This window comes from Rhinatrema bivittatum, chromosome 4, assembly GCF_901001135.1.
Source record: "Rhinatrema bivittatum chromosome 4, aRhiBiv1.1, whole genome shotgun sequence".
Taxonomy (NCBI): Eukaryota; Metazoa; Chordata; class Amphibia; order Gymnophiona; family Rhinatrematidae; genus Rhinatrema; species Rhinatrema bivittatum.
The window spans coordinates 335,359,096-335,603,126 of record NC_042618.1 but is presented as its reverse complement, the minus strand read 5'-3'; the positions used below and the strand labels follow the sequence as shown (position 1 = coordinate 335,603,126).

The 244,031-nt window shown below is 45.7% G+C and overlaps 4 protein-coding genes across 11 annotated transcripts; 2 read left to right on the top strand and 2 right to left on the bottom strand.

The window, feature by feature from the left end:
* Nucleotides 1–24,581: 24,581 nt before the first annotated feature.
* On the bottom strand, nt 24,582–115,103 carry JMJD6 (jumonji domain containing 6, arginine demethylase and lysine hydroxylase). Its single transcript, XM_029600406.1, is given in 8 exon segments — nt 24,582–25,061; nt 43,415–43,542; nt 62,142–62,280; nt 71,720–71,855; nt 78,500–78,588; nt 78,590–78,784; nt 97,385–97,773; nt 114,951–115,103. Coding segments are annotated over 8 exon segments (1,287 nt in total). The 5' UTR covers nt 115,080–115,103; the 3' UTR covers nt 24,582–24,979.
* On the top strand, nt 115,027–148,469 carry METTL23 (methyltransferase like 23). Of its 5 annotated transcripts, none has more exons than XM_029600409.1 (6): nt 115,027–115,163; nt 122,396–122,525; nt 136,244–136,348; nt 137,484–137,721; nt 138,182–138,266; nt 147,584–148,469. In XM_029600409.1, exons 3-6 carry the CDS (start codon nt 136,265–136,267, stop codon nt 147,741–147,743), a joined length of 567 nt encoding a protein of 188 aa, XP_029456269.1. In that variant the 5' UTR covers nt 115,027–115,163; nt 122,396–122,525; nt 136,244–136,264; the 3' UTR covers nt 147,744–148,469. The 5 variants fall into 5 exon arrangements, with proteins under 5 accessions (XP_029456269.1, XP_029456272.1, XP_029456271.1 ...); XM_029600411.1 differs by lacking the exon at nt 115,027–115,163 and adding an exon at nt 115,425–115,459; XM_029600410.1 differs by lacking the exon at nt 115,027–115,163 and adding an exon at nt 116,433–116,671.
* A 12,458-nt stretch (nt 148,470–160,927) lies between these two features.
* Nucleotides 160,928–226,640, top strand: MFSD11 (major facilitator superfamily domain containing 11). 3 transcript variants are annotated; one of them, XM_029600403.1, is made up of 15 exons: nt 160,928–160,990; nt 170,282–170,416; nt 170,792–170,971; nt 175,054–175,109; nt 175,768–175,875; nt 177,314–177,393; nt 177,497–177,593; nt 181,071–181,129; nt 186,679–186,826; nt 197,662–197,702; nt 198,326–198,391; nt 205,362–205,487; nt 215,496–215,670; nt 222,149–222,284; nt 223,632–226,640. In XM_029600403.1, the coding sequence occupies exons 3-15, from the start codon at nt 170,876–170,878 to the stop codon at nt 223,788–223,790; spliced, it is 1,347 nt and encodes a 448-aa protein (XP_029456263.1). In that variant the 5' UTR covers nt 160,928–160,990; nt 170,282–170,416; nt 170,792–170,875; the 3' UTR covers nt 223,791–226,640. The 3 variants fall into 3 exon arrangements, with proteins under 3 accessions (XP_029456263.1, XP_029456264.1, XP_029456262.1); XM_029600404.1 differs by lacking the exon at nt 160,928–160,990 and adding an exon at nt 169,171–169,539; XM_029600402.1 differs by lacking the exon at nt 160,928–160,990 and having other exon boundaries at nt 170,192–170,416.
* Nucleotides 165,414–169,167, bottom strand: SRSF2 (serine and arginine rich splicing factor 2). Of its 2 annotated transcripts, XR_003856521.1 has the most exons (4): nt 168,551–169,167; nt 167,644–167,954; nt 166,295–166,403; nt 165,414–165,822 (listed from the first exon to the last, which is right to left on the bottom strand). XR_003856521.1 is itself a non-coding variant. In XM_029600405.1 (3 exons), exons 1-2 carry the CDS (start codon nt 168,904–168,906, stop codon nt 167,651–167,653), a joined length of 660 nt encoding a protein of 219 aa, XP_029456265.1. In that variant the 5' UTR covers nt 168,907–169,167; the 3' UTR covers nt 165,414–166,403; nt 167,644–167,650. The 2 variants fall into 2 exon arrangements, 1 of the variants encoding a protein (XP_029456265.1); XM_029600405.1 differs by having other exon boundaries at nt 165,414–166,403.
* Nucleotides 226,641–244,031: the final 17,391 nt, after the last annotated feature.

Sequence of the window (244,031 nt, the reverse complement as noted above, 5' to 3'; positions counted from 1 at the left end):
ACATTGGCCCATTCTCGGTACTTCGCCGCCTGGGTCCAGTTACTTACAGCCTCCAGTTACCTCCTTCACTAAAAATCCACAATGCCTTCCATATCGCTCTCTTAAAGCCGCTCATCCTGTCGGAGTTCTCACAAAAGACACCTGAACCTCAACCTCTCGCAGCTGAAGAGGACATCACTTACCAGGTCGAGGACATCCTGGATTTCAGAAAACGTGGCAGGTGTTGGGAGTACCTCATCTCATGGCATGGTTTCGGTTCGGAGGAGAACAGTTGGGAACCCGCGATCAATATTCTCGACAAGTAATTGATCAAGCAATTCCACAAATCTCTTCCTAGGAAACCGAAACCCCCGGGGAGGGACCCTAAGAAGGGGGGTACTGTTATGCCCGTCAGTCACAGACAGCTGCGATCACTAATGCTCTCCTCTTTCTTTGCTGCCTTGTAAGTATTGGGGAGAACGGCGACCTCTGCTAGCGATTGCCGACCTGCCTGACGTTCCGGGACAGCATGGGTGCTGCCAACCACCATCTTGCCCCAGGAATCACATAGGCGCGTGCGTGTGCAAGGGCTATTCTTGTACAATTCATGGTGGGAACCTTGGGGGCATCCCCTCCTGAGGACGAATTCGCTCTGCTGTACTTAACCTGACTGGCCCTGCCTATCGACGAGTTAGCAAGGAACTCCCTCGTTGCTGAATCCGCTCTCGCTCATGGACTTCCTGTTCCTGCTTTCGGTGTGAGATGCCTTGGGTACCCGCTTCTCGGGGGCACTTCCTAGTCTCTGGCTATCTGCTCCTCGGAGGGCCTTCTGCCTTGGACTGCTGCCTGTCCCAGTCCTCAGGACCCTTCCTGGAACTACCCTTCAGTGAGTACCTAACTCCATGGATCTACTCTACCAACTCTTGTGGGATCCTCTCCGGTGTACCCCGTTCCATGGGCCACTACCATATTCTCTCTAGTAGGAGCTACTCCGGTGTACCCTGCGCTGTAGGCCACTACTGCTTCATCTCCAGGACTCTCTCCGTGTTCTGGTGCCTCGGACCTCCACATACCATCTCTGTGGGGAATCCCTATCATCACTATGAAGATACTTCCTCAGCATACCCCCGCCCTGCGGCCACTACCGGATCTCCTTCTCTAAGGTATTCCCTCCAGGTATACCCCTCTACTCTGACATCACCACTTCTCCTGCACTCCCGCTCTGCGGGCTGTGTTCTTCTATCTATCTAATAAAGACTCTATTCCACAGCTGTCTCTGACGTCTGCTGGAACCACGCCTCCCGACGGTGAGGCTCACAGGGCTCCTCCCTGTGGGCGGTGACACCTCTCACCTCAGCCCAGGGTCCGCACACTAACAGACCATAACACACGTAATCCTTGTGTCTAAAGACCCAGAGGATCTGGACCAGATGAAAGACTGCCAGTAGGGGTATTCATCCACATTGTTCACGAGGATGAACTGGGCCTTCTAGTGGGGCCACAGCCAGAGGAAGCTGAGCTCTTTAGCCAGTTTGCTAACTTTGCGCGGGACCAGGAGACCCTCATGTATTTGGGGGTGCACCTCTTTGTTGCGGAGTCCATGGCCTCTAAAAACTGGCTGGAGCTGGAGGAATTGAAGCTTACCTGAGGTCATAGTCTGCTGCGACTGGTGTCATACTAGGGTCGAGTCTTGGTGGTGAATCAGCTGATGTCCAGCATGCTACAGTATCAGCTGTCTGCCCTGAGCCCAATCTCTGAGTTGCCGTGTACACTCAGAGGAAGTTGCTGGACTTATTCTGGGATGGTGGAAAGCACTGGGTTTCTGTAAAAGGGCGGACAAAATTTAGTGTGCCTGAGAAGTCAAGTGCACACCTTCCACCTACAGGTTCTGCAGAAATTTCTGTATGCAGTCCCTCCTTCATGATGGTGAGCCCTGGTGGCCCACATTTTCTGCCAGCTGTGCAGGCTGGGCTATGACTGGCAGCTTTTCATCCTCCATACTAGGAAGTCTTTAAGACTTGGAGCCTGCTGGCTGTGGTCTGAGAGCTGGCTGTGCTTGAGGAGCAGAGCCTCCGCTATAGGCGCCGTTTACCAGAGGGCGCCATCTCTATCACAATGTGGCTGAAGAGCTGCCTGCCTCCCCTCTGCCTGATATAGCTTTTGGGCAAGAGCTGCTGTGCCTGCTTTTGGTGCCCTGCCTACCATCACAGCTGTCCTTAAAAATGAGTGTGTGGGTGTCCCCAATCAGGAGAATAATAATCACCAGTGCTGCTGCCCAGCTCAAAGGAAGCTTCGTTGTTCCTTCTTCTGTCCCCTGTTAGACAAAGATTGGCCTATTCTCCCCCCCTCCCCCCCCGGGCAGTCAGAAAGTTGCTTCGGCAGAGCCAGAACAAACAATCTCAGCCTACCCCAGCAATCAAGAAGAGAGGGGCTCCCGAGGCTGAAAGAAACAGTATCAGCCTTCACACCTCTCTCCCCAGCTCCGGGAGTCACAAGAAGCACAGCACTGGCCTCCCAACCCCCGTTCCTGCATCCGCAGTCAGGAGGAGCATGGCCTGCATAATGGAAAGAATCGTCAGCTTCCCCCATTCTCTCTCCCGCAGTTAGGAGGAGGAGTATGACCCCTGGGGCAGAAAGAAGCAACATCTGCCTCCCCTCCCCTCCCCCTCCCCACAGTCGTGAGCAGGAATAGCAGGGCCTTGAGACTGGAAGCAAAAGGAAGAGTCTAGTGACTGCCCGGGCTGCTGCTGCTGCTTCCCCTTGTTCTTTCAGAGGGGGAAACAAGTGAAAGAGCATGAGAGACAGAGCATGTGTGTATGTGTGACTGAGCATGAAAGACTGCATATGTGTGTTTGACTGAGAATGAGAGACAGTGCATTTATGTAGGATTGAGCATGAGAAACAGAATATGTACTTGTGCAATTGAGCATATGAGAGAGCTTGTGTGTGTGCATATATGATTCAGCATGTGAGACAGAGCATGTGTGTGTGTAGGATTGAGCATGTATGTGTGTGTAGGATTGAGCATGTGAGACAGCGTATGTGTCTAGAATTGAGCATGAGAGAACGTGCATAAGTGTTTAGGATTGAGCTTGAGAGACAGAACATGTGCGTGCATGATTGAGCACATGAGAGAGCTTGTGTGTGTGCATATATGATTCAGCATGTGAGACAGAGCATGTGTGTGTGTGTATGATTGAGCATGTGAGACAACGTATGTGTGTTTAGAATTGAGAATGAGAGAACGTGCATATGTGTTTAGGATTGAGCATGAGACACAGGACATGTATGTGCATGATTGAGCATATGAGAAAGCTTGTGTGTGTATATATGATTCAGCATGTGAGGGAGCATGTGTGCTTGTGTGTGTATGTATGTATTATTGAGCATGTGTGAGAGAGTGTGTGTGTATGATTAGCATGTGAGAGTTCCTCTTTGTGTGCAGGTTTGTGTGTGTATATGATTGAACAGATGAGAGAGAGGAGAAAGTTTGGTGCAACAACCCCCACCTCCTGCAAATCCATGACAATCTCAGGGCATCTGAAAATCAAAAGTTCCCAGGTATGGAAAGTGGGGGATTTTTTAAAAATATCTTCATTGATTTTCATTTTTAATGTTATTTGATGATATCTAATGATTTTAAATATTTTATTGGCATTTGGAATATTTTTAGATGAGTTTTTAATTATTGGATGTTCTATTTGTTAGTTGTTTTGAAATACTTATTCTTTTTATTAGTATGATTTCACTATTATGAATGATGTTTTAAATTTCTTGATTTTATTATTTGATGTTTTATGAGGAATGGTGATGTTTCTGTTTTTCCATTGTTGCACTGTGGTTTCCAGTTCAGGTTTTGTCTGTCTGTTTCGATATATACTTTACAGTCTCTTTGTTCTGTATTTGGTGAGGGTCTGGCTGTCTTCTACATCTATGACCGAGGCAAGATATTCTGCATGTAGTTTCTGTGTAGGGATCTATAGCAGCCTGGCTTTTTCTGTTTTTTCAAATCGGACCAAAGTGATTAGAAAAATGAAATGTTCAGCCAGCAAAGGTAGAAAAAGCATTTTATATTCATTTTAGTCAATGGAATAAGCCAACTTTGGGAATGCACAACTCATGATACTTTATTTTGTACAATACAGGAGAAAAACCATTTCTGTTTCTATTTCATAGAAACGCATTTCATAAATAAATACATTTCTCTGGTATTGCATGACATGCAACATCTGGCTTTTCGGGGTTTCCAGTTCAATTTTTGAATGAAGGCTCATGGCACTAGGATCCCTATACTGATTCTAGTAGAGCTGGAAACCCACGGAGCAGGAAGAGGTTGCTGGGGGAAAATTAAAGCCCCCTAAATTTAAGTCTCCCAGTTCATTGTGTTCAGGGTGAGGGCGCACTTTTTCACTTGGGCCATAGGTGCTACAGCTCTGTTGAGGAGGACCTCATGAAGGAACCGCTCCTTCACAACCTCAGTGCACCCCTGGCTGGTCACGGCCCACGTCACCTAAATCAGTGATCTGCTGCTGTGTTCTTGGTGGAGTTAGGTGGAGCTGTTAGAGTTGGTCCGGTGTATGAATATGGCTTCACCCTTCATCACTAACTGGCTCCTCTAGCAGATTAAAGGCTTGCTAATAGCCAACAAGCTTGTTCAGAAAGATGGGGTTCTGCGGCTCACCATTACCCTCGCCCCTCCGGTCCTACATATAGGGCCTAGGCTGCCATCAAAAGAACCTCCTCTGCCTCGTTGTCCTCACGCCCACAGTCTTAGTAGGCTGTGGGACATTCCCCTTACATTCCCTTTGTCATTCACATAATGCACCAGTCCACCTTTGCCTCTCATCCCGATACTGTCTGGTGGGAGGTGATGGGAAGGGAGGTCCATGCTAGGAGTCACTGTTCTCGGAGCTGGCTCCCAGTTACACTGGGGCCCTGGCATGGAGGTTGGTGCACGGCGTGGTGGCAAGAGGCAGGCTTTTATCCCAGGTGTGAGGCTCCTTCCAATTCTGCCCGTTCTGCAGGAGGGAGGAGTCTCTGGGTCTTGCGATGGTAGGGGGCACCCAGCTTACGCCACTCTTTTCCCTTTTGTGTTTATCTGCTTTTGGTTGTTCTTCACCCCCCCCCCCCCCCCCACAACCTTCTCATCCAAGGGTGCACAATGCCTAAGGGTCCCACATGCCTGGTCAACTACCTCCTGGCCATGGCCAAGCAGGATATTTGGTAGACCAGGAGGGATAAGTTGGCCGGGCATAATCCCTTAGAAAGTGGGGCTGTGACAAGAGCATTTTTGTGCACCTGGCTACGGGTAGAGGCTTTTGCCACCCAATGGGCTGTAGGAGGTGTGCTCTGCCTCCTTCCCTTCTTCTGCATATTTAGTTCACACCCCCCCCTCCCTTTTCTTCCTTTCCTTTTTCCTTTGTTAAGGGCAGCAGGCAGACCTAGCAAGTCTGTACAAGGGCATTGAGGCATCCCCACCATTTTAGTCTGTGAGCTCGGCCAAGTGCAAACAAGCTTGATGTTGGACAAAGACAGGCAATATTTGCTATTTGAATTCATCTAGGTGGGAACCTTTATCCCTTCAAACCCTCTGTTGGAACCGAACCTCTCCCACCCTGGTTTATAGGCATCTATTTGAGTTCTTTGTTTTTCAGACTAGGCCTTGGCATGCCTAGCTCTCAGCTGTCACTTGCTATGTGGGAAGGCATTTAGGTATTCCCAGGCATCCCCAGGAGGGGGCGCTGAAGTTTACTAAGGAACTGCTGATCATCAGTGGGTGGCCCCGCCCTGAAGACAAAGACAAATAGCAAAAGAAATCTGTTCAGACTACACAGAATTGAAGATGCGATACACCAGGGACTTAAATACATATAGAGGGTAACATCTCTAAGCTTTCAAGAGATATTGGGATGTGACTGTAGCACTTTATAACTGACCTGTCCCCATCCTTTTTTTATTTTTAAGGAGAAAATGGAAAGTTGCTCTTTCATGGAAGTCCGACAGTAATCCAATCTATTTAGCCAACAGACCATTTTCTGGGGTAACCTGCTTTGGGCAGGGCTCTAACAAGTGACGAGTGACAGCTCTGCAAAGGAGATGAGGTCGGAATTAAATTGATCGTCGGTCAGCTGATAATACATCCGCATCCCAGTAAACAAGATGAGTGTGCCTTTTTGAGGTTAAACAGTTGTGGGGAAGATTCCCAACTACAACTAGAATATATAAAACTTCACTCAGGAAAAAGCTCTGCACCAGCTGTTAATATTATTTTGACAGGGGAGGGGGATTTTCCCCAAACATTTCCAGCACAAACTTATTTTACTTTCTACCTTACTTTCTTCTTTCTCTTCTCCCTCTGCTCCACCTGGAGAGGGCTCTGCTTCTACACGTGGACTGTCCTTGCTCTCTCCCCCTCCAAGATCAGCTTCTCCCAGCTTTCTCCTCCGATCCCTTTCTCTTCTTTAGCCTCCATCTCTTTTGGGACTTTCACCTCCTCATCCTGTTGCTGCCATTCTCCTTTCCTCCCCTCCATTGTCCTTGATCCTGGTCCTCCTCCTGCAAGTGCTGCCTCCCGGTACTTTGTGGGTTCATTGGCCTCGCTGCTCCCCACCCGATCTCAGCTTCATAAAGTATGAAGCTAAGACTAGGGCCAGCACGGTGATGAACAGCGACAGCATGGAGTAAAGATCCAGCGCCCCCCATCCGTGTCAGCCCGTGGTCCCCAATGCTTTGTTCTCTCTGCCCAGAGCCCAAGCTAGAGGGAGGGAGGGACGAATGGAAGATCTGGGTTTCAAAAACAAAGCGTCATTGCCTGGGACCCTCCCCCGGATCTCAGCTCCTCTTGCCCTGCTCCTTCCAAAAGTAAACAGAAATACTTTGATTGCCTCAAATCTTTACAGGAGGAGCCCAAGGGCAGTGTTTTCCATGTTCACGTTAGCCTTTTTTAAAAGTGCAGGGGATCATGGAGTGGTAGTGATTCTAGGGCCTCCAAGCTTTCTAATTGCCACACCCTTAAGGGCTGACTCATATGTGAGATGATCCTGCAGCTAGGGAAGGGAGCCTGAGCCAAATAGCTATACCCCTGCAGTATATGCTTCATCTTAGTAACATTCATAATTCTTTCAATAACCTTCATTATGAGGGATCCTCGTAATGTCTTTGGCACCAGGACTTTCAACGTAAGAAAGCTCCAGATTGTGAGCTGAGGTTCCATGTCCAAGAGGGACGTTTTCTGATTGGAGGATTGCTAAAACTAAAGTGGTGCCAGTCTACAAATTCTGGTCACATCCAGAGTGAAGGAGTGGTTACAGCAGTAGACTGGGAACCGGGGAAGCCAGGATTCAGGTCCCACTGCTGCACCTTGTGACCTTGGGTAAGTCACTTCCATCTTCCATTACCACAGCTACACACCTGGGACCCCATTTAATAAGCATTTTTCCCATTGCCGTAAAATGGGAGCACCTTTATCAAATACGAGGGGGCCCTTAGATTTCAAGCCCTTTGGGAGTAGGGACCTACCAACTAAAGCTGAACTTGTAACTTGCCTTGAGCTCACATTTGAAAAAAAAGTAATTAAATCTAAAAATCCAAGGCCGGATTGGTTCACCTCAAATTTAAGTAAAACGTAGCATGTCAGTTGGTTAGAGAACGTTTTAAGGTCCAGAAAGAATGTCACCTCAAGACCACACCTTTCCCCCCAAATCTTCCTTCCCTTCTTCTTGTTGCTTTTCAGACTTTTGACCACCACCATGGACTGCCGGCTGGGCCATGCTTTTCTTTCCTGGTTCTTCCTCTCCCAGTTCCAGCTGCCTTCCCTCTTGCCTCTAGGGTTCTCGCAGGGGCCCCCTTTATTTGCCATACACAGCCCAGGTGACCATGTGCACTGTTTTACTTATTATTTATGATGTCTATTATTGGCGAGCCTTCATTTGAGTCCTGGGTCCAATTCTGGAGAACTTATCTCCATCTACTGCAGGAATACCAGTAAGCCAGAGCTGGGCTACCAGCAGAGATTTTGAACCCTGGGCACACGATGCTGCATAAATTAGAATATTTGGTTTTCCATACTTGTTCCATAAATGACTTTGGCGTGTGTCTCAAGTGCATGTACAAACTGAATTTCAGGCTTCTTAGAGTGCACTGAAAATTGTAACAGGAAATTTTGGATCGAAAGTACAGGCTACGAAGTCATATAAAAACATTTTAGTACTGAACTTGGTGTATAGCAGAATAGAAATGTTGGTAAATATTAGTCAGAATATACTGCCCTCTTCTGGAAAAATAAAAAAAGCAAGAGCTTTAGGTACAAATAACGAAGTCTTTAACTTGGGCTTCTCAACTTTGGAGTTTAACTATTTGTACAGTGCATACCAGACGTATGCAGTGCTGTATAGGGAGAAAACATAACTGCTTGGAGCTTACAATCTATTCAAGAACAACCACTCAGACACACAGCAAGAAACAAAGAAGAGGCTTTGAGTTAGGGCAAGAAAGGCAGGGCCGAGAGTTTTAAACCAGGTGGTTATTCAGTTTACTTCATCCTCATGGCTCACCAAACCAAATTATGTTTTGCACAGTCCTTGGCTGGCTCTTCCCTTGCATGATCCTATCTTTCTCTCAGTCCCCCCAATCCTTTCTGCCCTCTCATCCACTGCTCATGCAAACTCATCCTGCTCCCCCTTTCTATAATAGCATAAAACATGTGGACAGATCTGTCCTGGAGAAATGAGAATAGCCAAATGTGTAGGGATGAATTTCTCAACCTGAAAGGTTTGTGGCATGTAGGAATAAAACAAAACACACTAGAAAAATTAGTAAGAGAGAATGTCCTGATACAGGGACAGTAAGAATATTTTTTTTTTGGGGGGGGGGGGGGGAAGCCAACCAAGCCCTGTCCATCTCCCTCACCTGTCTCCCGCTTCCATCCCCCTACTTCCCCTCGCCCACCTCTCTCTTTCCCTGCCCCCATCCCTCCCACCCTCTGCTCTACCCTCCTCTTCCTTTCTCCCGCCCCCCCCCCCTCCCTCCCATGCTGATCAGTAGCAGGAGGGCAATGGTGCCTGCCTCAGACACGTCCTCCTTTGCCTCTACCTCCTGGCCCGATTGCTGCTTTGAACTACATGGCTATCCAGAGTCCCGGCTGGCTCAAAGCAGCAGTTGGGCTCAGACCTGTAGAGGTGGGTAAAGGCAGACGCACCGATTCTCTATTCCTTCTGAACAGATGGTGCCTGCCCGCCCTGGCCCCAACTCTCCTGAAGCAATTCTGCAGGAAGGACCAGAGTTTGGTCAGGCTATGTCTCCTGTGGCCCAGCCCATTCCAACATCTGTCCTGAAATATGTTGGCTCTCAGATCATTGGGATGGTTTTGTCAGGAAAGGGGTTCCTGCTTCCTAGAGGTCAGCTCCCATTCAGATCTGATTATTGCATTTGGAACACTTGAATATTGAAATGGGGCATCACGTAAGTGAGCTGAAGCTGGGCTGGTGGCTTATAGAAGATCCCTGCTTTAATCCATCGGGTCTTTTGCACCCTGGGTTGGCCAAGGATACACTGCAGTGCGGTATTTGCAGCCCTCAAGGGGGTGTTGGATTCATGGTCATTGCTTAAGAGTGACACCTAGTGGCCAGATCCCAGGCCCATCATTGCAACTTTGGTGGGTCCTGGAAGAAGGGTGATATAAATAGGGGGAAAAAAAATCTCTGCAGCGTTGTGAATAAAGACTCATGGTGCCAGGCACTCAGTCCTGGTTTCAAGACAGCTGGGAATACAGAGGAGGAAACTGCAGAGTCATTAAAAAAAAAAAAAAAAAAAAAAGGAAAGACGCTAAAAGAATTAGTGTTTTAAAACATTCAAGAACCACTGGTGGTAGTGGCAGCCCCGGTTCGATGATCTCCCACTGGCAAACGAGTGGCACCTTTTGCCTGCCTCTGCCTCCTCCTTTACAGGCTTCACGCTGGTGTTTGAACACAAATGTCTCACAACACCATGGCACCGTCTGTTAAAAGCAAAGCTAGCGGAGAAGGCAGATTTTGGCATGAAGTATCTCTCTCCTCTTGCAGGCAGGAGGGGAGAAGCAGGGCCAAGCTTAGGCACAAGTGTGGCACCTACTCCTCTCCCCTAAAACAATATTTAGGACCCAATACAAAACACTAAGGCTGGCAGGTATGTATAATTAATTATGCACCAGAAAAAGCCAAATTAGTCCACAAAATGCTCCTCTGTTCTCAATTTGGATGGGAGATACATGCAGGTCAGAGACAGAACTGTGTGTCAAAAAAAAAAAAAAAAGAATAATAAATATCTTATTAGGCAACAGAAGTTTCCAGCCTTTTGAGGCACTGGTTTGATTTTCTGCCTCAGGGTCTCTTTTCTTCTCATTCTCTGCTCACCTTCCTTGCATTTTTTTTTTTTGTTTCTCTTAGCTCTGGTATCCTCCTTCCTTTTTCTTTTCTGTTTCAGTTCTCTCATCCATCACTGTCTCATTCCTTCAGCAATGGGCATTTTAATAAATGCTTTCTCTTCCTCATCTCCTCTTTCTGTTCTTCTGGTCTGCTATTTTCCCCATTCCTCCTATGCTGTCTCCTCCCTTCCTCCTCCATTACCTTCTTGGAATCCATTGCCCCCGCTGCAGCCCCTCTCCCTTTCTTCTCTATCTGCCTTCCATACCAGATTCAGTCTCCCCTCTCCTTGATTTCTGGCCATCTCTACCCTCCCTTTTCCTGATCCCTAGTATGGCCTGGCTTTCCTGCCTCTAATCCCCAGCAAAGCCTAGCTTACCCTCCACCAAATAAGCCTGGCCTCTCTTGTACCATCTTGATCCCTAGAACACTACTCTCTGCCTTGTCCTCCCTGCCTGACCCTAACATGGCCTGCTCTGTTTTGCTCTAGCCTCCCCAGACTGGCAGGAAGAGCAGAGCTTAAGAGTGAATTGGCTTCCTCTGCCATGTCTTGCACTATGAGTGGTGTGGATTCCTTGTAGATTTTGCAGCTCATACCATGAGACTGGCCTCACATGGCACAGGAAGCTGATATGTTAAGTGCCACTTCTCCTGCTGGATTGGGGAGGGCGGCAGCAGCAGAACAGACCAGGCCCTACTAGAGATCATAAAGTCAATGCAGACTGAGGCTCAGGATCAAAGGCTAGAGGCATCAAGGACAGGCAGAGGCCCACAGTGCTAGGGCAAAACCTGAAAAGGGGTGCCGATATAGCTCTATTCCAAAGGGAACAAGTTGAGCTAGTCCTGGATTTTCTCTATTGCATGCATGGACTTGTAGTTTTTATTTCCTAAGATAAATAGGAGAACATGCCCATGTATGCAGCAGAATAAAACCAGGACTAGCTCAGCTTGTCCCCCTTGACATGACATGGTTGCCCTTCCCAATAACTCATACATAAGAAAGGCACCTAAAATCCTTGTGTGCAACTTGACCTGTAAACATAAGAGGGCTCAGGCCTAAGAGATGGCTTAGAGGTCACTTCTGAGATGTATTTATGCAGCATAGCTGAAGATAAGTCAGTGGCCTTGAGCAAGATGACCAGACAAAGATTACTTCTTTTAGAGATAAGAAGTAAATATTTGGTGGGAACAGAAAAATTGCTCATTTAAAGAAGGCATTATTTGACTGATCTAATCAGCAGGTGTAGATAAAATGCTAAAAAATGACCTTGAGACTTATTAGCTAGAAAAACAGAGACTTGGCAGTCTGACTATAAGAGCTGTGCTCTATGTAAATAGGACTCTGCTCCTCAAGCAGGAAAAATATTTTGACATCAGAAAACCCCACTAACTTGCCTTACATGAATACATAAGATTTGCCATACTAGGTCAGTCAAAAGGTCAGTTAAGCCCACCATCCTGTTTGCAACAGTGGCCTATCCAGGTTACAAGTACCTAGCAAGAGCCTGAAGGGTAGATAGATTCAATGCTGCTTATCCCAGGGATAAGTGGATTTTTGCAACTCTATCTTAATAATGGTTTATAGACTTTTCCTCCAAGAACTTGTCCAAACTTTTTTAAATGCAGCTTCACTAATAGCTTTCACCATATCCTCTGGCAGTCAATTCCAGAGCTTAATTATGTGTTGAGTAAAACAAATATTGTATTAGTTTTAAATGTATTACCTAGTAACTTCATTATGTGGTCCCCGGTCTTTGAACTCTTTGAAAGAGTAAACAACTGATTAAAGTTTACTCATTCCATTCATGATTTTATAGACTTCTATCATATCTCCCCTCAGTCATCTCTTCTCCAGCCTGAAGTGTCCTAACCTCTTTAGCCTTTCTTCATAGGGACATAATTCCATCCCTTTATCATTTTGGTTGCCCTTCTCTGTACCTTTTCTAATTCTGCTATATCTTTTTTGAGAGGTGGTGACCAGAACTGCACCCCGTACTCAAGATTAGGTCGCACTATGGAGCAATACAGAGGCATTATGATATTCTCTGTTTTATTCTCCATTCTTTTCCTATTTGCTCTCTTGGCAGCACACTAAGTAGAAGATTTCAACATATTAACTGACGCCTAGATCCTCTTCCTGAATGGAGACTCCAAATGTGGAACTTTGCATTGGGCAACTGTAATTCTGATTACCCTTTCTTAAGTGCAGCACTTTGCACTTATCCAGATTAAATTTCATTTGTCATTTCCATGCACAGTCTTGCAAAGTCCTTTTTCAATTTTTCACAATCACCTCATGATTTAACAACTTAGAATAATTTTGTCACATCGGGAATTTGGTCACCTCACTAACAGGCCAATACAGTACAGTGCGTTCCGGCGGAGCGCACTGTTAACCCGCATTTAACGCGCTAGCTTTACCCCTTATTCAGTAAGGGGTAATAGCTGTCAAAACACGCGTCCAACACCCCCCCCCCCCCCCCCCCCCGAAACTAATAGCACCCGCAACATGCAAATGCATGTTGATGGCCCTATTAGTCATTCCCACGCGATACAGAAAGCAAAATGTGCAGCAAAGCTGCACATTTTACTTTCAGACATTAGTGCCCACCCAAAAGTAGGCGTTAAATTCTGCCAGCACCAGGAAAGTGCACAGAAAAGCAGTAAAAACTGCTTTTCTGTGCACCCTCTGACTTAATATCATGGAGATATTAAGTCGGAGGTCCCAAAAGTTAAAAATAATTTAAAAAAAATTAAAATTGGCTCGCGGGTTGAAAACCGGACACTCAATTTTGCCAGAATCCAGTTTATTATTTATTTGAAAAATCATAAAGATAAAAAAAAAAACAAAAAACCCCACAACAGGAGGGCAGTAGAGGACGTCCGTCAAAGGAAACAAAGTGCAATGGGAGATGTAAGATCAAAGAACCAAGACATGACAGAGTCCCAAAATTCAAGCGAGGACAGAGAATCAAGGTGGAGGTGGTGATGAACAGTGTCAAATGCAGATATCCTCCTTCACCTCACAATTATTTATTTAGATTTTGATATTCTGCTTTTTTTTTTCAGTGCTTCAAAGCAGATTACATTCAGGTACTGTAGGTATTTCCCTATCCCCAGAGGGCTTACAATCTAAGTTTGTACCTGAGGCAATGGAGGGAAAAGTGACTCGCCCAGGGTCATGAGGAGCGACAGTGGGACTTGAACCCTGGTCTCTTGGTTCTTAGCCCACTGCTCTAACCAATTAAGTAAAAGGCTTTGGTTTTAGCCATAAACAAATCACTGGACACTTTGGCAAGGGCTGTTTCTGTGTAAAAACAGAGGGCGAAAATCAGACTGCTGGGATCCAGAATGGCTTGAGATGAAAGATGGCAAGATAGTTGTGGTGAACAGCATGTTCAAGTAGTTTGGAAGCAAAAGGGAGGGAGATAAGAAAATTAGTTCTTACCTGATAATTTTTGTTCCTGTAGTACCACGGATCAGTCCAAACCATGGGTTATGCCTCCCTTCCAGCAGGTGGAGACAGAGATAAACTTCAAAGGCATCCTTAGTTAAGCCTGTGTGCCTCCTGCATCCCTTCAGTATATCTAATATCAAAGCAGAATAGGACTATCAATGAATCAAGCAAGAAAAGAACTGTAAACATGAACGCATAAACATGAAAACTGTAGCTTTCCTTCTTAGTATGCTGCAATAATACAAATGAAGCTTGCGCATGTGGACTGTATAGATCGCCCTGTTACCCATTCCCAGTCTTTGGGCGGGCATTTGGCCTGATCAGTGGTACTACAGGAATGAAAATTATCAGGTAAGAACTAATTTTCTTTTCCCTGTACGTACCCGGATCAGTCCAAATCATGGGATGTATCAGAGCTTCCCTAAACCGGATGGGACCTTGTAAGGCCCGCGCGCAATATGCCACTGCCAAAGTCTCCGGGCGCCTGAATGTCCAAGCGTTAGTGGAGAGCAAAAATATGTAGCTTCTTCCAAGTAGCAGCTTTGCAAATCTCTTGAGGCGATACTAACTGGCATTCGGCCCATGAAGCTGCTTGCGAATGAACCGAATGGGCCTTCAGGCCCTCAGGAACCCGCCTCCCTTTACAAACGTATGCAGATGATATGGCTTCTCTTAGCCATCGAGCAATTGTTGTTTTTTTAGATGCCTTATGCCCCTTCTTGGGACCGCTCCATAAGACAAACAAATGATCTGAAAGTCTGAAAGAATTAGTGACCTCCAAGTAACGCAGCAAGGCACCCCAAACATCGAGCCGATGAAGCTCTCGTGCATACTGTACATCATTTGACAAATCGGGAAAGGCCGGAAGCTCAACTGATTGACTTAAATGGAAAGATGAGACCACCTTGGGTAAAAAGGACGGTACCGTACACAGAGAATCTCCTGAGTCCGAAATCCTCAAAAAAGGTTCCCTGCAGGAGAGAGCCTGTAACTCAGAAACTCTGCGAGCTGAACAGATAGCCACCAAAAACACCGTTTTCAAAGTGAGGTCTTTCAACGTTACCGTTTTAAGGGGTTCAAATGGTGGATCACACAATACGTGAAGAACCAGATTAAGACTCCAAGAAGGAGAAACCAGATGGACCGGGGGGCTTCAGATGCCATACTCCTCTGAGGAAACGCACCACATTTGGATGCAACACCACCGAGCTACCAACCAAGGAACCAAGGGCCGCCACCTGTACCCGAAGGGAACTGAAGGACAAACCCTTGGCCAAACCAATTGCAAAATAAATTTAGCATCTGAGCAATCGTAGCGTGCCTGGGCAGAAACTCTCTCTCCCGGCACCACGTTTCAAAAACTCTCCATACCTTGATGTAAGATAGGGAAGTAGATGTTTTTCTGGTTTGTAGCAAGGTAGCGATAACCTCCTCTGAATATCCTTTCTTCCTCAAATCTCCTCCTTTCAAAAGCCAAGCCGCTAGACAGAAGCGAGCTGCCTGGTTGAAATATATAGGCCCTTGATGGAGTAGACGCGGAAGATGCCTGAGCCGCAGCAGTCCTTCTACGGCCAGATTGATGAGATCCGCAAACCACAGACGTCGGGGCCACTCGGGAGCCACTAGGATTACCCTTCCTGAGTGACCCTCTATCCGGCGAAGCACCTTGCCCACCAGAGGCCAAGGAGGGAACACGTACAGGAGAACTGAGGTTGGCCAGGGAAGTACTAGCGCAACGACCCACTCTGCGCCGTGATCTCTTCTGCGACTGAAGAAGCGAGGAGCCTTGGCATTGTCCCTCGTCGCCATCAGGTCCATGTGGGGAGTCCCCCACCTGTGAGAGATGAAATGAATTGCCTCGTCCGAGAGCTTCCACTCTCCTGGATCTATGCGCCTCAGACTGAGGAAGCCCACTTGTATGTTGTCCTTCCCGGCGATGTGTGAGGCTGCTAGCATCGCAAGATTCTGCTCCGCCCAAGTCATGAGCAGCTCCACCTCATCGGCTACTGCTTGACTTCTGGTGCCTCCCTGACGGTTGATATAGCCCACTGTTGTCGCATTGTCAGAGAGAATCCGAACCGCCTGATGGCGGAAGAGTGGGAGAAATTGTTGCAAAGCGAAGCAAACTGTTCTGGTCTTTAGGTGATTGATCAACCATCCGGACTCCTCCAGGAACCAACTGCCCTGCACAGAATGATATTGGCAGACAGCTCCCCAGCCAGAGAGGCTGGCATCCATTGTCACCACTGTCCATCTCGGAATCTCCAGATCCATTCCTCGAGACCGGTTGTGCGGGCAAAGCCACCACCCAAGACTGGACTTGGCATGATCAGTGAGTGGTAGAGGGAACTGAAAAGTCTCCGACTTGGGATCCCACCAGGAAAGTAATGCTTGTTGTAATGGTCTCATATGAGCAAAAGCCCAAGGAACCACCTCTAGAGTGGATGCCATCGAACCGAGCACCTGAGGCCTTGGGCAAGGGAAGATCTAAAAGCGCTGAACTTGGTCCATCAGTTTGTTTCTCTGGTCCGGCGGAAGAAAATCTTCTCTGACTGCGGTGTTGAACCTGGCTCCCAGAAATTCCAATGCTGAGGGGGGAACTAGGTTGCTCTTGGCCCGATTGATAACCCAAGGGATTCCAGAAGAGTGGTCACCTTGCGGATTGCCTCCACACAGACATCCCTGGACTTCAACCTGATAAGCCAATCGTCCAGGTATGGATGAAAAAGCAGGCCTTGCCTCCGGAGAAACGCCGCCACCACCACCATGACCTTGGTGAATGTCTGGGGCGTGGTCGCGAGCCCAAAGGGTAGCGCGCAGAATTGGTAATGCATTCCCAGGATCATAAATCGAAGAAACGTTTGATGATCTTCGCGTATGGGAATGTGCAAGTATGCCGCCATCAGATCCAGAGAGGCCATTAATTCCCCCTTGCGTACTGCCACGATGACGGATCGCAGGGACTCCATACAAAAAAGTGTGGCACCTTGAAAGACTTGTTTACCTTCTTGAGGTCCAAAATCGGCCGGAAGGACCCTTCTTTCTTTGGAACTACAAAGTAAATGGAGCACCTCCCTTTCCCCCAGTGCCCTGGGGAGACCGGCTTCACAGCTCCAAGAGCTAGTAGGCGCTCGAGAGTCTGACAAACAATCTGCCGTTTGACTTGTGGGCCACAAGGAGATATTAGGTAGAAGTCTTGTAGAGGCTGAGCAAATTCCAAAGCGTAGCCTCAATCAATTATGCTTAGCACCAACTGATCGGAAGTAATGTTGGCCCACGCCTTATAAAATCAGGATAGGTGACCCCCTACCCAAGGGATCGAGGGATGGGCCGGCTCCATCTCATTGTGTATTCTTGGAGGCAGGAGAGTAGGCGGCAACACCCTCTCGGAAGGCTTTACGCCCCCGAAAGGACGCAGACCAGGCATGGTTCCTGGGTACTGCTTGCCGTGGACTGGCTGCTTGCTGCCTGTTCTGCCGAAATCTTTGCTGTTCCCGAAAGCAAGAGCGGGATGAAGGAAAACCTCTGGAGGGTTTCGGTCTGTCCTCTGGCAATTTGTGAGCCTTGTTCTCCCCCCAGGGACTTGATCAATTGCTCCAAATCCTCCCTCAAAACAGAAAGCCCCCTTTAAATGGCATAGCACCAAGCTGGGCCTTGGAGGAAACATCAGTTGACTAGTTCCGGAGCCACAAAAGCCTTCTTGTCAACACCGCTGATGACAGAACACGAGAAGCAGTGCAGATCAGGTCATATGGTGCATCCACCCCATATGCCACTGCAGCTTCCAAATGCTGTGCCTATTCAGACTCCGCCAGAGAGAGATCATCCCGAGATGTGAGCAATTGCTGTACCCAGTTCAGGCTCGCACGCAGCATATAACTGCTACACACCGCCACCCGGATACCCAGGGCTGACACCTCAAAAATGCGTTTGAGCAGCACTTCCAGCTTGCGGTCCTGTAGGTCCTTGAGAGCCGTTAAGCCTGCTACCGGGATCATGGTTCTTTTGACAACTGCCGAAACCCGAAGCGTCCACCTTAGGAGACCGCAATAGATCCAAAAAAATCATCCACTAGAGGCTAAAGCTTTTCCATGGCTCGTCCAACCCACAGACCAGCATCCAGAGCATCCCACTCCCTGGTCATCAGCTGCTGCAGCATGGCATGGAAAAACCTGAGTCTGCGTTCAAAATCCCATTAGGACTGGGTCCACAGAGTCCTGCAGCAGAGAAAGTGGGGGGAGCTCTACCCTGAGCTCAGAAAGAACTGCAGGAATGAGAGGCTCTAATTCCTCTCTCTGAAACAGGCGGACCACCTTAGTGTCATCGCCATCTATGGGATTCTGTTTTCCCTGCTCCTCATTTTTTTATCTTATTATGATGCTTTAATTTTAGATCTTTACAATGTTTGAAAAGGATGTTTATTCTTTTATATAAAATTCTTTTTAATATTTGTAAGATCTTAATAATATTTTTGAGATATTTATTGATTTTTGATTATTCAATCTGTTTGTAGACCCTGAGGCAGCGGCTGTAAAGCTGCAAAACTCGGCCTGAGTCGGGCGATTTTTATTTGACACGTCTCTGCACCAATAAAGCGTTGAAAAAAGATCCAGGCATCTATTCCTTTGTGTTCACCTGACGGTATCATAGATCGCCTACCTCTGTTTTCTTGGACCTGCCCTGGAGGGGGAAAGGAGGAGGCAATGCCAGATGGAGCCCTAATGAGAACACCACCCGGCGTCGATGGTGAGTCCCTAATTCTAGCAATAAGACCGGAGGCAGTGACGCTTGAGTCACTGTGGGACTTAATGGCGGGTCAAGGACAAGCTATGAAAAGACTTGAGAATAAAATGGACTCTCTAAATTATAACTTCCAACAAAGAATATTAGAAATTCAATCACAAGCCACTGAGACCACAAATAAAGTTTGAGGCTGAAAGTAAAATTCAGTCTCTTCAAGCTGTAAATGCAGCAGTGGTGAGAGAACAAATGGCTTGTTCTAGACGTTTAGAAGTCCTAGAGAACAACATAAGGCATCTTAACTTACGCTTTCTGAATTTTCCTAAAGTAGCTGGAGAAATCCCTTTTCTTACATTAAAGAGACTCTTTAGGGAAGGTCTGGGATATACCGAAGAAAATATGCCTTCAATAAATTTCTGCAAATTTTTTAATAACAGACCTTCCATTGCAAGAACTACGTCTGTTCCAGCTATTCCGATGAATCTGACCAGTTTCTTAGAAAACTCCGAAACGGACATTCTTGAAAGAAGTACATTACTAGTAGCGTTTATAACTGTGCAAGACCTAAATGGAGTTATGAGAAATTACTTTAGAAAATTTCCCTTATTATTTTATGGTCAGGCCATACGAATATACCCGGATTTAGCGCAGATCACACAAATTAGAAGGAGAGAATTTCTAACTCTAAGGCAGGATGTTGTCTCTCTAGGCTACACCTTTACGCTTCGTTATCCTTGTAGGTGTACCTTAAGGAAAGGAGATGAATGTTTTATTTTCTTTCAAGTAGGTCAACTTCGTCCGTTCATAGATGCCTGTAGACCCATTACATCTTCCCCGGCTGACTAGTAGGGGCCAATGTAATGTTAATGATTCTAGTTAGTCCTATGTTAATGCTATGATATATAACTAATTTCCTAAATCTCTCTCACTTTGTTTTCTTTGCCTCCTCTGAGAACTAGGGGATTGCTATATGAAAATAAGACAGAATTGTAAAAAAAGGTAGGAATTACGTTGGAGTTGCTTAAAATTTTAAGTTCTAAAGAAAAGAAATTGGATTTCAAATATGTTTCATGTATGGAAATGATTTCTATTTCTTTATTGAATTTATTTACAGATATTCAGAAATCTGTAATTATACCTAATATAATTTCCTTTGTTGTAATTGAAAAATGATAAATAAAGAATTAAAAAAAAAAAAAAAAAAGGAAAGAAAATCCCCTCAGGGAAACTAAGGGAAGAAGAAGGGGAACCGTAGGTTCAAATGACTGCACCTGCTGGAGACAGACTAATACTGAAGGGGTGTAGGGTAGGCTCTGTCCTGATATAGGATACCCTGACAGTTTTGGTCTGTCTCCACCTGCTGGACAGGAGGCTCAACCCATAGTCTCTGGACTCATCCGGGTACGTACAAGGAAATGGATACATTCTCCTATTTTGCTCCACTTTCTATGCTTTCTTGCTTGTTTTTATTTTTTTTTTTAACAGAAAATGTACAGCTGTTATGCCAACATAAGAAAATTAGGTTTTACCTCTGTTAATTTTTGTTCCTGTAGTACCAAGGATCAGTCCAGACTCTTGGGTTTTGCCTCCGCACCAGATGGAGACAGAGCAAGATTTGACAGGCTCTGCCATAAATACCAGGGTGCCACCCACAGCCTGTCATTATTACGCAATGTCAAAGCAGAATGATCCCCAACTGTAAACTAACTATATACTTGAAGTGTAACCGGGAAATCCTTGGGTCACTACCCCCAACAAAGAACCTGACCCGAAAACAGAGATAGACAGGTAGGAAAAAAATCTACCAGATCAAAAGTAGGGCAGACTTAGAAAAACAGCGGACTCGCCGAACTTAATGCAGAATTGGGCGGGACTCTGGACTGATCCTTGGTAGTACAGGAACGAAAATTAACAGAGGTAAGACCTAATTTTCTTTTCCCTGTACGTACCAGATCAGTCCAGACTCCTGGGGTGTACCAGAGCTTAAATTACTTGAGATGGGACCCGGAGAGGCCCGCTCTCAAAATGCCTGCTCCGAAGTTGCCCTCCCTGGAATCCTGGACATCCAGTCGATAATGACATGCAAAGGTATGCAACGATTTCCAAGTCACTGCTCTGCAGATTTCTTGTGTAGAAATCTGGTGACACTCCGTCCAGGAAGCCACCTGGAACTGTGTAGAATGCGCCTTAAGCCCCATTGGCAAGGGCCGGCCAGCTAAAAGATACGCGGAATTTATAGCTTCCTTCAATCAACGTGAGATGGTAGACTTGGACGCCATGTTACCCTTCTTGGGCCCCTTCCAAAGAACGAAGAGGTGATCCGAAACGCAAAATACATTAGTAATTTCCAGATAGCGTAGAAGAACCCTACGCACATCCAACTTCCTCAGGTCCTTAGAAAGGGAACCCGACCGGTCAAGGTTAGGAAACAATGGCAGCTCTGAACCGCTCGCTGCTTGTCTGTGTGTCCGCACGGGGAAGGGAAAAATCTGGAGCTGGGAGGGCGAGCAAAATCTAAGGCGTAGCCATGTTTTACCACAGAGAGGATCCACTGGTCGGTCGTGATAGTGGTCCATTCCTCGTAGAAGAGAGACAACCGGCCCCCTACCTTCAGTACGAAGGAATGGACCAGCCGGACATCATTGTGCTGGCTTACCACCGGTAGTTGACGAGGCGGAAGCAGGTCTACCCAAAACGTCTTCCACGAAAGGGCTGGGGCTGTCGTCTGCTCCCCCCACCCCGAACGAAAGGAAGAGGAGGAGGGGGTACCAAGCCGAGGAGCACGAGCCTTTCGATTTCCCCGAAACCTGGATCTAGACGAGAAGGACCCCCTGGAATGCGCCCTGTCCTCTGGGAGCCGGTAGCCTTTATTTTCGCCCAGCAACTGGATTGTGTCTTCCAAACAGGAGCTTGCCCTTAAAAGGTAGGGACCCCAGTCGAGATTTAGAGGCTCCGTCCGCGGACCAGTTTCGCAACCACAGTAGCCGTTTGGCCGAAACTGCCGAGACCATGGAACGAGCCGAAGTTCTCAGAAGATCATAGAGGGCACCCGCGCTATAAGCCACGACCACTTCGAGACGCCCAGCTTGTCTGGCTTCTTCCTCCGATAGACCTTCATTGGCGAGGAGCTGTGGCACCCAACGTAGCCCGGCTCGTACCGCAAAGTTGCTACAAATGGCTGCTCGGGCTCCCAGAGCAGAGACCTCGAAAATCTTCTTCAGCTGGATCTCCAACTTACGGTCCTGAAGATCCTTCAGCGCTGTGGCCGGAATAGTCGTCCTCTTTGTCACCGCTGAGACCACGGCATCTACCTTCGGCACCCGAAGGATTTCAAGAGCGTCCTCAGGCAAAGGATAAACTTTATCCATAGCCTTTGTGACCTTCAGGCCCAAGTCCGGTGTATCCCACTCTCGAAAAAGAAGGTCCGTAGCAGAAAAGTGAAAGGGAAACGTGGTGGGAGAGTCACTCAAGCCCAGCAATACTGGGTCCATAGAGCCAAGGGGAGACTCCTCGGGAGGCGCAGCAATCCCTAACTCCCCCAGAATGGCGGAAATGAGGGGGGCCAGCTCGCCCCTTCGAAAAAGGCGAATCACCCTCAGGTCGTCGCCATCCGAAGCCTGGTTCTGCCTTGTCGCTCCCTGCGCCGGTGTGCCCTCTCCCTCTACCTTCCTCGGGGGCGGGGAAGGCTCCTCATGGCCCTCCTGATCCGATGAGTCAACGGGGGAATCCGTATCCTCCCTGGGGGGGGAAGGGCCCGCAATGGGCGCTTGGACCTGAAAGGTCCCTCCTTGTCCTCAGACCATGGATGAGATGTACCCGCAGAAAGTGGATCCCCATGGGACCCCGACTGGGGCGAATGCCTCATAGGCTTTGCGGGCCTTAAAGGCTCTATGCATAGCCAAAATAAATCCCGATGAAAAAGAGGAACAGGAATCCTCCGAATCTGTACCGGTGTCAGCCCCCTTCCCTCCCCCTGCTGCCCCCCGCTGGGGAAGCAGGCCGCGAGACCGGCCGCTGTGGGGAAAAGGAGGGCGGGGAATTCCTGGCCTCGTCCGTGATCGGCGCAGCAATGGGAGCCAGCGGCAAGATGGCGGGTTTTCCCGCATTTCGCCGCAATTGTTTGGGAGGGATAGAGGACTGCTCCCCGATCGCGACTGCCCACTGCATTACCACCCCCCTCGCCGCTCCCGACGGCCCCTCGCCTCCGGAGATGCAGGCTGAACGCAGCCCATCCCGCGAGAGGCGCATGCTCCCCGAGCTGCAGGCTGCGCCTCGTGGCATGCCGGCTCAGATGAAAATTTCAATTAAAAAAACCCAAAAAACAACCAACCAACCAAACACGTGGGGGAGCGGGGGGGGGGGGGGGGGGGAGTAGAAATCGCCGCTGCAGTAAGGTTGGAGAATCGCCGCCCGATGCAGGAGAAAAAAATTTTTTTTTTTTTTTAACACACCCCTTAGACGCTGTCCCTTGACGAGTGCTGAATCGGTCCAGCTGGGGTGAGTGAGCCGGGCTCCTCGGTATCACCCCGGCTGGGTTTGTAGGGAAAGCAGGGTCCTCGACCCCTAGCACCAGCAACCTGCTCGACCAGGGGGGATAGTCCCCTCAGGACCTGACAACCCCCATGGGAGACATAGACCGTTCCGTACAGTTCTTCCTCCTAACCTATGTTGGTTTTTTTTTTTTTTTTTTTAAACTTAATTAAAAGAAGGAAGCATACAAGAACACACTGACTAACTAGCAAATCTATATTTCCTTTCTATTTCTCTCTCTTTTTTTTTTAATCAATTCAGGCTGTGGGCCATGCACCCAGACCATCTGCTGGAGACAGAGAAATACTGACAGGCTGTGGGTGACACCCTGGTATTTATGGCAGAGCCTGTCAAATCTTGCTCTGTCTCCATCTGCTGGTGCGGAGGCAAAACCCAGGAGTCTGGACTGATCTGGTACGTACAGGGAATCTGGGATTTTTAAAAACTCCTATAAGCCCATGTTTCATTTAGTCTTTCTTGTGAACATTTTCAGTTTTTCAGAAATTTGAGGTCTATTGTTTAAATATATGCTGCAAACAGACCTACAAACCAAATATAGAGAGCCAGATGTGCAAAAATATTTTCTCCCATTGTGTATCTACAGGAAAAATGCTTTGTACTTCAGGGACTTGTATGCCAATAAAACCTGGATAGATTGATTTGAAAGGCAGAGGAGTGCTTTTCTGGTCCAAGTTCTGATCCAGGGCTGTAGACCTGCTGTACTTCTGAATCTGGCCCTGTAGGCTTGGCCCTTCAAAGCAGAGAGTTTGAATTAGAAGCAGGCAGGCAGCCTGCATCATAGCAAATCAGTTCTAAGTGTTTAGCCACTGAGGTGACACCCAAAAAGTAGTCACAAATTTTGCATGCATTTACACTTATCTAGCACAGGACTTCTTATAGGGGCAAGGCTTTCCTGAAAGTAGTTTGGGATTGAGCTTTTTAAAAATATTTTAGAGGTTTAATTTATAGAGTAGAAAAAAAGAATACAAACACTGTACAGAGTCGGGTACACATATGCTTTTCAACAGAAAAATGTGGCTGCACCTGACCTAATGCCTTATCACAGGCACCTTCCTTCTTGAATTTCTTGTGTATTCAAGGCTCTGATACCGTAATGTAAAGTCCTTTTCATGTAGAGATGGCAAGCTAGGCTCAGTCTCTGGGAGAGAGCAATACCAAGAGCCCAGCCAGAAAAATTCAGGATCACTGGAATTTCTAAGGGAATCATCAGGGCATGCTGTATCAATCACCACAACTTACTTACCCATCTCTGTTCCAAAGAGGATAAACACACACTCGCTCCAGGCATTCTCTCTCCACACCAGACTCTTCTATTGCATTTTATAATCAAAATAGAATTAACACACCAAAGCACTCAAAATTCGATCATGAAAGATATAACACTTCAGTCTGTGGTTGGAATTGATGTGAAAAAAAAAAAATTCCAGCCACAAAAAAAATGGCCACAAGGAATTGATTTTGTGTAGACAATCATCACTTTATCTCAGTTTTAAAATACATGTTGAAAGATTGATTCTTCTAGTATTACTACAGTATCCAAGAAGGTCCTGCTCTGCCTCACCCAATATTAATTGGCACTGTGTAACAGTGAGTTGTAAACATATGACAGTGTCACATCCTATCACAGGATTCCTTTGCCGAGCAGCTTGTTAAAAACCAAGGTTGTGATCACTCCTCAGTCACCTCCTGCCAGAGATGCCATGGCTCCAGGTGATAGAAGCCAAAAAGACAAAACAGTGCCCAAAGTACTTTCGACCGCTTTGTTGGAAACTCCAGACTTGTACAAGAGAATAGAGATACTTCAACTGCAACCACTGGAGCTTCGTCTGCAAGGCTTGCAAAGATTGTGTTGCAATCACGGACGTGGACAGGAGCTGCTTCCAGGCAGATCACTCACTACTCTGTGATGAGTGTTACCACTGTAAGAGTCCCTAAACCTGTCAAAAAAAAAAAAAATGTATTTAGTGAAACCAGGTTTTACTAGCCAAAAGCTGCAGGATATTCCCTCTCCCTTCAAACTTCTAGACTAGCCAAGAATATGCTCATTTTCTCCCCCAGTATCCAGAAATGTGTACATTCTGCTATCAGTAAACCCATACAGCATTTTCAGCACATTAATAGGGTGGGGACCCTGCAGCAGACCTAAACATCTGGGATGAGACAGGAGAGTAGAATCTGAATCCTACAGTATCCATTTTCCACTTAGTTTCTCTACTTATCTTGGGCTCTCCCCTTAATCCACAGCACAAAATTTTAACTTCTAAAGAATGTGAAATGCGACATCCAAACATTTCCTAATCAAAGTTCTCTTTTTCTTTTCTCTGCTATGGAATTTATTGTACACTTCAGTTCTTTCCTATAATTGATTAAATACTGCAAAGAACACAAACACATATTTATCTATCTAGAGAAAGAAAGCAGAGTTGCTTACCTGTAACAGCTGTTCTCCTAGGACAGCAGGATGTTAGTCCTCAGATGTGGGTTACATCAGATGAAGCCCGCTATCTGCGTGTCCACACGAGGTTCCCCCTTCAGTCTCGTAAGATAGCAAAATACGAGCAAAAAAAATAAAACAATAAAACGAAGTGAACCCAACATAGTGGGGAGGCAGGCGACATTTCTGAGTGCAATATCCTGCTGTCCTAGGAGAACACTTGTTACAGGTAAGCAACTCTGCTTTCTCCTAGGACAAGCAGGATGGTAGTCCTCGCATGTGGGCGATTACAGAGCTCCAGACTGCCTCCTGGGAACAGAGGGACCCACAGTAGCTGAACAAGGTGCCGACGGGCACAACAGAACTGCGGCGTTGTGGGAAGCAGAGGCCGTCTGGCCCCACAGAAAGCACGATGAGAACAGTTGGATTCAGGACTGGAATAGGTTGCGGAGGACAGACTGGCCAAAAGCGCTGTCCTGGCGACTACCTCTGTCGAGGCAGTAGTGAGCCGCGAACGTGTGGAGTGAACTCCAGGTCGCAGCTCTGCAGATTTCGTCAATAGGGACCACCCGCAGGTGGTTCACAGACACCGCCACAGCGTGCACAGAGCGAGCCTTCACCCTGCCGGCCAGCTGGAGGCCTGCCTGCTCATAGCAGAAGACAATGCAATCCGCTAGCCAGTTGGAAAAGGAAAATTGGTTCTTACCTGCTAATTTTCATTCCTGTAATACCACAGATCAGTCCAGACCAGTGGGTTGTGCATTCCTACCAGCAGAAGGAGTCAGAGAACAAAAACTTTGGGCACTGCTACATAACCAAGAGTGCCACCTGCAGACCCTCAGTATTGGCCTATACCCAAGCCCAAACAGCTAACCTTACTAAAGAGCGAAGGGGGTTGGAACTCAAAACGCAACAGCCAACCCCTCGCTCGCAACAGAGAAAACAAAAAAGCCACTAGACCACCTCGGAACCTACTCTATCAAGAGCATTTGCAAAAGAACAAAATTGTTTCTTCAGGAAAATATCACCTCTCAAGGTAGTCTTTCGGAATCTGAAAAGGGGACGGGCCTCTGGACTGATCTGTGGTATTACAGGAACGAAAATTAGCAGGTGAGAACCAAATTTTCCTTTCCTGAACATACCCAGATCAGTCCAGACCAGTGGGATGTACCCAAGCCACTCTACACTGGGCGGGAACCCGAAAGACTTGTGCGCAGAACACCCTTACCGAAGGACGATTCATCGTGTGCCCTAACATCCAAACAATAATGCTTGGTGAAAGTGTGAAGGGAGGACCAAACCGCTGCTCTGCAGTTCTCCTAAGGCGACAGAAGCTGACACTCAGCTCAGGAGGTAGCCTGGGCCCTAGTGGAATGAGTTTTCACACCCACGGGCACCTGACGCCCTCGGGCAACATAGGCCAAAGAGATAGCCTCCATAATCCAGCGCGAAATCATTGCCTTGGAAGCCTTGTCACCCTTCTTAGGACCCCCGAACAAGACAAACAGATGGCCTGACTGCCAGAAGTCATTGGTAACCTCCAAATAGCGCGACACATCCAAAAGGTGAAGCTCCCTCTCCTGAGGGGAATCCCTGGACCACTGCGGAAATCCTAGCAGATCCACTGCCTGATTGACATGAAAGGCAGACATCACCTTGGGAATGAAAGAAGGAAACGTGCACAGCGAAACTATCATAGTAAATCCTAAGAAAAGGATCCCGACACGACAAAGCCTGTAACTCTGAAATGCCTCGTGCAGAACAAATGGCTATGAGGAAAAGAGTCTTCAAGGTCAAATCCTTAATTGGAGCCCTGCGTAAAGGCTCAAAGGGGGCTCCGCAAAACACCCAAAGCACCAGGTTCAAACTCCAATCTGGACATAACGGGCGTACAGGAGGACGTAAATGTTTTACTCCCTTGAGGAACCGTGAAATATCTGGGTGCACTGCCAGCGACAGACCGTGAAACCTGCCCCTTAAGGCACCTAAGGCTGCCACTTGAACCCGAAGGGAGCTGAAGCCAAACCTTTGTCTTGCCCCTGTTGAAGGAAATCCAACACCTGGGGAATCTCAGTTGACAAAGGATCCAAGGAGCGCTGGCGGCACCATGCCTCAAACAACTTCCAGACCCTAACATAGGCCATAGAAGTAGACGGTTGAAGCGCCTGAAGAAGAGTGGAAATGGCCTGCTCTGAATATCCCCGCAATCGCCGCCTCTCAAAAGCCAAGCCACGAGAGAGAAGTGATCCTCCCAATCTGAAAACATGGGCCCCTGACAGAGCAGATGCGGGAGATTAGCCAGCTGCAGAGGACCTTCCAAACGCTAATCGCACCAGGTCTGCTAACCATGGACGACGAGGCCACTCCGGAGCCACCAACACTACACTGCCTGGATGTCGTTCTATGCATTGGAGAAGCCCACAGATGAGAGGCCGGGGGGAGGGGGGGGGGGAGAAGGCATAGAGAAGAATGCCCGTGGGCCACGGACACACTAGGGCATCTAAGCGTACCTAGCCCATCTCTCAACGACGACTGAAAAAGCATTCTGTCTTCGAATTGGCCAGAGTTGCCATCAGATCCAACTGAGGCACGCCCCCACCTGGCGCAAATGAGGTTCCAAGCTTCTGGAGCTAACTCCCACTTCCCTGGATCGAGCTGTTGCCTGTTGAGGAAGTCCGCCTGAACATTTTCCACTCCTGCGACATGTGATGCGGAGAATCCTTTGAGATGGCGCTCCGCCCAAGCAAACAACAGCCTTGCTTCCAGTGCCACCTCGAGACTCCATGTCCCGCTTTGCCGGTTGATGTAAGCTACTGTCGTCGCGTTGTCTGAGAACACTTGAACCATTGTGTTCTTGACCAGAGGCAGAAATGCTCTCAGGGCCAGTCTGACAGCCCTCGTCTCGAGGCGGTTGATGGACCAGGATCTTTCTGTTGGGGACCAAAGACCTTGAGCGGATTTGTTGAGGCAAACTGCTCCCCAGTCTGACAGACTGGCATCTGTGGAGAGAACCACCCAATTCGGCGGATCCAAATCCACCCCCTGTACCAGGTTGCTGCGAAAAGCCACCATGACAGATTAACTCTAGAAGTAGAGGCAACGGGACATGGAACTGTTCCGACACCGGACTCCATCTCGATTACAGCGCTTGCTGCAACGGATGCAAATAAGCGAATGCCCACGGGACCAAATCCAAGGTGGAGGCCATGGAAGGGCCTTGACCTGTTCTTGTAACTTCGACACCTTCCAAGGCAAGGTTTCTCTGGCATCGGACCATGTAACGAAGAGCGCTCCCAAGTAGACAAGTGACTATGTGGGCTCCAAGTGACTTTTCTGGACATTTATGACCCAGCCAAGCGACCGCAAGTTAAGCATCACCCTCTGGACCGATCTTACGCAGTCCTCCTGTGGCTTCGCTCGAATCAGCCAGTTGTCCAGATACGAGTGAACTAGGACTCCCTCCTTGTGCAGGAAAGCCGCCACGACACCATGACCTTGGTGAAGGTATGTGGGGCCGTCGCCAGGCCGAAAGGAAGAGCTTGAAATTAGAATTGTTGACCCATCACTTTGAATCGGAGGAACCACTGGTGATCCTGGCGAATTGGGATGTGGAAATACGCCTTGGTGAGGGTCTAAGGACGCGAGAAATTCTCCCTTGCATACCGCAGCCACCACAGTCCTCAAGGTCTCCATGCGAAAACGGGGGACTCACAGACACCGGTTCACCTTCTGCAAATCCAGAATAGGATGACAGGTGCCCTCTTTCTTGGGAACCACAAAGTACACCAAATACCTTCCCTTGCCCTGCTCCACAAGGGAGCTGGAACAATGGTGCGGAGATCGAGAAGCCGTTGTAGGGTTCCCTATACTGCCTCGCGCTTGGTCCGCAAAGCAATGTGAGACTCCACAAAGGCCTCCCGCACCAGGCACAAAAACTCGCGGGCGTAACAGTCCTGGACCACTTCCAAGACCCATTGGTCCGAGGTAATCTTTTCCCACTCCGCGTAGAAGCTCAACAATCTGCCTCCAACAGCTTCTACGACGGAATGGGTGCCCCTGGCTTCATTGGGAGGGTTTTCCACGTCCAGTACCCTGGCCCGTGGACTCTCTGCCTATGCGCTGTCCTCCATGAAAGGACTGCTGACACCCCGAGCTTGGCCTGGGCCCCGAAGGAGCTGAAGACCTACCAGCGCGAAATCTGCAAGAATCCTGAAAATGAACTTGAGGGGGAAAAACCTTTCCAGAAGGTTTCCTATCCTCCGGAAGTTGGTTGCCTTTGGACTCCCCCAGCAATTTTACCAACTGATCCAGATCGTCCCTGAAGAGAAGCTTGCCCTTAAAGGGGAGGTTACAGAGTTGAGACTTGGAAGACAAATCTGCTGACCAATTACGTAACTAGAGGAGTCTACGAGCCAACAGCGGAGATCATACTACGCACTGAGGTCCAAACCAAGTCATACAACGCGTCTGCGACATAGGCAACCCCTGCCTCCAACCGTGCGGCTTGCAAGGGCCCCCTCGCCATTGGCACTCAGAGCTGCAGACGCTTCCTGGACCCAGCAAAGCCAGGCTCTCTGCATCAGGCTGGTGCAAATCGGGTGTATCTCCAGCTTGCGTTCCTGTATGTCCTTCAGCGCAGCGGCCTGGGTCACAGGAATGGTGGTGGTCTTTGTCACAGCAGAAACCGCCGCGTCCATCTTTGGTACCTTTAGAAGATCCAAAACATCCCGTGACAGGGGGTAAAGTTTCACCATGGCTCTACATTCAAACCAGCATCTGGCGAGTCCCAATCACCAGCTTGTGGACCTTCTTAGGCAATGGGAAGGAAGTTGTCGGCCGCCGAATCCCATCCAGGACCAGGTTAACACCTTCGCTATCTGACTCTTCCTGTGAAACCTTGATCCCCAGGACCTCCAAGATCTGGGGAATGAGAGGCCATAGCTCCTCTCGCTTAAATAAGCTCACCACGCTGGGATCATCGCCCTCCGAGGGTGGGAGGTCATCCTGGTCCGGGTCGTCCTAGTTCCCATCACCCATATCATGGGTGAGTCCGGATCCTGATCTACCCCGGGGCCCGAGGTATCCCCAAGCGGGACTGGCACCTATCCTCAACTTGGGTGCCCTGTCGAGCCCCTGAAGGTTGATGGAGGTCCGGGGACCCCGTGGATACCCGCTTTGGTGGAGGCTCCGCCAAAGGGTCCGGCTGTGCTGCTCTCTTTAGGATCGCTTGTTTCCTAGCCAGGAATGCCTGGTGCAGAAGCAGCACAAACTGGACACAACTCCCCCGAATTGGTACCCCCCCCCCCTCAGCAGGAGGGTCCGGTAGCCCAGGGTCGTCCCCAAAGGTGGAAATCTGCTCCACCGGAGATAGAATGGGAGGGGAATCCTCCTCCCGCCGTGAGCCAGCCTTCCCCACTGAGGAGGACCACGGCCTGGAGGAACGGAACCCCTATCTGCCTAATGCCCCCCCCCCGATGTTCACTCCTGTCCTGTAGAACAGGCAGAACAAAGGGAACTAGTGTCTAGGGCCTGCCCTAGCATGCCACATGCGCGGCAGGTCCCCATTTTGGGTCGGGGTGCCATAAACTGGACCGAGCAGCCACACGGTTGTCAGTAAAAAAGAAAAAAATCAAGCAGGGAAACCTTCGCGTGGTTGCAGAAGCTAAAAATAGTGAACTCCCTGCAGGCGTGAAAACTGCTCTGAGAGCTGCCGGCGCGAAAAAAAGTGGCCTAGCACACGCGTGAAGGCCTCCCCCCACCGCCGACCTACCCGGAGCCCCGGGCCATCGTGAGGACCAGCAGGGTCGAGCTCCCTACTCAGACTGGCCTGCCAATGAAACAGCACGGCCCATCCCCAAAAGAAACTCCGCCTACTTTGAAAGCCATTCAGTTTTGTTTTTTTTTTAAATTAAAGAAACTTTACACAGCAACTCCTGGGGCCTGAGGAAAGGAGTGAGAGAAGCCTCCTCAGTTGTGGAGGGAACCAGGAGCCCCTGGCTATCGAAACACTGGACCGTTGCAGGCAAGACTCAGGCAGGGGTGTCCAACCACCCGGTCGCCCGGCTTCAACTGAGGGATGGCCCACGAAGGTGCCTAACACCTCAGGAAGCTACACTACTAACTAGCCTAACCTAGGAAAAATCAGCTTTAAAATGTGAATGGAGATCGCTATGAAGAAAAACAGTGAGCATGAGACCTGCCCCCTTGTGATGTCATCCAGCCCAGCGTCGAGCCGGTAATCGGCACCATTCCACCTGGCGTCGTGTGACAAAGGGGCACTCCCCTTTGTGCACCCCTTGGTGCTACCTTTTTTTCTTTTTACCTTCTATGTTTCTTCCACTTTTGTTTACCTTTCTCTTTTTTCATAGTTGTTATCCCTTGTTAACAATTTTCATTGTTATTAATGTTAAATGTATTTGACAAAGGTAACTTTTTTCCTGCATCTCCTGTTTTAATGTAAACCGGTATGATTTGTATATTATACAAGAATGTCGGTATATAAAAATTAAAAATAAATAAACTTTCCCTAATATTTTTTTTTTTTTTTACTAACAGGCTGCAGGTTTGCATCTCTACCATCCGCTGGAGTCAGAGAAATACTGAGGGACTGCAGGTGGCATTCTGTTATGTAGCAGTGCCAAAAGGTTTTGTTCTCTGACTCCATCTGCTGGTAGGAATGCACAATCCACTGGTCTGGACTGATCTGGGCATGTTCAGGAAGAGTCTGCTTTCCCCACTGCTGCTCCCAGCCTGTTGGTGTCAAGGGACACAAAGAGCTGGGTGGACTGTCTGTGTCTCGTTGTATGAGTAGAAAGCGAGTGCCCGTTTGCAGTCCAGGGTGTGAAGGGCATGTTCCTCTGGGTGGGAATAAGGCCGTGGGAAGGATAATTGACTGGTTGATGTGGAACGCAGCCACCACCTTCGGCAGGATCTTTGGATACATGCTCAGCACGACACGATCATGGAAGAATTTCATGTAGGGCGCGCGCATGTAACCAGGGCCGACCCTGCGAGTGGAAGTGATCTCCATCAGGAACATAACCTTCCAGGTGAGGAACTTCAGGTCACAAGATTTGAGAGGTTTGAACGGCTGTTGCATGAGCCTCACTAAGATGATGTTGAGATCCCATGGGGGTCGCTGGCGGACGTAGTGGGGGGTTTAGTTGGACTAGGCCCCGCATAAAAATCTGACCAGTGGCTGGACAGATGGGTGCCCCAGCAACACCCTGGTGGTAGACGCTGCACTGAGGTGCACTTGGACCGAACTGGTCTGGAGGTCGGACTTGGACAGGTGCCACAGATAATCCAGCAGGTGGAGGAGTGGACAGGAGAAAGGGTCCAGCCTGTGGCCCTGTACCAGATGGAGAAACGCTTCCACTTAGAGCTGTAGGATCTGTGAGTGGAAGGTTTCTGGGATTCAATCAAGACCCTGACACCCCATCCAAGAGCTGCAAGGGGTGGAGGATCCTGCATTCGACATCCATGCAGTGAGGGCCAGTGCCCGGAGGTTCAGGTGGCGCAGGGTGCCCTGGTTCTGCGATAGGAGGTTGGGTGCCGTCCCCAGTAGAACCAGTGCACTCACAGATAGGTCCTGGAGGAGAGGGAACCACACCTGCCTTGGCCAGGAGGGTGCCACTAAGATCATGGGCCCCCGTCTTCTCGCAGCTTCGTCAGAGTCCTTGAGAGAACCGGTATTGGGGAGGGGGGTACACGTACATGAGACCTTGTCCCCAGTGAAGGGAGAATGTGTCGTAGGCCGAATGGTTCTTCCCCGGGATCAGGGAGCACAACATGTTCACCTTGTGATTGTGGGGAGAGGCAAACAGGCAACAGAAGAGGTGGGCTGCTATTGCTGGGTTTCAAGGACCGCTCGTGTGGTTGGAAGGACCGGCTGAGGCGGTCTGCTAACGTGTTTTGGTGGCCTGGCAAGTTATGTGGCCCGCAGGTACATCCCTTTGGAGAGGGCTCAATCCCAGACCTGTAGCGCCTCCTGGCAGATGGGGAAGGAGCCCTTGCCTCCCTGCTTGCTAATGTTCCACATCACCACCTGGTTGTCCATTCTGATAAGGACAATCGGTCCTGGAAGGCCCACAGTGCGTACCATATCGCCTGCAATTCCAGAAAGTTTATCTGGCAGCAGGATTCGGCCGCAGTCCAAAGGCCCTAAGTATGCAGGCCTTCCGTGTGGGCCCCCGATCCCTGAGGTGAGGCATCAGTGGTAAGGGTCACCTGGGGTGGAGCAGGCTGAAATGGGAGTCCTATTTCCAGATTGGGCAGGGCTTCCCACCAGGTTAGGGAGAGGTGGAGAGGGTCTGTGACCATCACCGGCGCTGCCAGATCCTGGGATGCCTGTCGCCACTGGCACCGCAAGGCCCACCGCAAGTCCCTCATGCGGAGGCGGGCCAAGGGGGTCACGTGGATTGAGGCCGCCATATGGCCCAGCAGACAGAGTAGCAAATGGGCTGGTACCGTCACCCTGTTACGAACGAGGGTAGCCAGTGAATAGATGGCGGCCGCTCGATCCCTGAGCAGAATGGTTACGGCACAGGCAAAAGCCTATCTGGCACCGATAAAGTCCACCCATGGAGACGGATAGGAAAATTAGTTTCTTACCTAATAATTTTCGTTCCTCTAATACCACGGATCAGTCCAGACACCTGGGTTTTGCCTCCCCTCCAGCAGATGGCGACAGAAGTTTTTCAAAACAACCCTGCCATATAAACCAAGGTGCCATGCACAGTCCGTCAAGTCTTACGTAATGTCAAAGCAGAATGGAACTATATAAACTAGTTATGAAATATAATGCTCAGTCAAACCCCGAACTGGGAACAGAATTCGCAGAACCAGTAGAACAAACAATAAGGTAGTACAAATATCCATAGAAAAATCTTATATGAGCGGACTCTGATATTTTACTGTACACAGCCACGGGCGGGGCTCTGGACTGATCCGTGGTACTACAGGAATGAAAGTTATCAGGTAAGAAACTAATTTTCGTTTCCCTATATGTTCCCGGATCAGTCCAGACACCTAGAATGTACCAGAGCTAACTTACCTAGGGTGGGAACCAGAGAGGCCCGCTCGGAGCACTCCTTTCCCAAATCCCCCGGAATTCGAAGCTCGAACATCCAATCTGTAATGCCTTGAAAAGGTGTGCAAAGACTTCCAAGTAGACGCCCTGCAAATTTCCTGGGGCTAGACTTGATATTCCGCCCAAGAAGCTCACATCCTAAATATTGTTATTATATCTGTTAAGTTTCATTCTATATGTGACGTTGAATTGGGAAATGTTTTACTATGTTACTCTCTGCCTTTACTCACATTGTTAATTGTAAACCGGGTTGATGTGATTCCTATCATGAAACTCGGTATAATAAAAAAATAATAAATAAGCAGCCTGTGACCATGTAGAATGGGCACAAAGTCCCACTGGTACCGTTTTACCACGCAGTAAATACGCGGAACTGATAGCTTCCTTCAGCCAACGAGCTATCGTAGTTTTGGATGCTATACTACCTCTTTTTGGACCACTCCACAACACAAAGAGATGGTCTGACTCACGGAAAGGATTTGTTACCTCTAAATATTGTAGCAGAGCCCTGCGTACGTCCAGTTTCCGTAAATCCTTCGCAGCAGGATCTGACCCGTCCAAATCCGAAAATGATGGAAGCTCAATCGACTGATTCGGGAGAAAGGAGGGAACCGTCCGCAAGGACACTCCGGAATCAGAAATCCGCAAGAAAGGTTCCCTGCACGATAATGCCTGCAATTCCAACACCCGACGGGCCGAAGAAATCACTACCAAAAATACCACTTTCAGCATGAGATCCTTCAGAGTCGCCCGCTTAATAGGCTCAAAAGGCGGCGCACACAAGGACGAAAGGACCAAATTGAGGTTCCAGGAAGGAAATGGGTGGCGAAAGGGAGGACGTAAGTGCTTTGCCCCCGAAGAAAACGAGCCACATCTGGGTGTAACGCCAATGCTACCTCCTTGGACCTTACCTCTGAGACAACCTAGCGCCGCAACCTGCACCTGGAGGGAACTACAGGAGAGACCCTTAGAGAGCCCGGCTTGAAGGAAATCTAGAATGTCTGGTACTGACGCTCGCGTAGGATCCACCGCTCGATCTCCACACCAGGCTTCAAAAACTTTCCAGACTCTGACATAAGCAAGGGAAGTAGACTGTTTTTGCGATCTCAACAACGTGGCCACCACTGCGTCGGAATAACCTTTGTCCTTCAATCTCTGCCTCTCAAAAGCCATGCCATTAGACAGAAGCAACCCGCCTCTTCCAAACAGACAGGGCCTTGATGAAGCAGAGCCACAGACTCCCGAAATCGTAGGGGATTCGCGGCGGACAGATTGAGAAGATCCGCAAAACAGGGATGTCTCGGCCACTCCGGAGCTACTAGAATTACCTCTGCCGGATGGAGCTTTATTTGTCGAAGCACTTTGCCTATCAGAGGCCAGGGAGGAAACACGTACAGTAAGATTTCGTTGGCCAGGGCAGAACCAAGGCGTCGACTCCCTCAGTGCCTGTCTCTCTGCACCAACTGTATAAGCGTGGAGCCTTGGCATTCTTGAATGTGGCCATCAGATCCATGCATGTTGTGCCCCACCCATCGCAGATGAGCTGAAAGGCCTTGTCGGCCAACTCCCATTCCCCGGGATCGAGATAGTGATGACTGAGGAAGTCTGCCTGTATGTTGTCGACGCCGGCAATGTGAGATGCCGCAATGCTGACGAGGTGCTGTTCCATCCAGGTCATCAACTGTTGTGTCTCCACTGCCACCGGACAACTCTTGGTTCCTCCTTGGCGATTGATATAGGCCACCATAGTTGCATTGTCTGACAAGACTCTGACCGTCTTCCCCCGAACTAGTGGAAGGAAGGCTTGTAAAGCCAGAGTCACTGCTCTGGTCTCCAACCGGTTGATTGACCACAGAGATTGCTCTTTGGACCACTGCCCCTGCACAGACTTCCCCAGTCAAACTGCTCCCCAGCCGGAGAGACTGGCATCCGTGATGACAACTGTCCAGTTGGGCATTACCAGAGGAACTCCGCACTCCAAGTGTTCCGAGACGAGCTACCAGTCAAGACTGAGCCTCGCAGAGTCTGAAACTGTTCTGAAATCGGATTCCAGCGGGACAGCAAAGCTGATTGTAAGGGACGCATATGTGCAAAGGCCCAGGGTACCAACTCCAGAGTGGACATCATGGATCCCAAGACTTTCAAGTAATCTCTCACCCTGGGCATCCGCATGGACAACAGGTCCCTCACTTGTCCCTGAAGCTTGACTCCACGTTCTGTAGTGAGGAATACTCTCCCGTGCTTGGTGTTGAACAGAGCTCCCAGAAACTCCAACGATTGTGAAGGAGTCAGACGACTCTTGGCAAGGTTGACCATCCAGCCAAGCAATCGCAGGAGCTGTAGTACCCGGCAGATAGCTGCCTGACACAGGACCTCGGACTTCGCCCAAATCAGCCAATCGTCCAAGTAGGGATGCACCAACAAGCCTTCCCTCCGGAGTTGCGCTGCAACCACCACCATCATCTTGGTGAACGATCTGGGAGCGGTGGTGAGCCCAAAAGACAGAGCCAGGAACAGATAGTGATTTCCCAGAATGCAGAACCGGAAGAACCTCTGGTGCGACAATCGGATGCCGATATGGAGATAAGCTTCCGTAAGATCCAGAGATGCCAGAAACTCCCCTGGCCGTACTGAGGCGATGACGGACCGAAGAGTCTCCATCCTGAAACGTGGCACCCGAAGATATCTGTTGACTTTTGAGATCTAATATTGGTCTGAAAGTACCTTCCTTTTTGGGGACTATGAAGTAAATGGAATAGCGGCCTCTCCATCGTTCTGCGGCCAGAACCAGTATTATAGCCCCCCAAGTCCAATAGGCGCTGTAGCGTGCCTCGTACAGCCTCTCGCTTTTCTTGGTACGTGCAGGGAGAGATCAGGAACTGGTCCCGAGGGCGCCGTACAAAATCTAAAGTGTAACCTCACTTATCACGGTGAGGACCCACTGGTCCGACGTCAGCTTGGTCCATTCCTTGAAGAAGAGTGATAGTCTGGTCCCCACGACTGGTAACCAAGGAATGGACCGGCCGTATCTCATTGTGAGGACTTGGCTCCCGTAGTCGACTGGGAGTTACCGGGTCTTTCGAACAGTCTGCCTTGAAAGGGCTGAGACCACGACTTGTCTACTGGAACCTGGGCGAAAGAAGACCTGGATGTGTGAGCCATTCGGGGTCTCCTACTTCCCCTAAAACGAGCCCGAGCCACAAAGGAACCCCTCAATCTAGGTCTATCCTCTGGCAGCTTATGAACCTTATTCTCCCCCAGAGATTGGATCATGTCTTCCAAGTCTTTGCCAAAGAGTAACTTGCCTTTAAAGGGAAGCGAGCCAAGCTGGGCCTTGGACGAGACATCTGCTGCCCAATTCCGTAGCCATAAAAGCCTACGCGCGGAAACCGCTGAGACCATGGACCTAGCGGACGTCCTTAAGAGATCATACTGAGCATTGTGCTGTAAGCAATGATTGCTTCCAGACGACCTGCCTGGAGAGCCTCACCCTCCGAGATCGGCATTAGCCAGAAGCTGTTGGGCCCAACGAAGACCCGCACGCAGAGCAAAATTACTGTACATTGCTGCTCGCACCCCCAGTGCTGAAACCTCAAAAAGTTTGAGTTGAAGCTCCAACTTCCGATTTTGCAGATCCTTGAGGACCGTCGCCCCGTGACTGGGACAGTGGTCTTCTTGATAACTTCAGACACCGCTGCATCTACTTTAGGGACCCTCAACAGATCCAATGCCTCCTCCAGCAGAGGATATAGCTTGTCCATCGCTTTGCTGACCTTCAACTCCAAGTCTGGGGTGTCCCATTCTCTAAACAGTAGATCAGTCGCCGAGAAATGAAACTGAAATGAAGCCGCAGGACCCTAGAACCCCAGCAATACTGGATCCATGGTTCCCAGTCGAGACTCCGCCGCGGGGCTTCCAAGCCTAATTCCCCCAGAATGGCCGAGATAAGCGGATTCAACTACTCTTTCTTAAAGAGGTGAACACCTTAGGATCATCTCCTTCCAGCACTTGAGCTCCCCTGTTTAAGTCTTGCTGAGGGTCTGGGTTCTCGTCTGTCCCCTCCCCCTGGGGGCTGGGACTGGGGATTCGCCTGAGAAGAGGAATCTGAGTCCGTCTCAGCTTCCCCAGAACGCAAAGACCGCTTGCTCTTAGGTGGCTCAGCCCCCACTCTGGATACAGAGTGCTTCCGTGACTTCTTGTGTGAGGGTTGCAACAAAATCTTCTCCGCAGCTTGCTTTCTCCCTGTCTTCTTGGCTTTAAAAGCCTTGTGCATCAGCAGCACGAACTCCGAAGAAAAGGAGGAGTCCGACGAGGAATTGGTAGCTTCCTCAGGGCTATCCTCGACTATAGGAGAGGCTGGGCCTGTGGGAGCGCCCCCCCCCCCCCCCGAAGGAGTTTGCTGTGGAGAAAGCGAGGGGGGTAAAATCCCCTCCCCCACAGTGTTCTGCGCGGCTGCCTGAAACAACCCCAAAATGGCCACTGTTCCCACGCTCAGCTGATCCTGTGCAGCTCGTCCAGAGCTGCGTGGCAGACCGCGGGGCTTGAATCCGACCCTCCCGAGGTGAAATGGAGGATCATTCGCCGCCCTGCGAGCACAGAGGCCTTCGCATGAGAGACGCCCGCGCGGCAGGAGGAACCCCGGGGCATGCTCGGACCGGCGAAATTCAAAGTGACCCAACGCGGCAAAAAAAAAATTAAAAACCGGGTGCGCAGCTTGGCGGGAAACCCAAAAGAAAGTACAGGAGAGCCGGCACAGCAAAAGGCAGAAGAATGTTTATTTTATTTATTTTTAAATCAAACCTTCCCGATCACTGCCCTTGGTTCTGGACAGCTCCTGCTGGGGTAGGTGAGCTGGGCTCCCCGGTATCACCCCAGTGCTGCTTTCAAACCGTGACAGGGCCCTCGACCCTTAGCAGCAGCTGCCTCGACCAGGGAGGATGGTCCCCTCAGGACCTGGCAACCCCCTGAGAGATTGACAGGCCTTCTCAACGAGCTTCCTTTTTTTTTTTTAATTTTAAAACAACTAAAGGAACACAAGCCCCTAAAATTGATAAACTTACTATTCCTGACTCCCTATTTTTTTTTCTTTTTTTTTTAAATCAGAAGAGACTGGGTTTTGCACCTCCACCATCTGCTGGAGACAGAGTAAGACTGAGGGACTGTGGGTGGCACCTTGGTATATATGGCAGGGTTGTTTTGAAAAACTTCTGTCTTCATCTGCTGGAGGGGAGGCAAAACCCAGGTGTCTGGACTGATCCGGGTACATACAGGGAATGAGATGTGACTTGGGAAAGTTGATAACGAATCCCAGAGTCTGTAAGGTATTGACCGTCAAGGCTAGGGCATTCATGGCCCCAGAGTGAGAATCGCTCTGTATCAGCCAGTCGTCCAGGTATGGGAAGACGTGGACAGAGCGACGCCTGAGGTGGGCAGCCACCACCACCAAGCACTTTGTGAAGACGCATGGGGCTGATGTCAGCCGAAAGGGCAGCACTTTGTACTGCAAATGTGCCGTCCCCACCTGGAAGGAGGTACTTCCTGTGGCTGGGGACAATTGCAATGTGGGCATAATCCTCCAAGTTGAGGGAGCACAGCCAGTCTCCTTGGAGGAGTGGGATCAGCGTGCACAGAGAGACCATTTTGAATTTTTCTCTTAGAGAAAGCGGTTCAACGCCCTGAGGTTGAGAATGGGGCGCAAGCCACTGTTCCTTTTTGGAATGAGGAAGTACCTCGAGTAGAAGCCATGTCCCCACTGCTCGCGGGGAACCAGCTCTACCGCACCCGCCACTAGAAGGGCGGAAAGTTCCGATTGGAGGATGACCTGATGGTTGGATGAACCCTACAATGGACATGGGGGAGCAGTCTCTGGTAGCCTGCTGAAGTTCAAGCGGTAGCCCTTGCAGTCAATGGAGAAAACCCACCGGTCCAAAGTAATTGCTTCCCAGTGGCTGACGAAGTGAAGGAGCTTGCCACCGATTGGAGGATCGGCCGCCATGAGAACCGGTGTTTGGCTCGTGCCCCCTCGCTGCCAGTCAAAAGCCGGCAGACGGGGTCTGTTCGGCCCTCGGTATCCGCTGCTGCCGGCCACGGCCTCTGGGGCTGGGCTGGGGTGGTTGGGTGCAGGCAGCTGGAGGGAAGTACTTCTTTGGCCGATAGAAGAGCTTGTAAGAGCTCAGCCTAGAAGATTTCCTGGTAGAAGGGGCCTCAGAGGGGCTGGCGGAGAGTTGCAGAAGGGTATCATGCTGATCCTTTAGTTGCGCCATGACCTCCTTCACCTTGTCCCCAAACAGGTTCTCTCCTATGCAAGGGAGGTCTGCAAGTCTGTCCTGCAGCTCCAGTTAGAGGCCCTAAGCCAAGCCAGCCATCTGGCACGGACACCCCCGGTGGCTAGGTGGGCTGCGGTTTTAAAGATGCTGTAGGTCGACCTGACCTTGTGTCTACCAGCCTCAAGGCCAAGCGTGGCAATGGCCATGAGAAACTCCTGCTGTTGCCAGGGGAGGCTCTCCGCAAGCTCTTGGACCTACTTCCACAGGTTGCGGTCATGTACAGCTGGTAGGCCGTGATATGGGCCACCAGCATGGCCCCTTGGAACATTTTTCTCCCAATGCCATTGAGCTCCCTATGTTCACACCCCGGAGGGGCAGAAGTATGTGTCCAGGAGTGTCTGCAGACTGATGGGGTAAGTGCAGACTTTCAAAGCCCACTGCCTATTGAATCAGGTAAGTCACATCACCTTTCCTGTTCACCAGGGCCACCGACACCGGGTGTTCCCACATATGGAGGAAGAGCTCCTGAAAGATGTCGTGGACCGGCACCACCACAATCTCTTTTGGAGCATCGAACTGGAGGACCTCCAGCATCTTATGATGGGAGTCCTCCTCTGACAGGAGCTGGAAGGGGAAGGATTCAGCCATGGCCCTTACAAAGCTGTGAAACGACAGATACTTGAGCGGGAAGCAGCGCCGCTCCTCTGAAGGGGAAGGCTCCAAGAGGGGTTCGTTGGAGAACTCAGATGATGCATCGGAGGAGTCACTGCCCCATGGGTCATATGGGCCCTCCTCCTCACTAGGGTCCAGACGCCGAGGGCAGGGCCTGGGAGGGGCGCTAGGCCCGGGCCCCAACAGCACAGAGGGCCGTGGGAGCACAGACGGCATTGATGGGCCCTTGGGCATCAGTTGTGGTACGCTGGAGGGAACCAGAAGCAGCCTGGAGAACCGTGGTCATGGGCGCCCGGTCCTCGCAGCCTCATCCTCCTCGGAAGACCCGGGAATTGGGATCGCTCCCGGTGGAAGGCATCGAGGGCCTCTCGGGCACTGGTTGAGTCTGTAGGGCGCCAAGAAGGATGTCCAGACGCTCCAGCAGGGGTGCGAATATTGAAGCGGACGGAGGCTCGGGCACTGGTATGGGGGGCCGGTGGCGCCGGCAGCTCGATGCTCTGAAGGGCCTTGAACACCGCCGATTGCACCCTGCGGTCCAGCTGCTCCTGTGAAGTAAGGACTGAAGGAGGGGAACAAGGCATCGCACGCACACCCTCAGAGGGAGCCTGAGGGGGCATGACGCCCAGCACCGTTGCCGGTGGGGAACGCCACGAGCTACTGGGGGCACTGGAGGATGGGGCCTCCGGTGGCCAGTGCCTCTTTGATGGCGGCTCGATAGCCGCCAATGCAGCTCCGGAACCGGAATTGTGTTGGGATGGTGACTGTGTCTACGCTTCCTGGGTTTCCGGTGCTCGGCCCGGTCTTTCCCCGGCGCCAAGGACGATGACGACCCCGAGGTTGGGGGGGGGAGGGAGAGACCACAGAGGATCGATCTCCCTCTTCACGATCCTTAGGTGTACTGATGAGTGGAACCACCAGGGGAAGGAATGAGGATGATTCCCCGCGGTCCTTTGGCATAGAAGACACCAATGCCAAAGTGGAGGGCTTTGGAGAGCCAAAAACTTCTCCATTTTATCCATGCGAGCACGAAGCCCTTTGGAGGGTCATTTGATCGCACAAACGACACCCTCTGATGTATGCGAGGCCCCAGGCAGAAGATACAGACATCATGCGGATCCGTCATGGACATGGTCCGTGGGCACTGGGGGCATTGTCAAAATCCGGTGACGCCATCGAAAAAGGAGGCCGGCACACGATCGATGACAGACGGGACCCAGAAGCGGGAGTTGGGAATAGACTGCTAATAACGATAGTAAAGCCAAGGGCACTTGGCCGCGAGAGGGACCTGACGCAGAAAAGGGAAAAAATCCCCCAAAAAAGAAAATGAAGACATTTTCAAGGGTTTGGAGTTCCACAACCGCGAGGCTACTGAACAGCGGAAAAGAAGAGACTGAAGGGGGACCTTGCGTGGACACGTGAATAGCAGCAGGCTGGGCATGCTCAGTCTGCCAGTCAAAGTTTCTAGAAACTTTGACAAAAGTTATATATGTTATGTTACTGGGCGACTGTGGTGCAATCAAATGAAATAAAATACCTTAAGCTTGCTGGGATTTTATTTTTTTTTTACATTAAAAAAAGTAAAAAAAAAAAAAAGTACACATGCAGGAATAAAATATAAAATCAGTTTTTTCTTCTGTTAGAGACAAAGGCATCTTAGTCCCTATCTGGAACTAAGCCAAGTGGTCTCTATATCCTGTCCTCATCCACTTTCCATAGATTCTGCTCAGGCAGATTAGCCTGACATTCATTCTGAAGCCATGTATCTACCAGGCTTGCCTAGCCTATGTCCAAGGTCATGGAATATGGTGCTCTGGACTTCAGGGTCACCTGGAGGAGCTGCGTTCTTTGCTCACGCAGTCATCCTGAGATGTAGTGTCACCGTTCCCCATCATACTGCAGGTCCTCCTTTTCTTTCTCCGATGCATCATTCCATCACCTTCAGAGCCTGATCCGCCCTGGGAGCACAGTGAACAAAAACACAAGTTTTATAAATGAAAACTGCAACAAGTAAACAAAGCAGAAGAATGAATGCCATTCAGTTTAAATACGCGTTAAGTGTAGGCAAATAGCTAATATTTATGATAATACCACTGTCCACACTCCACCAGTTAGAACAATGCTATTCTATTGAAACCTAAGCAATATAATCTGTTCTTTAGGTTCTAGCTTCAATAGATGCCAGGAAAATTATACCAAGTCTCTCCTCTTTCCTAGATACTATGCAAGGGGCATGTGAAGACTATAAGCACTAGCTGTCTAGAGATATTAGTGTCAGTTTCTATCTAATACTGGCTATAAACAAGAGACTACCACTTAAATAAACTTTGCTGCAGGTACTTAAAAAAGCATCACACAATTACTATTGATTGTATTTTGTACCACACCATATTGATCTCAAAACATTTTGTATATACCAATATATAAGAACATATCTTGTTCCTCTGGCCAGAGAAAATACACTGTAGTGTATTAATTACAGTATGTGGAGAGACAAATGAAAAAATACTAGAGGCAAGCGTGGAGGTTTACTATGTAAGCAAATGCAAAGAAGGATCAAAATGACAGTTGATCCCTATGACATTTAAGTACTTGGAAAGTTCAATTAGGTCTTACATATTAATTGGCTTTCCTGGAGTCCAGACAGACCAGTAATCTGTGGGATTCTCCCTCCCACCAACAGATGGAGGAAGACTGCGAAAGCTGCTTCTATTATGTCACTACCTTAAAGGCTGGACCAGCAGAGGGGAAGTCAGTAGTCTTTTGCCAAAGCATGGCTTGTTGCTTGTATTAGTCCTGGGGGAATTTTCCACTACTGAGGAGCACAGAATTTCCCCTCCTGCGCAAATTCTGCTCACGGCGAAGATGAAGCAGGCCCTGGCGTGCCACAGGCGGAGGCCGTCCTGCTCACAGCAACGATGAAGCAGACTCCGGTGAGAGTGAGTCTGTATTTGTAAGACTGTCAGCCTGGGGGGGGGGGGGGTGAGAGAGAGCATGTGTGAGGGTGCATGGGTGTGGGTACTAGAGATACTCGAGAGCGAGAAAGCCTATATGAAGATTGTGAAGGAGTGTGTGTGTGTGTGAGAGATTGGGAGCTGGTGTGTGTGAAAAAGGGATTATGTATAATGCGAGGGTGTTAGTTTGTTTGTGAGCGACGGAGCCTGTGTGTGTGTGTGTGTGTGTGAGTGAGAGAGAGAGAGAAAGAGCCAGTGTGTGTGTGTGTGGTGGGGGGGGCTGAAAGAGACATAGGGAACCTTTGTGGGGGGGTGTGTACAAGAGAGAAAGGGTATCTCTGGGTGTGAGGGGGGGGGGAACGACAGGGAGCCTGTGTGAGGGGCAGTACTGAGAGAGGGGTCAAACTCTGGGAGTGCAGATAGAATAGAAAAGGGTTTGAGCCCAGAGTAGGAGAGAAGAGGTAGTGGCAGGTGGAGGATTTGGGGCCTGAGAGTGCAAAGTGAAAGGAGACAGGGGAGTAGGGAGAATAGTTGAAAGAGACACTTACAGGGAATTTCTTGGAAAATGCTACTCAAAATATTTAAAAAACTCTGCATCTTTAAGTAATAATTTTTTCTAAATTACATTGGAGAAATCACTTACCTGATCATTTTGTTTTCCTTCGTGTAGACAGATGGACTCAGGATCAGTGGGTTATGTGCTCTTCTGCTAACAGATGGGAGACTGAGTCAGATTTCGAAGCTGATGTCACCTTAGATATACCCCTGCAGTGAGCTCAGCTCTTCAGTATTCTCTTCAAAAGCCATTGTGGATAGATATTTGCTTAATTAACTTGATTAAAACTGATTAAACTTGATTGAACTGATTCAAACTGATTTCAAAAACTGGAGACCGCCAGTGCACTCAACCAATTAATGCAGACACTGGACAAATTGCGGGTGTCTTGAACTAGGGGTAAGCAACCGCTTACCCGTATTTGCTTAGTCTCAAGGTTCGCTTTCCGAGGTCCTCCTTCTCTGGGGCAGCTGTGGGCGGGATGCTGAGTCCATCTGTCCACACTAAGGAAAACGAAATTATCAGGTAAGTAATTTTTCCATTTCCTAGCATGTAGCAGATGGACTCAGGACTAGTGGGATGTACAAAAGCTACTCCCGGACAGGGCAGGAGGCTGCCCGTGGCCCACTTAGTACTGCCCTTGCAAAGGCTGCGTCTTCTCGGGCCTGAACGTCCAGGTGGTAGAACCTGGAGAAGATGTGTAAGGAGGACCATGTCGCCACTCAACAGATCTCAGCGGGCGACAGCAGCTTGGTTTCTGCTCAAGATACTGCTTGGGCCCTAGTAGAATGAGCCTTAACCTGCAGTGGTAAGGGCTTTCCTGCCTCTATGTAGGCTGCCTTGATTACTTCCTTGATCCAGCGAGCTATGGTCGCCCGCGAGGCTGCTTCTCCTTGATTCTTCCCACTGTGGAGAACGAACAAGCGATCCATTTTGCGCACCAGTTCCGATCTTTCCAGGTATCGTACCAGAAGTCTGCCGATATTTAGATGACGAAGAAGGTGAGAGTCTTCCGAGTCCATGTTCATCCAGAGATGGTAGGGAGATGGCTTAGTTCAAATGAAATTTGGAAACCACTTTCGGTAGGAAGGAGGGGATGGTGCGCTGCTGTATGATTCCAGGAGTGAACCTAAGGAACAGTTCCGACAGAATAGTGCCTGTAGTTTGGAGATGTGACGAGCTGAACTAGTCTAATGTTAAGAGGCGTAATGACAGACCACTTTTGTTGGTCTGAAGGAAGCCCCTGCTAGGAAGTCTAATACCAGTTTGAGGTTCCATGGGGGCACCGGCCACTTTAGGGATGGACGAAGTTGCTTAACCCCTTTTAGGAAGCGGGTCAAATCCGGATGAGCTCGGCTCTGAAGCAGGAGAGAGCTGCCACTTGGACCTTGAGGGAGTTGAATGACAACCCCTTCTTCATACCATCCTGTAGGAACTCCAGAATTATGAGGATCTTAGCCTTCCGCGGGCAGTATCCTGCAGTCCTCGCACCAGGCTTCGAATATTCTCCAGATCCGTATGTATGCCAGAGATGTTGAGAACCTGCGTGCTCGGAGCAGGTTGTTAATCACGGCCTTCGAGTAACCAAGCTTCTCCTGGCAAGTTTTCTCAAGGGCCAGACGTAATATTATGCAAAGCTATAACTAGAAAGAAATCTAATAATCGCCTATGGGATAGAGGGAGTTTTACTTCAGAATGGGCCCCTTTTAAAATTATGAGAGAATATGTAATCAGTATTTGTAAGGCCAGGATATTAGAAACTGTGGACCATATTTGTTGCCAGAATGTCTGTACAAATGGGCAGTAAAAAAGCATGTGGCTTATATTTGCTTGACTGGCGGAACAGGACCAACAGTTATATGTAGGGAGGAGGCCAACTTTGTGTAACTTCCATGGAGTCCAAATGGGTCTATGAGTAATGAAATAGGATGTTTGTGTAATACTAGTAGATAGGGATGTATGAATAGAAGAGGCCCATAGGTATTCCCACATCTTATCAGAGGGGTTCAACTCAAGCTCAGAGGACCATTTGGGATGTAATTTCTTGAAGGTGTGATGCAGTGAGAGGCTTTTTACAATTTTATATAAGTGAGACGCTACATGACCCTTACGGCCTTGCTCTAGGTAAACTGTGAGTAGGTAAGGTGGTTTATGAATTAACTGCATTGACCCCTTCAGACCATGCAAAACATTGCGCAATTGCAACCAGGCATAAAACTGAGTAGGAGGGAGATGGAAACCATCCTTGATTTGTTGAAAGGGTAATATGATGCCGTCAGACATAATAGAGGAAAGAAACCAAATTCCTTTATCCTGCCATGTAGCCCAGTTGATGGGGTGGCCAGCAATTTTTATTCTGGGATTATGCCATATTGGAGTTAGGTGAGAATTCCACCACGAAGGGACATGAGGAGGATTAAGCGCTTCAAATTCTTGCAAAGCTCTGCGGAGTGACCTCAAAATTTGGTTGGTCATGAGAGTAGGAGTAAGAGACATACCTGGGAAACAGTGGATAGGTACAGGGGTGATACGATATTCTTCTATAAGGGCCCAGCGGGGTTTCTCCATATATGGGGATTATCCGGAGTGAAAAGGTGGAAGCCCTGTTGTAGTATGAAAGCCTGATGGTAAGCGTAAAAATCAGGAAAATTAACACCCCCCTTCAGATTTTGTACCTTTCAATTTGGACAGGGCAATTCTAGGTGTTCTATTGTTCCATAACAATAGAGTCAAAAGTCTGTCCACTTGCTGATATAATTCTCCAGAGAAAAATAGGGAATCATGGATAAGATGTAGGTAACTTTGGGGGCCAGAACCATTTTAATTGATTCTAATCTCCCCCACCAAGTGAGATGCAATGGAGACCATTGTAAAGGGATGTCACGCACCTGCTTGAAGGATAGAAGCTTCACATTGGGAAATTGTCATATACGGGTCTTGAGAGAATTGGATGCCCAAATACTTCAGCCCTTTAGTGACCTTTTGGATGGGGTGATGAGAGAAATCCAATAGAGAGGCCCGAGAATTTAAAGGAAGGAAGCTCAGTTTTATGCCAGTTTACTTTACACCCCGATATCGCAGAGTAAACAGAGATCAAGTCAAACAACTGTGAAAGAGAGGCATCAGGGTTAGCGAGAAACAAAAGAACGTCGTCTGCATATGCTGATAGTTTAAAAAAAAGTGTTAGATCCAATGTTTATTCCTTCAATAGAAGGGGATTGACGGATTGCAAATAGCAGTGGTTCCAAAGCCAAGTTCAATAGAAGTGGGGAAAGAGGAGAACCTTGACATGTTCCTCTATAAGTGTGAAAGGAATGAGATTTCTGATTGTTTACATACAGAAAGGCCTTAGGAGAATGGTATAAAAATTGTATCCAGGCTATAAAATTAGACCCAATTCCAAACCAGCGGAGTGTGGCTAACAAAGGACCACTCGACGTGGTCGAAGGCCTTTTCCGCATCTAAAGAGATAGCAGCAGCAGGAATGGAAGAGGAGAAAAGAGGCTCATGAATATGTAGGAATAAACGTGTATTATTAGCAATGAGACGACGTTTAATAAATCCTGATTGATCAGGATGTATCAATGAGCCCATAAACTTAGATAATCCGTGGCCAGGATCTTTGTAAATATATTTTGTAATCAGCATTTAGAAGAGAGATAGGGCGATAATTAGCTGGATTTGTGTCATCCCTACCTGGCTTTGAAATCACCACTATGCAAGCTTCCATAAAGGTAGGAGAAGAATGACCTTTAAGGAGAATAGAAGAGAAGTAAGTCAGTAAATGAGGTGAGAGATTTTTTGTTTTTTTAAAGCGTGGTAAAAGTCCGTAGTGAATCATTCCGGTCCGGGTGCTTTCCCAGAGGCGAGAGACGAAATGGCAACCTTAATTTCCTCCTCAGTAATTGGATCATCCAGAAGGTTTATCTGTTCAGTCAATGATGGGTGAGAAAGGCAGGAGAAAGAGGTCTGCATCTGTTCCTGAGATGGACTAACTTCCGATTGATATAGGGAAGCATAAAACTCCTTAAAAATTTGTAATATGGCGGAATCGGTGGTGGCCGCCTGACCAGTGGAAGAAATGAGTTTAACAATGCGTTTCCGGTCAGATTTTTTCTTAAGATATGAAGCTAAAAGGTGACCACACTTGTTACTTCCAGCATAATATTGTGCCTTCGAATGGAAAAGATGAATCTGGGATTGAGAACTGAGGAGTTGATTATATTGATATCTCACTTTCTGTAGGGAGAGTAAAGAAGAGGTGGGACGAGTGATGTGATCCCGCTCCAATGCTTCAAGAGTTTGTTGGAGTGTAAGCAACTCCGCTGCTTGAGAGCGGCGATACTGGATAGAGTAGCTAATAATAGTTCCTCGAATCATAACCTTAAAAGCTTCCCATAGGGTGGTTGCTGTAACATCTGTGGTGGAGTTAAGTTGAAAATATTCTGCTATATTGTTATTTATCAGTTCCAGGATGCTAGGGTCCGATAGAAGTGAGGAGTTGAATCTCCATTGCCTATCCACCGAGATAGGCGATTGTAGAGTGCACTTGAGAAGTATTGCAGCATGGTCAGAGATCAGTATAGGGCAGATTTGCGTCTTTGTGATTCGAGGTACCAGATGGTGTGAAGTCAAAAAGAAGTCTATACGTGAATGAGAAGAGTGAGGAAAAGAATAAAAGGTGTAGTCCCTTTGTTGTAGGATGCTTTAAGCGCCAAGGGTCAGATAATCCGAATTGACACATAAGATGTTGCAATGCTTGAGTAGCCTTTGATTTGGTGTACTGCACTTCTGTTTTCTTATCGAGAAGAGGATCTAGCGGTTGGTTGAAATCACCACCTATGAGGCACTGAGAGGAGTCTACCGATAGTAACTGTGCAAAGGTGTCATGAAAGAAGGATGTGAGATCCGCATTGGGCGCATATATGTTGAGAATAGTGTAAAGTTCTTTATGGATATTAACCTGAATAAGATTCCATCTACCATCTATATCAGCAGCTTGATGTGCCACAACGGCATCCAAACGTTTGTGTAATAAGATCGCAGTACCCCTCTTTTTACGCATCGCTGGACTGAAGAATACTTGACCAACCCAGTGTTGCTTAAGTTTGAGAGTTTCTGTTGGAGAAAGGTGAGTTTCCTGTAATAAAGCAATGTCTGCTTGAAGTGAATGCAGATAGGTCAATACTTTCTTGCGTTTAATAGGATGTGATAAACCATTAACATTCAGTGAGACGAGAACGAATCTACGGTGGACGCCATCTTGAGAATATACCAACAAGAGCAGAAGTCTGGTTAGCCATGTAGGTCACAGAGAAATAACTTTGTATTCCAGATTTGTAGGATCCATGGGAAAAAAACAAGAAGAAGGGAAGCCAACATGGCATATGTCAGAAAAAAGAAGCAGTGTGGAAGGGGAAGAAAACAAATTAGAATTAACATGGATGAAATGCCAGCAATAAGTAGTCTGCGCCTGGACTGGTCACCAGCAGACCATGTATCAAGAAAAGAGTCCCAAGGCAGACCAAAGGCATTCTGAGGTTCACTCACAAGACTAGTTGATAAAAAGTGAAAAAAAGCAGAACATGGGGGAGATATCGTAAAATGTGAAACAGTAACAGTCAAATATGCTTAGAATTGAACTAAGATCTAAGACGTCCTTCCTAAACCTATTATGTAGAAATAGGAATTTTCCGAAGGAAGGACGAGTTGCAGGCGAACTGGGATCAAACTATATACCTTAGATGTAATGTAAATTAAGATGATAGATGAGAGGTGTATGTTTGGAGATTTGTCCAAGTGTAGTGGATTAGAGAAGCATTATCCGTTGAGCAGTACTCAGGTAACCATCTCTTGTGCCTTTTCAAACAAAAGCAGAAATTCCTCTAAGTCAGAAGGAGAGTGGAAAAGCTTAGTTTGGTTGTGGCAGGTAACACGCATCATGGTGGGATATAATAGTCCAAATTTTGCACCCAGAGAGTGTAGTTGGGTCGCAGCGCCAAGAAGGCTTTACGCCTCGCTGCGGTTGATTTTGCTAAGTCAGGAAAAAATAAAATAGACGACCCCTTATAATTGAGAGGCGATTTGGTTCTGGCCACTTCAAAAATTTGCAATACTTGTTGATAGTGGAGGACCTTAAATATAATGGGCCTCAGATATTTAGAATTTCGGAGGACCCGCGAAGGAATGCGATGAGCCCGTTCTAGCTCGAACGGGAGAGAAAATGTAATCTGCAAGATGGTAGGAATCATTTGAGTGAGAAATTGCAGTATGTCGTTACCTTCCGTGCCCTCGGGAACGCCTAGAAGCTGGACATTATTGCAGCAGTTCCAATTTGATAGATCCACCTCCTTAACTAAGTTAGTAAGCGGTGCCGTGGTGAGTAGCAAGGAGGAAACCTGGGTGTCTGTATCGTCTAGGTGCATTTTGAGATTCTCAATTTGGGAGGACATCAGCTGAAGATCTGATCGAATCACCATGGTGTTATCCATATTAGATTGAAGAATGTCTTTTAAATTGTTTAAGTTCGGCGAGAACCAACTCTGCTGACGCCATACTTTTGGGTGGAGAGGCCTTGTCGGGGAGTAGGTGGATCTTGCTTCAGTCTCTTGCTCCCAGCAGAAGCCGCAAATGCAGCCTCTATTTTCCCAGTTTTATTAGTAGCCATGACTAGAAAAAGTGTGCCGGGCGGCAGATATGTAAAGTTCACCTGAATCACTGATTTCCCCTAGCAAAGCAGTGAGATCTCTCGGAGCTAATTCTCAGGTGGCCATCTTGGTCTAGCGCAAGAGCACCCCCCCCCCCCCACCAATAGTAGCTCATTTCAAAGGTTCGAACGGAAGCGCACACATGCTCTTAAGGACTACATTAAGGATCCAGGAAGGACAAGGCTTCAGAACCAGAGGACACAAATACATCGCCCCTCGTAGAAAACACACCATGTCCAAATGTCCCACCTTACCTCGAAGACAGCCCAAAGCCGCCACATGAACCCTGAGGGAATTAAAGGATAAACCTTTAACCAAACCCTCCTGTAAGAATGCCAAAATATACACCACAGAGGCTCGCATAGGATCCACCTTCTGTCCCATACACTAAGCCTCAAAAACTCTCCATACTCACATACGCCAAGAATGTGGAAGTCTTCCTAGATAGGAAGAGGGTAGCAATGACACCTTCCAGATAACTCTCAATTGCTCGCTCTCAAAAGCCAAGTTGCTAGACAAAAGCGATCTGCCTGATCTAACAAACGGGGCCTTGACGCAGTAGATTTGGCATATGAGCAAGCCGTAACGAACCGTCCACTGCTAGGTTGATTAAGTCCGCAAACCACAGACGCCTTGGCCACTCTGGCACAACGAAAATCACATCACCTGGATGGACCTCTATGCGTCCCAAGATCTTGCCCACCAACGGCCAAGGTGGAAACACATACAGAAGGGCATCTGTCGGCCAAGGCAAAACTAAGTCACTCAGCAGTGCATGGTTCAGAGAAATGTATCCTTGAAGGATACTAATGAAACAGGAGAGTTAGGGCATCCCAACAGAGGTTCCAATAAAAGCAAACGTAGTCCATGTGCCTATATGTAAAAAGTCACCAAAGCTAATGATTTCCAAATTATCCCTAACAACTTAAAAGCAGGTTGTTAATACAAACAAAAAACACACTTTGAAATGTCTGTATGCCAATGCCACAAGTCAAAGAAGTAAGATGGGAGAGTTAGAGTGTATAGCAGTAAATGAGATTGACGTAATTGGCATCACAGAGACTTGGTGGAAGGAGGATAACCAATGGGACACTGCTATGTCAGGGTACAAATTATATCGCAATGATAGGGAGGATCAATTTGGTGGGGGTGTGGCACTTTTATGTCCGGGACGGTATAGAGTCCAACAGGGTAAAGATCATACAAGAGACTAAATGCTCAGCAGAATCTATATGGGTAGAAATCCCATGTGTGTTGGGTAAGAGTATAGTGATAGGAGTGTACTACCATCCACCTGGACAAAATGGTCAGACAGATGATGAAATGCTAAGAGAAATCAGGGAAGCTAACCAATTTGGCAGTGCAATAATAATGGGAGATTTCAATTACCCCAATATCGACCGGGTAAATGTAACATCAGGACTTGCTAGAGACAAAGTTCCTGGATGTACTAAATGACTGCTTCATGGAGCAATTAGTTCAGGAACCAATGAGAGAGGGAGCTATTTTAGATTTAATTCTTAGTGGAACGCATGATTTGGTGAGAGAGGTAACGGTGGTGGGGCCACTTGGCAATAGTGATCATAACATGATCAAATTTAAACTAATAACTGGAAGGAGGACAATAAGTAAACCTGCAGCTCTAACACTAAACTTTCAAAGGGAAACTTTGATAAAATGAGGAAAATAGAAAAAACTGAAAGGTGCAGCTGCAAAGTTTAAAAGTGTTCAACAGGCATGGATACTGCTTAAAAATACAATCCTAGAGGTGCAGTCCATATGTATGCCACACATTAAGAAAGGTGGAAGGAAGGCAAAACGATTACCATCATGGTTAAAAGGTGAGATGAAAGAGGCTATTTTAGCCAAAAAAGCATCCTTCAAAAATTGGAAGAAGGATCCATCTGAGGAAAATAGGATAAAACATAAGCATTGTCAAGTTAAGTGTAAAAGATTGATAAGACAGGTGAAGAGAGAATTTGAAATGAAGTTGGCCATAGAGGCAAAAACTCATAATAAAAACTTTTTTAAATATATCCGAAGCAAGAAACCTGTGAGGGAGTCGGTTGGACCATTAGATGACCGAGGGGTTAAAGGGGCTCTTAGGGAAGATAAGGCAATTGCAGAAAGACTAAATGAATTCTCTGCTTCCGTGTTTACTAATGAGGATGATGGGGAGATACCAGTTCCAGAGATGGTTTTCAAGGGTGATGAGTCAGACGAACTGATCCAAATCACTGTGAACTGGGAAGATGTAGTAGGCCAGATTGACAAACTAAAGTAGGGGTCGGGAACCTCGCGAGCCAGATGTGGCTCTTTTGATGGCTGCATCTGGCTTGCAGACAAATCTTTAATAAAAAAGTAAAAATCTAACAAAAACCCCCACCCTCCTGACCCCCCCCCCCCAAGACCTGTCAAAAGTCCCTAGTGGTCTAGCGGGGGTCCAGGAGCAGTCTCCTGGACTTGGGCTGTCGGCTGCCAGTAGTCAAAATGGCGCCGACGGCCCTTTGCCCTCACTATGTCACTGGGGTCGACCAATGGTGGCGGTAGCCCCTGTGACATAGTAAGGGCAAAGGGCCGTCGACGATGTCACAGGGGCTACCGCCGCCATTGGTCGACCCCAGTGACATAGTGAGGGCAAAGGGCCGTCGGCGCCATTTTGACTACTGGCAGCAGACAGCCCAAGTCCAGGAGATCGCTCCTGGACCCACGCTGGACCACCAGGGACTTTTGGCAGGTCTTGGGGAGGGGGGGCAGGATGGTTGGGGGTTGTAGTAAATTAATTTGGTAGGTCCTGGGGGGGGGGGGGTTTAGGAGGGTGGGGGGTTGTAGTTTGTATGGCTCTCACAGAATTACATTTTAAAATATGCGGCATTCATGGCTCTCTCAGCCAAAAAGGTTCCCGACCCCTGAACTAAAGAGTAACAAATCACCTGGACTGGATGGTATGCATCCTAGGGTACTGAAGGAACTCAAAAACAAAATTTCTAATCTATTAGTTAAAATTTGTAACCTATCATTAAAATCATCCATTGTACCTGAAGACTGGAGGGTGGCCAATGTATCCCCAATATTTAAAAAGGGCTCCAGGAGTGATCCGGTTAACTATAGACCAGTGAGCCTAACTTCAGTGCCGGGAAAAATAGTGGAAACTATTCTAAAGATCAAAATCGTAGAGTATATAGAAAGACATGGTTTTAATGGAACACAGTCAGCATGGTTTACCCAAGGGAAATCTTGCTTAACAAATCTGCTTCATTGTTTTGAAGGGGTTAATAAACATGTGGATAACGGTGAACCGGTAGATATAGTGTATTTGGATTTTCAGAAGGAGTTTGACAAAGTCCCTCATGAAAGGTTTCTAAGAAAACTAAAAAGTCAAGGGATAGGAGGCAATGTCCTTTCATGGATTACAAACTGGTTAAAAGACAGGAAACAGAGAGTAGGATTAAATGGTCAATTTTCTCAGTGGAAAAGGGTAAAAAGTGGAGTGCCTCAGTGATCTGTACTTGGACCGGTCCTTTTCTATATAGATATAGATATGTATGATCTGGAAAGGAATACGACGAGTGAGGTTATCAAATTTGCAGATGATACGAAATTATTCAGAGTAGTTAAATCACAAGCGGATTGTGATGCAAGGTCCTCCTGTAATGTAAGACTGGAAGATTGGGCATCCAAATGGCAGATGAAATTTAATGTGGACAAGTGCAAGGTGTTGCACATAGGGAAAAGTAACCCTTGCTGTAGTTACATGATGTTAGGTTCTATATTAGGAACTACCACCCAGGAAAAAAAAAATCTAGGCATCATAGTGGATAATACTTTAAAATCATCAGCTCAGTGTGCTGCAGCAGTAAAAAAAGCAAACAATGTTAGGAATTATTAGGAAGGGAATGGTTAATAAAATGGAAAATGTCATAATATCTCTATCGCTCCATAGTGAGACCGCACCTGAATACTGTGTACAATTCTGGTCGCCGCATCTCAAAAAAGATATAATTGCATTGGAGAAGGTACAAAGAAGGGTAACCAAAATGATAAAGGGGATGGAACAGCTCCCCTATGAGGAAAGGCTGAAGAGGTTAGGGCTGTTCAGCTTGGAGAAGAGACGGCTGAGGGGAGATATGATAGAGGTCTTTAAAATCATGAGAGATCTGGAACGAGTAGATGTGAATCGGTTATTTAAACTTTCGGATAATAGAAGGACTAGGGGGCATTCCATGAAGTTAGCAAGTAGCACATTTAAGACAAATTGGAGAAAATTCTTTCACTCAATGCACAATTAAGCTCTGGGATTTGTTGCCAGAGGATGTGGTTAGTGTAGTTAGTGTAATTAGTGTAGCTGGGTTCAAAAAAGGTTTGGATAAGTTCTTGGAGGAGAAGTCCATTAATGGCTATTAATCAAGTTTACTTAGGGAATAGCCACTGCTATTAATTGCATCAGTAGCATGGGATCTTCTTAGTGTTTGGGTAATTGCCAGGTTCTTGTGGCCTGGTTTGGCCTCTGTTGGAAGCAGGATGCTGGACTTGATGGACCCTTGGTCTGACCCAGCATGGCAATTTCTTATGTTTTTTATTCTTTCCTTTGCTGACTGAAGCACTCTGGGGCCTTGGCATTGTGGAAGGTTGCTATTATATCCATGCACGGCCTCATCAGGCCCAACCTGTGCCTGATGAGGCACATCACTTCCTCTGACAGCTCCCACTCTCTGGGTCCAGCTGCTGCCAGCTCAGAAAATCCGCTTGCATGTTGTTGTGCCCACTATGTGGGAGGCTAACTGCTCCAGGTGTTGCTCTGCCCAGCTGATAAAATCCCAGGCTTCCTGAGCCACTGCCCAACTCTTGGTGCCCCCCTTGCTGGTTGATATAAGCCACTGTTGTCGCATTGTCTGACAAACTCTCAACGGCCTTCCCCTCATCGTGGCAGAAATGCCTGTAGAGCCAAACATATGGCTTTCATCTCTAAGCGACTGATGGACCACAAAGCTTCCTACGTCGACCACCGCCCTTGTACAGACTGGTTCTGACACACTGCTCCCCATTTGGAGAGACTGGCATTGGTGGTATGCCAGATCAGAATATCAAAGTCCACACCACATTTTAACTTGTCTGGAAGGAGCTACCATGAGAGACTGGACCAAGCAAACCCCGTAAGTGGAAGAGATGGTTGAAACTGCTCTGACAACGGGTCCCAGCGGGATAGTAAAGCAGACTGTAGAAGCCTCATATGAGCAAATGCCCATGGAACCAACTCCAAGGTGGAAGCCATAGAACCGAGTACTTGCAAGTATTCCCAGACCTTTAATACCTGATTCTTCAAACAATGAACTTGAGTTTGCAATTTGGAAATCTGAACTTCGGTGAGGAATACTTTCCCCACCTTGGTACTGAAAAATGCCCCCAGGAATTCCAAAATCTGAGAAGGGAAAAAAAGATGACTCTTGGACAGATTTGACTATCCATCCCAATGATCTCAGGTGCCAGAGGACTAAGTCGACTGCCTTCAACAAAGGATTTCTGACGTCATACGAACCAGCCAGTCGTCCAGATAGGGGTGGACCAGGACCCTGTCCCTCTGGAGAGCCACAGGCACCACAACCATTACCTTGGTGAAGGTTCTGGGCGCTGTCACCAGACCAAATGGCAGGGTGCAAAACAAAAATGATCTCAGAGAATCATGAATCTCAGATACCTTTGATGATCAGGCTGGATTCCTATGTGAAAATACGCTTTGGTCAAATCCAGAGACATTAGGTACTTCCCCTTGTGCACAGTCGCAATCACCAAACGCAAGGTTTCCATTTGAAACCTAGGAACGTTTAGAGCCATGTTAACTTTTTTTTTTTTTTTAAATCGAGGATGGACAGAACGTGCCCCTTGAAAGGAGTGGTTCTAGGATGGTTGTCTGCTCAAGGACTGTCTGAGTACTCAAGACGCTCTGAGCAGCCGAAACTGCCGACTTCCTCTAAAGCGGGAACGAGGACGACAGGAAGCCTTTCCCTTCGGCTTGTCTTCAGGCAATTTATGAACCTTATTCTCTACAAGAAGCTTGATCATCTCCTCCAAGTCTCTACCCAACAGCAACTTTCCTTTAAAAGGCAACACTACCAACTGAGACTTAGATGAAACTTCGGCCGACCAGTTCCTCAGCCAAAGGGGTCTGCTGGCCAAAACCGCCGACATCATAGTCCTGGAGGAGGTCCTGATGAGATCATATAAGACATTTGCGCCATATGCCACTATGGCTTCCAACCGTTCCGCCTGCTTTATCTCAGATTCAGACAAAGACCTGTCCGCTTGCAACTGCTGCACCCAGCGTAAGCTGGCCCACAACATAAAACTGCTACACACAGCAGCTCGAACACCAAGGGCAGACACCTTCTTGAGGTGCACCTCCAGCTTCCTATCCTGCAGCAACTGGAATGGTCATTTTCTTAATAACAGCCGAAACACATACATCCACCTTTGGGATTTTCAGAAGCTCAAGCTTATCTTCAGGCAAAAGAGTATCCCACTCCCTAAACACCAACGCGCTGACCGACTTGTGAAATGGAAAAGACCTTGTTGAACCTCGGAGGCAACCATGATCGGGTCCACTGCTCCCAATTCAGATTCCTTTCACGGGATCTCTATACCCAGTTCTTCCAGAACAGCGGGTATCAGAGGACCCAGCTCCTCCTTGTGGAACAGCCATACCACCTTGGGATCATTGCCTTCGACAGCCAGGTTCTTGGACAATGTCTTATCTGGATCCTCCAAAACCGGATCCGACCCCAGAGGATTTTGCACTCATGGATCCTCCGCTTCTGAAGAGCTCCCTGCGGAGGTTGTCGATGCTGGGGACCCTAGGACATGCCGGACTTCGTAGTCCCCACAGCCCCGGAGAACCTGGTCTCTTGGGCTGCCTCAAAGCCCCCATGCTCAGCCCTGTGCCAACCCGCAAATTTCCTGGCCTTATAGGCTTTGTGTAATAAGAGAACAAAATCAGAGGAAAAAGAATAGGAGGCATTCGAGTCCTCCTGGGGATCCTCCTTGCTTCCTGAGGGAGGCCCCTCAGTCTCCCAGGAGATAAAGGAGGGGGGAAAACCCCATTCCCTTCAACAGCCCACACAGCAGCCCTCAACTTAGACAAAATGGTAGCTGATACCGAGCTTAGCAGAAAGGGATCGTCTATAGGCTGCCATGCTGGTGGAAGCCTCCCAGGTTCGTAGCCCCAGGCCAGTTTTGTCACTGCCACGCTTCCCAAAGTGCTCTCTCCTCTGGAGAGGCACCGGGAGCATTTGCCATTGCGTGCATCTCCACAAGCCGCACAAGTCAAACCACGCGGCATGAAACCTGGCGCTAGACCACAAAACCCGAAGTCGCCAGAGTAACGGGGAATAAAAGCTGAGTCGCACAACAGCTTAAGCCGAAGAGCCGGGGTAAAATGTGCTGTTGTCCAAGCCAACACCTATTTGCTTCCTCTGCCTTTAGTTCACCTTTTTTTATTTTAAAAGAAAAAAAACCTTTTAAACAGGCCAATGAAAACAATTCAAACACTTCCTTTAAAGAAGAATGGCTGCAGGCTTAGTCTGTCCTCAGGGCAAGGGAACTAAGAAGGACCGAGCAACAAAAGGGTTCCCGACCCCCCTGCTCATCTGCCTCACAGACCAGGGGGGATGGCCCCAACAGGACCTAACAAACTCCTGGAAGGCAAGCACTCCTAAATCTTCTGATCTGACTACAGGCTTTGCACCTCCACCATCTGCTGGAGACAGAAATATTGAGGGACTGCAGGCAGCACCTTGTGTTAAGTGGCAGGGTCAGTAAAACTCTCTCTGTCTCTATCTGCTGGAGAGGAGGCAAAACCCAGGAGTCTGGACTGATCTGGATACGTACAGGGAGCCTGTAGATATCTCCACCCATATGGGAATGGAGCTTGTGACAGGGCCTGCATTTGCTCCTGCAACTTCCCTATCCTTCTGTCTGTTAGATATTCTCTCCCTAACATGGTGTTGAAAAGTACCCCTAAGTATACTAGCGTCTGATATGGCTAAAACTGGCTCTTTGCCCTGTTCACCATCCAGCCCAATTTTTCCAGGACATGAACTGTTCTCTCTGTGGCCTGATGGCCTTCCTGCAGGGAGTCTATTCTTATTAGTCAGCTGTCCAGGTAAAGGTGCATTTTGACCCCTTCCTTCCTTAAGGAGGCCGCCACTACTACCAGCATCTTTGTAAAGGTCCTTGGTGCAGTGGCCGGGCCAAAGGGGAGTGCCCTAAACTGGTAATGCTGACTAGCTATCTCGAAGCGTAAGTAACGCTGGAAATTTCTCCTGATGGGAATGTGAAAATATGCTTCTGACAGATCTAAGGCTGCAGGAATTCCCCTGTCCTTACGGCTGCCTTATTGTAGCCGGTGATTCCATGTGGAAATGGGGGGAACTACCAAGGTTCTGTTTACTTGCTTTAGGTCCAGTACTGGCTGAAAGCTTCCTTCCTTCGATACTAGGAATTAAATGGAGTAGACCCCCGTGCCTTCCTGACTGTGCGGTACTAGGATAATGGCTTGCAGCTGAACTAACCTAACATTTGCATGACTGAGTCGCCCTTGCTCACCTTGTATGGGGAGGAAACAAAGAAATTTACTAAGGGGAATCTTAATTCTGGGTGATATCTTTTGCTTATTTTGTCTAGGACCCATTGGTCCTTTGTTATTTTGGCCCATTCTTTATAAAAGATCTGTAATCTGCCCCCTACCTGGTGAATTATGGAGCAGGCCTGCTCCCCGTCATTGTGTGGTTTTGTCGCTAAAGGGAGCTTGAGGGTTCCCTTCCTTTGGCTAATAATTCCCCCGAAAGGGCTGAGATCTGCCTCGAATCCTGACTGGGCAAGAGATCTGGCCTCTACCTCCCCTCTGTCTGTACTCCCTGGACCACTGTCTCCAGTTGGCTCCCCTTGCAAAGACTCTGGGCTTTTCTTCCAGTAACCTTTGGGGCCTCGATCCTCCCCAGTCTTTGACCATCTTCTCTAGGTCTTCTCCAAAACAAGAGCCTTCCCTTAAAGCGAGGCTTTCCTAACCTGGTCTTGGATGCTGAATCTGCCACCCAATTCTTTAGCCATAAAAGCTGCTGTGAAGCTGTTGTGAAGGTCTTTCAGTGCTGCTCCATTTTTTTTTTTTTTAACTGGTATAGTGGTTTTCTTTGCTATTGCTGAGATCGCCACATCTACTCTAGGCAGATCTAGAAGCCTATCCTTATCCTGCTGTTCTATTACATACAGCCTCTGCATAGTTCTACGACTTCTAAACCTAGACTCCGGGATCTTCCATTCCACTGTCATCATATCCTGGATTGCTGAATGGATGGGAAAGGCTTTGCAAGCTTTTCTAATCCCTGTCAAAATGGGATTTCCCTTCATTCTAGCCTTCAGCACGTCCTCTTTCAGACTTAGAACCTGCGAGACTTTTGTAATTAGGGCCCCAGCTCATCTGCCCTAAACAAATGCACAACCGAGTCCCTAGCCTCCGGTTCTTCTTCACCTAAAGTCTCTTCTTGGGAAGAGCTGCCCTTCTCCTCCTCCTCAACCCCCCCTCCCCCCCCAGGGTTCCACCTTGGGACTCCAATCTTCCTAGCCCGAAAGTGGCTTGGGCTTTTCCCCTGAAGGAGCTTTATTCTACTTATCTTTCATCTGGAGATAAGCTAAGTGCTTAGCCAAGATGAAGTCCAAGGAAAACTCTGACTCCTCTTCCCCTCGGGGCTCTAGTCACTGATGCTGCTTGCCCCACCCTCTGAAGCTGCGGAGGAATGCCTTGACTGCCCTGAAGCTTGTTCCAGAGGTGGAGGAAAGGATGTGCTCCCTGGCGCGCACTGTTCAATTGGCCCAACCCTGTCCCTTCCTCCCCTGGGGTCTTTTTGCCACCACAATTGCAGCAAAAAGAGCCAGTGATGCTAGGGACCTGTTGGGACCCGCACCTGGTGCACATCCTCCCCTTCAAACTCACAGTTAGGCAACTTTGTTGGGAAACCAGAACAACTGGTTGCCCTGGGGAGGGAAGATTAGACTATGGAGGCTGTCATACCACGGGATCCCCAGCCCAGCCCAGACTCCTAGGGAAAGTGACCTTAAGGAAGGTTGTTGCCCTATGGCCCCTTCTTGACTGCTGGACCAGAGAAGTCCGTGCTCTGTCCCATCTGCTGGAGGCAGAGACTACCAATTTCCCCTCTGCTGGGCCAGCCTTTATGGTAGTGACGTCAGAGAGGAAGCTTTCACACTCTGCCCCCATCCACTTGTCGGAGGGAGAATCCCACAGGTTACTGGTCTGGCAGGACAAGAGGAGTCAGTGAGCTGAAAACCCTCACCTCAGAGTCTGAATCTGAAGAGCTGGAGCTGGATGAACTGGAGGAGTCACTGGAACTATCAGAAGCGATACCAGTTGATTCTTGCAGGTCTACAGAATCTGCCAGCACGGCCAGTTCAGGTCGCTCCTGCTTCAAAATCCTATAAAAAGACAAGAGGCCACTAGCCTGACAAACTGTGACTGAACAATTTATATACCAAAGCAGGAACCCTGAAAAGCAAACTGAGACCCTGTGGAGTCCAGACAGCCAAGAGACTATAAAACATGCGACAAACATGTTAATGATTTTTAAATTCCCTTTAATCCAGTAATATTATACCACCAATAACATGGAGTTGATTGTTTTGCAAACATCTGACCCCCAAGTAGATTCATGGAACAAAAAGCCCCTTCCCTCAGGCAACTTAAGTAAAAATAAGACCAACTGACCTTTTTTCCATTATTTCACCATTACATTTTTGATTAGTCCTCAGTGCTAAAACTCCAAACGTCAATATCAGACTGATTTTATTCTACCTTTCCAAGTCTTAATTGCACTAGCTACCCATAACATCCTTCTGTGACCTAAAAAGCATACAAATTTTGTTTTCTTCATGTTTTTACCATGCAATCTCTTTTTCAAACTACACTGGTGCCTTCATTTGTTTAATACAACTGCATCAGATTGCTACATATTAATTACAACACCACCACCAGGATTAATCAATCAGATCCCATTCCATGCAAGGTAATTTGTGACTGTTGTAAACATGGCTGATTCATGTTGCAGGGAGAGCAGCTGGAGAAATTATTATCTGATAATTTTGTTTTCCTTAGTACAGACAAATGGATTCCGGACCAATGGGTTTATGCTCCCCTGCCAGCAGATGGAGACAGAGTCAGGTTTCAAAGCTGACGTCACCCTAGATACACCCCTGTAGTGACCTCAGCCCTTCAGTATTCTCTTCAAAAGCCACTGTAAAACTACTATAGAAAAAAAACGATGAAAAACGGATAATCGTAACTGTATTCAACCAAACAAACACTGAATCCCAGTAAGATTACAGATACCCTGATCTAGGGACTGGATGACGGCTTACCTATCATCTCTTGGAATCGATATCCACTCTATGGGTGAATCCTTGGCACCGTTCTTGGGCAGCCAGCCGAGTCCATCTGTCTACACTAAGGAAAACAAAATTATCAGGTAAGTAATTTCTCCATTTCCTAGCGTGTGGTCAGATGAACTCAGGATCAATGGGATTTACAAAGCTACTCCCGATCGGGGCGGGGAGGCTGTCTGCGGTCCGGTTAACACCGCCCTTGAAAAGGCTGGGTCCTCCCAGGCCTGCATGTCCAGGCGATAGAACCTGGAGAAGGTGTGCAAGGAGGGTCCCCATTTGTCCAAAGTGATCTCAACCGACCATTGGTAGAAGAGGGACAGTCGACTCACATCTACTCGCTCCGAGGGTGGGTCGGTAATGTACGGTTATGGTTTTTAAATAAAATTTCATTAGGGGGTTTGGAATGAACCTGAACCAGATCCTCTCTTGGGCAGCTGACTCCGAACGGACAGAGACCTCTGAAATGTCAAGTTTCTGTAGGGGCGAAAGCATGGGAGCCCCTGGATCATCTACTCCTCATAAGCAAGGGGCACTGTAACTGCTTCTCTTATCTTCTGGTAGCTGGGGTACTAGAGATTCATCTTGTTTACTGGCCAGTTCTTCCAATTTGCTTCCAAAGAGGCGTGGATCCTTTAAAAGGCATCTTGGAGGTTGTGTCTGCTGACCAATTCCACAGTCATAGCGTCTTCTGGCCGCCACCACTGAGGTACAGACTAGGTCGAGGTATGGACTAGATCCGAGCACTGCATCAGCTAAAATGGCGGCGGGCAGCGGGTTCCATAACCGCTCTGGAATTCACCCGAGTCCATCCACCTCCTGAGAGAGGAGCAGGCACAAATGAGCTACCAGGGCTCAACAAGAAGCAATCTGTAAGGTCATTGCTATTGCATCAAAGGCCTGTTTAAGAATGGACTCCATCCGCCAATCGTGCACATTCTTTAAGGCCACTCCTTCCTCCACTGGGATAGTTGTTTGCTTAGAGATGGCACAGATCAGAGCATCCACTTTAGGGAAACGCAAACTGCTGGATCCAGTGGGTATAAAGCGTCTAACACTCATACACCTTTAAAACTTGCTTCTGGGGCATCCCATTCCAAGTCAATCAACTCCTGGATGGCTTCCAGTACTGGAAAGTAGCAAGAGGCTTTTCACTGGGAAATCAGAATGGGATTCTTTGGTTCCATCAGAGTCTGCCCCAGAAACTCCCAGCATCTTCAGGGTCTGGGAAACTAGGGCCGGCAATTCTTCTCTATGGAAAAACCGTAACATGGTCTGTTACAGTTCTAAACCAGGGGGAATTTCCCCATCTTCCAAGGAATCTGGATACTCTTCTTCGTCCGTGCCATCCGGGTCCCTGCCAGGGATACCCTTTGTGAGTAGAGGTCTGCTGATAGGATTGGAAGAGGGAGGGCTTTCCGGCTGAGGTCCCATCCAGACAAGGGCAAGTGAGGTAGCAGACTGCGCTTGTAGAAATGCGTGTAGGCCTTGAAAGAATTCCACCCAAGAGAAGGTGGCTGGCTCCATCCATAGCCCAGGAGGTACTGGAGTAGGTGCTGCTAAAATTTCCCTCTCCCATGGATGACAGTCCCGGGGTTACTCAGATCTGGGGTACTTCCGGTTGACCCATCCTCTAAATGGGAGGAGCCAGGCTTAGCAAAGTCCGGGGGAGGCTTCCGGGGGAGGCTTCCTCACAATGCTGACAAAAGAAAGAATCCAGATCAGATTGTGCAGCCCTAATATGATAAGCAGTGCAGAGAGAAAGGCATTTATGTTTCTTTGCTGCCAGAGCCACTGGCAACAGTAACTGCGTGTTCAGACGGCTCACGCTTGAAGTTCTATGCACACAGATTTCTGGTGCCTACGCAGGCCGCAGCGAAATGCATGCACAGCCCGTAGTCTGGCTTTACTTGTATTCTGTGCCTAGTAAGTTGTGCGCGTTATGTCCGAACACGGCGTTATAGGCACTGCACATACCGAAGCTCTATGGTGGACAATACAGGCACAAAAATGCATACAAGATGGCGCCGGTGCCACCATGGCCTACCACGTGGTGTTCCACCCAGGCCTAAAAAGGGGCCTAGCCCACCAGGGGGCCACTCAGCCGCCCACTTCCCCTTATCCCAACAGGATCGGGAAAGAAATCTGTACGACGTGCTGAGCAAGGAGACCAGAGGAAGTCTTACCAAAACCCCTCTAACATCTCTGAATCAGGAATTTTTTTTTTTAAACTTACCTGGGCTCAGCGCTTACTGGCTAAGCACAGAGACTGTCTCTGGCTGCAGGGGGGAGAGGGCTTTGGCTGTCACCGCTGTGCTCAGCTTCCTGCACCTGCTGCCTTTCAACTACTTCAGCAGCGAAGTCTGCGCTGGGAACTGGCTACTGTACCAAGACAACTTTGAGCGATCTCGGAAATCACCTCAGTAATTCTCAACTGGGGGAGGGACCTGTAGGAATCACCGCAGGAGAGCGGGGCTCAATCTTTTCTTCAATTTAAAAGTAGAATTTTTTCTTCCAAAAGGTACAGCGATCCCCATAGGGAAAGCATGTCTGCTACTGCTGCAGGGGAGCATAAACCCACTGGTCCTGAGTCCACCTGGCTACACGCTAAGAAAAGGAGAAATGTCTTACTTGATAATTTTATTTTCCTTAGGGTAGACAGATGGACTAAGGACCAAGGGGTTATATGGTCCCCTGCTATCAGATGAGACTGAGTCAAGTTTCAAAGCTGACATCACCTTAGATACACCTTTGTAGTGACTTTAGCCTTTCATTATTCCCTTCAAAAGCCATTGTGGACATACTATTGAAAAAAACAAAACACCAAACTTGATTAAAAACGGATAACCATAATTGTACGCAACCAAACATAAAATGCTGAATCCCAGCAAGATTATAGATGCCCTGATCTAGGGATTGGGCGACTGCTTACCTGTAACCTCTTGGAATTCATATTCCCCTTGTGGACAATACCTTGGCACCATTCTTGGGCAGCCGTGGGCGGGATGCTGAGTCCATCTGTCAACACTAAGGAAAACAAAGTTATCTTAAGTAATTTCTCCATTTCCTAGCGTGTAGCCAGATAAGACCTAGAACAATGGAGTGTACAAAAGCTACTTGCGATCAGGGCGGGAGGCTGCCTGCGGTCCGGTTAGCACTGCCCTTGCAAAGGCTGCGTCCTCCCGGGCCTGAATGTCCAGGCGATAGAACCTGGAGAAGGTGTGCAAGGAGGACCATGTCACCGCTCAACAGATGTCGACGAGAGACAGAAGCCTAACTTCCGCCCATGAGACTGCCTGAGCCCTAGTAGAATGAGTTTTAAGGTAAAATGGCAGTGGCTTTCCTGCCTTTACATAAGCTCCTGTGATCACCTCCTTGATCCAGCGAACTGTGGTAGCCTGCGAAGCTGGTTCGCCCTGTCTCCTTCCACCGTGAAGAACAAACAAGTGGTCCGTCTTGTGCACCGGTTCCGAAAGTTCCAGATACTGCACCAAAAGCTTACTGATGTTTAAATGGCGGAGGAGGCAGTAGTCTTCCGTGTTCTTGTGCCTATCTAGGGACCGGAATGAAATGGACTGATTAATATGAAACTCCAAGACTACCTTGGGCAAGAAGGATGGAACGGTATGAAGTTGTAACACTCCTGGGGTCATCCGGAGGAATGGTTCCCAACACAACAAGGCCTGTAGTTCAGAGATGCGAAGTGCCAAGCATAGAGCCACCAGAAACACCATTTTCAGGGTTAATAAATGCAAGGAAAGACTGCGCAGTGGCCGAAAGAAGGGCCCTGCCAAAAACTCCTATACTAGATTAAGATTCCACAAGGGAACCGGCAACTGTAGGGGTGGCCGGAAGTGCTTTGCCCCTTTTGGAAAACAAGCCATGTCTGGATGCACCAACAGGTGGATTCCGTTCACATCGCCTCTGAAACAGGAGAGCTGCTACTTGGACCTTCAAGGAGTTAAGGGACAACCCTTTATTCAGACCGTATTGTAAGAATACCAGAGCCAGAGGGACTTTGGCCATCTGAGGTGCAACCCGGCATTCCTCGCACCAGACCTAAATAATTCTCCAGACCTGCACATACGCTAAGGATGTTGAGAACTTCTGCGTGTGGAGCAAGGTGGTAATTACTGCCACCAAATATTCGCGTTTCATCATGCGAGCCCTCTCAAGAGCCAAACCGTAAAACAAAACAAAACAAAAAAAAAAAAAAAAAAGAGTCTGATCCTTGTGAAGGACTGGACCTTGCTGGAGCAGGTCACTGTGCGGAGGGAGGCGGGGGGCGGTGTCTCCACCAGAAGCCTCCACATGCCTGCATATCAGTGGCGCCTGGGACAATCTGGAGCCACTAGAAGAACTAATCCCCTGTGGCGCTTGATCCTACGAATGACCCTGCCCAGCAGGGACCACAGAGGGAAAGCGCATAGTAAGCCTTTTTCCAGCCAGGTCTGAAAGAGGGTGTTGATCCCCAAGGATCGTTGATCTTTTTTGCAACTGAAGAATCGGGGAAACTTCACTTGTGGGATGCAGCCAGCAGGTCGAGGGACGGGAGGCCCCAGCGATCTACCAGTAGCTGAGAGGCTCTGGCAGACAATGCCCATTCTCCTGGTTCCAGACTCTCCCTGCTTAGAAAATCTGCTCTGATGTTGTCTTTTCCCGCGATGTGGGAGGCAGACATCTGAAGATTCAATTTTGCCCACTCCATAAGGAAATCTATCTCCAGAGACCCTTGCTGGCTCTTGGTTCCTCCCTGGCGGATGATGTAAGCTACTGTTACATTGTCCAACATCATGTGGACCGCCTGATCCTGGAATAAGTGACTGAACTGTAGCCAATCTGACCGCCCGGGCTTCCAGGCATTTTATGTTCCAGAGTGCTTCTTCCTTGGTCCAATGCCCCTGGGCCGTCAGTTCAGACAGTGAGCTCCCCAACCCCGGAGGCTCTCATCTGTCGTGAAGACTAGCCAGTTCAGCGGGGGACAGGTTTACATCCTTGCCCCAGGTGAGGTTTCTGAAGCCACCACTGGAGCAGAGAACATACTTCCATCGGTAGGTGGAGGCAAATCGAATAGTCTTGAGACAGTGGGTTCCAATGTGACTGCAGGAAGTGTTGAAGTGGCCGCATGTGTGCCCTCCCCCACAGTACTATCTCCAGGGTTGATGCCATCAGAGGACCTGAAGATAGCTCCACACTTTGGAGTGTATCGTGTTCGTCAAACGATGCACTTGGGATATCACTTCCTTATCCGCGAAGGCAGGAGGAAGACCTTGCCCAACTTGGTGTCAAAATCAGACTCCCAGATATTCCAGGGACTGGGAGGGCTTGAGGCTGCTTTTGTCCATATTTACGACCCAATCAAGCTCCTGAAGCAGGGACATCACCCTGCTGGTCACCCAGAGACTCTCTTCCCATGACTTCGCCCAGATCAACCAGTCGTCCAAGTATGGGTGCATCAGGATTCCTTCTTTCCTCAGTGCCACCGTGCTACAACCACCATAATCTTGGAGGATGTTCAGGAGGCGGTGGCCAGGCCAAAGGGCAGTGCCCGGAAATAATGTCGGCCCAGTACTGCAAAGCGTAGGAAATGCTGAGGTTCTTGCAGGATTGGAATATGAAGGTAAGCCTAGGAGAGTTCCAGGGAGGTTAACCCTCTTTCTTGGGTATGATGAAATAGATGGAACACCACCCCGTATTTTCCTGGGGTGCAGGCACTGGAATTATAGTCCTCAATTTGAGGAGACTTATCAAGGTAGATTCTACTGCCTGCTTCTTGTGCTGAGAGTGGCAAGGGGACATCATGAACATGGCCCGATGAGTGCTGCGAAACTCCCGTGCGTATCTTTCTCGTATGACATCTAGTACCCATTTGTCCAACGTGATCTCGACCCACCGCTGGTAGAAGAGGGATAGTTGACCCCCTTATCTCCTCGTTCCATAGATGGGTTGGCCATTGGGGAGTTCGGGCGAACCTGAACCTCTCTTGGGCTGATGGTTCTGAAAGGACTGAGACCTCCCTGAGGACAGAGGCCTCTGAAATGCAGAGTTTCTGTAGGGCCGAAAGTGTTGGGCACCTCTGGATCGACCCCTCATAGGAGAGGGGTGCTGTGACTGCTTTCTCTTATCTTCCGTTAACAGGGGCACTGGAGATTCGCTCCACTTACTGGCCAGCTTTTCCAATTTGCTTCTGAAATGGAGTGATCCCTTAAAGGACATCTTTGTGAGGTTTGCCTTAGGAGGTCGCATCTGCTGACAAATTTTGCAGCCACAGTTGTCTTCTGGCCACTATCACTGAGGCCATTCCTCTGGCCGAGGTACGGACTAGGTCAGAGCTCGCGTCAGCTAAAAAGGCAGCAGCAGGCTCCATAGCATTCTCTGGAATATGCCCCTGAGTTATCCACCTCTCTAGAGAGGAGCAGGCATGAGCAAGCCACCAGGGCACAGCAGGAAGCAATCTGCAAGGTCATTGCTGTTGCGTCAAAGGCTTGCTTAAAGATGGACTCCATCTGCCTATCACGCGCTTCCTTTAAGGCTGCTCCTCCCTCCATTGGGATAGTTTGCTTCGAAACAGCGCAGACTGGTGCATCCACTTTAGGGAAACGCAGGCATTCTCTGGCCGCAAGATCAAGTGGGTATAGAGCTTCTAATGCTCGACCACCATTAAAACTCGCTTCAGAGGCGTCCCATTCCAGGTCAATTAATTCCTGGATGGCTTCCAGTACCGAAAAATAGCAAGAGGCTTTCCGTAGAGATACCAGAATGGGATTCTTCTTAGGTTCCGTCATGGAGTCCGCTCCAGGAACTCCCAGCGTCTTCAGAGGCTGGGAAAACAGGGCCGGCAGTTCATCTCTATGGAAAAAATTTAACATGGTCCGATACGTGTTCTAAACCTGGAGGGCTTTTTCCATCTTCCAAGGGATCTGGATCTCCTTCCTCGTCTGTGCTGTCTGAGTCTCTGCTAGGAGCATCTCTGGTGTGGCAAGGCATGTCTTGAGGTCTGCCGATAGGACTGGGAGAGGGAGGCCTTACCGGCTGTGGTTCCGTCCATATAGGGGCCAGAGAAGCAGACGACGCCTGTACGAAGGCCTTGGAAAAATTCCACCCAAGAGAAGGCTGCCAGGTCCATACCTAGCCCAGGAAGAACTGGAGTAGTTGCAGTTGAATTTCCCTCTCCTATGCACGACCCAGCCACAGGATTATTCAGATCCAGGGTGCTTCTGGTTAAGGTTGTGGCTGACCCATCTTCAGAATGGGAAGAACCGGATTTGGTAAAGTCTGGGGAGGCCAACTCACCCTAGGCCTCCTCACAGTGCTGACGTAAGTAAGAATCCAGGTCAGACTGAGTACCCAAATATGACAAGCAGCACAGAGAGAATGGTGTTTAGGTTTCTTTGCTGCTGGAGCCTTTAGACACGGCAGTTGCAAATTGAGCTGATTTGCAGAGATATCTGGCACCAGAGTGGGCCACAGCGAGCCGCACGCACAGCCGTGCGCTCGGGAATTCTGCGCCTAAGTACAGTACAGTAGAGAGCGCAGCGCGTAGACTGTGCCAACTCAGGCTGAAGCGGGGCCTAGCCCACCTGCTCGAATGCTCACTTCCCTTTACTGCAACGGACCGGGAACAATGTCAGTATGGCGTACCGAGCAAGGAGACCCGAGGAAGTCTTACCGAAAACCTCTCCATCTCAGAATGGGAAATCCCCCCCTTTTTTTTTTTTTTTTAAACTTAACCTGGGCTCAGCGCTTACTGGCTGAGTACATAGAAGACTCCAGCTGCGGTGGGAGAGAGCTTTGGTCGTCACCGCCACGCTCGGCTTCCTGCATCCTCTGCCTTTCAGCTGCTTCAGCAGCAAAGCCCATACCGGGAACCAGCTACACCTCTGAGGGATCTCTGAAATCACCTCAGGAATTCTCAACTGAGGGAGGGACCTTTAGGTATCACCGCAGGAGAGCGGGGCTCAGTGCTTCTCCAATTTAAAGGTAAAATTTTCTTCTAAAGAGTATTGAGATCCTGAAAGGGAGAGCATGTCCACATCTGCTAGGAGACTGAAAGATACTAAAGGGCTGAAGTCACTGGAAGGGTGTATCTAAGGTGACGTCAGCTTTGAAACTTGACTCTGTCTCCATCTACTAGCAGGGGAGCATATAACCCATTGGTCCTGAATCCATCTGGCTACATGCTAGGAAATTAAAGTTAAAAAAAACCAAACCCAAACACAACTGACTTGATTAATAACAAATAATTGTCATGTCAATACAGAACTAGCTTTAAACTAATTCTGAGGATTTTTATCCAACATAACATGCTGTAACTAACACTAAACCAGGTAACCAACACAATTTTGTGAGCTACCAATTTCAATTACAAGCAACATAAGGGCCTGAGATAAGAGGAACTGCAGGTAAGCTATTCACTTTCTGTTCTATTCACAGATTACAAAGCCCCTTGGAGTTTAAACAATTGAATTTTGTCTCTCACCTGTACCACTTCCTAGATAGCTTTGGTCTTCCTCTTACTGTCTTGTGCCACACTACGGGGAAGTTGGTACAGCTAGCAAAGTTTTGCGTCAAAGCAATGGCAGTATCGAGATTGAGGACGACATGCCACCACCCCCCTGCAAGAAAATACACCACCTCACAAGTAAGCATTAAACAAAGTGTTGGAAATCTTAATTCTGAATTAATAAGAGATGCAGGCCATTCTTACCACAGCAGTTGGGAAAGCTAGGTATTACCAGTAGCAAGAGGTAAGTACTACAGGTTTTTAGCAAGACCCTACCTTGAAAACTGTGTTCAGTTCTACAGTCAACATCACTGAAGGACATTATCAAGGTAAAGGTAAGTCAAAAGAGGGCCATCAAAATTACAAGGTAGCAATTTCCACAGAATGAAAAGCTCAAGGACAAGGGGAACAGTTAAAAATATTGCCTTTAAAGAAAGTGGTTTACAGTTAAAACATATGCAGCTGAAGAGTAGGAAGTTCAAATGGAATGTGAAACCTCCCCCAAAACAAAAAAAACTCCCCAAACACTTTCAACAAATGGGTTGAGGACAAATGGAACAGACTTCCAGCTGAGGTTATAGCCAAAATAGAGGCAGAATTCAAGTATGCAAGGGAGAGATATGTTCCCTGTACTTACCCAGAACAGTCCAGACTCCTGGGTTTTGCCTCCCTTCCAGCAGATGGAGACAGAGGAAGTTTCACCGATGCTGCCACATAACCAGAGGTGCCACCTGCAGTCCCTCAGTATTTCTCTGTCTCCAGCAGATGGTGGAGGTGCAAAATCTGCAGTCTGAGACTGATTATCAAAAAAAAAAAAAAAAAAAAGGATTAAGAAGTTCTGTCAGGCAGTGAGCCACTAGAGCCTGTGAGTGTTTAGACTGGTTCCTCGTTCATGTGGCTGTTTGCTTTGCAGAACAGGCAGCTCTCTCTTTCTTCTCCCATTTCTCTGATGGCTGGCGATTGTTGCAGCCCGGCGCCCTGCTGCAATGCCGCACGGCTTGAGCTTTTCAGGTTGTGGAGATGCATGCTCGTCTTTCTCGGGACGGCAAATGCTCTAAGTGCCTCTCCGGGGAAGAAGGCACTTTGATGGCGCTAGCGACCATTTTGGGTGGGCGCCACAAGCCTGGGAGGCTCGCTCGCGCGAGGCAGCCAGTAAATGACCCATTTCCACTAAGTGTGGGAACAGCGGCCATTTTGTTCTTCATGGCTGCTTCATGGGCGGGCGGGGGGGGGGGGGGGGGGGGGGGGGGGGGGGGGGGGGGGGGGGGGGGGGGGGGGGGGGGGGGGGATTCCCTCCTCCTTTGTTCCCAGTGGTTGGGGCCTCTGGGAGGCCATAACGCTGAGAAAACTCACTCAGGTGCACCCTGGGCCTTTTAAGAGGGTTAGGCCTTATCGGGCGGCATGGGTTACAAGAGTTTGGTGAGTTCCAGGAGCCCCGGGCTCTGCTGGCCGCCGCGGATAGTTCTTCTGAGGTTTCAGAGAGTGAGGATCGCCAGTGCAGAACCCGCAGGACTTGGATCCGGAGGTGGATTGCGATCGGACGAGGTGCGGGGAAAAGCCCCAGACGTGGAAGGGGATAATCCTAAGGTGGTGCGGCTCTTCCACAAGGAGAAGCCGAGTCCCCTGATACCCTATGCTCTGGAGGAATTGGGCATAAGAACTCCGCGAGAGAATCGGATTAGGAAGAGGTGGATCCAGTCATGGACAGCCTTTGGGATCCAGAAAAGTCCTTTCCCTTCCACAAATTGGTCAAAAAGTTGGTATTTAGGGAGTGGGATACTCCTGAGATTGATTTGAAAGTTAGAGCAATGGACAAGTTATATCCTTTACTAGAGGATACACTTGAGCTCCTTAAGATCCCAAAAGGTGGATGCCTCGGTTTCAGCTGTTACTAAGACTACCATTCCGGTTGCTGGTTCTACAGCGCTGAAAGACTTTCAAGATAGGAAGCTGGAAGTTCACCTCAAGAAGATTTTTGAGGTTTGGCTCTTGGCATACGAGTGGTGGTGTGCAGCAGTTTTATGCTGTGAGCCGGTTTGCGCTGGGTACAGTTGTTACAAGCGGACAAATACTTGTCGGACTCTGAGGTGAAGCAGCTGGAAGCTGTGGTGGCCTATGGAGTTGATGCATTATATGACCTCATTAGGACCATGTCATCGGCGGTCTCGGCCAGAGACTCCTCTGGTTGAGGAACTGGTCGGCGGATATTTCATCCAAGTCGCAGTTGGGAGCCTTGCCCTTCAAAGAACTTGCTCTTTGGTCAGGACTTGGAGGAGATTATCAAACATCTTGGAGAGAATAAGACTCACAAATTGCCTGAGGATAAGCCAAAAGGGAAAGGACCTTTTCATTCACACTCATTTCAGAGGGAGTAAGCGTTCTCGGCCTAACAGGTCTTCAAGTGGCTCCCACAGGCAGTCCTCAGGAAGGTAACTGTCTGGAACCAGTTCTTTCATGGGCGAAGGCCGGGTAGAGATGGTTCTACCCAGGGCAAGTGGTGGATCCAAGTCCGCCCAATGCAGTGAATCCGGTCCATTCCTTGGTTCCTATTATAGGGGAGTCAGTTGGCTCTATTTTATTTTTTTTTTTTTAATGTATTTATTTATTTTTTTTATGAGAAATGGACTAGGGTCACGTCAGACCAGTGGGTCTTAAGCGTGATAAGGAAAGGTTACGCTTTAGAAGTTGCTCGGCCCCTGCAAGACTTGTTCGTCCCCGTGCACTTATGAGAAAAAGAAGATCGTGGTGCAAGAAAATGTCAGTTGTCTTTGCATGCTAGGAGCCATTGTCCCGGTCTCTCTGGAGGAATGGGGGACAGGCTGCTATTCCATTTAGTTTGTCGTTCCCAAGAAGAAGAGTGTGTTCAGTCCAATCTTGGATTTAAAAAGGGTGAACATAGCTCTTTCGGATGGAAACCCTGCATTCAGTGATTGCGGCGGTGCGCAAGGGGGAATTCCTGACATCTCTGGATTTGACTGAAGTGAACTTGCACATTGGCATCCGGCCTGATCAAAGATATCTGAAATTCATGGTCATGGGTCAACATTTTTAGTTTTGCTATCTGCTCTTCGGTCTGGCGACAGCACCCAGAATTTTCACCAAGGTTATGATCATGGTGGTAGCAGCGGCCCTCCGGAGGGAGGGTGTATTGATTTACTCATATCTGGATGACTGGCTTATCTGAGTGAAGTCGGAGGTCCTTTGCCCGGAGGCAGTGGACATAAGAAATTGCCATGCTGGGTCAGACCAAGGGTCCATGAAGCCCAGCATCCTGTTTCCAACAGAGGCCAAACCAGGCCACAAAAACCTGGCAATTACCCAAACATTAAGAAGATCCCAAGTTACTGATGCAATTAATAGCAGTGGGTATTCCCTAAGTAAACTTGATTAATAGCCGTTAATGGACTTCTCCTCCAAGAATTTATCCAAACCTTTTTTGAACCCAGCTACTTTAACTTCACTAACCACATCCTCTGGCAACAAATTCCAGAGCTTTATTGTGCGTTGAGTGAAAAAGAATTTTCTCCAATTAGTCTTAAATGTGTTACTTGCTAATTTCATGGAATGCCCCCTAGTCCTATTATTATTATTCGAAAGTGTGAATAGCAGATTCACATATACTCGTTCAAGACCTCTCATGATTAAAGACCTCTATCATATCCCCCCCTCAGCCGTCTTTTCTCCAAGCTGAACAGCCCCAACCTCTTCAGCTTTTCCTCATAGGGGAGCTGTTCATCCCCTTTATCATTTTGGTTGCCCTTCTCTGTACCTTCCCCATCGCAACTATATCTTTTTTTTGAGATGCAGCTACTTGGCGCTTGAGATCATTAGAGTGGATAGTCAATCTCTCCAAATGCCATCTTTCCCCTTCTCAGGTTTTAGAATTTCTGGGGTCGTGTTTCGATACCAAGGTGGGGAAGGATTTTCTCACAGAGGAGCGGATTTCCAAGTTGCAAGCTCAAATTTATGGTTTGTTGGAGAAGCAGGTGACCAAGGTCTGGGATTAATTGCATGTTCTCAGCTTCATGGCTTCCACCTTGGAGTTGGTCCCATGGACTTTGTTTGTATGCGGTCTCTCTAGTCAGCTTTGCTGCCCCGCTGGGTCCCGGTGTCAGAACAGTTTCAGTTGTTGCTTCCTCTTTCGGAGTTGGCCAGGTCCAGTCTCTTGTGGTGGCTTGGTGCAGACAAGTTGAGACAAGGTGTGAATGTGGGAAGTTCTGGTCTGGATGATCGTTACCACCATTGCCAGTCTCTCCGGTTAGGGGGGGGGCGGCGGTGTGTCAGAACCAGTCCATTCAGGGACAATGGTTGACGGAGGAAGCGTTGTGGTCCATCAATCACTTGGAAACGAGGGCAGTGCGTTTGGCACTGTGCGCATTTCTGCCCCTGTTGAGGAGGAAACCTGAGAGAGTCTCTTGTCGGACAATGCAACGACTGTGGCTTACATCAACTGACAGAATGGCACCAAGAGTTGGGCGGTGGCTCAGGAGTTAGTCAACTGGACAGAGCATCATCCGGCACCGCTAGTGGCATCTCACAAAAGGGGCACGGACAATGTGCAAGCAGATTTCCTCAGCTGGTAACAGCTGGATCCCAGGGAATGGGAGCTGTCAGAGGAAGCGATGCGCCTCAGTCGCAGCTGAGGCAGGCTGCATATGGATCTAATGGTGACTTTCCGCAATGCCAAGGCCCCTCTGTTCTTCAGTCAAAGAAGGGAACGAGGAGCAGAAGGGGGTAAGATGTATTAGTTCTGCCTTGGCCGAGCGACATCCTTCTGTATGCGTTTCTGCCATGGCTGCGTATAGAGGTCCATTCGTGCGATGTGATTCTAGTAGTGCCGGAGCAGTCGAGACATCCTTGGTCAATCTGGTGGTGGACAATTCATTGAGGCTAGCTCATCTGAAAAATCTCCTGTATCAAGGTCCCATATTTTCAGATCAGGCAGATCACTTTTGTCTAGCAGCTTGGCATTTGAGAGGCAGCGCTTGAGGAATAAGCGTTATTTGGAAGCGGTCATTACTACCCTTTTGCAATCTAGGAAGTCTTCCACCTCCCTGGCGTATGTGAGGGTATGGAGAGTTTTTGAGGTTTGCTGTGTAGAACAAAGGGTGGATCCCATCAGGGCCTCATGGCACATATTCTAGCCTTTTTACAAGATGGTTTAGTGAAGGGCTTATACTTCAACTCCCTCAGGGTTCAGGTGACGGCTTTGGGCTGTTTTTGAGGCAAGGTTTCAGGGTATCCCTAGCTGCACATCCGGATGTGGTGCATTTTCTCCAGGGACAAAGCATTTATGGCCTCCAGTTCGGAAGCCTTGTCCATCCTGGAGCCTTAACATAGTCCTTAAGTGCATGTGTGCAGCCCTGTTAGAACCGCTGAAGAGAGCTACTATGAAATATCTTACTTTGAAGGTGGTTTTTTTTGATGGTGATTTTCACTCGCCAAAACTCTGAACTTCAGGCCTTGTCATGCAGAGAGCCTTTTTTGAGGATTTCAGATTCAGGGGTTTTCTTGAAGATGGTTCCTTTTCTTCTGAAAGTGGTTTAGTCATTCCACTTAAATCAGTCAGTGGAGTTGCCATCCTTTCCAAGTTTGGATCCTATGGCACTGCACATCAAGGATTGTGTCACTTGGACATGAGGCGTGCATTGATGCAGTACCTTGAAGTCACTTCCAGTTGTCCTATCATCTTTTTGTGCTATGGAGTGATGCAAAAAAGGGTCATAAAGCGTCAAAAGCTACAATTGCATGGTGGTTGAAAGAAAGTTATTGGATCCGCGTATATCTATTAAGGTTGCCCTGTTCTGGAGGGCTTAAGGGCTCATTCTACCCATTCTCAGGTGACCTCCTGGGTCGAATGTCAACAAGTTTTGTTGCAAGAAAATTTGCAGGGCGGCTACTTGAAGTCTTTGCACACATTCACCAGACATTATCGTTTGGATGTCCAGGACCCAGGAGGCGAAGAAGTACTGAGAGTGGGACTCTCGCAGTCCCACCCAGTTTAGGGAAGCTTTGGTACATCCTAGGATTCGACTGATCTGGGTACATCAGGGAAAGGAAAACTGGTTCTTACCTGCTAGTTTTCATTCCTGTAGTACCACAGATCAGTCCAGAGTTCCGCCCTCGGGGGGGGGGAAAAAGGGAGAACTGGAGAGTTCACTCGATCTGTTAGTGTAGTTAATCTGAAGAATGGCTCAGGTTTTGTATGGGCAAGGTTATCTTATTAATGTTTTTCCACTTCTCACTGCTCGTTCAGAGGGACATTATTTGGTTACTGTATTGGTGTTTGTTCCTTTTTTGGCTTGGGCACATATCAATACTGAGGGACTGCAGGTGGCACCTCAGGTTAAGTGGCAATGTTGGTGAAACTTTCTCTGTCTCCATCTACTGGTAGGAAGGCAAAACCCAGGAGTATGCACTGATCTGTGGTACTACATGAATGAAAATTAGCAGGTAAGAACCAATTTTCCTATTTTAGTGGTGGAGAGAGGGAAGAGACCACAGATCAAGTAAGACCTGTGACAGTATAGTAGCCAAGTACAATGGGCAGTCTGGATAAATCAAGTGGTCCTTTTTTTGCCAGTATCTTCTATATTTCTGTACCCAGACTGGATCCTGGCTTTTCAAGGCAGCAACCCTCTGATTCCAAATAAAATTTGTCTTCCATAAAAAGACACTCCCTAGGGTCTCCTACTGTCAACAGCAAACTTTGAATCTTATGTTCCAACAAAGACAGAATGAATCATAATGCTGTACCTGGTACAAAGACTGTCTCTCCTGGTTTCTGCAAGATTTCCAAGGGTTTGAACTCTGGAGGCCAGGTAGGGAGTTGTGTACGAGGGTATAACATTAAACCAGGTGATAGCCTCATCCTGCTGACTCCCACCATCTTCCCGCGTCACTTTGATCAGTTCCCTGGGAGTGTTGGTGGGGAAGAGACACCAGCGTTTATGCCCATGGACCAGAGCGTTCCAGGCACTAGTTCCTAGTGGATCAATATGAATACCTGTTCCTGATCGAGGAGGCCCCATAACAAACCATCTAGAGAGACAACCAAAACCACACAAAAGAAATACAAAATATTACATGCGATATGCAATGCATAGTTTTATTTGTTGCTGAGCCAAAAATACAGGAAAATATTGAAACCTCAGTTGAATGTTTACATTTTAAAACTTGAACCTCACCAGAAAACTTTTTCCTATCATGTGTGAACACTGCCTTCCAATAAGGAGTTGTGCTCAACCACTATTTAATGATTTGTAGCTAGGTTCCCAAATACATCCTCTTCACCAAACCAACCTGTTTCTGTCCCCATTGTATTCTCTGTTTGTTTCTGTCCCACCCTTTGCTAACTATAACTGCTTTTAATTTGCCAAAACATTTTCCTTTCATTTATATGGCGTACAACTTTCATTACGGCTAAGTCCTCTGCTTTTGACACTTCCCCCCATTGAGATTACTAGTTAGACATGTATGTTATACTCCATGTACTTTAAAAGAATCAAATTGATATAGGCACGCCTTATGGATCATGAACCACCCAGGAAATCCACTGATTTACCTTGATCTGCAACAGGTCTATATGAAAGGAGCTTACAAAAGCTGGTGCCATTGTTTGGTTTTTTTTGTTTGTTTCAAATGCTATTAACAAGAATTCTAGCAGTACCATAGCATTGCAGTGTTTCTAAAGGTTAGAGCTCAGCTGAAAATTGCTTTGCCAAAGCTTGACTTGACTGCCTTGGGTTGTTTCTCAGAACAGGTACCAAATGAGCTGGTAAGCAAGAACATGCAGGATTGCAAAAAAAATATTTGCATGAATATATGATTCAAGCTCGGGTACCTCCCAATTTAAGACCTGACTGTTTTCAGAATCTGAAAACAAAAAGGTTTCCCTGGTATACATCAGTCTAATGTTTAACTCACCAGCTTGTAGATGCCCATGTAAAATTACAGCATTAGATACAGAATGTATCTGGAAACTGTTCTGTGTTGAGAACACAATTCAATAGATGTCTGGATAATTATGATAATTTAGATTGACACAAAGTACGTTCTCTGTATGACCAGGGCAGGTTTCCATCCTTGGAAAGGAAAATGATTTGTGCGCAAGCAATACAGTGGGATTTGGACAGCAGTAAGCAGCCACTTAGCTATGCATTCTACTGCACATGGCCCAAAGATACAAGCTCCAGTCAGAAGTGAGGAGCCCTGGTCATGGGGTGAGACAACTCCAGTCCTTAAAAGCAGCAAAGATGTCTGGGTTTCAAATATATGCAAATGAACTGGATTTATAGACCAAATATATGCACACACGCTGATTAAAATACCTGCTTTGCAGTTCTCAAGGACTGGAGGAACACAGTGACATAGTAAATGATGGCAGATTAAAACCCAAAGACTGGCTGGGCAAACTGATTTAATTATTTGCCTTTTCAAACCAGAGCTCAAGGAGTGTTAGGAAAGTACCTACTGTACTTTAATGTATCACAGAGGGCAAAAATGACTTGCCCAAGTTCACAAGGAGTAACAGTAGATGTAGATTTGAATTCTGGTTCTTAGCTCACTGATCTAACCACTAGGACTTCCAGAATGTAGCATTAGATCCTACAGAATTCTGCTGCACAGATTTTGGCCGGCACACCTGTACAAGACCACATTTCTCCAGTTTTCTCACTTCATTGGCTTCTGATCCGGAAAAGTTAAATATAAGGCACTGATGTTAATACATGAATTAATGAATAGTACTCCTGCATCATGGATATCTGCAATTTTCGGGTGTATAAACCATCTCGTGTCCTAAGATCTGTGCACAAGGGTCTAACTAGAGATTCCGGCACCCAGAATTCCACATTTAATGGAGACCAGAGAGCGAGCATTAAGAACATAAGAAATTGCCATGCTGGGTCAGACCAAGGGTCCATCAAGTCTAGCATCCTGTTTCCAACAAAGGCCAAACCAGGCCACAAGAACCTGGCAATTACCCAAACACCAAGAAGATCCCATGCTACTGATGCAATTAATAGCAATGGCTATTCCCTAAGTAAACTTGATTAATAGAAGTTAATGGACTTCTCCTCCAAGAACTTATCCAAACCTTTTTGGAACCCAGCTACATTAACTGCACTACCACATCCTCTGGCAACAAATTCCAGAGCTTAATTGTACGTTGAGTGAAAAAGAATTTTCTCCGATTAGTCTTAAATGTGCTACTTGCTAACTTCATGGAATGCCCCCTAGTCCTTTTATTATCTGAAAGTGTAAATAACCGATTCACATCTACTCGTTCAAGACCTCTCATGATCTTAAAGACCTCTATCATATCCCCCCTCAGCCATCTCTTCTCCAAGCTGAACAGCCCTAACCTCTTCAGCCTTTCCTCATAGGGGAGCTGTTCCATCCCCTTTATCAATTTGGTTGTCCTTCTCTGTACCTTCTCCATCGCAACTATATCTTTTTTGAGATGCAGCAACTAGAATTGTACACTGTATTCAGCAGCAGGCCCTATTTTAAGGAACTTGTTACCTGAGAAACCTCACATGCTCACAAATATGGATTCATTTAGGTAGGTCTTTTCAAGCTAGCATTTGAGCTTGATATTATAGCCATTTGATTACTTGGAGATGGCTCAACTGTCTGTCCCGGCCTGGTCAAGTATTGTTATTTGTGGATTTTTTAGTGAATTATATGATGTCATTTTTATGTTTTGAGTTTAGTCTGTTGGGTTTTTTTTATTGAAAAATGGATGTACTTTGTAACCTATTGTAAACTCTGGAGCATGTGGGATATAAATATTTGAAATAAATAGGCTACACCTCCACTTAACCCAGTTGTCTTCCTCTTTAGTTTTCTGTCACCAGGGTAGATGAACATATAGATTCCCAATACTTAACTAGCACTGGCTCCACACAATGACTTTCACCTGACATCTAAACCCTGTTCATACCACCATTCTCTCTTATCTGTCCAACCATGGACTTTTCATGCAAATTAGCCCATATTTCCTGGAAGCCTAATGCAACTTACTATCAATATTCCAGATGTAATCATGACCGCTCCATGCCTGGATTACCCCTTTTGGAAGCTGAATGCATCCATACTGACAATGTTACAATTGTTAGGGTATGGCTGCATTCAAAACTTCCAAGAAGGCTGGCGTAATCAGCATGAACATAAGAAATGCCATGATGGGTCAGAACAAGGGCTCCATCAAGTCCATTATCCTGTTTCCATTAGTGGCCAATCCAAGTCACAAGTACCTGGCAAGTACCCAAATATTAGATAGATCACAAGCTACTACTGCTTATTAATTACCATAATAGCAGTTTATGGATTTAACCTCTAGGAACTTATTCAAACCTTTTTTAAACCCAGTAACACTAACTGCTGAAACCACAACCTCTGGCAATGAATTCCAGAGCTTAACTATGCGCTGAGTGAAAAAGAATTTTCTTAGATTTGTTTTAAATGAGCTACTTGCTAACTTCATGGAGTACCCCCTGGTCCTATAATCTGAGAGAGTAAATATTTTAATTTATTTGTTTTTTCTATACCGACGTTCGTATTAAACATCACATCGGTTTACAACTTAATACCAAATGCACAATTAAAATACTTGAATTTCCAAATACAAGTCATAGAAATGAAATACATAAAATTTTTAATAAAACATTTAAATTAAATAAGAACAGGTAAACTAAATAAGAGCATATTAGTCTTAAAAAAGATAAAACATTTAAAACTATATAAAAACAAAATTTAAATCTATTTAACTGATTTACTTTAACTTGTTCAAGTCCTTTCATGATTTTGTAGACTTCTTTCATATTCCCCCCTCAGTCTTCTCCAAACTAAACAGCCCTAACTTCTTTAGCCTTTCCTCACAGGATAGCCATTCCATGCCCCTTATTTTGGTCGCCCTTCCCTTCTCCAGTGCAGCTGTATGCTTTTTGAGATGCGGTGACCAGAATTGCACACAGTATTCAAGGTGTAGTCTTACCATGGAGCGATAAAGAGGCATTATGACATCCTCTGTTTTATTTTCCATTCCCTTCCTAATAATTCCTAACATTCTGACGATTTCAATGCATTATCCACTATGATGCCTACATCTCTATTGCAATAGTGGACCCCTGAGCCTACCTGACAGGACACTTCCCAGGCTCTTGTCGCCAGGGAGGCAGATCTCAGTACCAGTTCGGGCAACGGTCAGCAGCGGAATCCAATACACAGTCCAAGAGTCGAGGTAGGCAGCAAACAGCAGAGTCCAGTAAAAATCCAAGGTCGAGGCAGGTAGCGAACAGCGGAATCCAGTACTCAAAGGGTCGAGGCAGGCAGAGAACAACAGAATGCAGTACTCAGTCCAAGGTTCGAGGCAGGCAGCAGAATCCGGTAACAGTCTAAGGGGTGTAGGCCAAGAGACAATCCAGAAGGAAGGGAGCTGGGCAGGAACGGAGAGGAACAGGAACCAGGATGAGGAGCAATAGCACAGCCAGCAGCTTCAGGAAACCTGTTGTAGAGGCAAGGCTGGAAAGCAGGGACTAGGTTTAAATAGTCCCTACTGGATGATGTCAGGGAGCAACCGCAGGAACTTTTCCCGCTGCAGTTCCTTTAAGTACAGACATGGGGCGCGCGCGCCTAGGTCGCAGCCAGCCTGGGAGGATTGGAGGCGTTGCCAATGGGCTAGGACAGGGGTCAGGAACCTATGGCTCGGGAGCCAGATATGGCTCTTTTGATGGCTGCATCTGGCTCGCAGACAAATCTTTAATAAAAAAGTAAAAATCTAACAAAATCCCCCACCCTCCTGACCCCCCCCAAGACCTGCCAAAATTCCCTGGTGGTCCAGCGGGGGTCCGGGAGCGATCTCCTGGACTTGGGCTGTCGGCTGCCAGTAGTCAAAATGGCGCCGACGGCCCTTTGCTACCGCTGCCATTGGTCGACCCCAGTGACATAGTGAGGGCAAAGGGCCGTCTGCGCCATTTTGACTACTGGCAGCCGACAGCCCAAGTCCAGGAGATCGCTCCCGGACCCCCCGCTGGACCACCAGGGACTTTTGGCAGGTCTTGGGGGGGGGGCAGGAGGGGGTTTGTAGTAAATTAATTTTGGAGGTCTTTGGGGGGGGGGTGTCAGGAGGGTGGGGGGTTTTGTTAGATTTTTACTTTTATTTAAAGATTTGTCTGAGCCCTGGACCCCCGCTGGATCACCAGGGACTTTTGGCAGGTCTTGGGGGGGGGGTCAGGAGGGTGGGGGTTGTAGTAAATTAATTTGGTAGGTCTTGGGGGAGTCAGGAGGGTGGGGGGGTTGTAGTTAGTATGGCTCTCACGGAATTACATTTTAAAATATGTGGCGTTCATGGCTCTCTCAGCCAAAAAGGTTCCCGACCCCTGGGCTAGGAGATTCACGGCAGCATCTCCCTGCCACCGCAAGAGAGGATGGCTTGGCTCTGGGGGCCCACTGGGTAAAGTGAGGCTGGCTGTGCATTGCTGCGGCTGGCGAACATAATCTCCTTCCTGGGTGGTAATTCCTAAGATAGAACCTAACACTGTGTAACTACAGCAAGGGTTATTTTTCCCTATATGCATCACTTGCACTTGTCCATTTTAAATTTAATCTGCAATTTGGAAACCCAATCTTCCGGGCTCACAAGGTCCTCCTACAAATTATCACAATCTGCTTGAGATTTAATCACTCTGCATAATTTTGTGTCATCCGCAAATTTGATCACCTAACTCGTCATTCCCCCTTCCAGATCATTTATAAATATATTAAAAAGTCCGGTCCAAGTACAGATCCCTGAGGCACTCCACTGTTTACCTTTTTCCACTATGAAAACTGACCATTTAATCCTATTTTATTTCCTGTCTTTTAACCAATTTGCAATCCACAAGAGGACATCTCCTCCTATCCCATGACTTTTTAGTTTTCTTAGAAGCCTCTCACGCGGGACTTTGATGAATGCCTTCTGAAAATCCAAATACACCACATCTACCGGTTCACCTTTGTCCACATGTCTATTCACCCCTTCAAAAAACAAAAAAAAACAAAAACTAGGAGATTTGTAAGGCAAGACTTCCCTTGGATAAATCCATGTTGGCTGTGTCCCATCAAACCATGACTATCTAAATGTTTTTTTTTTTATTTTGTTCTTTATAACAGTTTCCACGATTTTTCCCGGTTATTGAAGTCAAGCTCACCAGTCTATAGTTTCCTGGATCATCCCTGGATCCCTTTTTAAATATAGGGATTACATTGGCCATCTTCCAATCTTCAGGTATATCGGATGATTTTAATGATAGGTTACAAATTTTTACTAATAGTTCTGAAATTTCTTTTTAGTTCTTTCAGAACTCTGGGGTGTATACCATCCGATCCAGATGATTTACTACTCTCAGTTTGTCAATCAGGCCTACCACATCTTCCAGGTTCATCGTGATTTGGTTCAGTTGATCAGAAACAATCACCCATGAAAAACTTCTCCGGAACGGGTATCTCTCCAACATCCTCTTCAGTAAACACCGAAGCAAAGAAATCATTTAATCTTTCCGCGATGGCCTTATCTTCTCTAAGTGCCCCTTTAACCCCTTGATCATCCAATGGTCCTACAGATTCCCTTGCAAGCTTTCTGCTTTGGATATATTTAAAAAAAAGTTTTAAATTATGAGTTTCTGCCTCTATTGCCAACTTCTTTTCAAATTTTCTCTTAGCCTGTTCTGTCTTACATTTAACTTGCCAATTCTTATGCTTTATCCTATTTTCTTCTGAGGTATCCAATTTTCGAATGAAGATCTTTTGGCTAAAATAGCCTCTTTCACTTTACCTTTTAACCATGCCGGTAATCATTTTGCCTTCCTTCCACCTTTAATGCATGCAATACATCTGGCCTGTGCTTCTAGGATGGTTTGGGGGTTTTTTTTGTTTTTTTTAACAATGTCACGCCTATTGCACACTTTTTACCTTTGTAGCTTTCAGTTTATTTCTATTTTTCTCATTTTATCATAGTTTCCCTTTTGAAAATATAGCACTAGAGCGGGGATTTATATACTGTCCCCCTTCCAGTCATTAATTCACATTTGATCATATTATGATCACTATTGCCAAGCGGCCCCACCACCATTACCTCTCTTAACAAATCCTGTGCTCCACTGAGAATTAGATCTAAAATTGCTCCCTCTCTCGTTGGTTCCTGAACCAATTGCTCCTTAAAACTCTTTTATTCCATCCAGGAACTTTATCTCGCTAGCATGCCCTGATGTTTCACTTACCCAATCGTTATTGTGGTAACTGAAATCTCCCATTATTATTGCACTACCAGTTTGGTTAGCTTCCCTAATTTCTCTTAGCATTTCACTGTCCGTCTCAACATTTTGGCCAGGTGGACAGTAGTATACTCCTATCACTATACTCTTCCCCAACACATAAGGATTTCTACCCATAAAGATTCGATTGTACATTTAGTCTCATGCAGTATCTTTATCCTGTTGAACTCTATGCCATTCCGGACAAAGCGCCACCCCACCACCAAGATGCTGCTCTCTGTCATTGCGATCTAATGTGTACCCCGGTATAGCACTATCCCATTACTTATCCTCTTTCTACCAGACTTAATTGGCATCTCAGAGATATATATGTCATCATTCATTGCTATACACTCTAATTCTCCCATCTTACTTCTTAGACATCTGGCATTAGCATACAAACATTTCAAAGTGTGTTTTTTGTTTATTTACATTCTGCTTTTCAGTTGTCAGGGATAAAATGAAATCTTTTAACTCAGGTGAGTTTTTAATTACAGGCACTTGGATAACTTATTATTGGAGAAATTACTTACCTGATAATTTTGTTTTCCTTAGTGTAGACAGATGGACTCAGGACCAATGGGTATAGTGTACTCCTGCTAGCAGTTGGAGAAGGATCAGATTTCAATCTGACGTCAGCCCCTAGTATATATACCCCTGCAGGAAGTGCAGCTCTTCAGTATTCTCCTCAGAAAGCATTGTGGATATGTGTGTGACTGACTGATTGATTAACTTCATAACTTGGTTAAACGTTAAAACTTGATTAACTTGAACTGGTTGATTGACTATAGCTGGAGACCGCCAGTGTACTCAACCGGATGCCCTAGGTAAACGAAATGGCTTACCCTTGAATCATTTGAAAGACCATGCGTGACGGCAGCCAAGGGTGGGATGCTGAGCCCATCTGTCTACACTAAGGAAAACGAAATTATCAGGCAAGTAATTTCTCCATTTCCTAGCGTGTAGCAGATGGACTCAGGACCAATGGGATGTATAAAAGCTACTCCCGAACTGGGTGGGAGGCTGCCCGTGACCCACTTAGTATTGCCCTTGCAAATGCTGTGTCCTCCCGAGCCTGAACGTCCAGACGGTAGAATCTGGAGAAGGTATGGATGGAGGACCATGTAGCCGCCCTGCAGATCTCGGCAGGTGACAGCATTCTAGTTTCTGCCCAGGATACTGCCTGGGCTCTGGTAGAATGGGCCTTGACCTGTAGAGGTGGTGGCTTGCCAGCTTCTACGTAGGCCGCCTTGATGATTTCCTTGATCCAGTGGGCAATGGTTGCCCGCGAGGCCGCTTCCCCTGGTCTCTTTCCGCTGTGAAGGATGAAAAGGTGGTCCGTTTTTCGTACAGGTTCGGACATTTTCAGGTATCTGGATAGGAGTCTGCTGATGTTGAGGTGGCGCAGACTATGGGCTTCTTCCGAATTCTTTAAGCCATCCGTCGTTGGTAGCGAGATAGTCTGGTTAAGGTGGAAATGTGAGACCACTATGGAGAGGAAGGAAGGAATCGTGCATAGTTGGATGGACCCCGGGGTGAGCCTGAGGAACGGCTCCCGGCAGGACAGTGCTTGTAGTTCCAATATGTGGCGGGCTGAACACACCGCCAGCAAAAACATCGTCTTTAAGGTTAACAGGCGGAGGGATAGGCCTCAGAGGGGTCTGAAGGCGGTTCCCGCTAGGAAGTCCAAAACTAGATTGAGATTCCACAGAGGTACCGGCCACTTTAGTGGTGGGCAAATGTGTTTGACTCCTTTCAGGAAGCATGACATGTCCGGGTGAGAAGCTATGCTGTCGCTCTCGCTCTTGGAGCCGTAGCATGACAATGCGGCCACCTGTACCTTGGAGTTGAGGGACAGACCCTTCTGTAGTCCGTTCAGTAAGAATTCCAGGATCACGGGAACTTTAAATGAGCGTGGCTTGATGTTGTGGTCTTCGCACCAGGCTTCAAACACTCTCCAGATCCTTATGTTTGTTAGCGATGTGGAGAACTTGCGTGCTCGGAGGAGAGTGTCGATTACCGCCCCCGAGTATCCCCTCTTTCTCAGGCGAGCCCTCTCAATGGTCAAACCGTAAGAGCTGGGTCCTCGTGGAGGATCGGACCTTGTTGTAGCAGGTCCCTGTGTGGGGGCAGGGGTAGGGGGATCCCTGCCAGCAGTCTTATCATGACTGCGTACCAGGATCTTCGTGGCCAATCTGGAGCCACCAGAAGAACTAGTCCCTTGTGTAGTTGTATCTTGTGAATGATTGGGCCCAGAAGGGGCCACGGCAGGAAGGCGTATAGTAGAGTCCCCAGGGGCCAGGGCTGTACCAGGGCAGCGGTCCCTTGGGACTGCAGTTCCCGCCTGCGGCTGAAGTATCTGGATACTTGGGCGTTGGATTTGTTTGCCAGAAGGTCCATGTCTGGTGTCCCCCACCGATTCACTATCATCTTGAAGGCTGCGGACGACATTCTCCTGGGTCTAGACTTTCCCTGCTGAGGAAGTCTGCCGTGATGTTGTCTTTCCCGGTGATGTGGAAGGTGGATATCTCCTGGAGGTTTGCTTCCGCCCACAAAATCAGGGGGTCTATTTCTAGGGACACCTGTTGGCTCCTGGTTCCCCCCTGCTGGTTGATGTCTGACAACGCCACGACAGTGGCCTACATTACTCTGACTGCTTTGTTTCGAAGTCTGTGAGCGAACCGCAGGCAGGCTAGTCTGACTGCGCTTCTAGGCGGTTGATGTTCCATCCTGCCTCTTCTGCGTTCCACTGCCCTTGGGCGGTTAACTCCTTGCAGTGTGCTCCCCATCCTCATAGACTGGCATCTGTGGTGAGTAGGGTCCAGGTTGGGGAGGATAGTCTTGATCCCCGGCTCATGTGGCTGGCCTGCAGCCACCACCGTAGCTGGGTCCGAACTCTGCCCGGAGTGATAGATGTACAGTGTAGTTCTGGGACCGTGGGCTCCACCGTGATAGAAGTGAGCGCTGTAGGGGCCTCATGTGGGCTCGCGCCCATGGCACAACTTCCAGTGTGGATGCCATCAGCCCAAAGACTTGCAGGTAATCCCATGATGTGGGACGAGGATTGTTCAGCAAGGTTTGCAGCCGAATCCACAATTTTGATCTCCTTGTGGGGGTCAGGCTGACCTTGTCCTCTTTGGTGTCGAATCGGACTCCTAGGAATTCCAGCAACTGTGAGGGCTGAGGGAGCTTTTGTGTGTGTTGACCACCCTTCCTAGGCTCTCCAGTAGAGTTATGACTCTGCTGGTTGCTTGGCGGCTTTCCTCCAGTGACTTTGCCCTGATCAGCCAATTGTCCAGGTAAGGATGAACGAGGATTCCTTCCTTCCTCAGCGTTGCCGCCACCACCATTACCTTGGTGAACGTCCGGGGTGCTGTGGCTAACCCAAAGGGTAGTGCCCGGAACTGGTAGTGACGGTTCAGGACTTTGAAGCGTAGGTAGCGCTGGTGTTCCTGATGAATTGGGATGTGCAGGTAGGCCTCCGAAAGATCCAGGGATGTGAGAAACTCTCCTGGTTGTATCGCCCTTACAACGGATCATAGGGTTTCCATGCAGAAGGGGGGAATCCTAAGGTGGCGGCTGACCGACTTGAGGTCCAGGATGGGCCTGAATGTTCCCTCTTTCTTGGGGACGATAAAATAAATGGAATAATGTCCAGTATTTATTTCCTGTGGAGGCACTGGGGTTATGGCCTCGAGGGCCAGTAGTCTGGACAGTGTAGCTTCCACTGCCGCCCTGTTGAAGGGGTCGTGGCAGGGGGACTCTACAAACTTGTCCGGAGGGGTTCGTAGGAAATCCAGGTAGTACCCCTCCTGAATGATGGCTAGGACCCACTTGTCCGAGGTTATCTCGACCCATCTGCGGTAGAATAGGGCTAGTCTGCCCCCTATGGCTTCTTCCCTTGGATGGGTCGGCTGAATCTCATTGTGGGGTGCGGCTGGGGCCTGCACCCAAGCTGGTTCCCCTCTTGTTGTGCTTGGTCTGAAAGGACTGATTCCTGCCTGTAGGGCAGGGGGTTTGATAGTTGCTCCTGTAAGGATTGAAGCGCTGTGAACCTCTGCCCCTAGAGGACCTGGGGAAGGGTTGGTTTCTCTTCGTCTTATCCTCCGGCAGATGCGGCAATGGGGATTTGCCCCATTTGTCGGCCAGTTTCTCTAGCTCCTGCCGAACAGGAGGGATCCTTTGAAGGGCATCCTTGTGAGGCGTGTTTTGGAAGATGTGTCGGCAGACCAGCTTCGGAGCCAGAGTTGCCTCCTGGCTGCCACTGCAGATGACCCTCCTCTGGCCGCTGTGCACACTAGGTCGGAAGCAGCGTCTGCGAGGAATGATACTGCTGGTTCCATGTCTTCTCCCGGGGTGGTGTTCCTGGTTTGTGATAAGCAGGCACGTGTCACCACGGTGCAGCAGGCCGCAATTTGTAGAGACATAGCGGCTACGTCAAAAGACTGTTTGAGGATGGACTCCAGACGCCGGTCATGTGCATCCTTGAGCGCAGCTCCTCCCTCCACTGGGATAGTGATGCGTTTAGAGACCACGCAGACCATGGCATCCACTCTTGGGCATGTGAGATCTTTGGTTGCCGGGTCCAGGGGGTAGAGGGCTGCCAAGGCTCGTCCCCCTTTGAATGTGGACTCCGGAGCACTCCATTCCAGGTCAATCAGCTGTTGTGCTGCTTGTAACAGGGGGAAATGGCGAGAAGTCTGTCGGAGACCCTCCAGCAGGGGGGTTCAGTTTAGGTTCCCCCAAAGTCCCTGGGCCCGGTATAGCGAGCTCCGTCAGGCATTGGTTAACCAGGTCCGGGAGCTCGTCCTTTGTGAAGAAGCGTCTCATGGTTCGGTGAGGCTCTGTCCCCGGGGGGAGCTCCCCCTCTTCTAGGGGTTCGGCTTCCTCCTCAAGGATGTCCGAGTCCCCATAGGTTGGGCTTGTGGCTGGACAGCCAGAGGTTCAGTTTGCATTTGGACAAAGGTGTAAATCCCTTGAAGAACTCCACCCATGAGATCGACGCTGGGTCAAAGCTGAGGGGCGCTGGTTCCTTGGGAGTCCCTGTCTGTGGGGAGGTCCCCCTGGCTAGGTCCGGGGTACCCCCTGAGGAGCTAGAACTTGGCCCTGGGTGGGACTGGCCCTGAGCTGGTTCTCCCAGGGCCTCCTCGCACTGGGTGCACAGGGCGTCTTCCTCCTCGCTTTGTGCAGCTCTGATGTGGCATGCTGGGCAGAGGCCTTGAGCTTTTATCTCTGTTTCTGGAGGTGCCATGGCTGTCAGCGTGTAAACTCTTATGCGCACTGGTGCGCTTAAGGTAAGCATATAGTTTAGAGCGTAGCTGTGCGCCCAGCCGTAGATATGTGCCCGGCTCCGCGCGTGTAACTTATGCGCGCAAGACTATGCACACAAGTGCTTTGTGCGCCTAGGTCGGAGTTGTGCGCTCGGACCAAACGGCGCAGCGAATAGGGCCAAGATGGCTACGGTGAGCACGCGGGCAATATGGCGACCCCCTCGGAGAGTCTCCACATAGGTAGACCCTTGGAAATAACCAGGGCCTGGCCCTGCTAGGACGGATCAACCCGGTGGCACTGGTCCCAGCCGGCGACTTGTGCTCCTCCTCGATCCTCGGAGACCGGATTCAAGCAGAAGATTTCTACCTTACCTTGTCTTTGGCGCTTCCCGGTTTCGTCCAGGACGGTCTCCGGCTGCGGAGGGAGAGGACAAATACCTTCACCGCCGCGCCCGAGGATCGGGGGCTAGGTCCTCTCCGCGATTCGGCCTCCGGACTGAGGCTTACCTCCAAGGGACCACAGAAATCTCAACTGGGGGAGGGACCAGAGGGTGTCACCGCAGGAGAGCGGGGCTAGTCTTCAGGTAGGTTTCTTCTTTAAAATTTGGAATTTCTTCGAACGCTGTGAGAGCGTGCAGATAGTCCCTAACTGCTATGGAGACAGAAAATACTGAAGAGCTGCATTTCCTGCAAGGGTATATGTACTAGGGGCTGACGTCAGATTAAAATCTGATCCGTCTCCAACTGCTAGCAGGAGTACACTATACCCATTGGTCCGGAGTCCATCTGCTACATGCTAGGAAATGGGGCTTTTGGGCGGGAGAGGCAATTTTCTCGGTTTAGAAGGTCCCGGGATGTTAGGGTCCTCTGGGGGAGGCTGTGGCATTGGAGGCGTCTGTTGCATGTGGACAAAGGTATGTAGGCCTTTGAAGAATTCTACCCAGGAGAAAGAAGCTGGGTCTAAACTGAGAGGCACTGCATCCCCAGGGAGCCCCGTTTGAAGGAGATTCCCACTGGGGGCAGAGAGGTCTGGTGTACTGTCGGTGGATCCAGATCCCAGTGCTGGCTGGGGAGGACCCTGGCCTGATTCACCCAGAGCCTCCTCACACTGTAGACACAGAGCCGTGGCCTCTTCATGCTGCGCAGCTCTTATGTGGCATGCTGGGCAGAGGACCTGAGCCTTGAGCTTCTTGTCCAGTGGTGCCATGGTTTGTGCGCATAAATTGCAGAAACCCCTGGGTTGTGCGTTCTGCTTAGTTAAGCGCTCCGGGTGCGCCGACGTTGTGCATGTAGGTCGGATGCGCGCTCAAAAGATGCACTCGCTGCTGTGCGCATAGAGTCAACTTATGCGCCCGGCACCATTGAGCATGCGGCCGCCCTCGTGTGCGTCACTGTGCGCACAAGTGATTTGTGCGTCTGGCTTGCCTCTGTGCGCACGGTTCAGATAGGCGGACAGGGCGGCGATCAAGGGAAAATGGAGTCTGCGAGCAATATGGCAACCACCTCGGAGGTTCTCCACGTGGGAGGACCCTCGTATCAGACCGGGGTCTAGCCCGGACGGGGCTGATCAACCTGGTAGCACAGACGCCGGCTGGCGATCTGTGCGGCTATTCGAGTCTCTGAGACCGAAGACTAAGAAAGTTTTCTACCTTACCTTGTCTCGTGCCGGGTGGTCTCCCGCTGCGGGGGGAGAGGGAAAAGTACCTTCACCGCCGCGCTTGAAACTGCACCCACGGCCTCTCAGCTGCACCCGTTGCCGGGGGCTAAGTCCACGCCGGGAACCGGCTACCGGACAGAGGCCTACCTCTGAGGGATCGCGGAAATCACCTCAGGAATTCTCAACTGGGGGAGGGACCCGTAGGTATCACCGCAGGAGAGCGAGGCTCGTCTGTAGAGGTAAGGTTTCTTCTTTGTTTTGCATTTCTTGGTTTGAATACTCTAATGCTGTGTAAGCATGCATAGAGTCCCGAACTGCTGTGGAGACGGAAAATACTGACGAGCAGAGCTCCCTGCAGTGGTATATGTACTAGGGCTGACGTCAAATTGAAATCTGATCCGTCTCCAACTGCTATCAGGAGTACACTATACCCATTGGTCCTGAGTCCATCTTCTTCATGCTAGAAAATAGTGGAACCTCTTTATTTTTAATTTTTAATTTTGCCATTTCAGATTTATTAGAATCATATAATCAAAAGAATAGATTCCAATCATCTTAATCCTACAAAGCAAATACACTTACAATCATTCACATTTCATCTCTAATCACACAGGGGGAATATTGGGATCCAAAAGGTAAATCAAAGAAAATACAGGAGCTCTATATACTCATTCAATTTAAAGGAATGCATGAGAAACATCCCCTACTTTATGGGCTTCACTCTTCACCCTTTCCCATCAAGAAAGACTGTTCAGGTTCAAGAAATAGTGGAACCTCTCTGTTGTACTCCTGGGGGAATTCTGCACACAAAAACTGAAAATTCTGCAAACTTTATATTGGTCAAGTAATTACATTTTAAATTATTACAGAAAAAAGTTATTAAAGTTGCAGAATTTTAAATATTTTGAGCAGAATTCCCCTAGACATTCACTGTAAGAGTGTCTTTTCCACATACACACACCCTCATACAGGCTCCCTCACTCTCTTGCATGCACACATACACACTCACCCACATACAGGGCCCTCTCTCTTGCATACACACCCACACAATCTCCCTCTCTCTCACACACAGGGGCGGATTGTGGGAAGATAGTGGCCTGGGGGATTTTTCTCCATACTGGCCCATAGGTACCCAATTACACATCCAATTTGGTGAGTCACCAAATACAGAATAAAGGGACCATAAAATATATACAGAAATGCACAGACAAACTGAACTGGAAATCACAATAAGTTAGACTGTATGTAATGCAGCAATGGAAAAACAGAAAATACCATCATTCCTCATAAAACATCAAACAAAAAAATCAAGAACTATAAAACATCACAATAGGAAAATCATACTAAAAATATATATTTCAAAACTGCTGATGAATAGAACCTCCAGTAATTTAACTCAGGGAAATTTTCAAAAATTTGTACCTATATAAAACCAATAAAATATTTCAAAAAGAGCAGACATCAAATAATATTCAATAATTAAAACTTAATAAGGATAGAAAAATCCCCAGTTCTCCATACCTGGGAACTTTTAATTCTAGTCACCTTGAGATGGTCATGAATTAGTTGTTCTCTAGCACACTGGTTCTCAACCTTTTTTCTGTTGGGACACACCTGACAGATGGTTCTCACATGTATGACACACTGATCCATGATCGTCACGGGGCTAGATATAAAAGTACAGTTTGCATCCACAGGAACCCCCCTGACCCATAATTATCTAATCTCTTGCTGCAGGACACTTGAGACTTTCTCACTTATACGTTATAATTTTTATGCTCAATAAGACCTGTCAACTTAATTGTTTAAGTCTTTTTTTTTTTTTTTTTTCTCCTTTATCTTTTGGTCATCAATGTTACAACGTTGTTGTTAAATTTTGAACTTATGTACACTGTTCCAAGTTTCATAACCTTGTTCTATGTAATGCCTTTTGGCAATTTTCATGTTCTGTTTCAATGTAAACCGATGTGATCTTTATTTCATATAGGAACACCGGTATATAAAAATCTAAAAATAAATAAATAAATAATTATGGATGTAAAGCAGAATTATGCCGTTCCCTGTACAACTCACCTTACAAAAAATATATTCTGGTTCTAGTGTCATCTCAGTAACAGCAACACAAACTCCAACTACCAGGCTCAATAGCCCTACTTATGAAAAGACAGCAGTTTATCACTAATGCATGTGCTCTTGAGAAAATAAAACAAATAAGACCGACACAGTAAAATACCTCACCTCGGTCACATACACAGAATAGACCTAACATACTCCCAGGATCTACAGTAATGCACATAAACTAATCCGCACAGTTACACTTTTATTATGGAATGCACTCAATCAGTAACAACCCTACCTATGAAAAGGCAACACTACAAATATTAAATCAGGCCCTAAACACCAATACACCTCCTATTAGGAAAACAGAACTAGCCAAGCAGCTATAGATCCCAACACAGAAATAATTGTATAACTATACCAATAAGCAGAATAAATGTTTCACAACAACTATGAACAGAATAATATCCAACAATTAAAAACTCATAAAAATTTAAAATTCTCCAAACACCAATAAAATATTTCAAAACAGCAGACACATCACATAATATTCAGTAATTAAAATGGCAGTCAATCAAGAAAAATAAACTTAAAAAGCCACTTTTATTAACCCCCTCCAGCAGCTCTCCTACTCCTCTTCCATGCAGGCCAGTAGCACACACCAGAAGCAGTAGTGGCTGAAGCTCTGTACTCCTGGTCCTCTTCCTTAGGGCACACAACCAATCTCTCTCTCACACACACACATACCAGTTTCTGTCTTTCACACGCCAATCATTTCCCGACCAGTCTCTTACATACACACCAGTCACCTTCCCGATCAGTCTCTCTCTCAGGCTTCCCACTCCCATGTTCTATCTTACATATAAAGGCTTCTCACTCCCATGCTGTGTCTCACACACACCCAGGTTTCTTACTCCTATGCTAGCTCTCGCCACATGCACAGGCTTCTCATTCCCAAAATCACTTTCTCTCTGACAGACACACACTCCAGTCATCTCCCTGACCAGTCACTTCCATTTTCTCTCCTATATACACCAGTTTCTCTCAATCACACACAAGCTCTCTCTCACACACTTTACATAGATGATCTCAATCAAATGCTCTCACACACAGGCTCTCAGTCACAGTTACACATGCACACTCTCAATCACACATACATGCTCTCACTTACAGACAGGTGGCTTTCTCTCTCATTTCCTGCCCCCCCCCCCTCCCAGCACAAAAGGTAGCTGCAGCAGCCTCCTCCTCTAGACCCCGCATGCCAAGAAAGAAGAATCCCATCGGCCACAGGAGGCTAATTCTGCTGTCTCCTGTGCCGATTTCTGGCTGCTTCTAGTTTTGCTTCGGGCCCACGCTACTGCTCGGGGCCGCCGCTACCGTCGCTATTTTTTCATGCGGCATGGCTCTTTCTTCTTCCCGCACACCCCACTGAACATTATTTTCCTGTTCCAGGCCAGGGGGGCAGGTGCGAGAAGAAGAAAAGGCCCAGCCACAGTTGCCAGCCTCCACTAACACTGCTGCCGGCCCTTATCCCATTCTTCCACCACCGCCAACCTGGGCTCTCGCGTTGGCCCATGGCCTCCTTTCCTTTTCTTTGACCGCCACTGGCTTGGGTTCCGGCGGCAGCTCGTGGCCTCTTTTTTCCCTCTTGGACGTCACTCTCCCGGGTTCTTGCGGCGACACTTGGGTTTCTCTTCATTTCCTTCAGCCGCCGCTGGCTTGGGCTCCGGCTCATGACCCCTTCTGCTTGGGCTCTGGTGGGGGGGATCTGCCGCGGCCTTGCAGGCCTCTCTTCCGGCCCCACATGGTTGTCTTCTGGCTGTGGCAGGATGGCTCTGCCACGACCCCGCAGGTTTCTCTTCGGGCCGCAGTGCCAGCAGACCCTCTTCTAGTCTTTCGCCGGGAAGTAAAAAAATAATAAATCACGTGATGGGAGAGACCGGCCCACCGGGGGAAGCCCGATCCCCCAATAGGTCAATCCGCTCCTGCTCATACATACATCCTCATACAGGCTACCTGTGTCTCTCTCTAACGCAGCCCTTCACACAGGCTCTGGCTCACACATACACAATCCCTTCACACAGGCTAGCATCCCCACATACACACAATCCCTTTTTCATACACACGAGCTCCCAATCTCTCACACACATACACACTCCTTCACAATCTCCTCATATAGGCTCCCTCTCTCTGAAACCCACACTCAAGCACTGTGCTTAACTAGGACTGAAGAAACAGTACTTTCTTTCTGTAAATGTACTACCACAGACCTGTCAAAGGCAGAAATTTACAAATCAAAATGTTTGCTTAACCAACCCCAGACCACATCAACTTAACAGAACTATACAATAGAAACCCTTACCTGTATGGTGGCCTACGTTTCTCTCCTGCATACTGGAACAAGTCATCGCGGAAGTACTTGGGCACCTCATAGTCCTCCAACAGTTTCCGCCTCTTCGGGTGCTCCCCATAGCTGCTGTCAAAGATATAGAGTGGGCTGTCATCTCGCGTCATTTCCATGTACTCAATGTAGTACTTCATTTTCATCTTCACTGAATAGCCATCATTGTCCTCGCCACATTTGAACTTTTGGTTCCGGTATTTGCGTTTCAAGCGCTCTAGAGTCCATTTCTCTTGAGCAGACCAGCCCATCTGGGCATTCAACAGGACAACTGGTTTGTAAGGCTTCTCAAACCTCTCGATGAACTCCTCTAATGACAAACGAGGCACGTCTACCCTTTCCACATTATCCTGCAGCGAGACAAAAAAAAAAATAGCCACGTTTAAAGAGAAAACATAGCCATGTTCTCAGAAAGCAGTGCATAAGAAGCTCCACTATGTAAAAATATCCAGAGGACGGGAAGAGAAAGTAGTAGAAAGTTGGCAAGTTGTGACCAAGCACTGCAGAGAACTAAATTTTGCCTTTTACAGTGGTCAATATCAAAATAAATCTATAGTTTCTCTTTGAGTGTATTGTCATCTAGCAAGCAATCTTCAGAAACTGTTTTGTTGCCCTTGATGGCACATTATGTCCATGTACTGAATTCAGAGACTCCTGCACCAGCATCATACAAGCATTATTCTCTACCTTTAAATTAGTAGACATGTATCTGAATATTATTAAGCAACTTCTAACTCAAATGAAACTGATTTTAAACTTAGAAAAGTCTGTTTTTATGGTTTTAAACCAAAAAAACATGAACTCAGAAAAGAAAGCTGTGACGCTTAATGATGTAACCAGTTACAAATTAGTAGACACAACTAGGAATCTGGGATTAATCATAGATTTTGAATTAAATTTTAAGAACATAAGAACATAATTGCCATGCTGGGTCAGACCAAGGGTCCATCTAGCCCAGCATCCTGTTTCCAACAGAGGCCAAAAACCAGGCCACAAGAACCTGGCAATTACCCAAACACTAAGAAGAACCCATGCTACTGATGCAATTAATAGCAGTGGCTATTCCTTAAGTATAATTAATAGCCATTAATGGACTTCTCCTCCAAGAACTTATCCAAACCTTTTTTGAACCCAGCTACACTAACTGCACTAACCACCTTCTCTGGCAACAAATTCCAGAGCTTTATTGTGCATTGAGTGAAAAAGAATTTTCTCCGATTAGTCTTAAATGTGTTACTTGCTAACTTCATGGAATGCCCCCTAGTCCTTCTATTATTCGAAAGTGTAAATAACCGAGTCACATCTACTCGTTCAAGACCTCTGTCATATCCCCCCTCAGCCATCTCTTCTCCAAGCTGAACAGCCCTAACCTCTTCAGCCTTTCCTCATAGGGGAGCTTTTCCATCCCCTTTATCATTTTGGTTGCCCTTCTCTGTACCTTCTCCATCGCAACTATATCTTTTTTGCGATGCTCATATCTCTAAGAAAGTGAAAGAGGGGTATAGCAAATTGATGATGCTAAAACGGTTGAAACCATTTCTCGAGGAAAAACTTTAGAATACTTCAAGCCTTGCCATTAACCGGACTTGACTATTGCAACTCCACTATGTTAGGACTTCCGAAAGCGACACTCTGCCCCTTACAGGTCCTTCAAAATACTGCAGCTCGCATTCTTTCAAATACTAGGAAAATGGACCATATTACGCCAGTTTTGAAGGACTTACACTGGTTGCCAGTAGAAAGTAGAATAACTTATAAAACCTTATGTATTATTCACAAAATATTATATAGTGATATGTCTGCTTGGTTAAATTCTACTATAAAGCTTCATGTTCCTCAACGTAATTTAAGGTCTTCCAATAAAGCCCTCTTGACAGTTCCAACAATAAGGTCTGCACATTTAAGTGAAGTCAGAGCATGTGCAATTTCTATAGCTGGACCAATCCTTTGGAACAAACTGCCTCAAGAGTTACGGCTGCAGGATAATTTGAAGAGGTTTAGGAAAGATCTTAAAACATGGCTTTTTAAACAAACTTTTGAAATGGTCACTGAAGTATAATCCAAGCCTTTTTTATGATTTTATTTTCTGCTCTTAGTCTGTTCTTATCTTTTTAATATTAATTTTAGCTCTATTTTAAATAGTTTTGTTTTTATGAAATATTGTTATTTTTCTTTATCATATTCTTAAAATGTGATTAATGTAAACTGTAGAGATAGAACTTGTTTCTGTGCAATGGTATATAAAAATTGTACAAATAAATAAATAAATTATTCTCCTTTTGTGTGCATTCTCCTCAGTGTATTAGTTGCAAATATTTCATTCAAGTATATTTCCAACCTTACTGCAGCTTCATTTGTAAATTGTGTATGCTATAAAGAAATACTGAAAACACCATCTGTTCACCACACTTCTGCCCACCTTGTGTACTGTACAAATAAAGACTCTGAAACTACCTTTTCCTCAGTATTGCCAATGGCATGTCTAATAAAGAGGCTCAGCTTCATAAACAAAAAAAGGAAACAAAACATGTAATACTTGTCACCAGATTCCTCCAGGAGGGTACTTTTGCCTGGGTACTTGCGATGCTATGAACGAGCTCCATTATGCACAGAGGTCAAGATGCTGTACTGTCATACCAATAAAATGCAGTCAGCTATCTGAGCAATGAAGGAGTTATTTAGTCTGACAAAGATGAATTCCAGGTTTGTCAGGTAAAACAGCCTTTGGTCATATGCAGCAATCCCTCTGAAGTCTCAATTCAGGAGTATTTTTCACTTAAAATTCTAAATAGCTTTAACACACTTTTTCATCAATAGATAGCGGTGAAAAGTTTGTTTATTCAGAAAAAATTAAATTATTTGAAAGGACTACATTCAATATTTCTGAGGGCACCATCTTTCAAATCTATGGAATAAAAAGCTAGGGAATAAAAAAAAAAATGCCAGATCTGATAGCTGCGGGCAGGCCTACTTTTAGGGAGTACTATCAAATATTCATGAGTTAAGTTTTACTAAAACTAAAGCTCCTTGTCTATTTTGTTAATCTTGGAAACCAGTTCTGGATGCAACTGTTGAAGACCAGAGCTGGCCATCCTGGCCTCAAATTGTGTGCATGCTCCAGTTGTCAAACTCTGGTACATAATAAGAAGTTGTTGAAAAGGAGGACTTCAACCTGGCCTGAACAGCTCATTTCCAGCTTTGACAGTCATTTGCTGTTTTGTATACAGGCTGTTAGTTCAAAGTCCAATCTGTGTCATCACATAAATATACATTTTCATTTCCCCTACCACACCTAGAACAAATACTGATGTCTCTACACTGCAAGCACAATTGCAGAAATGAGAAAAAAAAATGTGTACATTCATTACTCGCTCTCATGAGAAACGTAGGGCTTTGCTGATGGTGTTATTGTAGGAAAGTTGATTCTTGGTCACCATGACTAACCCTTCATCAGTCAGAAACAGTACTCTAGCATCTATATAAAGTTCAGGTACTTCTAAATCACGATCCTGAGTGAGTCTGAAGCTAAAAAAGATCAGGCCTGGTCAGATGCTGGATCGGAGACCACCTGGAAAAGCTGGATTATCACTAGCAGCAGAAGAAAAATGTCTAATCATTGTAGTATCTTACTAAGAAAATCATGGTCACATAATAGGTGATTACCAAGGAATGTGAAAATACAGCAAGTTTGCTTACCATAAATGGTGTTTTCTGTAGATAGCAATAAGAATTAGCTATTACATGTTGACGATATCATACAATGGCACCAAACAGCAGTTTCTTAGCTATTATAAGTTCCGATCCACTGAGCATGTACGGGAATTCCTGCTCAGGCTTTGCATCGTGAACCCACTCAGTCAATTTGAGAGCTAATTCTAGCTAAGTGGTCGACTCTCCAGGGAGGCAGGCAGGTATTTAGTATGGCTAATTCTTCCTGCTATCTATGGAAATTATGGTTTTCAAAAAGCAAACTTTTTTTTTCCATCCAGGGCTGAATTAGCCATTACATGTGGGGAGTCCCAAGCTGAGGGCTGCAGTAGAGTAAGCAACCTGGATCCTACCACTGAAAAGACCATAGATGAACAGGCTATGCAAAACTACTTGTCTGAATTTACTGTCTCTCTTGAAGAGATTGTCTAGACAGTAATGGATGTAAAGATGTTTTCAGATGACCATGTTGCAGCTTTGCAGATGTCTAAGTGGTATGGCTCACAGATGAGCCCCTAATGTAGCAATGGCTCTAATTTGATGGGGTCTGTAATCAATAGATTTGCTAATGTTTAGCAGTGCACAATACGATCTTGCTAGCCAGTTGGACAATGTGTATTTGGCCACTGGTATGCCCATTCTGTTAGGATCATAAGAGACAAATAGTTGCGAAACTTGACAACATGGCAGAGTACTTTTGTAGTAAGCCAAGGCTCTTTTACAGTTTAAGGCCTCTGGCAGAACGTAGGAAACTAGACAGCCTGATTAATATGGAAAGTTGATACTACTTTTGGTAGAGACTTGGAGTGCACCATCCTGTTGTGGAAGAATTGGATATAAGATGAATAATGAACTAAAGCCTGAAGTTCGCCAAATCTTCTGGCTGATGTTACTGCGACAAGGAACGTTACTTTCTAGTTAGAAACTTGAGAGAAGCAGACCAACAGTTCAAATGGCGGTTTCATCAGTTATTCCAGAACTAGGTTTAGGTCCCATGGAACAGCTGGTTTCACAACAAGGTTTCATATGCCCTAAGCCTTTCATGAACTTTCCAACTAAAGGATGACTGGAGACTGGCTTACCTTCGACTTATGCATGGTAAACCGCTATGGAACTGAGATGAACTCTTGCTGATGAGATGCTAAGTCCTAAAGCAGAAAGAGAGAGGAAATAGGTCAGTAAATATTTGTGTTTGAATATGAACAGATTCAAGGAACTTTGTTGATACCATGTGGAAAATTTCCATTTTAAATCAATAGAACAAGGTTCTCCTTGTTGATGGTTTCCTGGTAGTAATTATGACTTCTGCCTCCTAGGCTAAAGGACAATTCAGCAATTACTGAGCACTCAATAACCAAGCCATTGAATTGTGGGAGGGAAGATTTGGTTGAAATTTTTCCTCTTGAGTTAACAAGAATGGATCCAACCATAGAGAGATTGGAGGACTGCTGGATAGCTGTACTAGATATGCGAACCAAACTTGTCTGAGCCATGCTGAAGCTATGATGAGACAGGGTCAGTCCTTGAGCACTTTTTGCTCCATTCTAGCTATCAGTGGAATTGGTCAAATACAGATCTGATGATGCTTTTTCAATTGAGAAGAAAAGTATCCTGAGTTGATCTAAGCTTGCTTGGAAGAATGGAAACATTTTTTTTCTAATGTTCTGTTTTGCTCTGAAGCAAATAGGCTGATTGCTGAAAATCCCCATTGACTGAATAGTCTGTCGGCTACTGATTGCTGCAGAGACCATTCGTGTGGTTGAAAGAAAAAAAAAAAAAAAAACTCAGCTGAGGTGATCTGCTAACGTATTGGAGATCCCTGAAAAATAGGTCACTTGCCAAACAGCTTGATGTTTGCCTGCCATTCTCATATCTTTATCGCTTCTTGACACAGAGTCCATGAACCTATGCCTCATTGCTTGTTCACCTAGAACATGGCAACTTGGTTGTCTGAAAGAAATTGCTCTTCCCCAGAGGAAGCGAGTGAAGGCCCCTCAACCTTTTATGGAGGCAGCCATCGCCAATGTAACTTGGTGAGAAAGTAGAAGGAAAGGCGATCCCTCATGAAGGGTGTAGGAATCTAGCCACCAGTGTAGATCTTGTTTCATTTCTTGTGAAATGCTCACTTTTGTCACCAGGTTTGAATTAGCTGGTCCATTTGGTAGCGGAGACCCCGCTGTAGGAGTTGTATGTGAAGATGGGTTAGTGGAACTACGTGAAAGCAGCCACCATGTGGCCCAGAACAACTAGATATTCTCTGGCTGTTGACTGATCCATATTTAACGATTTGAATACCAGGGAATTGAGAGTATTCGCCCAATCTGAGAGAAGGAAAGTTCTCTCCTGCTGAGAATCTATCCACAATTCAATGAATTTCATTTTCCAGGAGGGAAATTGTAGCAATTGTATTTTTTTGCAGGGAAGTTAGCACACCTTCCTTGGAGTTTGCCGTTACAACCAGTAGTTGCTAGTAAGGAAAAAGACTCAAATGCCCTGTCTTTGCAGATGCAGTGCTACTACAACGGGCACTTAGTGAAGTCCTTTGGTGCTGCTGAGAGGCCAAACTCTGTATTGGTAGTGAGAAAAGCCTACCATAAAGCGTAGGTAATGCCAGTGGAAGGGATGGATAAAAATGTGAGCGTCAGCATCCTTTGGATCCAAAGTGCATATCCACTCCCCTCTCTAGATGAATGGCATGATTGTGTGGAGGGAATTCATCCTGGAGTATGTGTTTGTTCAGGTTTCTTTTATCTAAGACAGGTCTCAGTCCCCCAGATAAGGAAGTAGCATGGCGATGAAGAGGAACTGATTCTATTGCCTGCTGTTCGAGGAACAACTCCACCTCCAGGTACAGTTGCATCAAATGAAACAGCTTTGGATTGAAGGCTAAGCAGTAAAGCATGGGAAGCAGAGAAAAATGCAAGCAGTAGCCAGACTCCACAACCTTGAGGGCCAAGTGATCCTTCATGATCTTGCACCACTTCAGGTAGTGCTAGCTAATATGTATCTTGAAATAATCAAACTCCTCCTAAACCAAATGGAACTGGTAACAAACATAGATAAAACCGAATTCTTACACCTAAAACGAAAAAGTATACACCCTACACAACCTACAATCGCAATCAAAAATAATCAAACCTTAGAGTTAGCAATAAAAGTACGGAATCTAGGGGTAATAATTGACCCCGAACTTAACATGAAACACATTTCACAGAAATTAAAAAGGAGGTTACGCCAAACTAATGGTCCTTAGAAGACTGAAACCCCTGCTAACACTGAATAATTTTCACACAGTCCTACAGGCAATGATATTCGCGAGCACAGACTATTGTAACTCTCTGCTATTAGGACTACCTCAAGTTACTATTAGACCACTCCAAATATTGCAAAATTCCGCTGCTAGAATTTTGACAGGCAAAAAGAAAAAAAAGAGACCACATCACAGGTACACTTGCTGAACTACACTGCCTTCCAATTGAACAAAGAATACAATACAAAGCACTGTGTATAATTCATAAACTAATCCATGATGAAAAGGCCAACTGGCTAAACACAGCACTGCACGTACATGTACCACACAGAAACCTTAGATCTGCTAATAAAGTACTAACTATTCCTTCTGTTAAATCAGCACACCTCATTCAGGTAAGGGAGAGAGCACTGTCATTGGCTGGACCTGTTCTATGGAACTCCATACCACTCGAAATAAGGCTGCAGAGAAATTTGAAACTATTTAAAACTAGTCTGAAAACCTGGCTTTTTAAACAAGCTTTTTATAAAGACAAAGAGAAGGAGGAAAACAGTTGAAAGATAAGGACGCACCAAGTATTCAGTTTTTTTCCTCTAATATCTCCAATTGCATATTAACGCTAGATTTGAACCACTTGACAGTTTTTCAACCGACATATAAGCCTTAATTAACACATAGTCTTTTCTTATTAAAATATATGTTACCGTTCTTTGTTGGCACATGTATAATTTGTAATCTATACCAATTATAGTTTTTCCTTATTGTGCCTTTCTGTAAACCATTGTGATGGTGAATTAACTTAATGACGGTATAGAAGAGTTTTTAAATAAATTAAAAAAAAATTTCTCCCCCCTACTGGAAAGAATGGTTACTGGGTCTGAAAGGTGGTGAGAAATTTGGTCCAGGCTTTGGTTGATGGTTACATCGTCAAGCGTGAGTCAGTTGTTGCTGTTGCAGAAGTAGAGATGACATCCAGTAATTCCAACAATACTGGAAGAGGTGTCTCTAATATGGTTTTTTTTAAAATGTAATAAGTGGGCCTTGCAGAAGACCGTTTCTGTCCCGTGGAGGGGGGCTGGACTGTTACATGTGGTTCTTTTATCTGAGTAAATGTTTCTCTAAGCCCTTCTCCAAAAAGGTGATCACCTAGGCATAGGTCATTCGCCAACTTGTGGACATCACTGTCTAGACAACTGGTTCTCAACCTTTTTTCGGCTGGGACACACCTGACAGAAGGTTCTCACATGCGTGACACACTGAACATGTGACAGTCACAGGGCTAAATGTAAACATACATTCTGCATTCACAGGAACCTCCTTGACCCCCAACAATGGATACAGAGCAGAACTAGAACATTACCCATACAACTCACCATACAAAAAAGATATTCTGGTTCTGATGACACCTCAGTAAAAGCAAAACAAACTCCCACAATAAAATATAAATTAAAAAAAAAAACAAAAAACTCCCTTTACTACCAGGCACAATAGCCCTCCTTATGAAAAGGCAATAATTTACCACTAATACATGTCCTATTGAGAAAACACAACAAATAAGATTGATACAAATACCTACATGCTAGTAAAATATCTTACCTCTGTCACACACTCAGAACTGACCTTCACCAAGTATAGAAAGTCCGCAAATTATAAATATGGAGACAGAAACTGGAATGGAAAACCAAAAAAAGCCACTCTGTATTAGGTGCAAACTAATCCACACAAAGTTATACCTGTATTATGGAACACACTCAAACAGTAAACACTACAAATATTAAACCAGGCCCTAAACACTAAAACACTTCCTATTAGGAAAACAGAACAAGCCAAGCTGCTATAGATCCCCCCACAGAAATAATTGTAAAACTATACTAATAAATGTTAGAAAACAGCTGATGACAGAATAACGTCCAGCAATTAAAAACTCAAATTATTAAAAATTGTCCAAATATCAATAAAATATTTCAAAACAGCAGACATCGCATAATACCCAATAATTAAAATGGCAGTCAATCAAGAAAAATAAACTTAAAATGCCACCTTTACTTACCCTCTCCAGCAACTCTCCTACTCTTTTCCCTTGAAAGCACACACCAGTAGCAGCAGCGGCCGCTGAAGCTCTGTCCTCACGGTCCACAAGTCACTCACACACCCCCCAGTCACCTCCCTGAGCAGTCCCTCTCTTCTCACACCCCCCCCCCCAGTCACCTCCCTGAGCAGTCCCCTCTCTTCTCACACCCCCCCAGTCACCTCCCTGGGCAGTCCCCTCTCTTCTCACACACCCCCCCCAGTCACCTCCCTGAGCAGTCCCCTCTCTTCTCACACACACCCCAGTCACCTCCCTGAGCAGTCCCTCTCTTCTCTCACACACACCCCAGTCACCTCCCTGAGCAGTCCCTCTCTTCTCTCACACACACTTTGCTTAGAGCCCCTTTAATTTTGCAGTGGCAGATTTCCCAGTGCTGCCGCTGCCTTCTCAGCCGCACCGAAGCAACAAACATTTATTTTAGAAAAATATGCCACAACACTCAGGCCTTTCTTCTGGCTGCCAGGATATCCCTAGGCTCCTGCCTGCTTGTATGGCTGCTGGGAGCTCCAATTGCTTTATCTGTAACCAGCACGGCTGAGTGCCACTTTTAGTTTAATCACGGCTCTGCCGCGCTCATTCTTGCCGCGGGGGGGGGGGGGGGGGGGGGGAGCAACTGGCCTCTTCATGCTTGCAACTCACTGCCACTTTGGGGAATCCCTACTCTATCACGGTTCCCTGCCACTTTGGAAGTGGGAAATCCTGGCACGGCTGGCCTCTTCTCTTTGTGGCTCACCGCTGTGTTTCATTTCAGCACTTCCAGCCTGTGGCGGCCTTACTTCGACGGGGTCAGCTTCTTCACCACCACAGGCCTGGACACTGCTACTCCTCCCAGCACCCCTCAAACCACCCCACCCCGGGCTATGAGATGCCCCCCCCCCCCCTGCCTCTTCCTGCCCAACCGGCCAATCAGAGGCTTCCTCCCTTCTTCCTACTCCCACTGGCAGAAAGAAGGGAGGAGGCTTCCAATTGGCCCACGGGGGCAGGAAAAAGGTAAAGGGAAGTATAACTGGGACTGTGGGACACCGGGAGCCATGACACACCAGCTGGTGCTTGGCTATTGGTGTGTCATGACATACCGGTTGAGAATAACTGGTCTAGACTACTTGAACGCAACCAAGTCATGCAGCACACTCCAATGGATACTAAGGTGGTGAGTGCTGTGGTATCAAATGCTTCATAGCTGGATCAAATAAGAAGGGGTGTACACTCTTCAGTGTCTAAGAGTAGTTGAGGATATAAGAGTCTGCCTTTGCTGGGCAGAAGCAGGGGTTTTAATTTCTCTATACAATCGTGTAAGTATTGAACCAAGCAGAATTGGTGAGCGGAAATTCATGCTTTAAGATTAGAGCTTTGAAAAATTGTCCAGTAGCCTGGGATCCTTCCCTGGTGGAGAATAAGAGTATATTCTTGTTTTCTTTGTTCTTTTAAGAATTGATTCTACTACAGCTATTGGTGGGGTAACTGCACTATTCCGAAGTCTGGGGATTTTTGTACACTATACTTGAGGTCTAGTTTCCTTGCTATTGGGGCACAAGAAATAAGAGTTTCCCCACACTCTGGTTTGCAATTCTTGCAGAATTAATTATTTGATTTATATTCTGCTTTTCAGGCACTTTAAAGTGTATTACATTCAGGTACTGTAGGTATTTCCCTGTTTCCAGTGGGCTCACAATCTAACAGGTCGATCCAGTAAAGTGTGCTCCGTCGGAGCGCACTGTTACCCTGCTTTGGACGCGTGTTTTCCCTTACCCCTTATTCAGTAAGGGGAGGAAAACACGCGGCCCACCCGCGGCACCTAATAGCACCCTCAACATGCAAATGCATGTTGATGGCCCTATTAGGTATTCCCGAGCGATCCAGTAAGTAAAATGTGCAGCCAAGCCGCACATTTTACTCTAAGAAATTAGCGCCGCCCAAAGGTCGGCGCTAATTTCTTCCGGCGCCAGGGAAGTGCACAGAAAAGCAGTAAAAACTGCTTTTCTGTGCACCCTCCGACTTAATATCATAGCGATATTAAGTCGGAGGTCCCCAAAAGTAAAAAAAAAAATAAAAAAATTTTGAATTCGGCCCGCGGCTGTCGGGCCGAAAACCGGACGCTCAATTTTGCCGGCGTCCGGTTTCCGAGCCCGTGGCTGTCAGCGGGCTCGAGAACCGACGCCGGCAAAATTGAGCGTCGGCTGTCAAACCCGCTGACAGCCGCCGCTCCAGGCCAAAAGGAGGCGCTAGGGACGCGCTAGTGTCCCTAGCACCTCCTTTTCCTCGTTTGCACCGCGTCGCCTAATTTAAATACTGGATCGCGCGCACCGGCGAGGGGCCGGTGCGCGCGCCGGGAGAGCGGGCGTTAGTCCGCTCTCCCACGGACTTTACTGGATCGGGCTGTAAGTTTGTACCTGAGGCAATGGTCTCATAAAGCAACTTGCCTAAGGTCACAAGGGGTGGCAGTGGGATTTGAACCCTGGTTTCCCTGGGTTGCAGCCCACTGCTTTAACCACTGGGATATTATGGACTAGGATTGCTGCTGGCTCTGCTGGTGTTTAGAGAATTAGGAGGAGGCCAAAGACATTTGCGTAAATATCTTTCTCCTTATACACATTAACGCCAAGTGCTTTTCCCAGCTTGTCCAGAAATCTAGAGTAAGAAAGAGCCTCTGGTTGAGATGAGTGTTCTGGAAGATATGGGGTGGAGTGGGGGAAGATCAGAAGGTATCTTGGTCGACCTTTTTACAAAGCCTTGAGTTGTGGAAACACTCATTCAGGACCCCAATGATGAAGAAGGTGACTGAGGAGGGGTCGTTAGTCACCTCAGAGGGTTCTAGTCCTGGTGGACATCCTCTGATTGACAGGACTCAGACACAAATGTGTATTAGAACCATCTCGCAAGTGTTCTCATGGAGTATCCATCCAAATTAGAGATACTGGGATTCCTTCTCGTGGGAGTAAATCTTACATCCTGGAAAGAAAAGGTTGAAAGGTTCTATCCTTATCCTTAGCCACTACAGAGGTAAAGAAATCCTTCACCAAGTCTGCTATTTGGTAAAGGAGCTAATGTGACCTTTTGTCCTGGCATGGGCAGTGGAACATCCTCTTCTAATACCAGACTGGAATCTTGTACAACTTCTGGGATCTGTAAGATTTGAATTGGGAGGCTAATCAGATTAAAGAGGTACCAGAAAGCACATTGGATCTGGAGTCTCCAGGTGTAGTCCTTGTTCCAATAATCTTGTTGGTATAAGGGCTCTGGTAATTGGTGAGGGTAGGTGTACTGTATCCCCCTCTGCTCTTATCAAAATTCTGTGTAGGCCAGCATATAGCTACATTTGGAAGCTCTGCAGCACTGTGTATCAATGATGAGGTAACATATCCTGATGGTAAAGGTATTGAAGACAGATGCACTTCAAAGTGGTGCCTCTTCAAGACATACTTTTGCTTACTTGACCCAGAGGATTCGGCCTGTTCTGCCAACAAAGGGGATACTTTTCAGGAGCTCCTGCTCAACTCAGTTCTCAGGGAGGCAGAAGAGGCTGTGCTCCGGGAGAAGGACCTACTGTGGCTTCTTATGCAGTTCTTCCAATTTCCAGAGCCAGTCTACAATTGTAACAGTTGACCTGGACGTCCTTGACCCACTAACTGTGGGTTTCTTCTTACTGGACATGGTGAAGTAAAAATGTTACTATTATTTTTTCTGGTAGCATTGAAGAGTTGTTTGGGGGCTGCTGAGACAGGGAGGCAACTTTAAACAAAAATCACAGAAACAAAACAAAACAAAAAAAAAAGAGACAGAGATAGGTTCATATCTGTGCTGGTGCTTGGACAAAAAAAAAAAAAAGACTGAAGGGCTCATGAGGCAATGCCTGAGCAGGAATTCCCACAAATGCTCAGTAGAACAAAAGCTTTACTAGCTAAGAGAGAGAGAAGTCCATTTGATGCCGCCCAATGCCACCCACATGTAATGGGTGATTCAGCCCTGCTTATCGACATGATAGTACTTGATGCCCCCCTTTTCTGAGATTTTCATTCAATTAAACAGAAGTGGGAAGATTGTGGCTAATACCCCCAGATGCATAGAACAGGTCATTCAGTTCTGCCCACTCCTAGTAGGAAGTATTTGCTATGCACACATATCACTGCAATAATGTTCCTTTAAAGTTGCAGAAAATTTACAGCGTAAGGAAGTGGGAGAAGCATGTATGTATATTAGAGGGAAATGGACAAGAAAAAGTTAAAGAAGTGTTGAAGATACCAGATTCCAGCAAAATGCAGACCATGAGCCGTCCATGTGCAAGACTGCAGACATGTCCTGAAAGATGTAAAGTTACAAAGTATCACCCCACTCTCTGCTTGGTTGACTGGCTTGGGGAGGGGTAAACATAGGGCAACTACAAAATATGACTGAACTTACCTAGTTTCCCCCGTCTCCTTCCAGGAGAGTTTCACTACTTCTGGCCCAGTAGGTTCCCAACCACCCTGGGTCTGGAGACCATGACAGGGCGTCCTCCAGAAGGGATGCAAGAAAGTTTAGCTAGGAATAAAATGAGTGGGCTGCTATTACTACTACCTGTGATTGGTTGAGTTGCTGCCACAGGCCAGAAGAATGAGAGTGGAGCGTATTATGGCCCTGAAAACGTCACCCCCACATTGCTGTAAGCCCGGAAGAGGAGGAGGAGGAGGAACAGAGAGTGGCCGCTCACATCAATTAGAAGCCTCAAACTGCAGTGCCACTTTTTCAACGGAGGTGGGGAAGAGAGGTAACAATTGTAAACCCCACTGCTGTACTTCATGAGGATGCGGGGAAGAGAGGGGCTGATTGTGGCTGTCAGAGCTTTTTCAGCCTCTGCTGCACACTGGAGGAAAGCTGGGTTATCAGTGATGAGAAACATTTCCCACTACGGCCACATGCTCTGCCACTGGCCTGACAGAGAGAGACGAGAGGAGAACTGCAGCAGGAAAGTGAGCAGAATGGTTCATAGAAAGAAAGGAGGACATAGATCTGGGGTTGATAGCATGAGGGGGAAGAGAGGGGAGAAGAAAAGACAAGAATGAAGAAAGTAAAGGAGGATAAAGAGGGAGACAGGAATCCATGATGAACATGGTTAAGGCAAGTGAGTGGATGGCAGCCTATTGCATTTCTCCAGTCCTTCATAAACTTCACTGGCTTCCTGTTAAGTGGCGTGTGCAATATAAAACTCTAATGATCCTTCACACTATTATTTACAGTAATAATATCTCTTGGCTTTCTGCTTTACTTCACATTTACACCCCATGCAGGAATCTCCACTCCAAAAAAACCCACTCCTACTTCAAGTGCCATCGCCAAAAACTACCAAACTAGTTTCCACCAGAGAGCGTGCATTCTCAATAGCCAGACTCATACTTTGGAACTCAATTCCATCAAAAATTCATTTAATTCCAGATAAAAATCTGTTCAAGAAAGCCATCAAACTCTTTATTCAAGCCTTTCTTAATCTATGCAAAACTTGACACGTGAATTAGTCTTAATTTTTAGTTCATCTCTTGTTTATTTTATATGTTTTCAAGTTATATATGTGTTTTATATCATTTTAAGAATGTTTTGTGTTTTATTATTTATTCTATGTTTATTTTACGTGATATTATGTATGTTACATTGTAACCTGCCCCGAACCTGGGAGGAGTGGGATAGAAATACTTTTAAATAAATAAATAAATTAGTGGACAGAAGGAGAGGACCCCTGGGAATCATGCTGGAGAGAAAGAGCGAGTTAGAGGTCACCATGGGCCAGAAGGGAAAAAGGGAGAGATGACTGCCAAGGATCAAGGAGGAGAGGACAAGACAACAGTCAGGTTTGGATGCAACAATAAACACACAAGTTATTTAGGGCGTACACACAGACATGCAGATCTTATTAGCCTTCTTCCCATTGTAAAGCAAGCTATTGTTTTGCTTTTTCTAAAATATAAATTATTTGATTATCATTTGTGTGTGTGTAAGAATTGCTGAAGGGGGGTCAATTATCAGGGAGGGTATGTTATAAATTTTGTGTGTGGGTTAAACACCTGTTTACTCACGTAAAAAGGCCCTTTGGAAAATTGCTACTCCCTGCCACTGAGGGTTAAAGTACCTGCACTGAGAAACAGCATCCAGACTTATCTGCAAAGGGGGGGGGGGGGGGGGGGGGGGGAAGAGCACACCAGGCTGAAAGGTTGGGAACCTCTATTCCAGCCCATGGTTTTCCCTCCAACCTGATCAAGATTACTGTTCCCTCAAAGCAGAGCACATGCGTGGCCGCACATAGCTTTTTAACCCCTGCACAGGAAGATTGGCGGGGCCATAGTGGAACCCATACCACTATGTCCCGAAGTGAGGAGACTGGCAGGGCCATGGTGGAGCCCATCCCACCACGGCACGACGAAGAGATCCCAAAACTCCGGGTGCTCCTCTTTCTTCTTGCCTGTGCAGCCTGGAAGTAAAAAAGTTGCAGGAGCCGCGTGGGCAGGAAGGAGGAGGTGCATCAGCCAACATGAAGAAAAGGAGCAGTGTCTGTGGCAGGGCCACCGTGGATCCCATCTCACGCAGCCCAAGAAGAGGAGGCCCAGAGGGGAGAGGAAGGCTGAGGCCCTGTAGAGAGAATTGAGAGACTGTGTGCGTGAGACAGCATGTTAGAGAGCCAGAGTGTATGTATGAGACAGAGACAGCATGTGCGAGCCGTGTGTGAGCATGTGCTTGTGAGAGAGAGCATGTGAGAACCTGCGTGTGTGAGAGACACAGAATGTGAAAGTGAGAGCATGTGGATATGTATGAGAGACAGCATGTGAGAATGAGAGCCTGAATGTGTGTTTGAGAGAAGGAAAGGCTACAGGTAGAGAGAAAAGAAACAGGGGGAAAAAAAGACCCTCTAAAAGAAATTGGTAAAAGAGAGAAAGGGAATGGGAGGGAAAAAAAAGCCTGGAACCAACTGATTAGAAAAATAAGATCAGACAAGATAAAAATAAATAAATTTGAATTTTTAGTGATTGGCATCTCTTTGGGAATGTGCATTACATATTTGTAATTTTGTTCTCTCTTTAGTATTCCACTGTTCAAAGTCTGGTTTCCTCAGGCTTTCCATTTTATTTTTGTCTGCATGTTTCTGTTTCTAATTTGTAGTCCTTTATTCGGTAAGGGTCTGTCTGTGTTCTGCATGTGTAGCTGTATTTCTGCTGCCATGTAGTTTTTCTGTACAGCTTTGTAGCAGTAGGGCATATTCTGTTAACTTCAGTAGATGGTGTATTAGTGTTCCAGGGCATGGTATATTTGCATTGCTGCCGTGTCATAGATAAAGTTGCTGCTGTTTGAGTCCTGAGATAGTACTATGCCAAGGTTCTTGGTGTCTTTTTTTTTTGCAGGGGTTTGTACTACTTTTCAGTGTTTGCCAGTGGAGGGTTTGCAGTTACTGAGATAAGTGTGTGTCTTGAAGGGCGGGAGAACCGAGTGTGCATGTATGTGAGAGTCTAGGGAGTGAATGAAAGGAATGAGTGTGTGTTTGTGAGAATGCACACATATATATGTGAGAGAGCATAAGGGTGAAGTGTGTTAGTATATGAGAAAATTTGTGTGCATGCTGCTACCAATGATCCCTCTAAGGTCTAGATTGCTGAGAGAATAAAATTGATAGGCCTTCTGCATCAAAGAAAGTAGTGCTCACAGAGTAATGAAACCAGCAGCTCAATCCTTAGAGGGAACATTGATCAGGTAAGAGACTGCACCTTTTCACTACAAGGTGTACATAGCTACTTCAAGCAACCCCCCCCCCCCCCATTCCCAAGAGCAGATGAGATTTTAGGTCTCAAATCAAGCAACTCCCAGGCTCAGTTTAGGTCACTCTTATTTTCTGCCAAATATGAGTAAGGGCACTTTAAAACCCCCTGAATGTAATAAACTGGATATTTGTTTTTATTATATATTATAGAGCAGTAGTTCCCAATCAGTATTGTTTTCAGGATATCCATAACAAATACCTATGCAAGATTTGCTATCCAGAAGAACAGACCAGTTAGGGCACAGCATATATAATAGCCCCCATTGTATCTAAAATGAAGGGTAGTTGATCAGTTTTGCAGAGACAGAGTTGTTGCAGACCGTTCAACAACTGACCCTATAGTACAGAGCGGGGGACTTCATATCCTTTCCCGCACCAAAAAATGAAGTAAAGGCCACCCTACTCTCTCCGGGAAACTGGGTAGCGCCATCCCAATCTACAGTAGGGTTGCTGCCTTAAGTCAGTTCCGCCGAACAGACAGATTCGCTCCTGCTCTTACCTTACTGACTCGAACAGATTGTCAGTCCCGATTTTCTCATGGAAATCGAATCAATGGGAAAATCAGCACTGCCAATCCGTGCATGCCAGCGGGCCCAGCCGCGCCCCGCTCTATTGACCTGGGGTGAAGTGGCCACCAGCCTACTCCGCATGGCGAGGCAAAAGCAGGCTCTCTCCCCCACGTGACCACCACTCCCCTGGGTCCCACCTTGACGGCGGCCGGGCTGAGGTCAAAGATCTCGTAGTAATTGTGGCGGGTCCAGTCCTGCGAGTCCTTCAGTTCTGGCCGGGCGCTGCGCTTCGCCTCTTTGATGCGTTTCTTGCTCTTGTGGTTCATCCTCTGCTCCCGATCAGCGAGAACACCCACTCTCACGCCACTCTTACTCCCCACGCCCGGGAGCCAGAAAAAGCCCGTATAGAGGTGAGTGTATCCCGCGGGCCAGCCTCAGCTCCAGCTCGCTCGTCCTCTTTCAATTAAAAAAAAAAAAATCTTTCCAGAAATTTCACGCCGCTCAACCGAACCTACGCCTGCCCCAGCCCCGACGGCACGGAGAGAAGGAAGCTCCTCCCTTTCCACTCTGCACCCCCCCTCCCCCTGGCTATTTCGCTTTCCCATTGGCTACACCAAGTGCGGCCTTAAGGGTATGTCTTGACCTTCTGCCGGCATGGTCTCAGACGCCATCTTTGGAAGGGCAATAATTCGTTCACTGTCTAAAGGTTAGGAAACAAAAGATATGGAGAAATACGATTATTTCTCTATTTGTGACATTGAGCATCAGGGCTTGCAACATTTTCAGAACTTGCCTTTTTGTATTATTAATGCTGTTAGTTTTTGCACTTTTTTTTTCACATGAAATGTATGCACCTTTTAATAGAGCCAGACAGGCTACTTATTTAATTTATATTCCGCCTTTGAGACTTCAAAGTGCGGATTGCATTCAAGTACTGTAGATATTTCCCTGCCGCCAGAGGGCTCACACTCACGTTTGTAACTGAGATAACAGAGGGGGAAGTGGCTTGTTCAAGGTCACTTGTTTTTAAAAATCCCTTTCCTGACTCCAGTAATGTTAATCATGCTTTCATGACTATTTCGCTTCGTAATGAAAAAAGTGGCTAAGCTGAAGGAGAGCTCAAAAAACTAAATTTTAGGAATACAATAGGAACAGAGAAGGATTACAGTGTTTAAAGGAAAGAAATGTTTGATCAAAGTCCTGTCGAATGGATGTCAGAACTACAGTTGGAATATACACAATATAGAGCTGAACTGATGGTCCTTCTCGAAATTCCTTCAGAGAAGCGCTTTAAGGGAACTAACGAAACTTTTCCAGGATACTACTAAACTTTTATGCTTAGCATAATATTATTACCGCACCACGGGGAAAAAAAACAAATGGGCAATTAGAAGTTTTCTCAACTAAAACAATTTCGAATTCGAAGAGCTTGTTTTTGGAATAGAGAAGATTTGTGATATCTGAAAACGATCACGTATTGCCATACATTTTAATGTCACTATATTTTCTGATTTTGATGTTCTCATCTTTTCTTACATGTCAAAATTGCCAATATGCATATGAATACACCTATCGCTCCTCCTATTATACGTAACCTGGCGTTCGTTCTGTGGATCACTGCATCCCAATATAGATGGCCGCCACCATCTGTTAACAGCGCTGTTGCACACACTCAAACTTGTCTATCTGTGATTTGACCTGAAAGGGAGCTCGTTTTATATTTGCCGGCTGGGATTGGACACTTCTGGCGTCAATCGTGTCCTGCATTGGTAGCAGGGTAGATTAGCCAGACCGGTGGTGGCGGGTCTGGTTGTCAATGTGCGAGGAAGAAAGGTCCAGGTTTAGGGTCCAGCAATACAAGTTTGGAAATGGAGCGGAAGAAGACGAAGGATCTGAACTGGTGGTCTTCATCCCTGAGGTGCTTGGAGAGGATACATTTTCAGTCTTTTGCCTGAGCCTGGATTCTGCGTGTTTTGCGTGTAATAGTTGTAGAGCCTTCTTTCCGTGATTTGCAGCAGTGCTGCAATTGTAACTCGGGTCCTGAAGGAGGCGGCCAGTTATTACCTCTCTGATCCAAATTCATTTCCACCAAAATTATTGATATCTAGTTAAGAGGGAATATATTTTTAATGAAAGTTTGTGAAATTAGTTTGATATATTTACGGACTAGTACACTGCAGAGTGAGTTTAGTATAAATGAGACTGTGAGTGAATGCACTTCAGCAGAGTATTATTCTGATGATAAATTGGATAACTAGATTTTAAAATTCCAAAAGTACTATATCAGCTTGAAAACAAAACAGCTTAGCGAAGTCAAGTACATTCCTAAGACATGTTGAATCTCAGAGGTACCAATATTTAGAAGTGTTGAAGAGGAACATTTTATAGGGGAAATCAATATTTCTTTGGAGGGACAAACTTGATCAGTGCCTAAAAGAGGGTCAGTTCTTTGTACGGGAGGAAAATCAGCAGTTCTGACTTTCCTCCAGTACAAAGTTGTATCTGTGTTCACTTCCTTTCTTCTAGTGCTTTGCCTCCATGTGAGAGGCCAGGCCTTCAAATAGACCATGTGACCTTAGGCAAGTCACTTCATCTTACACTGCCTCAGATACAAATTGGCAGGCTGATGCAGTAAAGTGCGTTCAGCTGAACGCACAATTTCACCTGCACTTGAATACACATTTTATGCACATAAACATTGCTGATGCAGGATGGAGTTTTATGTGCACTTACAATAATGCGTCCTACTTATGGAGTTTTATGTGCACTTACAATAATGCATCCTACTTAGTGCCCTCGAAGGGAAATCCCATGCAATTGAAGGCATTATGATATGCAGTACTCCCAAATGCAGAGAGATGCACTGACCTAACCCTGGTTTTTCTTTGCACTGGAAACTTTACTGCTGGTCAGAGATGGTGTTAAATTCCCAGTATTACTGTACTAGGCTAGGCTAATATGGAGGTGCCAGGAAAAAAAACACAAAACAGTTTTAACTGCTTGTAAATTACATGACAGTCATAACACCCTTCCCTTCCCTCCTTTGTTCAAATGCAATCTCCCCGTGAAACTGCCACCAAAACCAATGCTTTTCACAGTGCTGAAGGGCAAACTATAAAATCTTTTATCTTTAGTCAACTTCAGGTAGGGAACAAATACCTGCAAAAGTCCTTGAAAATCAATACAAAGATAATGGAATTTACAGCCACTAGAGGGCTTTTATTCTGCCTTGTCTATCACCTTCTTAAAAAATGGAGGTAGAAAATGTAGAGAAGAGGTAAAAGAAGAGACTGCAATACACTGTTGCCTGTTTGCAATACACTGCAGCATGTTGCTCCTTGGCAAGAAAGAAACCCTCTTACAGTCTGAGCAAGGGACACAGAAAAGAGATAGTTAGAATAGGGAGGTGCAGAGAGTATTGAGAGCCCTGATCAATTTGACAGCTGGGCACTGGCTAAAAGATTTCTGAACGTAGCTCAAATCTGTGGTTAGCCAGAGCCAGTATATTCACAGCCACAGCTAAACAGCCCTCTCCCCCTCCCTCCCCCGAGTTAAAATGCGCATTCAGCCTGTGCTGAACGTGCATTTTAACTCCCTATGCATTAGCTTTCTGCATCAGCCTGTTAGATTGTAAGCTCTCTGGGGATAGGGAAATACCTACCGTACCTGAATGTAATCCGCTTTGAAGTGCCTAAAACAGCAGAAAATAAATAAATAGAAAGTAATAATAATGAGTGAACATCCCTAATCTGTAAGAAAATAGGTAGGTCTTGTATTAAAATTAAATGCCTTTTTAAGTTAGCTGAAGAAGGGGTTAGATAGTTGCCAAGGGTACATTAGAGAATGGAGTAGCTATGACACCATTTATGTGTCTTGTGCAACTGGCAAAACTGAAAGTGGACAAAACCACAGGGCTAGATGGGGGATGCACCCTAGCAGGTAAATTTTAAAAGCATTGCGCTTGCGCCTCTTAAGTTCACGTATTATGCATGCGAGCAAAATTATGCTTAATTTTATCTCATGCTTGCAAGTACACACATATCATTTAAAATATACCTACTGCGTGAATGCATGGAGCCTGTATGAGAGAAAGAGAAAGACAAGGGTTTACAGACCCATGTATCGTGCCCCTCTTACAGTGGGAGATGTATAGAGTGCCAGATTGCCTGTCTGTGTCTCTCTCGTTCAGGATCCCTCTGGTCCAAAATCTCCAGACTTGCGCCTCATCAGGACCAGTAAGAAAGTTACGCAGGTAACACGGCGCGCGTTGCCATGTTCAGTCTTGCAAAATTCGGGGGTTACACGTGTAAGTCTTGGCCCCACCTTGGAATGCCCATGCCCCTTTTCTGCCTCCTTATTCTTCACACATGCACGAGTATGTACACGCATACTTCCCGGCTTCTTAAAATTCGCTTTACTTGTGCGTGGCCCACGTTCACGTGTATGGGGCTGTTTGTGTGCGAGCAACAGTTTTAAAACCTACCTGTAGGATACTAGGGGAGCTCAGAGATGTCCTGGTGGATCTGCGGAAGGATCTGTTCAATAGCTCTTTGGAGATGGGCGTGGTCCCACAAGACTCGGGAAGGGCGGATTTGGTCCTTCTTCATAAAAGTGGCAACAGATAGGAGATTGGAAACTACAGGCCGATTAGCCTTACCTCGGTGGAGACTTCTGAAAGAAAGGATAGTGGACTATCTACATTCTATCTGAGGCAGCATGCTTTTACCATGCGCAGAGCGTGTCAAACAAATCTCATTGATTTCTTTGATTAGGTAACTAGAGAATTAGATCAAGAACATATGCTGGATATGATTTGCTTGGATTTGATTAGGTAACTAGAGAATTAGATCAAGAACATATGCTGGATATGATTTGCTTGGATTTCAGCAAGGCTTTTGATACTTTCCTGCATAGGAGGCTCATTAATAAACTGAATAGGATGGACCCAAGGTAGTAGCCTGAATTTAAAACTGGTTGAATGATTGAAGACAGAGATAATAGTAAATTTAATTTAATCTGAGGAGAGAGGGGTGATTGGGCTGGTTCTGTTCAATATCTTTGTTAGTGATAATGCAGAGGAATTAGAGGAGAAAAGTTGGCCTTTTTGTGAATGATGTTAACATATGTAACAGAGTGAACACTCCTGAAGGAGTAGACAGAATGAAAAGTGATCTAAGACCACACCTTGACTGCTGTGTGCAGTTTTTCTCACCATATCTAAAAAAAAAAATACAGTGAATTAGAAAAAGTACCGAGAAGGGCAACCAAAATGATAAAGATGATAGAACGATTTCTCTATGAGGAAAGGCTAAAGAGGCTAGGGCTCTTCAGCTTGGAGAAGTTTAGCTGAGGGGAGATATGATAGAGGTTTATAAAATAATGAATAGAGTGGAATGGATAAATGTGAATCAGTTGTTTACTCTCTCAAATAGTACAAAGACTAGGGAACATTTAATGAAGTTACTAAGTGATACATTTAAGACAAATGAGAGAAAATATTTTTTTTACTCAATTATAATTAAACTCTGGAGTTCATTGCCAGAGAATATGGTGAAAGCTATTAGTATAGTTGAGTTTTTAAAAAGGTGTGGACAAGTTCCTTAAGAATAGTCCATAAATCATTATTAAGATGAACTTGGGGGAAATGCACTGTTTTTCTCTAGGATAAGCAGTATGGAATCCATTTACTTTTTGGGATCCTACCAGGAGCTTGTGACCTAGATTGGCCACTGTTGGAAGCAGGCTACTGGGCTTAATGGATCTTTGATCTGACCCAAAACTTAGGGTCTTGAGACCAGCCGTCCGCCCAGTTATGCCCCCCGTACCCCTCTCTCCCTGTACAAAATTCACATGAACAACAATATGGCATTAAATTAAGGCCGCAGTTTATTAAAAACATAACCCAAGCCTGCAACTTATACATAACATCAAAAGTTAATTGCCCCCCCCCCCCCCCACCTCCTCCTCCCTCATGCCCCTCTTCGCTTACCACCGCGTCCCAATGGTAAGCCGACTTCGGCACCCTCCCATCACTTACCCCGCCACGGCACCAGCGAGGATAAGCATGCGGCCTGAGCATCGCGCCCCCCCCCCCCCTTGCTCTTTAGGCCTTCCCGTGTAGCAACCCCAAACTACACGAGCATTTCCCCCCCCCCCCATGTCCTTCACAAATCCAAAATTGCAAGGGAGAAAAACTAGTATACAATATGAAACAAAATTACAACTAGTTATGAATAGACTGATACCTAATGGATCCCAAAATATATCACAATAATACTGTATAAAATACAATTTTTATTAAACAAACTTTTTTTTAAAATTTTCATTATTTCATAAAAACTGTCATTATTTTCATTTGTTTTCTGAGCTCAGAAATAGATATTCAAAATGGCCTGTAGTCCAACCATCTGAGTTAAAAAATAAATTTCTATTACTTTAGAAAACGTGGCTGATGATTTCTTTGCCATTTAAGAGTGATATGAATTTCTACTCATTATCAAACTGGCCAAAAGAATACGGAATTTTAAGAAAATTATGCCATTAGTATGTTAAACTGATTTTTAAATAGTTTAATCAATTTTGATGACATCAGTGAATCTCACTCAATATTTAAATTTTGGACTCAGTGGAACTTCTAATATCACACACACTCATGAACCACAGTCTAGATGTATATCAATATGAGTACAAAATTAACAATTAATGATGTCTTCAATACTTGAACTAATTTTTAATAAGTATCCTGTTGGTATATATTAAGTTGCTGGATCAAGTTCATCGTTCATCATTTATCCTTAACACTTCTTATTGACCAAAGTTCAAATTGTATGTTTCAAAGGCAGATCAATTAGCCACACTGTCTTCCAAATTAACTTCCGGTAACAGGGTTTCCATAAACTGCATCAATCTGATGTTAATGTCACCCGACAGTGATAGTAACAGAACCTGTTTGAATGATGGCGATGAGCCTATCTGTAACAGAACCTGTTTAAATGATGGCAATAAGCCTATCTGTAACAGAACCTGTTTAAATGATGGCAATAAGCCTATCTTGTCCCGACAAAACTTTATCTTGTCATCCTTTAGCCCACGTGTCTTTTAACAGTGCGGTCCACTTCAAAACCTTTAGCTGAAGTTGCCGCAATCGCTTCAATTTTTCAACAGAAGCCGCCAACGTTGGCAACGTTTCGGAACCTGCATCAGGGCAAACTCTGAAACATTCAAAGTATCTTTTAAGTATTACAACACTTTTATAGAACTTTTCAAAAATCAAAATTAATACAAGTACTCACTGCTGCTGGACAAGGACGTCTCTACAGTCGGGTCTGTCTGAAGACATTTAAACATGGCACCTCTATTTGTATAACAAACCTTCATGAAGTGAACCAATCACGGAGCACCCCCTCATTTTTTACGTATTGACGTCACTATTCTTTAACAAACTTTATGTGGCACTATTGTGAATTCATTGACCTGTAGTTTCAATTATATGGCCCGAGGGCTATCCATTTCAAATCCAGTTCTTTAAATTTGTGAGGAAATTATCTCACAAATTAATCAAAGTATTCCATTCAATCTTACTGTTTAAACCCAATGGTTCTTCAGATCGTAATTTATATATCCACTGCTGTTCTTTTTTTAGGAGTATTTTTTCACGATTGCCTCCCCTGATATCTGTAGTAACATGGTCAAGAATAAACCAACGAAGATCTTCTAACCGATGTTTAGCAGACAGACAGACCCGACTGTAGAGACGTCCTTGTCCAGCAGCAGTGAGTACTTGTATTAATTTTGATTTTTGAAAAGTTCTATAAAAGTGTTGTAATACTTAAAAGATACTTTGAAGCAGGTGCATAGCGCCGAAATGCTGGCAGTGTTGGGCACAGAGTGGGAAATATATGGAGAGAGATTTATCTCATCTAAAATATGTGGCATACTTCATTACTGCTTATGAAATAAGAGTGTCATCACTGAGAGAGTATATTTTGGTTCTTAAAAAATGGATTGAATCCTGAAAGCAAGTTTAAGTGCATACAAAAAATATATAAAAAAGAATCATCGTGAATATTTGTTTAGTTACAACCAGGAAATTGGTTGTTCCCTGTACATACCTGGATCAGTCCAGACAGCTGTGGTTTGCCTCCCATCCAGCAGATGGAAATTTTGACTGACTCTGCCACTTAACCCGAGGTGCCACCTGCAGTCTACCAGTATATATATAATTACAGTATATATATAATTACACTACGCCAGTAATACCTCGAGCTGCAGTCTCATCACAAAAGGCTAGCCTTAAGGAGTTCGAACCGACCTCATCCTTAGAGATCGAAAATATCCTAAAAAAGCTCAAACCTTCTTCTCACCCTCAGGATACCATACCCACCAATCTCCTCATCTCTTGTGCTAAAATCATATCCAAACCCATCGCACAAATCATAAATTGCTCCTTCTCTCACGGGATTGTACCTGACCCACTAAAAATGGCAATCATAAAACCACTCATAAAAAAACCTAATCTTTCTCCTGAAAACCCAGCCAATTTTCGCCCAATAGCTAATCTACCCTTCATCGCAAAAATCTTGGAACGAGTTGCAAACAAACAACTAACAGAATACCTAAACGACCACAAAATTCTTTCCCCATCGCAGTTCGGTTTCCGCCAATCTCGAAGCACCGAAACCCTCCTAATCTCATTAACGGACTCTATATTACTTAAACTTGAAAACAGACAACCGTGTCTTCTCATCCTCCTAGATCTAACAGCAGCTTTTGACACGGTCAATCACAACACATTAATAGATCGCCTGGCAGAAATTGGCATCAGAGATGAGGCCCTCAACTGGTTCAAATCGTTCCTACAGAACAGACAGTATAAGGTCAAGATCAACAAGGAAGAATCTCCACCAGTCACCTGCAACTTAGGAGTCCCACAAGGATCATCACTCTCTCCAACCTTATTCAATATTTACCTTCTGCCACTCTGCCAGCTCCTCATCTCGTCCACTACTTATATGCAGACGATGTTCAGATACTGATTCCAATTACTGAATCTCTCCAAAAAACTCTGGACTTCTGGAACTCTTGCCAACAAGCCATCAACAACTTACTCACCAACCTCAACTTGATCCTTAATCAAAACAAAACAGAATATCTCCTCATTTCCCAAAACGGAACCTACACACTTCCAAGTACCATCTTGTCAACTCAATTAACAATAACTCCACAAGTCAGAAATCTAGGAGTTATACTTGATAACCAAATGAATTATAGATCACTCATAAATAACATCGTAAAGGATGGATTCTTCAAATTACAAGTCTTAAAAAGACTGAGACCACTCCTACATTTCAAAGACTTCCGATTAGTTCTACAAGCAATCATTCTCACGAAAATAGATTACTGCAACTCACTTCTACTGGGTCTCCCTGCCAACGCCATAAAACCGCTACAGATGCTGCAGAACGCTGCAGCGAGGATCTTAACCAAGTCCAACAAAAGAGACCACATCTCACCCATCTTAAAAAGCCTACACTGGCTTCCCGTCAAATTCAGAATACTATTCAAAGTGCTCTCAGTAACCCACAAGGCAATACACAACCTGGCACCACTCGAGCTCACATTCCCTCTCCAACTCCACACATCTTCCAGACCAGTGAGACAAGCCTACAAAAACAACCTTCAAATTCCACCGATGAAATCAGCATTAAGTAAAAGAGCTTTCTCCACAGCTGGGCCTAAACTCTGGAACTCTCTCCCAGCAGAGCTCAGATCACTGCAATGCTCCACTACATTTAAAAAAAGACTCAAGACTTGGTTATTCAACCAAGCTTTCCCATAACATCAACCTGCGAAATATCCCTGCCAATATCCCCTCAGTGGTAACACGCTAGAGAACTATATAGATCTTCTCTAGAAATCACATGATCTTTGGCAGTCTCTTATCTTCGGCAGTCTATCATTAAAACCCAGCCTCTAGCCTATATTAGGCACCGCTCATGTTAATTATGTTATTACCCCCTTATATCTTAATCCAAGTTAATTCGACCTGTTCATTGTAAGACATTTACTTGTCATTGTTGTTATTGTTTAAAATGTAAACCGAATTGATCAATAATTTTGTTATTGGAAAGTCGGTATAGAAAAATGCTAAATAAATAAATAAAATAAATAATTTCACTGTCTCCAGCAGTTGGTGGAGGTGCAAAATCCTGTAGTCTGTGATTAAAAAAAAAGATAGAAATTAAAACAAAAAAGAAGAAGTTTTCTTCTAACAGCCTCCCAGGGGATAGTTAGGTCCTGGTGGGACCACCCTCTCCCCTGGTATGTGAGGCAGGAGAACTTATGGTCGTAGATTCCTCTTCAGCTCCTGGAGCCTAGCCGCCATTCAGGGTGACGCCGGCGGTCCCGGTTAACTCGCCCTATTGGGATCCACTTGAGCCTGCTGCCTTCTCAGGGAAGTTTTTCTTGCTCTGTTTAAAAAAAAAAAAAAAAAGAAGTGGGTTTTTCCTCCTAGCGTTGCTGGCACTTTCAGGCACAGCTCGGGTTTTTCCTTTTGCTGCGGCGGCTCTCCAATCTCCCCCCTCCCTTGGGGTGAATTTCCTGCCTTCCCCGGGGCCACGATCATCTGCCTGGCCGCTGAACAGCTTTCTACCACCGTTATGCTGCGTGGAGCAGCGGGCAGAGTCTGCGGTGATGCGCGCGCGTGGCTGTCGCACGATGGATTGTGTGCTCATTGCCTTCCTGGGAGGGCTCATCGAGTGCTGCTGCGAGGGAGAAAGTCCCACGAGCCTGGGAGACTCTCAGCGTCGCAGCAGCCTCCGGCAGATCCCTTCTGGCTGAGCACGGGAACGAAGGACATTTTGTCGACATTTAGGTCTGCTGCGGGGGGGGGGGGGGGGGAAGGGGATTTCCCATCTCCATTATCGCTGCAGGCTGGGGCCTCTGGTAGGGGCTGTATTGATCAGGAAGATGCTGAGCCAGGTGAAGGGGAGCCCGAAGAGATTTCTGACTCCTCCTCTTTCACCTCGGATTTTGTGCGGCTGTTACAAAAGGTGTTCAAGGCAGGCAGGTCAGCCAATTGGCACCGGGGAAAGGCTGCGAAGTGTGCCGGGGCCCCAGTCAAGCCCAGGGACCCAAAGGTCAAGCGGCTGCTGCGGTCTTCCCCATTCCTATCGGCGGCAGATACCTCTTCAGAGGGCTCGTGACAGGATGATTTGCAGGGGCAGGACCCTCAGGAGGCGGACCCTGGGCTGGATCCTCAGGGTCCAGACCACGGTTCTTCACAGGCATCTACTGTCGAAGGTGATGATCCCAAGGTGGTCTGGCTGTTCTGCATGGAGGAACTAAGCCTGCTAATACCCGCAGTCTTGGAGGAGCTGGGTATTGATGCTCCTCCTCAGAGCTTGGAGTTAGGAGCAGTGGACCCGGTTATGGTCCATCTGTCCATGACTGCTTTGCTTTTCCGGGAGTGGGATACTCTGGACATGGTGCTGAAGATCACGTGAGTTATGGTTACTGATGTTTGGGTGGATCCTTGGACACTGTGGCAGCTGACCATGCCCACGGGGGGGGGGGGGGCAGTCCTATGAAGGACCACGGTGTCAGGCTAGACTCTGGACACACAAACACAGATTTGAATCTTTATTTAAACAGTTTTGGAAACCATCAGAGGTGGCAGTAGTGAGTAGTAGATGTTGAGCCCGGCTGGGCGAGTATCCCATAGGATGCTGGAACAGCGAATCCTCTGCTTGGCTGTGCTGTAGTGGAAAGAGACTGAGAGTTATGAGCACACAGTGAGAAACATACAGAGTTCCAGGTAGAATAGGAGAAGCTCTGAGACAGGGAGAGCAGACCCTCGAGGAGCGAGTACCTGATCCCTTAGAGTAGAGAGACTCGGTGGTATTATACTCACACAGCGATTCCACTAGATGAGAGATCTGGCACTGGAACAGAGGGTAGGCCCTCGAGGAGCGAGTACCTGGTTCCAGGGAAGCAGTACTGTGGAGTAGATGGTAGTTGTACTCACAGATGGAAACTGTTAGTGAAATCTTCCAAGTAGAAAGGGTTGTAGATGCAGGCAGCGACTCAGGGAACATGGGCCCTCAAGGAACGAGTACCGGTTTCCTGACAGCACCTGAAAGAAGCAGAAGAGGCCCCCGAGGAGCGGGTACCCCGTTAGCAATAAGAGTTCCAGATAACGCTGGAGAGCGAATCCCATTCGTAGAATTCTGGGTTGCTAACTCGATTAGCTAGCAAAAGTAGTAGGCTTAAATATCCGGGCAGCGTGACGTCATCTCAGGGGGACGCCCCTGAGGTTTGCACCAATGAGGAAATAAAGATGAGGGCGGCGTGCGCTTGCGCACCCTATGGTACTTTGGAGGAGCATGGCGGGAAGCAGCACCAAAGCCGGTAGGGGACGCTGGAGAGGTCGGCAGACAGACGCCGCAGCAGCCAGTAGTCCGAGGTGAGCGGGAGGAGCCGCAAGAAGAGTGAGGTAGGCGGGGCAAAGCCGTCGCAGACCAATGGTCGCAACAGCGAGCCATGGATAAGTTGTATCCGCTACCGGAGGAAGCGATGGATTTCCTGAGGATTCCTAAAGTGGATGCTTCAATTTCAACGGTCACTAAAAAGACGACCATCCCAGTCACCGGCCCCACGGCGCTCAAGGATCTTCAGGATCGGAAGCTGGAAGGTCACCTCAAAAAGGTTTTTGAGGTGTCTGTGCTGGGAGTCCGGGCTGCTATGTGTAGCAGTTTTATGTTGTGAGCAGGTCTGCGCTGGGTTCAGCAATTACAGAAGGATAGGACCTTGTCACCCATGGAGACCGTACAGGTCTAGCGGCTGGAAGCTTTTGTGGCCTATAGTGCGAATGCACTCTATGACCTCCGTACTACTTCGAGGTCCATGGTGGCAGCAATGTCAGCTCGGAGACTCCTCTGGTTGAGGAATTTGGCAGCAGATATTTCTTCCAACCACAGCTTGGTTTATTGCCCTTTAAAGGGAAGTTGCTTTTCACGAAGGACTTAGAAGAAATGATTAAGTCCCTCGGGGAGAATAAGGTTCATAAGCTCTCAGGGGACAAACCGAAAGCTAGGAATACTTTTCCCTCTCGCTCTCGCTTTTGTGGAAATTGACGATTCAGGTCCTCAAGATCTTCAGGGTCTTCTTCATGTCAAAGCGCCGGCAGGCAGCAGTTGTGGAACTGGTCCTTTCATGGACGCTGGCCTGGGCAAGATGGCTCTTCCCAGGGGCAGGGTGGAGTTAAATCCCCCCAATGAGGCGAGGCCGGTTCATTCCTTGGTGCCAACGACAGGGGGCCAGTTGGCTCTTTTCTACGAGGAGTGGGTCAAGATCACGTCGGACCAATGGGTCTTAAGTGTCATAGAAAAAGGCTACGCTTTAGAATTTGCTCGGCCTCTAAGCGATTGTTTTCTGGTTTCCCCGTGCTCTTACATGCAGAAGAGGGTGGCAGTTCAGGACACTGTCCTTCGCCTCCGAGAGCTGGAAGCCATTGTGCTGGTGCCTCTGGGAGAGCGAAGGCGGGGTCGTTACTCCATCTATTTCGTGGTACCGAAAAAGGAAGGTGCCTTCTGTCCCATTCTGGATTTAAAGAAGGTAAACAAGACTCTGAATTCCCCGCTTCCATATGGAGACTCTGCGGTCCATCATTGCATCAGTACACAGAGGGGAGTATCTCGTCTCTTTGGACCTGACAGAAGCATATCTGCTCATTGGGATATGACGCGATCTCTAAAAATATTTGAGGTTCATGGTTCTGGGAGAGCATTACCAGTTCTGCACCCTGTCTTTCGGATTGGCGACGGCTCCCAGGACCTTTGCCAAGATCATGGTTGTGGTGGCGGCAGCTCTCCACAAGGAAGGGGTTCTGGTCCACCCCTACTTGGATGACTTGAGGCGCAAGTACCTGGAAGTGCAGAATCCTGAAAAAGAAGAAAGACTCCCAAGGAGCGGTTGTCTAAATAGTAGAAAACCCCGAAGGGTAGGTAGAAGCAAGAGGCCCCCGAGGAGTGGGTGCCCAGAGCTTCTTCAGGAGCGAGATACCCCGGAGGGTAGCGAGGAGTCTAAGCGTGCAGCTTAGAAGCGGTCAGAGTAGCTAAACCGAAGTCCTTGCTAACTCGTTTGTTGGAAGTGGAGTGGAGGCTTAAATACCCAGAGGTATTGACATCATGCGGTGGGGATGCCCCCGAGGTTCCCGCCATGACATGTATATAAGCGTAGGCAGTGTGTGCAAGTGTGCCCTAGGAGCCACAGGAAGGAGCATGGCAGACGGGGACGCCCATGCTGAGTTGGAGACGCCAAGGGTTTCGGCACTTGGCACCGGAGGCAGCCATCTTACCCATGGAGGATGAGAGAGGCAAAAAAGAGGTGAGGCAGGGTGGTCGCAGCCGTCTGCGACCGACGGACGCAACATATATAGAGAGATTTAAACCTGAAGAGTATTAATGCACAGGAAGCCAAGCTTTTTCAGTGGAAAGGAAGATATAGAACTAGGGGTCACAATATAAAGCTTTAGGAGGGTAGGTTGAGGAGCAATGTTAGCAGGTCATTTTTCACAGAGAAGATGGTGGATGCCTGGAATGTCCTAAAGGAGGTGGTGATGACAAGGCAAATGGCAGACTTAAAAAAAAAAAAAAGCATGGAATAAACACAGAGGATCGCTGATGACAAGAGAATGGTAATGAGGGCATTGGGCAGCCTTCACTGAGCGACGGGTGCAGCCTAGGGCTGCACTGGGTTTCCTGGAAGGGTAATCTGCATTGAGCATCGGTTGCAACCCTAAAGGAGAGACTGGGATTAGAGAGATGCGCATAAAATCGCTATTAGGCAGACTAAATGGGTCTTTATCTGCTGTCATTTACTGTGTTACTGTGTAACTATGAATACACTTGCCAAATAAAGTAAACATGTTTTTAGAGACTACACAGAATTTGTAGATTAAGGGCCAGATTAATAAGGAGTGTCCCTTTGTTGTTCCTATGGGAAAAATGCTGAGTACAACTGGCTCTAGGATCTAAAACAGTCTTTGACGTATCTAATGGTGTGAGGGCAGGTTAGCGTAATTTGACCTAAAAACAAGATGCTTATTATATTTTACCTTTAAATGGAAGAGTAGCATTTTCAACACAGCCAACTGAAAGCAGAGAGGTGAATATTCAAAGCACATTCAGCACTGTTTAGCTAGATAAGCAGGACTTATCGGCTAAGTAGCAGCCGCTGAATATGCACCCATGTCCGGTGGCCGCCACTTAGCCATAGAAGTCCCTTATTCAGCTAAAATGTTGCACAAAAAAAGTGGACGTGCATTGGGCGGATCAGGGGTGGGGCAAGTTAGATGTATAACCTTTATACACCTAACTACTGATTATTCAGAGTCAGGCATATAAGTATTCATCTCAGTTTAGATACCCCATAGGGCAGGTCTAAGCTTAGCCAGGTAGACTTATCCAGCAACGTGTGCATATATACACGTATATTCAGTGGCTTTGCCATGCCACTGGATATGCATTGTAACTTAGTTGGATAATTATATCTGGCTTAGTTAATTAAATGGCCAGCTTTGAATATTGACCTCAGAAGTGTTTTGTATGTACATGCTATTGTACTTATGTTATTGTGCTGTATTTTGATGATAAGCTGCCCTGGGTCCTTGTTTGGAGAATAGTGATGTAAATCTAAAATACAATGTAATATAGATAATTTTCTCTTTCATTCTTGGAAATATTTTCTAATTATAGATTTTAGTGATAAAGTTAAAAAGGGAAAATGCATATTTCTGTTTATCTTTTCAAATGCCTTTCCAATGATGTATATTATTGGAAAAATTGTTCAAAGTTCTTTTCCCATAGATTAAGCAGCTGAATTAGCCATGCTGTCTGGGTATGTCCTCCATGCCACTAGGTGGCGGAGCTCTCTAAGAGCACCCAAAGTCTTTTGGTGAGGTGTTCCTCCCTGCATACCAGCCGTGTCTCCTCGAGGCTCCTCAGTCCGTTTTGTTCAGCGCTACTGAATGCACACGGAGCTCTTCTCTCTGTGAGGAAAGAGAACTTCTGAGGAAAAAACCCGATAGGAAACTGTTTTAAACCTTGGAAAAGGATACCTCCCTTCACTAAATATGCCTAGACCAGGTCACAAGTTTTGTGAATGTGGGAAAATCATGTCTGTGACGGACAGACACCAATTTTGTTATTTATGCCTGGGTCCTAGACATGACCAGGCTAATTGCCGGGACTGCAGCCGCATGTCCCCATGGGCACAGCACCAAAGAGCTGAGAAAATCGCCCCTTTAAGAGAGAGAGCATCAGGCTCATATGCCCCTCTGAAACTTCAGTTAAGTTGGCTCCGGGACCGAAGTCGACTCCCAAAACACAAGGCCATCGAAGGGCTACCTCTGTGGACCCTCCCGGTCCAAAGAAATAAAAAAATCCAAATCCAAACAACGCAGAGCGTGGGAGATGCGCCGAGGATGCATTCTGAGTCGCAAGCGTCGATGCCTCGTGACGTCAAGGCACCTCCGACGCATGAACGCGTCAAAGAAACTTCACCGCATCAACGATCCGAAGCGCCGAAGGAACATTGACGCACCGGCACGTCAGTACACCATCGATGCACTGACGCTTTGACTCCACGCATCAACGCACCCAAGACACTGCATCGATGCCCAAGCAACACAGCGCACAACTCGTACAATTGATGCTGCCAACGCAACCAGTCATAGCACACAAGAAACATCATACAGGACACAAAAGAAGAAGTACTTCACCATTAGTGCTATCCCTGGAAGGAAGTCCGTCTCCCCCATGGAGATCCAACTCTTTTTTTCTTCTTTCACTTCTTCGGAAGTTCTCTCCGTACTATCTACAACCTCTCATAGTCGCGGAGACTCAGATCTGCCAGAGCCACTTCATTCCATGCCGACTCATTCTCTCATGGAAGAGGGCCCTCTAAAAGCTCCTGACACTAATATCCTTAAAGCAGATGTATTACATTTTATCTCAATTTTTTGAATCCGTTGAGAAACAAAATCAACCTATTCCTGCTGAACCACAAGAGATGCCCTCGTCCCCTCAACCGGGACCAGCACCGAAAACACTACCTAGAGCCCCTTCGCCTCTACCGATTGCCTCTTCAACTTCATCCCCCTCTCCCGGATCATCAATGGGATACCCGCATGAGTTACCACCGGAGCCGATCTCTCCACCAGAAGATATCACTTACTCACAAATTCTGGAAAAAGTGGGTCACCGGTTGGGTGTGGAAACCAAAAGGATACCAGACCCCAGACAAATGTTTGGCGTCCTTAAAAGTTTTGACACTCCTGCTGAGCCTACGGCACTACCTTCACATCCAGTTTTAGAATCACTGCTGGAAAAGTCCTGGGATTCTCCATTTTCCACTACACCCACATCGAGGAAATGCGTGACTCACCTTTCTACACTAACGTGCAACTACCACACGCTTCAATGGCTGTAGAATCAGCCATGCAGAAAGCAAGGAAAACCAGGCTGCACTCACAACAACCCATCAGGTCGTGACAATAAAGCTTTAGATGATTTCACTAAAAAAGTTTATCAATCAAGAGTTCTAAACGCCAAAATACAAAACCATCAGTTTTATGTGGCGCAATATCTCTTTGAATGTCTGCAATCTTTAAAATCTATTTAGCAACAGGGATCGATTGATAACACCACTCCACCTGAATTCCATGATATGGAAGAAGGCCTTCGTCATCTCTTGCGATCAATTTATGAGGGATTTGAAACCTCCTCTGCAAAAACATCAGCTAATGCCATTGCAGCTCGGTGACTAGCTTGGTTATGGGCAAGCGCTATACGTGATGGCGTGCATGAAAAGCTTGCGAACCTTCCCTGTCGACCAGACAACTTGTTCGGGGATAAATTAATGGAGACTGTTGCTAATTAAAAGAACAAAAGGTAGCAGTACTCTCGCTAACTCAGCACGAGACACCATCCTCTAAACGACCCTTCGGTTCATATAAAAAACCTTATTCCAGACGACAATATTGTCCTTACCCTGTCTATAGGCCACAACAATATCCAAATCCTCGTCAACAACCTTACCAACAGCCAACTCCTCGTCAGCGGCCACGTGCTCCTCATCAGCCATGCCAGGCTGCTGATCCTCAACCACCCAAAAACCAGCAAAGTTTTTAGGGATAACACAGCCACCACTACCTGACTAGAAAGTTGGAGGACGGCTGTCCCACTTTCTTTCTCAATGGAGCACTATAACATCAGACTCATGGGTCCTCAATATCATATGGGACAGATACTCTCTCAATTTTATATCCCTTCCATCACTACCACATCCAGTGGTACCCAAGCATCAGGATGTTCATTGGGAAACTCTCCTTCGGGAAGTACACCATCTACTCCATCAACACTGCATACGGGAGTTGCCCTCATCCCAGTACCACAAGGGATTCTATTCACAATACTTCCTAATTCCCAAAAAAATCGGGGGGACTCTGCCCTATTCTAGACCTACACTCCCTCAACAAATTCCTAACGAAGAAGAAATTATAAATGACTTCTCTCAAATCCATTCTTCCCTTCCTACAATCAGGAGACTGGATGTGCTCCACAGATCTGAAAGACACATATGCCCACATTCCAATGCATCCAAATTCTTGGACTTACCTCCGTTTTCAGATGAACATGAGACATTTCCAGTACAAAGTTCTTCCGTTCGGTCTCTCCTCCGCACCAAGAGTATTCACGAAATGTCTAGCAGTAGTGGTGGCTCATGTCAACAGGGAATTCAAATCTTTCCCTATCTAGACGACTGGCTATTAGTAGGCCCCAGACCAGTCCTTCTACGGAACAATTTACTTCAGACGATAAACTGCCTAGACAATCTAGGACTTCTCATAAATTATGAAAAGTCAGATCTGCAACAGACACAAACGCTAACCTTCATAGGGGCTTCTATAGACACCGTTCAAGACCGGGCTTTCTGGCCACAACCTCGAGCATTAGCTCTCACCACACTGGCCCAGCGTCTCTTACCACTTGTCAGAACTACAGCCCGTCAAGTCTTAACCTTACTGGGTCACATGGCAGCATGCATCTACATGGGCCCACGCACGAGACTACGTATCCGTCGTCTACAATGGAGCCTAAAAACCCAATGGTCTCAATTCCTAAGTCCATTATCAACACCTATGCAACTAACAACCAACATGAAAGTAGACATCCGCTGGTGGCTAACCCCAGAAGCATTCACAGAGGGCTCACCTCTCAGACCCCTACGACATCAACTGATTCTCACCACAGATGCCTCCCTCAAAGGCTGGGGAGCCCATCTTTCCGACCTTCAGACTCAAGGGTTGTGGTCCACCCATGAGCGCAATTATCACATACATTTCCTGGAATTGAGGGCTATCAAGTATGCCCTACAAGCTTTTCAGCACGCCCTGCTATGCCATGTCATCATGATCCATACCGACAATCAAGTGGCAATGTTTTACATAAACAAGCAAGGCGGGTCCGGTTCATGGAATCTTTGCAGAGAAGCAATACAGATTCTGGACTGGGCCCACTCCAAGGAGATCTCCTTCAAATCCACATATCTACCTGGGATCAACAACTCCAAGGCAGATAAGTTGAGCAGAATCTTTCACCCACACGAGTGGGAACTGTATCAAAGTGTCACCAACCGACTCTTCTCCATTTGGGGTCTTCCCTGAATAGACCTTTTTGCAACAGAACACAAGAAAGTCGATCTTTTTTGCTCAGAGTACCCCAGCACATGCCGGCTGACACAAGATGCTTTTCTCCTGGATTGGTCTCAAGACCTCCTTTATGCGTTCCCTCCTATTCCACTGATCTACCGAACAGTACAGAGGTGCATCGAAGACAGTTCGAATCTGATCCTCATTGCTCCGGCATGGCACGTCAACCATGGTACAGCTATGTAGTTCAACTATCAATTTGCAAACCGATTCCTCTAGGGAATGCCCCCACCCTCCTCACCCAACAATGAGGATCAATGCTTCATCCACTACACGCATCACTGAATCTCACTGCATGGAGATTGAAAGGGTCACGTTCCAAAATCTGAACATTTCACCTCAACTGGAAGATATTTTGATCGCATCCAGGAAACCATCAACATGACAAAACTACCAACGTAAATGGGCACGTTACGTATCCTGGTGTTACTCAACGAATGCAGACCCACTAATGTGTCCACCGGAACGTCTTCTAAGTTACCTCCATCTACTTTATACTCAGGGTCTGGCCACTGCCACTCTTCTTGTTCTCCTTAGCGCGATAGCAGCTTACCACACTCCTCTAAACGGGGAATCAGTAGCCTGTCATACTTTTATTTCTCGCTTTATGAAGGGTGTTCTACATCTACGACCCCCCCTTAAAGAAACAACCAGTGCCATGGGATGTCAACCCAGTTCTGGAACAACTCATGTTACCACCTTTTGAACCAATGGACAGCTGCCATCTTCGATACCTATCCTGGAAAGTGCTATTTTTAGTCGCTCCTTCATCCGCAAGGCGAATCAGTGACCTTCAAGCACTAGTATACTACCCACCTTATCTTGAATTCTACCTTGACAAGCTGATGCTACGTACACATCCTAATTTCCTTTCACTTGAATCAGACCATTACCATGCCAACTTTCCATCCCAAACCGCGCGCAAATGACAGCGAGCGGCGTCTCCATATATTGGACTGAAAACGTGCACTTGCATATTACAAGAAATGAACTCAGTCTACCAACAGACATTCACAACTTTTCCTCTCATTCAATCCAAACGCTCCAGGACTTCCCGTTTCCAAACTAACTTTATCATCCTGGATTTCTAACTGCATACATTTCTGCTACCAAAAACGTTCTGAAACTTTATCCTCTACACCCAAAGCCCATCAAGTGCAAGCAATGGCTGCCTTCGTCGCACATCTTCACAATGTACCTATCTCAGATATCTGTAAAGCAGCCACATGCACTGTACACTTTCACATCTCATTATTGTCTAGACAAACAGACCAAAGACGATGCAGAGATGAGGCGGATAATCCTAACCAACTCACTATAGGAACTGTCTATTATATTGTATTGAGCGTTCCATTACATATAAATACTCACATAAACTACACGCTCAATACTTCAGCTGGTGACTCCCAGACAGCGTGGCTAATTCAGCTGTTTATGGGGAAAAAAGCAAGTTTGCTTACCCTAAACGGTGTTTTCCAGAGATAGCAGATGAATTAGCCATGCTGACCCGCCCGCCTCCCCGGACAGTTCGGCATTGCATTTCATCTTGCTTTGACACGGACTGAGGAGCCTCGAGGAGACATTGCTGGTATGCAGGGAGGAACACCTCACCAAAAGACTTTGGGTGATCTTAGAGAGCTCCACCACTTAGTGGCACAGAGGATGTACCCAGACAGCATGGCTAATTCATCTGCTATCAACTTGTTTTTATTGTTTCAGATCCTGAATTCCCAGTATGGGATGTATGTGTGGCCCTGTGCTGTGGTCCTTGCTCAGTTTGTGTGGTTTCACAGAAGAGAACTGACTGGCAAGAAGATTTTGGAGGTAAAATTGCTCTGAAAGTGGTGAATATGTGGGTTTTATGTGCAGAGAGAGGTTCTCAGTGCAAGTCCAGTACCATTTGTGAGATGGCAGCAGGCAGCTGCTAACTTTTTTTTCTTTTCATGCCTCTCTTAAAACTTTTCACTTGCCAGACCAATCAGTAAAATACAGCCAGGAAGTCTGTCCGAACCTCGAGTAGAAGGGTAAGTTTCAGGAACACTTCATCAACCTTCAAATCTAGAAACAAGGGGAATGAGCATTTTTGGTCTTAATCCATATAAGCTTTTACAATGGAGAATTTAGTTCCTCATCTGAATTCTATCCTAAAACTTCATTATCCCTTCTCTGCAGACAGTGCTTGACTATGTGTGTTCTTCGGCTCTTCTTCCTGTGACCTGCATCCCTTTACCAACCTTTCTCCTTTCTTGACCATGCCAATTCTATCATCTCTAAAACGTAAAAGATCAACAAAAAGTTGGATTACCTTTTTATTAGATTAACTTCAAACATTTCTGACTAGGTCTTGAAAACAATTCAGAAATGTATCAATCCAATTATCAGCTATAACCTTTTTTTTTTTTTTTACCTGTATTTCTCCTTATCCAAGTGGAATAATATGGCAACCACACTATGTCATGCGTAAAAATTACCTCCAAGACGGTAGCTCTCTGCTTGAATTGGAAGCTTTTTTAAATGCAGCATCTCCTAACTCATTCCTTAATTCTGATCTCAAATTCCCCCCCCCCCCCCCCACCCCCGTGTGTGCTTCTTGATCCTGGGTGATCGTTTTCCATTTTTTGTTCACAAAGCTGCCTACCGGCACCTCTGTTGCTTTGCCCTTGACTGCCACATCTGACTTTTCTCATCAAATTCGGAGCCACTCAGCAATACCTTCTCCGTAGTTATTGCAGCTCTTCCTTTCCAAATCTTAATTTAGAAATAATGTGCCAAAAATAGGAGAGCAACAGTTATTTTGATATACTTTTTTTCATTAAAAAGGACTGCTCGTTAATTTTCAAATTTGGATATAGGGAATTAAGTCAATAAAACTAAATGTTATTGAAAGTATACATGGAAATTTCCCTTCTTGCATGTACCAGATATTTTTGAATTGTATTTAATAATTACTTTTGCTTAGATTGGTGCAGGGGTGAGCCTGCCAGGTGTGGTGGCTGCAAAATGTGGTGCCGAAGTGATATTGTCAGACAGTGCAGAGTTACCTCAGTGCCTGGAGAACTGTCACCAAAGCTGTCAAATGAATGATGTCCTCGGGGTGTCTGTTGTTGGCCTCACATGGGGAGAGGTATCACCTGATCTGCTGGCACTACCTCCCTTGGACATTATTTTGGGATCAGATGTGTTTTATGAACCAGCAGGTAAACTTTTTTTTTATGTTTTGAGATCTTCATTTTAAAATTAAGAACATGTTAAGTGTTTGCTAAAAGACATGATTCAAAATAAATTTAGGCCTCTAGAAAATATCTAATAGTTTGAGACCAGTAAGACAATTAATCAGAATGTTTCATCTTCATCAGGCAAGCCATGATGAATGATAATTACTCTGGTTTTCAGTTATCCATGTTGTGGCAAGACAAGAGTCACAGTTGAAATAGAATGTGGGTCACTCGGTCTTGCGTTTCACTTGTAATATTAGATGACTGAAGGTAATCAGATAAAAAGACTTTTACTTTTGGCATTGATCGGTTTTGATATCCTTAACTAGAGTGGATTAAGTTTTGATTTTAATTCCTAAGCAGAGAATTAAACATTTTTGTACTCGGTCATTTTTATTTATGCCTGCTTGTGTTTTTAATTCATCTTTTAATTCATCTGCAGATTTTGAAGATGTTTTATCTAGTGTGCATTTCTTGATGCAAAAGAATTCACAGGCTCAGTTCTGGACTTCATACCAAGTTAGAAGGTGATTTGCTTCTTCCCCTTCACAAAACAATGAAAAATGTGGGGTGTGTGTGTGTGTGTGTTTCATGTGCACTCTAGGTATCCTCCATAATTCCATTTCACAGGCATGAATTATACATAGGTGAAGAGACTTGTAAGTGAGCTATTTTTGCGGTTTAATTTAAAATTCAATAATTGCATATCAAAATAAGAAGAAAAGATTTAAGTGAGAATAGAAAACCAATTTTTAAAAGTATCCCAGAGTTATCTTCAAAATGAGTTTAAATTCTGTAAGGGTAATTTCCACAAAATTGCTGTTTATTTTCATTAATCTCCCATTTAAAGAATAATGTACTCATTAGGCACCTCCTACCATAATAAAGAGAATCACTTTTCTGATGCACCCAGAGGTGAATTTTAAAAATGAGATACGTATTAATTAGGGGATGTGCAAAGAAGTTGGGCTTGCCCATGCCAAGTGGATTACACGTTCCTCCAGTCAAAGTGGTGCACCACTCAAACATCAGAGACCGAGCATTCTCAACGATAGGTCCCTCCATCTGGAACGCCATGCCCCCGGACCTCAGGCAGGAAACCTGTCTCCTAACTTTTAAAAAGAAACTCAAGACATGGCTTTTCGGTCGAGCCTTTCCCTGTTCCTAATCCAATAGCTTGACTCAGAATTGTTCCCTTCTCCACTGTAATTAAACAAGCGCTAAGACACATAAATACGTCATTAAGAGGTTGGCTCCTCTGCCTCCATCCCACACCTTTACCTGTATATAGTATACTATCTCTGTTCTCCCCCCTTTATTTTCCTATCCCCAGTTTTTGCGCCCTTGTTATAATGTAACTTTATGCTTCATCAAATTCTGCCTCTTGTTAATTGGTTACGGTTAACCACTTAGTTCAATGCAAACCGAGTTGATTTGATTTGTATCAAGAAAGTCGGTATATAAAAGCCTTAAATAAATAAAATTTAAAAGCAGCCGAGATATGCACTTATCTCCTGCAGCATGCCCATCTCAGAAGTTCTCAAAAAGGGGCGTGGGCGTGGTCTGAACGGGTTTGGAGCATAACCGTAAGATGTGCATGTAAATACTGACATGACTGGTGTGTGCCGAAGCCCTCTGTCATGCGACTTTACTTCTGCTATAGGGGGAAGAGTTCGGATTTTCAACCCTACCTCCCCCTTATATGTACCTCCTATTTACCAGCGACTTCCTGTCTGTCTGATTAGAGAATTCATCAGACTATTTGTCTAAGTAATGCTTTATTTCTCAGTTTCACAGAGCTAGGCGTAATGTCGCTAATACAGGAACAGCACTTATCATTAGGGAAACAGAAAATAAGAAAAACAACAGTTAGGAAAGCATGCTTGACATCCAGTGCTTATCAGATTACAATTAATTAATGCTAGCATCAACCCCCCTCTAGCAGAGACTTGCATATGAAGTGCTAAAAGCATTAAATTCCTAACCCACCTAATAGGGAATGGAGTCCACAGTTTCTCACCATGTGGGACTTGCAGAGACACACTTTCTCTGGGTCTTTGGTCCGACGGTCTCAGTCCTTCGCAGGGCTTTGGTACGGGGGTAGACAGGCAGTCTCTTATCATTGCAGCAACAGGAGCTGTTCAGCTATCCAGTCTCGGATACCTGTGATGGCTGGGACATTCTCTGCTGTGCCCTTTGTCTCTACAAGTTGCTTCTGCCCAGGATACAGAGAGACAAAGCAGAGGAGATGCAACAGCACTCAGATGGGTTGTCTTCTTGATTGGATGAGCAACAATCGAATGACAATGATATGACAACCCTGAGTGCTTGCACCCCGCTGCTTTTAAGGGCTCACCTATGCATAATTCAGCAGCTTCATGCACAGTTGGGTGAATGCATAATTAAGGCTCTAATCAGCTGATTTTCCTGCTCTTTTACTACTCCTTTGTCTCCTCCAGATTCAGCGAGAGGTCAGTTTGATGACTGTCAGTTGTTCACATATCTGGCAGTACACTGATATGTCCTGCTCTTGAATTGGCCCTAGCACCATCAAAAGAGGCCTCTAGTGTTTTGTCTGTGCAGATTCACACAGTACCAGTTGTTCTTGTGTTTCTCTTGGCCTCTTTTGGCTCCAGCTAGGCTGGAAGGGCCTATAAATCTGTCTAGATTTGTCACATACATGGCAACTGCAAAGTCTCTTTTCAACTCTGCATCTGGCTACCAATAACCAATGTCCATATTTTACTGACGTAAGAAAGACCATCTTAGCTGCTTGTCCTGTTAGCAAGAATTGGGATATTCCCTACACTGCTGTAATGTCGTGTAAGTTAAAAATTGAAAGAAAAATAGGCAGAACTGCAGGGGTTTAAGGGTCATGGTTAACTGGGGGGAATGAAGGCTATCAATACAGGGATTGCATGGGCGAACTGGGGATGAACTGGTAAAACTGGAAATGGCATTGGCACACACTCTTTTTTTAAAATCCCCTGATTTATACGGTAGTAGCTGTTATGTGAGGGTGTTTTCGTGTGCCTCAGCCCGAACCCCAGATGGATCCAGGACTAAACCTAGGGTTGACGGCGTGTTCCAACATGGGTGACGGGCTTACCCTCTGCCAGGCCTGCAAGCTTTTAAAGCCAACAACATGATGATGTTGGAATGTGAATGGTCCTCCGACCATTCCGAGCCCTTTCGGACCTGCCGCTTAGATCAGCATGGAGCAGCAGGCCTGGCCTGAGAATGAGGGCAGACTGAGGCCTTGACACGAAGACATAAGACCAAGGTTGATGCGCGGCATCACAGATGAGGGTTGAAGCAAGACAAGACACCAAGGTAGCTGAAGACATGGCACCAAGGCTGATGCGAAGACATCACAGACCAATGGTTGATGCGACGGCATCCCGGACCAGGGTCGATGCGACGACATCAGGAACAAGACGTTAACATGATACCAAGACTGATGCAATGGCATCCAGGACGAGGCGAGGAACTTGATGAAGTCCAGACGAGACGAAAAGCTGGGCAGAAGGACATTGGCACTGTGTCTCAGGGCGCCCTACACAGTCCACCCGCGGGACTGGTCGCGGACCACCCTATCCTACGTGCCCTACACAGCCCGAGAAGGCTAGTCACGGACCACGCTGAGAACGGGACGAGCACAGGGAAGAATGCAGTTGAATTGGAACTCCGATGAGAAAGCCAGATGTCGCCCGAAGCACCACAAAGGCTGGCAGGACATGACTGTTCAGGAGCACAGGAACAGGCAGCTCCACGCTCAGGAAAGACATCATCCGAGAGAGCAATGGCCTGACAGGACCAAAAGGCTCAGGAGCGCTGAAGACACAGGAGCAGGACACCAAGGAATTAGGAACATCAGGAAACAGAAGATCAAGACAAGACACCAGGACACCTGGATGAGGACCTCTGGCACGAACATGACTTGACATGACATGACGAAACGAAGAGGAGCTCCACGAAGAAGACCTGACTAAGCTCTGGCAGGCAGGAGCCTCCAGAGTGAAGTAACTCCGATGCAAGGCAAGGCTGACTGGAAGTTGAAGTCCTTTTATAGGGCTGCAGACCGGCGACTCCCTGGGAGGAGTTTGGAAGGCCCACACCTAGCTGGCCCTATAACTAAGGAGGAGTGGTGCGGGCCGGCCCCTAGGAGAAGGGCGTGGCTCAAACCAGGAAGTCCATGCAGTCACAAGCAAGCCTCAGGCAGGCCCCAAGAACATTGAGGCCTCCCAGGCCCTGGAGCAAATCCTGGATAGTTGGTAGGCGAGACCCCGGCATCGGAGCGGCCTCCAGGAAGAGGGAAGGAGCCTCCCGTAGTACCGCTACTGGAGGGTTCATAACAGTAGCGGGTTTTGGTGTGCACATGCACTCACCCACTTAAAATTTGGCGCATGTGGCCAGGCTGTATTATAACATGCGTGTATATTATGAAATGGCTGCATACCTGGGTGCAGGCAGACATATGTGCACAAATATGTGAATGCATGCCGGTTTGAAAGTTACCATCCCAGTGCCTAGCACAGTGCAGTTCTCAAGAGTTGGAAAACGATTGGATTTTTATGTTAATCCCCTAATGAATGTGCATGAGAGACTTGCATACAGACTACTTCAATTGTACGCAAATCACTCATGCATACTCATTAGGGATATCTTGAAAACCCAGTCCCTGTAATCAATCCTTCTCCCTCTTGCCCTCATTTTTTTAAAATTTGGTCAACTACCTTGCTCAATATAAAGACCCCTTAATCAGGAAGGGAACTGGACCAGAAGCCACAAGATGGGAGGGGAAGAAATCAACAGGCCACAGCCTAAAGAGGACAATTTGAACCATCAAGGGTGGCACTCATCATTTCAGGAACCCAAAGGCAATCTGCATTTACTTCCTCACCTGTTGGGCTCTACTGCAGTCTCTAAAGAATGGTCAACTAGGAGCCCTCCAAACACTGCCCCTGCTGCAGACAGAAACGCAAACAAGCTATACTACTGCAACAATCTGAGCAACTTGTAGTTCTCTATCTCTACCTGCTGGCAGGGAGGCATAATCCACTTGTTTGGATTGATATGGCAGGCTGATAAGGAAGTATCTATCTAGTTACCATTCAGGTTTGAGGAGAATGGATAGTCTAGGGGGAAGTCCATTAACCCCAAGGTTTCTTGCCCGGCGAAGGGAACCGGGGACAGAAGGGGTGGACGCCTTGGCGTTACCATGGCCCACCTCGGTTCTTCTGTATGTCTTTCCTCCTTGGCCCCTGATCGGCAGGATCCTTCGGCGCATAGAGGAACATCCATGCGAGGTCATTCTGGTGGCACCCGAGTGGCCATGGCGTCCTTGGTTCGCGGATCTTCTCAACCTAGTTGTGGAGGGGCCGCTGCGGTTTCCCAACATTCCGGATCTTCTCCACCAGGGTCCCGTGTGTTTTGATCAGGTAGATCGCTTTAATCTAGCGTCATGGCTTTTGAAAGGCGTCGTTTGAAGAGCAGGGGCTATTCGGACGCAGTGGTTTCTACTTTGCTGAGTTCGCGGAAGAAGTCTACGTCGTTGGCGTATGTGCGTGTATGGAAGGGCTTCGAGTCATGGTGTTTGGAGTCATGGTGTTTGGAGCTACCAGATCCTCAGTTTCGGACATTTTATCCTTCCTGCAGGATGGTCTGGCTAAGGGATTATCCTGTGGTTCTTTGAAGGTGCAGGTAGTGGCTTTTGGCTGGTTCCGGGGGTCCATTGAGGGTAGGCCCCTGGCGGCACATACTGACGTGAACCGCTTCTTGAAGGGGGCGATCCGTTTGCGTCCGCCTTTGAAAGTGCCGTGTCCGTCCTGGAATCTGAACATGGTGCTCAAGGCTCAGAGTGCCTCCCCTTTCGAACCTCTGAAGCGGGCAACCCTTAAGGCTCTCACTTTAAAAACAGTGTTCTTGGTGGCGATATGGTCTGCTCGGCGAGTGTCCGAGCTTCAAGCATTGTCCTGTAGGGAGCCTTTTTTGCGGTTTTCGGATACAGGGGTGACGCTGCCCACGGTGCCTTCCTTTCTTCTGAAGGTAGTTTCTTCGTTCCACTTGAACCAGTCGGTGGAACTTCCATCCTTTGGGGATCTATCAGGGGCGGATTCAGCATCAAGGGACTTGAAGAAGCTGGATGTCCGTAGATCTTTGATGCGGTACCTGGAGGTGACCAATGATTTTCGGCTATCGGATCACCTCTTTGTTCTTTGTCAGGGCTCCAAGAGGGGTAATATGGCCTCCAAGACCACCATTTCTCGCTGGTTGAAGGAAGCACTAGCCTCATCCTATTTACTCGGTGGAAAATGTCTTCCGCAGGGTCTCAAAGCTCATTCGACGCGTTCCCAGGCGGCTTCCTGGGCGGAGTGTATGCAGGTCTCCCCGCAGGAGATTTGCAGGGCGGCAACTTGGAAATCGTTGCACACTTTTGCGCGTCATCGTCTGGATGTTCAGGGCTCACGGGCTGACAATTTCGGGTCAGGCATTCTAAGAGCGGGCCTCTCCGGATCCCATCCCGCGTAGTCTCAGCTCTGGTACATCCCAGGAGTCTGGACTGATCCGGTACGTACAGGGAAATGAAAATTAGGTCTTACCTCCGATAATTTTCGTTCCTGTAGTACCAAGGATCAGTCCAGAGTCCCACCCTCAATGTTTCTCTGCTTGGAGAGTCCGCTGTGTTTGGTCAGGGTGAACATATTTGTGTTTGATTCTTTGTATCAGGACAGTTACTTCCTGTTTTGTGGGGCAGGCCCTCTTTGGGATCAGTGAGCCTAGTTCTCCGGTTGTTATCCCGGGTGTGTTAGTTCATGTTCAGTTTAGGAATTTCTGCTTTGACATTGCGTTATACTGGCAGGCTGTGGGTGGCACTCCGGTATATATACAGAGCCTGACAAGTTTGTCTCTGTCTCCACTTGCTGGTGCGGAGGCAAAACCCAGGAGTCTGGACTGATCCTTGGTACTACAGGAATGAAAATTATCGGAGGTAAGACCTAATTTTCATTTATAGCATGGGTTATTTTTCCCTATATGCATCTCCTTGCACTTATCCACATTAAATTTCATCTGCCATTTGGATGCCCAATTTTCCAGTCTCACAAGGTCTTCCTGCAGTTTATCACAATCTGCTTGTGATTTAACTACTCTGAACAATTTTGTGTCATCTGCAAATTTGATTATCTCACTCATCGTATTTCTTTCCAGATCATTTATAAATATATTGAAAAGTAAGGGTCCCAATACAGATCCCTGAGGCACTCCACTGTCCACTCCCTTCCACTGAGAAAATTGTCCATTTAATCCTACTCTCTGTTTCCTGTCTTTTAGCCAGTTTGCAATCCACGAAAGGACATCGCCACCTATCCCATGACTTTTTACTTTTCCTAGAAGCCTCTCATGAGGAACTTCTGAACATCCAAGTATACTATATCTACCGGTTCACCTTTATCCACATGTTTATTAACTCCTTCAAAAAAGTGAAGCAGATTTGTGAGGCAAGACTTGCCCTGGGTAAAGCCATGCTGACTTTGTTCCATTAAACCATGTCTTTCTATATGTTCTGTGATTTTGATGTTTAAAACACTTTCCACTATTTTTCCTGGCACTGAAGTCAGGCTAACCGGTCTGTAGTTTCCCGGATCGCCCCTGGATTCCTTTTTAAATATTGGGGTTACATTTGCTATCCTCCAGTCTTCAGGTACAATGGATGATTTTAATGATAGGTTACAAATTTTTACTAATAGGTCTGAAATTTCATTTTTTAGTTCCTTCAGAACTCTGGGGTGTATACCATCTGGTCCAGGTGATTTACTACTCTTCAGTTTGTCAATCAGGCCTACCACATCTTCTAGGTGTTGGAGAAGTTCAAGAAGGACTTCGTGAACCGGTATAGACATAACCTCCTTGGGGGCGTCTACAAACTGGAGCACCTCAAGCATCTTGTGCCTGGAGCCTTCCTCTGTCTGAAACTTGAAGGGAATGGCCTCTGACATTTCCTTGATAAAGCTTATAAAGGACGGGCCCTCTGGAGGGGAACGTCTTTTCGCTCTTCAGGAGGAGATGACGCCGAGAGGATGTCATCATAATCCTGGGACTCAGAGGAATCATCCGACTAGGGCTGGTATGGTTGGTCACCAGCATCGGTTGGACCTCCAGATGGAAGAAAGAGGCCTATTACAGTAAGATCCGATCGTGGCACTGATGGAACCGGATGGGGCATCGAGGGTATCGAAGGATTCACCGATAAAGGTCAATGTGGCACCGAAGAGGGAATTGGCACCGATGGAATCGATGACTTCAATGGACTTCTCGGTGGAAGAACCCCAGATGGCCCCGGGATCAGTTCCGGCATCAACGATTCCTCATCCTTCTATGACGAGAATAGGAGTCAATGGTGTAGGACATATCGGTGTTTTCGGGGGCACTGGTGGAATAGCCCTGATCAACATGTCCAATCTGTCCAGTAATGAAGCCAGCACCGTGGGCATCGGGTCAGTGACCGGAATTGGAGGCGGTGCCGGTGTTGTTGGAGGCAGAAGACCTTGGATTACTGCCTCTTGAACCATTCGGTTCAATTCCTCGCAGAAGGTTGGAGCTTGAAGCACCAGTTCGAGTAGGAGGCGGCACAGGCGTTGCTGGAGGGTCCACCGGTGAAAGTGGAGTCTCGGCTCCCAGCACTGATGAAGGTGGGGAACGCCTCTGTGTCCCAGGCATAGAGGAGGTTGGAGGCTCCTCTGCATAGGCTTTCTTCCTCGGTGACTCTGTCGACACCGATGTCAAGGGCTTCCCTGGGTCAGCGGACTGAGCCTTTCAATGGCGATGCCAGTGCTTCTCCCGATGCTCGGTCCGGTCTTTCTCCAATGCCGAGGATGAAGAGGCGGATGATAACTCCCGGTGTCCGGCTGGTGTCAAGAGGTGGATGGCGACAGTGCTGATGACGTCGAGGCCTTCGATGGAGTAGGCTGTTCAGCCTGGAAAAGAAACTCCATTTTTTCTAACCGTGCCCTGCGGCCCTTCGGGGTCATTTGGGCACAATTGGTACATGTCAAAACGTCATGGTCAGCCCCCAAGCATAAGACACATACCTTATGCGGGTCCGTGATGGACAACGTCCTTGGACAGTCGGGGCACCAACGAAAACCCGACATCATGGCTCTAAGAAAAATTTAGTCGTGGTGCGGTCGGTGGCCGGTAGGCCTCGCAAAGAAGAACCGTCTGTAACTGACCGCGAAACGAGGTAAAACCTTACCTAGCGCAAGCGGGAATCGATGGTCGATAGGGGGACCACGGATGGGGTGAAATTTGTCAAATTTAAAAAAAAAAAAATTCCGTGAGGAAATTTCTGTCAGGAATATAAGAAGAGCTCCTCAAACTGCGTGGCTACTGCTGCGTGGAAAAAAAGAGACTGAAGGGGGACCCCTGCTGGATGCAGAGTTGGGGGCATGCTCAGTGTGCCAAGTGTTCCATGATAGGGCTCTATCCTGAAGTGTTCCATGATAGGGCTCCATCCTGATGATGTCACCCATATGTGAGGACTATCATCCTGTTTGTCCTGTGAGAATATGTCTACCCACGGTGACCCATCCTCAAAATAGCATAAAAAATGAGGGATCTTGCATATATGCTATAAAATGTTTGTTGAGGTCAGGGAAATGGTAGGGGACCTTGTACATGCTGAGATAAAGCCTAAAGATCACACTGTTTACTTCTAAAAATATAACTTTGAAAACATTTACTAGGAAAGACATTGTTTTTCATGTGTTAATAGAACACACGTAAGTAAAAAATATGCATATAAACCAAGAGGTCAAAATCTTAAAGAATATATTTCCTTCTTTAGTGCTGACTGGTCCATTGAAGATTTGCTCTACAAGTGGGATTTGAAGTGTATTGATGTTCCTTTGAAGACCTTCAAAGCTGATAACCCTCACCTGGCTGGATCAGAATTTCCAGGCAGACATACTATTCAAATGATGATCATAACAGTAAAAGACCCATGAACACTAGCAACAGAGCTTGATGTTGGTTCACATGCAATGGCATTTCAATCTAGGGGCTTTTCTAAAGTTAAAAAACAAAGTTGTGTTCTTTTACAACCTCTTTTGTATAACCACCCTATTTAAAATTAGTTATATGCAAGGGCTAGACAGAGAAAATGTTAACATTGCTCTTCACAGAGATTTACAAGATAAACTAATTTAGCTGGCTGACAGGGTCATTCATCAAATCGCATTAGGGCCCTAACGCCTGCTATATCGCCTGTGTTATCGCAGCGTGCGCTGTGTATGCAAATTTGCAAAATTTATTCAGGTGAGCAGATTTTGGGAGGAATAAATGAAAAGGAAATGTGTTAACGCTGCATGCATTAGCACAACGCATGTGTTATACATGCTATCATGGGCAATAACGCTGGAAATTAACTACACTTTTTTTCCTAGTATTATGACCTACAATAGCTGTGAGTTGTGCCTGAAATGGGATTTTTTTGAAAATTCCGTTTCGGGCAGGGGAGATGGAGTGGAGTGGAATGGAGTAGAGAAAAAGAGAGCCTCTGGGGTGGCACACATAATAGTCATTTATTTATACCACTATAGGAATAAACTCGAAATGAGGTTTTGGTTGTGGTCTATGGGTTGGAGGGCAGTTTTATATGCCCAGTCAGATGTTCGAACAGCACAGTACATTTGATGTGATTTGGAATGAGGAAAGGTACCCAAAGATGAGATTTCTACAATGTACTCTTACCCTAGCTTGATAGCACCCAGGTAGAGAGTGCATCAAGCTAGGGTGACAGTGCATTGTAGAAAACTCATCTTTGGGTATCTTTCCTCATTCCAAATCACATCAAATGTTCAATGATGTGTACTGTGCTGTTCGTACATCTGACTGTGCATGTAAAACTGCCCCCCAAATCCTAGACCACAACCAAACCTCTCTCTCTCAGCGATAAATTTAACGTGCAGTACGATAATATAGCTCTGCGGTAACAGGAAAATTAGGCTAACCTTGCCCCTTTTCCTTATCGCAGGCGTTAGGCCTGTGAAATTTATAGCAAAATGATGAATCTAGGCCTGAGTGAATAGTTTACACAAGTGTTTCCCATCCCTCTCCTGGAGACCCAGCTAACCAGTTGGGTTTTCAGGGTACCCATAATGAATATGCATGAGACAGATTTGCATGCGTTGGAGATCCAGGACATGCAAATATATCTAATGCATATTCATTGTGGTAATTCTGAAAACCCAACTGCTAAGGGTGTGCCTTCAGGAGAGTTGGAAAACACTGTGTTGTGAACTGCCCTGTTTTAGCTGCATGGCAGCTTCTTCACTTCTCTTCTTCTTTTTCTTACTCCCGCGGCCCAGAGGCTGCTGACGTGTCCCTCACGCGGCTGAAGCTGCACTTCTGCACCTTTAGCGGCCCGGAGGCCGCCGACACGCTTCCTTCATGGCTGGAGCCGCATTCCTGCATCATACACGTGGCCTGGAGGCCGCCGGAGCCGTGCTTCTGCACCCCTGCACTCAGGGGATCGCCAATGGCATCCCCATGTGGTCCAGAGACCACCAACGTTCCATCTATCGCCTGGCGGCAGGGAGCCGTCCGAGCGTTGCCCTGGCGACCTGGAGGTCGCTGACAGCTTTCCTATGCAGCACGGAGGCCGCCGACATACCTTGGGCCCTCCGGGGAAAAGGGCCTGTCATCCTCGGCCTCGCCTGGGCAGTGGTGCTGCTGTCAGCTCACCGTCCGCGACTGGGAAACTGCCTTCCAGTGTCGGGCCAGCTTAGGGCCCTGCTCCTTCTCCTGCTTCCTCACAGCGTTGCAGCATGGGTGCTGTCCAGGGTCCTGCCCCTCTTCCTTAGGGGCGGAGTTGCGTCTCTCTTCACTTCTTAAAGGGACAGTGTGTGAGTGGTGCACCTCTGATGTCATCTTGGGAGCCGCCTCTTCAGCAGTATAAAAAGCTTCAGTCTTCATTCCTTCCTTGCCTTCGCAAGGAGCCAGTCTTCCTTAAGACTTCTCATCTTCAAGCTTCTTAAGGCACTTCGTTCTATGTGGGAACCCGTGTCTGCGTCTTCTCCTAGTGCATGAAATCCCAGAGATGGGAACGCCTCCAGCGTTCCCACAACACACTGGTATAAACTATTCACTTAACAGGATAAATTAGCTTTTCTTGTAAATCTCTGTGAGGAGCAATGTTAACATTTGCTCTGTCTAGCCCCCTTGCATTTACAGAGTTTTAAATGCTTCCAACAAAATGTCAAGTAGCAATCAAACTATGAAAATTCATGATTTTAGTAAATATAGGGAAACATTTTTGTAACTTGTAGATACCACTAAAGTGCACCCTCAGAAGTAAGTCCAGTAATGTAATTTGCAAGATGAATGTATTAGAGTATTTACTGAATGTCATCAACTCCATTTATTATCTGAACCCATGACTACTTGTGTCACATTTTTCAAGATTCTGCAGCAAGAGTTGCCGAATTCTGTGCAATTTTGCATACACTGGCTATTTAAATGATGTCATTTTTTTTTTTTTTACTTTATAAAAATAAAGTCAATTTCTAACATGTCAAGTTATTTTGGTTCTTTAATAGAAGAAAAGAGAAATTTCATTTTACCTGTTAATTTCTTTTCCTCAAGTCCAGTCAGCTAGTACAGATGCGTAGATTATGCTCCCCAACTAACAGATGAAGGCAGAACAAAAGACTTACTGATATCACCCCTTATAGAGTCCCATGCCACACTCAACCTGTCATTATGCAATGTTACAAGCTATTAATAATAAAGAGTGATCCCTCAACGCTTTGACCTCAAGGGCTTGCAGAAACCAACCAACTAAACCGAACACTCAACAATGAAACAAGAAACACTATAAATAACTCAGTTGTATGAACCTAAACCTGACTTCCCAAAATCCATCCAATTTTTTCACCTTGAGCAATTTAACTTATCACACAATAAAAAATATACAGTCAGGAAGGGTCTTGGCTTGATTGATTCTTGGCTTCTGACCTCTGGACTGGTGGACGTGTCTTCTCCTGGCTTGACCCCAGTACGGCGTTGGACCTGGTGTATCGAATCCCGGACCGGCTTTGGACTCTTCTACGACTCCGTCCTCAGACTGTTTCGACCTGCTGGAGGCGCCAGCCATCTGGAACCCACGACCTGCAGGAGGCGCCTGCATCCAGACCTTCTACAGTCTTCAGAGGAGTCTCCTAAGTCCCAGCGGCCGGACCCCTACGGGCTCCTCCTGGGGGGGTTGCGTGCTTCCAGGGTGAAGTCTTCGAGCAAGCCTCTTAAGTCCAAGCGGCCTCGCCCTTCGGTAGCTATCTACCTAGAAACAAGGGTCCACTTTCATAACATTTAAAATGGTAAGATTTGCATGTGGAAGGCTTTCGGGAAGCTACAAGCACTTTAGAAACATGAATTGAAAGATTGAGTGGTTGTAAGATCAAGCTTTCAACATCCAGGCTGTTAGGGCAAGGGTTTGAAGGTTCGGGTGGCATAACTTGCCGTTGTTCTGCGTGATGAGGCTGGGTGCTGTGCCCAGATGAATTGGATCATGAACTGAGAGGTCGAGAAGTATGGGAAACCACACTTGTCGAGGCCAGTACGTGGCTATGAGTATCAGTGATCCTCTGTCCTGTTGTACCTTCACGAGAGTTTTGGCTGTCAGTGGTATCTGAGTATGCCATACTGGGTCAGAACAAGGGTCCATCAAGCCCAGCATCCTGTTTCTAACAGTGGCCAATCCAGGCCATAAGAAACTGGCAAGTACCCAAAAAACTAAGCCTATTCCATGTTACCATTGCTAATGGCAGTGGCTATTCTCTAAGTGAACTTAATAGCAGGTAATGGACTTCTCCAAGAACTTTTCCAATCCTTTTTTAAACACAGCTATACTAACTGCACTAACCACATCCTCTGGAAACAAATTCCAGTGTTTAATTGTGCGTTGAGTAAAAAAGAACTTTCTCCGATTAGTTTTAAATGTGCCCCATGCTAACTTCATGGACTGCCCCCTAGTCTTTCTACTGTCCGAAAGAGTAAATAACAGATTCACATCTATCCATTCTAGACCTCTCATGATTTTAAACATCTCTATCATATGCCCCCTCAGCCGTCTCTTCTCCAAGCTGAAAAATCCTAAGCTCTTTAGTCTTTCCTCATAGGGGGAGCTGTTCCATTCCCCTTATCATTTTGGTAGTCCTTCTCTGTACCTTCTCCATCGCAATTATATCTTTATTGAGATGCGGCAACCAGAATTGTACACAGTATTCAAGGTGCGGTCTCACCATAGAACGATACAGAGGCATTATGATATTTTCTGCTTTATTCACCATTCCTTTTATTTATTTATTTATTTATTTATTTAAATGATTTTATATACCGACAGCCGTTTGCACATCGTGTCGGTTCACAAGTAACTTACAACCAGTAAATATATAGGCATTGCCTTTACAAGGAACAGTATATAAGATAAACGCAGTAACAGAGTGAATAACTAGATAACATGGAGAGGGAGGGACAATAATTCCCAACATTCTGTTTGCTTTTTTGACTGCCGCAGCACACTGAACCGACAATTTCAATGTGTTATCCACTATGACGCCTAGATCTCTTTCTTGGGTTGTAGCACCTAATATGGAACCCAACATTGTGTAATTATAGCATGGGTTATTTTTCCTATATGCATCACCTTGCACTTATTTATTTATTTATTTTTAACTTTTATATACCGACATTCTTGCATTAAATGCAAATCATGCCGGTTTACAGTGAAACAGAAAAAGCAGGAAAAAATTCCTTAGTCAAATACAATGAAACAGCTTAGTTAACAAAGGAAACATAAAAATAAATTTTTACATATACACAAAGGTTTGCACGAAGGGGTGCACAAAGGGCAGAGCCCCTTTGTCACGCCCCTTCGGCGCACGACGCCCGGCGCGCAACACCTGGTGTTGAGGCTGTCTTAACTGTCAGATGTTACTGACGTCATGGGGGGCGGGTCTAATGATCGCAGCACTTACATCGCTGCTTCTTTCCAGTTCCAGGTGAAGATCAAGCTGTTTCCTTCACTTCCCCTCCCATGACTGTGGGGTGAGAAGTGCTGCAGGGTGCCCCATGATGTTATCTGGCTTCCCACACGCAACGCCTGGTGTTGAGGCTGTCTTAACTGTCCGATGTTAGTGACGTCATTATCCACATTAAATTTCATCTGCCATTTGGATGCCCAATTTTCCAGTCTCACAAGGTCTTCCTGCAATTTATCACAATCTGCTTGTGATTTAACTACTCTGAACAATTTTGTGTCATCTGCAAATTTGATTATCTCACTCGTCGTATTTCTTTCCAGATCATTTATAAATATATTGAAAAGTAAGGGTCCCAATACAGATCCCTGAGGCACTCCACTGTCCACTCCCTTCCACTGAGAAAATTGTCCATTTAATCCTACTCTCTGTTTCCTGTCTTTTAGCCAGTTTGCAATCCACGAAAGGACATCGCCACCTATCCCATGACTTTTTACTTTTCCTAGAAGCCTCTCATGAGGAACTTCTGAACATCCAAGTATACTACATCTACAGGTTCACCTTTATCCACATGTTTATTAACTCCTTCAATACAGTTTCGAGGGGCATTTGGACATAGAGCTGCAATTTTTTCCCCATGAAACAAGCGAATAAAGAAGTGCTCACAATCTGAGGGCTCTGAGGCACAGCTGGTAGGTCTTGGAATGTCATCGAGCTCTTCCAGTGCCTCCTCAGGGGCAGAGAAGACAACTCCAAATGCCCCTCGAAACTGTACTGGAGACCTAATCACAAGGCTGAGACTTAACACTAAGCATCAAGCTCACCACAGCTACTTCCTTTGTCAAGCCACTGAATTGCATGGGATGCCTGAGGCAAGATGCAAGGGCCAGGGGAAGCCCTATTATATCCAGACCATAGAAAGACTTCTCAACCCAATGTTCCACTGCATTTATAACCAGGGAAGCCCTGAAGTCCCGTTGTAGCAGAAGGTGGCTACAGCGAAGAAAAGGCCTCTACATAGGAAATTATGTTTGCATAAGAAATATTTAACATGGCGACCATTCCCACCAAAAACACCTTACTGAAAAACCTCTACCAAAGTTTGTACCAATCACACAGTAGGGGGAAAGGCCCTCTCCTGCAGCAGGAGATACTGAGGCTGTCCTTCTTGAGACCTCTCTCACCCAACTCCATACCAAGGAGTGCCTGCAGCCACAGGAGCACTCAATGTCCAGTGCAGGTCCAGCACCTTCCTCCAATGGTGCACAGAACAGAAACCTCCAAGCCAGTTCCAGGACTACCTGCCAAAGGCACTTATCCCCACAAAAGAACTTTACCTCATAAAACTACTCTGCACCATTTCTATTTTTTAAAATGACTCCGGGGCAAAGGATTTTCAGTCAGGAAGACTGTGAAAGAAAAAGAACAAGATCGATGCCCTGGAAAGTAAACTTTAAAATTTTTTTTAATTAATCCAGGTTAAGAGTAACAATGCCCGACTCTGGCGTTATAGGAGGAAAAGTAAAAGCAGATATTCACATTTCTATGTTTTTGTGAAGGTTTAACACATTTGCATAATCTGGATAAATGAGCCCCCTGATGCAGCCTTAAAGGCGAAACTCTGCCAGAGTCGGGCATTGTTGCTCTTAAAGGCATCGGTCTTGTTCTTTTTCTTTCACTTTTGTGGCTACACTTGACTGATTTTCCGATTTGTTTCTTTGGACCTTTTACAAAACTGAAAGCTTTTCCAGGTAAATAAAAAGAACCTCCACCTTGAGCTCTCTACCAAGTCTTTACAGGAAATGGAACCTCTATAAGTGCTCACAACTTTTGAGAAACACCCATTTATTTATTTGAGTGTTTTATATAGGAAAATTGGTCTTTACCTGCTGATTTTCGTTCCTGTATTACCACGGATGAGTCCAGACTCCTGGGTTTTGCTTCCCCTCCAGCAGATGGAAACAGAAGTTTTAATGGACTCCATCCTTATACCCCTGAGGTGCCACCTAGAGTCTGTCAGTATTACACCGGAGCCAAGCAGAGAAAAGTAAACTAGTAAAACCAAAATTGCCCCCCCCCCCCTCGTAGAGCAGAGGGAATGAAAACTGTTAACATGAACGAAAACATGCCCATTCTCTTAGCCTTTGAAGGTGGGCGCACAATATCAAAATGCATTGAATAATTCTGCAGAATATGAACATCAAGCAGACTCTCCATTTCCCCATGGGTGGGACTCTGGACTGATCCGTGGTACTACAGGAACGAAAATTAGCAGGTAAGGACCAATTTTACTTTCCCTGTACATACCTGGATCAGTCCAGACTCCTGGGATGTACCAAAGCTTCCCTAACCAGGGTAGGACTGAGAGAGTCCCACTCGGAGAACACTGGCTTCAAAGGAACTGGGATCTGGGGTCCAGATATCTAGATGGTAATGCCTAGCAAACGTGTGCACAGGTTTCTACGTAACTGCTCGAAAAGTCTCCTGCGGTGACACCTGCTGAGATTCCGCCCCCAAAGTCGCCTGCGATCTAGTAGAATGAGCCCGGAGACCGACCGGAATCGAACGGTCCTGAACTAGGTAAGCCGAAGCAATAGCTTCCCTTCAGCCAGCGTGCAATGGTGGCCCTTGAAGCTTATTGACCCTTCCTTGGACCACTCCATAGGACAAACAGATGGTCCGAAAGACAGAAACCGTTCGTGACCTCCAAATAACGTATCAGCACGCATCTGATGTCCAACTGTCTTAACTTCCTAGACTCGGAAATAGAAAGATCTAGGCCCGCCAAGGACGAGAGCTCCACCATCTGATTCAAGCTCCCAACAAGATAAGGCCTGTAGCTCCGAAACACGCCGTGCCAATACGATAGCCATGAGGAAAACTACCTTCAACGTCAGATCTTTCAAGGTCGCCCGCTTCAGCAGCTCGAAAGGCGCATTACAAAGGGCATGGAGAACCAAGTTGAGCTTCCACGAATCGGAGGATGCAGATGTTTAACGCCACGCAGAAAATGAACCACATCTGGATGAAACGCTAGAGCGAGGCCCTGTAGTTTTCCCCGAAAACTACCAAGGGCTATCACTTGAACTCATAGGGAATTGAAGGCTAGACCTTTTACTAGACCTGCCTGCAGAAAGGCCAGAACTTCCAGAATAGTAGCCCTGGATGGCTTCACCGCATGGTTCAGCACCAGTCCTCGAAAATATCCCAAACTCCGACATAGGCTATGGAGGTAGAAGTTTTACGGGACTCCAAAAGCGTAGTAATCGCCTCTCCGAGTAACCCTTATTTCTCAATCTCCGCCTTTCAAAAGCCATGCCGCTAGACAAAAGCGATCTACCTCTGTGAAATAAACGGGACCTTGTCGCAGCAGACTCGGGGACGGATGAAATCTCAGCAGGCCGACTACTGCCACATTGAGAAGGTCCACAAACCACAGGCACCTCGGCAACTCTGGTGCGATGAGTATCACCTTGCCCGAATGAGCCTCGATGCGGCGTAGAACCTTGCCGACCAATGGCCACGGAGAAAAGACATACAACTGAATGTCCTTTGGCCAGGGAACTACCAGAGCGTCTACACCTTCCGCTCCTGGCTCTCTTTGACGACTGAAAAATCGAGGCGCCATTGCGAGCCTGGCCATAGGTTGCACAGGAGACTGAAAACCTCGTCGGAGAGGTCCCACTCTCTCGGATCCAACTGGTGCCGGCTGAGAAAATCGGCCTGCACATTGTCCACTCTGGCAATGTGAGAGGCTGCTATCCTGTACAGGTGCTGTTCCGAACGGCTGATTAAAAGTTGAGCCCCTGTCGCCACCGGACGACTCTGAGTTCCACCCTGACGATTGATGTAAGCCACCATCGTCGCATTGTCGGAGAGAATCCGCACTGATCTTCCCTCTACTAAGGGAAGGAGGGCCTGTAGCGCCAAGCGAACCACTCTGGTCTCCAACCGATTGATCGACCAAGAAGACTCTGACCCCGTCCACTGACCTTGCACTGCCATTCCTCGACAAACCACTCCCCAGCTGGAGAGGCTGGCATCGGTGGTTACCTCTATCCAGGAGGGAATTTCTAAATCCACACCCTGTCATAAATTATCTGGACACAGCCAACAAAGAAGACTGGACCGTGCCGATTCCATCAGTGGGAGAAGATGAAACTGGATTCCATTGGGAGAGCAAGGCTGACTGAAGAAGACGCATATGCGCAAAGGCCCAGGGCACCATTTCAAGAGTGGAAGCCATCGAACCAAGGACCTACAAATAATCCCAGACCCTGGGACGAGGCATGGATCGCAAGGACTCCACCTGAGTGAGAAACTTCGACAATCTTTCCTCGGTAAGGAAAACCTTTCTCAAGATTGTGTCAAACTGAGCACCCAAAAACTCCAAGGACTGGGAGGGAACCAGGTGACTCTTCTCGGGGTTGACCCCCCCCCCCCCCAACCCAATGAGCTCAACATCTGTAGCACCCTCTACACCGCTGCCCTACAAAGATGTTCTGACAAATCAGACAATTGTCCAGGTAGGAGTGTACCAAAATTTCCTCCTTTCGCAAGGCCGCTGCCACAACCACCATCACCTTGGTGAAGACTCTGGGCGCTGTCACCAGACCGAACAGTAGCACGCAAAATTGAAAATGATGCCCCAGGATCGCAGACTGCAGCTATTTCTGATGATCCAGGCGTATAGGAATGTGCAAGTAAGCTTCTGTCAGATGCTAGGAATTCCCCTTTGTGTACAGACGCTATCACCAAGTGAAGAGTTTCCATCTGAAAAGGAGGCACCTTTAGAGTCTGATTGACTCTTTAAGTCTAGGATGGGACGGAAGATGCTCTCCTTCTTGGGCACCACTAAGTAGATGGAGTAGCGCCCTCGCCTGAGCTCTCCTGCGGGTACCGGAACTATGGCGCCTAGGTCCTGTAACCGCCGCAGAGTGTCCTGTACTGCCCAGCGTTTTTGGTGGTACCCGCATGGGGAAACAATGTACCGTTTAACACGTAACCGTGTTCTACTATACTGAGGACCCACTGATCTGAGGTTAAATTGGTCCACTCTTCTAGAAAAAGGGATAACCTCCCCCCTATTCTTGGAACGGAAGAGTGGATCGGCCTCGCTTCATTGCGCTGACCTGGGAGCCCCATGAGATTGTGGGGCTCCAGCTCTGGCAGGCCGGCGCTCTCGAAAGGACTGATTCCAAAAAGATTCGCTGCTGGGACCTGTCGAAAGGACGAACCGGCGGAACATGAAGAGCGAAACCAACTATTTCCCCGAAATCTCGCCCGTTGAGGAAAGTATCCTCTTGACCTGGGTCTATCCTCCAGCAACCTATGGACTTTATTCTCCTCCAGAGATTTTATCATGTCCTCCAATTGTTGCCCGAAAAGCAGCTTACCCTTGAAGGGTAAGGAACTCAATTGAGCCTTAAAGGAAAACATCCGCAGCCCACTGTCTATGCCAGAGGAGCCTGCGGGCTGACATGGCCGAGACCATAGTCCTGTCAGAAATCCGCAACAGATCATAAAGCGCGTCAGCACTGTAAGCTACCACCGCCTCCAGGCGTCCTGCATGCACCGCCTCACTCGCAGAAAGGGATGCTGCAGCTTGCAAATTGTGAACCCAGCGGAGAATGGCTCGCAGCACGAAACTGCTGCACATAGCTGCCCGGACTCCTAGGGCCAAAATCTCAAAACTCTTTTTAAGCTACAACTCCAATTTGCGATCCTGCAAATCCTTCAGGGCAGTAGCTCCTGTTACCGGTGTGGTGGTTTTCTTGGTCACTGCTGCAACTGCGGCATCCACCTTAGGGACCTTAAGGAGGTCCAGTGCTTCCTCTGGAAGCGGGTATAATTTGTCCATAGCCCGACTTACCTTTAAACCAAGGTCCGGAGTGTTCCACTCCTTAAACAAAAGATCTGTAATTGACATATGAAACAGAAAAGATCAAGCTGGACCCCTGAGGCCCATCATCACCGGATCCCTAGCCCCAAACCATGAGTCCTTCAGAGGAACCTCAATGCCCAACTCCTCCAGAATGGCCGGGATAAGTGGACTTAGCTCATCCCTTCTGAACAGGCGGACCACTTTGGGATCATTGCCCTCCACTAAAGGCATGTCTACTGGCTTGGCCGGCTGGAGCTGGTGATCCTGATCCGCATCCGGTCCCTCACCAGGGGCTTACGGAGGAGACTCTTCTTCATCCACCCAGTCCGTATCTGAACTGTCCACCTGACAGGAAAAGGACCAGAGAGGGCGTTTGGCCTTGGGGGCTTCTATGCCACTGTGTGACTTGGTACGCTCGTGGAGTGATGAAGCTCCTGTCCCAGCCCCCAGCGATGGCGGGACCTCATGGGGTACCTTAGTACCCTGGCTCTTTGCTGCTTTTCCTGTTTTGAAGGCTTTATGCAGCAAAAAAACAAAATCAGAGAACGAGGAAGAAGATTCATCTGAGCCCTTCCCCCGTTCCTCCTCTGAGGAAGAGATCTGCGCTGCCTGCAAGTGGCCCCCCCCCCCCCCCAGGGGCAGCAGGACGCAACGAAAGAGTTGGCGGAGAACTCCCCTCCTCCAGGGCAGCCTTCTCCTGCTCCCTAAATGTTCGCAGTAAGGCTTCAGTACCTGCACTGAGAAGAAAAAGGTCCTGAGGCTGCCACAGCAATTTTGCCCTCCCAGGGTCTCTGCTTGCTCTAGAGCTGCTGCGATGGCGATTTCGCCGGCATTGGCTTCCCTGAAGAACCTTCCCCTCCCGACAAGCACCCGGTACAAACTCCAGCCTGCAGGCCACACCATGCAGCATGATCCCTGAGCTAAATTAGGATCGGGGCCTGAAAAAAGAACCAGCACGACCAAGACACCCCCCTGGGAGCTCGTAGGCAGTTACAGGGCTCCCAACCCTCTGCTCCAGCGCCTCTGTTACCAGGGGGGATGGTCCCACCAGGACTTAGCAACCCCCTGGGAGGCTTAAAGAGATATCTTCTCTCTCTTTTTTTTTTTAAGATTCCCTAATGAACGAATACCAACAAAACTAAAAACCTAACACTAAACCCAGACTACAGGTTTACACTGACAGACTCTAGGTGGCACCTCGGGGGTATAGGACGGAGTCCGTTAAAACTTCTCTGTCTCCATCTGTTGGAGGAGAGGCAAAACCCTGGAGTCTGGACTGATCCAGGTACATACAGGGAAACAGTCGTTTCTAATGAGACTCACTAGATCACAACGGTGTACGGGGTAGACACAAATGTAGGATGAATAACAAGGTAGGCAGGTACATGGGTGAACAAGGATAACATTCTAAAACTAAGGCTGTACTTCAAAGACAGACACACAAAAGGCAGTCTTGGTCGTATTATAGGGGGAATGAGCGAAGGGGGTGGGGGTATTGTTCACGACGGATTTGGTTATCTTGGTTAATATGAATTGGATGTATCAGTCAAACAGTGGGTGTTAGTGAATAGTCAAGTTTTCAGGGGTTTTTTTTTTTTTTGCAAAAATCATTTTTATTGCAAACACATGCATTTCCACAAGCACGAAGAAGTACACAAGAAAATCGAAACCAACAAGAGAACAATCAGTACAGTGGTTATGCAAGTCTCCTTTTAAGTAACAGCATCCACCCCTGTAATCAAATGAAACCCCCGAATCAATCCCCATTCACATTCAAGCTACGCATACCATTCACACCTCACTCATACCATTACCTCAAACAACAGACACAGCCTCACCCCCCCCCCCCCTCCCGTGAGTCCTGCCCAGAAGCCCCAGATTACATATACGTTAATAAAACCCCTAACGAACTAGCAAAGCCAGGAGAAAAAGGGAAAATCAGAAGGGAAAAAAAATATGCAGCATAGTCTACTCAGGGTTTACTCGCCCCAGGAAGAGTGAAGTACCAAGTGACGTGATAACCTGCTGTACTCACCCCGACTCCCCCCAAACTTTCCGCCAGCCCCCGCTCACCTGCCCTGGCCGCGTCCATCTCGCACGCTGACAGCTCCGGAGCAGCCCCAGTCCTCTCTCCCCTCCTCCCGGGGGCAGAGTCACGGCGTGTACGCATTACCTTTTAGAGAATAGGGAGCCATGGGGAGCGCCCGATCCGCCCCGGGCTGCCAAAGCCGCTCTCGCCGCCGCCGGCTGCCCCCTGCCCCCGGGAGGAGGGGAGAGAGGACTGGGGCTGCTCCGGAGCTGTCAGCGCGGGAGATGGACGCGGCCAGGGCAGGTGAGCAGGGGCTGGTGGAAAGTTTGGGGGGAGTCAGGGTGTGGCTGGGGCTCAGGGGGAGGATGGCCTGGCCTGTTGAGAGGCAGGAGTCCTGGAGGGGGAGTTAGGGTTCAGTCAGCCCTTCTCCTGTATCCACTTCCTGGTACCTGTCATTTCAAATAATACAGTATCGAGCGGTAGGTAATCCGGACTGTGTGTGCAGCAAACGCGGGTGCGCCCGACCCTAACGCACCTCCTCCTACCGCTCCTTACTGTATCGGCCTGACAGTCACAGGGGCTACCGCTGCCATTGGTCGACCCCAGTGACATAATGAGGGCAAAGGGCCATTGGCGCCATTTTGACTACTGGCAGCCGACAGCCCAAGTCCAGGAGATCGCTCCCGGACCCCTGCTGGACCACTAGGGACTTTTAGCAGGTCGTGGGGGGGGTCAGGAGGGTTGGGGGTTGTAGTAAATTAATTTTGGAGGTCTTGGGGGGCATCAGGAGAGTAGGGGAGTTATAGTAAATTTATTTGGTAGGTCCTGGGGGGTGGGGGGGTTGTAGTTAATATGGCTCTCACGGAATTACATTTAAAATATGTGGCATTCATGGCTCTCAGGCAAAAAGGTTCCCTACCCCTGCACTAGCTGGAAATTTCTGACTTCATCACTTCTTGAGCAGAGAAGTTTTATTCTTAGTTTCAGCCTCATTTTCTAAGCTGTAGTTTAAGGCTGGTTTTGTGAGCTATGCTCATGCAGTGAACTGACCTCTTAACAGCAAGTCCTTTAATTGTTCCCTTCTCTGCATCAGCAAGATTGAATACTTCTGTCTGAAGTTACTGGTGTTTCAAACCAGTAAGAAGTTACTCATGGCATCAGTAAGCCCTTTTGCTGTCACACCCTCAAGCTACTTTCATGTCGATTCAATGTCTGAAAAAAAAAAGCTGTCGTGGTATTTGTGGCACTAAGTGCTCAACAGCTGAGGGGAGACCTGATTTAAATCCAATTCACCTGATTTAGCTAAGTCTACTCTCTGGACCAAGAAAACTTCCTCTGGAAAGGCTTCAGGTAAGCAAAAGCCTTCTCCCAAAGTGCCTGCAGCCCCAGAGATCCATTACCAGCTGACTTGGATGCAATGGCCATTTTGGAGGATTCACCTAGGACTTCTTCACTAAGGTCCAGTATTTACTCAAATTACTGCAGGGGTTAGACTTCCCTTGTAATTTGAAGCAGGAAGTCCCTAGTGCTTTTTCTCCTGATTTTTTCAAGTTTCTCCACCAAGCTTTTCATGTCTTACAAGAGCAATGAGATGGTAGAGTAGAACAGGGACAGTAAATTTCCAGTTGCTGAAATGACAATCTTAAAAGAGAAAGATTTTAATCTGATGAAGCTGAATCACTTTCTCTGGAATTGGATTGTCCTTCATAGTTGAAAATACACTGAAATCTTTTGCTGAGTGTGCAGCAACAGCCAAGAAAGCAAATAGAATACTAGGATTAGGGAAGGAATAGAGAATAAAACAGAATTATCATATCTCTGTATTGCTCCATATTAGAGATGTGAATCGTGTGATCGATCGTCTTAACGATCGATTTCGTCTGAGGGGGAGGGAATCGGATCGTCGCCGTTTGGGTTTTTTAAATATCGTGAAAATCGTGTAAATCGAAAACCGGCACACTAAAACATCCCTAAAACCCACCCCGACCCTTTAAAATAAATCCCCCACCCTCCCGAACCCCCCCAAATGCCTTAAATTACCTGGGGTCCAGAGGAAGGGTCCCAGTGTGATCTTTTGCTCTCAGACCTCCGGTGCTTGTAGAAATGGCACTGGCGCTACCTTTGCCTTGTCATATGACAGGTCAAGGTAGCGCCGGCACCATTTTGTTTTTTGTCTCCCGAGGTCAGGAGCGTAGGAGATCGCTCCCGGACCCCCGCTGGACCCCCAGGGACTTTTGGCCAGCTTAGGGGGGCCTCCTGACCCCCACAAGACTTGCCAAAAGTCCAGCGGGGGTCCAGAACGACCTCCTGCAGTCGAATCGTGTTGTCTATGGCCGGCGCCGTTTTGTGCAAAATGGCGCCAGCCGTAGACAACACGATTCGACTGCAGGTCGTTCCGGACCCCCGCTGGACTTTTGGCAAGTCTTGTGGGGGTCAGGAGGCCCCCCCCAAGCTGGCCAAAAGTCCCTGGGGGTCCAGCGGGGGTCCGGAAGCGATCTCCTGCCACGAATCGTTTTTCCGTACGGTAGCGCCGGCACCATTTCTACAAGCACCGGAGGTCCGAGAGTAAAAGATCACACCAGGACCCTTTCTCTGGACCCCAGGTAATTTAAGGCATTTTTTTTTGGGGGGGGGGGGGGGGGGGGGGGGGGGGGATTTATTTTAAAGGGTCAGGGTGGGTTTTAGGGTTGTTTTAGTGTGCCGGTTTTCCCGCCCTCCCCCTTCCCCCGATTTACGATTTTTTGACGATAAATCGGGGGAATTGTTATTGTATCGCGGCTCTAACAATTTTTGACGATTTAAAATATATCGGACAATATTTTAAATCATCAAAAAACGATTCACATCCCTACTCCATATGGTGAAACCTCATCTTGGGTATCATGTTCAGTTCTGGTCACAGGTATAGCTTCCTCAGAGAGCCGTGCCCAGCAGCAATTGCTGCACCCAGCGAAGACTTGGGCTCAGGGTGAAACTGCTACAGATGGCAGCCCGCACCCCAAGCGCTGATACTTCAAATATCTTAAGCTGCAGCTCCAGATCTTGGATATCCTTTAGGGCCATAGCACCCATCACCAGGCTGGTGGTCTTCTTGGGTGACCGCTGATACTGCCGCATCCACTCTGGGAACCTTGAGGTCCTGCGCTTCTTCTGGCAGTAGGTACAACTTATCCATCACCGTACTGGACTGTTAAACCTGTCTGGAGTGTCCCACTCCCGAAGCAGGTTAGTAAGAGATGAAAGGAAGGAGTGGGTCGCCCCAACATGACTGGATCAACAGCTCCCATTTGAGTCCTCCTGAAGGGTCTCATTGCCCAATTTCTCCAGAACTGTGAGCATAAGCGGGCCCAGCTCATTCTTATGGAACAAGCAAACCACCTTAGGGTCATACCCTTCAACCAAATCAGACACCCGTCAGTGCTTTATCCCTTGGGTCATCAGGCTCCAAAGCCTCAGAAGAGGAGTTCCCTACGGGTCAAGATGGCATGGTCCTCAGGGGGGCACTTAGCCTTTGCAGCCCCCTCGCCCTCCTGAAGCCTGGGTCTCTTGGTGCCCAGGACCCCCCTTCCTTGGTAGGCTTCTGAACAGACTTGGAGAGAGAAGCTCAAACAGAATGCCTCCTAGGTGCTTTCCTGGCTTTGAAAGCCTTGTGAAGCAGCAAAACAAATTTGGAGAAAAAAATGAGTCTGAATCCCCCCCCCCCCTCCACCAAAAGCACTAAATCCTCAGGCAATCTGCCCCCCCCCCCCCCCCCCCGAGGAACCTTGCTGTGGGGATAAAGGAGGATGGGAATTCCCCTTCCACGTTGTGGTTCGCACAGTAGCCAAAGAGGCAGATAAAATGGCCTCCATTCCTGGTCAGGAGAAGGCTGCCGCGCCAGACAGGACTCCCAGGCTTTGTGAATTGCCCTCCCCACCAGGGAAGCACCCAGAGCAAAGCCCATCACGCGAAAGACAAGCACGGCCTCAGAAGCCGGCTATAACCACCCCAGGGGACTGGCAAAGCTGTCGGCAGCAGAATAGCATCGGAGGGAACAGAGAATCAGCCCCGGTCAGTTGTTTCTACCTACAGGGCAAAGGAACTTTTCTTTTTTCAAACCAGACTCCAAAAAGTGACAGAGTCCTGTTCCCTTCAGGGTGAATGAACCAGGCTCCCCTCTATCACTCCGATTGCTGTCAGCAGGGCCCCCGACCCTCAGCTCAACACAGCCTCAAATAGCAAGGGGAGTGGTCCCACCAGATCTGCCAACCCCCTGGGAGGCTCAGGAAACTTCCTATTCTGTCTTCTCTTTTTTTTTTTTTAAACTATCACAGACTGTAGGATTTTGCACCTCCACCATCTGCTGGAGACAAATACTGACACTGTAGGTGGCACCTTGATGTATAGGGCAATGTCAGTCAAAAACTGTCTCCATCTGCAGGAAGGGAGGCAAAACCCAGGAGTCTGGACTGATCTGTGGTACTACAGGAACTAAAATTAGCAGGGAATATAAATTTAGGATGTGACATTGAAAAACAGACGTGCAAGATTGTTTTGTCTCTTTCATTAAATTTTCATTATTTTTAGTAGTGTGTTAGCTTTGACAGTAGTAAACTGGCTGATTTGGTTCTGAATATGCTATACTTGTGAGCTAGATATAATGTGCTCCTGATAGTTGGAGACTGAGTCAGATTTCAATCTGACGTCAGCACTACATATACCCGTGCAGGAAAGAAATTCAAACAGATTTAGAGAAACACACCAAGAAAATGTTTTATTAACTACAGAACAGTGGTTATAGTACAGAATGTCTAAGCAAAGATACAATCACAGTACTTACAAAGGAATGAACCACTTTAACTTTTTATATAGCAAATTTATACATCATGAGGATGGTCAAATTTACCATTCTGGAAAAAAGTGTATATCAGCTAGATGTGCTTACTGTATGCTCCGCTATTTTTATGCAAGGCCCGGGGTGACTGGAAATGCAGTTGTCAGGCATTTTAATAAACAGGACAGCCATTTGATTCTGCATGACATGGCGTCGTTACACAGGAGCAATCAGGAGAAAACAGGAAACAGCCAAGCACTCTGCACTGCAACACGCCACCTTAACAGCTAACCAGCATTACTCAACTGCTACACAACTGCGCCTAGTGCACAAAAATACATAAGAGAAGAGATTAGAGTTGTAACTGGATAAAGCAATCCTTTCCAAAAAATTACTTAACATTTTATACAAAGTTGGTTTTTGAATTTAAAGATCGAAAGTAATTAGCATATGTAGGAGTATTTATATTTGAAAATGTTTCTGGAACACTTAATTTAAATGTCAGCAAAGGTGACTCCTCAATGCTTTTAGGCGTTTAATGACCACATGGTTCCTAAACAAAGCTGAAGGCAAAATTTCATCAACATTCCTTATTAAAATCCTAACAGAAATTAGCACTGCATAAACAAAAATTGAATTTACCTCAAAAATCCAAGCCAATAATGAAATCTGTAGTCGTTCACTAAATTACAAGAAATTGGAATAACAGCAAAAAAAAAATGGCACATAAAATGTGAAGTTTGCCATTTCAAGCACAACTTAAAGTAGTAAAAAACAATTTTACAAATAACCACCTTTTCCACAGCCAATTGCTTGTTCCATGGGGCTTTCCAATGGACTGAAGAATTAGATCTTGTATTCCAGTGTCCACTGAGTATTCTCTTTAATTTGATGAATTTGAGTCTGAAGAAAAAAATGCAAAGAACCTTAAGAACCACAAAAATAAAAATGCTTCACCACAATATATAAGACTAGTCTGAGTAATATAGGATAACCACCAGCAGTAATCAGTTCTTCAAATCACAAGGAATTTTCCATATGGGTGATGTGAAATAGGATGCAGAGTTTAACAATTTAAATTTACTACTTAAGTTTACTACCACATGTGAGGTTTGTCTAACTGCTCTAGGAAAGTGCATCAATATTGAAAACAAATTGTATTATTTTAAAAGCATTAAAGTGACATTAGGGCAAAATCAGGTTACATAATTAAGCCCCAAAATCTAATGTATTTGATAAATTCCATTGATCCTAAGTATTTGCCCTCAGCAGATTACAAAAAAACAAGTCAAACTACATATCTATGCATTGGCTATAAGAAAATTTAACTTTTACAGAAAACTAAGCTATTTAAAAAGTTCATCTGATATTAAAAGAACTTCTAAACATCTCAAACATTTACCATTTCTTGTAGTTTGCATATAGTTGTAAGCAGATCAAACAATTTTAGGGGGTTAAAGACACACTATCCTTTCCCTACCCAGCAGACCATCCGAACAAAGGTTCCACTACTGAAATTCTGGCTTGGTTGTATATTTTTTTGCTAGAATGCCCATCCAGCAAAATAGATATACAATCTGTTCAACCAATTGACTGATCTTCAGGTACTCCTCCAGAGAAACAAGAAAGGATAGTGCATCTTTAACATTTAAAGACAAACCTGCTCCAATACACCGCCCACAGAAACAGGTCCCTGGAGATCAGGCCAAATCAGTTAAAATCTGCAATACTGGCCAATATTCTTTTAGCAAACAGGAGACCGCAGCTTTAAAGGGGAAAATGCAGATGTTGGATAAAAACAGTAAAAAAAAAAAAAAATAAAATCATTCATAGGCAGGCTCAAAATGCACACTTTAGAAAAGCAGAATTAGTACAGTCTAGCTAAACAAAGCTTAAAAATATATCTAGCAATTTAGGGAATCAAATCTTGAATAGTTAATAGAAAGCCACCAAGAAATTAATTTTATTTAGCTGGCTAAAACAAGCTTAACAGACCAATACTCCCAATAAAAATTGTATTATCTAAAAGGTTAATAACTTACCAGCTGCCTAATATTCTCCCCAGCTTTAATACTATCCTTAAATTATAGTTTAATGCCAAATAGTACATTTGTAAATAATCCTCAATCATTGCACACATTACCATGGTCCTACGACGAAACTGCTCCTTCCTCTTCGGGAGATTTCGGAGGACTCTTTGATGGAGACCTAGACTGAGATTCTCGCTTTGAAAGTAGAGGCGATGTCCTGGATCTCGATCTGGATCGAGAGCGTGATCTTGACACGGAGGAAGACTTTGACTTGGACCTGGATCTCCTAGCAGACCTAGACTTAGAGCTGGAGCGGGAACGAGAGCGGGTGCGGGATCGGGATTTGGATCGGCTGTAACGTGATCTGCTGCGAGATCTCGAACGACTCCTGCTTCTAGATCTACTACGGCGGCGTCGCCTGGGGCTAAAAACAAACAAAAAACACATTAAGTATTTAGGGACTGCAAAACAAGTTTGGTTAGTATTTACTCCCTTGTGTTGAAGGGTAAGCACAAAGCACCAAAATACCTCGGGGCCAGGGGTACTAAAGGGTGAATGCATATTACGACATCACATTCCTACCATGAGAAGTCACTTGGTACAAAACGCATTTACCAAGACCGCCAATAGTTACAGCAAAATTAAATTGCTTTACTAACTCCCTTGAATGCACCATGACTACCCACCCCCTCCTTCCTTCCCAGGATGTTTGGTTAAAAATACTAAACACTTTCAAAAACATATGTTCACTTTTCTGTAGCTTATCTAAACCTAGTTTGGAATCAAAAAGTTCCGTGTCGGTATACTAACTAGCGTTTAGGAGGTGCCTAGCCCCAACCTCCAGAGGCACCACGTGCGTTGTGGCCTTCGGCGAATCCAGAGCGATACCAGGTCTCTGTTTCGCTTAACAAAAGCGAGACCAGTTCTATAGTGGCTGCAAGATACCGTGATTAAGTCCGCCCACACCCCGCGTGTGCATCCCTCAGCTAAAAATGGCCGCTCGGCAACCTTGCGTCTCACCTGCGGCTCCTCCGTCCATAGCCGCCGTATCTGCGGGGCGGGGGACCTCTCCGGCTGTGGTGCGAATCCGGGGGGCGGCCATAGCGGGCCATCTGCACGCGCAGCTCGCGTCCGTCCAGCACGGCTCCGTCCATGGCATCCATGGCGTCCTCGGCGTCACGCTTGTCGTGGAAGCGGACGAAGGCGAAACCACGACTCTCCTTGGTGTAGCGATCACGGGGGATGTAGACGTCTCCCACCCGGCCGTACTTCTCAAACACACGGCGCAGGGTTTCAGGGGAGGTGCGATATGTCAGATTGTCGACCTTCAGGGAAGTCATACCTTCAACGTCGGGTGGAGGTCGGCCGTAGCTCATCCTCACGCGGCGGGAAACTGACTACACTGGAACCTAACCTGGTTCCAGTCAGGAAAACGCATACGTCTCCCGAACAGTAAAAAAAAAACCAAAAAAAAAAAAGTTAAAACGTATAAAAAAAAATTAAATTCTCTTCTCAGATGTTTTTCAAACCCTATGCCGACCCTATCTCTCTTGGAAGGTAGAAAAAAGGTACCATCTGCTAAGACCCGCAACAGCCGAGTGGCGGTTAGAAGAGGAGCGCGCGAGAAAGCACTCCCGCGTTCTCCCCTCACAATCAGAAAATGGCTGCTGGCCCGCCTAAGCGGCTGCCCCGCCCTCCCCCGGAAGTAAAACCTCCCCCTTCACTCAAGTTCCACAATGTTACCAAAGCATCATTTTTGCTTTCCTTTGTTTTTAGCTACTTTCCAGCACAGAGCCGTCAAATGAGATATATTAATTTTTACAAACCATTTGTTTATAATTCATGTTTAAAATCATAGAACAGTTTGCTGAGCGCAGAAGAGTGTGACTCACCGGAAGTGATTGGAAGTTTGCTTAGTAATTCTTGTTGGTTTTGGAAGATGAAGAAATTTAAAAATTATATACATTTATATACATGTGCAAACTTTTCTGATCGTGATATGATTCGAAGTATGGGATTGTCTTAAATAATTTGTCGTTAATGATGGTTTGCTTTACAGTTAAAATTGTGCATTATTCTTTCTGCAAATCAATAAATAAAAGTCCTGTTTGTACATGTTTTCAAAATTAGTTAAATAAGGTTTTATTTAGAGTATTAGTTATTTTCTATATAAAAACATAAATGTAACTAACGTGGACTGTGGACTTAATTGAGACGGCACGTGTCTGGATTTTTTTTGGGCGGGTGGCTTCTGGGAATTGTAGTTTTATGTGCCTCTGCATTGAATCTGCTATAAATATTAAAATAAAATGTTAAGCTTTAAAAAATGATCATGTTTTAAGCCATTGTCTTGTTTAAACTTTTAGCCGTATAAAATTATTCGTTTATTTGAGAGCGGGCTTGATGAATTTTTTCGTTTCTTAGTTGTAAGAGAAGTCTTCATTTTTAGCTTTGAAAACTGTAAATTGGTAAATTATCATCACTAATTGAATCACTATTGTAAGTTGAATACTTTGTTATTGTTAAAGAGGATCTGGGTTTATGGGGACCATAGAATTAATAAAGTAAAGGTCAAAGACATTTCAGTGATTACACAGAATGGCCTTTGTTACATTAACACCAAGAAAACTGCATTTCCCAGTGTTCCTAGAAGGCTGAGGCGAGTATCAGCTGACATTTTACATACAATCTGTTTCTGAATTTCCTGTTCGCTATGAGCATGGAAATGATTCCTCTCTTTACTCTTGTCAGATGACTGCCTTTTCAGCACAAATGATCTTGAGCAGCTGGACTGTTAAGCTTTCCTTTCTGGCGTTTGAGAAAGCCTTGTGAAGAACAAACGATTTGAAATCGATGCTACTTGGTTGCTCTTCCTGAGCAGTAGGGGTAAGAGAAGCTCTTGTGAGCCTCATACAAATTTCCAGGTTGCGTTTTCAACTTTGCATTACTGTTCCCTCCAACAATCAAATTTTATGTTAATTTTTTCCGTCCGTACACACAGCTAGGTGACAGAGAGGGATGATTTATTTAGCTTTCAAAAATTGTAAGATACTATATATTGGATTTCAAAAACACGACCAAATTATTTGAAATGTATGGGTGTTTTTTTGGTTTGTTTTCAGACTTCAGATTTTAATTGAACCCTCACTGATAATTATAATGTGTGTTTTTCTTGGTTGATGTTTTCTAAATTGATACCTTTACCATTATTATTGCTGTGTTAACCATGGAGCTCTCTTTTTTTTTTTTTCTTTTTCCTAGGAGCGAAGAGTATCACTGGCAAGAAGGAAGTTTGGGCAATCTTTCTTATGCTGAAGCTCAGAGTTTGCTTGAAGAAAATAAAAAATGTCTCCTGACAATAAAAAGCTTTTTAATATAATCATCCTTGGATTTGCTTTCATGTTTATGTTCACAGCGTTCCAAACTTGTGGAAATGTTGCGGTAAGCACAAAGACATGAACACTTTATTTTGGTTCTCTTGCTCTCACTGTTTCATTAGTTTGGTTTTCGTTTGTATTTGAACAAAGATTGCAGTAGCAGTGGAGTCATTTTGTTCCCCAGCTTTCTGAGTGGGAGCTTTATAATTACAGGTCATTTCATTGTAGAATAAGATGTTATCTTATTTTATTTTCAGTTTCATCAGGTTACTTTTCTACTGCTTGAATACAGTTTTACATTCTTTTTTTAATATATATTTTTTATTTATTCATTACTCAATTTTACAATCAAGAAAATTTATCACGTGACATAGAATTTGAAGACTATTGGCAGAACACAAATAATTTTAAATACACAACTTATTTCTTACAGAAAAGAAAACTGACATAACTTCAGTAAGTCCTAAAGAAAAGAAAATCCTAATTAAATTTATACAACATATTATAATATTCTAAATGTAAACATTTAATGTTAGCTAGGCCTACTTTATTCTAGAGGGACATAACCTAGTACTGGAGATATTTGTACATTGGGCTCTAAATACCAATTTTCTCACTTCCCTGATCTTTTTCTTCTTTCTTTTTTTCTAAAAATTGAGCTAATTGTGAAGGTATAAAAAATATATTTAGTACCTTTATAGGAAACCAGACAACGACATGGAAATTTTAATTGAAATGTTGCCCTTATCTGTAAGGCTAGGGGCCTAAGAAGTAGAAATTGCTTTCGCTTCTTTTGGGTGGTTTTGGAGACATCAGGAAATATCCTTACATGTCAACCTAAAAAGGTCTGCATTCTATTTTTAAAGAATAGATTCAAAACCCAATCCCTGTCATAATCCAAAGTGAACATTACAATCATAGGGCCTTATTTACCAAGGCTATCGCACGCCTGCGCTACCTAAATTTGGGCGGAGTCTGCCCCAGAAGAGGAGGAGTCAGGGCGTCACCAAGGCAGACTCCGTGAAGACGGCGCCGCCAGCGAAAAGGTAAGGGCCTTTTTGTGTCCTATTTCACACCCAATAGCTACACCTTCTATGGTGACGCTATTGGGTGCGAAACCGGCAGCGATACGTACCGCCGCGGTGCGATCGCTGCCGGCTAGCGCAGGACCGCCCCCCATTAGCGCAATTTTCTAAAGTATCGCAGGCCTGCGATACTTTAGAAAATGAGGCCCATAGTGGCTGGTTTGACCGACTCTGTGTCAGACGTTTCAAGCATTTCAGTTATATTTAACCTAGAAACTTTCTCTCCTTGATTACTTTTTACCTCTGCACTCTCTATTTGTGTTTTCCCATTTTTCTGATCTCTATATGGTATATAAAATACTCTAGTAATAGGAGGTATATTCTTTTCTGGTACATTCAATATTTCTCTTAAATACCTTTCATACATCTCCTTAGGTGGGGTAAGAAGTAATTGCGGGAAGTTTACAAAGCGCAAATTTCTTCCTTTCAAAACATTTTCTATATTTTCTAATTTGACCTGTAGGTTCATATTAGCTTTAACTAGTGCATTTTGTAAAGTTTTACTAACCTCCATTTCCTTCTTACTTTCAGAATTCTGAGTGACCAGACTAGTTGTTCTTTTTTCTAAAACATAAATACGATCCTCATGATCTTGTAGTTTCTCAGAATAAGAACTAATCTGACTAGAGATTATCCTCCCCATTCCCTCTATAGCCTCCCAAAGTTACTCTAATGTTATATTTTTTGGTTTAATCAATTGAAAATCAAAAACTGCCTTAATTGGAGTTGATATCCTTTGCCCAGGTACTCCTTGCTCTCCCAAAGCTATAAGAAATTGCATGCCGGGTCAGACCAAGGATCCATCAAGCCCAGCATCCTGTTTCCAACAGAGGCCAAAACTAGGCCACAAGAACCTGGCAATTATCCAAACACTAAGAAGAACCCATGCTACTGATGCAATTAATAGCAGTGGCTATTCCCTAAGTATAATTGATTAATAGCCATTAATGGATTTCTCCTCCAAGAACTTATCCAAACCTTTTTTGAACCCTAACTGCACTAACCACATCCTCTGGCAACAAATTCCAGAGCTTTATTATGCCTCCTGCAGTTTCACCACTACTCTTTTGAGTGATATTTTCGCCGAGACCTCTCGGGTTTGGGGTCCCTGGTTGGCCATCATCCCTGTCTGCAACTTTGGCTGACAGGGGGGTCACTTCCTCAACCGAGTCTCTCTGTGCTGCTGGGTTTGCAGGAGCCTCCCTCCATATCGGTGATTAATGAGATGTCAGTGCCCGAGGAGATGCTCCGTTCAGTGACAAGAGCACTCTCCCCATGCGGCTTGAACGCCGATTGTTGCCCAGCTTTAATAACATGGAGGTCCATCGGGCCAGTCAAAACGGGATCTGAGCTAGCTCCAGGGCAAGCACGTTCTTTTGCCCGTCTTTTTCTGGCAGTATGAGGCATTACTATCTTAAATTCAAGATTTTAAAGGTAATCAGAACCAAATTCTTTATACCATGTTTCTACGCAATTTAAGATTTCCTAATCATGGAGATTGAAAGATAGGAGTGTAGAAATCAAAATATATTATTATCAACAAAGGGGTACCTTATTCGTATTCCTTCTCTGTCATTGAAACAGGTCCACAAAAGAACTAAGCCGCGCACGCGGCTTTGGCAACATTCTGGTGGCGGCATGCGCCGCCAAAAGTCAGATTTTATACCTCCCTTTGGGTGTCGACAAATGACATCACAATGGGGGTGGTACCCGGAATACCTCCGGGGCCTCACACAGCTGTTAGCACCCCAGGTAAGGCCTCAGGGCCCTCCTTTCACACTCCTTTTGCTTGCAATCTCTACAGTTTTACATTCTATGTACTTTGCTCACTAATGTAATTTGGAATTCACTACAAACATTTGTTCTATTTATTTAGCTCATGCCATTTCATTGTTCTATCCACGCTAAGGGGGTGATGCAATAAAGTGCACTCAGCCTAGCACGCAGGTTAACGAGCGGTTGGGCATGCTCTACTAGCACCTGATGCAATAAGGGGATTAGCATGTCCAAAACAGTGCCCAAACAGCTGCGTAGCCAATAGCGTTCATCAAATGTCAATTCCATGTAGATGAGGCTATTAGCTATTACCCCCTGATGCAGTAAATCGCCAGGCGCCCAACAAACACTTTTCAACATGGCACATTGAACTCCAGCCTAGAAGCTGGCATTAAGCCATTCAGCCACTCAAGGGCTCATAAGAAATGCAGAAATACTGTTCCGTGTGGTTCCTCTTTCTAAGTATCTGTTCGCTACTTAGATCTACTGCTTGCGGTGTTCAAGATTTAAAGGAATAACGTGATCTAAAAAGAAAAGAAAAATGTCTGGATGTACAATATACACGTTCAGGCATGTACATTGTGTGGGTACAGTGGGCAAAATCAATTGAGGTGGGATAAAACGGACACTGGTATTGAGCGCCCATTACAATTGTGGGCGCACAGCCACTTCTCCTGGGCACCCAATTTGGACACGTTTTTATGTGCATTTTATTGCATCGGCCTGTAAATTTGCAGGATATGCTGGGAGGCCCCAGAGGATTTTGAGAGGGTGCTTTTTTGTTACATGCATATATGCAAATGCACTCATTCCTAGAAAGTAGGCACCATTACTTCAGCATGGAACTTCTTGGTTGTTTTATATTGGCCATTGGCTGTATGAGGTTGATCAGTTGGATTGTGTGTTCTTTGGCAAAGCCAGCAAATACCGTTTCTGAATGTTAATCCTCCACTTTCTGTACTGAAGCTAACGGGAAATAACTTGTGAGCATAATTTAGCCAGTTTAAAGTATGGAGAGCAGAATGGAAAAGTTGAATATTCATTATTTCTAAGCTTCTATGTTCAGGTTTCTGCTGTAAAATAAATTGTCAGAGTTATAGAAGAAATTGAGTGTTAAGATCTTTTAAGTCATTTTTAGCTAGTGAAAACTCTGCATAACCCGTGGATCTTGAAAAGTCAAAATGCAGCCTTTCTCTCCAAAAATTACTAGTGTTTGCAGATACTGTACACCTTTAATATATTTTTAAATGTTTTATTTTGAACATATTTCCATTTTAATCCACAGCAAACAGTTATTGCCAACTTGAACAGCACAAGTTTTCATGGCACTGGATACACCAGGTACTTCGTTACAGATTTCATTTGATTTCTAATTGCCTTCCATTCTGTCAATGTTTTGCTGACCTTCCAAGGTCCCTTCCTGAGAATATTTTTTATTTATTGTAACTGGATTTGACTATTGTTTCTATTACTGGTCATCTGCACATCCACCATCCAATGAATAATCTTCTTAGCAAGGCCCCCAGCAACTCGTGTTTGGGACTTAAGTGCCAATTGCTGTGGATTTCCAAGAGAGCTGTGGGTTTTGAAAACAATTGTAAATCTAAGATTTGTTACTGCTGTGTAAGGTGCTGGACTGGTACCACTGCACCACTGCAAACTCATGATCTCCATTTTCTCATAGGTGTTGCCGCCTCTTGCTCTGCCCCACCAGTATGTCTCAGCCATTGGCTTGTTTCTGGTTTGGTCTTTGGCCACTGTGCTTGACGTTCCCAGTTCATAGCTGCCGTGGTGATGGGGTTTCAGTGAAGCAGTGACTAGGAAATAACTGATGGCTCCAAATCACTGCGCACAGGGCATCAAAAGGGTTTCAGATGAGAACAAGTTTCTCTTATCTGGGCCAGGTTAGAGCCAGTGGTCTAACAGTGAAACGCTGCTTTATCTGTGTTTTGGTTAATGAGATGTTGGTGTGTATGTTTTTTTTTTTTTCCCTGCACAGCATGGCTGTCATTTATGGAGTGTTCTCTGCATCCAATCTGATTTCGCCTTCTGTAGTTGCTCTTCTAGGACCACAGGTTGCTATGTTTGTTAGCGGTTTATTTTACAGGTGAGTACCAGCTGCGGTGAATGCTATAAAAATGCCACGCTGTATTCGCCAGTGTTTTCAGTACTCTGAGGAACTAATCAGCAGATATACACAGAAGAGAGAGAAGCCCAGACATTTAAAAATGTTTTTTTATTTTGGTCCAGTAGTTCCCTCCTGCTCCTTATGGAACATATTATGCCATGTGCCTTAATCTATAAATACCTGGTGTATTTTTCTCCTATTTTGATATCTTCCTGATGGCGAGGACTCCTGTGTAAGAGACTGTAAGCGCTATCTCTTCATCTCCATCCCTGGTTGAACTGGGGAGCAGAAGCTTGACCTGTGACCTGAATTTAGATTTTCTGCATGGCAGTGCACAGCACTTAATAAACAAACAGATACTCTTTTTTTTTTTTTAACGTTTTGACGATTATGTTACTGGAATATTCAAAATGACGTCAAACAACAAACATTTTTCAAAAGTTAAACTACATATGCTGTGCAAAAATCTCAACACCTTGAAGAATGCTTATATTTCATATGTGACCTTCATAACGCCCTTAAGCAGTATCACGAATAGAGCAGCAATGCCCGAGGATACTGCAGAGCGTTATGAAGGTCAATTATGGAATATAAGCATTCTTTCGGGTGTTAAGATTTTTGCACAGCGCACGTAGTTTAACTTTTGAAAAATGTTGTTTGACGTCATTTTGAATATTCCAGTGCACAGCACTTGCCACTGAACTACAAAACCAGCCCCAGTCCTTAAATGTGTTTAATGTGTTGTACACCAGTTAGCAGAACTCTGCGCCATGCAGCCCTTTAGATCAGAGGTGCTCTCAGATCCGTCTCTTATGGCATAAGATGCTATCTTGCATAGTGTGGGTCAGATACAATGAAGCTGAGCATCTACTCTTGCAGACATTTCTTATACCATAAGAGGTATCTCTACTCTCTTACTATGCTCTGCCTGCCTGTATTACATTTATATCTACCAGTATTAAGCTCTTACATTCTGTTTTCTAAAACAAGAAAATGTAACCCACCCCCTTACTTTAGCTCACTATATCAAGTATCTTTTCCAGCAAAAGAAGCTATCCTTCAGATATAAAAATAACAAATGTCTCTGGTTTCTTACAAGGGAGGTAGTGTTGACAGTATGAATATGATTCAGTGAAACTCATTTGTGAGACTGAGAAGAGGTTTCCCTTGTGAATATTTTATTGCCATGAGTATTCATGCAATGCAAATCCCTCCTACATCAATAACCAGTTTCATTGAATGTGAATAATTTGATTAGAATATGTTAACAGTCTTGATGAGTATTGTTAAAACTAATCTGGAAGGCTACTTTTTGTGCTTCAGACCTGAGCTTTGCTATTTCAGAAGCAGTCTTGAGACGAGGCTTGCTGGGCTGTCATGTATTGCTGTGACCAGCAGACTGTTTTTGCATTTTCAGTGCATATATCGCCACATTTATCCAGCCTTTCACCTGGTCCTTCTACACCGCTTCAGTTTTCATTGGCATAGCAGCTGCTGGTAGGTTTTCATGACTTCCTTTTGTGTCATACACACGTGCGCATAATACTAAATAAGACTCATCTCATGTCTCAGGGTGTCTTCTTTTTTGCTCCAATTCCAGTACTTTGGACGGCACAAGGAAACTGCCTAACCATTAATTCCGATGAAAACACTATTGGGAGGAACAGTGGAATCTTCTGGGCTCTCTTGCAGTTCAGGTAAAACTTCTATCCCCCCAACCTTGTATCCACCAGGGAGGAGAGGCAGTGCCAGTGAGAGGGGGGCGTGCGTGTGTGTGATGGACTATTCGTGTAGGCTATATTGAGACTTTCCATGATGTTCTGGCATTTTAGTGTGGCGATAGCAAATAGGACTGGCATAGCGAGGTCATACCAATGTACTGGACGGGGAGTCCTGCTATTTTACTGTGACACATGCATCTTCCATTGTACTATAGCGCAATCTCTAGACCTGTATAATACCTGTCTTGATATGCATTTAAAAAATGATTTTTTTGAATTCGCTTTATTTACAGGCATTTTTTTGTGCTGCTCGTCCGAAATACTTGGTCCTAGTGGGTTACAAATAAAAATTCAGAGACACATTTAATAATAAAATCAAGACTTGGATTACACATACAGCAAATAAATCCCCCAGTAAACCCACAGGCTAACACTGCCACCCCAAGCTTTAAAAAAAATCCAATGGACTAAGCTTTCACTTTTTTTTCTAAAACCTAAATAATCCAGTTCCTGTCAAAGAAACAGTGGAAGAAAGTTCCACAACATTGATGACCGTGAGAAACTTTTAAACAAATCTGGCCCTTTTACTTAGAGAGCCACAGACTTGTTCTTCAATAAATAAGCATGTTAGAAATGGTTTTAAGGGTTCAGAGGTGCATTTGCTGGTTAGTTGTTTGAGTGCTGCTGTTGAAGTTCTTTATGCACCTTGGGGGAGGCACAGGGTCTAGGCTGATTTCTTCCGCTTTAGGCCACAGGGTTCACATGTTTTGTAGGAAGACGTTTCTAGACTGTGTGTGCCTTGCATCACCTTGAGGTAAACATCACCCTTCCTCCCATAACAAGAGGAGAATAGCATTTTGGCAGTAGCGCAGACTGTTGGTACCGTACTGTGATGGAGCCACAGCCACACATGGGGAATAACCCAGAACCAATCATGATGCCTCATGGGTGAAAGCTTGCCAAATGCCTCTCGGTGTGGTAAAACATTTGTAGACACTTCCTACGGGGAGGTGAGACCCTTCAGTGTCCCGATGAGCTATTTGTCTTGCACATATTTTTTTTGTCATGATCATCCCAAATCAGTTATTCCTGTCTTAACATCCCAGATTCCAAGCTACGATTTGGCTGCAAGAAACCTCCTCTTCAGCTGTGCTGGCTGGATAAATCTTGCACTGATCCTGGCAATTCTGTCTTTGGGGGGGGGGGGGGGGGGAGGCGTGGGCAGACTTTTCAAAATTGCATATTCTGATGCAAAGTCTGTGGGCCCTTTTACCCATGGGCTTTGCACCCGTTCTTAAAGCATGCATGTTCTTTCCCTTTTGAAAGTTGCCCAGCTACAGAGTTTTGCACCTCCTTTTTTTCTGTGGATACTTTTTCCGGCCAAAACAGTGCGCAAAGCTTTGAAAATGCAAAAAACTATGCACATTGTTGCCTCATTTGGCCTAACCCCTCACTGGGAATTCCCTCTACAAAAAAAAAAAAATAGCACCATGCGCATACAGGGTAAGCAATTTTCAGGTAGGTAAATGGCTTTTGAGAATTTCCCTTCTCGGTACTGTAAAATGTTGGGGAGTGGGGAACGACTTGCTTGGGCTGATTCTGCTAAACATGCATGCTAAGAGAGCTCCATAAACAGTGCCTCCATGCCCATAGGGTGTTGTCGCACAGGATGTTCTCCTCCTGTGTGAAGAAGCTGTCTTTGTTTATCAGAGGTCAGAGCCTGTTGGAATCTGCTGTCCAGTGTCACCCAGTGACAGACTAATTCATGTGAGCTCTATTTTCCTTAATGACGAAAGGAAAATTGTTCAGCCTCGGAGAATCTTTCCCAAGACTTCTCTGGAGTCTGAATCACTCAGCAGGACGTGAAGTCAGCGGAGAATGAGTTAGATGCTGTTTACTAGTTGAAACATTGGTGAGCATTTTAGCTTAAAGAGGAAATGCTGCTTAAGAACATAAAAATTGCCATACTGGGTCAGACCAAGGGTCTATCAAGCCCAGTGTCCTGTCTCCAGCAGTGGCCAATCCAGGTCACAAGTATCCAAACAGTAAATAGATCCTATGCTGCTATCGCCCAAGGATAAGTAGTGGCTTTTCCCAAATCCAACTGTTTAATAACAGTTTAGGAGCTTGTCCAAACCTTTTTTAAACCCAGCTATGCTAGCTCTCTTTACCACATTCTCCGGTAATGAATTCCAGAGCTTAATTGTGCACAGAGTGAGAGAGAATTTTCACTGATTTGTTTTAAATGTGCCCGCTCTCCAGGCGCGCTCTCCAGGCGCGCGCACAGGCCACTCGCCTGTGAGCACGATTCAGTATTTAAATTAGGTCCGGCGGTAGAAACGGGCAAAAGGAGGCGCTAGGGACACTAGCGCATCCCCAGCGCCTCCTTTTGCCCGGAGCGGCAGCTGTCAGCGGGTTTGACAGCCGACGCTCAATTTTGCCGGCGTTAGTTCTCAAGCCTGCTGACAGCCACGGGCTCGGAAACCGGATGCCAGCAAAATTGAGCGTCCGGTTTTCGACCCGATAGCCGCCAGCCGACTTAAAAAACTTTTTTTCTTTTTACTTTTTTTACCCTTCGAGACCTCCGACTTAATATCGCCATGATATTAAGTTGGAGGGTGCACAGAAAAGCAGTTTTTACTTCTTTTCTGTGCACTTTCCCGGTGCCTGAAGAAATTAGCGCCTACCTTTGGGTAGGCCCTAATTTCTGAAAGTAAAATGTGCGGCTTGGCTGCACATTTTACTTACTGAATCGCGTGCGAATACCTAATAGGGCCATCAACATGCATTTGCATGTTGAGGGCGCTGTTAGGTTCGACGGGTTGGACACGCGTTTTCCGCCCCTTACTGAATAAGGGGTAAGGGAAAACGCGCATCCAATGGCTGGTTAACAGTGCGCTCCAACGGAGCGCACTGTACTGTATCGGCCCGTTAATGAAGTGTCCCCTAGTTTTTTTTTTTTTTTTTTATTATTTGAAAGAGTAAATAATCAATTCACACTTACCCATTCTAATCCACTGCACTATTTTATAAACTTCTATCATATCCCCCCTCAGCTGTCTCTTCTCCAAGCTGAAGATTCCTAACCTCTTTAGCTTTTATCATCGTGTTCACCTTTCTCTGTACCTTTTTTTAGTTCCGCTATAACTTTTTTTTTGATATGCAGCAACTAGAATTGCATACAGTACTCAAGGTGCAGTCTCACCATGGGGGTATTCTCTAGAGTCATAAGGTTTAAAAGCTTGTAATAGTTGATTAAGGAAAATCAAGAGACTTTATTAACATGTATTTCCTGACATCTGATATTTTTTGGAAATAAAATACAAAGTGATGTATTTGGGTAATATTCTCCTTAACATGGGATATCTACCAAAGTTGGACATGTGTATTTGTGAATACAGTATTGTAGATTAAGCTGTAAATAAACATATTTGTGTTTCTTTCCTTTTTTAGCTTGTTTTTTGGGAATCTCTTCATCTACTTTGCTTGGAAAGGGAAAATTCACATATCAGGTTTGTCATATTAGTGGCTTTACATGCATATCTTTCTGCTTTAACCTAAGAACATAAGACATTGCCATGCTGGGTAGACCAAGGGTCCATCAAGTCCAGCATCCTGTTTCCAACAGAGGCCAAAACCAGGCCACAAAAACCTGGCAATTACCCAAACACCAAGAAGATCCCATGCTACTGATGCAATTAATAGCAGTGGCTATTCCCTAAGTAAATTTGATTAATAGCTGTTAATGGACTTCTCCTCCAAGAACCCAGTTACACTAACTTCACTAACCACATCCTCTGGCAACAAATTCCAGAGTTTTATTGTGCACCGAGTGAAAAAGAATTTTCTCCGATTAGTCTTAAATGTGCTACTTGCTAACTTTATGGAATGCCCCCCTAGTCCTTATATTATTTGAAAGTGTAAATAACCAATTCACGTCTACTCGTTCAAGACCTCTCATTTTAAACACCTCCATCATTTCCCCCCTCAGCCGTCTCTTCTCCAAGCTGAACAGCCCTAACCTCTTCAGCCTTTCCTCATAGGGGAGCTGTTCCATCCCCTTTATCATTTTGGTTGCCCTTCTCTGTACCTTCTCCATCGCAACTATATCTTTTTTGAGATGCAGCGACCAGAATTGTACACAATATTCCAGGTGCGGTCTCACCATGGAGCGATATAGAGGCATTATAACATTTTCTGTTTTATTAACCATTCCCTTCCTAATAATGCCTAACATTCTGTTTGCTTTTTTGACTGCTGCAGCACACTGAGCCGACGATTTTAAAGTATTATCCACTATGTTGCCTAGATCTTTTTCCTGGGTGGTAGCTCCTAATATGGAACTTAACATCATGTAACTACAGCAAGGGTTATTTTTCCCTATATGCAACACCTTGCACTTGTCCACATTAAATTTCATCTGCCATTTGGATGCCCAATCTTCCAGTCTTGCAAGGTCCTCCTGTAATGTATCACAATTCGTTTGTGATTTAACTATTCTGAATAATTTTGTATCATCCGCAAATTTGATAACCTCACTCGTATTCCTTTCCAGATCATTTATATATATATATATATATATATATATATATATAGATATATATATATATATATATATATATATATATATATATATATATATATATATATATATATATATATATATTGAAAAGCACCGGTCCATTTAATCCTACTCTCTGTTTCCTGTCTTTTAGCCAGTTCGTAATCCACAAAAGGACATCGCCTCCTATCCCATGACTTTTTAGTTTTCTTAGAAGCCTCTCATGAGGGACTTTGTCAAACGCCTTCTGAAAATCCAAATACACTACATCTACCGGTTCACCTTTATTCACATGTTTATTAACCCCTTTAAAAAAATGAAGCAGATTTGTTAGGCAAGACTTCCCTTGGGTAAATCCATGTTGACTGTGTTCCATTAAACCATGTCTTTCTATATATGCTTTATGATTTTGATCTTGAGAATAGTTTCCACTATTTTTCCCAGCACTGAAGTCAGGCTCACTTTTCTATAGTTACCCGGATCGCCCCTGGAGCCTTTTTTAAATATTGGGGTTACAGATTATTTTGTACATCCTGAAATCCGATTAGAGTAGTTCAGCTACTGGTATGCCTGCCTGCTTTAGACTGAACAGAGAACGGTGCCCGAGATGTGGAACCAGAATCAGACCACAACTCTTTTCGTGCAAAGGCAGCAAGTATTCATGGGGCGGTACCAGCTTCTGGTTATGTTCCATTGCGGATGACTTTCAGCTACAAGTGAGCAGTCTAAAGCTCTTGTATACCTGTGCAATCCTTTGCTCCTGCCATCTCTTCAACTATAGCATCATCATTTTTCAAGAGGAACAAGGATCTGGTGACAGCAGAACCTAGGGCATCATTTCCTTACCTTTTTTAAGCCCAAGACACTCTTACGTCAATAAAAATGTTGGTGGCACACCAGCCTCCAGGGAACAGGCAATGCAGACATGGAGAAGATTTGTATGCTCAAAAGAAAAGCTGGGGAAGCACTGAAAGGCACACCAGTCTCTTTCAAATTGTAAAACAAAGTGAGTGAGGGGACAGGCACACACATGTACTTGTATATTTAGGGAACTGGCCCACTATGACAAGTGCAGGAGAAGGGAAAAGTCAGTATGATGTGGGCAAACCTTGGCTGCCACATGTGACTGCCAGAGCTCCTCCCCTGCTGCTTCTCCCAACTCTCAGAATGAGTCACATCTGCTGCTCAGTTCACGCTTTCCATGTCTCACTCAGCCTGGTTATAAGAAGCTTGAAGGACACAAAAGGAGGAAGCTCAGGAAGGGGAAAGATGAGGAGTTACTGTGGCCAAACAAAGCAAGGCCTATGCCCTGTTGTTGCCCATTAATTCCCACATTCCAGGGCTCATGCTGTAGCTAGGAAGAAGAGACATGTGTGATTACACATGTTCTCAGAAAGGAGCTCCTACATGTTTGAATAGCCACTGCTACTGATTCTCTTGTTGCTGCGCGGTGCTGAGAGCAGAGCCAAGGTGCTGGTCTATGCCTAAGCAGTAGGCGGTGGTGACTTTTCTGTGGCACACCCGATCAGATCTGAAGGCACACCAGTGTGCCATGGCAGGCTGGCTGGGGGGTGGGGTGGGGGGCAGGATCTAATAAACATGGCAGGGACAGAAGAAATGTTATTACTGTTCTGCAGCATGTTCCTATCTTTTGTTGCTGGGGCTTGGTAGAGGGGTTCAAAAGGCCTCCTTGATCACTGGGTTCTTGGTGGAATTTGGTTGAGCAGTCCTTGTAGTGGACCGGGCCCGAGCTGTTCACTGGACAGGGAGTCTTCTCCCTCTGTGTCTGGCTTCTTCAGACAAATACAGATTTAGATAGCACCTTCGCTGTGCTCAAACTCAAACTTTGCCAATGAGTTCAGTTCAGTGCAGGTGGTGATGCTTCCATTTTTTGCCAGTTTACTCAAAACTGAAAAGTTGGGACTACTGGAACAAGTTCCAGGCCACAAGCTCCTCCATGAATACTTCTACAGCAGCATTGCATCTCCTCCCAGTAAGGATTCATTTTCTGGTAATCCAGGAAAGCTCCTACTTTTCTCTTAGAGTTGAGTTATTAATTATGATTTATCACCTTTTTGAAGATATTCACTGAAGGTGGTGTACAGCAAGGTCAGATTTGGCCTTATTGTCTCACAATTAAGGCAGCAGTATAAGCAAGCATAGATTATAACTATGCACATATGAAGACAAATAGAGAAAATTAAACATTGGTTGAATCGGCGCAGACACACAGCAGAGTCATAGCCAACGATCCAGATGCACACAAATGCTGAGACTTCTAGTGAACCTGATTATACTCAGAAAAGCTTTCTGATGAGGATATCATTTCTTAAAGTACTGGAATCTAGTTGTATCCCTGCAGCTTTAATATTGTATAAGGCTTAAAAGGGCACAGTTTTGGGAGCAGGATCACATCAGTTTTTTATTTTTTATTTTATTTTATTTTTTTTTTAGTATTCGGTTTCTCTGCTGTACCTTTCACTTCTTTCTCTTATTTTGACCTACATTCCTGTCTTTTTTTTTTTTTTTTTGTTAGTATGCCCCCTTTCTTTCTCTTGTTTCCTCACAGGCTAATACAGAAAGAAACGCGGGAGAGCAGGCGAGCGTATAGGCCAGTGTCCTGGGCGCGCGATCCAGTAAATAAAAATATGCTAATTAGGGCCTGGGGTAAAAGGAGGCGCTAGGGACACTAGTGCGTCCCTAGCGCCTCCTTTTTGACAGGAGCGGCAGCTGTCAGCGGGTTTCACAGCTGACGCTCAATTTTGCCGGCGTCGGTTCTCGAGCCCGCTGACAGCCACGGGTTTGGAAACCGGACGCTGGCAAAATTGAGCGTCCGGTTTTCGAGCTGCTGGCTGATTTTTAAATTTTTTTATTTTAAATTATTTTTTACTTTTGGGACCTCTGACTTAATATCGCCATGAAGATATTAAGTTGGAGGGTGTACAGAAAAGCAGTTTTTACTGCTTTTCTGTGCACTTTCCCGGTGCCGGCAGAAATTAACGCCTATCTTTGGGTAGGCGCTAATTTCTGAAAGTAAAATGTGCGGCTTGGCTGCACATTTTACTTACTGAATCGCGCGGAATAACTAATAGGACCATCAACATGCATTTGCATGTTGCGGGTGTTATTAGTTTCGGGGGGGTTGGACGTGCGTTTTCGACGCGTTATTACCCCTTACTGAATAAGGGGTAAAGCTAGCGCGTCCAAATGCGGGTTAACAGTGCGCGTCCAAACGCAGGTTAACAGGGCACTCCACCGCCTGTCAATCCTTTATCCTTTCCCTCCAAGCCTTCCCTTCTTAAAAAGTAGGGAAGGCTTGGAGGGAAAGTATTTTTAAATTGACCAGAATTCGTCCTTTCTTTTTCCCCAGACTGCACCTGTAAGGAAAGGACTTTGTGCATTAACTGGAGAGTTTGTAAACCATTTTAATGACTGGGGGGGGGCCCCGTACAGAGTAAGCGAGAGCCTGTGAGTGGTGAAAGCACATGGGAGTGAAGGATTTGAGTAGATGAAGGAAGTCCGTGCATCTAGTGTCCCACAGTTTGAATCAGAGGGTGCATTTGCAACCCTCCAAAGCTGATAACTGCTGCTAATGAAGCTGCCAGAAAATCCCCCTTGCTTACCTCCATCTGGACATTCAATGCATCATGTCGACATGGGCATTGTTGCTTCATACAAGGAATGACCTTGCTGCCTGGGGAGTTTCCAATGCATGCAGTGAAGTGTAGGTACTCCAAGCAGCCTAGGACTCCATGTTTGCACACAGTATTGTTGGCTCAGTATTCTTGAAAGCCAGGATATGCAATCGTTACGGACACTGGGAAGAGCAGTGCAAAATGTCAGAGATGACAAGACGGGCTAAGCTTATTTGTTTGTACTGATGGCAGTGACATGCCTGATCTATATTTTTTCTTAGCAGTGAGGCACTGACATTTGACAGTCATTTCCAAATGGAACTTGGCCTTTAGAGAGTTATTTTTATAGCAGTCAAAAAGTACTTTACCTGTGTAAACTGCTTGTCTGAAAATTGACCGCTCTGTATAAGGGGGTAAATCTATGCATGTAGTGCCCATAAGGTGTGGGCTTTTACCTGCATCATTATGGAGGTGCTCCTGGGCTTAGATCTAGGGGAATGTTGTATTTTCAAAGCTCTGTGCATCTCTGCGGCTCCTTTTTTTTTCCTTCAGCAGTTTTCCAACCGAAAATACATTCATACTTTCAAAATTAGTGCGAAGACTGCAGGTAAAATGTACCCGTGGATTTTGCAGTGATGCGGGCACTGTGAGAATTGCCCTCTCAGTCTGTCTCCATAATAAAAGTATTCTTGTATGTTTTGCATGAGACACAGAATGTACAAAGATTTGTCTTCCAGACTTTCCTATGGAAGATGCCGTCATATTTAGCTAAGAGCCACCTAGTTCACACATTGTCCTCGGTACACACCTCACAAAATACTTAAAGCCATATGTAAAAGTCTTTTTTTTTTTTCTTTATGCCTAGATGCAGACCGCCGGACGGTTTTTATCGCTCTAACGGTGATCAGCCTGGTAGGAACTGTTTTATTCTTCCTCATCAGGAAGCCAGACCCACCAATCTCCGTGGAGGATAATGCTTCCTCAGAAGGTGGCCCAGAATCTGACGTCAACATGTAAGTGATCCAGAGCAGTACGTCCTGCTCTGTCTCCATCAGGGTTTCTTAGTGTTCACCTGCCATTTTATCTATGTTTCTCTTGATCATACCTGCTGCAGGCAAAGACAGCAGCGTATAACTACCGCTTGTCTTCAGCCATGTAGGATACAAGGCAGGGCTGGCCAACTCCAGTCCTCAAGAGCCACAAACAGGCCTGGTTTTCAGGATATCCACAGTGAATATGCATATGAGAGATTTTCAGGCACTTCTTCCTTTATAATCAAACATATCTAATACAGATTCATTATGGATATTTTGAAAAGCAGGCCTTTTTGTGACTCTTGAGGATTGGAGTTAGCCACTCCGACAAGGGATTGTGACATAACTGAATTATTTATTTATTTAGAGTTTCTTCTATACCGATAGCCGTTTGCACATCGTATCGGTTTACATACAACTAAGAACTGTTGGGCATGGCCCTTACATAGAACAATAGCAAAAAATGAAACATAGATACAAGGGACAAGTATGTATTAAACAGGGACTATATAAAGATGTCTCAAAGACAGCTACAAGAAAACTAACTATATATTAATGTGAGGAGTTATAATACAGGGAATCATGCTAAAAAATAGCAATACAATGTACAAGAGACTATAATACATGGTACAGGGAGTCATGGATTCAAAAACAGCGTTCTTAAACAGATGCCTTGAGATAAGGTAAACAGCCGGAAATGGGAAGCTGAATACCTAAGAGATTAAAATGAGAGGGTTCCGGGGAGCACAAAGGGAGAGTAGGACACATAAGGGCAAGGGAAAGCTACGCAGGCATAAGGGATCCTGGAGGGTGGGGCAGGGAAGTGTGGAGTGAGGCAAAAGCGCCTCGAAGGAGGAAGGGAGTACTTAGAAGAGATACCGAGGTCAGATGAACAGGGGGAGAGACAGGTTATATAAACTGGTACCTTTAGTTAGGTATTCTTCGTGTAGAGGGAAGCGAATGGGGGTAGGCCTGAAGGAACAACCAAGTTTTTAGTTTTTTTTTTTTTTTAATTTAGGGGTGGAGGTTTCTGTGCGTAGATCAGGAGGTAGTGAATTCCATAGGGTAGGGCCAGCAAGGGAAAATGCTCTGCTCATAGTAGAGGTAAGTTTGATTGAGTGTGTGCGGAGAGTTCCTTGGAGGGCAGTACGAGTAGGTCTTGAGGAAGTGCGAGGAACGAGGGGAGGATTGATCCAGTTGAGATTTTCATTTGTAAGACTTTTATGGATGAGGGAAAGGGCTTTGTAATGTATTCGTGATTGTATTGGGAGCCAGTGAAGTTCAATAAGCGTAGGTGTGATGTGGTCCCTTTTTTTGGAGCCTGAGAGAATACGTGCAGCGGCGTTTTGTAAGAGTTGTAAAAGTTTGGTATGCGTAGAAGGGAGGCCAAGGAGGAGGGCGTTGCAGTAGTCTATTTTAGAAAAAATAATAGACTGGAGAACTGTGCGAAAATCAGAGAAGTGTAGTAAAGGTCTGAGTTTTTTAATCGTTTGTAGCTTAAAATAGCAGTCTCTTATGATAGAGTTAATAAAGGGTTTGAAAGTGAGGTGGTTGTCAATGAGAACACCCAGGTTGCGAGTGTGTGAGGAGAAAGAAGTAGATGAGTGTGAGGGGGGGATCGAGGGAAAAGGAAGTTTGTTGGAAATGATTAGGAGTTCAGTTTTATTGGGGTTGAGAGCGAGGTGCATGTCTGTGAGGAGTTGGTTGATGGATGAAAGGCAGGATTGCCAGTTTTGGAGGGCAGTTTGTAGGGAGTCAGAGAAGGGGAAGAGAATTTGCACGTTATCTGCGTATATGAAGTGCTTGATACGAAGATTGGTGAGAAGGGTGGTAAGGGGGAGCATGTAAATGTTAAAGAGGGTGGAGGAGAGAGAGGAACCCTGGGGAACTCCCTGAGGGAGACTGATAGGTTCAGATTCAGTGTTATCAGCTAGGACAGTGAAAAACGATTTTGTAGATAGGATTGTATCCAAGAGAGTGCGTTACCAGAAATCCCAATACTTCTGAGGATGTTGAGGAGGATAGAGTGATTGACTGTCAAACGCAGGAGATGTCTAGCATAGCAATCAGATAAGAGGAGCAATCAGATAAGAGGAATTAGAAGTTATGTTATCTCTTGAGTTGACAAAGAGTTTTAGCACCTTTTTTTTTTTTTTTGCCTTTTCTTGGGGAGCTCAACAGATTGCAGGATCATTGAAGCCTCCAAAGACATATCTCTAATAAAGGCATGCCGATGAGTCATGTGACCTATTAGAAGCTCTTAAACCCTCTCAAAATTCACCCACAACCAAGTATAACTTAAGGCATTTGGAACCAATTGCCCTCTCTTCTTTTTTTTTAATTGCGTGACCAATTTTCAAACCACCCACAAGAAGTGCAAAATTCGTAGGAATCTTTTACTTGCGGACTTTGCACCAATGATTGATGTTATAATTTCTGGTTACTTAGATGAGGAGAGAGTGGTGTGTAGGGTATAGTGATCTCTTTCTTGGTTTAGAATACTAGTTGATCGGCCAGTGGGGAAGGAGTGAGGATGAGTAGGGGGTTCCCTATACGTACCCAGATCAGTCCAGACTGTGGATTATGCCTCCCTTCCAGCAGTTGGAGACAGAGAAAAACTTGTGAGGTGCCCTCTATTAACCTAGTGCGCCCTCTGCATCCCTTCAGTATTTCTCTGTCTTCAACAGATGAAGGTTGCAGAACCTGCGGTTCCCACTTAAATTTCAGATTGTTAGCAAGGAAAGTTAGGAGGATAATTTTTCCCCTTTCCTTTCACAATAATTGAATCTTTTGAATGGATCAAGTTTAAAAAAAAAAAAAAAAAAAAAAGAATTTAAGTTCACACAGAAAAGTGCTCTGGGGCTTTCTTAATTGACTGCTTTCCAACTTGCATTTGTACCTGGCTTTGAGAATAGGGATCTATTTCTCAGGTAGGTCCGGGTTCTTTTAATTTTAGTTAATTCATTCCTGGCTCCTAGGGGTGCAGGCTGGTGGTCCAGCCTCTCCCCCTGCGTTAAGACCGACTGACCTGAGAAGCTGCATTCCTCGGGGTTGTGATTGTTGAGAGGCGCCATTCCTCAGCTTTTTTTATTAACAAAAAAAACCAAACAAACTACAAGCTTATTTCGGTCATTAGGAGCAGAGGCTTAGCTCTTTTTTACTTTTCCTGCTGCTGCCAGGGACCGTTCCAGGGGTAAATTTCGATCGGCTGCTCAACTGTTAAGGGAACAGTTGAGCATGCTGTGTGCGACGCAATGCTCGGCCTGAGGGGAGCCCGGAACGTGGCTTTCCGTGAGAGCATTTGTAGCCCTCCCCTGCGGGGAGGGCTTCTCGAGGGTGGCTAATTGGCCAGGAGTCCGTTCTCAGGCACGTCTTCACTCAGGGGGGGTCAGCCCCGCTCTCGCCGAGCGCGGGAACGGCAGCCATTTTGAATTCGGGTGCGTCTGCTACAGCGCAGCCACAGGGCAGCCCCGATGCCGATTTCTCTCTGCCTCCGCCCATTTTGACTCCGGTGGACCCTCTGGTGGACCCCCAGCCTCTGGGGAAGATTCAGGGCACAATTCTTTTGCTCCTCCGGCTGGGGCCCATCCCCCACCTGCCTTTTCAGCAGATTTTATTCTTTTATTGCATAATGCTTACCTGGCCCGCATGACTCAGCAGGATGGATTTCCTTCTTGACCCTCTCCCCCTAAGGTAAGCAGATTTGATGGCTTCCAGGATGTTTCTGGGATCCCCTCAGGCTCCGCTCGCGTTAGAGTAGTTCCCAGTCCGGTTTTGCCTGATCCGCCTCCTGTTGATCCGGATCCGGACCAGGATGGTGCTGCGTCCATCATGCAAGTGGAGGGCGTTGATCCCAGGGTCTTGCGATTTTTTTTTAAAAGAGATGAGCTGGAACCCCTTATTCCCCATGTGCTAGTGGAATTGGATATAGATGCACCTCAGGAGCCACCAGGCCCAAGTACAGGGGTGTCAAAGGGTGATCCCGTTCTAACGGGTCTAAGTCCCCCTGCAAAAACTTTTCCATTTCACCCAATGCTCCTACAGCTGCTGTCCAGAGAGTGGGATTCTCCTGACTCGAGCCTGCGAGTGGGACGAGCTATGGATAAGCTCTATTCTCTTCCGGAGGAATTCTTAGAATTTCTCAAAGTTCCGAAGGTGGACGTGTCGGTGTCGGCGGTCACTAAGAGGACCACCATCCCGGTGACAGGAGGGACAGCTTTGCGCGACCTATAGGACCGAAAACTGGAAGTCCACATCAAGAGAATCTTTGAAGTGTCAGCCTTGGGAGTCAGAACAGTGGTGTGCAGCTCTCTTATGCAAAGAGCAGGTCTGTGATGGGTACAGCAGTTGCTCAGTACCCAGGAGCTGCCACCTGGAGAAGCTCAACAAGCAGAACGCCTGGAGGCGGTGATTGCTTATGGGTCAGATGCGCTCTATGATCTCTTGAGGGTCCTGGCCAGGTCTATGGTGTCAGCAGTCTCTGCAGGACATCTCCTCTGGTTCCGTAACTGGTCAGCAGACTCTTCTTCCAAGTCGCAGCTGGATTCTCTCCCTTTTAAAGGTAAATTGTTTGGTGAGGATTTGGAGCAGATCATCAAAGCCTTAGGGAGAACAAAGTACACAAGCTCCCAGAAGACTGTTCGAGGAACGTCAGGACATACAACTCGTCTAGGACCTGTTTCAGGGGACAGCGGCGTTTTTCTCAGCCTGTTTCCCAACGGACTCCATCTGCCAGGTCTCAATCCTGGTCACATTCCTTTCATGGCCGCAGATCCTCTCGAGGGGACTTGCCACAATGGTCTGCTTCCAAGTCAACCCAATGAAGTGTTGCCGGCCCACTCCTCGCCGCCCAGAGTGGGGGGACGTCTCTCCCTGTTTTACGAGGAGTGGGTCAAAATCATATCGGATCGTTGGGTCCTGGATATTCTACAGCACGGTTACGTTTTAAAGTTTGCTCAGCTCCTAAGAGACAGGTTTATTTTCTCTCCCTGCAGACCATTACGGAAGCAGCTAATCGTGCGTCAGACGCTCAGCAGACTCCTCGACCTTGGAGCCATTCTCCTGGTACCGCCGAAGGAGCAAGGCGCAGGCCACTATTTAGTCTACTTCGTGGTTCCCAAAAAGGACAATGCTTTCAGGCCGATCTTGGATCTCAAGACAGTCAACAGAGCCCTCAAAGTTCCGCACTTTCGAATGGAAATGCTACGCTCAGTGATAGCGGCGGTGTGCAGCAGGGAAGCCTCACAGAGGCTTATCTCCACATCTCCATCCACAAGGATCATCAGCAATTTCTCTGGTTCAAGATTCTAGGCCAGCATTACCAATTTCAAGCTCTGCCTTTCGGTCTGGCAACCGCTCCCCGCACCTTCACCAAGGTAATGGTAGTGGTGGCAGCGGCTCTATGGAAGGAGGGAGTCCTGGTTCATCCCTACCTGGACGACTGGCTCATTCGGGCAAAGTCCAGGGACCTTTGCAAGCAGTCGGTCGACAAGGTATTGAACCTTCTATGCTCTCTCGGATGGGTGGTCAATTTTGCCAAGAGTAGTCTTACTCCTTCTCAGACGCTGAATTTCTTGGGAGCTCATTTCGACATCAGCGTGTGCAAAGTGTTCCTGCACCAGGACCGGGTGCTCAGCCTCATTTCCAAGAAGCGCCTGCCACTTCCCACGGCATGGGATTATCTCCAAGTGCTAGGCTCGATGGCATCCACTATAGACTTAGTACCCTGGGCTTTTGCGCATATGCGACCTTTACAGAAGGCGTTGATCTCCCGTTGGAAACCTGTGTCGCAGGAGTTTCAAGCTCCTTTGCCGCTCCCGGATTTTGCCAAGGACAGCCTGGGCTGGTGGCTTAGTCTGGATCACTTGCTCAGTGGAGTAGACTTGGAAGTGCCGCAGTGGGTGGTCGTGACCACGGATGCCAGTCTCTCTGGCTGGGGGGGCGGTGTGCCAAACTCAGGCAGCGCAGGGACACTGGTTATTGGAGCAAGCGAAATGGCTGATCAATCACCTGGAGATCTGGCGTTGAAGCGATTTTTTTTTTTTTTTTTCCCTTTAGTACAGGGCATGGCAGTACGGATCCTATCCGACAACACTACCATGGTGGCATACATCAATCAACAAGGGGGAACGAGTAGTCGGCACGTCTCTTGGGAGACGGACAAACTCATGGCATGGGCGGAACGACACCTAATGCGACTGGCAGCTTACCACATAGCGGGAGTGGACAATGTGCAGGCGGATTTCTTAAGCCAGCAGTGGTTAGATCCCGGGGAGTGGGAACTATCCGAGGAAGCAATGGCACTACTGGTTCGTCGGTGGGGGTCTCCCCATCTTGACTTGATGGCCACTCTAAGGAATGCGAAGGTGCCCCGCTTCTTCAGTCACAGAAGAGAACACAGTGCGGAAGGAGTGGATGCTCTGGTGCTGCCCTGGCCTCACGACATTCTACTTTACGTGTTTCTGGTGGGAAAGGTCCTTTGGCGGATAGAAGTCCTCTGCAGACCAGTGATTCTTGTGGTGCCAGTGTGGCCAAGAAGGCTGTGGTTTGCGGATCTGGTCAACCTTGCAGTGGACGGTCCACTTCATCTGGGACATCTTCCTCGGCTTCTTCGTCAGAGTCCGGTATTTTTCGACCAGGCCGATCATTTCTGTCTTGCGACCTGGCTTTTGAAAGGCAAAGACTGAGGAAAAGAGGTTATCCAGAAGAAGTCATCTCTACACTCCTACAGGCCATCTCTTACCTTCAGGTATGGAAGGTTTTTGATTTCTGGTGAGAGACTGGGGGGATTGCTCCTCATCGTGTTTCTGTGGCTCAGATCCTCTCCTTCCTGCAGAGAGGTCTAGGCAAGGGCTTGGCGTACAATTCTCTTCGTGTTCAGATGGCAGCCCTTGGTTTGCCTTTGTTTCGCTCTTAGGGCGTCTGGAGGGGGCACCTCAAGCGTCACATCCAGAATTCGTCCGATTTTTGAAAGGTGTAAAGCACTTGAGACCCCCGGTCTGTGCCCTGTGTCTTTCGTGGAATCTCAACTTTGTGCTACATGCTCTGTGTGAACCACCCTTTGAGCCGCTGAAGAAAGCTACGCTCAAAGATTTAACTCTAAAGACCGTCTTCCTGGTGTCTATTTCTTCAGCCCGCAGAATATCAGAACTTCGGGCCTTGTCTTGTAGGGAGCCCTATCTTTGCTTTACAGATTCGGGTGGCACTCTGACCACAGTGCCGTCTTTTCTCCCGAAGGTGGTGTCAGCTTTTCATCTCAATCAATCGGTCGAGCTACCAGCATTCCAGGAAGAGGTCTCCAGGGAGCTTAGGCGGCTCGATGTTAAGCGCGCTTTTCTTCGTTACCCGGAGGTCACCAATGATTTCTGTTTATCGGACCATCTATTTGTCCTTTGGAGTGGTCCCAAGAAAGGATATAGGCTTCGAAGACCACTATAGCTCACTAGTTGAAGGAAGCTATTGTTGCTGCGTAAGTCAGTTCTGGTAAGCACCGTCCGGAGGGTATTAAAGCGCATTCACTCCCTTCACAGGCGACTTCCTGGGCAGAAAGCCGGGCAGTGTCTTCTCAGGAAATTTGCAGAGCGGCTACCTGGAAGTCGCTACACACTTTTGCGCGTCATTATCGTTTAAATTTACAACCACCGGGGTCGGGTTTATTTGGCGACCAGGTCATTCGAGCAGGGCTATCTGGGGCCCACCCTATCTAGGGAAGCTTTGGTACATCCCACAGTCTGGACTGATCCAGGTTCGTATAGGGAAAAGAAAATTATTCCTTACCTGCTAATTTTCGTTCCTGTAGTACCACGGATTAGTCCAGACACCCACCCGCTGGTTTTTGTTTATGATTTTTTGAGCAATACTTTCTTTTTCAGCACAGCTAGCCAGCTCAACGATGCTACTATGAAACTGCAAGGATTCTCGAAAGTTTCAGGTTTTGCATTTGCAAGTTGTGGGCTATAGAAACTCTATTTCCTAAGGACAACATGTATATAGTTCCATAATCAGTTGGGTTTTTTGCTTGATCCATTCACCAGTTAGTTCTGTGTTTTTCCGCTTTGATATTCTTAATACTGAAGGGACGCAGAGGGCGCACTAGGTTAATAGAGGACGCCTCACAAGTTTTTCTCTGTCTCCATCTGCTGGAAGGGAGGCACATCCCACAGTCTGGACTGATCCGTGGTACTACAGGAACAAAAATTAGCAGATAAGGAATAATTTTCTTATCTGACAGGGGGGTGAGGTGTACTTAGCGTGTGGCAAAGATCTGGTTTGTTGATTTCATCATTGTTGACTGATATGGTTAATCCTTAGCTGTAATGGGGTATGGTTGACTGAAGACTGGTTTTATCTTTGTGTTCTGCCAGCTAGTTGGCTGTTTTGCTTTTACTGTTAGTGTTTTATTGTTTTATATGTCTTGTTTTGGACAATTGGTGCATGTTTGTACATCACTTTTTGTACAGTTTTTTAACTGGGTAAGAGATCTAGATATTTTAAAACAAACAAATAAGCAATGCTGTGTTATGGCTGTGGGTCCAGCTAGAGCTGGTGAACCCCCAGGGGGCAGGCCAAGACTTCAGGATAGACGCAGACAGGACTAAAAATCTTCGGCCTAAACTAGCCACTTCCCCTTGATGTTGAACCCTTGGGTTCTGGAGGCCGGCAGGACTTAGACTGTGACTGACATAGAGGTGTAGGTGGTGCTGGACTGGAGGCAAGGTGAGGCTGGAATCAGGCAGACGTGGAACTGGAATCTTACTCCTGGGGGAATTCTGCGCACAAAATCTTAAAATTCTGCATATTTTATATTGGTCAAAATAACACAATTTACATAATTTTAAATTAATACAGAAAAGTTATTACTTAAAAATGCAGAATTCCCCTAGAAATTCAGTCAAGAGTGTCCCTTCCATTCGCTCTCCCTACTCATCTGGCCACTTTGCCCTTTCAGGCCCCAACTCCTCCACCTGCCAATATTTCTCCCCTCCACCTCTAGGCTCAACCCCTTACACTCTTATCACCAGTCCCAGAGTTTGACCCCTTTCTCAGTACTGCCCCTCACACAGGCTCCCTCTGTCCCTCCCTCTCTCACACACATGCTCCCTCTCTCTAGTACACATACACACATTCCCTCATACAGGCTCCCTCTTTCTTGCATATACACACACTCAAGCTCCCTTTCTCTCTCATGCATACACCCTCGCACAGGCTACCTATGTTTCTCTCTCACACACCCCTTCACACAGGCTCTCTCTCACACATATACAATCCCTTCACATAGGCTAGCACCCTCACATACACACAATCCCGTTTTCATACACACCAGCTCTCAATCTCTCACACACATACACACTCCTTCACAATCTCATATAGGCTACCTCTTTCTGGCACCCATACTCAAGTACCCCCCTGCTCTCTCTCTCTCACACCCTCCTGATCAACTCCCTGCTCTCTCTCTTTCACATCTCCTCCTCCCCCTCCCCTCCTCCTCTCTCCCCCTCTTTGCTCTCTCACTCTCCTCTTCCCCCATACCCCCTCCCCTCTCTCACATCCCCTCTCACACACACACCTCTCTACACACATTCACTCTCACCAGGGTCTTCATCTACACTGCGAGCTGAGCACGTCCCGCAGGGTCCTTCGTCTTCGCTGCAAACATGCATGCTTCATTTGCAGCATGCATCCTTCATCTTCGCCGCACATGGCACGCTGGGGCCTTCATCTCCACCACGAATGGCGTGGTCCGTTCATAGTACGCCAGGGCCTTCATCTTCTATGCCATTTTCTGTGCAGAATTTTTTGGGGAATTTGGCACTTCTGCACAGGGGGAGAATTCTGCGTGAATTCAGTGTTCCGCGGTAGTGCAGAATTCCCCCAGGATTAGAATCTGGAAGCGGGTACAAGTAAGCGTAGAACTCTTGAACAGATTGGAACACTGGAACAGACAGACTAGGACAAGACAAGGACAGGACAAAACAGAACAAGGAACACAAAAGCCCGAAGGCAACAGATTAGAAAGCAGGCCTGAGAAAGCCACCAGGCAGGACTATAGCAGAAGGCCTGAAAGGTCATAGAACAAGGCAAAGGCAGAAGGCCTGAGAAAGCTACAAGGCAAGATAAAACAAGGCTGGAAGGCCTGGAGGCCAGAGATCAGTCCAGTGCAGGACAGGGCCAAGCAGAGACCTAGGGAGATTCAATGACAAGGCAGTGAGAAAGCCAGAGGCAGGGTTAAATAGGCAGAATCCTGCCGAGTCTTGGGATCATGGAGACTATGACTGGGACAAGAGTAGGATCAGCTCTTCTGGGACCTCAGGTGATTGGGAGGCTACAGGATCACAACATGCTGTCTTGGAGAAAGTTGTCTATTTCCATACCAAAGACATAGTCCTATGAAATTAACATATATTTTATTACTAATTAAAATTTATGGTTCACTAAAATTATTATATTAGAAACATATTAGCAGATTTGAGAATGCTGTCTCACGCTGTACATGTGACTTGTTAGGCAAAATCTTCAAAAAAAGATGACCAGGCTATTCAGTGTCCTTGAAGATAATGGCTGTGTATCCATACCTCGTGGGAGTAAGGAGAAAAGCTAAGATGCAGGCTCCACAGGGCTAGCATGTGACTAAAACCAGAGGTGCCATGGAAAGCCCAGGCCAGCAGGTGGTTCTACATCCATGTTGTCAGATTATTTTATTGCTTAATTATCAGGCCCCCACCATATTCCAGCATAAATAGAAATCTTTTTTTTTTTTTTTAATTAGTTTTACATTTCTGAAGATTTATTGATTTATTTGTTTGTTTTTTAACCAGGCCTTTAGAAAGTAAAATGTCAAAAGCACTGGATGCTTTCAGTAAGTACTTGTTCACTTCAAATAATATTAACCAACCAGTTTGGAAGTATGAGCTTACCATAAATTTCATTTTCCACTATGATGGTGATGACTTGTTTGGCTGTAATTATGTAGTATGTTTTTTGGGTTTTTTTAATGATGTTATGATATGTTAAACTACTTGTAAAAATGTTCATTGATTATTATTTAACTCCACTCCTCCAGACTTAAATGAAAGGGCAAGTAATCAAATTGAACTAAATAAATGTAGTCAAGTATTTTGTTTTGAGTATAGGGAAGTTAGCCTTATATGTTGAACATGTCTGTCCCCTTTAACTGTGCCCCTCCCACTTTAATAATGTTGAAAGCGTTCATCCAGTTTCATTCAGATTTTGGTCACAGATGATAGACTCCCAGTTCACATTTTTCATGTGCCCTTGATAGCTCCAGCACTTGGAATCCCTGTTTCTTTTTATTTTCTGTAGGGAAACAAACCAGTCTGATTCAGTTGAAATCTTAGGAGGTCAGGGCACATGATGATGGCAACTAGTAGTTTGAAAGCTGCTCTGTGGTCAAACAAGGAAGCTGGGCATCAGGAAATGTTTGCACTTCTTTGTTGTGTTTTTTCTTTTTTTTTTTTTCAGAAAAATCCCTGAAGTTGTGCACCACTAAAGAGATGTTACTCCTTAGTGTTTCAATGGCGTACACAGGTAATGTAACTTTCTGCATACAATCAGAGACCAAATTCAGTAAAGAAGCTATTACTGGACTATTGTGGCACTGACTGCTTTTCGGATTATAGGCGGTCATGCTGACTGCATTGAAACAGAAGTCTGCCGTTCACTGACAGTGGAGCAGTAGCTGTGCGCGAGCTTCCTCACACACTGTTGTGCCATTTTACCCCAGCCACAGCTTAGCCACTGACAGACTAAACCTGAAGAACAGTTTGCTTTCCGTGCCCGCTCACTTGCTAAGCCTCCTATTGAGGTTGCCATCTAGGGTGGCATTAGTAATGCAGACTCCGTCCACTTGGAAGTGAACTGTGACCACAGCTCGTAGCCTGGTGGGTAAGGGCTATCGGTCATAATTGGCCTGACTGAAGTTGAACTACAGAGTTTTAGGAGAGAGCTCCATATGCCTGCACTTTTCTAGTTTGATCTTGGAAATACAAGTGCATTTACAGTGAATATAATATAATGTCCTACACAATGACAACTGAAGATCATTCAACCACATTTCCATAGCATTTGTGATAACAGTAGGAAAATGGCATGTTTATTTCAGGATATGAACGGTGTAGTTACTATTCTGTTTGGTTTTTTTTTTCTTTTAACTAAGAATATCAGCTTTGCCCTAAATTGTAGGCAGAGTGCTACATATTCTCTAACCAGAAGAGGAAGTGTGGACCAGAGATTAGATCACAGAGTTTTAAGTCACAAGAACTTCTGGGACATATTTGAAGTTTGCCCTGAGTCTGTGTGACTTGGAGAATTCCACCACACTTTCTTCTCCTAATTTTTGGGAGAGTTTCTGGGGACCATTTTCAGTTGCAGTTGCCTTAGTGTAATGGAGTATCCCTAATGTTAATTTTAAAAGGGTAAGATCTTGAATTTAGAACATGGAAGGGGCATTAAGAGTTATAACCTTTTGTTGCTCCTCCTTCCTTACTTTGGAAGCCATCATACGATCCAGGCACCAGACATGGCTACCAAAATTGCAGGCTGATACAGAATGGTGTGCTCAGCCGAGCACGCCGTTTAGCCCCCGTTTGGCCACGCGTTTTATTCCCCCTTAGACTGTAAGGGGTAATGGCACGTGGAAAACAGGCGGCCAATCCCCCCGAAACTAATAGCACTCATCACATGCAAATGCATGTTGATGAGCCTATTAGTTAGTCACCCGCAATACAGAAAGTAACGCCTGCCCAAAGGCAGGCATTAATTTCAGACGGCACTGGGCAAGTGTACAGAAAAGCAAAAAAACCTGCTTTTCTGTACACCCTCTGACTTAATATCATAGCGATATTAAGTCGGAGGCCCCAAAAATTAAAAAAAAAAAAAAAACTACTTTAAAAAAAAAAAAAAAATCTGCCCGCGGGTTGGAAAACAGATGCTCAATTTTGCCGGCATCTGTTTTCCGAACCCGTGGCTGTCAGCTGGTTCGACAACAGACGCCGGTAAAATTAAGCATCGGTTGTCAGACCCGCTGACAGTCGCCGCTTCCTTATTAGCGCTGGCACTAATTTAAATACTGAATCGCGCCCAGGAGAGGTGCCTGGGCGCACGTCGGGAGAGTGGGTGCTCGCCTCGGAGCGCCGGCTCTCCCGCAGTTTGTTTTTTTTTAATCGGCCTGTTGGTAAACAGAGTGAGATGAGGTGGTGATACAGATTTGTAAATCCAAATTAGCATTTATTTATTTATTTATAACTTTTCTATACCGAAGTTCAAATAACAGAGTTAATTATCACTCCGGTTTACATTGCTTTGGAGAGGTCAACTGGAAATGCAGTATGTTTGTAAATCGTGAGGGTAAGTTTCACTGTGTGTGATGGGATAAAATATGCCCATATCTTTTATGTATAGAGTTCACCCCAAATTTTCTAAGCAAACTTATGTTCATAAGTAGGCTGTGAAAATTGGCACGAGTGCCCGAATGTGCTCACAGATTAACTCGCGTTAAGTTAGGCCTTCTGAAGAAGTGGTATAACTCAACGCAGGTTCAGTTAGGCATGTGCTTTTTAAAAATCAAAAAGTACACACCTGGGAAGTAATTTTCAAAGGAGTTGCGCGTATAAATGTATCACACTATCGTAGCAATTTTCAAAAGCCCATTTACCCGCTTAAAATGCAGTTTCATGTGAATATCCTATGGACAATTCAATGGCATATATTGTACCAATTTTCAAGAGCCCACTTACACAGGTAAATTGCATGTACACATGTAAAACCCAGTTTTAAACATGTAAATGCTTTTTTAAATTACCCCTGTATGTTCTAACTGTTTCCAACTCTGTTCCCTGGAACGCCTCTGCATTTCACTTGAACGTATGTTTACGTGCACTGAGCCCAGGTGTTAACGCACAGAAATGGCTTAGAAAATTACCCTGTGCCCCCCAACACACACACATAACACACTAAGCTGCCGTTTTGTGGCTCCAGGTCAGTCTGTTGAATAGTATATGGAAATATGCTTCTTTTTTTTTTTTTTAAAGATTGTGACTGACACAAAAAGCTATCATAGTATCTTTCTATATAATAAAAGGCGTTTTCCCAGCTAGCAGACTACCTCATCTCAGTTACAAATGCAGGCCATAAAGTATAAATAGTAAGGTGCAGACAGAAAACTGGACTGGAAACCGGTAAAAGCCAGACTCATATGCAGTGCAGTAAATCAGAAACAGAAATATTAGCATTCGTCATAAAACAAAGTCAAGAAATATAAATTAAACATAACAGTGAGGAAACCATACTAATAAAAAGCATATTTCAAAATAGATGACATCTAATAATAATTAAGAATAAGGATAAAAAAAACTTTTAAATTTCCCCAAAATCAGTCAAATATTTCAAAACTGCAGACATAGCAAACAGCAAATAATTAAAACTAATAATGCTAAAAAAAAAAAAAATTTCCCCTCTCTTCATACTTGGAAACTTTTCATTTCCAGTCGCCCTGAGATTATGGGGGAAGAGAAGAGGGAACACACAAATATCCATCGTTCTCTCTCATATACACACACGTTCATTCACACACTCAAACACCCTTCTACCCTCTCTTCTCACTCCTGCTTCCTCCCTCCCCCCTCACTCACCTTTCAGCCTTTTATCGCCTCCCCTCTCACTCACCCCCTCTCTATCATTCAACCCCCTTTGCATCAGTCACTCAACCCCTTTACTTCCTTCCCTCCCCTTTGTCATTCACCCTCCCACTCAAATCCTGTACCTTCCATCCCTCACCCTCACCCTCACTTCCACTTACCCTTTTCCCTTGCCTCATTCTTTCCCCTTCCCTCTGTCACTCACCTCTTTCCCCTCCTACCCCTCCCTCCCATTCACTCCCTTCATGTCCCTCCCTCTTTTCTCAGTCACTCATTCATTCCCATTCACTACCTTTATTCCTCTTTGTCACCCTCCCACTCAAACCTATTCCAACTCACCTTCTTCTGTTTCTCATTTTCACCCCCCTTCCCATTCACTCCCCCTTCCCTCCCCCTTAAGTCACTCACCCTCTCCTTTCCACTTATTCACACCCCTTTGTCTCTCCCCACCCTCACCCCTTTCCCTTCCTTCCCTCACCTCACTCTCACCCTCTCTTTCATTCCCTCACTCACCCCTCCACCAGACATACAGCAGTGCAGGGCTCGCTCCTCTCTGGTGGGGGGGTGGGAATCCCGCTAGTGCACTGTCAAATGGGGGCTCTTCTCACTAGCAAGGGGTGGGAACCTTGCCAGCAGCTGTTGAATGGGGGCTTTCCTCACTGGCAGGAGATAGGAACCCCGCCAGTGGCCATCGCATCGGGTCGCTCCTTCTCCTAGCTTGTGGGGGGATGAGAACACCAGCGTGCCGTCGAATGGGTCTCTCCTCGCTGGCAGAGGGAACCCCCCCTCCCAGCACGCCATTGAATGATGCTGTCCTCACTGGTGGTGGAGGTGGGAATCCCGCTAGTGCATCATTAAACAGTACCAATACTCTGATCTGCCTGCTTAAGCACGTCATCGAGGTTGACAACTTGGCCTTTGATGATGATGACGATGGACAGGCAAGTAACAGCATCAGCAGGCTGCACATAATGCAGCTTTGCAAGGGACAGACAGGCCAGATGAAAAGTCTTAATGGGCCAGTTTTGGCCCACAGGACGTAGTTTTCCCATCAGTGCCTTAGAGAGTATTTTTATTAGCCCGCCTTAAATTGCCCTTTAGGAATCATAATTAAAAATGAAATAGAATTAAAATGTTTTTCTCCCTCTATGTATTTCCTGCAGGTGCATATATTACATGTTCAAATATACATGAATATTTTCCAGCACGAAGTCCATCTGCTGATATAGATACTTTCATTTCCACGTAACTTGTAAAGAATTTTCAAAGTTCATTACGAGTTACCCAAGTATAAAAGTATGTATCTTGCCACTAGAGGGCCTCATGAAAATTGCTCAGATTTTGGCATAAATATCTTCTGAGATTGCAACAATAGTGTTCTAGTGTGTAGTTGTAAATACAATAATAGGTGAAAACAAAGGTCACTGCCATCTCAAGGAGAGAAGCCCTCAAAGTGATGGAACTCAAAATAAAGGTAAAAACTGAAGAGATATAAAATATCGCACCTAAAAATAGATAAAACAAAGTTAATATATCAGCGCAAACAAATCCATCATGTTAAAATACTTTTAATAATATCCTAAAAATAAGACAAAACAGCTATATATGTATGTCACATTAAAAACTAATTTGGCAAGCAGTAATAGCCTGATCAGTTACAATTGTCAATTTATATTAATGTCATTAGGCTGCTCTTCTCCACTGTGTTATAATCTGGTGTGGTTGTGGACCCTGGATCGTAGTGAGAGCTGACTCCACCCACAGGGAGGCGCCCTGTGGGGACTCACTATGATAGGCGTGGCCTCAGCTGAGACGGACACAGAAGTAAAACACTTTATTAGACTGGAACGTGGGTAATACCCACCGAGTAGAATGAAGACACAGTCCAGAGTAGTAAGGTTGCTCAATGATGATATCCCTGGAGTGCCCCGCAGAGCGGGGTACACCAGGAACTCCTCTCCCTATGACACACCTCTCAGGGTAAAACCGGTAGTGGCCCGCAGCATGGGATACGCCGAGGATCAGCAAGTAGAAGTTCAGAGAAGTGCAGGAGGTCAGTAGAGCAAGGTAGATGACAGTACTCACTCCATAATGTAGATGAAGGTAGCTGGGATTGGCATGGGGTACACCGGCGGTTCCGTCAGCAAGGTGGTAGAAACGAGAAGTGTACTCACAAGGCTGAACTAGGCAGGATCCCGAACAAGGATAGATGGATTCTCCAGGCAGGAAGGCCCTCCAAGGAGTGGATAGCCAGAACGTGACAAGGCCCCCGAGGAGCGGGTACCTAAGGCGTTCTAAGTCCAGGAGTTCCGGAACGAGTTCAGAGTAGCAAAGCGAAGTGTCTCCAAGAGGAGTGGAATAAGCAGGAAGGAAGTCCTTGCTAACTTGTAGGAAGCATAGGCTGGATGGATTAAATACACTGGCGGGTGACGTCAAGTGGAGGGAACGCCCCCGAGGTTCCCACCATGACGTGAATAATAGAGGGCCTGGCGCGCATCCTAGGTAATCCCCGCTTCAAGATGGCGGATGGGATTGCCCACGCCGTCCCGGGGACGCCCCAGAACATGGCGTTTGCAGGCTGAGGCCGCCATGGCTCTGATAATCCCTGGTGCAGGGAAAAGAGAGGTGAGCAGCAGAGGTCGCAGCCGACGGGCGCAACACACTGCTCCTGACCCTCTTGGGAATAGCCATGTTTGGAAGAGAATCATACATTTTATTGTGCATATTTATATTTAATTGGTTCATACAGTGTGAAGAAAGAACCAATTTAGTATCAAAAGGTTATGTAGGTCAACTTTGGAGAAAGTTAGGTGGAGTAACAATGCTCTCAGTGGTGCTGACTTTTTTTTTATTTTGTTTGGTTTTGTATTGTTGCATTTAAAAATTTTTATTATATACTGCTTTGGGCAGACTATGTTTGGTTGGCTAGGAAGTTTTATAAGTATTTTTAAATAAATACAAAAATGTTTCTGTGTTCATGCAGCATCTGGTCTCCTTGTGACATCCTTGACAGTAGGAGGTCAATTGTGCCCCGTTGGCATGAGGCAGTCTGTGACTCTCTTGTCAACATGACAGCTGTCAAGTGCTTCGGGGGGGGGAGGGGGTGTTGGAAGTGTTACAGCTTAAGGAAATTTCAAAAAATCATCACAGTAAAATATTGAACTTGATGTGGGCCAACTATTTCTCATTTTCTGCATTAGAAAAATTGCAAAGTGCCCCCAGGATGGCCTTTCTGGCCTCTTTTCCAAAGGGAAGAAATCTTATGAGTTCACTGTGTATGCCCCCCCCCCCCCCCATAACATTTTTTGTTTGGTGTCATATACATACCACATTTTTATTAAACGTTAGAGGTCCAAGGAGATTTTGATGGTTGTTTTTTTTTTTTTTTGATCCACAATATATGCACAAATGCCCTGGAAAGTAGGTGCCATTCATTCTGCGTGGAATTGCTTGTTTCTCGTTCAATATCTACTGCCAAACCCCCCCCCCCCCCCCCCCCCCCCCCCCCCCGGACACTCGCATACAATCCCAGTGATTCAGAACCTCGTGATCAGCAAAACATGAAAAAAAGTGCCCTTCTGTATAAAGAAATAGCAGTCCAGATGTTGGAATATTTGTATCGGTTTGGAAGTTATATAAGGAGGCAGAATGATACAAATGTTACTGTGTTTCCATTAGTATTCTTGTGTGTCTCTGCTTAGGAAAGAGATGATAATGAACATATGTTACTTTATCAGCATGTCTCTGTGTTTGTTAAAAAAAAAAACAAACAAAAAAACCAAAGCATTTAAAGCTATGGATATTATATGCACATATGCAAGGAAAATTGTAATAGCTGAGATTTTTTATTTCTTTGATTCAAGGTTTGGAGCTGACCTTTTTCTCTGGTGTCTATGGAACATGCATTGGCGCTATGAACAGATTTGGCCTTCAAGCAAAAAGCCTGATCGGACTTTCTGGCATTTTTATTGGCTTAGGGGAAATATTAGGTTAGTCCTCTCTCCCCCATCCCCGTCAAAAATATTTTTAAAATATTTTTGACAATTAAAACTTGTATATGTTCTGTTACCTGTTGACTTCATAAGTTCTATTATCCAGAAAAAAACTCTTTATTACCTGAAATTCTTTTATTGGAAAACTTCCTTTATCCAGAACTTTCATTATCCAGAAAAATCCATTAGCTGGCACAAGCCTTGTCCCAGCCCTTCCATGTTAAGGATGATTTCTATGAGTCTCTGAATTTCAGAGGGAAGGGCGAGTTTGCTCGGTGTTTTCCATAGCAGGATGAATTAGCCATGATCTCTGGGGTAATGCCATCTAGTGGCACAGAATGGACTTCTCTTTCATAGCTAGTAGAGCTTTTTGGTTCTACAGAATGTGTGTGGGAGTTCCTGTCCAACCATTACCCATCAGTCTCCTCAGTCTGTAGTAAAGCTTTTATGTAAACATTATCTGGTCTCCAGGGAGGAGGGAGAGTAGCTCATGGCTTATTCATCCTGCTAAAGAAAACCACTGTTTACCGTAAGCAAATTTGCTCTTTTCTATCAGTAAGCAGTCTGAATTAGCCATGATCTCAGGGGAGTCCCAAGCTAAGCATTGCAGTGGAATGTGGTTACATCTGGGGTAGAGATGCTCCTGCATCCCCTATAGATTCTTTTTTTTTTTTTCAACTCAGTCCCCCGTCCCCCCAGTGGAAATCAGATTAGTTTGGAAGAAACTAAGATAGTACTGCTCTGCTTAGGGTGCTATCTGTTGCTGCTTGTTTGTCCAGGCAGTAATGAGAGGTTCAGATATGCACTGATGACCATGTCATCAAGCGGAACGTTCTGGAGATTCCCAATGGAAGATGCTGTTTCTCGTATTTGGTGAGCATGCACAGAACTGAAGAGTTACAGTTGTGCTGAGTCTTAGCAGTGACGGATGCAGTTTACCACTAAACAATTTGCCATAGTACACTTCATAACTGTGATGCCTGAACGATTTGGGTCATAGGATACAAAGAGTTGCAAAGTCTTTTGGAAAGAATCTGTTTTCCTTTTGTATTAAGACAGCACTCTCTTGCAATCCAGTGTATGAAGTTGTTTTTCTCCTTGGTGAGCATGTGGTCGAGTTAGAAAGTTAGAAGGATGATTGATTTGATTAATGTGGAACAGGGATACCACCTTCGGCAAGAATTTTGGATTAGTCCGAAGTATCAATTTGTCGTGGTAGAATAGTAAATAGGATGGATAATGAGCAAGAGCTTGAAGTTTGCTAATACAACATGCCGACAATAACGGCCACCAAAAATAGCACTTTCTAGGTAAGGAATTTCAGTGATGAGGATTTCAGCAGTTCGAAAGGTGATCTCATGATTTGTTGAATTACTGTATTAAGGTTCCATGGAGTGGCAGGATGCTTAATTGGAGGATTTACATGCAATAGCCCTTTCATAAATCATATTTAAAGTGACTGCATATAGCTATCAACGTGTGGTCTATACTTACTCGGATTATAAGTTGATTACAGTAGTAACTTCACCAGTGACTGTAAAAAAAACTATAAACTTGGCAATTTAGGGCTACAATCCAAAAAGCCTGCCATATTTATGAGGTTTCTCCGCTCTAGTAAACATAGACCACGCGTTGATAGCTATATGCAGTCTCTTTAAATATGATGTCTTTTGAATAATCTCAGTTGAATCATTATATACATACAGTTCTATTGAGTTGTCCTTTCATAAATCAAGCAACTAGCAAGTGAGTTGCTGTAGAATTGTCATCAATGCGATCATGGTAGGCCGCTTTTGCACTAAGGTGCATGTGTATAGACAAGGTGGCGAGGCCCAACGAGAAGAGAGAATGCAAATAGGTAAGCAAGGTATCTGCTTTACATGACCGAAGGTTGAGGTTTTGGCTTTGACACCAGGTGGTGTAGAATTTCTATAGTTCCTGGTGGCAAGTAGTACATTTTCAATGTCTGCAGGCAGATGAAGATCGCCTAGCACTAAATATTCAACATCCATGTTGTTAAGTGGAGGGATGTAGAATCTGTATGAAGGAGATGACTGTCCTCTTATATGAGTAAGATGGGTCCCTTGCCCAAGGGGACGGGTGGATGTGAGGAGAGCTGTACTATACTTGTTTGGTCCACGTGGGAATGATCAGAATCATGTGAGTTCTGTCTCTGATCAATTTCTGTATTGTCCTGGCAATTAATGGGAACACTGAAAAAGCATACATGAGGTCTGATGCCCAATCTAGCAGAAATGCATCTTGAGCGACTCTCAACAGGCTCCAACAGATTGAACGGGATCAATCTAGTTTCCGGTTCCCTAATGCGAACAGATCGATGGACAGTCGACCCCAGATCTGAAACAGTCTGAGTATGGAATCCCTTAAGGACCATTCATGGGGATTGAAGATCCTGCTTAATTGATCTGCCTCCATGTTCGCGAGGCCCGGGATATAAGTTGCTTGTAATTTAGCTTGGTGGTCCAATGCCCATTGTCATATGGCCAGAGTTTCCTGGCATAGCGTCCAAGAACCTATACCACCTTGCTTGTTTACATAAAACATGCAACTTTGTTGTCCATTTGTATGAGGATACTTTTTCCTTACAGCATGTGTGCAAACATATGCAGCCTATTCTTTATTGCTCTCAACTCTATAAGGTTGATTTGAAGATCTTTCTCGGAACATGTCCATGTTCCCTGTGTTTGATTGGATATAGGACATGTGCTCCCCATACTACTGTTGACACATACTTAGTGAGTTTGATCTGATCTGCTCTCTGAGAAAAAAGATCTCCCACTTGGGTATTTCTTGGATTCAGCCATTCCAAGATATTTGCTTTCATTTCCAGTGGAGGTAGACTGTATGCTAAAGTGACTGTCAGCATTGTTCCCATTGGGATCTGAGGCCCCACTGTAGATGAGGCATGTGCAGTTGTGTGTGGGAAACTACATTAATTAAAGCAGCCATGTGATCCAATATAATCAAAAGTTGATGTGCCGTTTGTTGGTTTGTGCAGGAGGAAACGTGCATGATGATGGAGACTTGTTTGTCTATCTTGTGGCAAATACGTGCTGGCTCTTTGGTTATTGAGATGTGTTCCTATGAATGGAAGAGATTGTGTGGGGGTCAGATGTGATTTTTCTAGATTGATGAGAAAACCTAGATCCTGGAAAAGCTTGATGGTTTCCTGTAGAAAACAATGCACCTCTGCTTGTGCTGGAGCCGTTATCAGCCAATCGTTCAGGTATCGGAAGACTTGGATCCCCTGATGGAAAAGATGCACAGCTACCACGACCATGCATTGGTGAGGACCTTGTATTGCTAATGGGTTACGTTCACCTGGAATCTGAGGTATTTCCAAAAAGATGTATGAATAAGAAAGTGTGCATATGTATCCTGTAGATCCAGAGAACACATCCATTATCGTTGCTGTATGATGGGCAAGATTGTGCCCATGGAGTTCATTTTGAACCTTTCCCTCTGCAGGAAAATATTCAGTTGTCAAATGTCCAAGATGGGGCAGAAACCTCCAGATTTTTTTCAGGATAAGGAAGTATTGGGAATGAAACCCTGTATCCTTCTGAGGTGGAGGGACCACTTCTATGGCTCAATGGCAGAGAAGTTTTTGTATCTCTGCCTGTAACTGTTGTTGGTTTGCATGGTCATTGTGAGCAGTAGTTAGATGCGGCATTTGGGGGTGTTGCAAAAAATTCAGATGATATCCCTGACATATAATAGCACCCACTGATCCTTGGTGATTGTTTTCCAAGTGGGCAAATAGCTATATCTTGCCTCTTAAATAGGTGAGATTCTCCAGGATCGGCTGTACTAAAAACTGTGAGTGGTTTTGGGCTGAGACTGTGTAGTGGTTTCTGTGGACAATGGTCCCTCGGGCATCCATGAGCTGGAAGCTGTTGGCCTTGTTGCCTAGGTATTTGCAACGGGGAAAACAAATAGTGTTGCAATGGCTAGTATGGCCGTCATGAGTAATATGGCCACTTGAAGGTGTAATATGAACGTTGTGGCATCGTGGACTATTTGGATGATAAGGATTGGACGACGACATTTTGTTCTTTCAACTGGAATACTGTCTCCCTTAGGTTTTTGCTGAAAAGGTTGTCCCCCAAGCATGGGAGATCTGCCAACTTTTCGTGAATGTCATCCTGGATGGAGCTTGCCCTTACCATGCTATCCTTTGAGCTCCTATTGATGTAGCCAGTGTTCTTGCGATAGGATCAAAGGATTCATAGACTGCATGTAAGAGATGATGTACCGCCTCCTCTAGGTCGGAGAGTGGTGGCAGAATAAAGTCATTTCCTGAATCATTCAGTATAAATGGCTTCAAGGCCTGTATGCAGGAATGAATGTACTGAATCTTGCAGAACTTGTGATGTACAATTTGGGTTTCCAACATGGTTCTATGGAAGACCTTTTTGAAAACATCAAGTAACCTATGATTCTTTCCTGGCGCTGAGGTAGAATGTAGCCTTATTTTCTTCGCCTCTTTTAAGGCAGATTCAACTACCACTGATTGATTGGTGTGGTAATTGGCCCACCCCATGACCAGGTTATTTTTGCATATGAAATTTTAAGTCCAATGTCCTTGCCATCAGCAATAGAAAGATAGGAGTCTCCCACATTTTCATTTGTATACTGTCGAAGAGTGAATGAGTAGATAGGCTCAGAGGGGACCCCCAAGATATGTAGGATATTGAGGACATCCACCCTTGGGTCAGGGTCCTTAGTTATGTGAACCCCCAAAGGTTTGCCCATTTTTTCAACAAATTTTGAATGTCATGTCTTCCGGAGTGGACGTATGATCTGGTAGAACCAGAAATGTATCTGATGGGATTTCAGTTGAGCTACTAGGGGACTTCCCTGGGGAACAGCCTGTCAATAAAGGCGATGATGGAGATCGTGCGTGTGGAGAGGTGGGTAAAAGCGGAGGAGATGACATTGGTGAATATCTTGGCTTGATCCTTCTTGGTGGAGAATTCGTCCAATTTGAAGCTCCTCGAGTGGAGAAAGGAGGTGTTGCTGGTATTACGGCTGATGGTGGCTTCTCTGGCAGAGAGAGGTAGGTAGTCGACATTGGCGGTAGTGCACCTAAGCCTGGTGTGTAAGTGGAGAAGAATAATTTCACAATGTTAGTGAGTTGTTCGAATGTGGACTTTATTCTTTGAGTAGGAGAAAGCTGCTCCATATCCTCTTTCGGATCTAGAATAGGTTTGCCCTGCATTGAGAGTGGAGCAGTGGAGGACAATGTGACAATGAAGCAGATGGGCTCGGGTCCTTTTAGCCTCAAACCGTGCGTGACCAAGTAGCTGATTGGAAGGTTATGATGGGCAGAGGATAACGAAATGTCTGAGGTGGCTATGCCATATCCCTGTATGGTATTGGTAGAGCCAATGAGAATGTCTGGTTGAGGCACCAGTGATTGTAGCGAGGAGAATCCCTTGAGGAATGGGATGATGCAAGGGGACACTGCACTGTTTTTGTCAGTTCTGTGCACCTCGGAATGTGTCTAAGAGGCTGGCAATGTTGGTCTGGGCCCCGTTGCACTGAAAAAAGTCGTCTCCGTTGAGGCTATTCAGTGCCCGTGTGGAGTGTCAATGAGCTTCAGGGCTGATGCACCATGCTTTGGGTGCTTCGAAGATCCTGACGCATCTGACACAGTGTGCTTAGATTGTTTCGGTGGCGCTGACAACATCAGTGCCAGCTACTTGCTGTGCACTGATTTGACTGGTGCATAAGTTGTCTTTTTTGATGCTCCATGCTTCTCTGATGCTGGTTGTGTCGACTGGATTGTTTTCGGCACAAATTGCTTCGTTGCAAGTGTTGAGTGAGATACATGTGTCGTCAGAGCACTTTTAGGTCTTTTTGGTGTATGGGCCCTTTCTTTAGTTTTTTTTTACATTTGGCTGACTTCTGATGAGTTAGGGTCATAGCTGAGGAGGCAATGCTCGACTCGTTCCCCAGTGACGGAGAAGAGGAACAACTGCAGCCTACTAACTTATGCAGTTCCTCTTTTTTTCCCTCCTTTTTGTGTTGGGTCCTTGGTGATATTTTGTCGCAGGCTGAACAGTTGGGCTGATCGTGTGGGGGTCCAAACAGTAGTAACAAACGTTGTATGTATCAGTAACTAACATCAGGTGGCCACAGGAACAGGCCTTGAATCCGCTTACCGTTTTTTTCGCCTAGGACATCACCATTTATTTTTCTTTCTTTCTTCCTTGCACTGAAAAGTGCTTTTTTGGGGCTGCCAAGGCAGCAAGCAAAGTCACAGAGGAGAGAGGGTTTTGTTCCACCCACCCCTTTTTTTATTTTTTATTTATTTTATTTTTTAAGAGCGAGAGAGAAATCCATCCGTGCTCCAGCGTGGACAAAATAAGACCGAGGAGACTGATAGGTAACAGTTGCGCGAGAAATCCTGCACATGCTCACTAGAGCCAAAAAGGTCTAGAAGAAATCATGTTCAAGTTGCCTACAGCTGTTGATACTAACATAAATGACACTGTCGCTAATTGGAACTCTACAATTATTAAACATTAGATGTTATAACCCCATTAAACACAACTTCTCTTTATAAACTCAAACCTAAAGCCCCTGGTATACTAAATCTCTAAACAGCCTCAAAGTACTATTAAGAAACAAAGAATGCCTATGGCGGCGCAAAAAACCCCAGAAGCATAAAACACATTTCAATGCACCCTACGACATTACAACAAAGAATTAAATCAAGCCAAAAAAAATTACTATACTAAGAAAATTACAAAAGCACATGGTAATCCTAAGGCCCTTTTCAACATTGTTAGATCTCTAACAACTACAAACAATATGCAGACCATTATCTATGATACCTCCATGTGTAATAAAATAGCTACATTTTTTAAAGAAAAGGCCGACAGTATATCAAATTAATTTAAACATTTACCTTATCCAACATTTATTAGTAAGGCTTCCTGTAATTGGCCTGAATTTATTCCATTTTCAGAAGTCATTATACAATCCGTTATTCAGAAACTGAATATCTCCAATTCACCTCAAAACCCCTGTCCAGGTTCCTTTTTCAAAGCAATAGGACCTCATGCTAGCTCTTTTTTGTGCGCCCTAGACAATCAGTCCCTCGTTTCAGGGATTTTTCCAGACAGTTGAAACAGACATCCATTCTACCCATAGTCAAAAACAAATCTAAAGATCATAATGCTTGAGCTTCTTTAACATCTCTAGCCAACCTAATAGAATCCATAGTGCTCCACCAACTTACAGAGTTCCTAACACACAATGACATATTACATTCTAGTCAGCATGGATTCCGCAAGGGACACTATCGAGACTCTGCTGCTTGCCTCTTTTGACACTCTAATCCGAGGATTTGACAATAATACAGATTATATCATCGTCTTTTTGGACATTTCAGCGGCATTTGATACCCTAGACCATAAGATCCTTCTAACTGGCTACAAGCATTAGGTATCACAGATACTGTTTTAAATTGGTTTTCCTCTTTCTCATCAAATCGCACACAACAGATTAATATAGGCAACCATTCCTCTGATCATTATATTATTACATCTGGTGTCCCCCCAAGGTTCCTCTCTATCTCCTATACTGTTTAACATCTATTTACTCCCCCTGTGTAACATTCTATCATCATTAAACGTCCAATTCAAAATATATGCTGATGACATCCAGTTTTTCGTGCCTTCCAATAGTTCTTGGTCCACTACCTTTTCTTCAGTCACATTATACTTCAATACCATCAACACTTGGCTTTCTCACAACCGTCTTAAATTGAATACATCCAAGACGGAACTTGTTTCTCGCATCAATTTCCAGTCATAGGCTTGGGCCTCCCCCACTCTCATCTTTCCTTAAATGGAATCTCGGTACCTATTACAAACCAAGCCACTAATTTAGGAGTAATAATTAACTGATCTATCCATGACCCAACATATTTCATCAATCACCAAAAATCATTTTACAAAATTCTTTTACTAAAAAGACTCTGTCCACTTCTCTTCCAACATGACTTTCGAACTGTTCTTCAGTCTTTAGTATTTTCCGGTTTAGATTATTGCAATGCACTCTTTATAGGTTTACCAGACTCTACTTTGCAACCATAACAACTGATTCAGAATACGGCAGCTTGTATCTTAGCAGGTACATCCATAAGAAACCATATCTCACCGGTACTTCAGTCTTTCCATAGCATCCCCATAAAATCAAGAATCCAATATAAAATCTTAATAATAATCCACTCGCTCATTTATAATTCTTCATCTACTTGGCTTTGTTCCACCCTCCATATCTATCAACCAGCCAGACACCTTAGGTCAATGTCAAAAAACTTTCTGGAAATCCCATCGCCAAAGCTTACTAGATTACATTTCACAAGAAAGTGTGCATTCTCCGTTGCAGGTCCTTTTCTCTGGAACTCCATACCCAACTCACTCCGTCAGATGTCCAATAGAAAGCAATTCAAAAAATCCCTGAAAACACCTCTTTCAGATGGCTTACAATATTCCACTAAATGATTAAATCCAAAGAAAAATTAAAAATGCATTCTAAATAGTCCTCAGGCACCAAGTTTTTTCTTTCTCTTGTTTTTGGTAAAAGATTAAAAACCACTTTTAATTTATTTTATATTAATTTTATGTAATTTTCTTACATTTTATTTTTATGCTTTACATTTATATTTTATTTTCCTATTTTGTAAACCGTTTTGATCAACTTGTTTGTAAAAGCGGTATATAAACATTTTTTAAATAAATAAAATTAGCTATGAGAGAGAAGTCCGTTCTGTGCCACCAGATGGCATCACTCCAGAGATAATGGCTAATTCAGACTGCTTATCAGTTGAAAATAGTTTTCCATATCCAAATTTTTACTGCAAACATTATTCCAAAAGTCTGCGTAAAGAATCTCTTGAAGAAAAGATGGTAGCAGAAGCAGGGTTTTACCTGACAGTGTAGTCAAAAGTGAATGAAAATGGATTTTCATTAGCAGCATTCCCAAATCCTAGATTTACAAAACCCCAATGCTCAACCTCTATACTTGCAGTGAGCTAGGGTATTGTGCAGAATGGGTTATGCATTGCTTGACTGGCTTTTGGGACCTGATGAAGGAAGTGGAGCCCCCAAAGCTAGTCAGAAATATATTAAGTTAGTCCAGTAAAAAGGTGTCACCTTATTTATTTATTTTGGTTGACTTTTATTTTCAGCACCAGCAAACCAGATATAAGAATATTACAGCTGGGAAAAGCTGCCCTACCAGCAGCAAACCTGAGTAATATGCAGCTCTTAAAATCCAAATATCCTGCTGTTATCTAGTCTTAAATCAATGTGCTTTACTGGTCATCAGTAAAGATGGAGTTTTTGGTAATTCCTATGTTTATGACCTGTCTTTTATTTGGGTAATTTGTTTAAAATACATTGCTCACCACACTATGATGAAAAGCCGGGAAGCTCTAGCTGATACATCCAAAAAATGGACATGTAAGGTGTTGAGCTCATGGTGTTAAGAGGAATGCTACCAGACTTAGGAAGCACTGAACCATGGTGATAAATTCCTTCCCCAAAGAACTTACAATCTGACTATCCAAGCCATCAGGTGATAAGGTGACTTACTCAAGGTCACAAAGAGCATCAGTGGGAGAAGCAGGATTTGAACCCTGGCCTTCCTGGTTTCCAGCCCATTACTCTAATCACCAGGCCACTCCTCCTTGTGACAAAGATGATGCAGTTAGCAGGCTGGAGAGCTTGCAATAGTTTACACACAGACTATGCAGGCCCTGATTTCTGTAGCAGAAATGGAACATTTTCATATTGAGAGCTGGGAAAGCTTTCTCCTTTTCATTAAACCACAATAGCAGGATGTGTCAATTTGAAACACCTAATTTAGAAGTCTCTGATATGTTCTGTTGTGCATGCTCATAGGCATCCAGCATTTTTCACATTGCAACTGAATGTTAATGGTGTTGCTTTCTCCCCATGTCCACAGGTGGAGGGCTTTTTGGCTTGCTGAGCAAGAAGAACCGGTGTGGTCGAAATTTGATAGTGCTGCTGGGCATTCTGGTTCATACTGTGGCTTTTTATTTAATTTTTTTCAATGTACCAAATGATGCCCCCATTGCTTCCAGCGAGGGAACCGATAACAAAGCTTACATGAACCCCAGGTAGAGAAACTTATGCCTTGCCTCCTCAGGCTGCAGAAGAATTTGTGGCAGCAAATCCAGCTCTCGAGTGCTGCAAACCGGTCTGGTTTGCAGGATATCCCTACTGAATGTTCATCTGTTGCATTCGGTCCAGAAGCCCATCAAATTTGCATATTTCATAGTCCTGAAATCCAACTAGTTTGCAGCTCTTAAAAAATTATTTATGTGTTAAATTCAATTTCCATTCCATCCTTATACACAGTGCCCAGACTGGGTTACAGATTAAAACACAAACCATTAATGTCCATAAAATCAACACAAGGCATACCACTCTAGATAGAGAATAACTTTATTCTAGCAGTAGAATAACATAACCAAGCATTATCAGCAGTGGGAAAACAGTCCTAGGTCCCACCCCTCACTTATTCTCGCCAGTGGCAAAAAGGCAGGTTTCCTTATCAATCTGCTACACCAGTCCAGACTCATGGGTGTATTACCCCCAACCAGCAAGTGGAGACAGAGGAGACACATTTTTCATGACTTTATCACTGGTACTTACTGTGGTGCAGGTTTTCTGAGCTTTTCTAAACATCAGCAAATCCCCCGTTAATTGCACCACTTGGGAAGGTTTATTCACCAGGCAGTAATTGCGTATTCAAAAGACTATGACTACGTGGCATAGCCAAATACACAGTCCCTATGCTAAGTGATGCCAAAGAATTACCCTCCCCCTTCGGGAAGGCAGCAACTGGATAGAATGGAACTTGAGCAACCATTCACTCAGATAGTCAGGATCCATGTCATATAAAACCTTGAACGCCAAAGAGAGGGCCCTGAACTGAGGCTGCTAAGTGACTGGTAGCTAAAGGAGAAACGCCAACATAGGTGTTGCATGTTCTCTATCGTTTGCCTGGGGTAAAAGCGTAGTGGTTGCATTCTGTACAAGATATAAATGTCTGGAACTTTTTTCAGCAATCTCAAATGCAAGATGTTACAATAATCCAAATAATAAAAATTTCCTACAATTAATTTGAGGAGGGGGAGGGTGACCGACTAATATCAACAATCTTGTGTTTGCCCAAGGATGGGATTGTGGATATTATCAGGGCATTGGACAGTCCTTAAAACCCAAATTACAGTCTTCATTACCCAAAAATCTTTGCCATCACACCTCAAAACTCGCCCAGACTTCCATTTCTGCAACCATTGTGTTTCACATACTCGGTCATGTCCATGTTTCTACACGGAGACTCAACCCTTGCTTCAGTGTGTCTCACAGGAGGGCTGTTGAGAATTTTGTCTGTTTTGGAAAGAGTAGAGAAGGTGGCATATTTAACTGATTACCAGTGGCAGTGGGAACTGAATATTTCCTAACGTGTAGCCAGATGGACTCAGGACCAATGAGTATTGTGCTCTCCTGATAGCAGATGGGAGACGGAGTCAGATTTCAAAGCTGACGTCACTCTACATATACCCATGCAGAAAGCGTAGCTCTTCAGTATTTTCCGTCTCCCAGCAGATGGGGACACTATTCCACACACTAGAATAGTGTAACAATTTAAAACAAAGAAGAAGAAAATTTACCTTAAGAAGATCGAGCCCCGCTCTCCTGCGGTGAAACCTAAGGGTCCCTCCCCCAGTCGCGAATTCCTGAGGTGATCTCCGATATCCCTCAGAGGTATGCCTTGGTCCCGGCGTGGACATAGCCCCCAGAATGGCTTAAAGGCAGTGGGTGCACATCCGAGCACGGCGGTGAAGGTAAAACCCTCTCCCCCGCAGCTGGAGACCGTCCGATGCGCAAGTGGTAAGCGACGAGACCAGGTAAGAAGGAAACTTTACATTCAGGTCTCCGGTCTCCAGAACTCAGATTGCCGTACCGACTCTACTTCCAGCAAGTTGAAAGGGAGCACCGATTGGGTTGAGCAGCCTTGGTTAGGCTAGGCCCCGATCCGGTGCAAGGGTCCACACACGTGGACCACCTAAGCAGAGGAGTAAGCCTATTCCCACCAAACTGGATATTACTCACTAAGGATGCGAGTCCGCGAGGGTGAGGAGCCCACTGTCAGGAACTGACGACCCAGGGACAGTGGAACAAGAAAGAGGCAGATTGGAACATAAACCGCCTTGAAGCACGAGCAGTCAGACTAGCATGCCTGCAATTCAGCCACAGTCTCCGTGGAGAATCAATCAGGTTAAGGTCTGACACCGCCACAACAGTTGCTTATGTCAACAGCCAGGGAGGAACCAAGAGCCAGCAGGTGTCTCTGGAAATAGAGCCCCTCATGGCTTGGGCAGAAATAAACCTTCAAGGGATCTCTGTCTTCCACATTGCGGGAAAAGACAACGTCTCAGCAGAGAGACCCTGGACCCGGGGGAATGAACGCTATCGGCCACAGTCTTCCAACTGATAGTAAATCGCTGGGGCCTCCCAGCCATGGATCTCCTGACTACCCATCTCAGTGCCCAAGTTCCCAGGTTCTTCTGCCGCAGATGAGAACCACATCCCTAGGAATCAACGTTCTCGTCCAACCCTGGCCAGAGGAAGACCTGCACGCCTTCCCTCCATGACCATTACTGGGCAGGGTCATCCACAAGATAGAGCATCACAGGGGGCTAGTTCTAGTAGTCGCCCCAGACTGGCCAAGACGACCATGGTACGCAGAAATGCGAAGACTACTTGCGGGTAACCCTCTGTGCCTACCTCCACACAGGGACCTTTTCCAGCAGGGCCCGATCCTCCACGAAGATCCATCCTGATTCTCTTACGGTCTGGCCCTTGAAAGAACTAGCCCGAAGAAGCACAGTCACTCAAAGGCACTGATTGACACCCTGCTCCGATCACGCAAGTTCTCCACATCCCTGTTTTACATAAGGATCTGGAGAGTATTCGAGGCCTGGTGTGAGGACCACGGGACTCTCCCGCGGACAGCTAAAGTTCCCATGATCCTGGATTTCCTGCAGGACGGTATGAAGAAGGGGTTGTCACCCAACTCCCTCAAGGTCCAAGTTGCTGAGCTGGCCTGCTTTGGAGCCGAAGCAGACGGTATCAAGCTATCAACCCATCCAGATGTGCCTCTATGGAATCTCAATCTAGTATTAGACTTCCTAGCGGGGGCTTCCTTCAGACCAAACTGCGGTCTATCACTACGTCTCTTAACATGGAAGACTGCATTCTTGGTGGCAATATGTTCAGCTCGTCGCCTCTCCGAACTTCAGGCACTATCCTGTTGGGAACCGTTCCTTAGCTTCACGCCTGGAACCAAACAACTGCGCACTGACCCCTCCTTCTTACCGAAAGTGGTTTCCCAGTATCACTTGAACCAAACCATCTCGTTACCATCTCCAGATGAACATAAGGGCTCTGAAGACTCATGCCTTCGTCGCCAGCTAAACGTCGGCAGACTTCTAGTCCGATACCTGGAAAGATCGGAACCTGTGTGCAAAACGGACCACCTGTTCGTTCTTCACAGCGGGAAGAAACAAGGGGAAGCGGCCTTACTGGCAACCATAGTCCACTGAATCAAAGACGTAATCAAAGCAGCCTACACGGAGGCAGGAAAGCCCTTACCTCTACAAGATCTTAAACACCCTCGCCCTCCTTCCTACAAATACAACTCCCCTCAAGTCAGGCGAGAATTCCAATTCTCTGAATAGACCCAAATTTGACTGTTTCGAATCAATCTCCACCAAAGAGATTGAATCACTTCTAAAAAGACAGAAACCATCTAGCCATCGGGCTGATAATATTCCATCGAGACTCCTGCTTCTCATCCCAAACTCGATCTCAGGACCTCTGACCAGCATCATAAACAGCCTCCTAACCCAAGGAAGCTACCCAGACAGTCTAAAAACCGCTTCACTCAAGCCCCTCCTCAAGAAACACAATTTAGACCCAAATGTACTAGCTAATTTCAGACCCATCTCTAACCTCCCTTTTGTCGCCAAACTAACGGAAAAACTGGTAAACACCCAGCTTTCTGATTATCTGGAAGACCACAAAATCCTACACCCTTCGCAATATGGTTTCCGTAAATCACGCAATACTGAAACCCTCCTCATTTCACTAACAGACCATATTATTATGGAGTTAGACAAAGGACACTCCTTCTTACTAGTCCTGTTAGACATCTCAGTGGCTTTCGACACCGTCAACCATACCATCCTGTTGGACCGCCTAGCTAATATCGGCATCTCCGGATCTGCTCACAACTGGTTCAAGTCCTTCCTCAGCAATAGGACTTACAAAGTCAAAATTAACAATAAAGAGTCACCCCTAACAAAATCTAATCTTGGTGTACCACAAGGATCTTCTTTATCCCCAACCCTTTTCAACATATACCTCCTCCCCCTCAGCCAACTATTAACAGATCTCAACCTAATTCATTATCTGTACGCAGACGACGTACAGATTCTAATCCCCATAACAGAATCAATCTCAAAAGCCCTCACCCATTGGAATAACTGCCTACTATCCATCACCAATCTACTCAACAGCTTAAACTTGGTCCTCAACGCCTCTAAGACAGAGCTTCTCCTCATCTCCTCAAATGATAACAACATCCCCCCACCATCACCACTAAACTCTCACATTACCTGTAAGCAGGTTAGAGATCTTGGGGTGATTTTAGACAATCGACTAAACCTAAAGAAAATGGTCAACACAACAACTAAAGACTGCTTCTTCAGATTACAGGTACTAAAACGACTTAAACCTCTCTTATTCTTCCACGACTTCAGGACAGTCCTTCAAGCGCTACTGTTCGCCAAAATAGACTACTGCAGTGCCCTTCTTCTAGGACTCCCCAAATCCACTACCAAACCTCTGCAGATGATACAAAATGCGGCAGCAAGATTGTTGACCAGTACCAGCCGCTGCGAACACATCTCACCCATACTCAGGAACCTACACTGGTTACCAGTGAATTTCAGAATTCTATACAAATCAATCACCTTAATCCACAAAACCATCCATCATCAACTTCAACTTGACCTGGAAATACCATTCAAACTCCACTCCTCTAACAGACCAACTAGAGATATTCATAAAGGCATGCTCAATGTTCCCCCCACTAAAGCCACACGCCTCGCCACGACCAGAGACAGAGCCTTTTCGTTAGCAGGCCCATCTATCTGGAATAGTATCCCTTCAAATCTCAGACTGGAGCCTTGCCTTTTAACTTTCAGAAAAAGACTTAAAACCTGGCTCTTTCACCAAGCCTTCCCTGAACCACCAGACAATTACTAGTTGGCCTTTCACTCCTACCCGGTCTGGCACTCGAATTTCTCGAAAACAAAAAAAAAAAAAAAATGGACTCTGAGACTTTCAGGGTAAAGCACAGTTTTTAAGTTTTTATAACTCGTACACTCTATGGTAACAATACTTTTATTACCGGCCTTTCTTCTTTCCAGCTTGTAGTAAGCTTCCAAGTTCTCTCCCCCTGTTGATTTGTAACTTTGACTTATTCCTACCTATAGTTATCTTTCGTTTACTTGAATTTGTTTACTCTAGTTTTTTCCCTTTGTTAAACTGTAAACCGATCCGATATGGTTATTTACTATGAAGGTCGGTATAAAAAACTGTTAAATAAAATAAATAAATAAAAATAAATAAGTTAAGGTCCATTCTACGAGGGCCCAGGCAATATCCTGGGCGGAAACCAAGCTGCTGTTGACTGCCGAGATCTGTCGAGTGGCGACATGGTCCTCAATACACACCTTTTCCAGGTTCTACTGCCTGGAAGTTCAGGCCCCAGGAGGATACAGTCTTTGCAAGGGCAGTACTAAGTGGGCCATGGGCAGCCTCCCATCCTGTACATCCCATTGGTCCTGAGTCCATCTGTCTACACGCTAGGAAATGGAGAAATTACCTGATAATTTCGTTTTCCTTAGTGTAGACAGATGGACTCAGCATCCTGCTCATGGCTGCCCCAGAAAACAAGAATCTCGGATAAACCTCGAGATTAAGCAAATACGGGTAAGCCATGGCCTACCCCTAGTTCAAGACAGCCATTGTTGGCCTGGTGTCGGCGTTAATTGGATGAATACACTGGCGGTCCCCAGTTGGAAATCAGTTGAACCAGTTCAAGTTTAATCAAGTTATTTAAACAAACATATATCCACAATGGCTTTTCAAGGAGAATAATGAAGAGCTAAGCTTCCTGTATGGGTATACGTAGAGTGATGTCAGCTTTGAAATCTGACTCCATCTCCCATCTGCTATCAGGAGAGCACAATACCAATTGGTCCTGAGTCCATCTGTCTACACTAAGGAAAATGAAATTATCAGGTAAGTAATTTCTCCATTTTAACAAAATGAAGAATGATTTTCCATCTCTTCATCATAGGAGCAATAGCCCTTCTTTGCAGACAGTACTGTTAGACAGCATTCCTGGACCAATATTGTGACTGCAGTAACGTTTAGTATGACATGCATTAGATTTGCACAGTAGTTCATGCTGCAAAGGAATTCAGTGGGGTTTTTTTTTTGTTTATTTTGCAGTGTAACACTGGCTCTCTTCTGCAGTTTTCTGCTGGGTTTGGGAGACAGTTGCTTTAACACCCAGCTGCTCAGCATTTTGGGGTTCCTTTATTCTGAAGACAGTGCCCCTGCATTTGCCGTCTTCAAGTTTGTACAGGTAATAACTGCAACAAGGGGAAGAGGGAAAGGAGGCATGCAACTAACCAGGTACCTGGTCACTTACAGCACTTTGAAAATTCTCCCAGCTGCACAGGCTTATAATTTGGATTCTTTCCTCATCTCACTTTGGCCCAAAGGGAAGCAAGTGGGGTAGCTGCACTTGATGGGGCTAACACAGCCTCCCTCCACCTCCCCCTGCTGCCAGTGGTGTGAGTGGCAGAAGAAGGTCAGTGCAGGGCTACATTTAGCATTTGCTGCTGGTCCTCTTCCCAGCTGCTGCTTCTTCCCCTCTCTCACATGCTTCCTGTTTAGAAAGCAAGCAACTTTCAAACTGTGTGCAGAAGCGTGAAGTCTGTGGGTACCGCAGGCTTTACATCAGTTTTCCAGGGGAAACGGTTTGTGCACAGACCTGCACCTGCTATTTGTGTAAGTAGTTTCTTTCCAGCAAAATTATGTTTGTATGCATATGCGGATAAGTGCTAACCTTGCCCAGACTGTACCCCCAGGACCACCACTGCTGTCTGTGTATAAAAGTACTGTACACATATACGGGCACTGCACATGCACTTCTACACCCAGATAGGGGAGGCGGTTTGCCAAAGACCCCATTTCTCACATAAAACACTGTTTTACATGCAGAAATGACTTTGAAAATTGCCTTCCCTGTATCCTTATGCACCTGGTCTGTTGCCATCTCTCTCACCATGGTATTAACAACAGGAAGTGCCCTTCGTGGAGGCTGCTATTGTAAACTTTCCACTAGGAATTTTACATTAAAACTAAAAATATTAATTTAGTTTACAGACCTGCCTTGAGAGAGGGTTATTTTTACTTCAGAAGTCCTGGTGAGTAATGAAGTAAACAGAACATTGGTTTTAGGTCAGTCAGAAGTAAACTTGAGTTCAGTCTGCTGAGTGACATCAAAAAGGACCTCCAGTGCTAAAGACTGATTCTGATGACATCACACTATAGGGTGCCACTGTCAGCTCCTGAAAGACATATCCCAAATCCAAGTGCATCGCTGCTGTGTATTCATTCAACTCCTTAACAATTGACTTTTAGCAGATATAATGGCTAAGTTGCAGAACAGCCTTCTAAGGGCAACATGTGGTTCTCACCTCAACGTTTATCTCCAGAGTCCTGTTTTAAAATGAGTTGTGTGAACTTGTATTCAAATGCAGAATTGGTGTGTGCTCGGCTATACACCTAAGGTAGTGGCTGCATGTGTATGCCTTTGAATTGCTGTGGTGGGTAATGCATATGGAATCCTGATTGGACAAAAATAATTGCCACATCCATGCAGACGCTAGTCAACTGACCTTAAGCTTCTCTGGATCTTTTTCAGTCCATCAGTGCGGCTGTGGCCTTCTTCTACAGCAACTACCTTCTCCTTCAGTGGCAGCTCCTGCTGCTGGTGGTGTTTGGCTTCTTTGGAACCATCTTATTCTTCACTGTGGAATGGCAGATCCTCTCGTCCCGGGGATCTGAGTACAGCAGCATCTGATCCAGCTGGGGCTGCAACTACACACCAGACTTCTTCAGAGGGACTTATTTTAGGAAACTTGGGGAGCAGCCATAAAGTGCTGCTAAGTTCTGTCATTCCCTGCGGACTGAAGCAGAGGTGGTGGTGGTGGTGACAACCTGTGTGCAATCTGTAGCTGCCGGAATCCCTATTCAGGGTCACTGCTAACGCTCAGCTTAATAAGCGATTACAATTGTTTTCCACTGTATTTGCTCATACAATTCGTCTTAGGTAAAAAGAACCCTATATTGACTCATTTTCAGGGAGCAGAAGTTATGTACAACGAAAGTCAGACAGCAAAATGGCTCTCTCCTCTGCCGCATTCTTGCTAACTAACTTCCCTGTTTAAGCATATTGAAATGTCCATGCATTACTTACTCTGAACTCCTAGATCTTGTTACAAACCTGTGTTTCCATGTCTAGGACGCATCTTATGGAATATCATGAAGAATGTTACGAGTGTAACAAAATGGCAGTGAATCAGGTTGACTAGATGATAAGGTGTACTGGCAAATAATTGTAATTTTAGCACACAATCTCATACTGAATGTGGCTTCTATCTTACACTCCCTGCTGCTGTCAGCCTGGGGGAATGACATCTCTCCTGTTCAAAGGCAGAGTTGCTTACTCGCTGTCAAACTGACAGCTACAGCAAGCAGAAGGAGGAGGGGGTGGGTGGGAAATCGAGGCATCTCTTCTGTCCAGACCAGTACATTTTAAATGTTAATAAACTATCTATGGTTTCACTATGACCAGGGGGCTGAGTGGGAAGTGTAGCCTGTCAGTTCATAAGACTTAGTTAATTGATGCACTAGAGGTCTGATTTTTATCTTTGCCAGTCTGCTTTTACAAAATGGACCAGGAGAAATAGTTACATTTTCTGCCCTCTCCTACCTTCCTATGAACAACAGAAACCATTTTAAGGATTTTTTTTTTTTTTTTTTTTGGACAAGTGGCATCAGTACAGCAGTGTTACACAGCCATGCAGGAAAAGCCCCTGTTCCCTGCACTGATGCTACGATGATGTACACTGCCTGACTTTTAAAAGGCTGCACTTCCCTAATCCTGTTAATTTGCCTAGACTTCGATGCCTAAATTGGGTGCCTAGTGCTGAAAATCAGTGCCAAGTACCTTACCTTTGTTTTCTCTAGCATTTTAGGCTCCTAAATTTAGGTGCCTAATGAAAAGACACTGTTTAAATCAGGCACTCAGCCCTAGTCGGTTTTCAAAGAGGCTGATTTTGGAGCCTTATGCTCAAACCCTAATAAGTTGAGATCTTGCAGTAAACTGTACACTAGAAGTGTGACGCAGAGTTTTTCTAACTCTAGGAGTTGCACAGCAATGAAGTATATGACATTTGCACAGAAGATTTCCTATATAGGGTCTGCTATTTAAACATTTGATTGTAGAGGGTAATTTTCAGAGAGCCCACAGTGCTAGCAAGCCTGCAAGCTGATTTTCAAAGGGAAACTCCAGTGCCGTTTGGTTTTTTTTAAACAAGTATGTGGGTTAGAGAACGCATGAGAATTTCAAAATGAAATTCCCGTCTGTAGCTGAGCTGGCCTTCCCTGGGCCTGCCCCTTTTCCCTATTGAAGAGGGAGGGAAATTTTCAAAAAGGTCAGTATCCGTTTACATGCAGAGAATCCCTCTGAAAATCGGCCCTCAGTTTGTGCACTTCCTGAGCCTTGCAAACATTTTTCTACTTGAAATCACATACATGCAGGATATAGTTGAATGTAATTATGTACTGTAAGTTAGAGAAGCCCTTTTATTTTTTTCAGGAGCAAAACAGATCAGGTGGTGAAAGTTGGTTTAAAAAGCAATAAACCAAGTGCTATTAGTTTTTGCATTGCTGCTAAGTGAAAAGCAGTGGGTTTTGCCATACAACAGCTGCATGTGTGTGTGGAGGGGGGAGGGATGGATTATCAGATACTAAAACAGCGGTTCTTTAGATTTTATGACTGTACCTGAAAAACCTGGCATGTAAAATGTACCGTTTGTGTGCATCAGTTGGAAATGTGCTTATGTCCAAGTTGTTTTCAAGTGGAATTTACTATAATCCAAAGTATAAAGGTAGCCACTGCAGTGCGAGCACACGGCAGGCCCATTCAGGGAGTGTGTTGCCTACATGAAGTCAGTTCATCGTTAAAGGGGTAGAAGTGTGGGTGAAGGGAGAATGGGGAAACAAGCCACCCTCTCCCCTCCCACCACCATTTTTCTGGAAGACCACTCCCTCCTGCCATGAATTTGGCAACCAGAGGGCCAGATGTACTAAAGGGGTTTTGCCAGTTTGTGTGTCTGGGGAAGGGAAAGGTTCCCAAGTCGTGCTCCCCTCCCCCCCCCCCCCCCCCCCCCGCTCTTTATCTGGGTCACACATCTTCTGAACTTTTAACACATTCCAAAGGAATTTATCCACCAAGTATATACACAAAATGAAGTATACTACAGTAGTATTTATTTTTTAATGAATGTAAGCTTGCGTCTGTAGGGAAGGGCCTTTTAAATCATATATCTCTTCTTCCAGAACTGACGTTACAAAACGCCAGAATGAAGAAGCGAGAGACAAGCCAAGACAGGAAGGAAAGGGGGAAATGTGGTAGAATCTGCAGAAGTATGATATATGCATGTTCAAGGAAGATGATCTAGTAAACTATTTTAGAAGGATTTCCAGACCTTTCTTTGTTTATATCAAGTTTGTATAAGGGTGTGGTAATGGGCAAAATAATTGTTAAAAGTACCAAAGAGCATTCTGGGTAATGCATACAAATGAGTGCCAGTGGCGATAAGACGTGTCATAGAAGTTTAAGTAAATAAAATGATCATAAGGCCAATGTTAGTAGCTGAGACTTCTTAAAGGGGGAGGACTAGCAACTATGTATTCCTCCTAAGTGGTCCCCAAGTGCTAACATAACTGACATGGTTGCCCCTAAAGAATGATATATTGCTGTTTTCCAGTTACATATCAGTGAAGTTGGTGATTTTAAAACCCAGTCTGGCATCATTATCTTGTGACTTTCAGCATGCCCCAGGTCTTGCATAATTTTTATGTTTGAATGTATATTGGAAGCGCAGGGATCTTTACGAGGAGTGGTTATACTGGGTATTTGGGTCTTGGGGACCACCTGGGTGGAAATTAAGGTCTTCCTGTTTAACAGCTACATTTCGTATTGAGTAACTTTTTGTCATTGAGCGCCTAGACTTTATACAGGGACCTAGACTCTCCTATTGCAAATTGATTTTCTGCCTGCAGAATATAAAGTTATCCAGGCTGTGCAGTTAGAACAACAACTATGCACAAAATATTTCAGAACAGGCAAGTAGGATTTTATTTCTTTTACATATAAAACCCACAACTTGAAAATATTGTGTATGGGAAAACTGTATAAGTTCAGAAACCATTGCAAATCCATTCCTTGTGATCAATTTGCTTTGCTCTCTGCTGAAGTGAAACACTGAATTTAAGAGTATTTGCAGTGTAGGTTCCAAGTTATACTCAGTAAATGATTGTGGTGAATTTAGAGGTTATTTTAACATCAACATTTAACTATGTAAGGGAAGGAACAGGAATTCAGTAAATTTGCTACATATGCAAATGAGCATGTTGCTACTGACTTGAATGTCATTTGCTCTTCCATCATTTCTGCCTGGCCCCAAAGTTAGGTTGTTTTTTTAGTGGGTTGGCAGTTCCCAAAGGTGGAATTTGGTATTTCAGGGGCCCTTACCTCCTGGTTGTGTAGTGAAGTACAGATTGTAAAAGACAGGTAATGCAGTTATTACTTATTATTAAGATGGATGCCTAAGGAAGGAAGGCAGGCAGAGCAGGAAACACAAAGGTGAAAAAAAAATGGCTGGGAATGTTTCCATGGAGAGAGAAGGAAGGATTGACCCAGTTTGGGCAAGTAGATTTGTGGCATGTGAGCCTGGCTAGCATTATTCTTGACTGGGTTGAGTGCAACAGGTGTTTCTCAGTTATCCTCAGACCACATAAATTAATCATTTCTGTTTGTCTTGTTTTATGCTGTCTGAATTTTTTTTTTTTTTTTTGTTCATGCCCTTTGCCACAACTAACTCATGTCTATCCTGGGAAGGGACTGGATTATCCTGAGAAACAAACCAAAATCCTGAAAAGTAAAGTTTGGTTCTTTATGAGGTTATTGAAGTCACATAATTGAAAGGTGATTATTATATTATTAACTTATTGATTTGAAGACACTGAGGATATATATATATATATATATCAAACAGAACTGGACCTTTTTGTTATCTTTTTGCAGCCAATACTTTTAGAATAAAGATGTCTATTCTATTTTGACTATATTTTTTATATTACAAGTGTTCAGGTTTTCTCCAATTGTCCAGTCCTCTAATCTCCCCCAGGTTCTCCCACCACAGTTAAGCCAGGGGAGTTAGGTATCCGATCTCTCCATGTTGACACCCCTTCCTGGATTGCAAGCTGTGTGTCAGCTGTAGGAAACCCTTACCAGTCCGAGGGCTGGAGAGATGCCTCCTCCAATGTGTACCTTTAGTATTACTGTTTGGCCAGGAGAGGCTGCCACAATAGCGGCAGCTTTCTCTCTTTCTCCAGTCTTGAGTGTCCTAGCACCATAGGGCGCATGCACCTGGTCGACCCTTGACAGATAGAGGATCCAGCCTGAGCGATGGAGCTGTTCCTTTTACTTATTTAGTTTTTATTGTATCTCTTCAGATTGCCTGGATTCTAAACTACATCCCCCCCCCCCCCCTAGAATCAAACCTATTACCCCGTTTTTCTTATTTATTTTATGACCTTAAGTTTCTCTAAGTAGAGAAAAAAATGTACAATTTTTGTGAAATTTTTTTCATTTTGTGAATGATATTCTCTACCTAGAGAAACATAAGGTCATAAAATAAATAAGAAAAACAGGGTAATAGGTTTGATTCCAGGGGGGGTGTGGGTTCTTAAATTTTGAAAGTGTGATTACTACCTACATCGGTGGATTTAAGGTTTTGGTAGATTCTAAACCAGGCAATGCAATTGGTTCTGTGTAACTTAGGGCACATTCCTTTGCTTTCCTTGAGCTTCTGTTGATCTAACTGTAATTGAGTGATGTTAGTATTGTTAAATTTCCATACTAGAAGCAGTTATGCAATGTGTAAGGCCTTCAGCTCCAGTCAGATTGTACATATACATTTTAATGCAACAAAAGAAAAGCAGGCTTTGATCCTGTTTGGATATGAGATACACAATAATTTCAAATGATTACTTTTCCTTTGAGCATCTCACTTATGGAAATGTAGGAAAAAGTAGTGCGGTGAATATAGTAGTCCTTTTAAGGAAGCCAATACTATGCTCGCAGTTCGAATGCAATTTTCAGTTTTAGTAAATGAAGAAACTCCTGAATCTCAAACATTCATGTAACACAGATGAAGATGTCCCCCTGGCATGGACACCATGTTTCGCCCAAAAGGCTGCGTGGGGAGGGAGTGTATAGGCTGTAGCTCAACCGAATTGCAAGCATATTATTGACTTCCTTAAAGAACTACTATGTTCACTGAACTCCTTTTTCCTGCATTTGAATATTGAGTGTGGAATTTTCTCCAATTATATTCTTAGCATCCATGAAAAGACAACAAGACGTGATGTAGTTTTGGTGTGTGTTCTCTATTGAATGATTAAATAAATTAATAATGCACTAATAACTAAGGGGAACTCTGGAACTGCATGACAGTCTTTAATGTATTTAGAGGGCAGGAGAGACAAGCAAAAATGTTAAGATTGCTTTGGTGGCCATTTGTGCGCCTTTGTTTGGGGTTTAATCTGATAGTACATAAACAATATTTGTGAATTGGAGTTTGTCATCGCACCAGGAATGAAACTGAGCAGACTAGATGTGCCTTAAAGTCCTTAGCCGCAGTTATAATCTGTATTTCTTTGTGAAGGATGATATTAGGTCACCGGGAGAAGGGACAAATAGATGGGTGACATATTTTCTTTCTTGACACTAGCACGTCTGCCATGCTTTTTGCCCTCCCTTCTCTAGCCCAGGGAGTAAGAACTTCTTCCTCTCCTACAATGCTCCTGAATTTATTTATTTATTTAAAATAGTCACCCAATCAGTGGTTTATGGCTTTTATTCTTCAATTTAGCCTTTTCTGCAAACTCTCTCTTTTCTGTCCTCAAAGCTTGTATGAGGGCGTCTACCTGCAGAACTCCATATTATGTCCTGGTGAAGTCATGTGCCACAGCAAACTTGTGTCTAAATGAGCATGCCATCTTGTCTTGCTACATCAGTCCAGACCTATACAGGTGGGTTGTTTTCCCCTAATACCAGATGGAGGTAGAGAACACTGTTTTCCTTATGCGAGATCATCTCCACTATTTAGGGGTGGTGCAGCTCGGAAGGAATATAGCATTTTTAGTCTCCAGCAAATGATAGAAACTGGTGGTGCAGCAGCTTAGCAGTGGATCTAAGGATCAGACCCTGAGCCAGGCCACTGGTTGCAGCCAGCAACACAAGCCCCAGGCACAGGGAATTTGGTAGAGTTTAGCGTCAACTTCTTTTGGCTATTTCTGAGAAGGTTTGCTGCCTCCCCCACCCACCTGCCTCTGTTCTCCTAAATAAAAAAAAGTGCAGGGAAATTTCTTTAGAAGTTTGCAGGTCGATGAGCGGCTAGTACTCACTAGGCAGTGACAGAAGGATGGCTATGTGTGGCAAGAAGCATTGCTGGGTGAGTACCGCATGTATGTATTCAAGCTCGGGGAAGGGCTCTGCCTAACTTGCATCTGCATGGGGGAAATTCCTGTGAGTGTTTCCAGTTTGCCACTTCGGCATAGGTTCCCACTTCTTTCGATGTGTGGCATATCACGGAGGCGACTGGCGGGCCTGACATGTGGATGATAGCGGGAGTTTCAGAGCCGGTGGCCATTTTGTCTGAAGTTCCTGCACACACAGGCCACCTCAGGCTGGAGTCAACAGGTGGGGAAGCCGGGGTGCCTCCCACTCTGGTTCCCATGAATTTCCCCTCAGGTCCGTCACTCTGTTTGATCCTGGGAGAGCTGAGAGATTTCTCACTGGATTTTTTCTGGTTCTTATATCAGGATTTGTGCACCTTCAAAAGGCCCAGGGAAGGTTCCACCAGAGATAGCTGTAAGTCCTCAGAGGCCATTCCTCCTACATTGTCCCTGCAGTTCCCTTCTAAGAGGGCATGGGGTGCCATTGGAGCTCCTGGGCCTTCATAGGAAGATCCAAAGGGCTTAGAGTTATCACAGGGATGAATCAAGCTCTGTTTCCATGGAAGAGAGGGAGGTTCTCCCAGTTCTTGAGGACAATTCTGTTATCCATCTTTTCCACATGGATGAAATTGGGAATCAAGTAGGTGATTTATTTTTTTATTTAAAAACTTTTCTATACCGTCGCTAAGTTATATACCATCGCAACGGTTTACAAATAGGCACATAGACTACGGTAAGTAAATGTAGGATATCTTACATTCTAACAGGTGCCAATAAAGTTCGGTTACAATTTCATAAATAAAATCATTATTTGAGTAATGTTGGTCAAGTCCAGGTATATGACTTTACCTCGAGGCATATCTCTGCCTCGAGGTAAAGTCAAAGGAGGCGCAGGTGTGGGATTCCATTATTTAGGGGACCCTTGAAGTTCACTAGAGCTTTTCCCCTTCACCCTGAGGTGGAGGAGATGATGCTGGCAGAATGGGGAGCCCCCCTAAGTTGGCACTGAAAGGAGTGAAGCTTTTGCAGACGCTATATTCCCTTCTGCAGGCTATGCTCCAGAAGGTTTTCTAGGTGTAGACGATGGATGCCTTGGTCACAGTGGTGATTCAGCATACCACCATGTCTGTGGAAGGGAGTACTGCTTTGAAGGATCCCCAGGATAGGAAGATGGAACTCCCTTTGAAACATTTATTCACTTTGTTAGCCGTGGCTGCTCAGGTTTCTATTTGTTCTGCCTTGGTGGTACGGGCTCTTGTGCACTGGATCCAGCAGCTCCCAGAGAGTGAGGAGGTGGCGAGAATGGAGTTGGCCACTGGTATGACTTTCTTCATAGTTCTCATGCCATAGCCCTTTCGGTTGGAGTCTGATGGTTCATTTGACTGCATAACTGGGTGACTGATTTGTGGTTCAAATCCTGGTTGGAGAAACTACCCTTCAAGGATAGATTACTGTTTGGGGATGACATGGACCAGTTGGAGAAGAACTTGGAGGACCCAAAGCTTCAGTGTCTTCCAGAAAATTAGAGCCAGTCCTTCTACAGGGCTGGTAAAGGAAGGGTGCAGTTTTGAGATTTCAGGCATTACAGCTCAGGCATGCAGTCCTTTGCCTATTGTTCCCACAATTTTCAATTGGCAAGGGTGCAAGAGGCAGTCCTTTTGAGGCTTCTGGAAGCTAAGATCTGATTCTGATCCTGCTTGAAGTCCACCCATGAGGGGTAGTCCACTCACTAATAACCCCATTGGGCAGCCACTTGCAGGGGTTTTATAGGGAGTAGACCCAAATAACAAGTGAGTACAAGAGATAATCCCCACCGGCCACATGCTGGATTTGCGGCAGCACATTTATAACACATTTATGGTCTCTCCTTGTTCCTCATCAGGAAAGCAGTGGGTGGCCCACAAAACCCTATTGAAGCTACAGCTTTTACAGGTGGTGTTACTAGTACCCGCATCTGAGCAGAGTCAGAGCCATTATTCCATCTACTTTGTGGTACCTGAAAAGGGTGAACCATAGTCTGCAAGTTACCCACTTTTGATTGGAAATGCTTTGCTCTGTCCTTGTGGCCGTCAGGCAAGAGGAGTACTTCTGTTTTCTCGATTTTGTTGGAGGCTTACTTCCATATTCCCATCCATCTAGGATCAGAGGTACCTGCCTGTCTGCATTTTACAGGAGCATTTCCAGTTCCACATGTTGCTAGCAACTGCGCCTTGCATATTTACAAAAGTAATGGTGGTAGTAGCTACAGCTCTAAGACGAGCAGGCATTATGGTCCATCTATATCTGGATGACTAGCCAATCCTGGCAAAGTCTCATCGGGGCAGTTTGAGTGTCCAGCGGGGTAGTTCACATTTTAGAAGTCTTGGGCTGGGTCAATTATGCAAAGATCAAACTTCAGCCCATGCAGTCCCTGTAATATTTGAGGGCATGCTGTGATACTCAATAGGGTGTTTCTAACAGATGAGAGAATGAACAAAGGTAGTCCTGCAGGTTCAGAGGTTGCTGGCTCTACCTGTTCTGATGGCTTGGGATTACTTACAAATCCTTGGATTGATGGCAACACTGGATCTTGCCCATGGGCCAGAGCACATATGAGACCACTGCAAGCCTCCCTTCTAACGAGCTGGTCTCCTCAGTCCCAGGATTACGGAGTGTGGTTTCTGTTGAGATCATCGGTTCACGAGTCTCTTTGCTGGTGGCTGGCACCCTCACACTTCCTGCGGGGGGGAAGGGGGTGTCAGTCTGGTCATGCCCTCCTGGAATCTGGTTATGACGGATGCCAATCTGACTGACTGGGGGGCTCATTGCCAGCAACAGGGCCATTGGTTTCTGGTGGAGGCATTGTGCTCCATCAACAGATTGGAAACCAAGGCAATCCACTTGGCCCTCCCTGTCCTCAAGTGCAAGGCAGTCTGGGTTCTCTCTGACAATACAACAGCAGTGACTTATGTGAAGGGGGAACCAGAAGTCAGGAGGTGTTAGAGGAGATGACTCTGCTATTCCCATAGGCGGAGGAGAATCTTCTGTTATCAGTGGCACACATCGCGGGACAAGAAAATGTACAGGCAGACTTCCTTAGCACAACTCTTCTAGATTCAGCGGAGTTGGAGCTAAATCAGGAGGTCTTCCGGCTGATCACTCAATGGTGGGGTTGTCTATGAATAGATCTAATGGTGACCTACTGAAACGCCAAGGTTTATCAGTTTTTCAGACACCAAAGAGAGCCAGGTACCATGGGTATCAATGCACTGGTACAACCTTGGCCTATGGGGAAACTTCTTTACGTCTTTCTCTCAAGAGGTCCCATAGTACTTTGGCATGTAGAGGTGGAGTGTAGTTGGATCATTCTGGTTGCACTGGATTTCCCATGGTGACCTGGTATGCAGATCTGATTTGTCTCCAGGAGGACTGTCCATGGTGTCTTCTAGGGAATCCTGGACATTGATTCAGGGACCAGTGGTCATGGAGGAGCCTTTTCTATTTTGTCTTACTGCTTGGCTTTTGACAGTGGGGTTGCCCATGAATGGATCCAATGGCGACCTACTGAAATGCCAAGGTTTGTCTGGAAAAGGAATTGTCACTACATTTTCTGAAGATCCAGATGGCAGCTATTTCTTGTTTCTGAGGGAGGCTAGGTGATGTGTCAATAGCAGCTCAGCCAGATGTTTCTGTGTTTCTCAGGGGTTGAGGTTGTGGCCTTCTTTTCAGCTGATTGTTCCTCTATGGGATTTTTATCTGATGCTGAAGGCCTTGTAGAGGGCCTCCTTTTGAGCCCTTGAAGTATGCTTCTCTGAAGGATCTCTGAAGGTGGCCTTTTTGGTTGCTATCTTTTCCACTCATCGGATTTCAGAGCTACAAGCTTTGTCATGATGTGATCCTTTCCTGGTCATTTATTTGGCCAGTACCCTCTTTTCTTCTGAAAGTCAACTCTGCATTTCATATTAATCAGACAGTGTCTCTTTCAGCTTTTTTGCATGAGGAATGCAGAGACAAATTCAGGTCTCTCAAGTGTCTAGATGGCCAGAGGCTGCTGATGGTATCTGGAGGTGACTAATGCTTTCTATAAGGTAGATGGACTTTTTGTATATTTTGGGGGGCCTTATAAAGGGGAAGCAGTTTCAAAGGCTACACTAGCATGCTGAATAAAGGAGGCCATTATCTCAGCTTATATGCTGGGCAGCAAGAGGTCTCTCGTTGATTTGAGAACACTCAACAAGAGCGCAGTTGTCTTCTAGAGTGGAGGAGCAGGTGCTTTCACCTGTGGATATTTGTAGAGAACCACATGGTCTTCCTTGCATATTTTTGTGAAACATTACCAACTGGATGTTTGACCAAGGAGGAATTGGCATATGGAGCTGGGGTTCTCAAAGGGGCCTTTGTTTCTTCAACCCAGGTTGGTAGGCTTTGTTATTTCTCACCTGTATAGGACTGGACTGGTGTGTCAAGATGAGATAGGAGAAATTTTTTCTTACCTGTTAATTCCCTTTCCATTAATCCTGCTACACCAGTCCAGGTCCCTCCCAGGGAGAAGGGCCAATTTAATTCAGGTGCTAGGACTCTGTTCTGGCTGCTGACTGGTTGTACATTTTTGTAGTTGTCTTCCTGCCTTTTTCTTCTATGTTCTGGATAGGTTTGAGGCCTCAGGAAGTCGTCTTCTCAAATTCAATTTACGTTTTTATTATTGGTTCAAGTTCAGTTTTTCGGTCTGAGCTGGAGCTTTGTGAATGTATACTGTATTCCTTCTGAGCTGCAGCACCCCTAATGATGATGTCACATGAGGAAAACAGTGTTCTTTTCCTCCATTGCTGATAGGAAACAACTCACCTGTATAGGACTGGACTGGTGTAGCAGGACTAATAGAAAGGAAATTAATAGATAAGAAAAATGTTCTTAGTTTGCATCTTGCTGCAGTGATCTTTAGTGCTACTGATGCTCAAATGGACAGTAGGTGTTACTTTAGCAGTGCCTGGCTAGTATGAATGTAACTTTAACAGTACATGGCTCTACTTCAGGCAGGTGCTGTAAACTGAATGGCAGTAGCATCCTAGAGTTCCTGTCAGTGAGAACCTGAGCCAGGAATCACAGCCACATCGCCTCCTTCCCAATGTTTAATTGCAGTATTGTATGGGATGAGAAGTGATATCTTGTGCCTTAAGTGGAAGATCATGCTGCTATTTGTATACTTCCTGGTTTTCTCCATAGGCAAGCAGGAAAATCAGTCACACTTGTGAGTGTTGTCATAGCTATCCTTGTATTACCGCATAGAGTGTGCGCTTCATTTTTAGATTATCACTGAATTCTCAAAGTCGTTTAGCCCTGAAGCAGCAGTAAGTGAAATGCTGGCCAATATCGGTACTAGTTTTCTCTTTCATGCAATATTTGCAGAGCAAATAGCTGAACAGCAATCAGCTTCTTATATCCCTATTCTCCAATACCATTAATGGTCAAGAACTTCCTGTGGTATACATTTTAGCCCGAAGCTCATGCTGTGGGAGAGGCGTTTCTCCACAGACGAGAAGGAGCCCTTGGAAGTCAAATGGGCCTTAGAGGCCTTGTGCTACTACCTGCTGGGAAAGTAGTTCACGCTCATAATGTACCACCAACCGCTCCTATTGATAAATAGAAATAAGGAGTCCAATAAAAGGGTGATGAGATGGCTCCTGGCCCTACAGCCCTTCAACTATAAGATCTGGCATAGGGCAGGAAGGGAAAATACCAATGCAGATTTCCTGTCTAGAGAGGTGTGCCTGGTACAGGCGCTCATTCTGGCAAGGCTGAGCTGAAGGGGAGGGTATGTGAGGGAGTCTACAGGAAACTCCCTCAGACCATCTTAAGGGACCAGCCACAACTACATGGCCTGGTCCTCCTTTAGTCCTAATCCAGCAAGAGATTCTGGGCCCAGGGAGTATCCCTTATTTATTTATTATTTATTTATTTAAATTCTTTTAATATACCGATGCTCAAGACTAAGGTCTTATCGTACCGGTTTACAGCGTAACCAGGGGTAACCAATTAACTAGAACATAAAGTTACAATGAACAGGGATTTACAGTACAGGAGAATTAAGAGCGAAAGATATTAGTTTAACATAACATAATTCTAACAAGGGAAACGTAAGTAGCCCTTCAGCCTAGCATAAGAAAACAGGTCCTAGATGGATTAGAGAGACCCTAGGGAACAGGCAGGAAGCCAGCCTATTCAAAAAGCTGCTATGTGTGATGTCTCTGTGCTACTTGAACTTTAAGGTGAGCTGCATCATTTGTTTGTTTTGCTTTGCACTTTGTTCACTGTAAATAAATCGCATGAAAGGAAATGGCCAGTCTGCCCCCTTATTCCTTCTGGCTTTTTCCAAGCTGCTGTCGTCCAAATTATTGCATAAACATATAAGCATGGAATATGATTGCAGGTAAGGACCATAAGATCTATCTACTCCTCCCAATTTACTTCCAGGTGGTCTCAGGCTTTCACTTCACTACTTTGCAACAAGGATCCTCTGTGCTTATCTCAGGCTTTCTCAAATTCTGTTACTAGTTGTGCTTTCACCACCTCCCCTGGAAGGCCATTCCATGCCCCGCTTTTTTCCATGAGGAAATATTTTCTGATGTTACTCCTGAGTCTACCCACTTTGAGACTCCTATCGTGACATCTTGCGCTGAAATTTTCCTTCCACTAGAAAAGATTTTACTTCTTATGGAGGCTGGGCTTACATTCCTCGTCCCCTACAAACTACATGCAGAAAGACCATGCTCACACATGTAATGGCTGCAGGGCAATGATCTACAGGTATATAAGGCAACAGCAGAAGCCAAAAGAATACTTGGGTGCCCAAGAAGAGAAATAGCCAGTAGGAAAGAGGAGGTGATATTGCATCTGTATAATTCTCTTGTGAGACCTGTGTACAATTTCTAGAGACCGCACCTTCAAAAGGCTATAAGCCAGATGGAGTCGGTCCAGAAGGCAGCTACCAAAATGTTCAACAGTCTTTATCAAAAAAGCATATGGGGACAGACTTAAAGATCTAAATATGTATACTTTGGAGGGGAAAGGGGAGATACAATAAAGAAATTAAAATACCTAAAAGGAATAAAGGCACAGGATGTGGACTTCTTTCAACAGAAAGGAGGCTCTGGAACAAGCGATCCTGGGATGAGGATGAAAAGGGAGTAGACGGGAATAATCTAAGGAAATATTTCTTTACAGATTGGGTGATGGCACATGGAACAGTCTCCCCATGGAGGTGGTGGATGGGGGACAGAGTTCAAGAAAACATGGGACAAGCACGGAGCATTGCTGAGAAAGAGGAAAGGATTGTAAAGCTAAATGGGAGGTGTGGATGGGCAGACTGGATGGGTCATATGATCAGGGCTGGATTGAAGGTTATATCGCCCGTAGGCCGAGTGCCGCAGCAGCTCCCCTTTTGAAGCTGTGCGAGCACATGGCCCTAATTCAAACAATGGCAGGCTCCTCTTTTTTTTCTGCATATTTGGCACCTTCAAAACTTGGCACCCTGGGCAATTGCCTGTGTTGCCTCTGCCTAAATCTGGGCCTGCATATGATCTTCATCTGCCATCAATTCCTATGGTTTTGTATTATTTTATTGAATAAGCAATTTAGGTGGCTTAAGTTATGTCTAGCAGGTTGAAAAGCAGACCAAGCTTTGGAATGCCTCCAATTTACTTTAAAAATCCACAGATCAGATTGAGCTAACTCTTCTAGAAAGATGCTGCATTATAGATCTTTGATCTCTAAAACTGTATTAAGATGGTTACTGGTTACTTTACAGAAGTGATTAGTTACCTTACCCCTACTGAGATATTCATACTTGAGCAAGGTCTTCTGTATGCGTTAGTCTGTATTTATTTTTTATTGCTAACAAATAATACAATATGCTCATCTGGACAATAATAGACCAAGGTAAATTTGTATGATAAGAGTCATATACTTATACCATAAGAGTTTCTCTAAGAGTATATTAAAATGATCCTTTTCTTAGAAAGTAACTGCAATATAACAAATATAATGTTCATCATGATTGTTTCACAAACTGACTTCATCAGTAGGAAAAATCTTCTTACTAGCTGACTTTTATCACTGACAAGCAAGCTAACAGAAAGAAGTAAGTTTTTTTTATTGGAGTGTAAATATTAACAAGAGACAAAATTGAAGCAGATCTTTTATTAAACATGACTTTATCCCCCTTTGTAAAATCAGTAGCGGATTGTTTTTGAGTGCTCAGTGTTTTACTGGTTTTTTTTTATTTTCCTCTGGTGTTCTTTGAAGTGAAAATATGGATTCAACCTACATATTAATGACAAGTAAAATGCTGAAAATTTAATGGTCCTATTCCGAGGGGAGATATAATGTATGTAATCATTTGTAAATATAATGGCTCTCTCCAGGTCCATTGGACTGTATATTAAAGTCTAACATAAAACCTTGAAAAATGGAAAATGTTTCTACTTTGATTACACAGTTATAGTGCCATTGCTTCCACAATGCTGGAGTGGAAGCCAGTTAGCTTTTAATTAGTGTGGTTATATTGTACTTTGATTAGAAATAAATATGTTAGCAGGTTTGAGGAGTCCAAGAAAGGGAAAAATCACAGCTCAGAATATTAAGCAGCAGAATCTGGCATCCTGGGGCTTTTGCAGATGAAGTCCACTCATAGTCTGTTGAAAATCCAGCGCATTCATAAATAATTGAAGAAGGAAGACGCATGGCATCATTTTCTCAGGCAAGATCCCATTACTCTCCTCGTTATTATCACTATTATTGCGATGGATGAAAAATGACCCTGGGGGCCACTGAGTGAAATCCATTTCATGCCAAAGAAGATCAAATTAAAAGGCTTTCAAAGCAATAAACCGCCTTAAATATCTGCACGGAGCAAATAAAACAACATATAGCAACTGTCTAAGGATTAGAGGACTTGCAAATGGGGACACACAATACCAGAAGGGTTAGACCTGTTTACCCGTTCTAGGAATACAGTTCTTGAAATGTTGTTGTTAGGAAGTTTTCTTTTATGTCTATTGTTTAGTAACAAAGTAGTGTGGTTGTTATGTTCGGCCACTTTGATAGGAAGAAATAAAGGTTGTCAAACAAGTTGGAAGTGCCAACTTTTTATTGGCCTAGGTTAATACATTTGTGACTAGCTTTCGAGAACTCCCTTCATTGGGTCAATGCACTATAGTTAGGTGATGTCACTGTCTGTGTATCTACTGGATCACCCAGAAACAACAGCCTGGCCAAGCAGTAGCAGCACATGCAGGCCAATGCCATATTGAGCGCCAAGACCAGCGAGCCCCTATATGTGCCTTGGATGCACTAAACATGCGCCCATTGCTAAAGAGGGATTAGCACGTCCATAACATGTGAGCAAACCAGCACGTAGCGAATAGCGCCCATCGCATTTAAATTGCATGTAAATGAGCCAATTAACTATTACTCCCCATGTAGTAACGTGCACCCAAAACAAGTGTGTCCATAACAAGTTTTTTTACGAGTACATTTTTGCACCATACCTAGCCCTGGCATTATTGTGGCAGTGCTGTCGGTAGCAGACTTTCCTGAAAGATTTCTTTGCAATTTCTAGCATTTCAACAATGGATTATTAATTTTCTTGCCCTCGTCACTTTTCTCTTGCGAATGCAAGCGAGAATAAAGCAAAGGAGAGTGATTATTCAAGCAAATAATCCGAGAACATAAGACAACAGGACCGTGTGGTAGTACAAGCACAGGTAAGCATATAGCTCCAGTAAACATGGCATAGCTGTTGGATGATGAATGGACACCCAAGTCCTGGACATCCAGGCCTGGAGCGGGACCCGGTCGGCTGTAACAAGTGTGTCCTTGGGTGCCCAAGTCCTGGATGTCCAAGCCCGGAGTGGGACCTGGGTGACCATAACAAGTGTGTCCTCGGGCACCCAAGTCCTGGATGTCCAGGCACGGAGTGCCAGCACCCGTGGTTTGCACATGGACATACAAATAATGCACGTCCTTCCATTAAAAGGTGATTTTCCTGTTTATACTATTCACATGTGGCCTATTCCTTTGTACTTCCATTGCCTTCCTGTGTTCAGGTTTGTTGGAGACAGTTGGGGAAAGTTATATTTACATGGATTAGTGGACAGTTGCTATTCCTAACTGATTATCTTTAATTGTGAAGTAATGGTGACTTGGATTGGCCACTATTGAACACTGGATCCTAGGTTTGATGGGCCCTTGGTCTGAACAAGTATGGCATGTCTTATGTTCTTATGTTCCTTTTTGTTCATTTGTCCCTAGGTACAGCCCGGAGTCATCCGTAGACCCTGCTGGCATCGTATCATTCAGCCAAGGACTTGCATGAGACAGATGTGGTGCAAATATACCGGCTCAGCTCTCGGGCAATTTTTTACCCTTTATGAGGACCTGCACAATGACCTTGACCTCGTCGCCAATCGCAACCATGCTGTGCTTGGGTTGGTGAAACTTCTCTGCGCTTTGCAGTTTTTTGCCACTGGAAATTTCCAAAATATTGTTGGTATTGCGTCTGGAGTGGATCAATCCTCTGTTTCTCATCACTTAGGACAAGTCTTGAGGGCAACAATGAAGCAGATTAAGCTACTATCCTGAGGACCCAACTCAACTTCAGGAGATCCGGCATAGTTTCTTTGAAATAGCAGGGATGCCCAATGTGTTGGATACAATAGACTGCACTCATAGTGCAATGACCCTGAAGTGGGAACAGGAGAATGCATTCCACAGGCACAAGCAATTCCATTCCATGAATGTGTAGGTTATCTGTGATGCACACCTTCGAATATTGAATGTAGTGTCATGGTTTCCAGGAATCTGCCATGATTACTACATCCTTGACCATTTGTCGCTTGGAACCTATTTCGCATGGGCAATGGGATGGCTGGCTGCTTGGTAAATAAAATTTTGCTATGGACTGGGGTTATAGACAGGTGGGATGGAGGCATGCAGGGCCCAGGGGGAGTACTTTGGCCCATTGTGGAAAAAGATGTATGTTGTTGTATACTGTTTATTTAATGAAATTATTTCTGGACCACTGAGTATATGCTGTATGGATTCGTGTCTGTGTTTGTTAATTTAATATTTATTTCCCCTTTTATAGGTGATGGCGCCTATGGCTGTAAGCCATGGCAGTTAACTCTGCTCCTATCCCTGCGCATAGCGGGCGAAAGGCGTTATAACGAGGCACACACCAACACATGAAATGTTATTGAGTGTACATTCGGCGTGCTGAAAAGCCGATTCAGATGTTTGGACCGGGCTTGTGGTGCCCTGCTGCACAGTGTGGAAAAGGTCGCAATCATTGTTATGGCCTGCTGCATGCTCCATAATAGTACTCTGCGCTTTGGGATAGAAGTGGAGGTTGCAGAACATTTGCCGCCAGATCCACCTGTAGAACCAGCAGCTGAGGTAGACAACACCGTGAGAGGCTCAGAGGTTTGCCAAAGGATCATCAATGATTATTTCTCATGTAAGTTATTAGCTATGATACCAATATCCCCTTTGCATTTTTTAACATACTGATCTTGTAATAGCCACTGCTGTAAAAAAAATTGATCTAGTGAATTAATTAATCAGAGAGTTTTAACGGTTCGTTATTTAAATATCTTTAATGGAGTCAGTCCTGTGGATTTATGTATCTCTGATCCCTTATGTCCTTAACATTCTCGCAAGTGTGGACATCCCTCGCACAAGCTAAAACAGCAACTCTCATCACTGGCATGCGTTCTCACCAACCCCCCCCCCCCCCCCCCTTCGCCCTGTTGCCAACTCACATCACTAGGCACCGAAAATCTAAATACTGTTTTGTGTTTTATTTCAGGAGCTGTATTTGGAGGCTGATGGATGGACCAGGAATCCAACATTTCATTGATGCGTTTTTGTCCATTTTTTTTGTAATTCTGCAAATAAATTCACTTGAATTTCAAATAATGGACTTTGTTCCTCAGCTTAATGTGCGTGTGATCCCTATGTCCATTCCCTTACCCTCTCATAAGCCCCCAGCATTGGCATCCGTCTCCTTGTGGCTTCTCACCATGCATGAGAACCAAGTGGTAGGACACTTGATGAAACATGTCATCCAGGCCGTAGTACCAAATAAAATAAAATTAAAAAGTAATCAACTTTATAAACAATGCAAAATTAATTAAAATTGATTGTATTATGTGAAGCTGGTTGGTTATTTTTAACTCTTTATTTAACCATTTTCAGGCATACACAACAAGGCACATAACAAGAGTAACAATGAACCAGAATCACATCAGACTAATTTCAAAGAAAATATAATAGAGCCAGGGCCAGTGCAAGGGGATTAGGCGCCCTAGGCAAATCTTCTGCTTTGCGCCCCCCTCCCCCTGGTCGTACAGCTGCTGCCCTGGGACCCTGGCGCCCTAGGCCCCCACTTAGTTTGCATAGTGCTTCTCCTGGTCCTGAACAGAGCACTGTACAGAACTGATCGACCGGGAATAACAAAAAACATTTTCTCCCATTTGCCACCTCTGAAACTCAACCAAGACCGTAATGTTCACGGTATGGGCCCCGTATCTGGTGGAATTTGAAGCCTTTATTAAGCTCCTCGAATCTTATTCTTTCAATGTCCATTATATTTCAAACCTGGGCTTTCCAATACCCCAGATCTGGATTAGATTTCCACAAGGTGACAATCGGCTTAACTTAAAAAAAATTCGTAAACACCACCACCAAAGAATGCTTTTTCAAACTACAGGTACTAAGAAAAATGAAACCTCTCCTTCACCTCCGAGACTTTCGTTTGGTGCTCCAAGCCATCATCCTGTCGAAAATTGATTACTGCAACTCCCTTCTTCTGGGTCTCCCTGCTAACACCACCAAACCCTTCAGATAGTCCAAAACGCTGCTGCCAGGATTCTCACCAACGCTAATAAGAGAGAACACATCTCCCCCATCCTTCGTAATTTGCATTGGTTACCCATCAAATACAGGATTCTCTTTAAAGCTCTCATGATGATCTACAAAGCTCTTCATAATATCTCCCCACTTAAGTTAAGCTTCCAACTACGTCCACACACGTCTAACAGACCCATCAGAAGGGTATACAAAGACACTTTATATACCCTACCTACAAAAACATCGATAAGGAAGTGCGCCCTATCCACAGCTGGTCCTCTTCTTTGGAATTCGCTCCCTCCGGACCTCCGCCAAGAACCCTGCCCCCGGGTATTCAAAAAGAAACTCAAAACATGGCTTTTCAGCCAAGCCTTCTCCGAAGGATAATACTCACCAAGTCCCCCCCTTACTCCACCAAATGCCCTCGCTAGAGTCTTCCTCCCCCCTTTTAGTTCCTTACTGACTTACTTTATGTCTGACTTTCTTAATGCACTATTATATATACCCCCTAACAGGTCCCTCATGATAGGGGCAGTACCAGTTTTCCTTCATCCGATCCAGTGTTCCCGCAACTATGCTCGCTTCAGAAGTACATGCTACGCTCGCTCCGGAAGTGTATGTGAAT

Coding starts and splice junctions, on each gene's coding strand:
- METTL23 (XM_029600408.1), top strand. CDS start 116,570: ATGTGCGAGGAAGAAAGGTCCAGGTTTAGGGTCCAGCAATACAAGTTT. Junction 116,672..136,243: donor TGGTGGTCTTCATCCCTGAG/GTGCTTGGAGAG, acceptor TTATTGTTTCAG/ATCCTGAATTCCCAGTATGG. Junction 138,267..147,583: donor ACTTCATACCAAGTTAGAAG/GTGATTTGCTTC, acceptor TTCCTTCTTTAG/TGCTGACTGGTCCATTGAAG.
- SRSF2 (XM_029600405.1), bottom strand. CDS start 168,906: ATGAGCTACGGCCGACCTCCACCCGACGTTGAAGGTATGACTTCCCTG. Junction 167,955..168,550: donor TATGGACGGAGGAGCCGCAG/GTGAGACGCAAG, acceptor GTTTGTTTTTAG/CCCCAGGCGACGCCGCCGTA.
- MFSD11 (XM_029600403.1), top strand. CDS start 170,876: ATGTCTCCTGACAATAAAAAGCTTTTTAATATAATCATCCTTGGATTT. Junction 170,972..175,053: donor AAACTTGTGGAAATGTTGCG/GTAAGCACAAAG, acceptor TTTAATCCACAG/CAAACAGTTATTGCCAACTT. Junction 215,671..222,148: donor AAAGCTTACATGAACCCCAG/GTAGAGAAACTT, acceptor TTTATTTTGCAG/TGTAACACTGGCTCTCTTCT.